The following is a 280,041-nucleotide window of genomic DNA, read 5'->3' as shown; positions in this document are numbered from 1 at the left end:
GCTGCAGGGAGAGGGAAGGAGCTCCTGCTCCCACAGGGAAAGGGGATGCAGGGAGAGGGAAGGAGCTCCTGCTCCCACAGGGAAAGGGGATGCAGGGAGAGGGAAGGAGCTCTCACTCCCACAGGGAAAGGGGATGCAGGGAGAGGGAAGGAGCTCTCACTCCCACAGGGAAAGGGGATGCAGGGAGAGGGAAGGAGCTCTCACTCCCACAGGGAAAGGGGATGCAGGGAGAGGGAAGGAGCTCCTGCTCCCACAGGGAAAGGGGCTGCAGGGAGAGGGAAGGAGCTCCTGCTCCCACAGGGAAAGGGGTTGCAGGGAGAGGGGCCACAGGTGGTCTCTTATCTCTCTTACCCCAGCCGGCTGGGGCTGCGGCTATCCCAGAACAGAACACAGGGGCTAACTTAGAAACCGCAGACATTTACCGCTCAGAGCTCTGGAGGCTGGAAGACAAAGATCCAGGTGTGGTGGGTTCTGTGTGTATGGAAAGGCCTCCTGCTTCATAGACAGCGCCTTCTCTCTGTGCCCTCACGTGGTGGAAGGGGCCTCCCCGGCGACCCTTTTATAAGGGCAGTCATCCCAGCCATGAGCCTCCAACCCTATGACCTCCTCACCTCCCAAAGACCCCACCTCCCAATATCATCAACTTTGGAGAGAGGATTTCTTTCCTTTTTTTTTTTTTTATTATACTTTAAGTTCTGGGGTACATGTGCAGAACGTGCAGGTTGGTTACATAGGTATACACGTGCCATGGTGGTTTTCTGCACCCATCAACCCGTCGTCTACATTAGGTGTTTCTCCTAATGCTCTCCCTCACCTTCCCCCAACCCCCTGACAGGCCCTGGTGTGTGATGTTCCCCTTCCTGTGTCCATGTGTTCTCATTGTTCAGCTCCCACTTATGGGTGAGAACATGCGGTGTTTGGTTTTCTGTTCCTGTGTGAATTTGCTGAGAATGATGGTTTCCAGCTTCATCCATGTCCCTGCAAAGGACATGAACTCATCCTTTTTCATGGCTGCATAGTATTCCATGGTGTGTATGTGCCACATTTTCTTCATCCAGTCTGTCATTGATGCGCATTTGGATTGGTTCCAAGTCTTTGCTATTGTGAACAGTGCCGCAAAAACATACGTGCACATGTGTCTTTATAGGAGAATGATTTACAATCCTTTGGGTATATACCCAGTAATGAAATTGCTGGGTCAAATGATATTTCTGGTTGTAGATCCTTGAGGAATCACCACACTGTCTTCCACAATGGTTGAACTAAGGATGGGGAGACAATTTCAACACAGGAATTTGGGTAACACAGACATTCAGGCCACAGCTGAGCACGGGACAAGCATCACTGCTGAGCTGGCCGCCCCGTGGACACCACCTACCTGCACGCCCGCTTGCCTGTCAAAGATCAAATGCCAAGGACGGTCAAAAAACCCAACGTTTATCAAGCTCTCTCTGGGTGCCACGTCCTTCTGCGCAACTGGGCTTATTAAGACACAGATAGAAACAGCGTTCGTTGGAATCTGAACACTGAGATACTGTAAATATCCTGCCAAAAGGAAGGAATCTCTGAAAACATTGTCATGACAATCATATTAACAGATATTTCATCTTCTCCGCCTTGGGTAGGGCTTTGCAAGGTCTTTGTAGAGAATTTCCGTTCAAGCCTCCGAGAATCCTCAAGGGCCCTCTGCCTCCGGAAGGATTTGAAGGTCTTGGTGGAGACAGCGTTGAAGAAATATCATTAAAAGCAAAATCTGCCAACCCCGGGGACCTCACCACGAAGGTAAAAGAGAAAAGAAAATGATTTTATTGTGGAACCAGCATCAAACCAGAATGCCAAGCCTATCACAAGCAATTCACTAAAGAGGTTGTAATGACACGAAGCAATCTCACCCTTCGCTAGATGTAAGTGTGTACAGCCCATTGCCTTAGCTGGCTTTTGCAATCTCGAGTCAGGTGACAACTTAGACCCTTCTCGTCCGCAGACACTGGAGCTAGGGGCGTTTTCCTCCTTCATGATCTCATTTGAAAAGAGGTGGCTCCCAGGTCCTTGGGGAAACGTTCCTGGGTTATGAGACAGGCAAGTGGATTATTTAGACTTGAAAAAGATTTATACCCCTTTGCCGGGCGCGGTGGCTCACGCCTGTCATCCCAGCACTTTGGGAGGCCGAGGCGGGCGGATCACGAGGTCAAGAGATGGAGACTATACTGGCTAACACGGTGAAACCCCGTCTCTACTAAAAATACAAAAAAAATTAGCCGGGCGTGGTGGCGGGCGCCTGTAGTCCCAGCTACTTGGGAGGCTGAGGCAGGAGAAAGGCGTGAACCCGGGAGGTGGAGCTTGCAGTGAGCCTTGTCACGCCACTGCACTCCAGCCTGGGCGACAGAGCGAGATTCCATCTCAAAAAAAAAAAAAAAAAAAAAAAAGAGCAAGCACATACATGGGACACTGTTTATCTTTGAAAGAGGAGGCTGAGGTTATTCTGTCTGATTATGTCCAGTGTCTCCTTTTTATTCTTTTTTTTGCATAAATAAAATACGTTAATTATAGAATTAGAAAAGAATACACTTTGAGAAGGGAGAATGCTGTTGATGGAAAGAAAAGGGTCATGGTAAAACACTATCTCTACTAAAAATACAAAATTAGCCGGGTGTGGTGGTGCATGCCTGTAATCCCAGCTACTCGGTGGGCTGAGGCAGGAGAATTGCTTCAACCCAGGAGGCGGAGGTTGCAGTGAGCTGAGATTGTGCCATTAAACTCCAGCCTGGGCAACAGAGCGAGACTCCATCTCAAATAATAATAAGAAGAAGAAGATATCTTGGTCCTAATATCTAAACATATCAAAAAGTTGGCCAAACAAACATGTGAAAAAAAAGCTCATCATCACTGGTCATCAGAGAAATGCAAATCAAAACCACAATGAGATACCACCTCACACCAGTTAGAAGGGCGATCATTAAAAAGTCAGGAAACAACAGGTGCTGGAGAGGATGTGGAGAAATAGGAACACTTTTACACTGTTGGTGGGACTGTAAACTAGTTCAACCATTATGGAAGACAGTGTGGCGATTCCTCAGGGATCTAGAACCAGAAATACCATTTGACCCAGCCATCCCATCACTGGGTATATACCCAAAGGATTATAAATCATCCTGCTATAAAGACACATGCACACGTATGTTTATTGCGGCACTATTCACAACAGCAAAGATTTGGAACCAACCCAAATGCCCATCAATAATAGACTGGAGAAAGAAAACGTGGCACAGAGACACCATGGAATACTATGCAGCCATCAAAAAGGAGGAGTTCATGTCCTTTGCAGGGACATGGATGAAGCTGGAAACCATCATTCTCAGCAAACTAACACAGAAACAGAAAACCAAACACCGCATGTTGTCACTCATAAGTGGGAGTCGAACAATGAGAACACATGGACACAGGGAGGGGAACATCACACACCAGGGCCTGTCAGGGGGTGGGGGGATAGGGGAGGGAGAGCATTAGGAAAAATACCTAATGTAGATGATGGGTTGATGGGTGCAGAAAACCACCATGGCATGTGTATACGTATGTAACAAACCTGCCCGTTCTGCACACATACCCCAGAACTTAAAGTAAAATAAAACAAACACACAAACAAAAACTGAAAAAAAGAAAGTTGGCCAAAATATATGAACAGGACTTGGACGCTGGCTCATTTCTACGTTGGTATCTTAAGTAGTGATATTTTGTAAAAATCTGACCCAGACACGCTACTGTCTCTCTCTCTCTCTCTTTCTCTCTAATCCAAAATCATCTTTGGAAAGAAACACAACTCTTGTAAAAAATAAAACACGAGGCACCTGACTCACAAGACGGCAGCCTCAAGTTACACCACAAGTAACCGAGGTCCTTTCTGTTCACCACCACGTGGCCTCAAGGTTGCAAGGAGGCTGCTGCTGATCCGGGCATCACAGCCACACTCAGAGACAGGAGCGGAGTAGAGGTGGAGGGGCCGTGCTAGCCACACCTCCTCTTGTATATTTACCTTCCGTTCCATTGGCTGAGATTGGACCCCAGGGCCACCCCTAGGTAAAGAGAAGCAAAAGGTTGTCTTTGGCAGGTAATTCAACTGCTGGTTGTTCACACAACACCTCTTTTCAAAATTGGTTTTATAGCCCGAGTGGTGGCTCATGCCTGTCATCCCAACACTTTGGGAGGCTGAGGCAGGCAGATCACTTGAGGTCAGGAGTTCAAAACCAGCTTCAGCAACAAGGCAAGACTGTCTCTAAAAAAAATAAATAAATAAAACAAAAAAATTGCCAGGCATGGTGGTGCACACCTGTGGTCCCAGCTACTCTGGAGGCTGAGGTGGGAGGATCACTTGAGCCCAGGAGTTCGAAGTTCCAACGAGCCATGATTGCACCACTGTGCTCCAGCGTGGGCAGCGGAGTGAGACCGTGTCTTGCAAAAAAACCCAAAAAACAAAAACAACAGTTTTCTATGACTAGAGGGAAGTCACTCAGTTGTAGCATCATTTCCGAAGGTCCCTCCTTCTCTGAGCTTGGAATAACCGGGAAAATTGGATAAGGTTAGAGAAAACAAGGGGAGTAATGACCTAGTTCCCAACAGACCATCGGCTCCAAGCTCTTCCTATGTTGAGTATTAGAGTTTTGGAGTAAGTTCCATGGATGAGGTGGCTTCCATTTCCTAATCAACCTCAGAGAAAACAAATCATGTGTAAAGGTTGCCGACATTCCCAGTTAAACACAGAAGGAGGGGACCTTTTAGCCTCCGTAGCTGTTGCTTTTTTTTTTTTCTTTTTTTGAGACAGAGTCTCGCTCTGTCACCCAGGCTGGAGTGCAATGGCGTGATCTCGGCTCACTGCAACCTCCACCTCCCAGGTTCAAACAATCCTCTCCCTCAGCCTCCCGAGTAGCTGGGATTACAGATGCCTGCCACCACGCCTGGTTAATTTTTTGGTATTTTTAGTAGAGACAGGGTTTCACCATCTTGGCCAGGCTGGTCTTGAACTCCTGACCTCCTGATCCACCTGCCTCGGCCTCCCAAAGTGCTGGGATTATAGCCATGAGCCACCCCACCTGGCCCCTGCAATATATATATATGTATTTTTTTTTTTTTGGTGGCATATTCTGAAGCTCTTCAGGGTCTCCCAGGCTAATTCTTGAGACAGTCACCATTTTCCCTCCAGTGGAAACTCGGAGCTTCACCGGGAAATCGTTCATTTCAATCAGGATGTAGGGGACCTCACCCCATAGAACCATCACGCTATTAGGGCAGGAAAAGCAAAAAACTGTAAAAAAGCTGACACGTTTGTTTTTTTAATACAGGACGTAACTTAATTAATTAACTCTAAAATCCAGCATATAAAGTAGATCACTGGCCACTAGAAGAAGAGTAATTGATTTTTTTTTCTACCCAATACAGTTGCATAATTTATTCTTATTATTCATTTATATGGCATCTCTCTTTTGAGAAGTGCATAATGGTTTTGCAACTTTGGTGTCTTATTAAACATTCATCATCGCCCTCAGAGGACGGCAAGAGGCAAATATTATTACATTATCCAACAATTTCTCCATGAAAACCTATAATTGGAATGAAAAGCCATTTCAAGGAATGAAATAATGCCAGTGAAAGGTAACGCTGAGATAATTGAATGATCGGCTTTTCTGATATTCAGCACAAAAGAGCCGTAAATTGACTCTCTTGTCCAGCCCAGGTACCACATTGCTAACGGTGACATGACCACAGACCCCAGGAATGCAGCTTCCTACGGGTGGGTGTCTGCCCCTTGGGGCAAAGGATCGGGAGGGAGTCACTTCCTGCTGCGTTCTGCCTGCTTTTGGCAAGGTTGAGAGAGAGAGAGAGTGAAATATGTGTGGGAGCACGGATATTGATAATCCAGTTGGATGATAGATAGATGGATAGATAGATAATAGACAGATACATACATACATAGATAGATGGATAGATAGATGATAGATAGATATAATACATAGATACATAGATGAGAGATGATAGATATAATAGATGATAGATAAGATAGATGATAGATATAATAGATACATAGATGATAGATATAAATAGATATAATAGATAGATAATAGATGCAATAGATAGATGATAGATAAGATAGATAATAGATATAATAAATACATGATAAGATAGATGATACATACATACATAGATACATAGATAAATATAATAGATACATAGAATATAGATACATAGATATAATAGATACAAAGAATAAATAGATATAGATAAATAGATAAAATAGATACATAGAATACATAAATAGATATGGATACATAGATATAATAGATACATAGAATAGATATAGATAAATAGATACATAGAATACATAAATAGATATACATAGATATAATAGATACATAGAATAAATAGATATAGATACATACATAAAATAGATACATAGAATACATAAATAGATATAGATACATAGATATAATAGATACATACAATAGATATAGATACATAGATAAAATAGATACATAGAATACATAAATAGATATAGATACATAGATATAATAGATACATACAATAGATATAGATAAATAGATAAAATAGATACATAGAATACATAAATAGATATGGATACATAGATATAATAGATACATAGAATAGATATAGATAAATAGATACATAGAATACATAAATAGATATAGATACACAGATATAATAGATACATAGAATAAATATAGATACATAGATAAAATAGATACATAGAATACATAAATAGATATAGATACATAGATATAATAGATACATACAATAGATATAGATAAATAGATAAAATAGATACATAGAATACATAAATAGATATAGATACATAGATATAATAGATACATACAATAGATATAGATAAATAGATAAAATAGATACATAGAATACATAAATAGATATGGATACATAGATATAATAGATACATAGAATAGATATAGATAAATAGATACATAGAATACATAAATAGATATAGATACACAGATATAATAGATACATAGAATAAATAGATATAGATACATAGATAAAATAGATACATAGAATACATAAATAGATATAGATACATAGATATAATAGATACATACAATAGATATAGATAAATAGATAAAATAGATACATAGAATACATAAATAGATATAGATACATAGATATAATAGATACATCGATAGGTAAGATATATAGATAGATTAATAGATAGAGAAAGAGAGAGAGATGATAGCTGATCATCTCTCTTCTAGGTCTATATGGGCTACATTCACGGCGCCCCTTTCCCTGTGGGAAAGAAAAAGAAAGAAAGAGAGAAAGAAGAAAAGAAAGAAATGAAGGAAGGAAGGAGGGAAGGAAGGAAGGACAGGAAGGAAGGAAGGAAGAAGGGAAGGAGGGAAGGACAGGAAGGAGGGAGGCAGGCAAGAAAGGGAATACTTTTTGCTGTTGTTGACCAAATGATTACCTTTAGAAATCCTTAAATGATGAGTTTAATTTCAAATGCTGAAGTGGTTACAAACAGGCTTTTCTCACCACCATTTATGAGCTATTGAAACAGTCGCTTGATTCTCAACTGTGTTTGTTGTGAGACGTGTGTGGTAGCACCCAAAACCAGTCCAGTTTTTCAACTATGGAAGTGTAGGTTTGTTTTTTTTGGTTTTGTTTTGTTTTTAAGAGGCCAAGACACATAGATTTAGCGTTAACTTCTGAAAAAAAAGTGCAAGAAGCATGAACATCTCTTTCTGTACATTAGAAATGTGTCTCAGAATGCAATATATTGGATAAAAAGGGGAAAAACACCACAGAGAGGTGACATAATCTCACGGTGGCCCCTGGGCTTTGTTTAAAGAAAATAAATCAGTCTGGGAGTGGTGGCTCACGCCTGTCATCCCAGCACTTTGGGGAGGCTGAGGCAGGTGAATCACCTGAGGTCAGGAGTTCGAGACCAGCCTGGCCAACATGGAGAAACCCCATCTCTAGTAAAAATACAAAAATTAGCCGGGCGTGGTGGTGGGCACCTGTAGTCCCAGGTACTCGGGAGACTGAGGCAGGAGAATGGTGTGAACCCAGGAGGCGGAGGTTGCAGTGAGCCGAGACCACAGCACTGCACTCCAGCCTGGGTGACGAGGGCGCAACTCCATGTCAACAAAAAGAACAGAATTCGGCCGGGCACGGTGTTTCATGCCTGTAATTACAGCACTTTGGGAGGCCAAGGCAGGTGGATCACCTGAGGTCAGGAGATCGAGACCATCCTGGCCAACATGGTGAAACCCTATCTCAACTAAAAATACAAAAATTAGCCGGGCGTGGCGGAGGGCACCTGTCATCCCAGCTACTCGGGAGGCTGAGGCAGGAGAATCGCTTGAACCCAGGAGGCGGAGGTTGCAATGAGCTGAGATCGAGCCACTGCACTCCAGCCTGGGTGACAAGAGCGAGACTCCATCTCAAAAAAAAAAAAAAAAGAACAGAAGTCAGATGTCCTCAGGAACCCTGATGTTATCCTAGGGGGATATCCTAAGAAGTATCAAGACCCCATAGCCACCAGCAGCAAGCACAGCAGTGGCCAAACTTTGAAATTCTTTTCTATGTATAAGCAAGTCTATTAAAAAATAAACGCAGAACAGACAAATTCGTTGAGACAGAAAGGAGCTTTGTGACTGCCAGGGGCTGAGAGAGAGGGATTGGGGCTGTGACTGTTTGATAGGTTTCCTTCTGGAAAATTCTATTCCTAGAATATTTTGCTCCCCCAGAAGGAACCCTATGAAACAGACACACCCCCAATCCCTCTCATTGTAAATGTACAGCAACATTGTAAATGCACACACACGTCCCTGAACTGTTCACTTTTGAAAGGATTGCTTGCGTGCCATGCAAACTTAATCTCAGTTTTAAAAAATTGAGAAGCTGGGTGTGGTAGCTCACGCCTGTAATCCCAGCGCTTTGGGAGGCCAAGGAGGGCGGATCACGAGGTCAAGAGATCGAGACCATCCTGGCCAACACGGTGAAACCCCGTCTGTACCAAAAATACAAAAAATTAGCCGGGCTTCGTGGTGGGCGCCCCTTCGTCCGGCCTGAAGTCTCTTTTATAAGGGATGAATCCCATTCATGAGGATCCAACCCTCCTGACCACCACGCGCCTCGGCCTCCCAAAGTGCTGGGATTACAGGCGTGAGCCACCGCGCCCGGCCAGATGTCCACATCTTAATTCATCGTAAGTTCCTTCAAATCAACCGTTGTTGAGGCAGAAATCAACTGGCTCTTGGGGCTCATGATGTGGGGGTGACCTACCACATTTGTGTGTGTGTGTGTTTAGTGTGGTGTCTGTCCTGTGCAGAGTGTGTGTGTTTAGCGACGTCTGCGTCTGTTGCGTGTAATTGTAGATTATGTGTTATGTGTGTGTATTCAGTGTGACGTCTGTCCTGTGCAGAGTGTATGTGTTTAGTGTGGTTTGTGTGTGTTGTGTGTAGTGTGTATTTTCTGTGTTGTAAGTGTGTGGTGTCTGGTATCTGTATTGTGCATAGTGTGTGTTTAGTGTGGTTTGCATGTGTTGTGTGCAATGTGTATTTTGTGGGTGCAGTGTGTGTTTAGTGTGGTTTGTGTTGTGTGTAGTATGTATTTGTGTGTTTTGTGTGTGTATTGTGTGGCATCTGTGTTGTGCATAACGTCTGTGTTTAGTGTTGTGTATATGTAGTAGGTATTTTGTGTGTTGCATGTGTGTGTTTTATGTGGCATCTGTTTTGCGCACAGAATATGTGTTTAGTGTGGTTTGTGTGTATTTTGTGTGTTGTATGTGTGTGTGTTGTGTGGCATCTGTTGTGCACAGTGTATGTGTTTACTGTGGTTTGTGTGTGTTGTGTGTAGTGTGTATTTTGTGTGTTGTAAGTGTCTGTTGTCTGGTATCTGTATTGTGCATAGTGTGTGTTTACTGTGGTTTGTGTGTGTTGTGTGTAGTGTGTATTTTGTGTGTTGGGTGTGTGCGTGTTGTGTGGCATCTGTGTTGTGCATATGTGTTTAGTGTGGTTTGTGTGTGCTGTGTGTAGTGTGTATTTTGTGTGTTATATGTGTGTGTGTGGTGTGGCATCTGTGTTGTGCATAGTGTGTGTGGTTTGTGAGGCCAGTCTGTGTTTTTCTATGTATTTTGTGTGTCATATGTATTTTGTGTATATGTGTATTTAGTGTGGTGTTTGTACTGTGCAGAGTGTGTGTGTTTAGTGTGGTTTGTGTGGTTTGTGTGTAGTGTGCATTTGTGTGTGCAGTGTGTGGTTTGTGCTGTGTTGTGTATAGTATGTATTTGCGTGTTTTATGTGTGTGTGTTCTGTGGCATCTGTGTTGTGCATATGTGTTTAGTGTGGTTTGTGTGTGTTGTGTATATTTTGTGTGTTCTATGTGTGTGTGTTGTGTGGCATCTTTGTTGTGCATAGCATATGTGTTTAGTGTGGTTTGTGTGTGCTGTGTGTAGTGTGTATTCTGTGTGTTGTGTGCAGTAGGTGTTTTGTGTGTAGTGTGTATTTTATGTGTTGTGTGTGTGTGGTGTGGCATCTGTGTTGTGCATAGTGTATGTGTTTACTGTGGTTTGTGTGTGTTGGGACTGGGACCTAATGGCTGTCTACACAGCAGGCTCCTATGCAGCTCCATCCTGGGACTGGGACCTAATGGCCGTCTATGCAGCAGACTAGGATGTACCTGCATCCTGGGACCTAATGGCCGTCTACACAGCAGGCTTGACTCCAGCTCCATCCTGGGACTGGGACCTAATGGCTGTCTACACAGCAGGCTCGACTCCAGCTCCATCCTGGGACTGGGACCTAATGGCTGTCTACACAGCAGGCTCCTATGCAGCTCTATCCTGGGACTAGGACCTAATGGTCATCTACGCAGCAGACTCAAATCCAGCTCCATCCTGGGACCTAATGGCCATCTATGCAGCAGACTTGGATCCACCTGCGTCCCGGGACCTAATGGCCGTCTATGCAGCAGACTTGAATCCAGCTCCGTCTCAGGACCTAATGGATGTCTACACAGCAGGCTCGAATCCAGCTCCGTCCTGGGACCTCATGGCCATCTATGCAGCAGACTCAAATCCAGCTCCGTCCCGGGACCTAATGGCTGTCTACACAGCAGGCTCGAATCCAACTCCATCCCAGGACCTAATGGCTGTCTACACAGCAGGCTCGAATCCAGCTCCATCCCGGGACCTAATGGCCATCTATGCAGCAGACTCGAATCCAGCTCTGTCCCGGGACCTAATGGCTGTCTACACAGCAGGCTCGAATCCAGCTCCATCCCGGGACATAATGGCCGTCTATGCAGCAGACTCGAATCCAGCTCTGTCCCAGGACCTAATGGCTGTCTACACAGCAGGCTCGAATCCAACTCCATCCCAGGACCTAATGGCTGTCTACACAGCAGGCTCGAATCCAGCTCCGTCCCGGGACCTAATGGCCGTCTATGCAGCAGACTCGAATCCAGCTCCGTCCCAGGACCTAATGGGTGTCTACACAGCAGGCTCGAATCCAGCTCCATCCTGGGACCTGATGGCCGTCTATGCAGCAGGGTTGGCCGCCCACCCCGAGTTTATTCAGCTGCGGCCGCGCCGTCATGCCGTGGAGACTGTCGGCTTTTTCCGGGATCTTTTTTATCATTGCCTTTGCAAAGGTTCCGTCGAGTTTTATGCTGAGCTATGAAATTAGACCGATCGATTTTCTTCCTGCGTACAGAGGCAGAGGGGGAGCGACCTGGCTTTATGAAGTTGTAACGAACTGAATACCGAGGCTTGGCTCTGATCTCGTCTGCAGCAGTGGACGACTAATCCGTGTCCACACTCCACCGAGGATCTGAACAGTCCTGGGCAGGAGGAGGAATCTTCAGACTCGACCCCATCCAGAGGGACGGGGGTTCGAGGCCTGGCTGGTCCCGTCCTGCACTCCCCGGACGCTCCGGCCGTAGGATTTGCAGCTGATTTTAATTGCTTGTCGCCTCTGCTGGCTCACGATGGCTCCGGGAACCCAGCACAGAGACGTAGCACAATGCCAGGCCTGATTTTAATTTCTCGTCGCCTGTGCTGGCTCAGATGGCTCCGGGAACCCAGCACAGAGACAGGCCGGCTCGCAGAAGAGATGCTTCCCGGGAGCGTCTGGGAGGGAGCCTGGCTCTGGCAAGCCGGGGAGGGCTTTGGGGACCGGATTTGCGCTGGGGATGGCCATTCTGCCTGGGATTAACAGGATTAAAAAGCATTAAATGAGCGTCCTCCAACTCCCCACAGCAGACTTGCTTTCCGAAAGGATCCTCCTAGAGGCTCTGAGCACCCGGGGTGACCACAGAAAATAAAGGTTCCCCTTTAGCATGACAAAGGAGGGCTGCACGCATCCAGGGGTACAAATGCTCTGCCATATCCTCAATCCCATTGTTCCCCGCTCCGACACGGGGCCCCCTTCCTCCCCTTTCCCTTTCCCTTTTTTGTTTTTTTTTTTTTTAATTTCTCCGTGCAGAGCTCAAGGTGTCATATTAATTATTTAAATCTCGGGAAGATTTCAGCAGTGATCCACCAAAGGCCCTCTTCGGAGCCAGAAGGCCTTGGCTCTGTGTTAGTTTTTCTTAATTAGAGCTGAAATGAGAACTTTGATCTCCGGGCACAGAATGGCCAAAGAGGAGGCGGGGAAACTTCCCATGCGATTTTTTTTTTTTTTTTTTTTTTTAGTTTTTTTCTTTTCTGCCATACCTATCGTCTGTCTGGGCTGTTACTGTATGACACTTTGATCCACCTCGTTCTGGGGAAACAATTCAAGTACAAGAGGAACTTAAACAACTCAAAGGGCCGGCCGGGATGAGAGCCCAGTGGTTCGTCTGTCGGTCACCGCCTGCCAACACAGTTTTGTTATTTATTTTGGCCGTCTACACAGCAGGCTCAGATGCAGCCACATCCTGGGACCTAATGGCTGTCTACACAGCAGGGTCCAATGCAGCTCCGTCCCAGGATCTAATGGCCATCTATGCAGCAGACTCAGATGCAGCTGCATCCCGGGACCTAATGGCTGTCTACACAGCAGGGTCCAATGCAGCTCCATCCCAGGACCTAATGGCCGTCCATGCAGCAGGCTCAGATGTAGCTGCATCCCGGGACCTAATAGCTGTCTACACAGCAGGGTCCAATGCAGCTCCGTCCCAGGACTTAATGGCCGTCTATGCAGCAGGCTCAGATGTAGCTGCATCCCGGGACCTAATAGCCATCTACATAGCAGGCTCGAATCCAGCTCCATCCTGGGACTGGGACCTAATGGCCGTCTACACAGCAGGCTCGACTCCAGCTCCATCCTGGGACTGGGACCTAATGGCCGTCTACACAGCAGGCTCGAATCCAGCTCCATCCTGGGACTGGGACCTAATGGCCATCTATGCAGCAGACTCGGATGCAGCTACATCCTGGGACCTAATGGCTGTCTACACAGCAGGGTCCAATGCAGCTCTGTCCCAGGACCTAATGGCCGTCTATGCAGCAGGCTCAGATGTAGCTGCATCCCGAGACCTAATAGCCATCTACATAGCAGGCTCGAATCCAGCTCCATCCTGGGACCTAATGGCCATCTATGCAGCAGACTCGGATCCACCTGCGTCCTGGGACCTAATAGCCATCTACATAGCAGGCTCCACTCCAGCTCCATCCTGGGACTGGGACCTAATGGCCGTCTACACAGCAGGCTCGAATCCAGCTCCATCCTGGGACCTAATGGCCATCTATGCAGCAGACTCGGATCCACCTGCGTCCTGGGACCTAATAGCCATCTACATAGCAGGCTCAACTCCAGCTCCATCCTGGGACTGGGACCTAATGGCCGTCTACACAGCAGACTCGGATGCAGCTACATCCCAGGACCTAATGGCTCTCTACACAGCAGGGTCCAATGCAGCTCCGTCCCAGGACCTAATGGCCATCTATGCAGCAGGCTCAGATGTAGCTGCATCCTGGGACCTAATGGCTGTCTACACAGCAGGGTCCAATGCAGCTCCATCCCAGGACCTAATGGCCATCTATGCAGCAGGCTCAGATGTAGCTGCATCCCGGGACCTAATGGCTGTCTACACAGCAGGCTCGAATCCAGCTCCATCCTGGGACCTAATGGCCTTCTATGCAGCAGACTCAGATCCACCTGCATCCTGGGACCTAATAGCCATCTACATAGCAGGCTTGAATCCGGCTCCATCCTGGGACTGGGACCTAATGGCCGTCTACACAGCAGGCTCGAATCCAGCTCCATCCTGGGACCTAATGGCCGTCTATGCAGCAGACTCGGATCCACCTGCGTCCTGGGATGCAGACATGGGGGACAGAGAAGGGATCCTCATCCCAGGCCTCCAACGTGGGGACATGGGGACTAGTCTTGCCTCATTAACGCCTCTGTGTCTGCAGGAGCAGCGGCCGCAGCAAAGGCCCTGATTAAACAGCAGGCCTGAGTTTTCTCTGCAAAAAAAAAAAAAAACGTTTTCCTCTCTCATCGTGGTTTTGCAGACCGGAGCTTCCCCAGAAAGAGGTCACCTCCGAGGGCTCGCCTCGTTAGAATGCCTGGCTCATTTGCATTTGTCTTATGGAAAAAGCACAGGGTGACATCAAGCAATCGGGGGAAAAAATATATATATATATATCAAAAAGTGAGCCACAGTTCACGGAAGATGAAATCTGTGAATTTCACCCAACGCCTCGGAGAGACTACGGTACGGCTTCCTAACGACAAAATCAAAAAGACATCCCCAGCCTCCACCAGCAGGCCCGGCCCCGGGGCCCCGAGCCCACCCTGTGTCCGCCGAGCCCACTTCGCTGAGCTTTGCCTACGAGCCTTCGTTAGCGACCAACGCAGATCAATCCGGCCCCCGGTTCCCTTTGGAATGATTCAGCTGCGTGTCACCCCGTGGGTCAGCGGCGGTTTCCCCCCACTTGCAGAGAACGGGAAGAGGAGCATTTGCTGAGATATCCCTCCAAGATTGAAAGAGCCGGTCTCACAATATCAAGCCGAAGACTCATCCGGAGGTTCTGAGGTTTAGGGCTCTAAATTATAGCAACACGACTGCAATCTTTGAGGGTTTTTTTTTTCTTTCTCTTTTTTTAAATAAGCATGCATATTTTAGAGTGCATTTTCTGCCTCAGAAATAATTGGGATTTACAGCTGTTAAGATAATGACATGCTGTCTCTGTCAGACTCTCGGAGACAGAAGGAGGATTTCTCCCTGGCCTATGGATCCCAGAAGACTGGGGTGTGGACAGACTTTTCCCTGTACCCCCATAATCCAGCACCTCTGGGGCCCAGGGGCAAATGCATATGCTTTGTGATAACGTGTGCGCCTTCCCTTAAGACTCCAAGGCGACAGGACGGCCAGGAAGAGGCTCACAGTTGCTATAATTCCAGCAAAGACACTCCCATGTCTCAGGGCAGGGAATGGGAGAAAACACCTGTTATTTGTCCTGGGAAACAGTCCAAGCCAAGACTTACCTGGTCAGGTGAGCAACGTGGCTTTGACAGCCCCAGACAGCAGCTCAGGAATGTAACGCGCTCAAAAAAAATTTAAAAAAACTGAATTTCTCTAAAACGGTTGTCTGCTGGCAGAGACGGTTAAAAAAAGTCACTTTGGGCTGCGCATGGTGGCTCATGCCTGTCATCCCAGCACTTTGGGAGGCCGAGGCGGGTGGATCCCCTGAGGCCAGGAGCTCCAGACCATCCTGGCCAACATGGTGAAACCCCGTCTCTACTAAAAATACAAAAATGAGCCAGGCGTGGTGGCGGGCGCCTGTAATTCCAGCTACTCGGGAGGCTGAGGCAGGAGAATCGCCTGAACCCGGGAGGCGGAGGTTGCAGTGAACCGAGATCTCACCACTGCACTCCAGCCTGGGCAACAAGAGCGAAACTCCATCAAAAAAAACAAAAAAACAAAAAAACACCGAATTTCTCTAAAACGGTTGTCTGCTGGCAGAGACAGTTAAAAAAAAAATCACTTTGGGCTGGGCACGGTGGCTCACGCCTGTAATCCCAGCACTTTGGGAGGCTGAGGCGGGTGGATCCCCTGAGGTCAGGAGTTCGAGACCAGCCTGGCCAACATGGTGAAACCCCATCTCTACTAAAAATACAAAAATGAGTTGGGCGTGGTGGCGGGCGCCTGTAATCCCAGCTACTGGGGAGGCTGAGGCAAGAGAATCACTCGAACCTGCAGTTCCAGCTATATATTTTTTATATATAAAATCTCTAACCTGGGAGGTGGAGGTTGCAGTGAACCAAGACCACGCCATTGCACTCCAGCCTGGGTGACAGAGGGAGTCTCCATCTGAAAAAAATATATATATATATAAATATATATTTGTAGGTTTATATATAATATAAAAATATATATAAATATGTTTATATATTAATATAAATATAGGTTTATATATTATATATAAATATAGGTTTATATATATTATAAATATAGGTTTATATATAAAAATATAATATGAAAATATATATTGCATATATTACATGTATATAAATATTGCATATATTACATATATTAGATATTACATGTATATTATATTGCATATTATATATGTGTTATATATGTGATATGTAAGTTATGTATGTGTACATTATATATTTTATATTTTATATATGTAATATATTACATATTATGTGTAGTATAATGTATATTATATATGCAATATAATGTATATGGTATATTATGTATGTAATATAACATATATATCTGTAGTATATATAATATGTGTCATATATAATATGTATGTAATATATAAAATATATACATATTAGCCAGGTGTGGTGGCGTGCCCCTGCAGTTCCAGCTACTTGGGAGGCCAAGGTGAGATGATCTCTTAAGCCCAGGAGTTTGAGACCAGCCTGTGCCACGTAGCAAGATCCCATCTGCATTTTAAGAAAAAAAAACAGTTGGGGAGTGAACACCTTTATAGAGAGAGAAAATAAATATCTCTGGGTTCACTTAGGTGAGATGGAGGAATTGCTTGATTAACTATCCTTCCAATCGTTTACATACCAGCCAAGCTCAAAAGGGAGGTGTGGTTTGGAGCACGCCTCCAAGGCTGGGCACCCAGCTCCCAGCTCCCAGCTCTCCGGCATCGTTCGTGTCAGTTACGGAGCGGTAACCGGGACGGTGTGACAGGTGCCCATTCACAATGGGGAAGTGTTTCCTACGCAGGCAGCACACGCAGACCCCAGAGTGGTTTGTTTGTTTGAGATGGAGTCTCGCCCTGTCACCCAGGCTGGAGTGCAGTGGTGAGATCTCGGCTCACTGCATTGTCCACCTCCCAGGTTCAAGCGATTCTCCTGCCTCGGCCTCCCGAGTAGCTGGGATTACAGGCACCCACCACCACACCCAGCTAATTTTTGTATTTTTAGTAGAGACGGGGTTTCACCGTATTAGCCAGGATGGTCTCGATCTCCTGACCTCATGATCCGCCCGCCTCCGCCTCCCAAAGCTCTGGGATGACAGGCGTGAGTGGTATTTACTATCTAGGTGGGAATCATGAGTCGGCTCCTTGCGAGGGGATGTCCCACGACGGGGAATGTCACCTTTTTTCCTTGCAGGCTTTGAAAATCGAGACATCCTTGCGACCTCCTGTTTTGGGGAGAAACAATCCTGTTTCTTCATGACACTCATTACGTCCATTTCATCAGGTGCAATTTCCACGGCTATCAAGTCCTGGCCGCTTGATGGCCATGGACAGGAGGAGAGAAGGGTGCTGGCCAGACGGAGAGAAGGGTGCTGGCCAGACAAAGCCAAGGGTGCTGGCCAGACAAAGCTAAGGGGTTACGAGAGCCAGCCCACCTTCGTCCCCAAAGGAGACAGAGTGGCTCCGAGGCCATCGATGTCCGGCCGGCCGGGGCCTGCTCTCTTCTGGAAAATGAGTTTTTTGCCGTTGGTGAGTGCCAGGGTCCCTCTCAGAGCCCGTCTCTGCAAGGGGATCTTTTAATTACCTCTTTCCCCCAGTGACTTCTTTCGCCCCTGGAGGGGTGGCAAAGCTTTCATACTGTATCCTATTTTAATCTGTCATGACTGAGGAAGCCAGATGGCTCTTGATGACAAGCTCTCCCTCAAAACAGCCCGAACTTTCTATCAGAGGATTTGTAAGATGACGGTTTAAAAAGAGAGAGGCTGGGGGGTGCGTTTGCCTCCCACAAAATAACCTGAATTTTAATTGGACATCATAGTTTGGCAGTGATTTCCACGTGATTACCATTTCTGGTTAAGGAGCAGGTGGATTAGACGCGTAACCAAAATGGTATTAAAAGTTCCCAGAAAGGAGATTTACTTTTAAAATACGGAATCACGAAGAAAAGTTGTCAGGACCCTCATGTGTGGGACTCAGGGCTTCTAACAACTTCCCCTTGCCCAGCGCGTCCCTTTTTTCTTTTTCTTTCTTTTTTTTTTTCTTTGAGACGGAGTCTCGCTTTGTCGCCCAGGCTTGAGTGCAGTGGTGTGATCTCAGCTCACTGCAACCTCCACCTCCTGGGTTCAAGCGTTTCTCCTGTTTCAGCCTCCTGAGTAGCTGGGATGACAGGTGCACGCCAACGCACCTGGCTAACTTTTGTATTTTTTGTAGAGGCAGGTTTTGCCGTGTTGGCCAGACTGGTCTCCAACTCCTGGCCTCAGGTGATCTGTGTGCGACTGTTAATGTGTGTGAGTCTGTGTGTGCTCATGCGCACTGATCCGTGTGTGTCTGTGTATGTGTGTGAGTCTGTATCTATACTCACATGCACTGATCTGTGTGTGACTGTTGCCATGAAAATAGATGTGTGTGGGTGCACGTTTCTACCTGTGGGTGTGTGCACATGTGTGTGACTGTGTATGTGTGTGTCTGTGTACTCATGCGCACTGATCCCTGTGCGACTGTGTATGTGTGTGTCTGCAGACTCACACACATAAACAGTAACACAGATCAGTGCGCACAACACACAGACACACACATACACAGTCACACATGGATCAGGGCGCATGAGCACATGCAGACACACATACACAGTGAATGCACAAAACTAGGAGTGTGTGCTTTGCATTGTGCGTGTATGTGCATGTGCATTTGCATGTGAGGGCTCATGGCTGTGTGTGCTTGCCTTCTGTACACGTATATGCATATGGGCTTGTGTGCATGTGTGAGGCTTGCAAGAATGCGTGCATGCACCTGCACGTGAGGGCTCATGACTGTGAATGTGTGCTTGCCTTCTGTACACATATATGCATATGGGCTTGTGTGCATGTGTGGGGTTTGCAAGAATGCGTGCATGCACCTGCACGTGAGGGCTCATGACTGAATGTGTGCTTGCCTTCTGTACACCTCTGTGCAGAGATACTTGTGTGCATCTGTGCATGTGGGAGCTTGAATGAATGCATGCATGCAGTTGTATGTGAGCGCTCATGACTATCAGTGTGTGCTTGACTTCTGTACAAATATATGCATATGGGCTTGTGTGCATGTGTGGGGTTTGCAAGAATGCATGCATGCACCTGCACGTGAGGGCTCATGGCTGTGTGTGCTTGCCTTCTGTACATGTATATGCATATGTGCTTGTGTGCATGTGTGGGGCTTGCAAGAATGCGTGCATGCGCCTGCATGTGAGGGCTCATGACTGTGAATGTGTGCTTGCCTTCTGTACACGTATATGCATATGTGCTTGTGTGCATGTGTGAGGCTTGCAAGAATGCGTGCATGCACCTGCACATGAGGGCTCATGACTGTGAATGTGTGCTTGCCTTCTGTACACATATATGCATATGGGCTTGGGTGCATGTGTGAGGTTTGCAAGAATGCATGCATGCACCTGCACGTGAGGGCTCATGGCTGTGGGTGTGTGCTTGCCTTCTGTACACGTATATGCATATGAGCTTGTGTGCATGTGTGGGGTTTGCAAGAATGCGTGCATGCACCTGCACGTGAGGGCTCATGACTGTGAATGTGTGCTTGCCTTCTGTACACCTCTGTGCAGAGATACCTGTGTGCATCTGTGCATGTGGGGGCTTGAATGAATGCATGCATGCAGTTGTATGTGAGCGCTCATGACTATCAGTGTGTGCTTGCCTTCTGTACACATATATGCATATGGGCTTGTGTGCATGTGTGGGGCTTGCAAGAATGCGTGCATGCACCTGCACGTGAGGGCTCATGACTGTGAATGTGTGCTTGCCTTCTGTACACATATATGCATATGGGCTTGTGTGCATGTGGAGGCTTGAATGAATGCATGCATGCACCTGCACGTGAGGGCTCATGGCTGTGGGTGTGTGCTTGCCTTCTGTACACATATATGCATATGGGCTTGTGTGCATGTGTGGGGTTTGCAAGAATGCGTGCATGCACCTGCACGTGAGGGCTCATGACTGAATGTGTGCTTGCCTTCTGTACACCTCTGTGCAGAGATACCTGTGTGCATCTGTGCATGTGGGAGCTTGAATGAATGCATGCATGCAGTTGTATGTGAGCGCTCATGACTATCAGTGTGTGCTTGACTTCTGTACACATATATGCATATGGGCTTGTGTGCATGTGTGGGGTTTGCAAGAATGCATGCATGCACCTGCACGTGAGGGCTCATGGCTGTGTGTGCTTGCCTTCTGTACATGTATATGCATATGCACTTGTGTGCATGTGTGGGGCTTGCAAGAATGCGTGCATGCACCTGCACGTGAGGGCTCATGACTGTGAATGTGTGCTTGCCTTCTGTACACATATATGCATATGGGCTTGTGTGCATGTGTGGGGTTTGCAAGAATGCGTGCATGCACCTGCACGTGAGGGCTCATGACGGTGGGTGTGTGCTTGCCTTCCGGACATGTGCGCATGTGTGTGGGGGCACGCACTTAATACCGTCCCCTGTTCATCTCTCAGATTGCCCTTTTCTTCTACGTTCTACCCCCAACAGGCCAGGCCTGTTCTCCCACCTCCCTCGCTGAAACCCCATCTCCTCCGTCCTTCTCTCTGGTCCTGTGTGTTTGTGAGCTTGGAGGACAGTGCCTTCATCCAAAATTATATCAACCAGCAAGATTACACCCTCTTTCTTCTGAAGCTCCCAAAGGCATCTCTATAAATCCCTTGTTCTTCCTTCCTTCGGAGGTGGAGATTTGTACAAGGCAGGACTAATCCCAGGGCCAGAAAGCCACCTCTCTTCACCTTCAGGTGGGCCAGAGCTGAGCCACAGTCCACTGCCCACTCATAAGACACCTCGGGCCGGGCGCAGTGACTCACGCTTGTAATCCCAGCACTTTGGGAGGCCAAGGCAGGTGCATCACCTGAGGTCAAGAGTTCAAGACCAGCCTGGCCAATATGGAGAAACCCTGTCTTTACTAAAAAAAAAAAAAAAAAAAAAAAAAAGTCGGGCACGGTGGCTCACGCCTGTAGTCCCAGCACTCTGAGAGGCCGAGGCGGGCGGATCACGAGGTCAGGAGATCGAGACCATCCTGGCTAACACGGTGAAACCCCGTCTCTTCTAAAAATACAAAAAATTAGCCGGGTGCAGTGGCGGGTACCTGTAGTCCCAGCGACTCGGGAGGCTGAGGCAGGAGAATGGTGTGAACCCGGGAGGCAGAGGTTGCAGTTAGCCGAGATCGCGCCACTGCACTCCAGCCTGGGCGACAGAGCGAGACTCCATCTCAAAAAAAAAAGAAAGAAAGAAAGAAAAATACAAAATACAAAATTAGTTGGGCATGGTGGCACATGCTTGTAATCCCAGCTACTTGGGAGGCTGAGGCAAGAGAATCGCTTGAACCCGGGAGGCAGAGGTTGCTGTGAGCCGAGATCACGCCAGTGAACTCCAGCTTGGACAACAAGAGTGAAACTCCATCTCAAAAAAAAAAAAAAAAAGAGAGAGAGAGAGAGAGAGACCTCAGCCACCACTGCTCACATAATCCTTCTCCCCTCGTTAGATGTTATCTGCAGGCTGCACTGTCAGAAAAGTATCATCCCAGAGACAAACCATTCATCTGTCAAATACACACAGTTTGCACGGAAGGCGTGGAGACACCCACGTTATGGGTGCATTCGCCCAGGTTTAAGGTCTAGTTAGCACTGGGCTTGGCAAAGAGCATGACTTTTCCTCCTTCTGCGTCCGGTCTTCTGAGCCATGTGCTAATATCCTGGGACTCTGTCTGGTTTTGTTTTTTTTTTTTAACATTGCCTAAATCATATTTTCCATTTAAAGAAATTTCTAAAGAACAGTTGGCAAGTATTCAGGTCACCTTCTCCCCAGGGCTCACTTAGCACCTGCATGTAGATGGAGTGTTCCGCGCCGGCCGTCAACACCAATCGCGGCTGCATCACTCACGCAGTCAGCGTCCTGCTGCTGGCCGGCTCCAGCTGGACATCCTGTCTGCCGCTCTGAAAAGCAATCACATCATACTGGAACACCAGAGTGTCCAAAGCACACCTCAGCCTCTGCAGTGCCCATCTCACAGTCTCTAAAGCACACCTCAGAGTCTGCAATGCACACCTCAGAGTCTCCCGTACCCATCTCAGTCTCCAGTGCCCACGTCAGAGTGTCCAATGCACACCTCAGTGTCTGCAGTGCACACCTCAGGGTCTCCAATGCACATATCGGAATCTCCAAAGCACATCTCAGAGTCTCCAATGCCCATCTCAGTCTCCAATGCCCACGTCAGAGTCTCCAATGCACACCTCAGGGTCTCCAATGCCCATCTCAGAGTCTCCAAAGCACACGTCAGAGTCTCCAGTGCCCATCTCAGAGTCTCCAATGCACATCTCAGAGTCTCCAGTGCCCATCTCAGAGTCTCCAAAGCACAGCTCAGAATCTCCAATGCCCATCTCAGAGTCTCCAATGCACATCTGAGAGTCTCCAATGGACACCTCAGAGTCTCCAAAGCACATCTCAGAGTCTCCAAAGCACACCTCAGAGTCTCCAATGCACATCTTAGTCTCCAGTGCCCATCTCAGAGTCTCCAATGCACATCTCAGAATCTCCAGTGCCCATCTCAGAGTCTCCAAAGCACAGCTCAGAATCTCCAATGCCCATCTCAGAGTCTCCAATGCACATCTGAGAGTCTCCAATGGACACCTCAGAGTCTCCAAAGCACATCTCAGAGTCTCCAAAGCACATCTCAGAGTCTCCAAAGCACACCTCAGAGTCTCCAATGCACATCTTAGTCTCCAGTGCCCATCTCAGAGTCTCCAATGCACATCTCAGAATCTCCAAAGCACAGCTCAGAGTCTCCAATGCACATCTCAGAATCTCCAAAGCACAGCTCAGAGCCTCCAGTGTCCATCTCAGAGTCTCCAATGCACACCTCAGAGTCTCCAATGCGCATCTCAGAATCTCCAAAGCACAGCTCAGAGCCTCCAGTGTCCATCTCAGAGTCTCCAATGCCCATTCAGAATCTCCAGTGCACATCTCAGAGTCTGCAATGCTCATCTCAGAGTCTCCAGTGCATGTGGGTGTACCAGCACCTGCCTCTAAGAATGCTTCAGCTCATGTTGAACGAACATGTCTTCAGCACCCCTGTACTGGGTGTTTTACAGGCATTGTTTCTGCACATCAAAAAAATTCCAGACTCAAATGCTTGCAGGAGGAGGCAGGTCAGGTCAGTAAGGCAGGCCTGATGTGAGAGAGACATCGGGGAGCAGTGGAGACTGCGGCGAACATCCCATCCAGCCCACTGGTGTTGGGCAAGAATGAAGGCACGGGTTGGCCGCCCCTTCCAAAAATATTTCAAGGAACCCAGGAATTGGGTGTTCATGATCAGTGGGCCAGTGTTTAAAATATTAGCATTAATTTAAGGATACTGTCTCTTCCAAGAAAAATACGATGGCCAGCTACTTTACAATGTCGTCTCTGTTTTCTTGCGTTCATTCTGCAAGTCACAAATTACCAGATAAAAATGTGAGTTTAGGCAAGTTTTATAAATTGTCTGAGGACTGAGCAGGAAAGGGTAGGACCTGGAATTTCAACTCAGAGGCCAGTTTCAAAGACAATCTAAGCTCCCCACGGCATGAGGCCCCCCAAAAGTGTCATTCATTTCAGAATTGGATTCCTCTTCAAAGAGGCGAGGCTTAAGGAACCAAGCTTAGATTTCATGGGTAACTTAATCCAGTATGAGGCATCATTGCTTTTCCTTTCTTACAGCCTTTTTGTCTCTCTTTTCTCTTTCTTTTCTTTCATTTCTTTTTCCTTCCTTCCTTCCTTTCTTCCTTTCTGTCTTTGTCTTTCTTTTCTTTCTTCCTTCCTTCCTTTCTTCCTTTCCCTTCGTTTCTTTTTCTTGTCTTTCTTTTTTCCTTCTTTCCTTCCTTTCTTCCTGTCTCTTTCTTTCTTTTTTCCTTCCTTCCTTTCTTCCTCTTTCTTTCTTTTCTTTCTCTTACTTTCTTTTTTCTTCTTTCATTCCTTTCTTCCCCTCTGTCTCTTTCTTTTTCCTTCCTTCCTTTTCTTCTTTCTTTCTTTCTTTCTTCTTTTTCCTTCCTTCCTTCCTTCCTTCCTTCCTTCCTTCCTTCCTTCCTTCCATCCTGTCTCTTTCTTCTCTTTCTCTTTGTGTTTCTTACAGGGTCTCTGTCTGCTGCCCAGGCTGGAGGGCGGTGGTGCAATCTTGGCTCATTGCAGCCTCCAACTCCTGGGCTCAAGCAATCCTCCCACTTCAGCCTCCCTGAGTAGCTGAGACCACAGACAAGCTGAGACCACAGCTCACTGCAACCTCTGCCTCCCTGAGTAGCTGAGACCACAGACAAGGGACACCACACCTGGCTACTTTTTTTATTTTTATTTTTTGTAAAGATAGGGTCTCCCTAAGTTGCCCAGGCTGGTCTTGAATGCCTGGCCTCTGGCAATCCTCCTGCCTTGGCCTCCCAAAGTGCTGGGATTACAGGCATGAGCCACCATGCCTGGCCAATTACTGTGTTTTAAAAGTACATGGCCAGACACAGTGGCTCATGCCTGTAATCCCAGCACACAGTGGCTCATGCCTGTAATCCCAGCGCTTTGGGAAGCTGAGACAGGTGGATCACGAGGTCAGGAGATTGAGACCATCCTGGCTAATGCGGTGAAACCCCGTCTCTACTAAATAATACAAAAAATTATCTGGACGTGGTGGTGGGCGCCTGTAGTCCCAGCTACTCAGGAGACTGAGGCAGGAGAATGGCGTGAACCAGGGAGGCAGAGGTTGCAGTGAGCCGAGATTGTACCACTGCACTTCAGCCTGGACAACAGAGCCAGACTCCATCTCAAAATAAATAAATAAAAATTAAGTCATGAAATGTAGCTTCAAATGTACATGAAGGGCCGGGCGCGGTGGCTCATGCCTGTAATCCCAGCACTTTGGGAGGCCGAGGCAGGCAAATCACCTGAGGTCAGCAGTTCGAGACCAGCCTGACCAACATGGTGAAACCCCATCTTTACTAAAAATACAAAAATTAGCTGGGCATGATGGTGCATGCCTGTAATTCCAGCTACTTGGGAGGCTGAGGCAAGGCTTGAACCCGGGAGGCAGAGGTTGCAGTGAGCCAAGATCACGCCACTGCACTCCAGCCTGGGTGACAGAGCAAGACCCTGTCCCAAAAAAAACAAAAAAAATGTAGGTGAATATTACATCTCTACATTCAGAAGTACTTTCCAAGAATAAAAACAATGGAAGAAATTATATGAACAAGACTGATCAATTTGACTACATTCAATTTTAAAACTCTTTAGGTTTAAAAAACAATTTCAAGTAGCATAAAAGAAGTTGAAAAATATTGATAAAATATGCCAATGATAAAAGAGCCTGTGTCCTTAATATATAAAGAGCTCTTACAAATCAACAAGAATGATTGCTATTTATTGAATGCTTTCTGTGCATTAAAATTCTGTGCTACTCAATGTACATATATTATCTGGTTTAAATGTCATAAAAACTCTAGGCAATTTGCTACAGACGGAGAAAGTGAAAATTAAAGGCATAAATTAACTTCTCCGGAGAAACGGAGCTAGTAAATTGTCGTGTTGTGTTTGGATTCAAACCCAGTTCTGTGTGACTCTGAAGTTCAGGGCCCTAAGAACTGGTAAACACTGGAAAAATAAGCAAACATCTCAAGTAATTTACAAAAGAGAAACACACATGGCTTGTAAACATGAAAAAGAATTGTCCCCCACTAAAAAGTCGTCTTTAAATGCCAAGTCAAAACAATGGATGCCGTTTTGAAACTATGAAATTTGCAGAATTCCTCATTTTCTTTTTAAAATGAACCTCAATGTTCATCACAGCGTAAGTCCCGGGCGACCTCTTGCTCTGCCGGCAGGAACGTAAATTAGAACAGCTTTTCCCGCAAGCCGTTTGAGACTATGAATAGTGCCTTTTAGCAGTTGGTATATGAAATCCAATAATTTTACCTGAAGGAGTCAATCTTAACAATCCACGTTTTATGAGCTAGAAGGTTTAGGGAATCATCTACATTCTCTTAAATAACAGCCTGGTCAAATAGCTGCCGGCGGACCTAGAAGGATCCGTGTCACGTAGGAATCCAAAATCTTGTTTTTGAGAAAGACGTAATAACATTAAGACATGCTCCTGATACAAGGTTCCTAAAATGTGGTCATCTGCAGGTTCGGGGACCCACGGGGGAGAGGGACGCGGTGTCACCGTATTCTAGGTCTTCCCGGGCCATCCTTTATCAGAAACGGGATGAGTTTCCACCAAGAAATTGGGCCCCACCGAGGCCTTCATTGATCTTCACCTAGAAGCTACGTCAAAGCCAGTGTCACTCAGGCCCAGGCGGAAAAACGTCCCACGCAGAATTTCAGGGAATGAGGAACCAGGATGTCTGCAGACCAGGAGTCCAAGGAATACTGCCTGTTGAGGTGAGCATTACAGGCCTGCTGTATACACACCAGGCAGGAAGGCCACAGGCCGACTGTATACATCCCACTCCTGGGAGGGAGACCACAGGCCAACTGTATACATATCACTCTAGGGAGGGAGACCACAGGCCGACTGTATACATATCACTCTAGGGAGGGAGACCACAGGCCGGCTGTATACATCCCACTCCTGGGAGGGAGACCACAGGCCAACTGTATACATATCACTCCTGGGAGGGAGACCGCAGGCTGCTGTATACATCCTTCTCTAGAAAGAGAGACCACAGGCCGACTGTATACATCCCACTCCTGGGAGGGAGACCACAGGCCGACTGTATACATCCCACTCCTGGGAGGGAGACTGCAGGCTGCTGTATACATCCTTCTCTAGAAAGAGAGACCACAGGCCGGCTGTATACATTCCACTCCTGGGAGGGAGACCACAGGCCGGCTGTATACATCCCACTCCTGGGAGGGAGACCACAGGCTGACTGTATACATCCCACTCCTGGGAGGGAGACTGCAGGCTGCTGTATACATCCTTCTCTAGAAAGAGAGACCACAGGCCGGCTGTATACATTCCACTCCTGGGAGGGAGACCACAGGCTGCTGTATACATCCCACTCCTGGGAGGGAGACCACAGGCCGGCTGTATACATCCTTCTCTAGAAAGAGAGACCACAGGCCGGCTGTATACATTCCACTCCTGGGAGGGAGACCGCAGGCCGACTGTATACATCCCACTCCTGGGAGGGAGACCACAGGCCGGCTGTATACATCCTTCTCTAGAAAGAGAGACCACAGGCCGGCTGTATACATCCCACTCCTGGGAGGGAGACCACAGGCCAACTGTATACATATCACTCTAGGGAGGGAGACCACAGGCCGGCTGTATACATATCACTCCTAGGAGGGAGAGCACAGGCCGGCTGTATACATTCCACTCCTGGGAGGGAGACTGCAGGCTGCTGTATACATCCTTCTCTAGAAAGAGAGACCACAGGCCGGCTGTATACATCCCACCCCTGGGAGGGAGACCGCAGGCCGACTGTATACATTCCACTCCTGGGAGGGAGACCACAGGCCGGCTGTATACATCCTTCTCTAGAAAGAGAGACCACAGGCCGGCTGTATACATTCCACTCTAGGGAGGAAGAGACCACAGACCAACTGTATACATCCCACTCTAGAGAGGGAGGCCACAGGCCAGCTGTATACATCCCACACTAGAGAGACAGACCATAGGCCGGCTGTATACATCCCACACTAGGAAGAAAGAAACCACGGGCTGACTATATACATCCCCCTCTAGGGAGAAACACCACAGGCCAACTGTATACATCCCACACTAGAGAGACAGACCACAGGCCGGCTGTATACATCCCACTCTAGGAAGAAAGAAACCGCAGGCCGGCTGTATACATCCCACTCTACAGAGGGAGACAACAGACCAGCTGTATACATCCCACACTAGAAAGACAGACTGCAGGCCAACCGTATACATCTCACTCTAGGGAGGGAGAGACCACAGGCCAGCTGTATACATCCCATTCTAGGAAGGCATATATACACACAATCGCATTGAAACATTTAGAACTAACTCAGATTCAGTGTGCCACCAGTGGATATTGGGAAAGTGGGAAAGTGGCTTTATAATTTAAGAAGCAATGTGTCAGAGATGGTTAAATTAAGTTTCTGTCTGTAACAAAATCCATACATCTATGTACGTATGTGTGATAAATATAGATGTATGCATATATATGGTCAGGTATGTGTGTATATAAACGTGTGTGTAGAGGCCGGATGCGGTGGCTCACGCCTGTCATCCCAGCACTTTGGGAGGCCGAAGTGGGTGGATCACGAGGTCAGGAGTTTCAGACCAGCCTGGCCAACGGGGTGAAATCCCGTCTCTACTAAAAATACAAACATTAGCCGGGCGTGGTGGCGGGCGCCTGTAGTCCCAGCTACCTGGGAGGCTGAGGCAGGAGAATCGCTTGAACCCGGGAGGCGGAGGTTGCAGTGAGCCGAGATCGCGCCACTGCACTCCGGCCTGGTGACAGAGCGAGACTCCATCTCAAAAAAAATGAAATAAAATAAAATGACAGTAAAACAAAATAACATGACACACCGAATATCAGGTTAAAACTAGAAAGTTGGGGCAACGATTCAGGTGCTTGGCCTCTGTCTCCAAATCTGGTTGCAGCTATAGACAACGTCTAAATTTTTTTGCCTGTGTTTTCAGCCAGACAAACGTTTGCCTTCCTGTTCCCTCCAGGGGGAGAGCGCTCGATTGACTTTATTTTCATCTCGATGAATGATTGCATGTATTCTGCACCTCCCTTCCCGCCCAGACCTACCTTATCATAGACGGTGTGCGTGACTGAACACGATCATTTCAGCTCCTAGCCTTGAAATAAAACGCCGCTTGCCGACGGACGTCTGCAATGATGATGTAATTTCAGCCTTGTTGTTCCAGGAAAGCTTTGTCCCTGAATCACCTAAAACAAACAAACAAAAAAAGGTGGGTTGTCGGGGAAGGAGACCCGTGGTGTCTACATTCATATCTATCTCACTCTATCTACCAGGCGGATTTGCATTTGGGGACATTTGCCCCCACCCCGAGTCCCCGGTTCACAAAGGCAACGGTACGTGTAATCTTCTGAGTTGACAATGATGTATGGCTCCGGAGAAACGCACTATTCAGAAATTATCATGGAACAGACACTCCCCCACCCTCTACATTACTTCTTACGTCAACAAATGCACCGCCGTTTCTCCAGAGGCCGCCAAACTTGCGGCCACCTCGTTCTACAAGGAGGCGAGCCAGCCAGACTCATGGTGGCGAGCGAGAAAACGCCGTTCCCGGGGGCTTAGAGGTTCTCCTTTGCACAAAGCCTGGGAGTTTTGTTAGTGACTTCAGAGTCAGGTCCCGTACCAACAACACCGTCCGATCTAGACGGCATCCTCCTGGTGGGAAATTGCCTTATTTCTCCCTCTTAAGCAAGTGATTTGAATTAGGATTTGTTTTTCTTTCTGTCTTTCTTTCTTTCTTTCTTTCTTTCTTTCTCTCTCTCTTTCTCTCTTCTTTTCCTTTCTTTCTCTTTCCTTCTTTCTTTCTTCCTGATCTCTCCCTCTTAAGCAACTGATTTGAATTAGAATTGGTTTTTTCTTTTCTTCTTTCTCTTTCCTTTCTTCCTTCTCTCTCTCTCTTTCTTTCTTTCCTCCTTCTTTCTTTGTGCATTTGCAGTTGGCTACTTGTTACTACTTGTCCAAACAGCTGGGGAACCTGGCCGGGCATGGTGGCTCACACCTGTCACCCCAGCACTTTAGTTGGGAACTTCCTGATCTCTCCCTCTTAAGCAACTGATTTGAATTAGAATCTTCCTTCCTTCTTTCTTTCCTCCCTCCCTTCCCTCCTTCCTTCCTCCCTCCCTCTCCTTCCTTCCTCCCTCCCTTCCCTCCTTCCTTCCTCCCTCTCCTTCCTTCCTCCATCTCCTTCCTTCCTCTCCTTCCTCCCTCCCTCTCCTTCCTCCCTCTCCTTCCTCCGTCTCCTTCCTTCCTTCCTCCCTCCCTCTCCTTCCTTCCTCCCTCTCCTTCCTCCCTGTCTCCTTCCTTCTTTCCTTCCTCCCTCTCCTTCCTTCCTCCCTCTCCTTCCTTCCTCCGTCTCCTTCCTCCCTCCCTCTCCTTCCTCCCTCCCTCTCCTTCCTCCCTCCCTCTCCTTCCTTCCTCCCTCTCCTTCCTCCCTGTCTCCTTCCTCCCTCTCCTTCCTTCCTCCCTCTCCTTCCTTCCTCCCTCTCCTTCCTCCGTCTCCTTCCTTCCTTCCTCCCTCCCTCTCCTTCCTCCCTCCCTCTCCTTCCTCCGTCTCCTTCCTTCCTTCCTCCCTCCCTCTCCTTCCTCCCTCCCTCTCCTTCCTCCGTCTCCTTCCTTCCTTCCTCCCTCCCTCTCCTTCCTTCCTCCCTCTCCTTCCTCCCTCTGTCTCCTTCCTTCTTTCCTTCCTCCCTCTCCTTCCTTCCTCCCTCTCCTTCCTCCGTCTCCTTCCTTCTTTCCTTCCTCCCTCTCCTTCCTTCCTTCTTTCCTTCCTTCCTTCCCTCCCTCCCTCTCCTTCCTTCCTCCCTCCCTCCCTCCTTCTCTCTCTCTCTTTCTCTCTTTCTTTTTTTTTTCTTTCTGCAGTTGCAGTAAGCTTTTCTGGATTTGCAGAAACTATAGGCCGGCCGTATGCATCCGGCATACAGCTTATGTTATGGACAGTATGTTAGCACTTGTCCAACCTGGCCGGGCACGGTGGCTCACAGCTGTCACCACAGCACTTTGGAAGCTGGGAAGAGTGCTTGAGCCTAGGGGTTCCCAACCAGGCCAGGCAACATAGTGAGACTCCCCTTCTAGGCAAAAAATTAAAAAATTAGCTGGGCATGGTGGTGTACACCGGTAGTCCCAGTGACTCAGGAGGCTAAAACGGGAGGATTGCTTGAGCCTGAGAGGTTGAGGCTGCAGTGAGCTATGATCCTGCCACTGCACTCCAGCCTGGGCAATAGAGCAAGACCCTGTCTCTTAATAATAATAATCATTAGTATTATACTTCCCAGGGAGTATATTATTACTACTATATTATAAAATAGATACCATATTATAATGTATAATATAATACATAAATATATATTATTATGTATTAAATATTATATATCATTATATATTAAATACAATACATAAATGTTATATAATATAATGTAAATGTTATATAAAATATAATAAATATATTAATATATTAATATAATTACATATTAATCATATAATGTTTTATATTATATATTAACATAGTAAAATATGTAATTATATTATATATAATATATTAATTATAATATATTAATTAATAATATGCGATTATTATTATATATTGGCCAAACGCAGTGGCTAACACCTGTAATCTCAGCACTTTGGGAGGCTGAGGCAGGCGGATCACCTGAGGTCAGGAGTTTGAGACCAGCCTGACCAACATGGAGAAACTCTGTCTCTACTAAAAATACAAAATTAGCCGGGTGTGATGGCGCATGCCTGTCATCCCAGCTACTCCGGAGGCTGAGGCAGGAGAATCGCTTGAACCCGGGAAGCAGAGGTTGTGGTGAGCTGAGATCGCTCCCCTGCACTCCAACCTGGGCAACAAGAGCGAAACTCCGTCTCAAAAAACATATATATACATAATTATATATTAATATAATTATTATTGTAGTAATATCACATAATATATAATTATTTTATTATTATAGAATTTTTATTACAAATTATATTATAAAATTATTTTATTAATTATATTATTACATAATTATTTTATTAATTATTATGGAATTTTTATTACAAGTTATATTTATTATAAAATTATTTATTATAAAATTTATAAAATTTATTATAAATTATTTTATTAATTATATTATTATATAATTATTTTATTACTATAGAATATTTTGTTATACGTTATATTTATACAATTATTTTATTAATTATTAAAAATAATATTTTATTAATTATTAAAATATTTTATTTATTATAAAGCAATATTTTATTATTATAAAATAGTATTTATTATTATAAAATAATATTTTATTAATTATAAAATATAATTATATTATTATTATACAAAATAGCAGGGGAAGGCAAGGATATTTAAGGGTGTTTTATGTGGTACAATGAGTCTCCAAAACACACAGCCACCTCCAGGATACGAAGCTCCCACCTCCAGCCCCCCGGAGTGCCCAGAGCCGCCCTCTTCCCGGACAATTGTCCCACAGACGCCATGAGAGAGACGGCACCAGCTTCTCCGGATCAAGGCGCCTTAACTTTCTATAACTCTCTAATCATTCGGAAGATTCCCAAACAGCAGTGTCAGAGGTGTTGGAAGTAAAGCAACTCCACTTTCAACAGGGGCTGGGTAAAATGAGGCTGAGACCTTCTGGGCTGCATTCTCAGAAGGTTCAGATTTTTTTTTTTCTTTTTTTTAAGACAGAGTCTCGCTCTCTCACCCAGGCTAGAGTGCAGTGGTGCAATCTCAGCTCCACTGCAAGCTCCGCCTCCCGGGTTCAAGCGATTCTCCTGCCTCAGCCTCCTGAGTAGCTGGGATTACAGGCACGCGCCACCACACGCCCGGCTAATTTTTGTATTTTTATTACAGACGGGGTTTCACCGTGCTGGCCAGGCTGGTCTTGAACTCCTGACCTCGTGATCCACCCACCTTGGCCTCCCAAAGTTCTGGGATTGCAGGTGCGAGCCTCCACGCCCGGCTAATTTTGTATTTTTAGTAGAGACGGGGTTTCGCCATGTTGGTCAGGCTGGTCTCAAACTCCCGACCTCAGGTGATCCGCCCGCCTTGGCCTCCGAAAGTTCTGGGATTACAGGCATGCACCTCCACGCCTGGCTAATTTTGTATTTTTAGTAGAGACGGGGTCTCGCTATGTTGGTCAGGCTGATCTGGAACTCCCAACCTCAGGTGATCCACCTGCCTCGGCCTCCCCAGGTTAAGGCATTCTAACCTACAGGTTGAGATAGGAGGTTGGCACAAGACAGAGGTCATAAAGAGTTGCTGATAAAACAGCTCGCAGTGAAGAAGCCGGCCAAATCCCGCCAAAACCAAGATGGCAACGAAAGTGACCTCAGGTTGTCCTCACCGCACTAATTGTACCTTACACTAACTGTAATTCATTTGCTGCTAAAAGACACTCCCACCAGCACCAGGACCATTTACAGATGTCATAGCCACGCAGGAAGTTACCCTGTATGTCCTAAAAACAGGAGGCATGAGGCCGGGCGCGGTGGCTCACGCCTGTCATCCCAGGCTGGTCTCGAACTCCTGACCTCAGGTCATCCACCCTCTTCAGCCTCCCAAATACCTTGTTTATTAAAAGGCATCTTTGGGCCGGGCACGGTGGCTCACGCTTGTCATCCCAGCACTTTAGGAGGCCGAGGCGGGCGGATCACGAGGTCAGGAGATCGAGACCATCCTGGCTAACACGGTGAAACCCCGTCTCTACTAAAAATACAAAAAATTAGCCGGGCGTGGTGGTGGGTGCCTGCAGTCCCAGCTACTCGGGAGGCTGAGGCAGGAGAATCGCTTGAACCCGAGAGGCGGAGGTTGCAGTGAGCCAAGATCGCACCATTGCACTCCAGCCTGGGTGACAGAGCAAGACTCTGTCTCAAAAAAAATAAATAAATAAAATAAAATTTAAGAAGCAGATAAATAAGTGACTAGAGCCCCGCCTGGTTTCAGCTCATCTCCAAAGATGACCAAAGGAGGGATGAGTTATTTTCCCAGCATGGTCCTCAGAGACCCCTCTCCTGCACCCCAGGGACTCGAGAAGTCAAGGCTTGGTTTCCCGCTGTTCTCACCAAAAATAACCCGATCCCCTAACCTCCCTTTGAAATACCGGAAAAAAAAAATCAGGACGGCTCACGGAGGCAACACTGCTACACAGATACCTTCTTTGGAGCGAGGATGAATTTTAAATGATCACAAGAAAAAGAGATGTTTCATGAGAGAGATGCCAGGCACAGCCCGTGGCCCCCTGGGATCACCAAAAATCTGGTACTGGGGGATCGCCACCGTCTCAGGAAGGGGGCTGCAAGCATCCCAGGCAGGAGGGGACGGAGAGTGATGAGCTTTGCACCGATGGAAATAAAAATAGAACACTGTGTTATGGAGAGAATGACAAGTTAAATGACAAGCATTTAACCGTCTCTGTGCGCAGAAATGCGGACGGCTGCAGAAATGCAATAGAGGATTTTCTCCTGTTGCTTCCAAGTGAATGAGGGCCTGGGGACCATCCTGTACCCGTCTGCCTGTGCTCCGGAAGGCTGGATGCTTCGGGAAGGAGGCCAGGAGGCAGGACCAGCCGGAGACCGGGTCTGCACCTGTCACGGGTGAGCAGCGTTTGCTGGCTCGGGCAGACGGGGTTTCACCTGTAATGCCCAACCTCCTTTTTACTAACCCTGTTTTTAGACTCTCCCTTTTCCTTCAATCACCTAGCCTTGTTTCCACCTGAATGGACTCACCCTTAGCTAAGAGAACCAGACAGACTCCATCATGGCTCTTTCACTGGCAGCCCCTTCCTCAAGGACTGAACTCGTGCAAGCTGACTCCCAGCACATCCAAGAATGCAATTAACTGATAAGATACTGTGGCGAGCTATATCCGCAATTCCCAGGAATTCGTCTGATTACTAACGCCCGAAGCCCTGCGTCTATCACCTTGTAATAGTCTTAAAGGCCCTGCACCTGTTTACTTCCCTGTAACCATTTATCCTTTTAACTTTTTTGCCTACTTTATTTCTGTAAAATGGTTTTCGCTAGATCCCCCTCCCCTTTCTAAACCAAAGTATAAAAAAAAAATCTAGCCCCTTCTTCGGGGCCGAGAGAACTTTGAGCGTTAGCCGTCTCTTGGCCGCCGGCTAAATAAACGGACTCTTAATTCGTCTCAAAGTGTGGCGTTTTCTCTAACTCGCTCCAGGTACAACACGGGAACATCCTTTACCCAACTGATGCCTGTGCAGACGTCGCTAACAAATGCTGCTCACCTGTGACAGGTGCAGACCGGTGTCCGGCTGGCTGGACGTCTGGACATCTGGACGTCTGGAGGGCGGCCGGCCGGTCCTGCCTCCTGACCTCCTTCCCCAAGCATCCAGCCTTCCGGAGCTTCTCCGTGCCCTCCCCTTCCTTCTTTCTTTCCTCCTGTACATTGCCTAGAAATCGCCAGAAAGCTGCCACCGCGTCTACAGAAACAAAAACATTATCTTCGGGAGCACGCTGGGTGCATTTAAACCGACCCCACTGCCTTCTTCTAAACTGGGATCTGGAAGGAATGCTGAAGGATCTGGAAGGAATGCTGAAGGATCTGGAAGGAATGCTGAAGGATCTGGAAGGAATGCTGAAGGATCTGGAAGGAATGCTGAAGGATCTGGAAGGAATGCTCAGCATCCTATGGATTTTTTTTTTTTTTTTGGCTCTTTTTCCTTCTAAGATGACAGTGAGGCTGTTAAGCATAATAATTGTCCCTGAGTGAGTCACCCTCGCTGTTCCGCTTTTGCCTCCAAGGCAGGCTCTCCGCCCCCCGCAGAGGTCAGGGGTCACGTCTGCTAAATCACGCAATATCCCCGAATCCCAGGCGAATGAGGCCCTTCACAAACTGCTGCTGGTGATTAAACCAGCCCGGCATGAAACGCGGGCTCTAAATTGCGATTATTTGAATGATGGATGGCGTGTCTAACGAGACCATTATTGCCACGAGTGACCTTCTGGGCTGAAGACGGTTTCGATATAAGCAACACTCTCACGCGGCCGGGGTGATGGCCGTGTGCACCTGTGTGTGCGTGCCCGCGTGTGCACGTGTGTGTGTGTGATGCGTGCACCTGTGTGTGTCCTCGCTCTCTCTAGAGCTTGTCTCCGATTCTTTGAACTGCCACACAGGCAATGCCACCCTCACTGGATGTGTCATCCGAGCAGTCCCCTTAATGAGACCATTTTCATACACCTGGGCTGAAAGTGCCCCACGCCTAAAATACTCACGGGGTGAAACTTGAGTTCCCGTGCGTGCGTGTCCTCGTCCTCCATGGTAGGGAAAAAGAAAAAGGAATGGGAGAGAAAAGGGGTGTCTCCGGGAAGCCACTCACACATGCAGATGTAATTAAGTTGAGGATCTTGAGGTGAGATCATCCTGGATTAGGTGAGCTCTAAATGCAATGACAGGTGTCCTTGTAAGAGACAGAAGAGGACACACAGACACAGAGGAGAAGTCCACGTGGAGACGGAGGCAGAGACTGGAGTGATGCGGCCACAAGCCCAGGGACACCTGGAGCCCCCAGGAGCTGGGAGAGGCAGGAAGGATCCTGCCCTAGAACCTCTACAAGGAAGTGGATACAATTGTAATGGATTGAACAGTGGCCCCCAGAAAGATCTGTCCACATCCTAAAGCCCAGAACCTAGAATGAGATATCGTTTGGAAATAGGGTCTCTGCAAATGTGATTAAGTGAAGGATCTTGAGATGAGATGATCATGAATGAGGGTGGACCCTAAATGCAATGACAGGTGACTTTCTAAGAGACAGAAGAGGAGACACAGACACAGAGGAGAAGTCCACGTGGAGACGGAGGCAGAGACTGGAGTGAGGCGGCCACAAGCCCAGGGATGCCTGGAGCCCCCAGGAGCTGGGAGAGGCAGGAAGGACCCTCCCCTAGAACCTCCAGAAGGAACTGGATACAATCGGAATGGGTTGAACCATAGTCTCCCCGAAAAGCTATGTCTACATCCTAACTCCCTCAACCCATGAATGGAATCTTATTCGGATATGAGGTCTTTACAGATGTAACTAAGTCAAGGATTTCGAAATGAGATGATCCTGGATTAGGTGAGTCCTAAATCCATTGACAGGTGTCCTTCTAAGAGACAGAAGAGGAGACACAGACACAGAGGAGAAGGCCACGTGGAGAACAGAGGCAGAGACTGGAGTGATGCGGCCACAAGCCCAGGAAGCCTGGAGCCCCCAGGAGCTGGGAGAGGCAGGAAGGACCCTCCCCTAGGGCCTCTGGAGGGAGCTCAGCCCTGAGACCGCTTCATCTCAGACTCCTGGTCTGCAGGACTGGGAGAGGATAAATTTCTGTTGTTTTAAGCTCCCAGTATCTGTGAATGAGAACTTATTTGAAAATAGGGTCTTTGCAGACACAGTTAACTCAAGAAGTTTGAGATGAGGTCATCCTGGAGTAGGCTGGGCCCTAAATGCAATGGCAGGTGTCCTTGTAAGAGACAGAAGAGAAGACACAGACACAGAGAAGAAGGCCACGTGGAGAACGGAGGCAGAGACTGGAGTGACGCGGCCACAAGCCCAGGAAGCCTGGAGCCCCCGGGAGCTGGGAGAGGCAGGAAGGACCCTCCCCTAGAACCTCTGGAGGGACTGTGGTCCTGCCTACACCTTGATCTCAGACTCCTGGACACCGGGACTGGGAGAAAACAAGTTGCTGTTGTTAGAAGCCCAGAAACTCCTACAATACAGGGCCCAAGACCACTCCTTTCCTTCCCCCTCTTCCCCAGGAGCCTGTCCCTACCAAAAAAAAAAAAAAAAAAAAATTAGCCAGGCGTGGTGGTGCATGCCTGTGCTCCCAGCTACTCGGGAGGCTGAGGCAGGAGGATTGCTTGAGCCCAGGAGTTGGAGTCTCACTGGGTGACAGAGCAAGACTTCGTGTCTACAAAAATAAAAATAAATCAATGAAACACACAAGAGGACAGAAACACAGGAAACGCGTGACGTAGAAAGCACGTAGAAAATAAATAACAAACTGGGAGACTGAAGTCCCTCCTAAAATCCTCATAAGCCAGCCAAAAGGAAGAAAATTTGGCGCTTGCTACAACAAACGTGAGTCTTGGAGCAGTGACGAAGCCAGACACAGAAAGATAAACACTGTGGGGCCGGGCGCCGTGGCTCACGCCTGTAATCCCAGCACTTTGGGAGGCCGAGGCAGGCGGATCATGAGGTCAGGAGATCGAGACCATCTCGGCTAACACGGTGAAAGCCCGTCTCTACTAAAAATACAAAAAAATTAACCAGATGTGGTGGCGGGCGCCTGTAGTCCCAGCTACTCGGGAGGCTGAGGCAGGAGAATGGCGTGAACCCGGGAGGCGGAGCTTGCAGTGAGCCGAGATCGCGCCACTGCACTCCAGCCTGGGCGACAGAGCAAGACTCCATCTCAAAAAAAAAAAAAAAAAAAAAAAAAAAGATACACACTGTGGGATTCCATTTACAGGAGGTCCCTGGAGTCCTCAGAGTCATGGAGATGGAGAGGAGGTTGATGGCAGCCGGGGAAAGGGAGTGAGTGTGTAAGGGGAACAGGGTTTCTGTTTGGGAAGATGAGAAACTTCTGGAGATACGGATGGTGGTGATGGCTGCAGAAGCCAACTGCAGTTCAAACTGCTGTGTACATTTACACACGGTGAATGCCGGCCGGGCACGGTGGCTCACGCCTGTCATCCCAGCACTTTGGGAGGCTGAGGCAGGTGGATCACCTGAGGTCAGGAGTTCAAGACCAGCCTCACCAACATGGGGAAACCCGGTCTCTACTAAAAATACAAAAAATTAGCCGGGCGTGGTGGCGGGCGCCTGTAATCTCAGCTACTCGGGAGACTGAGGCAGGAGAATCGCTTGAACCCAAGAGGCAGAGTTTGCAGTGAGCCGAGATCATGCCATTGCACTCCAACCTGGGCGACAAGAGTGAAACTCTGTCTTAAAACAAAATACATGGTTAATGCTCTAGACTTTGTGTTATGTGCGTTTTACCACAATTTGAAAAACACTGGAGGCCGGGCACAGTGGCTCACGCCTGTCATCCCAGCACTTTGGGAGGCTGAAGCAGGCGGATCACCTGAAGTCACCCATCGAAGACCAGCCTGGCCAACATGGTGAAACTCCATCTGTACTAAAACACTGGGGGGAAAGTGTCAGGAAGCGGCAGGTTAAGGAAAGGAAATGGTACGATTTTCTGGCCGGAAACGGGGAAAGGGGTCGGGAAGCGGCAGTCGAAGGAAAGGAAATGGTACGATTTTCTGGCTGGAAATGGGGGTGCTGTGTAGCTGTCACCTCTGGGTAAACAGCTCCTGACACGTGTTCAATAGGATTACGTTAAAACAAGTGGGTCGTGATTGATAACCTAATATCCAGACCGTGCGGATCATCTATCACCAGGAGTATATTAATTATTCAGAGGAGGTCCCTTATCTAGGTGTTAAGCCCTGGATGGATTAGATATTTGTTAGCATTAGGATAGCATCCTAATGCAATCCCACTCCTTGGCCCGCAACCCACTGACAGGCCCCGGTGTGTGATGTTCCCCTCCCTGCGTCCCTGTGTTCTCATCGTTCAGCTCCCACTTAGGAGTGAGAACATGCGGTGTGTGGTTTTCTGTTCCTGTGCGAGTTTGCTGAGAATGATGGTTTCCAGCTTCATCCATGTCCCTGCAAAGGACATGAACCCATCCTTTTTCGTGGCTGCATAGTATTCCATGGTGTCTGTGTGCCACATTCTCTGTATCCAGTCTATCATTGATGGGCATTTGGGTTGGTTCCAAGTCTTTGCTGTTGTGAACAGTGCCTCAATAAACATACGTGTGCATGTGTCTTTATGGTAGAGTGATTTATAATCCTTTGGGTATATACCCAGTAACGGGATGGCTGGGTCAAACGGTATTTCTAGTTCTACATCCTTGAGGAATCGCCACGCTGTCTTCCACAATGGTTGAACTAATTTATTTACACGTACTCCGATTTGCCTTAGATAAAGCTACAGGATAGCCAGGCAGGAAAAAGCACATACACATCAGCCCAGAAGGACTCGCCTAGATCGTTTTTATGTTAAACAAAGCAAAAGTAATAATAATAATAAAATTAAAATAATAAAGGAGACAGACTTTGTGGTTGCAAATCTGTCTGAATGTTTCTTGGGTGTTATTTTTTCCCCATCCCCGCCCCCCTCCAATTTATTGCTGAAATCAGCCGGTTAAATGGTGGCTCAAGAAGTCAGGCTCTCTCTGGTATCCAATTATCTCCTCCTTTCCTAACCAGAAACAACAGGTGTCCACCAGGTCTGCAAACAGCGTAGAAAAAAAAAAATACATATCCAGTCGTTTAAAAATTGTAAATCTATGCCGTATGAATTTAAACCAGACGTGCTTCAGCTGAGGGGCAGGCTGAGTTCCAGCCAACGGTTTCGAGCAGGAAGGGCAAGAAATAGCTCTCATTATATTTCCTTAGCTGACTGTTATTCCAGGAAACCTTTGCTTAAAGGTGCCGGTGCCCAGTTAATGATAGTTGCCTTCCCCAAAGTCAAAGCTATTTTGTGAAAAGGAGTGTATGACACTATTTGCTAGCATTTAGGAGACCTGCATTATTTAGAATTGAATCTTCAAGAGAGGAACAGACTGCAGACATAAACATCCTCATTATTTTGAATCCGAGTCATCTTCCACAGCCACAAAAAAAAAAAAAAAAAAATTATTAAAGCAAACCTTTTAGGGATCGTTGGTCTGTGATTCATTTGGATTATTATTTTTTTTTCCAGCTTCCTTTCTTTTCCTTAAAATCTCACAGACACTCGGAGCTCTGGATAAACGCCGGCTTACGGGTGGCGCACGGTATTTTAGCTGCATTGGACATTATTTATTTTCCGTGAAAACCCTGTGCTTTCAACACAGTTCACCGAATATGCAGCTCTCCTCATTCCATCCGCTGCCAGTGCTTATCCTAGTTTCTGAGAACATTAAAATGAATGCAAACCTCTCTGCCCCTGCCATCTGGGCCCATTCAGCCCTCACCGGGGCCCGTGTGTTCATCACACCTGCTGCCCATAGCTGGAAAGTTGGCGGTAGGTCTTCTGAAATACGTGTGTCAGGATTAAAGTTATCCATTCAACCCCACTGCCGCCCTCTGGAAGGGAAGATGCCTCTTTCACGCCCCCACTCACCTCCAGCTCTGGGCTAAGGGGGTGACCCTATGAGGCAAGGAAGCCACTTTGGGGATGCTCTGAGCCCTGGTCCCCCTCATTCCCCGAATGCCACCTCCCGGGTACCTGGTGGAGACGTTCGCATGATGTGGGACTTTCCAGGTACCGCATAAGAGAAGGTGCTGGCCAGGAGCGGCGGCTCACACCTGTAATCCCAGCATTTTGGGGAGGCTGAGACAGGAGGATCGCTGGAGACCAGGAGGTCGAAGCAACCGTGAGCTGTGATCACACCAGGGTACTCCAGCCCAGGTGACAGAGCAAGACCCTGTTTAAAAATATATATATTTATATATTTGTATGTATATATAACATTAAAACATTATATGTATATAGCATTAAAATGTTATATATGTCATATATAAATATAAAACATTTATATATAACATTAAAACCTTATATATATAACATTAAAACCATATATATATATATATTTTTTTTTTTACAGATAGTTGTTATTTCAGACCTTGTCTCAAAAACAAAAAAAGAGGCCAGGCATGGTGGCTCACGCCTGTAATCTCAGCACTTTGGGAGGCCGAGGAGTGAGGATCACTTGAGCCCAGGAATTCAAGACCAGCCTGGGCAACATAGTGAGACCCTGTATGTACCAAAAGAAATCAAAAACTTAGCTGGGCGTGATGGTGCATGTCTGTAATCCCACATACTTAGAAGGCTGAGGTGGGAGGATCGCTTGAGCCTGGGAAGTTGAGGCTGCAGTGAGCTATGATTACACCACTGCACTCCAGCCTGGGCAACATAGTGAGGCCTGATCTCCACAAAAGATCAAAAACTTAGCCGGGCGTGGTGGCGCACACATGTAGTCCCAGCTACTTGGGAGGCTGAGGCAGGAGGATCGCTTGAGCCTGGGAAGTTGAGGCTGCAGTGAGCTATGATTACACTGATGCACTCCAGCCTGGGCAACATAGTGAGGTCTCATCTATACAAAAGATCAAAAAATTAGCCAGGCATGGTGGTGCACACATGTAATCCCAGCTCCTTGGGAGGCTGAGGCAGGAGGATCGCTTGAGCCTGGGAAGTTGAGGCTGCAGTGAGCTATGATTACACTGTTGCACTCCAGCCTGGGCAACACAGTGAGATCCTATCTCAAAAAAAAGAAAAAAGACAAAACAAAAAACACAACATTTTTTAAAAGAGAAGATGCTGTTTCAGGACACGGTAGTCTCCGCTCACTTAGGCATATCTGGGACCGGGTATATCTGTGAGCAGGTTTGTGTGAAGTCATTTTCCAAAGACAATACACCAATTTCCGAAAGGAAGCAGTGAGCCGTAGCAGCTCAGGAACCCCAGACTGGGTTCACCTTCCTATATAGCTCCGTGGGGAGGGATCCCGTCTAGCGTCCTAGGCGTTCGTAGGGTACAGACCGCAGACACAGAGGGAAGGCGGGGGCCGTAGGAGGGCCGGGATTGTGTTGTTTTTCACTGCAATGACATAAAACGTATTATATGAAATTCACCATAAATTTCACAACATAAAACTCACCACTTTAACCGCCGTGAAAATCTCAGTGGCATTGAGAACATCACTGCGCCGTGTAACCACCCCCTCTGTCTACTTCCAGAACATCCTTCTCCCCATAAAAGGAGACCCCCTCCCCAGGAAGCAGTTCCTCCTCATTCCCTCCCCACAGCCTGTGGCAACCACTCATCTGAGCTCTCTCTCTGTGCATTGGCCGCTTCCGGACAGTTGACGTAAGGGGATTGTACAATAAGCCAAAGGAAATATCGCTGAGTGTGACTTCTTCAGGGTGTATCCACGTTGCAGCCTAGGTCACAGCCTCATTCTTTTTCATGGCTGTATAGTACTCCACTGGGTGGGCACAAAGTGAGTGAACCACTGTTTGTTTATCGATTCATCCACTGAGGGACACCTGGATGGTTTCCATGTGTGTGCTCCTACAAACGTGAGCGAGCAGATATCTCTTCCAGTCCCTCTTTCTTTTTTTTGAGACGGAGTTTCACTCTTGTTGCCCAGGATGGAGTGAAATGGCGCCATCTCGGCTCACCACAACGTCCGCCTCCCGGGTTCAAGGGATTCTCTTGCCTCAGCCTCCTCAGTAGCTGAAATTACAGGCAGGCACCTCCACGCCCTTGGCTAATTTTGTATGTTTAGTAGAGACGGGGTTTCTCCATGTTGGTCAGGCTGGTCTCCAACTCCCGACCTGAGGTGATCCACCTGCCTCGGCCTCCCAAAGTGCTGGGATTACAGGCGTGAGTCACTGTTCCCGGCCCCTCCTTTCTATTCTTTTAGGTACATACTTAGCTGGGGTATTACTGGGTTCTATGGAAATTCTCTGTTTCACACTTTCAGGAGCCCCTGTGGTCCCATGAAAGCCAGATAAGAATCAACAGGCCCGGCACAGCGGCTCACGCCTGTAATCCCAGCACTTTGGGAGGCCAAGGCAGGTGGATCACCTGAGGTCAGGAGTTCGAGACCAGCCTGGCCAACAGGGTGAAACCCCATCTCTACTAAAAATACAAAATTTACAAGTGGTGGCGGGTGCCTGTAATCCCAGCTACTCCGGAGGCTGAGGCAGGAGAATGGCTTGAACCTGGGAGGCGGAGGTTGTGGTGAGCAGAGATCGCGCCATTGCTGTCCAGCCTAAGGGACAAGAGCGAAACTCCATCTCAAAAAAAAAAAAAGAAAAAATCTACATCCACAGGACCCCGGCACTGGGGCAGGGCAGGAAGGAGGGGCAACAGCAGGTCTTGGCGGGGCTCCTGGCTGCTCACATGTGGTGAGCCGGTCTCAAGGCCAGGCTGGAGGCTCTGAAGGAGGTTTCAGCTGACCTCAAGGACTAGCAGCTCCTTCCCCTCTTACTAACACACAGGCATTCATTTACCAGAATGAATACTGGAGATAAATTTTCCAGCCTGGGGGGTGGAGGGAACAGCTGTTTTTTGCTGCCCCATTTCACATAAAGCAAAACACTACATGAGGCCCACGCTATTCCCACGAGCCTCTCCCCATTTGCTTTCTGATGGCCTAACTTTCCATCCAGCCTTGGTGTCTGGGGAGCTTCAAGATTCCAGAACCCGGCTGGGCGCGGAGGCTCACGCCTGTAACCCCAACACTTTGGGAGACCGAGGCGGGAAGATCACCTGAGGTCGCGAGTTCGAGACCAGCCTGGCCAACGTGGTGAAATCCCGTCTCTACTAAAAATACAAACATTAGCCGGGTGTGGTGGCTCATGCCTGTAATTCCAGCTACTCGGGAGGCTGAGGCAGGAGAATGGCTTGAACCCGGGAGGTGGAGGTTGGAGTGAGCTGAGTTGGCACCATTGCACTCCAGCCTGGGCAACAAGAGCAAAATTCCATCTAAAAAAAAAAAAAAAAAGGATTCCAGAACCTTCCTCCCAAACAAGGAAGGTGGGAAAGAAACCCAGGCCGTCCCTGACAACTTTCTGAGCATGAACAAGTCAGAAACAGAACTTGGGGGGGCTGAGGTCTATGGAGCCTGGAGGAGGGCTACACCCCAATTCCCGATCCTACCCCAAAGGTCACCCCAGCAGCCACATCATTTTTAGCCCTAGGTTTGAATAACTACATAAATATGGTTTGTAAAAATGAATAGGTGTTATTTGTGATAATAATCCCAGGCAGGGCACGGTGGCTCATGCCTGTCATCCCAGCAGTTTGGGAGGCCAAGGCAGGTGGATCACTAGAGGTCAGGAGTTCGAGACCAGCCAGACCAACATGGTGAAATTCCATCTCTACTCAAAATACAAAAGTAGCCAGGTGCGGTGGCTCACACCTCTCATCCCAGCACTTCGGGAGGCTGAGGTGGGTGGATCATGAGATCAGGAGTTCGAGACCAGCCTGACCAACATGGAGAAACCCCGTCTCTACTAAAAATACAAAATTAGCCGGGCGTGGTGGCGGGCGCCTGTAATCCCAGCTCCTCGGGAGGCTGAGGCAGGAGGATCGCTTGAACCCGGGAGGCGGAGTTTGCGGTGAGCCGAGCTCATGCCACTGCACTCCAGCCTGGGCGACAGCGCGAGACTCCATCTCAAAAGTAGATAAATATATAATCCCAGCACTTTGGGAGGCTGATGTGGGAGGATCACTTGAGCCCAAGGGTTTGAGACCAGCCTGGTTTGCAATATAGTGAGACCCCCATCTCTACAAAACATTAAAATATATATATATATATATATATATATATATATATATATATAGCCAGGTATGGGCCCGGCGTGGTGGCTCACGCCTATAATCCCAGCACTTTGGGAGGCCGAGGCAGGTGGATCACCTGAGGTCAGGAGTTCGAGTCCAGCGTGGCCAGCTTGGTGAAACCCTGTCTCTACTGAAAATACAAAAATTAGCCAGACGTGGTGGCGGGTGCCTGTCATCCCAGCTACTCGGGAGGCTGACACAGGAGAATCGCTTGAACCTGGGAGGCGGAGGTTGTGGTAAGCCAAGATCACACCGCTGCTCTCCAGCCTGGGTGACTGACCCTGCCTCCAAAAAAAAAAAAATAGACAGGCATGGTGGCATGCACCTGTAGTCCCAGCTAGTTGGGAGGCTGAGGAGGGAAGATTTCTTGAGCCTGGAAGATCAAGGCTGCAGTGAGCTATGATTGCACCACTGCCCTCCAGCATGGGCGACAGACCAAGAAGCTGTCTCAAATAAATAAAATCATAAAATGAAAATAAATATTGCTAATACATAATGCAATGGTCCACAAGGTCGCTGGCCTGTGGATTGTGAGCAGAACGGCCTGTCTTTGCGTTCAGAACCTCACACTTACACACCCCTGCTCCCGGCCTCTGTGTCCCTCTGTCTCTGACACACACAGACACACACACACACACACACACACAAAGTATGTGATACTTTCTCCTGTCAATCTCAGAGAACTCCAATGAGACTGTAGGAAACGTGAACACATACGTGATCAATTCTGACAGTTCTTGGCAGCCGGGCAGCTGAGCCCTGGCTAGCATCTCTCTCTCCCCATCCAAGATTGAGTTTGGACGGAAACTCAGTCCTCATTTAAGAAGCAATTAAAGGGCCTTATAGACTGCTGGAGAATGAAGTGATTAATGCAAAGAGTCTCGTTTAATAGGGATATTAAGTAAACTGCTGCTTAAAACGCCCATTTATCATCCACGGATTCCTATTTGCCTTCCCGTTCCGCCAGCATGAGCATTTTCAGGAGGCAGGAGGTTTCCTGAGCGCGGCCGTTGCAAATGCCAGAAATCAAGCCGGTGGGTTTTTAGCTAATTCTGAGGGAGGCTAAACGGAACCCATAGCACGAGAAGGGGGTTGCCATGAGAGTTCGTGACAACTTCGAGATGCAGAGAACACACAGGATGTCGGCAAGGGAGTCCGGCCCCAGCTGCCCGCCGGGGAACACAGGGCGTACCACACCCCCAAATCCCTTTCCCCAAACACTGTGGGGACCCAGACGGGTGGCTGCTAATTCTGAAAATCGCGTGAATGTTGGCCGGTGTGGTGGCTCACGTCCGCGATCCCAGCACTTTGGGAGGCCGAGGCGGGAGGATCACTTGAGGTCAGGAGTTGGAGACCAGCCTGACTCACATGGTGAAACCCCACCTCTACTGAAAATACAAAAAAAAATTAGGCAGGTGTGGTGGCGGGGGCCTGTCATCCCAGCTGCTCGGGAGGCTGAGGCAGGAGAATCGCTTGAATCCAGGAGGTGGAGGTTGCGGTGAGCCGAGATCGTGCCATTGCACTCCAGCCTGGGCGACAGAGTAAGACTCAGTCTCAGAAAAAAAAAAAGGCCAGGTGTGGAGGCTCATGCCTGTAATCCCAGCACTTTGGGAGGCCAAGGCAGGCGGATCACCAGGTCAGGAGTTTGAGACCATCCTGGCCAACATGGTGAAACCCTGTCTCTACTAAAAACACAAAAATTAGGCAGGCGTGGTGGTGGGTGCCTGCAATCCCAGCTACTCGGGAGGCTGAGGCAGGAGAATCACTTGAACTCAGGAGGCGGAGGTTGCAGTGAGCCGAGATTGCACCACTGCACTCCAGCCTGGGCGACAGAGCAAGACTCCATCTCAAAAAAAAAGACCTTCAGAGAAAATCCAACACCACCAAATGTCAGATGTGGCAACTTATAAACAACAGACAAATGCTGCGCGCAGTGGCTCCCACCTGTAATCCCAGCAGTTTGGGAGGCCAAGGCAGGTGGATCACCTGAGGTCGGGAGTTCGAGACCAGCCTGGCCAATATGGAGAAACCCCGTCTCTACTAAAAATACAAAAATTAGTCAGGCATGGTGGCAGGCGCCTGTCTTCCCAGCTACTCGGGAGGCTGAGGCAGGAGAATTGCTTGAACCCAGGAGGTGGAGGTTGCAGTGAGCTGAGATCACGCCACTGCACTCCAGCCTGGGTGACACAGCGAGACTCTGTCTCAAAAAATAAAAACACATATTTCAATCATCATCTTTATTTCTTTTTTAAATCATGGCAACTTTTATTTCGGATTCAGGAGGCTCATGTGCACATTTGTTGCTTGAGTATAATGTGTGATGCTGAAGTTTGGGGCATGAAGGATTGTGCCATCCAAGTACTGAGCATGGGACCCAACGTATGATTTTTCCGCCTTTGCCTCCATCCTTCCCTCCCCCGTCTAGCAGACGCCAGCATCTATTGTTCCCATTTCTATGACTATTTGTACCCAATTTTAGCTCCCTCTTATGTGGGCCTCCACTGAGGCAAGAGAATGGCGTGAACCAAGGAGGCGGAGCTTGCAGTGAGCCGAGACCGCGCCACTGCACTCCAGCCTGGGCGACAGAGTGAGAATCCGTCTAAAAAAAAAAAAAAAAAAGAAGAAGAAGAAGCGCCTCCAGCTGCATCCGTATTTCTGCAAAGGACATGATTTGATTCTTTTTCATGGCTGTGTAGCATTCAATGTTACAGATGGATCATATTTTCTTTTTTTTTTTTCCGAGACAGAATCTTGCAACCTCTGCCTCCCAGGCGCGACCTCAGCTCGCTGCAACCTCCGCCTCCCGGGTTCAAACGATTCTCCCGCCTCAGCCTCCGAAGTAGCCAGGGTTCCAGGTGTTCACCACCAGGCTTGGCTACTATTTGTATTTTTTTTTCTTTTTTTGAGCCGTAGTCTCACTTTTGTCACCCAGGCTGGAGTGCAATGGCATGATCTTGGCTCACTGCAACCTCCACCTCCCGGGTTTAAGTGATTCTCCTGCCTCAGCATCTCAAGCAGCTGGGATTACAGGCACCTGCCACCACGCCTGGCTAACTTTTTTTTTTTTTTTGAGATGGAGTCTCACACTGTCACCCAGGCTGGAGTACATTGGTGCGATCTCGGCTCACTGCAACCTCCACCTCCCAGGTTTAAGTGATTCTCCTGCCTCAGCCTCCCGACTAGCTGGAACTACAGGTGCCCACCACCATACCTGGCTGATTTTTTTGTATTTTTAGTAGAGATGGGGTTTCACCATGTTGGTCAGGCTGGTCTCGAACTGCTGACCTCGTGATCCACCCGCCTCAGCCTCCCAAAGTGCTGGGATTGCAGGCGTGAGCCACCACGTCCGGCCTCAAGACTCTTTCTAATCCCCACCTCCTCCTAAAGCACCAGCCATCCTGCATAGAACCAAGAAACCCCAACAGGTTTCCTAACGAAATTGCCTGAGCTGTAACTTCTGCCAAATAAAATAAGCGTGTGGCAGACGGCGACCGAGGACTTTGCGTGAGCACGGACGGAGATTAGGAAGCAGCCGACTTTCCTGAGCAGCCTCTGCCTTCAGGAGCGTCTCGGCACGGCGGGCACGCACCTCACCCACCCTCCCCGGGGAGTCCTCCTTTGGCACATCCCTGGGGTGCCCTGGGGAAGTCACCGGGCCAGGGCCAGGGCTGGAGATGGCCGGTACCACAGTCTCAGAAGAGAGCAGTGAGGGCCCACAGGTGCCCAAGGGTCTCTCTCTCCAACAGAGCCTCCTCCTCGGGGAAAGGACTTCTGAGAGCAGGTGCAAACGTGTGCACGGCCCACCACGGCGTGTCTGCTCCTGACAGACTCATCCCGCAAGCCCAGGACGAACAAGGATGGGAGGATCCTGCGGAGCCGACAGTGACGTCACTCCCGAGACGCAAAACAAAGCAAAGGGGGGCTGGAGGTGGCACTTCCTTCAGGCAAGAGGGGCTCTGAGGAGAGGCCGCCAACGTTCACTGACATGCATGCACACACACAGACATGCAGGCGAATGCACACACAGGTACACAGATACACAGAAACATGTACACACATACGTACAAGGCACACCCACATTCACACAGACACACACATACAGACACATTTGCACACACACACACATATACAGGCAGATGCACGCACAGACACACAGATACACAGAAACGTACACACGTACGTACATAGGCATATGTACACTCACACAGACACACATATATGAACACATGTGCACACAGACACATATACAGGCATATGCATGCACAGACATACAGAAACATGTACACATATACGTGCATAGGCATGCCCACCTCACGCAAATACACACACATGAATGCCACTCACACGCATACACACAGAGACACACAGGCATATGCATGCACAGACATGCAGAAACATGTACACACATGTCCATAGGCACATTCACACACTCAAGACACAGGCGTATACGCAGACACACAGAAACATGCACACACACACGTGCATAGGCATGCCCACACTCACACACACATCCACTCACATGCACGCACACACACATGCAAGCATATGCACACAGAAACATGTGCACACATATGTGCATAGGCATGTCCACACTGAGACACGCACATACACTCCCACGCATGCACTCAGACACGCATACAGGTGCATGCATGCACAGACATGCAGAAACACATACACACATAGGTGCATAGGCACACGTCCACCCTCACACTAACATACACACACACTCACACGCATGCACACAGAGACACACAGGCATATGCATGCACAGACATGCAGAAACATGTATACACATGTCCATAGGCACATTCACACACTCAAGACACAGGCGTATACAGACACACAGAAACATGCACACACACACGTGCATAGGCATGCCCACACTCACACACACATCCACTCACATGCATGCACACACACATGCAAGCATATGCACACAGAAACATGTGCACACATATGTGCATAGGCATGCCCACACTGAGACACGCACATACACTCCCACGCATGCACTCAGACACGCATACAGGTGCATGCATGCACAGACATGCAGAAACACATACACACATAGGTGCATAGGCACACGTCCACCCTCACACTAACATACACACACACGCATGCACACAGACACACATGGGCGTATGCACACACAGAAACATGCACACACACACGTGCATAGGCACGCTCACACTCAGACACACACACATACACTCACATGCATGCACACAGACACACATACAGGTGCATGCATGCACACATACATACACACATGGACACACATAGACACATGCTGACGCCACACACAGATGCACACACACGGGCGCGTGCGCACACACGGACACACACAGAGGCACGCAGACACCACACACACATGTGGACACACGTGCACACACACACGCGGACACGCTCACGCTGCATGGAGGCCGTCCAGCCTGCCCTTCCCGCAAACACCTGACATGCCCTTGCTGGAGTAAAAAATACAGATGCAAATGACTCTTTTACAGGGGGGTTAGCGCATCATTTCTCCCCACTCTGCATCTTGCGTGTGTGACGGGGCACGGGGCGGCAGCCGGGGCCGGGGGTCGGCCAGGACGGTGCTGGGTGAACCAGGGCTCCCCCCACCGCAGCCTCCGTGTGGACCGGTCGTCGACATGATGTGTCATAATTTGGCCTCCGAAGCTGACAGGCCCGGCTGACTGGGGGCATTAAATCATTGCCCCGAGGGACTCTCACTCTGGCAACGCGCGCTGGTACGGCTGTCATCTCCTCCCACACAGTACCTATCATTTTTGACATGATTGGATCAAAATTAGTCAGTGCATTTAGATGTAAATTACACACATCCAAGAATCGTAATGAGCACGAAAAAAAAAAAGAAATACAGCCCTGTAGAGTTGACACGGCCCACGGCTTCCATCCGTCCTGCACCGCGTCCCCGGCTGATGAGCCCCCTGATAATGAAACTGGCGTATCAAAAAAAAGTCAGGAAACTTTTTTGAGGGGCATATTTAACCGAGCCTTAAATTCCCATATAAGTCTGTAATGTTGGCTCACCCAGAAGTCCCCGCTTTACCCAACGGCTCCCAACACAGAGAGAGACATAGCTGGTCTCTCCTGAAGCGTGGCTCAGCCCTGGCACGGCTCTCACCTCTGCTCACGTATCTCGGGCCTTTTCTCCCCATTCCCCCTGGATTCCTTCCTAATGCAGAATTCTCTTCCGAGGCACAAGGAGACACTGTCCACCTGGGCTTGTGACCCGGGCATTCTCGGGGTCAGCTTTGCCGGGATAGGGCAGGGGGCCACTGCTATCTTTCTCTGCAGGCTGGACGGCTTCAATGGGGGAGCTGAAATTATCTACTCAATGCCTACTTCCTCCTGGAATTGGGACTCAGCTGCCAGAAAACCTTCCCGAAACAGTCCCTCTAACGCTGAGGACCTTCCAGGTCCAGCCAGCCTCATACTCCAGGCCAAATGTCTCCCGCCGGCTCCAGATACACACAGGTTTGGGGTCAGGACCTCGTACTAACCCTCCTCAGCCAACCCACAGCTTTGAGAGCTGGTTTCTAACAACTGCATTATTTAAGCCGGCTCATGAACGACGGCGTTATTTCAGCACCAAACTAGCCTACTTTGCCTGTAACTGGTTTTACATTTGTTTTTTTTAAACATGGCCACACACACACACAAAAGAAGGGGAGAAACGCTTCTGAACACATACCTTTAAATATTCCTTAATCAGACACGCTTGATAAAACTGACAGGGCTGTCCAGAGGGCAGACACAAAACTCTTTCTCCTGCAAACCGTGGAAATCTTGGTGCGTAGAAACAGCTCTCCCCGCTCATGCGGGAAAACCTCACTTCAATTTGACATCCGGAGGTAACGACGGGGCACCTGCGTGCATCCCCAGCTCAGCCTTTCCACGGGGCCAGGCGGGCTTGAATTGAGTTAGGTAATTAGTGTGTGTTTGGCCTGTCACCCGTGTTTAGGGCAATAGCCTGGTGCATGAAGCCGTCATTAAACATCTCGGGCTGTGATGACCGCGTGTGTGGGGAAATTCTGGGGCCGGCAGGCGGAGAGGGGTGTCCCAAGGCAGGCCAGGGCTGGAGGGTATATAGAACCACCGTGGCAGCCAGGCTCTGGGAGCTCTCCGAGGTCTCTGAGACAAGATGATTACCGGAGCCAGAAGGTTAAACTGTCTTCACGCTTCCCCCAGCAGGTTGACAGCGTAAGGTAAAATACTTGTGTTTCACTGGAGCAATTCAAAACTCCGTCTACGATACACAGACAGAGCCCCCAACATCCAGGTTTTCACAGCAACGTAAAGAAATCCTGAAATAAAGCAAAAATGTACCTGAGCATTTTTTTTCTTTTCTTTTCTTGAGACGGAGTTTCGCTCTTGCTGCCCAGGCTGGGGTGCAATGGCGCAGTCTCGGCTCACTGAAACCTCCGCCTCCCGGGTTCAAGCCATTCTCCTGCCTCAGCCTCCCGAGTAGCTGGGATTACAGGCACCTGCCACCACGCCCAGCTGATTTTAGTATTTTTAGTAGAGACGGGGGTTCACCGTGTTAGCCAGGCTGGTCTTGAACTCCCGACCTCAGGTGATCTGCCCACCTCTGCCTCCCAAAGTCCTGGGATTACAGGCATGAGCCAACGCGCCTGGCCTATTTTTTGAATTATTATTTTATTTTTAAGACAGGGTCTGGCTCTGTTGCCCAGGCTGGAGTGCAGTAGCTCAATCATGGCTCACTGCAGCCTCGGACGCCTGGACTCAGGCGATCCTCCCTCCTCGGACTTCCCAGTGTCTGGGACTACAGACGTGAGCCACCACGCCTGACTAATTTTTTTTTTATTTTGTGTAGAAATCGGGGTCTTGCTATGTTGCCCAGGCTGGTCTTAAACTCCTTGGCGTCAAGCAATCCTCCCACCTTGGCCTCTCAAAATGCTAGGATTGCAGGATTGCAGGCGTGAGCCACCGGCCCGGCCGCCCTTGGCCATTTCTGACCTCCGAGCTGAAGGACTCAGTATATTTGAAATGCGGTGTTTGCGGCCAGGCGTGGTGGCTCGGGCAGGTAACCTGCGGTCAGGAGTTCGAGACCAGCCTGGCCAGCATGGTGCACAGATATGGCGTGCACCTGTAACCCCAGCTACTTTGGAGGTTGAGGCATGAGAATCACTTGAACCTGGGAGGCGGAGGTTGCAGTGAGCCGAGATAGTACCATTGCACTCCAGCCTGGGGGTACAAGAGCAAGACTCCTTCTCAAAAAAAAAAAAGAAAGAAAAGAAAACAGAAAGCAAAACCAGTGTCTTATTTTCTCCATGAAGGAATCCCGTACTTCCATATCAGTGCTAAAATCATAGGGGGCTTAAACCTATCGATGCCTAGCATTCCATTATTGGAACGCTAAGCATCTGGCAGTTATTTACCGCCTATTGTCAAAGTCATTGCCAAGGTCTGGTTTTTCACACATATCTGCAAATACAAGAAACTGCCACCTCCAGCATAAAACAGGACATCTTTGGGAAGCACGATGCCGGCCCTTCAGTTTCAACTCAGGACAAAATGAAGATTTTATTTTTTATTTTTAATTTTTGAGACGAATTTTCACACTTGTTGCCCAGGCTGGAGTGCAAAATCTCGGCTCACTGCAACCTCCGCCTCCCAGGTTCAAGCAACTATCCTGCCTCAGCCTCCCGAGTAGCTGGGATTACAGGCACCCGCCACCACGCCCAGCTAGTTTTTGTATTTTTAGTAGAGACGGGGTTTCACCATGTTGGCCAGGCTGGCCTCGAACTCCAGACCTCAGGTGATCGGTCCGCCTTGGCCTCCCACAGTGCTGGGATTACAGGTGTGAGCCACCGTGCCCAGCCCAAAACAAAGTTTTGAGACCTCTTCTCAGAAAAAGAAAATCATCCTGTTTGCAAACCATTGAATAGACAGGTAGATAACTGACTGATGGACAATTGATAGATATGATGAAAGATGATACATAGTTGATTTGATAGGTAAATAGATGATTGATAATTGATACAGATGATTGATGATTGATGCATAAATGATATAGATCAAGGATTGATGATTGATAGCTGATTGATAGGTATGATGGATAATTGATATAGATAGATGATTGATGATAGTTGATAGGTATGATGCATAATTGATATAGATGATAATTGATAAATAGTTGATTGATAGGTGTGATGGATAATTGATATAGATTGATAGGTAGTTGATTGATAGGTATGATGGATAATTCATATAGATAGATGATTGATGATAGTTGATAGGTATGATGCATAATTGATATAGATGATTGATAATTGACAAATAGTTGATTGATAGGTTTGATGGATAATTGATATAGATGATTGATGATTGATAGATAGCTGATCGAAAGGTGTGACGGATAATTGATATAGATTGATGATAGGTAGTTGATTGATAGATATGATGGATAATTCATATAGATAGATGGTTGATTGATAAGTATGATGGATAATTGATATAGATAGATGATTGATGATTGATAGGTATGACAGATAATTGATATAGATTGATGATTGATAGATGGTTGATTGATAGGTATGATGGATAATTGATATATGATTGACGATTGATAGCTGATTGATAGGTATGATGGATAATTCACACAGATAGATGATTGATGATATATGATTGATAGGTTTGATGGATAATTGATATAGATGCTTGATGATTGATGATTGTTAGTTGATTGATATGTATGATGGATAATTAGTATAGATAGATGATTGATGATAGATAGTTGATTGATAGGTATGATGGATAATTGATATAGACAGATGATTAATGATAGCTGATTGATAGGTATGACAGATAATTGATATAGACAGTTAATAGGTAGATAATTGACTGATAGATCACTGATAGGTGATAGATAGACAAACAGAGATTGTCTCAGCCTCAGGCAGTGTCTTTCAGCCCTGGTACTTCCGACACATGGGACTGGACGATTCTCTCTGGTGGGGCTGATCTGTGCACTGTAGGGTGTTGAGCAGTGTCCCTGGGCTTCACCCACCAGCGACCAGAAGCACCCTCACTCCACAATCCAGACAACCAAAAGTGTCCCCAGAGACTGACAAAGTGTCCTCAGAGGAGACAATCGGCAGCAGCTGAAAAGCACAGATTAGATAGATAGGTAGATAGATGATAGATAGATAATGGGTCAATAAATAGATCTGTAGATAGATGATAGATAGATAATAAAGATTGATGATAGATAATAGATAAAGGTAGATAGGCAGATCTAGATAAATAGGTAGATTGGTGGATGATAGATGATAGATTGATTGATTTATATATGATAGAGATAGATAGGTAATGGATGGGTAGATGATAGATGAATGATAGATGGATAGATAGATGATAGATAATAAAGATGGGTGATGGATGGATGAATGACAGATGATGGATAAATTGATTTATAGATGATAGAGATGATAGATGATGGATGGATGAATAGATAGATGTATGATAGATAATGGATAGATGGATAGATGGATGGATGGATGGATAGATGGATGGTTGGGAGAGAGAGAGATTATAGATAGATGATAGGTGGATAGATAGATAATAGATACATAGATAGATACATAGATAGATGATAGATAGATGATAGGTAGATAGATACATAGATACATAGATACATAGATAAATGATAGATGATAGGTGGGTAGATAGATAGATAGATAGATAGATAGATGCATAATAGATTGAGAGATTGATTGATTGATTGACAGATGATAGAGTCCCTCAGATAGTGTCTCTCAGCCTCACCTCTGCTGACATTTGGGGCTGGAGGATTCTCTGTGGTCACTGTAAGGTGGTGAGCAGCATCCCCGGGCTCCACAAACCAGGTGCCAGGAGCACCCCCCTCCCAGTTACCACACCCAGAACCGCCCCAGACAGTGCCGAGTGTCCGTCGGGGTGCATGTTCATCCCCAGTTGAGAACGGTCGCTCCCCAGTTCCCCCGGAAGCCATCCTCATTTCTAAAGTTCCAAGAACCTGGCCAGGCCGTTTCACCTCTCCACAAACATCTGACTTCTGCTCTGCTATATATTTAGAATCCTCTCCATTCATATTTATACCCACAGAGTCCTCTGCTGGCTGAACCCCTGGGCTCAATTTTTCAGCACGAAAAGAGCCTTTTTATTCCCATGGATTTTCACATGAAAACAGAGTGCATCGGATGGAGACGCACAATCCAAGAGGCAGCTCCACCGGCAAAAGGCCTGGAGAAAGTGCAGCTCCTGTGGGCTCCTGGGAACTCAAGGGCAGCAGGATGATGGGTGGGTACCACCGAGAGGAAAACTTCAGAGCAGGTGCAGAGGCTGACAGACGGCAGGTGCAGAGGCTGACAGACGGCAGCCTCCACCACAAACCAGAGCAGCATAAACAGACACAGTCTCAAGCCACAGCATGAGACATAAATAATGGCATTGCTTCCTTACCACAACACTCAGAGGCAGGCGCTATTTTCAGGTACATTTTTCCCGATGAGGAAATGAGGGGTTCATAGATGGTGAGAATTTCTCCTAATGCAATCCCTTCCACAGCCCCACAGCCCTCGACAGGCCCGGGTGTGTGATGTTCCCCTTCCTGTGTCCATGTGTTCTCATTGTTCAACTCCCACTTAGGAGTGAGAACATGCAGTGTTTGGTTTTCTGTTCCTGTGTGAGTTTGCTGAGAATGATGGATTCCAGATTCATCCATGTCCCTGCGAACGACATGAACTCATCCTTTTTGATGGCTGCATAGTATTCCATGGTGTCTATGTGCCACATTTTCTTTATCCAGTCTATCATTGATGGGTTGACTTGCTTAGAAAAACTTCCCTGTTGCCAAATACTGAGTGATGAAGAAAAACTCTGGGACTCATCTAGAAAGACGGTGAATTCAGAGAGCCGACATCATGGTGCACGCTAAGCAAAGACGACGGGCTTTGAAAACCTGCTGGGAATAGCAAAAGACTTGGGACCAACCCAAATGCCCATCAATGATAGACTGGATAAAGAAAATGTGGCACACAGACACCATGGAATACTATGCAGCCATGAAAAAGGGTGAGCTCCTGTCATTTGCAGGGACATGGACGAAGCTGGAAACCATCATTCTCAGCAAACTCACACAGGAACAGAAAACCAAACACCGCAAGTTCTTACTCCTAAGTGGGAGTTGAACAATGAGAGTATTTTTTTTAATCTTTATTTTTGCAGAGATGAGAAGCTAACTCTATTGCCCAGACTGGAGAGCTGTGGTACGATCTTGGCTCACTGCAGCCTCGACGTCCTGGGCTCAAGGAATGCTCCCACCTTAGTCTCCCCAGGAGCTGGGACTACAGGTGGAAACCACCACATCTACCTGATTTTTTTTTTTTTTTTTTTGAGACAGAGTCTCACTCTGTCGCCCAGGCTGGAGTGCAGTGGCGTGATCTCGGCTCACTGCAAGCTCTGCCTCCCGGGTTCACGCCACTCTCCTGCCTCAGCCTCCCGAGTAGCTGGGACTACAGGCGCCCGCCACCGCGCCCAGCTAATTTTTTGTATTTTTAGTAGAGACGGGGTTTCACCGTGTCAGCCAGGATGGTCTCGATCTCCTGACCTCATGATCTGCCCGCCTCGGCCTCCCAAGATATTTTTTTTATAGAGCTGGGGTCTTGCTATGTTGCCCAGACTGGTCTCAAACTCCTGGCTCCAGCGATCCTCCCACCTCAGCCTCCCAAAGTGCTGGGATTGCAGGCGTGAGCCACTGCACCCGGCCCCAAAGCACTTTTGGAAGGAATTTGAGGAGCAGATGCAGTAAGTGTCTCATGCATTATTTATTTTGCTTAGGAAGCATTTAAAATAATCCCCCTGCCAGGCACAGTGGCTCCCACTTGTAATCCCAGCACTTTAGGAGGCCGAGAAGGGAGGGAGGATCCCTTGAGCCCAGAAGTTTGAGATCAGTCTGAGCAACCTCATGACACCCCATCTCTACAATAAATTAATTAAATTAAATTAAATAATTCCCCAAGGTCCTCAGAACCACATTCAGTGATACACTTCCAAATACAACACATATAACTATGTATTTCTGTTATACATATAATAAAAGATATAACAAAGTCACATACAGTTGGTGCGGTTTGATCTAAACTATTCAAAGAAAAGTGACGTCACTGGGCACGGTGGCTCATGCCTGTAATCCCAGCACTTTGGGAGGCCGAGGCAGACAGATCACCTGTGGTCACTAGTTCAAGACCAGCCTGGCCAACACGGTGAGACCCCATCTCTACTAAAAATACAAAAATTAGCCAGGCGTGGTGGTGAGCACCTGTAGTCCCAGCTCCTCAAGAGGCGGAGGCAGGAGAATCACTTGAACCCAGGAGGTGGAGGTTGCAGTGAGCTGAGATCGTGCCACTGCACTCCAGCCTGGGTGACAGAGTGAGATTCCATCTTGAAAAAAAAAAAACCAGAAAAGTGACATCCTCACAATCTGTTGCTTCATTGGTGCAACCTCACCAGAGAGTTCTGAGGCCAGTGTGGACGCGGCTGCCATTTTTCTCTATATGATAGAGATAGACAGGGAATGGATGGATGGAGGGATGGATGGATGGATAAATACATACAGGATAGATAGATAAATAGACAGGTGATAGATAATAAAGATAGATGTGGGTGATTGATAGATGATGGATAAACTGATTGACTTACAGATGATAGAGATGATAAATAGAGGAGGGATGGTTGAGTAGATGCATGGATGGATAAATACATACAAGATGGATGAATAGATGGATAGATACATAGAAGACAGATAGATGATAGAATAGATGGATGGATGGATGGATAGATAAATACATGCAGGATAGATAGATGGATGAATAGATGATAGATAGATAATAGAATAGATGGATGGATGGATGAATACATACAAGATAGATGGATGAATAGGTGGATAGATACATAGATGATAGATAGATGATAGAATAGATGGATGGATGGATAGATAAATACATGCAGGATAGATGGATGAATAGATGGATAGATACATAGATGATAGATGATAGAATAGATGGATGATGGATAGATAAATACATGCAGGATAGATGGATGAATAGATGGATAGATACATAGATGAAGATAGATGATAGAATAGATGGATGGATGGATGGACAAATACATACAGGATAGATGGATGAATAGATGGATAGATACATAGATGACAGATAGATAGATAGATAGATAGATAGATAGATAGATAGATACATAGATAGATACATAGATAGATACATAGATAGATACATAGAATGGATAAATACACACAGGATAGATAGATGGATGACTAGATGGATAGATACATAGATGACAGATAGAATAGACGATGGATGGACGGATGAGAGAGAGATAGATGATAGATAGATAGATGATAGGTGGATAAATAGATAGATAATGGATAGACAGATAGATGATTGATTGATTGATTGACAGATGATAGATAGAGTCCCTCAGTCAGTGTCTCTCAGCCTCAGCTCTGCTGACATTTGGGGCTAGAGGATTCTCTGTGGCCAAACAGACCCCAGAGTGGTGTGTGGTGTGGTGTGGTTTAGACAAACGAGGCAGATGTTTTGAAATGCCAGCTTCCCTTGGTGCTCTGTGGACCCTCCATGGGCTTGTATTTAGTCCCAAATGGAGATCACGCCTGTCCCATTGAAGTGGCCTGTTCACATCACAGCTCCCCACCCTTCAGGAGGAATCAGACGCCCACCTTCGACCCATGGTGGGTACAATGTGAACTCCGTGTGCCTTGGGCCACCTTGTGGGCTGAGGTTGACGTGCACCTGTCATCCCAGCTACTCCGGAGGCTGAGGCAGGAGAATCACTTGAACTCGGGAGGCGGAGGTTGTAGTGAGCCGAGATCGTGCCACTGTACTCCAGCCTGGGCGACACAGCGAGACTCTGTCTCAAAAAAATGAAAAAAAAAATAAATAAAATAAAATGTCTATCCTAAATGAAATTTGCTGTGAGTATGGTGGGTACAGCTTGGGAAAATGAGTAGGTGTTTGGTGAAAAGGGAGGGGGGGAGGTCTCCCCTTTCTCTCAGCTGAGTGAAATCGAAGAGGAAAAAAATCTTAAAAGAAGGGGGAGGACTTGTAGGCTTATGCTAAAGTCCTGGAGTTGTAAAAGATAAAGGAAAGGGGACAGACAGGGTGGCTCACGCCTGTCATCCCAGCACTTTGGGAGGCCGAGGCAGGTGGATCACATGAGGTCAGGAGTTCGAGACCAGCCTGGCCAACATGGTGAAACCCCATCTCTACTAAAAATGCAAAATTAGCCAGGCGTGGTGGCAGGTGCCTGTACTCCCAGCTACTCAGGAGGCTGAGGCAGGAGAATCTCTTGAACCCGGGAGGCAGAAAATGCAGTGAGCCGAGATCACGCCATTGCACTCCACCCTGGGCAACAAGAGGAAAACTGTCTCAAAAAAAAAGAGTGGGCAGGACTTCTTGTTTTTTCGGGGGGCTTCTTGTTCTTGTTGTTTTCTGTTTTGAGACAGAGTCTCGCCCTGTCGCCCAGGCTGGAGTGCAGTGGTGCAATCCTAGCTCAGTACGGCCTCGGACTCCCGGGCTCAAAGGATCCTCCTGCCTCAGCCTCCCGAGTAGCTGGGACTACAGACCACCCCCCCCCCCCATCTACACCCGGCTAATTATTTTTTTTTTTATTTTTCTAGAAACAAAGTATCACTACGTCACTCTGTTGCTCAGGCTATAGTCTCAAACTTCTGGTCTCAAGCAATCCTCCGACCTCAGCCTCCCAAAGTGGTAGGATTACAGGCATGAGCCACCACGCCTGGCCAAATGTGTGTTTTTTTGAGCCACTCTGTGAACGGCCATTTGTTACACCTGCTGAAACAGCTTCGTAAGGGTGAGGCTTGTATTTCCAGAACACTATCTTGCTTGATCCTTGTAGCAAACCTACTACGGTATAGATGCCTTAGGCATATTTACAGATGTGTTGGCTGAGTGCAGTGGCTCACCCCCCTAATCCCAGCACTTCAGGAGTCTGAGGCGGGAGGATCAGTTGAGCCCAGGAGTTCGAGGCTGCAGTGAGCTATGATGACACCACAGAGCTTCAGCCTGGGAGACATAGCGAGACCCCATCTCTATCTGTTGGCTGAGTGCAGTGGCTCACCCCCCTAATCCCAGCACTTCAGGAGGCTGAGGTGGGAGGATCAGTTGAGCTCAGGAGTTCGAGGCTGCAGTGAGCTATGATGACACCACAGAGCTTCAGCCTGGGAGACATAGCGAGACCCCATCTCTATCTGTTGGCTGAGTGCAGTGGCTCACCCCCCTAATCCCAGCACTTCAGGAGGCTGAGGCGGGAGGATCAGTTGAGCCCAGGAGTTCGAGGCTACAGTGAGCTATGATGACACCACAGAGCTTCAGCCTGGGAGACATAGCGAGACCCCATCTCTATCTGTTGGCTGAGTGCAGTGGCTCACCCCCCTAACCCCAGCACTTCAGGAGGCTGAGGTGGGAGGATCAGTTGAGCCCAGGAGTTCGAGGCTACAGTGAGCTATGATGACACCACAGAGCTTCAGCCTGGGAGACATAGCGAGACCCCATCTCTATCTGTTGGCTGAGTGCAGTGGCTCACCCCCCTAATCCCAGCACTTCAGGAGGCTGAGGTGGGAGGATCAGTTGAGCTCAGGAGTTCGAGGCTGCAGTGAGCTATGATCACACCACAGAGCTTCAGCCTGGGAGACATAGTGAGACCCCATCTCTACCAAAAAAAATCATTTAGAAAAAAACAGCCAGGCATACTGGCACACACCTGTAGTCCAGCTACTCAGGAGGCTGAGGCAGGAGTATGGCTTGAGCCCAGGAGGCTGAGGCTGCAGTGAGCTGGGATCACATCCCTGCAGTCCATCCTGAGCGACAGAGCAAGACCCTGTCTCAAAACAAAAAATGCAAGGACCCTGATCACGTCACTGCACTTCAGCCTGGGCAACAGAGAAAAGCCTCATCTGTACTAAAAATAAAAATAACGGGCCGGGCGTGGCGGCTCACACCTGTCATCCCAGCACTTTGGGAGGCCGAGGTGGGTGGATCACAAGGTCAGGAGATCGAGACCATCCTGGCCAACACGGTGAAACCCCGTCTCTACTACTAAAAATACAAAAAATTAGCCGGGCGTGGTGGCGGGCGCCTGTAGTCCCAGCTACTCTGGAGGCCGAGGCAGGAGAATGGCGTGAACCCGGGAGGCGGAGCTTGCAGTGAGCCGAGATTGCGCCACTGCACTCCAGCCTGGGCGACAGAGAGAGACTCTGTCTCGAAAATAAATTAATTAATTAATTAAAATTAAAATTAAAATTAAAATTAAATTAAATTAAAATTAAATTAAATTAAAATTAAATTAAAATTAAATTAAAATTAAATTAAATTAAATTAAAATTTAAAAAGCCAGACATCTTGTCTTGGGCCACCTGTCTGAGCTTGGAACCCAGGAGGGATACTCCCCACGGTGTACACCCGTGAAGCCCCCTCTCAACACCGATCCCTTTGCTGAATACAAAAGGCTCTTCATTTCCAGAGTATAAAGTAGATCTCTCTTGAATTTCTAGATATCCTCAGACAATAACAACCAATCATTAGAGGTGGCCCCACAGCCTTGCTCCCCAGTAGGGTGGAAGGCAGAGGCGCTCAGAGGCACCCCCAGCTCGGGGGCGAGTCACCTATGACCACAATTGCCATCATTAGTGAGCTGGGCTCAGCTCCTCAGAAGCTGGAAAGCACGCTCGCAAACACCCTTTGATCATTTCTATTTCTAGGCCTTGAGTGATTCAATAAAACATACCTCTAAATTCAGATCCTTTCTGCGATGCCCTGTTTCGACTTTGAAGTTAAATTATCTAAAAGGAGTAACTGCCTAAGTTTTCTAGGCAAACTTCTCCATACTCGCGGCTTTTTCGTGGGAACTGCACTCACTGAAAGCAAGGTAATGTTCCTGCAAAATAGTATAAAGAGGCCGGTCGGGTGCTACGGTTCGTGCCTGTAATCCCAGCACTTTGGGAGGCTGAGGTGGAAGGATTGCTTGAGCCCAGCAATTGGAGAGCACCCGGAGCAACATAGCAAAACCCCAGGTCTATAAAAAATAATTTTTTGGCCAGGAGCAGTGGCTCACACCTGTAATCCCAGCACTTTGGGAGGCTGAGGCGGGTGGATCACCTGAGGTCAGGAGTTCGAGACCAGCCTGGCCAACATGGAGAAACCCCATCTCTACTAAAAACACAAAAATTAGCTGAGCGTGGTGATGGGTGCCTGTCATCCCAGCTATTCAGGAGGCTAAGGCAGCAGAATCGCTTGAACCCAGGAGGCAGAGGTTGCACTGAGCCAAGATTATGCCATTGCACTCCAGCCTGTGCAACAGAGTAAGATTCTGTCTCAAAAAAAAAAAAAAAAAAAAAACCAGAAAGAAAATTAGCTGGGCATGGTGGCGGGCACCTGTAATCCCAGCTACTCAGGAGGCAGAGGCAGGAGAATCACTTAAACCCAGGAGGCAGAGGTTGCAGTGAGCTGAGATCACACCACTGCACTCCAGCCTGGGCGACAGAGCAAGACTCCATCTCAAAAAAAAAAAAAAAGAAAAAAGAAAAAAGAAAATTAGTCTGGCATGGTGGGCACCTGTAATCTCAGCTACTCAGGAGGCTGAGGCAGGAGAATCACTTAAACCCAGGAGGTGGAGGTTGCAGTGAGCCGAGATCTCACCATTGCACTCCAGCCTGGGCGACAGAGCAAGACTCCATCTCAAAAAAAGAAAATTAGCCTGGCATGGTGGGCACCTGTAATCTCAGCTACTTGGGAGGCTGAGGCAGGAGAATCACTTGACCTCAGGAGGCGGAGATTGCAGTGAGCTGAGATCGTGCCACTGCACTCCAGCCTGGGCAACAGAGCGAGACTCCATCTCAAAAAAAAGAAAGAAAGAAAGAAAAAAGAAAAGAAAATTAGCTGAGTGTGGTGGGGGGTGCCCGTAATCCCAGCTACTCAGGAGGCTGAGGCAGGAGAATCGCTTGAACCCAGGAGGTGGAGGTTGCACTGAGCCGAGATTACACCGTTGCACTCCAGGCTGGCTGACAGAGCGAGACTCTTTCTAAAAAAAAAAAAAAAAAAAAAAAAGCCTATTCCCATCATATACGAAATGTGTAGAACAGGCAAACCCATAGAGACAGAAGGAAGATTTTGAGTTGCCTGGGAATGGGGAGGGAAAATGGGCAGTTCTTCTCCTGGCTCTGTTTTTGAGGGATGACAATATTCTGGTATTATGTAGATGATATGCTACCACAACAAGGTGAATTCAGTAAATACCAACAAATCCTTCTGCTTGAAAGGGTTGCTGGCTGCGTTGCCTCACCTGTGTAATTGCAGCACTTTGGGAGGCCGAGGCAGGAGGATCGCTTGAGACCAGGAGTACAAGATGGGCCTGGGCAACACAGTGAGACCCTGTCTCTACCAAGAAAATAGTAATAATACAAAAATTAGCCAGGCATGGTGGGGCATGCCCACGGTCTCACCTACTCAGGAGGCTGAGGCAGGAGGATCACCTGAGCCCAGGACATTGAGGCTGCAGTGAGCTGTGATTGCACCAGTGCACCCTAGCCTGGGCAGCAGAGCGAGACCCTGTCTCAAAATAAATACATAAGTAATAAAAATAAAATGGTTGATTGCATGTTTCGTGAAACTCACCTCAATTAAAAAAAAAAAAAAACTTAAAACAGAGTTCAGAGGCCAGGCATGGTGTCTCACGCCTATAATCCCAGCACTTTAGGAGGCCGAGGCAGGTGGATCACCTGAGATCAGGAGATCGAGACCAGCCTGGCCAACACGGCAAAACCACATCTCTATTTAAAAAATAAAAAAAATTAGCCAGGCGTGGTGGCCGGTGCCTGTAGTCTCAGCTACTCGGGAGGCTGAGGCAGTAGAATCGAACCCAGGAGTCGGAGGTTGCAGTGAGCCTAGGGTGCACCACTGCACTCCAGCCTGGACGACAGAGCGAGACTCCCTGTCAAAAAAAAAAAACAAAAAACAAAAAAACAAACAAACAAAAAAACCGAAAAACCCAGAGTCCACCGTGACTCTCACAGTCAGGACTGAGCCAGGAAGAATGGGATCAGGGTGTGGTATTCCTAGCCCTCGCCAGGCCATCCCCAAGGCTGCTGTCTGCAGAAATGGAAGTCACCCCCCGTAGCGCGTGAACTCAGAGCACTTTCAGCCAACAGCGCAGAAATCGCGGAAACAAAGGGAAAAAGAAAAGCCCTTTTTGAATATTTTGAATAAACAAAGGGAAAAAGAAAAGCCCCTTTTGGATATTTTGAATACAACTTGGGGTCTCCTGCTGCCTCGGCCATGCTGTGAACATAAATAAATCAACGCGGGGGTGTGTTGCATCCATTGGGATTGTCCCAAAAGCACAGAAAGAATCAGAAGACAGTGGCCTTTCTCAAGCATTAATATTTCACCAGGCTCAGGACCTCCCTGGATTACAAATTAACAGTAATCAGGTCCCAGGAGCTCTGCCCTCTCCCCACCCAAATCCATCATCGTTTTCCTGAAAAGCGTTTTTGTTTTGTTTTCTTTTTGCTGATTTGCTGATTTCACACCACCCTATCCCATGTAAAACTCCCTTCTTTTCTGAAAATGAGATTTTTATAATATAAATCAGAAGTGCTCGGTAAAAGAGGGTGTGAGCCCCACGCTGAGTCCCTGACTCCCCCAGCTACTCCCTCTCCAAACAGAGCCATTGATGGGGAAGCTTTGCCCTTTGACGCCCTTGAGATCATCGTGCTGTCCTGAGCGTCTGTCAACCCCAAATCCGGGGGAGGGCTCCAGCTAATTACAGATAGGCCCATCAAGGGTCGGGGCCCAGGTCTTCACATCCTCCACATTAATGCCCTCTTCTGACCTCCTTCCAACTCTGACAAAATATCTTCTCTGGCTGGAAAGTTCTGGGGCTTTCTATCAGGCTGCGAAGTTTGAAGCAAATTGGACAAGCCATTTTTGACTTACGAGGCCGTGAAAAATTAATATGTTTCTGAGTTCTGCGAAAGTGTCCAAACTTTTTCTGCTCATAACTCAAAAAAAAAAAAAAAAAAAGGAGGAGAAACTCATCTTTGGGGAGTTTTCTAACTTGCCCTGCACTCAGTCAAAAGAAAAGGGTTTTATTCCGTTTGCGTTGTGTTGTTTTGCTGTTTTGTTATTTTGCAGAGTTGGAAGGTATATCACGGAGATCCTGGTGGTGGGAATATTCTATGGTAAGGGTGTTCTCCCATAATGATATTAATTATAATTTAGCAGGTGTTTGAAGAACAACGGTCAGTATACACTGAATGTCGTGTTCCCCCGACAAATTGCTATGTTGAATCCCTAACCGCTAAGGTGATGGTGTTAGGAAGTAGAGTTTTGGAAGGTGATGAGATTGTGAGGATGAAGCCTCATGAATGGGATTAGTGCCTTTATAAAAATTACAGACCCCAGGCCTGTAATCCCAGCACTTTGGGAGGCCGAGGCTGGCAGATCACAAAGTCAAGAGATCGAGACCAGCCTGGCCAACAATGGTGAAACCCTGTCTCTCCTAAAAATACAAAAATTAGCCAGGCGTGGTGGTGGACACCTGTAATCCCAGCTACTTGGGAGGCTGAGGCAGGAGAATCCCTTGAATGCGGGTGGCAGAGGTTGCAGTGAGCTGAGATCGCACCACTGCACTCCAGCCTGGCAACAGAGCAAAATTCCATCTAAAAAAGGAAAAAAAAAAAAAAAAGGAGTGGGGGACCCCAGGCCAGGCACGGTGGCTCATGCCTGTAATCCCAGCATTTTGGGAGGCCAAGGCAGGAGGATCACCTGAGGTCAGGAGTTCGAGACCAGCTTGGCCAACATGGTGAAACCCCATATGTACTAAAAATACAAGAATTAGCCAGGCTTGGTGGTGGACACCTATAATCCCAGCTACTTGGGAGGCTGAGGCGGGAGAGTCAGTTGAACCCAGGAGGCAGAGGTTGCAGCGAGCCAAGATCGTGCCATCGCACTCCAGCCTGGGGTACAAGAGCATAACTCCATCTCAAAAAAAGGGGGGACCTCAGAGAGCTCCCTCACCCCTTTCACCATATGAGGACACAGCCTGATGGCACCGTCTATGAATGAGCAAACAGGTCCCCATCAAACACAAAATCTACCACGCCTTGATCTGGGACTTTCCCCACCAAACACCAAATCTACCACGCGTTGATCTGAGACTTCCCAGCCTCTAGAGCTGTGAGCAGTAAATTCTTATTGTTTCTAAGCCATGCAGTCTATGGCATTCTGCCATATCAACACCAAGGGAGTAAGACAGCTGCCACCAGGTCTATGAGATTCTAGCTTCTATTTAGCAAAGGCTCAATGAAACCAGAAGAGAGGAAGATGTGTCCTGCTTTTCAATCCATGCCCCCTGCACTGTGAACCCAGTCACAATTCTTTCCTCTTACCCACACGTGGCCAATAGTTGGTCCTCTCTGTGGCTGTCCTGCCTCTGATTTGTGTCCACAGTGAACCCACCTCAAGGTTGCAACAAATCTCCTCTTCCTCTCCCACTGGCTGATCCTGTTGGTCATCGTGAAATGTTTCCTGAGGTTCCCAAAGCTCGCCCCACCCCAAACCGAGGGCACTTTCTTCCTGATGCCTGAGTTCCTCATGCTCCTTCCATGAACACGTGAGATGGGGAAGCTGAATCATCGTGCTGGGACTCGGAGCCTTGTCATTTTGGGGTCATTCCTGCCTCACACGTCTCAGTGGGAACCAGCGTCACCTCCCTCTTTGGCATCCTGGAGCCTCATACATTCTCTATCCCCCCCATCCTGGCATCCAGGGAGCTGGACTTTCTGCCCAGCACTTGGAACCTTGAGAGAATAAAGGAAATCAGCTGCAGGACAGAAATTCCTCATGACCACAGCAACATCTCCAGAGCCCAGAGGCAGCTTGGAGAGTCCTCCCCGACCACCTTCCTCCCTTGGGTTCTGCCCTGTTGTCTGAGTCTCCATCTTTGGGTTCCCTGCCAAGACTATAAATTCCCCTAATGTTTTTCCCATGAATTCCTTCCCTGGCTAAGCTATTGAGGTCTTCTCTGATCCTCTCATGTCCTTTTCCTTGTTCTCCTTAGACCTCGTCCACCTCCACTCCTTCTATATCCCACCCGTGTGTGGAGCATCTGCAGGGACACTCCGACTCCTAGGTTGCTTCCTCTGCAAGATCTGGGGTGATATTTTCAGCTGCCTGAATAACTCCTCCACGTGCAGCCTTGATGATTGAAGATAAGGTTATGCCACCTCCCAAAGAACAGGTCAAAGACTTGGTAGGACATTCAGATTGTCTCGTTATCTGCTGCACTTCTAATTACAAATCAGAGACCGATCCATCTTATCTGCAGGTTTAAAATGAAGCTACTTCTGCACATCACTTTGTGGTCAGACGGAGGGGAACTCTCCACTTTTAAATTCAAAGTTGAATTGAATGAACGAATGAATGAATGAATGAATGAGTACTTGATGGAGACTTTCTCACCTCCCTGGCTGAGAAAAACTCCAACATCCACTCCAAACATGCAAGCAACTAAGTAAATAAGTACATTTCTGGTGGGGCTATCTGTTTGCTCTCCAAAGAAAGCAAACTCAGCCGAGCATGGTGGCTCATGCCTGTCATCTCAGCATTTTGGGAGGCCAAGGCGGGAGGATCACCTGAGGTCAGGGGTTCAAGACCAGCCTGGCCAACATGGTAAAAACCCGTCTCTACTAAAAATACAAAAATCAGCCGGGTGTGGTGGCAGACACCTGTAGTCCCAGCTATTCAGGAGGCTGAGGCAGGAGAATCACTTGAACCCAGAAGGCAGAGGTTGCAGTGTGGTGTGGTGGCGGGTGTCTGTAATCCCAGCTACTTGGGAGACTGAGGCAGGAGAATCGCTTGAACCCCAGAGGTGGAGGTTGCAGTGAGCCGAGATTGCGCCATTGCACGCCAGCCTGAGCGACAAGGGTGAAACTCTATCTGAAAAATAAAATAAAATAAAATGGAAAGCAAACTCTCCCTTCTCTGCATGGAAATAAACTTATCTTCTCCTTTTTGTTGCTTCTGAAAAATGAGACAAAATGAAGAGAAGAGAATGATATATTGTGATGTGAAAACACACACACACACATACACAAATGTCTCTCTTTGCTCTGCACCAATTACTAAATGAAAGCCAGTTTAGTGAATGTTTAAACTTCTCCACCCTAGAGGTTGAGCTCTCTGGGTATAGAAACCTCTCACTATGTTTCAGCTCCTCTGTCTCAAAAAAAACCCAAAAGATAGATGGATAGATAGATGATAGATGGATGGATGGATTAGATGGATGGATGGATAGACAGATAGATAGATAGACAGACAAACAGACAGACAGACAGACAGACAGACAGATAGATAGAATTGCCGGGCACGGTGGCTCATGCCTATAATCCCAGCACTTGGGCAGGTTGACGCGGGTGGATCACGAGGTCAGGAGATTGAGACCATCCTGGCCAACATGGTGAAACCCCGTCTCTACTAAAAATATAAAAATCAGCCAGGTGTGGTGGCAGGTGCCTGTAGTCCCAGCTACTCAGGAGGCTGAGGCAGGAGAATCACTTGAACCCAGAAGGCAGAGGTTGCAGTGAGCCAAGATCACACCACTGCACTCCAGCCTGGGCGACAGAGTGAGACTCAGTCTCAAAAAGAAAGAAAGAAAGAAAGAAAATCTACAGCAAAGTACCACAAACCACAGGGCTTAAACAACAGACATTGATTTCTCACACACATGAAGACTGGAGGTCCAAGATCAAAGTAGCAACATCTCAGCTCCTGGTGAGGACTCCCTTCCTGGCTTGCAGACGGCAACCTTCTTGCTGTGTCATTCCATGGTGCGGGGTGGAGAGAAAGAGACAGAGAGAGAGACAGAGAGAGAGGAAGCTCTGGTGTCCCTTTTATGGGGATACTAATCCCATTCGTGAGACTCTACCATCACGACCTCCTCACCTCCCAAAGACCCCCCACTAGTAACACTCTGACCTTGGGGTTCAGGGTTTCAACGTAGGACTTGGCAGGACAAAGCATTCATTCGGTCTGCAGAAAAAGATCCACAAAGCCCCTTTGGAACCTGGACTGGGACACAGCCGTGCATCTGGGGAGGCTCCACCTCCCAGGTTCAAGCGATTCTCCTGCCTCAGCCTCCCAAGTAGGTGGGACTACAGGTGCCCGCCACCATACCCCGCTAATTTTTTGTATTCTTAGTAGAGATGGAGTTTTACCACGTTGGCCAAGATGGTCTCGATCTCCTGACCTCATGATCCACTCACCTCGGCCTCCCAAAGTGCTGGGATGCCAGGCGTGAGCCACCGCGCCCGGCCAACCACAGATTTTTTCCAAAGACTGAAACCAACAAACAAAAAAAATCACCAAAATTCACAAAAGTATGTCTGTTACAACTTCACACTCACCTTTCATACTTTTCATTTTCATTATAAAACATTGACGAGTCGCTTTTTCTGCCTCCAACAAGCAGTAGAAACACAACAAAATACCACGAAAAGTCCACATGCGTCTACTATGAAAGCAGGAACATCTAACAACCTAAGGGCCCCTTTGTACACGAAAAAAGGCAAAAATTAACATTTCACGCTAGACCAGGACAGCACAAAGGGAATATGGCCTGGGGCCTTCATCTCTTCATCCTCACGAATTACCATGTGTGGTTGGAGACATATGTGTGGTTTGTCTGCCTCACGTGGGTGTCTGTAAAGAAACGTCTGTCCCTGCGTCCAGGGCCCCTTTGAGCCTCACGCCTCTCCCCCCTGCACAGGTAGCTCCACGGAGCCTTGTGGAATCAGCCGAGGCCGGACGTGTGGTTTATGAGGCCTCCAGGGCCCTCAGGGTCGGCCTGCAGCCTGGGCTGGACGATCGCTGAGTAACATTTGCAGCAGCAGCAGCAGCCTGAGGAAGGGGTCAATGTTTGCCACGCAGATGTGTATGTCTGTGTGTGGGTGTGTGTGTGTACAGGTGTGCGTGCATGGGCCTGTGTATGTGTGTGTCTGTGCAGGTGTGTATGAATGTCTGTGTGTATATGTCTGTGTGTGGGTGTGAATGTATGTGTACAAGCGTGTGTGTGCACCTGTGTGTGCGTGGGTGTGTATCTGTGTGTGTATGAATGTGTGTGTGTACAGATGTGTATGTCTGTGTGTAGGTGTGAATGTATGTGTACAGGCGTGTATGTGCACCTGTGTGGGGGGGGTGTGTCTGTGTGTGTGTGTGTACAGGTGTGTATGTCTGTGTGTAGGTGTGAATGTATGTGTACAGGCATGTGTGTGCACCTGTGTGTGGGGGGTGTGTCTGTGTGTGCATGTGAATGTATGTGTACAGGTGTGTGTGTGCATGTGCCTCTGTGTGTGTGTGTGCAGGTGTGTCTGTATATGTCTGTGGGTGTGAACGTGTACAGGCGTGTGTACCCGTGTGTGTGTGCATGTGTGTATGAATGTGTGTGTACAGGTGTGTGTCTGTGTGTAGGTGTGAATGTATGTGTACAGGCGTGTGTGTGCACCTGTGTGTGTGGGGGGCTGTGTCTGTGTGTGCATGTGAATGTATGTGTACAGGTGTGTGTGTGCATGTGCCTCTGTGTGTGTGTGTGCAGGTGTGTCTGTGTATATGTCTGTGGGTGTGAACGTGTACAGGCGTGTGTACCCGTGTGTGTGTGCGTGTATGAATGTGTGTGTACAGGTGTGTATGTCTGTGTGTGGGTGTGAATGGATGTGTACAGGCGTGTGTGTGCACCTGTGTTCAGGTGTATATGAATGTGTGTGTCCTGGTGTGTACGTGTGGGGTTGTGAATGTGTGTGTACAGGAGTGTGTGCGCCTGTGTGTGGTGCAGGTGTGTATGAATGTGTGTGTGGGTGCGTATGTCTGTGTGTGGGTGTGAATGTATGTGTATAGGAGTGTGTGTACGTGTGTGTGTGTGCAGGTGTGTATGAATGTATGTCTGTGTGTTGGTGTGAATGTGTGTGTACAGATGTGTGTGTAGGTGCGTACGAATGCATATGTGTGTCTGGGTGTGAATGTATGTGTACAGGCATCTGTGTGCCTGTGTGTGTGTGGGTGTGTATGTCTGTCTCTGTGTGCACAGGCCAGGGAAGCTCACACACAAACAGCTGTCTTCTTTGATTCATCTCTGCCCCCACCCTGGTGCGTTGTGCAGAGTTCATTGCACCCCCAAAATACTCAGTGCCCCGGCGTGAACCCTGAGTGGCCCAGCCTGGGCAGGTGCATGTCTCCAACCCGCCGTGTGGAACCCGCCACACTCCTGAAGGAAACGGTCTTCCCAGCTGAGCAGGCTTGAACCTGCTGCCCTAGAGTCCTGGGTCTTCCTATTGGGCTCCTTTCCAGGGTACCTCCTGGGGTCTCTGCACCCTCCTCCAACACCAGCTCTGGGGTCTGTGTGAAGGTCATAAAAACACCAACCCTCCCAGCACTTTGGGAGGCCGAGGTGGGTGGATCACCTGAGGTCAGGAGTTCGAGACCAGCCTGGCCAACACGGTGAAACCCCGTCTCTACTACAAATACAAAATTAGCCCGGTGCGGTGGCAGGTGCTTGTAATCCCAGCTATTCGGGAGGCTGAGGCAGGAGAATGACTTGGATCCAGGAGGCGGAGGTTGCAGTGAGCTGAGATCACGCCACTGCACTCCAGCCTGGGCAACAGAGTGAGACTCTGTCTCAAAAAAACAAAACAAATCAAAAACGCCAGCCCACCCAGGCAATGCCTGTTGCGCACCCAGGACTCTGCATTCCAGGCACCAGAGGCAGGAAGCTTGACCGAGCTGGCCAGGAGAGAAGCAAAGCTGCCCGTGTCGACCTGTCCTTCACTGCGGGAATGCAGGTGCTCAGGTACGCCACCGTTTGTCCCCAGCTTCCTGGCCAGCCGCGGGAACCCCCTGCTGCTCCCTTTCTTGGGGACAGTGATGGGGACCGGGTGCTTTTGCTCCCCTGAGACTGTGACTGTGTTTTGAAGCTGCCGCCAGGATGCCAGCGGCTCCGTCCCAGCAAACAGGCCACATAGCCGGGCGCGGTGGCTCACGCCTGTCATCCCAGCACTTTGGGAGGCCGAGGCGGGCTGATCCGGAGGTCAGGAGTTCGAGACCAGCCTGGCCAACATGGTGAAACCCCGTCTCTACTAAAAATACAAAAAATTAGCTGGGCGTGGCGGCGGGCGCCTGTAGTCCCAGCTACTCGGGAGGCTGAGGCAGGAGAATGGCTTGAACCCGGGAGGTGGAGGTTGCAGTGAGCCGAGATCACACCCCTGCACTCCAGCCTGGGCAACAGAGCGAGACTCCATCTCAAAAACTAAAAATAAAAATAAAAAAAACAGGCCACATGTGTGCACAGTGAGGCTCTCCAAGCCCATCGCTGTCCCAGGAAATGTTAACAGCTCCCCGAGCTCTGCTCCTCATCCAGGACCCCAGACCGACTTCTCCTCGACAGCCCTGGGACAGACACGACCGCGGCCTCCTCCTCCCCCTCCTCCCCTCTCCGCCTCTTCGGCAGAGGCCCCCACGTCCGCACGATCGGGAACAAACATCCTTTCTGATTCAGCATCACGTTACCTGCCAGTCCTGTGGCCTTTCCTCATCTGGTTGCACGTACCTCATATGCTTTGTGGTTAAATTATGCATTAAGGTCAATGTCAAAACACAGCAGCCCCGTAACCTGCAGGGAACTGGCTTTTACTCGTGATCACGGTGAAACGGGGGCCGCCTGTCAGCCAGCCGGGGTGGGCGCCCAGCGTGGGGGGCCCCCGTGCCGTGGCGTTGTCTACAAAGGCGGCCCGTCGTCTCCCAGGACGCACCCTTGATGGATTTACCCAGACAACGCGCCTCTCTTGAAAGGCGTCTGCCCTGCCTCTTCCATCTGAAACCTGTCAGCCTCACCTATAGACTCACGTCGGAAATCAAACAGCAGAGGCTGCGCGTGCCTGGGACGCTCCACGTGTCATGTCCTGACTTGTAGTTTCAGATCTTCTAAAGGAAAACGGTGTCAGAAGAAGGAAGGCCGGGAGGAGTGTGCTGTTCCGTGTTTGCTTTATCTTTTTTTACCCCTTAAAAAAAATAAAAATAAAAAAAAAATAAAAAGTTGCCGCATATTCCGGAAGCCGCCGTGGGCCTCGTGGTAGATGAAGCACGTCGGGGTGTTGAAGGAGGCGGCTCTGGGAGTGGGTGGGGGGTGGCGGGGGGTGGCGGGCCCCGGGGAGCTGCGGGAACCTCCTGGAAACTGCAGGAATTTGTGCAGGACGTATATTGATTGTGACTCTTGGGGGTTTTTCTTTCCTTTCTTTGGTTTCATTTCCTCCTTCCCTCCCTCCCTTCCTTCCTTCCCTGTCTCTGTCTCTGTCTGTGTCTCTGTCTCTCTGTCTCTCTGTTTCTCTGTCTCTGCCTCTCTCTGTGTCTCTCTGTCTCTCCATCTCTCTGTCTGTCTCTCTCTGTGTCTGTCTCTGTCTCTCTGTGTGTATCTGTCTCTCTGTCTCTGTCTCTCCATCTTTGTCTCTCTGTCTCTCTCTGTGTCTCTGTCTCTCTCTGTGTCTCTGTCTCTCTCCATCTCCATCTGTCTCTCTCCGTCTGCTGTCTCTGTGTCTCTGTCTCTCTGTGTGTATCTCTCTGTCTCTCTCTGTCTCTCTGTCTTTGTCTCTCTCTGTGTCTCTACGTCTCTCTGTATCTGTATCTCTCTGTCCCTCTCTGTCTCTCTCTGTCTCTCCATCTTTGTATCTCTCCCTCTGTCTCTGCCTCTCTGTCTTTCTGTCTCTGTCTCTGCCTCTCTCTGTGTCTCTCTGTCTCTCCATCTCTCTGTCTGTCTCTCTCTGTGTCTCTCTGTCTCTGTCTCTCTGTGTGTCTCTGTCTCTCTGTCTCTGTCTCTCCATCTTTGTCTCTCTGTCTCTCTCTGTGTCTGTCTCTCTCTGTGTCTCTGTCTCTCTCCATCTCCATCTCTCTCTCTCTCCGTCTGCTGTCTCTGTCTCTGTCTCTCTGTGTGTATCTCTCTGTCTCTCTCTGTCTCTCCGTCTTTGTCTCTCTCTGTGTCTCTACGTCTCTCTCTGTATCTGTATCTCTCTGTCCCTCTCTGTCTCTCTCTGTCTCTCCATCTTTGTATCTCTCCGTCTGTCTCTGCCTCTCTTTCTTTCTCTGTCTCTGCCTCTCTCTGTGTCTCTTTCTCTGTCTCTCCATCTCTCTTTGTCTCTCTGCGTCTGTCTCTCTTTCTCTCTCTCTATCTCTCTTTCTCTTTGTCTCTGTCTCTCTGCCTCTCTCTTTGTCTCTGTCTCTGTGTCTCTCTCTCTTTCTCTCTGAGCCAGTTCATCCTCCCCTGGTGCCTAGTTTTTAGGGGATTTTGAGCGTAATAAAAACTGATTCCTGGCCGGGCGCAGTGGCTCACACCTGTCATCCCAGCACTCTGGGAGGCTGAGGCAGGCGGATCCCCTGAGCTCATGAGTTCGAGACCAGCCTGACCAACATGGTGAAACCCCATCTCTACTAAAAATACAAAATCAGCCGGGCGTGCTGGCAGGTGCCTGTCATCCCAGCTACTCGGGAGGCTGAAGCAGGAGAATGGCTTGAACCCGGGAGGCGGAGGTTGCAGAGAGCCGAGATCACGCCCCTGCACTCCAGCCTGGGTGACAGAGCGAGACTCTATCTCCAAAAACAAAAAAGAGAGAGAGAGAGAGAGAGAGAGACAGGGTGTTGCCCTGTCACCCAGGCTGGAGTGCAGTGGCGCAATCACAGCTCACCGCCGCGTCCACCTCCCGGCCTCACACCATCCTGCGGTCTGGACGGGTCCCCGGGACACCCCTGTCTTTTCCCTCAGCTCTGCATTTTCCCAGTGAATTCTCCTCTTTCCTGGGGCCTCACCCACACCCGGGACCTGGGGCCACCGCTCCTGCCCATCCCGGCGCCGGGCACCCATGGCCGGCCGTGAGTTCTGGTCCTTCACTGGCAAGGAGGCACCTCCCAGGACCGTATACAAACCTGTAGGTACAAATGTCATCCGTCCTCAGCTCGGGGAGACACAGGTGCCTCTCACGGCGCTGACAGCCCCGGCACGTGTCGTGGGCTGGGTCAAGAATAGAAGCTCCTTCCCCTACTGAGAATGACCGAGAATCAGTGGTGTTTTATCCTGAATTTGATATTCAGAGTCGAATGAACTGTTTTTTTTTTTTTTTCTTCCCCCAGCTCAACTCTCATCTATTTATCTTAAGGCAGACGATCGCTGTGATTTTATAAGAAAGCGCTCCCAATCAAAGCGTACCTATGCGGAGGTAATTAATACAAAGATTGCTGAATTAAAGATGTGAGTCTCCGCTCTCGGGCGAGGGGCCCAGGGACCCCGTCTCCCGGGCCCAAATTATGCCAGAGACAGACCAATTAACACCCCGCGTCATCCTCTTTTATGTTAACTTCAATGACGGCTTCTCACCATTTTTAAAGTTATTTTCTTCTTCGCCATCTCTGCACATCAAAGAGCCAGGCCGGAGAGGCTCCCGCAGGTGAGATCGGTGCCAGGAGACCCCCCGGGAGGGGACGACCGCCGCCCCAGGAACCCCCACACGGATCACTGTAGGGTCCGCCTCGGGGAGCGAAGACCCTCAGGGAAAGGGCCCTTCTGAGGGGAAATCCTGGTCAGCTTATTATTACTATTATTATTATTATTATTATTATTATTATTATACTTTAAGTTTTAGGGTACATGTGGACAATGTGCAGGTTTGTTACATACGTATACATGTGCCATGTTGGTGTAGCATTAGGTATATCTCCTAACGCTATTCCTCCCCCTTCCCCCCACCCCACAACAGTCCCCGGTGTGTGATGTTCCCCTTCCTGTGTCCAAGTGTTCTCATGGTTCAATTCCCACCTATGAGTGAGAATATGTTTGGTTTTTAGTCCTTGCGATAGTTTACTGAGAATGATGATTTCCAATTCCATCCACGTCCCTACAAAGGACATGAACTCATCCTTTTTCATGGCTGCATAGTATTCCATGGTGTATATGTGCCACATTTTCTTCATCCAGTCTATCGTTGTTGGACATTTGGGTTGGTTCCAAGTCTTTGCTATTGTGGACAGTGCCGCAATAAACATACGTGTGCATGTGTCTTTATAGCAGCATGATTTATAGTCCTTTGGGTATATACCCAGCAATGGGATGGCTGGGTCAAATGGTATTTCTAGTTCTAGATCCCTGAGGAATCGCCACACTGACTTCCACAATGGTTGAACTAGTTGACAGTCCCACCAACAGTGTAAAAGTGTTCCTACTTCTCCACATCCTCTCCAGCACCTGTTGTTTCCTGGGGGAGAGGGGAGGGACAGCATTAGGAGACATACCCAATGTAAATGACGAGTTAATGGGTGCAGCACACCAGCATGGCACATGTATACGTATGTAACTAACCTGCGCTTTGTGCACATGTACCCTCGAACTTAAAGTATAATAATAAAAAAGTAAAAAAAAAAAAATGCCATTGACAAACCCAACTCCCATCGCGGCTGCCTCCCAACCTCAAAACGGCCGTCTCAAAGCACAAAATGAAACCGCCTCTGCCGTCGCCTCTGTCCTCCTCACCAATCGCCAGGTGGGAGAGGTTTCCACGGGGTCCGTCTCCTCGTCTCTTGAAGTCCCTTCACGCAGCTCGGCCGCCAAAAGCTCCCGAGTTTCAGCGTCTTGACCGGTGAACGGGAGAAAACAGAACGGCCCAAGGTGTCATCCCAGGTCGGCGGGCAGCTGGTGACATTTCGGCTCAAGCACGCTGAGTAAGACTCACCGCCACACCAGGTCACAGAAAGTGGAAACGAAGCCCGGGCTGGGCAGTGTACGCTGCTGCTACAATGGAAGAATGGAAGCTTCCTTCCTTCCTTCCTTCCCTCCCTCCTTCCTTCCTTTCGTCCTTCCCTCCCTCCTTCCCCTTCCTTCCTTCGTTCCATCACTCCTCCCTTCCTTTCTTCCTTTGTTCATTGCCTCCTTCTTCCTTCTTCATTGCCTTTGCAGCAATGAAGGGATCATCCCTTGCCAGGTGCCAGCCTCCCATATAGATTCTCTCCTTCCTTCTGAGCCCCTGTTGGTGTTTGACTAATCCATGGGTCCATGCCCATGCCAAGATCCCAAAGACAGGTGCCAGCGTGCAAGGGTCATAATCAAGCCACTTAAAGAGCTGTTGGGCCGGGCGCAGTGGCTGACGCCTGTCATCCCAGCACTTTGGGAGGCCGAGGCAGGCGGATCACGAGGTCAGGAGATCGAGACCATCCTGGCTAACACGGTGAAACCCGGTCTCTACTAAAAATACAAAAAAGTATCCGGGCGTGGTGGCGGGCACCTGTAGTCCCAGCTACTCGGGAGGCTGAGGCAGGAGAATGGTGTGAACTCGGGAGGCGGAGCTTGCAGTGAGCCGAGATGGCACCACCGCACTCCAGCCTGGGCGACAAGAGCACGACTTTGTCTCAAAAAAAAAAAAAAAAAAAAAAAAAAACAAAAAAAAAACAAGATTTCAGAGTGACCTGCTTGGAGAAGCCGGTATGAGCTCATGGGCAACTGTGTCTCTAAGTGCGGCCGTCCTCTTAATTCCTTAGTGCAGTGTGGTTCTCAGCCAGGGGACATCCTGCCCCCTCCCCGGACACACTCAGCAATATCAGGGGACATGTCTGCATGTCACAACATGGGGGTGAACTGGCATCTGCTGGGTGGAGCCCAGGGACGCTCCTCAGCACCCTACAGCGCCCAGGACGGCCCCACCACAGAGTCAACACCCTACAGCTCCCAGGACGGCCTCATCACAGAGACTCAACACCCTACAGCGCCCAGGACGGCCCCACCACAGAGTCAACACCCTACAGCTCCCAGGACGGCCTCATCACAGAGACTCAGCACCCTACAGCGCCCAGGACGGCCCCACCACAGAGTCAACACCCTACAGCTCCCAGGACGGTCTCATCACAGAGACTCAGCACCCTACAGCGCCCAGGATGGCCCCACCACAGAGTCAACACCCTACAGCTCCCAGGACGGTCTCATCACAGAGACTCAGCACCCTACAGCGCCCAGGACGGCCCCACCACAGAGTCAACACCCTACAGCTCCCAGGACGGCCTCATCACAGACACTCAACACCCTACAGGGCCCAGGACGGCCTCATCACAGAGACTCAGACTCAACACCCTACAGTGCCCAGGACGGCCTCATCACAGAGACTCAGCACCCTACAGTGTCCAGGACGGCCTCATCACAGAGACTTAACACCCTACAGGGCCCAGGACGGCCTCATCACAGAGACTCAGACTCAGCACCCTACAGTGTCCAGGACGGCCTCATCACAGAGACTCAGCATCCTACAGGGCCCAGGACGGCCTCATCACAGAGACTCAGACTCAACACCCTACAGAGCCCAGGACGGCTTCATCACAGAGACTCAGTACCCTACAGTACCCAGGACGGCCTCATCAAGAGAGTTAGCACCCTGCAGCACCCAGGGTGGCCCCAAGACAGAGAGTCCTCCAGTCCCAAACATCAGCAGTGCCAGAGCTGAGAAAGCTGCCTGGGCATGAGAGATTCTTTATCTATCATCTATCAATTATTGATTAATCAATTATCTATCTATTAATCAGCTATCCATTACTATCGGTCAATTATCTGACAACCAATCATCTGTCAATCATGCATCTATATCAATTACCTATCAACCAATCACTGATCAGTCATACATCTATATAAATTATCAATCATCTGTCAATCAATTCCCTATCAATCATGCATCTGTATCGCTTATGTATCAATTGTCTGTCAATAAATCATCTATCAATCATGCATCTATACCAATTATCTGTCAATTATCAACCATCTATTAATCATGCATCTATATCAATTATCAATCATCTGTCAACCAATCATCAATCATACATTTCTATTAATGTCTATCAATTATCTGTCAATCACCTATTAATCATGTGTCTATATCAATTATCTGTCAACCAATCATCTATCAATCATACATTTATATTAATGCCTATCAATTATCTGTCAATCACCTATTAATCATGCATCTATATCAATTATCTATCATCTGTCAACCAATCAATCATACATTTATATTAATGTCTATCATCTGTCAATCACCTATTAATCATGCATCTATATCAATATCTATCCATCAACTATCTGTCAACCAATCACCTATCAATCATACATGTATGAATCAACTGTGTATCCTATGGTTTGAATCAATGTGTCCTCCGAGTGAGAACATGTCCCCGACACCCCACAGGGCACAGGACGCCCCACGACGGAGAATCCTCCAGCCCCCGATGTCGGCAGATGTGAGGCTGAGAAACCAGCCTTCGTGAGAAGTCACCTGCCTGATCCCAAAATCCCTGCCGACAGCCACCTTCTCACCCTGGCGACAGAGGAATAGGACTTCGTGGCCACAACCCAGGACCCCACGACTGGGCATTAAACCGGCAGGCGAGGAGACACACGTGTGTTTAACACGAGGCTTTTCTTGAGGAGTCTCGGGCTCGTCCTGGACGTCAGCCGTGCGGGTCCCCTGTGAGATGAGCTATTTTCAGCTGAGACTCCCCAGGAAGGGGGCAGTGACCCCCTGCCTGGTCCAGGGTTCCCAGGGCCAGGCTGGAGGCTGGATTCTTTCCCAGGACCCCCCGAGTTTCAGGGGGAGAGACCCTCTCCTGCGTCCCCAGCCTCATACACACGAGCCCTTTTTTGTTTGTTTGAGATGGAGTCTCGCTCTGTCGCCCAGGCTGGAGTGCAGTGGTGCGATCTCAGCTCACTGCAACCTCCGCCTCCCGGGTTCATGCCATTCTCCTGCCTCAGCCTCCCGAGCAGCTGGGACTACAGGTGCCCGCCACCACACCCGGCTAATTTTTTTCTTGTATTTTTAGTAGAGACGGGGTTTCACCATGTTAGCCAGGCTGGTCTTGATCTCCTGACCTCAAGTGATCCACCCACCTCGGCCTCCCCAAGTGCTGGGATGACAGGCGTGAGCCACCGCGCCCGGCCAACAGGTGAGACATCTTTATGTGCACAGTTCCGGGGTAACAAGCACGCTCACACTTTTCTGCAACCATCCCCGTGATTTGTCTCCAAAATTCCACTTCTAAACCCGAAACTGCGACCCCCCCCTTCAACGACAGCTCCATTCGCCCTCCTCAGCCCCCGGCACCCACCGTTATACTTTCTGTCTCTGTGACTCTGGTGACTCGAGGGACCTCCTCGAAGTGGAATCACACAGGACTTGTCTTTCTGTGTCTGGCTGATTGGTCAATATTGTCAAGCTTCTTCCACATGGTAGCAGGTGTCAGAATAGCCTCCCTTGTTAAGGAGTCTCGCTCTGTTGCAGGCTGGAGTGCGATGGGGCAATCTCGTCTCACTGCAACCTCCGTGTCCCAGGTTCAAGCAATTCTCCTGCCTCAGCCTCCTGAGTAGCTGGGATTACAGGCACCTGCCACCACTCCCAGCTAATTTCTTTTGTATTTTAGTAGAGACGGGGTTTCAACATGTTGGCCAGGCTGGTCTCGAACTCCTGAGCTCAGGCAATCTGTCCGCCTCAGCCTCCCAAAGTGCTGGGATGACAGGCGTGAGCCACTGTGTCCAGCCTTTTTTTCTTTTTTTGAGATGGAGTTTCACTCTCGTTGCCCAGGCTGGAGTGCAATGGTGCGATCTCAGCTCACTGCAACCTCCACCTCCCAGGTTCAAGCAATTCTCCTGCCTCAACCTCCTGAGTAGCTGGAACTACAGGCACCTGCCACCACTCCCAGCCAATTTCTTTCGTATTTTAGTAGAGACGGGGTTTCGCCATGTTGCCCAGGCTGGTCTCGAACTCCTGACTTCTGGTGATCCACCCGCCTCGGCCTCCCAGAGTGCTGGGATGACAGGCGTGAGTCACTGCGTCCGGCCACTTCTTACATGATTTCTGCAAAACCCTCAGCAATAAAAAATAGGCCAGGCACAGTGGCTCACGCCCATCATTGCAGGACCCTGGATGGCCGAGGCAGGAGGATCGCTTGAGGTTAACAGTTCAAGACCAGCCTGGACAACACAGTGAGGCCCCATCTCTACAAAAACTGTAAAAATCGGCCCAGCGTGGTGGCGGGCACCTGTGGTCCCAGCTCCTCCGGAGGCTGAGGCAGGAGAATCGCTCGAGCCCAGGAGGTGGAGGCTGCGGTGAGCCGACATCACACCCAGACTCCAGCCTGGGTGACAGAGCGAGACCCTGATTTGAACAGGCTCTGAGGTTCTATGACTGGACAACAGCCTCGGGTCCCGGCCGCCACCATCCCAAGGGCCCCCCTCTCTGTCCTGGGCCGTTTTTGCAGCTCGACGAGTCAGGGTGACGCTTTTCCATGGATCTAAGTTCATGTGAGACAGCTGTAAACAAATGCTGGAGGGGTGACCTCGAGGGGTGCCTGTTTCCGTCCCTGCCTCACAGATGGGGAAACTGGGGTGCAAAGATGGTGAGACACGCCCCCCTCAACGAGGCCACAGAGCTGGCAGGAGGCTCAGCCAGGACACGGTGCAGATGCCAGGCTGTCCAGGAAGAAAGGAAGGAAGAGAGGCAGGGAGGGAGGAAAGGAAGGAGGGAGGAAAGGAGGGACGGAGGAAAGGAAGGAGGGAGGAAAGGAAGGGAGGGAGGAAACAGGCTGCAGTGAGCCGAGATCACACCCAGACTCCAGCCTGGGTGACAGACCCTGATTGGAAACTGTCCAAACGCTGAGCCGTCTAGACGTCGAGCCGAGGCCACTCAGGTCAGCAGCAGCACATGCTGTGTGCCCACGAAGACGATTATTCTAAGGGAGAATCTCAGGGAGGATGTTTGTGGACTTTTGTAGCCACTTAAACAATTTCTACAAAAGAAATAATAAAATAAAATAGGCCCGGTGCGGTGGCTCACACCCGTCATCCCGGCACGTTGGGAGGCTGAGGTGCTGGACGGCTTGATCCCAGGAGTTCAAGACCAGCCCAGGCAACATGGAGAAACCCCGTCTCTACAAAAAATACAAAAAAATACAAAAAAATGAGTTGGGCGTGGTGGCAGGTGCCTCTGGTCCCGGCTACTCGGGAGGCTGAGGCGGGAGGATCACTTGAGGCCACAGTAGCCGGAGGCTGCTCTGAGCCGAGATCATTCCCGCCGTGCTCCAGCCCCCGGATGACAGAATGAGACCCTGTCTAGAAAAGCAAACCACAAAAAAAATAAACTTTTTGAGGAAAACCCCAACAGACCTCCAGAGCCCGTGTGAGGAGGGGTGTCTGCAGGCAAAGCCGGGAATGGGAGTCTTTTGCCCAAGAGGCCCTGGCGGCCGCCTGCTGCGTCTACAGACACGGAAATGTGTCCTTGGCCTTTTCTGCACAGCTTGGGACCCGGGTCCGAGAAGCGGCTTCCTCCCTCGGAATCTTGCAAGTGTGGGAGGGAACGGGGCGGCTGAGGAGATGACGGTGCAAAGTGAAACGCGGCTGATTTTCCTCTCCTGGGCTAGACCATTGCTCACTCCCGACAGCTTCTGTTCTGTGACGGGAGCGTCAGAAACACAGTCGAGCAAAGGTTTCACGACGTCAGTTCCGAAGTAGCCGGTTACGGGGCCTGAACGGCACGGGGTTGGCAGCCGGGGGAGGGATGGGGCTTGAACCCGGTTTGGGATGAATGTAAAGACCTGAGCCCCGGCCCACGAGGCGGGAAGGCGGTCCCGGGGTTCGCAGCCCGGGGACCCACAAGGCTGAAGGCAGTGACGTGTTTCAAAACTCAGCAAAGGGTCCGACAACGGTCCACCGTTTCCGTAGCTGGCACTGCCATCCTGTGGCCGAAGAGAAAATATGTCATGGAAAACGCGGGGCCGGGGCGGCCGTCCTGTCTCTGGGGCGTCCGTGCTGTCTCTGGGGTGTCCGTCCTGTCTCTGGGGCGTCCGTCCTGTCTCTGGGGCGCCCGTCCTGTCTCTGGGGCGTCCGTCCTGTCTCTGGGGCGTCCGTGCTGTCTCTGGGGCGTCCGTCCTGTCTCTGGGGCGTCCGTGCTGTCTCTGGGGCCTCCATCCTGTCTCTGGGGCGTCCGTCCTGTCTCTGGGGCGTCCGTGCTGTCTCTGGGGTGTCCGTCCTGTCTCTGGGGCGTCCGTCCTGTCTCTGGGGCGTCCGTGCTGTCTCTGGGGCCTCCGTCCTGTCTCTGGGGCATCCGTGCTGTCTCTGGGGTCTCCGTCCTGTCTCTGGGGCGTCCGTCCTGTCTCTGGGGTCTCTGTGCTGTCTCTGGGGGCGTCCGTCCTGTCTCTGGGGCATCAGTCCTGTCTCTGGGGCGTCCGTCCTGTCTCTGGGGTCTCCGTGCTGTCTCTGGGGGCGTCCGTCCTGTCTCTGGGGCATCAGTCCTGTCTCTGGGGTGTCCGTCCTGTCTCTGGGGGTGTCCGTGCTGTCTCTGGGGTCTCCGTGCTGTCTCTGGGGCGTCCGTCCTGTCTCTGGGGCGTCCGTCCTGTCTCTGGGGTGTCCGTCCTGTCACCCGTGTGCCTTTCATGTCACTGGAGTGGCCGTCCTGATTCCAGATTCTGATCCCGGCACAGGGAGCATAACCTTGAGCCTGTCTGGGAGGGAAGGAGCCCAGCCCTGCCATAGTTGTACATTGCTTGCATGTGAGTCACGACTGTGGAAACTCCGAGATGGACCAGACAGTCTGTGTTTAGGGAACCATTGCTTTTCATGAGGGACGTGTGCGATCAATATTTTTAAGAGATATTCACTGAAGTACTATCAGCATGAAAATCATTTTCTAATGGGTTAAATATACATCTAGATCATATATATCTCTATATGCACAAATACCTCCACACCTGTATAAATGCATATATACATACAAGGGATGTGTCTGTGTGTCTGTGTGTGTGTGTGGAGTTAGAGCTAGAAAAGAGATATTCACTGAAATATTAGCAATGGAAATCATGTTCTAATGGCTTAAATATACGTATATATCATATATATCTATATATGCACAAACACCTCCACACCTGTATAAATGCGTATATACATACAAGCTGTGTGTGTGTGTGTGTGTGTGTGTGTGTGTGTGGAGAGAGAGAGAGTGAGAAGGAGAGACAGAGGCAATTTGGTTGAGAATTATGTCCCCCCCAAAAGACGTCTTGGCCAGACGCGGTGGCTCACACCTCTAATCCCAGCACTTTGGGAGACCAGAGCGAGAGGAGGCCTTGAGCCCAGGAGTTCAACACCAGCCTGGGCAACGTAGCAAAGACGTCATCTCTACAAAACATTAGAAAATTAGCCCGGCACATGCCTGTGGTCTCCGCTGCTCGGGAGGCTGAGGCGGGAGGACGGCTTGAGCCCAGGAGTTGGAGGCTGCTGTGAGCCGAGATGGCACCACTGCACTCCAGCCTGGGTGACAGAGCGAGACCCTGTCTTAAAAATAAATAAATAGAAAAGAAGAGCCTGAGGCAGAGGAGAGAGGCAGCTTGCAGCCTGGGACCCGCGTCTACACCGCCAACAGCCTCTAAGGCTCTACGACCGGACAACAGCCTCGGGTCCCGGCCGCCACCATCCCAAGGGCCCCCCTCTCTGTCCTGGGCCGTTTTTGCAGGTTGACGAGTCAGGGTGACGCTCTTCCATGGATCTAAGTTCATGTGAGACAGCTGTAAACAAATGCTGGAGGGGTGACCTCGAGGGGTGCCTGTTGCCGTCCCTGCGTCACAGATGGGGAAGCTGAGGTGCAAAGATGGTGAGACACGCACCCCGCCCCCCTCAACGAGGCCGCAGAGCTGGCAGGAGGCTCAGCCAGGACACGGTGCAGATGCCAGGCTGTCCACAAAGAAAGGCAGGGAGGGAGAGAGGGAGGAAATTGGAAGGAAGGAGGGAACGAAAGGACGGAGGGAGGGAGGAAAGAAGGAAGGAAGGAGGGAGGCAGGAAGATTCCGTGTGAATTCACGCCATGAACAAACACTCCCTGAGCCCATCCTCCACGGCCCGTTCTGCTCCAACCCCGGGATGAACCATGACCTCAGCTGACCGGGCCTTTGGGGGGTCCTGGTGTCCCCTCCCCCAACCCCGGGATAAACCATGACCTCAGCCGACCAGGCCTTTGGGGGGTCCTGGTGTCCCCTCCCCCAACCCCGGGATGAACCATGACCTCAGCCGACCAGGCCTTTGGGGGGTCCTGGTGTCCCCTCCCCCAACCCCGGGATGAACCATGACCTCAGCCGACCAGGCCTTTGGGGGGTCCTGGTGTCCCCTCCCCCTAGAATGGCTCAGGTGGGTTTTCCTCTGAGGTCAAGCCTGCATCCCGGGGACCCCGCCTCCGTGGGCAGCTGGTGGGATGGGCCGTCGCCGCCTCCCTGGAGAGCCGAGAATCCAGGGAGACACCCAACGTGAGGACGATGGTGACATCACGATGACAGTGAAGACCAGCCCTGCGGCCACCGCTCCAGCGACGGAAGCCAGGGACCCCCCCACCTCCATCCAAACCTTTCAGACGAGATTGGGTTGACTTGAGGCTGTGGCAAGGGGGTGTTTTCCTGGCTGATATGACAACACTTTGCACAGAGCCACCTCCAGGAATCGCCCCACAACTCCCGAGACCCACCGGCTCGTGCCTTTGGGGGCTCAGGAGAAGAGGGGCCCCCGGCACTCCGTTCACACGTGTGCGATGAGACACACCTGCCCCCCCACCCCCCACGTGGCTTCTAAACACGATGCACCCCCTCTGTCCCCACTGGAGTTTTCTCTGCATGCAGATGTGGCTTTCCTCTGCCTGGAACCCTCAGTACCGTCCCCAGCGGTCACCTAAGGTTCATCGGATGCAGGCGGGAAAGACATAAGCCCCAGAGGTGTTTTCCCTGTTTATTTTAGACAGTTTCTTTCTCTCACCCAGGCTGGAGTGCAGTGGTGCCATCTCAGCTCACTGCAACCTCTGCCTCCCGGGTTCAAGCGATTCTCCTGCCTCAGCCTCTCGACTAGCTGGGATTACAGGCGCCCGCCACCACACCCAGCTAATTTTTTGTATTTTTAGCAGAGGCGGGGGGGTTGCACCATGTTGACCAGGCTGGTCTCGAACTCTTGACCTCAGGTGATCCGCCCGCCTTGTCCTCCCAAAGTGCTGGGATGACAGGCGTGAACCACCGCACCCGGCCCCTCCCAGGTATTTATGCACCCACCGTCGACAGCCCTTGGTTGGGAGAGACTCTGGAGGGTGCGGTTAATTCTGTGGTTCTCCCAACCTACCACTCGGGAGGGCTCCATCACCCAGAGAGGCCCCTACGCACGCAAAGGAAGCTGGACTCGAGGTCTCCATGCTCTGAGCAAGAAAGAGAGCGGAGACACAGCTGCATACAGACCCCTTCCCTTTGTCCTTGTCATGGAGTATCTGAGCTCCCAATCAGCCCTGCAGGCTGCTGGGAAACCCTTCAACCCTCCACCTTGCCATCCTCCTCTCCACCCTAAGCCTGCCTCCCTGTCTCGGTTCTCGGAATACACAGAGGTTTTTCCCAGCTCAGAGTCTTTGCACACGCTGATCCTTCTTCCTGCATTGCTTTTCCCTGCGCACAGCCAGCTCCTCCTTCTTGCTTCTTTTCAGCACTTTTTTTTTTTTTTGGAGACGGAGTCTCGCTCTGTTGCCCAGGCTGGAGGGCAGTGGCACGATCTTGGCTCACTGCAACCTCTGCCTCCCGGGTTCAAGTGATTCTCCTGCCTCAGCCTCCCGAGTAGCTGGGACTACAGGTGCCCGCCACCATGCCCGGCTAATTTTTTGTATTTTTAGTAGAGATGGGGTTTCACCGTGTTAGCCAGGCTGGTCTCGAACTCTTGACCTCAGATGATCCACCCGCCTTGTCCTCCCAAAGTGCTGGGATGACTGGTGTGAGCCACCGCACGTGGCCTGCTTGTGATGAGTTCTTTTGGAGAAATGAATTCACGGGGTGTTGAGATGGGGAATAACAAGGGTACCAACTTTGGCTGCTCCTGGAGGTGTCTTTGAAGGGGTAATGATATTTTAAAAATGCTGAAGGGGCCAGGTACGGTGGCTCACGCCTGGAATCCCAGCACTTCGGGAGGCTGAGGTGGGAGGATGACTTGAGGCCAGGAGTTTGAGACCAGCCTGGGAAACCTAGCAAGACTCTGTCTTTATGAAAAAAAAAAAAAAAAATTAGCCAAACATGGTGACATGCACCTGCCATTCCAGCTACTCAGGAGGCTGAGGCAGGAGGATCCCTTGAACCCGGGAGTGGAGGTTGCAGTGAGCCGAGTTCGCCCATTGCACTCTAGCCTGGGCAATGAGAGCAAGACTCCATCTCAAAAAAAAAAAAAAAAAGGCCACGCACGGTGGCTCACGCCTGTCATCGCAGCACTTTGGGAGGCCGAGGTGGGTGGATCACCTGAGGTCAGGAGTTCGAGACCAGCCTGACTAACATAGTGAAACCCAGTCTCTACTAACAATACAAAATTACCCAGGAGTGGTGGTGGGCGCCTGTAATCCCAGCTACTCGGGAGGCTGAGGCAGGAGGATGCCTTGAACCCCGGAGCAGAGGTTGCAGTGAGCCGAGTTCGCCCACTGTACTCCAGCCTACACAGTAAGAGCAAGACTCTGTCTCAAAAAAAAAAAAAAAAATAGGCCAGGTGCGGTGGCTCATGCCTGTCATCCCAGCACTTTGGGAGGCTGAGGCGGGCAGATCATGAGGTTGGGAGTTCGAGACCAGCCTAACTAAGATAGTGAAACCCAGTCTCTACTAAAAATACAAAATTAGCCGGGCATGGTGGTGCACACGTGTAATCCCAGCTACTCGGGAGGCTGAGGCAGGAGGATGCCTTGAACCCGGAAGCAGAAGTTGCAGTGAGCCAAGATTGCACCATTGCACTCCAGCCTGGGCAATGAGAGCAAGACCATCTCAAAAAAAAAAAAAAAAAAAAGAAAAAGGCCAGACATGGCGGCTCACGCCTGTAATCCCAGCACTTTAAGAGGCCGAGATGGATGGATCACCTGAGGTCAGGAGTTCCAGACCAGGCTGACCAACATGGTGAAACCCCGTCTCTACTAAAAATACAAAATTACCCAGGCGTGGTGGCAGGTGCCTGTACTCCCAGCTACTCGGGAGACTGAGGCAGGAGGATGCCTTGAACCCGGAAGCAGAGGTTGCCGTGAGCCAAGATCACGCCATTGCTCTCCAGCCTGGGTAACAAGAGCAAGACTCTGTCTCAAAAAAAAAAAAAAAAAAAACTCATCACAAGCAGCAGTTAGATGCTATTTTCTTTGTCTACTCACTCCTGATCTCTGCACTAGAGAGGAGGGAACCTCACACACCCCACCACGTACCCAGCACCCGGAACAGCACTCACAGCTCCGTGGACACTCAACAAGCGTTCACTGAAAGCCCCACTCAGCCAGGGCAGGGCCGGGAGGCTGTGACAGAAAGGAGAAAGAAGACGCGCATTTGGGGACAGCTCCCCAGGGGCCCGTCCATCAGCCAGGACCACTTCCAGGCTGTGTTTTTCTTCCCCGTCTCCGAGGCCGAGCAGGTGATAAATCTTTCACCGAAGCCGGGGCTTTGCAGGACGGAGCCGGCTGCCACCTACGTGGTGTGGCTCTGGGGACCCCAGGAACTCCCCACACGCCGTCCGCGTCCAGAAATCCCCCTGCCCCACCCCAACCCGGCCGCAGGTGCCTCAAAGTCCTTCCTTTCTTCCTCAGGGTAAGAAATTAACGGCAGCTGTGAAAACACTCATTTTATCTGGGTGGCGAAATACATTAGACAGGGGCCCTGCCGTTAACACCTTCGCCCCAAGGAGTTTATCCGGATTCCCGTCAGGACCTGGGAGGTCTGGACAGAGAAGGCTCCGGGGTCCCAAGAACCAGGACAGACGGGAGGCGGGAGCAGGTGGGGGCTCTGAGAGTTTGCAGAGCGAAAGTGTTCTCACAAGGAGGGCGCTGGCGCAGGACCTCCAGCCAGGAATGCAGGGACGTCCCTTAGACGTTCTCCGACGGCCCCTCACGAGACCCTGACGTCCTGGCCTGTGTGCTGTCTGCAGCATGAAAACAGTTGTTTTTATTATTATTATTATTATTATTATTATTATTATATTATTTTTGAGACAGAGTTTTTGCTCTGTTGCCCAGCCTGGAGTGCAGGGGTGCGATCTCGGCTCACTGCAACCTCCGCCTCCCGGGTTCAAGCGATTCTCCTGCCTCAGCCTCTCCTGAGTAACTGGGATTGCAGGCACCTGCCACCACCACGCCCGGCTAATTTTGTATTTTTAGTAGAGACAGGGTTTCTCCATGTTGGTCAGGCTGGTCTCGAGCTCCCTACCTCATGATCCGCCCGCCTCGGCCTCCCGAAGCGCTGGGATGACAGGCGTGCACCACCATGCCCGGCTAAGTTGGTATTTTTAGTAGAGACAGGCTTTCTCCATGTTGGTCAGGCTGCTTTTGAGCTCCTGACCTCGTGATCCGCCCGCCTCGGCCTCCCAAAGTGCTCGGATGACAGGCGTGAGCCACCACGCCCGGCTAAGTTTGTATTTTCAGTAGAGATGGGGTTTCTCCATGTTGGCCAGGATGTTCTCGAGCTCCTGACCTCATGATCCACCCGCCTCGGCCTCCCGAAGCGCTGGGATGACAGGCGTGAGCCACCGTGCCCGGCCTCTGGTTTGCAATTGTGACCGAGCTGGTAAGAGGTGGGGGCCAAGGGTTCTCAATCTGTTTTTTAAATTTTTGTGTTTTGTTTTGTTTTGTTTTCGAGACAAGATCTTGCTCTGTCGCCCAGGCTGGAGTGCGGTGGTGAGATCACAGCTCGCTACAGCCTCCAACTCCTGGGCTAAAGCGATCCTCCCACCTCAGCCTCTTCAGGAGCCGGGGCGACAGGCACCCGTGTCACTACGCCCAGCTGATCTGTCTTTTATGATTTTTAAAGACACGGTCTCGTTACGTTACCCAGGCTGGGGGACTCAAACTCGTGGCCTCCAGCGACCCTCGTGCCTCGGCCTCCCGTAGTGCTGGGACTGCAGGTGTGAGCCACCACGCCTGGCCCAAAACAAAATTTACAGAGCAGGACAAGCGCGGTGGCTCACGCCTGTCATCCCAGCACTTTGGGAGGCGGAGGCGGGCGGATCACTGGAGGTCAGGAGCTTGAGACCGGCCTGGCCGATGTGGTGAAACCTCATGTCTACCTAAAAAAACACAAAAATTAGCCGGGCATGGTGGCGGGCGTCTGTCGTCCCAGCTACTCAGGAGGCTGAGGCAGGAGAATCGCTTGAACCTGGGAGGCGGAGGTTGCAGTGAGCCGAGATCACACCACTGCACTCCAGCCTGGGCCACAGAGTGAGACTACATCTCAAAAAGAAAAGGAAAAAGAAAGAAGGAAGGAAGGAAAGGAAGGGAAGGAAAGGAAAGGAGGGAGGGAAGGGAGGTAAGGGAGGGAGGGAAGGGAGGGAAGGAAGGAAGGAAGGGAAGGAAGGAAGGGAAGGAAGGAAGGGAAGGAAGGAAGGGAAGGAAGGAAGGGAAGGAAGGAAGGGAAGGAAGGAAGAGGGGCCGGGCGCGGTGGCTCCCACCCATAATCCCAGCACTCTGGGAGGCCGAGGCGGGCGGATCACCTGGGGTCAGGAGCTTGAGACCAGCCTGGCCAACACGGTGAAACCCCGTCTCTAGTAAATATACAAAAATTAGCCGGGCGTGGTGGCAGGCGCCTGTCGTCTCAGCTATTGGGAGGCTGAGGCAGGAGGATCGCTTGAACCCGGGAGGCGGAGGTTGCAGTGAGCTGAGATCGCACCATTGCACTCCAGCCTCGGCGACACAGAGAGACTCATCTCAAAAAATAAAAATAAAAGTTCCATGGGGAAATGAGCCAGAATATGTGTATCCCCAGCTGTTCTCTAAAGACTGAGGGTATTTGTGCTGTTAGGCGTCTCAAAGTTTTCTCGAATTAATTTATTTTTTTCCTTTATCATCTTCCAGAACTTTCTGCCAGCAGCCTGCGTGCATTTCTTTTGCAAGCAGAAGGCAGCCCTTTTTTTTTTAATGTTAGAATCAAAGAGCCGGTTTCTTTCTGTCTTTGTCAGGAGGATGCGGTACGGTGACCGGGCCCCAGGGCTGCACCGACCGCGTTTTGTGGGGACAGACGTGGGCAGAGTGGCTGAGATAGGAGGGGAACAGGTGCCCTCGGGCTGGGGCAGGGAGAGGGCACTGCCACGCATCGCCCTGATCATTCTATTCTGTCGCAGAGCCGTGGGCAGGACCCCCTCGGGCAGGTGAGAGCCCCAGGTGAGCCCCCCCCGCCTCACCTGGCATGCAGGCCGGGGAGGTGACCCCACCCGCAGGTCACAGACACGGGTGTTCTTACGGGAAGCCCGGAGCGTCCTGCGTGGCGAGGTGCCCGGGGAGGCGGCGGTGGGGGGTGGATCGGCAGAAACAAGTTGTGTTCTGAGGCGCAGCGCCTGTGATGTGGGAGCCGGGCGCCCGGGGTTTGCAGACGTTTCTCGGTAATGTTTGTGCAGAAGCAAAGATCGAGCTCCTGGCTGGAGACCGTGAGGCCACTATAGAGAGACCACGGATGCTGGCTGCCGGGAAGGTGGCAATTAGCAGGATTTATGGTGTTTGCACGGCTCCCTGCGGTGGGGCATCCTCTTGGAGGCGGCCCTGGGGAGCAGCGTGGGGTCCAGACGGTGTCTCCGGCCCGGCTTCAGAACAAGCCACGCGGCGTCCGGGAGGACCCGTTGTCAGAGGCGAATGAACCGCAGTGACTCCCTCTTGACTGACGGCTGATTCCTCGCCTGCAGACGTTTACGGTCAAGGGAACGAATGCGGCTCACGCCTGGAATCCCAGCGCTCTGGGAGGCCGAGGCGGGCGGATCACGAGGTCAGGAGTTCGAGACCAGCCTGGCCAACACGGTGAAACCCCGTCTCTACTAAAAACACAAAAATTAGCCGGGCGTGGTGGCGGGTGCCTGTAATCGCAGCTGCTCAGGAGGCTGAGGCGGGAGAATCACTTGAACCCGGGAGGTGGAGGTTGCGGTGAGCAGAGATGGCACCACTGCACTCCAGCCTGGGGACAGAGTGAGACTCCATCTCAGAAAAAAAAAAAAAAAGGAAGAAATTGATAATGTTTACTGGCACGGTGGCTCACGCCTGTAATCCCAGCACGTTGGAAGGCTGAGGTGGGTGGATCACATGAGGTTGGCAGTTCGAGGCCAGCCTGACCAACATGGAGAAACCCCGTCTCTACTAAAAAAAATACAAAATTAGCCGGGCGTGGTGGCGGGCGCCTGTCATCCCAGCTACTCGGGAGGCTGAGGCAGGAGAATTCCTTGAACCCGGGAGGCGGAGGTTGAGGTGAGCTGAGATCGCACCACTGCACTCCAGCCTGGGCAACAAGAGCGAAACTCCATCTCAAAAAAAAAAAAAAAGTATTTACTAAACAGCCCCAGACTTGGGAGTGTCCAGGTATCTTAATATCTGGAGAACAAAGGCATTTTCCTAAGTTTGCTCTAAACATAATACCAATTCTCGGCCGGGCGCGGTGTTTCACGCCTGTCATCCCAGCACTTTGGGAGGCCGAGGCGGGCGGATCAGGTAGTCAGGGGTTCGAGACCAGCCTGGCCAATATGGTAAAACCCGTGTCTATTAAAAGTACAACGATTAGCCGGGTGTGGCGGGTGCCTGTAGTCCCAGCTACTCAGGAGGCTGAGGCAGGAGAATGGCTTGAACCCGGGAGGTGGAGGTTGCAGTGAGCCGAGATCGCGCCACCGCACTCCAGCCTGGGCGACAGAGCGAGACTCCATCTCAAAAAATAATAACTATAATACTGATTCTTGCAAAATATAGTAATTAAGAAAATTAATCCTTTATCACGAACCTTTGTAGCAGAGCACGTGTACCCGTATAGACAATTCTTTCTTTCTTTTTTTTTTTTTTTTGAGACAGAGTCTCGCTCTGTCGCCCAGGCTGGAGTGCAGTGGCGCGATCTCAGCTCACTGCAACCTCCGCCTCCCGGGTTCACGCCATCCTCCTGCCTCGGTCTCCCGAGTAGCTGGGACTACAGGTGCCCACCACCACGTCCGGCTAATTTTTTGTATTTTTAGTAGAGATGGAGTTTCATCGTGCTGGCCAGGCTGGTCTCGATCTCCTGACCTCGTGATCCACCCGCCCTGGCCTCCCAAACTGCTGGGATGACAGGCGTGAAACACCGCGCCCGGCCCCATTTTACTTTCTAAATAAACTTGCTTTTATTTTGCACTGCAAACTTGCCGTGAATTCTTTCTTGCACGAGATCCAGGTACCCTCTCTTGGGGTCTCAATCCGGAGACCCCAAGATGGCGTTGGCTGCCCGGTGGTCCGGGACTCAGGGGTCCACACGGGCTCTTCTGTGGCAAAAGGGGGATACCGAAGGGACGTCCTCCCTGTCAGCCTCCTGGACAGCTCAGCGTGGGCACCCGGGGAGCCCAGAGCCGCAGCCCCACACCCACCTCCCCGCCCACCAGCTCCCTACATGCTCAGAAGCAGGAGGACGTGAGTTTGAATTTGGCGACGTATCACCCTCTTGTTCTCCAAACCCAACATCAGGGCTGGGAGCCGTACTGCACACCTGTAATCCCAGCACTTTGGGAGGCCGAGATGGGAGGATCGCTGGAGCCCAGAGTTTCAGAGCAGCGTGGGCAACATAGGGAGGCCCTATCTCTACAGAAAATACAAAATGAGGCTGGCACGGTGGTGCATGCCTGTGGTCCCAGCTACTCGGGAGGCTGAGGCAGGAGGATCGCTTGAGCCCAAGGATTGGAGGCTGCAGTGAGCCAAGATCATGCCACTGCACCCCAGCCTGGGCTACATAGGGAGACCCTATCTCTACAGAAAATACGAAATGAGGCTGGCACAGTGGTGCATGCCTGTGGTCCCAGCTACTCGGGAGGCTGAGGCAGGAGGATCGCTTGAGCCCAAGGATTGGAGGCTGCAGTGAGCCAAGATCATGCCACTGCACCCCAGCCTGGGCTACATAGGGAGACCCTATCTCTACAGAAAATACAAAATGAGGCTGGCACAGTGGTGCATGCCTGTGGTCCCAGCTACTCGGGAGGCTGAGGCAGGAGGATCGCTTGAGCCCAAGGATTGGAGGCTGCAGTGAGCCAAGATCATGCCACTGCACCCCAGCCTGGGCAACAGACCAAGACCCTGCCTCGAAAAAAAAGAAAAGAAAAACCACATCCTTGAAGGTGCCAGGAGGGACGTTTATTTGGACCTCACGGAACGCTCTCTCGTCTTGGGGATCTGGGGGTGGGGGGATGGCTTCAGCGTTCACCTCCGTGCCAGACGCAGCCCCGGGCACACGGTGAACAGTTCCTAGTGGGCTGGTGATGAAGGCCTTTCGCCAGGTCCCGTTAGGTCCTCTGAGAAGTCTCCAGGGCCCCAGGGGCAGGAACAGGCTTGAAGTATTTGTGGGCTTATAAAGGTTTCCACCTGCCCGTAAAACGACGTTTACGAGAGCCCACCTCCACCTAGCAGTCACGGCCGCCTCCCCTCCTCACCCCTCCGGCGGCTCCAAATCCCTGGATTATGGAAAACGGTGTGCGTGATCTGGACTCGGAGATCTGTTAGAAATACACACATTTGGGAAGAGAGGTCAGAAAGGCAGATTTAAGAATAAAGACCTTCCCTGGGGTGGGCAGGGGTGGGGGCAGTGTAAATGAAAGGCGGGATTTGGGCGGGCAGATACATCAAGCCCAGGTGTTCAAGATCACCATGGGCAACAGAGCAAGAGTCTGTCCCTACAAAAAAATTTAAAAATTAGCTGGGAGTGGTGGCACCTGTCTGTAGTCCCAGCTCCTCAGGAAGCTGAGGCAGGAGGATCACCTGAGCCCAGGAGGTGGACGCTGCAGTGAGCTGAGATTGCACCACTGCACTCCAGCCTGGGCCACAGAGCAAGAGCCTGTCCCTACAACAAAATTAAATATTGGCCAGGTGTGATGGTGTATGTCTGTAGTCCCAGCTCCTCAGGAGGCTGAGGTGGGAGGATCACCTGAGCCCAGGAGGTGGAGGCTGCAGTGAGCGGAGATTGCACCAGTGCACTCCAGCCTGGGCCACAGAGCAAGACCCTGTCTCTACAAAAAAAATTAAATATTGGCCAGGTGTGATGGTGTATGTCTGCAGTCCCAGCTCCTCAAGAGGCTGAGGCAGGAGAATCGCTTGAACCAGGAGGCGGAGGTTGCAGTGATCCGAGATCACACCACTGCACTCCAGCCTGGGTGACAGAGCGAGACTCCGTCTCAAAAACAAACAAACGAAAAATGGCTCACACGGTGAATTTTATGTTCTGTACGTCTTACGTGCCACGGTAAACAAACAGGAAAACAAGACTCAGAAAGCATTCATCAGCCACCACGTGAAAACCACCCCTTGATCCATTTTTATAATTAATTTCAGACAGTCAGGTATTTGGTTTAAGAGCTGTGGGAGTCCACGCTACCTGGGGTGCTCGGACGCTTAATTGCAAAATAATTAGAGAAAATTGGTGACTGCTTTCATCTCTGTTTCATCTTTCAGGGTGAAAAGTGAAAATCTAGACGCTTCCGGTTCTATTCTAATGATGTTTCATACGCGGCCGCCAAGGCACAAAGCAAGCTGACCGTTTTGTACCATTTGGACTTGACTTTTTTCTAAATGTCATAAGGGAAACTTAATTCCTTTTAATTAAATGTCTTTAAAAGCCCGTCCCTTTAGTCTTTGAGCTCCTCTTCTCGGTCTCCTCCCGCGCTGTGGAGGGTACTTCCATTTTCAATAAATCCCTTCATTCCTTCCTTGCAAAAAATAAAAATAAAATAGGGCCAGGTGAGGTGGCTCACACCTGTCATCCCAGCACTCTGGGAGGCAGAGGAGGGTGGATCACCTGAGGTCAGGAGTTCGAGACCAGCCTGACCAACATGGTGAAACCCCGTCTCTACTAAAAACACAAAATTAGCCGAGCGTGGTGGTGCACGCCTGTAATCTCAGCACTTTGGGAGACTGAGGCAGGAGAATCACTTGAACCCGGGAGGCGGAGGTTGCAGTGAGCCGAGATCCCGCCACCGCACTCCAGCCTGGGCAACAAGAGTGAAACTCCGCCTCAAAAATATTAATAATAAAATAAATAAAAAATAGGCCGGGCGCGGTGGCTCACGCCTGTAGTCCCAGCACTTTGGGAGGCCGAGGCTGGCGGATCACCTGAGGTCAGGAGTTCAAGAACAGCCTGGCCGACACGGCGAGACCCCATCTCCACTAAAAATACAAAAATTAGCTGGGCGTGGTGTGGGCACCTGTCATCCCAGCTACTCGGGAGGCTGAGGCAGGAGAATCCGTTGAACCCGGGAGGCGGAGGTTGCAGTGAGCCGAGATCACACCATTGCACTCCAGCCTGGGTAACAAGAGCAAAACTCCATCTCAAAAATGATAATAATAATAATAAAATAAAAAATAAAAGGTGCCATTTCCCCTGCTCCTTTTATTTTTGACATGCTTTTCAGCATGACTGTGTACAGCAGTCGGCCCCTGCCCTGGAGTCCAGCTGCACCTGCTCCTGCCCCAGCCCCGGCTGACCGAGGTCTGTTTACGTCTCCCCAGTATCACCCAGCAACGGGGACCTAAACACAGCTGAGCAGCAAAGACAAGGGCCCCCGGGTGGTAAAGACGCAGGTCCTCTTTCCGCAGATGGCCCTGAAAAAGACCCTATGCCCCAAGGACCCGGGGTCGGGGGAGGTTTCTCCTCTGCTCTGCACCCCACATCCCGAGCTCTCGGGCAGCTCCGAGCTCAGCCGTGGGTCCTGGAGGAAGGAGGGAGACGCTGTGTTACGGTTCCCCGCGGGTGGGAACCAGTGCCCTTCTAATTCGGAAGGTGGCACATTCCCCAGGCCTGAAGTCATGCTGGCCTGGAGGGGGGCTGCCATCCTGTCCGGGGGGCCTGGCTCGTCTTGGAAGGGCAGGCATTGTGGAGGCTGGGACTCCCGGCTTCTCCCCAGCTTCCTTCCTCCCTGACCAGCCCATCGGAAAAGCAATTCCTCCTGTAGACCTCAGAGCTCCAGCGTCTCCGGCATCCACCCACCCCGGGCCTTTGCAAGCCACCCTGACCGCCGATGCCAAGCGGGATGTCTAAATCGGGCGCGTGCATTCCTGCCACTAAGCGTGGCCCTCGGTTAATCCCTGGCAGGGGGTGACTGTCTTGGCCGTGGAATGTGTGGACGGAATGTTGGGGCCGGGTGAGCTGTTGAAAGCTCGTCCCCGGCGCCCACCCGGACTCCGCAGCTCCATGGACACTATTTCCAGGATGGGGGAGCGGACAGGGCCCCTTTCAACCTTCGGAATTCCTGGCGGGGCCTCCCAGCTGTGCTCGCCATGCTTATTTAAATCTCGCTGATTTAAAAGAAAATCCTTTTCCATCTTCTTCTGGGTGGCTTGAGGCTGTGCCTAGGGGGGTCCATGGTCACCGGCTGTATTTTCACAAACCATTGATTTTTTTTTTTCTTTTTGAGACAGACTTTCGCTGTCACCCACGATCTCAGCTCACTGCAACGTCCGCCTCCCAGGTTCAAGCAATTCTCCTGCCTTACTCTCCCGAGTAGCTGGGATAACAGGCACACACCATCACACCTGGCTAATTTTTTTTTTTGTATTTTTTTTTTTAGTAGAGATGAGGTTTTGCCATACTGGCAAGGCTGGTCTTGAACTCCTGGGCTCAAGCAATCCACCGGCCTCGGCCTCCCAAAGTGCTGGGATTACAGGCAAGACCCACTGCACCTGGCCTCTACAAACAATTTAAAAATAAAATCAGCCGAGCATGGTGGCTCACGCTCGTAGTCCCAACCACTCAGGAGGCCGATATGAGAGCATCGCTTGAGGCCAGGAGTTTGAAACCAGCCTGGACAATATTGCAAGACCCCCATCTCTCAAAAAACAAATTTAAAATTGGCCAGGCATGGTGGCGCACACCTGTAGTCCCAGCTACTCGGGAGGCTGATGCAGGAGGATTGGTGGAGCCCAGAGGGTTGAGGCTGCAAGGAGCTGAGATCCCAACACTGCACTCCAGCCTGGGCAACAGAGCAAGACCTCAGCTGAAAAAATAAAGACAAGTTTGATACCGACAGTGACAGCTGTGCTCAAATTTGTGGGTTCCTAGCCCTGGAGCAGGGTTTCAATTTTTTTCTTTGAGACAGTCTCAAAAAACCAAAGAAACAAAAAACCTCTGAGATGGTTATATTTCAATTTCTCTGAGATACAGGGTGTATTACCTTGGAACACTATTGTTGCCAACTTGATCTCCCACCTACGGTGAACAAAACTTTGCGTTTGAATCCAAAAACAGGCTAGGCAAGTATATTGAGACATTCATAAAAGCTCTTTGAATCGGCAATGGGAGTCATTGCAACTTTATTTATTTACTTTTTTTTTGGAGACGAGGTTTTGGTCTGTTGCCCAGGCTGGAGTGCAGTGGTGCGATCACAGCTAACTGCAGCCTCGACCTCCTAGGCTCAGGCAATCCTCCTGCCTCAGCCTCCTGAGTAGCTGGGACTATAGGTGTGCACCGCCACAGCTGGCTAATTTTTAAGTTTGTTTTTTTTTTTTGAGACGGAGTCTCGCTCTGTCGCCCAGCCTGGAGTGCAGTGGTGCCATCTCAGCTCACTGCAAGCTCGGCCTCCCGGGTTCACCCCATTCTCCTGCCTCAGCCTCCTGAGTAGCTGGGACTATAGGTGTGCACCACCACAGCTGGCTAATTTTTAAGTTTTTTTTTGTTTGTTTGCTTGTTTCTTTGTTTTGAGATGGAGTCTCGCTCTGTCGCCCAGGCTGGAGTGCAGTGGCGCGATCTCGGTTCACTGCAAGCTCCGCTTCCCGGGTTCACGCCATTCTCCTGCCTCAGCCTCCCGAGTAGCTGGGACTACAGGCGCCGCCACCACGCCCGGCTAATTTTTTTTGTATTTTTAGTAGAGACGGGGTTTCACCGTGTTAGCCAGGATGGTCTTGATCTCCTGACCTCGTGATCCACCCGCCTCGGCCTCCCAAAGTGCTGGGATTACAGGTGTGAGCCACCGCGCCCGGCCCCAAATTATTTATTTATTTATTTATTTATTTATTTATTTATTTATTTAGACACAGTCTCACTCTGCCACCGAGGCTGGAGTGCAATGGTGTGATCTCGGCTCACTGCAACCTCCGCCTCCCGGGTTCAAGCAATTCTCCTGCCTCAGCCTTCCGAGTAGCTGCAATTACAGGTGCCCACCACCGTGACCAGGTGATTTTTGTATTTTTAGTAGAGATGGGGTTTCACCATGTTGGCCAGGCTGGTCTCAAACTCCTGACCTCAGGTGATCCGCCCACCTCGGCCTCTCAAAGCGCTGGGATGACAGGTGTGAGCCAACATGCCCGGCCTAAAAGTAGCCACTTTTAACACTATAACTAAAGCAAGCTGCTTTGGGGCAGACATCAACAACATTCTTTTTTTTTTTTTTTGAGTCGGAGTTTCAGTCTTTGTCACCCAGGCTGGAGTGAAATGTCGCGATCTCAGCTCATTGCCACCTCGGCCTCTTGGGTTCAAGCAATTCTCCTGCCTCAGACTCCTGAGTAGCTGGGATTACAGGCACATGCCACCATGCCCAGGTGATTTTTGTATTTTTAGTAGAGACAGGGTTTCGACACGTTAGCCAGGCTGGTCTCGAACTCCTGACCTCGGGTGATCCGCCCGCCTCAGCCTCCCAAAGTGCTGGGATTACAGGCGCATGCCACCATGCCTAGGTGATTTTTGTATTTTTAGTAGAGACAGGGTTTCGCCATGTTGGCCAGGCTGGTCTCGAACTCCTGACCTCAGGGGATGCACCCGCCTCAGCCTCCCAAAGTGCTGGGATTACAGGCGTGAGCCACCGTGCCCAGCCTAAAAGTAGCTGCTTTTACCACTATGAGTAAAGCAGTTGGGCAAGTGTGGTCAGCAGATTCCCAGACATAAAATCCAGGACCCAGGCTCTTTTCCACAGCTCACCGTGGAGCCCATCGCAATGCCTGGGATCCACCTGGCCACCAGGTCCTTGCACCCCACAGTCACGACAGCTGCCCTGGGTCCCCGGGGTCATGGAATTCTCCAGATCTGCCAGTCCGCCTGAATTGGAGTAGCTCTTCCCAGAAAACCTCTGCAAACCCCAGCCGAGGCTCAACAGCCCGGCTGCCACGGGTGCCGAGAACCAGGCGTGCCCACGGAGGTGAGAGCAGGTAGGAGACAGAGCTGATGCTTGGATAGGACCCACACGTTCCTCCCACCGAGAGGTCCGAAGGCAGCCAGGCGCGGTGGCTCCCGCCTGTCATCCCAGCACTTTGGGAGGCCGAGGCGTGTGGATCACCTGAGGTCAAGAGTTCAAGACCAGCCTGGCCAACATGGAGAAACCCCATTTCTACTAAAAATACAAAATTACCCAGGTGTGGTGGCGGGCACCTGTAATCCCGGCTACTCAGGAGGCTGAGGCAGGAGAATCGTTTGAACCCGGGAGGCGGAGGTTTCAGTGAGCCGAGATCACACCACTGCACTCCAGCCTGGGTGACAGAGCAAGACTCCATCTCAAAAAAAAAAAAAAGCCTGAAGGCTCCCACTGAGTGTCCTGCTTTCAAGTTAGCTGCACCCCAGCCTGCTGCGGTGGCTCACGCCTGTCATCCCAGCACTATGGGAGGCGAAGGCGGGTGGATCACTTGAGGTCAGGAGTTTGAGACCAGACTGGCCAACATGGTGAAACCCCATCTCTACTAAAAATACAAAAATTAGCCCGGGCATGGTGGCAGGTGACTGTCATCCCAGCTACTCAGGAGGCTGAGGCAGGAGAATCGCTTGAACCTGGAAGCCGGAGGTTGCAGTGAGCCGAGATCGTGCCACTGCACTCCAGCCTGGGCGACAGAGCGAGACTCTGCCTCAAAAAAAAATAAAATAAAGTAAAACAAAAATAAAATAAAATGTATTCTGATGTCTGGACACCATGGTTCATACCCATAATCCCAGCAGTTTTGGAGGCTGGGACAGGAGGATCACTTGAGGCCAGGAGTTCAAAACCAGCCTGGGCATATAGGGAGAACCTCTCTCTACAAAAAAACAAACCAAAAAAACTTAACTGGGGATGGTGTTGTGCACCTACAGTCCAAGTGTACTAGTCTGTTCTCAGGCTGCTAATAAAGGCATAACGAAGATGGGGTAATTTATAAAGGAAAGAGGTTTAATGGACTCACATTTCCGCATGGCTGGGGAGGCCTCACAATCATGGCGGAAGACGAAGAAGGAGCAAAGTCACATCTTACATGGCGGCAGGCAAAAAAAGGGCGTATAGAGGGGTGCTCCCATTTATAAAACCATCAGATCTTGGCCGGGCACGGTGGCTCACGCCTGTCATCCCAGCACTTTGGGAGGCTGAGGAGGGTAGATCACCTGAGGTGAGGAGTTTGAGATCAACGTGGCCAACATGGTGAAACCTCGTTTCTATTAAAAATACAAAAAATTAGCCAGGTGTGGTGGCGGGTGCTTGTAATCCCAGCTACTTGGGAGGCAGAGGTTGCAGTGAGCCGAGATCATGATATTGCACTCCAGCCTGGGTGACAAGAGCGAGACTCTGTCTCAAAAAAAAAAAAAAAAAAAAAAATCAGATCTCATGAGACCTATTCACTACCACGAGAACAGTCTGGGGGAAACTGACCCTATGATTCAATTCTCTCCACCTGGCCCTGCCCTTGACACGTGGGGATGATAACCGTTCAAGGTAAACCTTGGGAGGGGACATAGCCAAACCATGTCACCCAGCTACTCAGGAAAAACCGCGTCACCCAGCTACTCGGGAGAAACCGCATCACCCAGCTACTCTGGAGAAACCGCGTCACCCAGCTACTCGGGAGAAGCCGCGTCACCCAGCTACTCGGGAGAAGCCGCGTCACCCAGCTACTCGGGAGAAACGGCGTCACCAGCTACTCCGGAGAAACGGCGTCACCAGCTACTCGGGAGAAACGGCGTCACCCAGCTACTCGGGAGAAACGGCGTCACCAGCTACTCTGGAGAAACGGCGTCACCAGCTACTCGGGAGAAACGGCGTCACCAGCTACTCGGGAGAAACGGCGTCACCAGCTACTCGGGAGAAACGGCGTCACCAGCTACTCGGGAGAAACGGCGTCATTCAGCTACTCGGGAGAAACGGCGTCACTCAGCTACTCTGGAGAAACGGCGTCACTCAGCTACTCGGGAGAAACGGCGTCACCAGCTACTCGGGAGAAACGGCGTCACCAGCTACTCCGGAGAAACAACATCACCCAGCTACTCGGGAGAAACGGCGTCACCAGCTACTCTGGAGAAACAGCGTCACCAGCTACTCTGGAGAAACGGCGTCACCAGCTACTCGGGAGAAACGGCGTCACCAGCTACTCGGGAGAAACGGCGTCACCAGCTACTCGGGAGAAACGGCGTCACCAGCTACTCGGGAGAAACGGCGTCACCAGCTACTCTGGAGAAACGGCGTCACTCAGCTACTCTGGAGAAACGGCGTCACCAGCTACTCGGGAGAAACGGCGTCACCAGCTACTCGGGAGAAACGGCGTCACCAGCTACTCGGGAGAAACGGCGTCACCAGCTACTCGGGAGAAACGGCGTCACCAGCTACTCGGGAGAAACGGCGTCACCAGCTACTCGGGAGAAACGGCGTCACCAGCTACTCTGGAGAAACGGCTTCACCCAGCTACTCGGGAGAAACGGCGTCACCAGCTACTCTGGAGAAACAGCGTCACCAGCTACTCGGGAGAAACGGCGTCACCAGCTACTCGGGAGAAACGGCGTCACCAGCTACTCGGGAGAAACGGCGTCACTCAGCTACTCGGGAGAAACAGCGTCACCAGCTACTCTGGAGAAACAGCGTCACCAGCTACTCGGGAGAAACGGCGTCACCAGCTACTCGGGAGAAACGGCGTCACCCAGCTACTCGGGAGAAACGGCGTCACCAGCTACTCGGGAGAAACGGCGTCACCAGCTACTCGGGAGAAACGGCGTCACTCAGCTACTCAGGAGAAATGGCGTCACCAGCTACTCGGGAGAAACGGCGTCACTCAGCTACTCGGGAGAAACGGCGTCACTCAGCTACTCGGGAGAAACGGCGTCACCCAGCTACTCGGGAGAAACAGCATCACCAGCTACTCGGGAGAAACAGCATCACCAGCTACTCGGGAGAAACGGCGTCACCAGCTACTCGGGAGAAACGGCGTCACTCAGCTACTCGGGAGAAACAGCGTCACCAGCTACTCGGGAGAAACGGCGTCACCAGCTACTCGGGAGAAACGGCGTCACTCAGCTACTCTGGAGAAACGGCGTCACCAGCTACTCGGGAGAAACGGCGTCACCAGCTACTCGGGAGAAACGGCGTCACCAGCTACTCGGGAGAAACGGCGTCACCAGCTACTCGGGAGAAACGGCGTCACCAGCTACTCTGGAGAAACGGCTTCACCCAGCTACTCGGGAGAAACAGCGTCACCAGCTACTCTGGAGAAACAGCGTCACCAGCTACTCTGGAGAAACAGCATCACCCAGCTACTCGGGAGAAACGGCATCACCAGCTACTCTGGAGAAACGGCATCACCAGCTACTCCGGAGAAACAGCGTCACCAGCTACTCCGGAGAAACAACATCACCCAGCTACTCGGGAGAAACAGCGTCACCCAGCTACTCGGGAGAAACGGCGTCACCCAGCTACTCGGGAGAAACGGCGTCACCAGCTACTCCGGAGAAACAACATCACCCAGCTACTCGGGAGAAACAGCGTCACCCAGCTACTCGGGAGAAACAGCGTCACCCAGCTACTCGGGAGAAACGGCGTCACCCAGCTACTCGGGAGAAACAGCATCCTCCAGCTACTCTGGAGAAGCCACGTCACCCAGAAACTCTGGAGAAGCCGCCTCACCCAGATACTCGGGAGAAACCGCGTCACCCAGCTACTCTGGAGAAACAGCGTCACCCAGCTACTCGGGAGAAACAGCATCCTCCAGCTACTCTGGAGAAGCCGCGTCACCCAGAAACTCTGGAGAAGCCGCGTCACCCAGATACTCGGGAGGAACCGCGTCACCCAGCTACTCTGGAGAAACAGCGTCACCCAGCTACTCGGGAGAAGCCACGTTGCCCGGCTACTTGGGGAGCTGAGGAGGGAGGATCCCTTGAGCCTGAGAGTCCAAGGCTACAGGAGCGAGACCCTGTCTCAAAAAAAAAAAAAAAAACAAATATAAGTAAAGCAATAAAATAGACTGTGGTGATGGTGGCACAAGTCTCTGCATACAGAAAGCCACGGGTTGGAAGAGTTTAAACGGACACATTGTCAGCTGTGTAAATTCTCTCTCTATACAGCTCTTTTCTGGAAAACCAGTGAATGTGACGCACCGTATTCATGGCTAAGGGGCCAAACTCACATGACCATTTGCAGAAATGCAGGAAAAGCATTTGAGCAAAGGCAGTGCCTTTTCGCGATAAAAATTCAGTCAACCCAGAAGGGGACAGAAAGTTCCTCAAGCCGCTGAAGATCCAGAAGACGGCCCTGGCCGGTGGGCCGCGATGAAGGTCGCTCTGGGCGCCGTCGGGTAAAGCGTGAGACGCACTCCCTGTCAGAATACAGTCCAGGAAGGAAGGGCTTCTCCGAGGCGTCAAAAGTCATGCGTTGCCCCGGCCTGGGTTAGGAACCATCAGTCTTGTCATCCCAGAGACTCTCCCAGCACCCGGGGAATAAATGAGACATTGGAACGGGCTGCAATCCCGCCCCGGCAGACGGTGCCGTTTGATTTCTCTTCCATCTACACGATGCGCGTCACATAAAAAGGTGACTGTGTGGCCGGGCGAGGTGGCTCATGCCTGTCATCCCAGCACTTTGGGAGGCCGAGGCGGGAGGATCACTCGAGGTCGGGAGTTCGAGACCAGCCTGGCCAACATGGTGAAACCGCGTCTCCACTAAAAATACAAAAAGTAGCCGGGCGTGGTGGCGGGTGCCTGTCATCCCAGCTACTCGGGAGGCTGAGGCAGGAGAATCGCTTGAACCCGGGAGGCGGAGGTTGCGGCGAGCCGAGATTGCACCTCTGCACTCCAGCCTGGGCGACAGAGCAAGACTCTGTCTCAAAAAAAAAAAAAAAAAAAAAAGGTAACTTTGTGACCCTGAATAAAATTAAAATGTCTAAAAAATATGAGCCAGGCTTGGTGGTGCATGCACGCTGAGGCAGGAGGATCTCTTGAACCCAGGAGGCGGAGTCTGCAGTGAGCCGAGATCACACAGGTGCGCTCCAAGCTGGGCAACAGAAGGAGACCCTGTCTCTAAAATAAAATAAAATAAAATAAATAAAATGAAATAAAATAAAAATAAATAATAATAAATTTAAATAAATTTAAATAACTATCTAAATGAATACATAAATAAATAAATGAATAAATTTAAATAAATTTAAATTTAAACAAATTTGATTATTTATTTATTATTATATATTTATTATATATTATTATTTATTAATTAAATTTATTAAATAAATTTAAATCGTTTTTTAAATTAAATTATAATTTCCCTCATGACATTTAAATTTAAATGAAAATGTCATGAGGGAAATTATAACTATATTTCATTTAAAATACGTTAACAAAGCAAATGTTATCACAGAGTATTTACAACAAAGCACTTTTGGTGACTTTAAAAGCAGATTACACAAACAATATCACAGTGTTTTAGATCCAATGGGGACTACAAATGTCCGTTAAGGGTTTTGTGGGGTTTGTTTTTTTTTTCGGTACGACATTAAAACAGATTTTGTCAAGAATTATTACCTCCTCGAACAAAAAGCACATTGTTGTCTCAGGGAAAAAAAAACACACAATTATGCTATTGAGTTTGTGGCTACAAAGATGTACTGTCATATAAAGTAATAAAAACGGGGAAAACAACATAAAATAAGAGTTAGACGGATTAAACGACTTCATAGGAACCTGAGGAAAAGGAAGCAAAGTCCCTTTACTGAGAGCGCTTTTAGGGACGCATAATCAATACTAAAGTTTATACATCCTGCCTCGGGACTTGATTTAAAAATTCTCCTATTTATTAAATAAGTTGACGTTGTTTTGAGATGTAATGAAATGGCCGCAGCAGGTGCGGAGGCCGATTTTTGAGGGGGGCAGGTGGAGCACGGCTGGCCTTGTGCAGCCCTCTGCTGAGTGTGCGTGATTTCTACTGCAAATGCTCACTGTCAAGACACGAACCATTCCCGTTTATCTCAAAGAGGACTTATTTAATAATTCCAGCATTGTGTCCTTTCCTTGAAAGAAAGGACACAAAGAAGTGCAGGGGTGGCCGGGTGCGGTGGCTTATGCCTATAATCCCAGCACTTTGGGAGGCTGAGGTGGGTGCATCCCCTGAGGTCAGGAGTTCGAGACCAGCCTGGCCAACAAGGTGAAACCCCCGTCTCTACTAAAAATACAAAAATTAGCCAGGCATGATGGTGCACACCTGTAATCCCAGCTACTCGGGAGGCTGAGGCAGGAGAATCGCTTGAACTGGGAGGTGGAGGTTGCGGTGAGCCGAGATCGTGCCACTGCATTCCAGCCTGGGAGACGGAGAGAGACGCCGTCTCAAAAAATAATAATAATAATAATTAGCTGGGCATGATGGCAGGTGCCTGTAATCCCAGCTACTCGGGAGGCTGAGGCAGGAGAATCGCTTGAACCAGAGAGGCGGAGGTTGTGGTGACCTGAGATCGTACCACTGCACTCCAGCCTGGGCAACAGCGCAAGACTCCATCTCAAAAAAAAAAAAAAAAAAAAAAAAAAGAAAAAGAAAAGAAAAGAAAAAAAAAGAAGTTCAGAGTTTGCAGACGTGAACCCTACATGACCCAAATGTCGTCCTTTCCGGAGAGAAATCGCGTGGCTATGATTTAGGACGATTTCTACTTCCAACCTTTAGGAAAATGACAAAGAGGAGGTTCAATGTCTGCGCTGGGGACCCCCCGAGCCTGTCCAGGTTGCACCGTCATTGCCCAGAGAATGCTCAGATTGCATTTCACAATGTGGTCCCAGGGGCCGACCTATTCCGTTGCAGGTGAGCGTAGAAGCATGAAGCTGTTCAATCTGCACACAGCACCTGACGGCCCTGGGGTTTTACGCCGGCAATGACCGTGCTGTGGTTCCCACCTTCCGGGGTTGAGGAAGGACCTGCCAGCCTTTACGCTTTGCCGCCCCAGCACGCAGGTGGCAACTGTGGCAGAGAAGGGAAAATGGGAGCCCAGGAGGTCTCCTAGGGAGAGCAGCGATCCGACTGTGGGTCCCAGGGCGGGCTCTGAATCTCAGCCCCACTGTCTCCAAGGGGCTTCCTCAGCTGGGAAGTGGGAACCACGGTGCCCCCTAAACGAGGCATATTCTTCACTCCAGCATCAGGTTCCTGCCAGGGACTCCAAGTCAGGAGGACAAGCTCCTGCGCGGCCTGCGTGGCCGCTCCCCTGTGCGGGCCCTCTCCTGAGTGGGGAGAAAGCTGCTTCCCCCAGTTCTTCCCTGGGCAACACCCCCTGCCAGCTGCAAGGACACACACGCACACACAGAACCACGTGCTCAGTCACAGGCTCACGCACTCACACGTACCCTCACACACATGCACACACATACAGTCACGTGCTCAATCACACACGCACTCACACATACCCTCACACACACACAAATAGCCACGTGCTCACACTCACACGTACCCTCACAGAGCCAAATGCTGAATCACACACACATACCCTCACACACACACCCTCACACACACACACATACTCATACGTTCACACTCACGCACTCACACATACCCTCACACACACATACTCAGTCACACATCAAAGCATTTTCATAGATAGCTTGTTTCTAGCTTTTATCATTGGATATTCTATGTTTCCTTACAAGCCTCGATGGACTCAGAAACGTCACTTTGGAGATTCTACAAAAAGAATGTTTCCAAGTTGGTGACTCAAAACATTTAAAGTGATCCTCCTATCTCCTTGTAGCTGGGCCTACAGGCAGGTGCCACCATGCCCGGCTAATTTAGTGTATTTTTTTTTTTTTTGCAGAGACTGGATCTTGCTGTGTTGTCCAGGCTGGTCTCAGACTCCTGAACTCAAGGAACCTACCCACCTCTACTTCCCAAAGTGCTGGGATGACAGGCTGGAGCCCCGACGCCCTTGTTTCATTTATCGAGGGAACAAACATGTATTAGGAAGCTACCGTGAAGACAGTTCCATGGTGTAATGGTGAACATTCTGGACTCTGAATGTGTCTGTCTGAAAGCTACCGTGTGACAGGTGCCATTCTATTTCCCGGGGTCCCTGTAGTGAGAGAAACAGACCAAGGAGAAACCTTCCTGTCCTCGGCGGCTCACGTTCTGATTGGTGGGGGCTGGGTGGGGCTGTGAGGGGTGGGTTAAACCCAGACAGCCAGCAGGCACACAATTCGCTGTCATAGTGTCAACATTCTTCTCCATAAAGGCTTTCTTCTGGCCGGGCACGGTGGCTCACGCCTGTCATCCCAGCACTATGGGAGGCCGAGGCGGGTGGATCACGAGTTCAGGAGATCGAGACCATCCTGGGTAACACAGTGAAACCCCGTCTCTACCAAAACTACAAAAAATGAGCCGGGCGTGGTGGCGGGCACCTGTCATCCCAGCTACTCGGGAGGCTGAGGCAGGAGGATGGCGTGAACCCGGGAGGCGGAGCTTGCAGTGAGCCCAGATTGCACCACTGCACTCCAGCCCAGGCGACAGAGCGGGACTCCGCCTCAAAAAACAAACAAACAAAAAAGAATACACGGTTCCATTAAACAAGCCAGCCTCTCTGAGACTCCCGGAGGTCAGCTTTGCAGGTTGCTAATTTAATACAGAAGAAGGGTGAAGGGCTTATGTTTTTATAAAATGTAATTTTATATATTTTCATATTTTAAAACTTTTTATAAAATACAATTTTACATATTGTCATATGTGTAAAAATGTTTTTACAAACTATAATTTTGTTTCTATATTTTAAAATTTTTTATAAAACATAATTTTATAAACTATATTTTTTAAAAAATTTATATTGTATTTTATATATATACACACATACACACATATATATACAGACACACACATATATACACACACACAGATATATACACACACACACATACACACACACACACACACACACACACATCTGCACCCAAATTTCCCCGTTCTTTAAGGATAGAAGACATGGTGGTGAGCACCTGTAATCCCAGCTACTTGGGAGACTGAGGCAGGAGAATGGCTTGAACCTGGGAGGCGGAGGTTGCAGTGAGCCAAGATCGCACCACTGCCCTCCAGCCTGGGTGACAAGAGCGAAACTCCGTCTCTTTAATATATATTAAAATGCATACATGGGCCAGGTGCAGTGGCTCACGCCTGTAATCCCAGCACTTTGGGAGGCTGAAGCAGGAGGATGGCTTAAGCCCAGGAGTTTGAGACCAGCCTGGGCAACATAGCGAGATCTCATTTCTAAAGAAATTTAAAAATTAGCTGGGTATGGTGGTGCACGCCTGTGGTCCCTGGTGCTCAGGAGGCTGAGGTGGGAGGATTGCTGGAGCCCAGGAGTTTGAGGCTGCAGTGAGCTGTGATCGTGCCATTGCACTCCAGTCTGAGTGACAGAGAAAGAGTCTGTCTCAAAAAGAAAAAAAAAAAATCTAATTTTCTGCCATGAGAAAGCAAGTTGCTATTGCAGACAGCCACCTCAATCATGCATCCTGGGCTTCTAACCCTGAACTGACAGGATTCACACACTCTCTCATATGCCGAAAGGGTCATGGCTTATAACAATCATGTAGGCGGCCGGGCGCGGTGGCTCACGCCTCTAATCCCAGCACTTTGGGAGGCCGAGGCGGGCGGATCACAAGTTCAGGAGATCTTGAGACCATCCGGGCTAACACGGTGAGACCCCCTGTCTCTACTAAACATACAAAAAATTAGCCGGGTGTTGGTGGCGGGCGCCTGTAGCCCCAGCTACTCTCTAGGAGGCTGAGGCTGGAGAATGGCGTGAACCCGGGAGGCAGAGCTTGCAGTCAGATGAGATGGGGCCACTGCTCTCCAGCCTGGGCGACACAGCGAGACTCCGTCTCAAAAAAAAAAAAAGCATGTAAGCAAGCCTAGGAATCCCTTAGTCTTCCTTCCTATAATAGCAAAATCGTACCAATTCCTCCCTCCCCCAGCTGCCCTCCAAAAATAGCGCCACTCAGCAGGCCCACGATCGAGTGACGGGCACAGAGGTGAGCCCCACAGATGCCGTCTGTACACTTTCCACGGGATGTTTTTAGAACGTGAAAGGCCGGGAATAGCCTCCCCTGCCCACACCCACAAGGCGCCCCAGGAGAGGAAGGTCCCGCAACACGTGGTCTACCTTCTTTTATTGTTGCTTTTCATTTATTTTTATTGTTTACATTTTTTGGTAGGGGCAGGGTCTTGCTAGGTGGCCCAGGTTGGTCTCGAACTCCAGGCCTCAAGCGATCCTCCTGCCTCGGCCTCCCACTGTGCTGGGATTGTGGGCATGAGCCGCCGCGCCTGGTCCTATGGTCTTTCATTCCAGGGCTGAGAGGGAGTTCAGGTGGCCCCTTGGCTCTGTGTCCGTGTGTAACTGTGGCCGGGCGCGGTGGCTCACGCCTGTCATCCCAGCACTTTGGGTGGCCGAGGCGAGCGGGTCATGAGGTCAGGAGTTCGAGACCAGCCTGGCCAACATGGAGAAACCCCGTCTCCACTAAAAATACAAAATTAGCCGGGCGCGGTGGCTCACGCCTGTCATCTCAGCACTTTGGGTGGCCGAGGCGAGCGGGTCATGAGGTCAGGAGTTCGAGACCAGCCTGGACAACATGGAGAAACCCCATCTCCACTAAAAATACAAAATTAGCCGGGCACGGTGGCTCACGCCTGTCATCTCAGCACTTTGGGTGGCCGAGGCGAGCGGGTCATGAGGTCAGGAGTTCGAGACCAGCCTGGACAACATGGAGAAACCCCATCTCCACTAAAAATACAAAGTTAGCCCGGCACGGTGGCTCACGCCTGTTATCTCAGCACTTTGGGTGGCTGAGGCGAGCGGATCACGAGGTCAGGAGTTCGAGACCAGCCTGGCCAACATGGAGAAACCCCATCTCCACTAAAAATACAAAATTAGCCAGGCACGGTGGCTCACGCCTGTTATCTCAGCACTTTGGGTGGCTGAGGCGAGCGGATCACGAGGTCAGGAGTTCGAGACCAGCCTGGCCAACATGGAGAAACCCCATCTCCACTAAAAATACAAAATTAGCCGGGCGTGGTGGCTCACGCCTGTCATCCCAGCTACTTGGGAGACTGAGGCAGGAGAATTGCTTGAACCCGGGAGGTGGAGGTTGCAGTGAGCTGAGATCGTGCCACTGCACTCCAGCCTGGGCAACAAGAGTGTAACTCTGTCTCAAAAAAATTTAAAAAAAAAATGCAAAAAAAGAAATCAAACTATACATAATATTGCATACAGACAGTCCCCAGCTTCCAATGGTGCAATTCAGGATTTTTTAACTTTATGCTGGAGAGAAAGCAGTATGCATTCAACAGAAAGTGTACTTGAAGGCCGGACGTGATGGCTCACGCCTGTAATCCCAGCACTTTGGGAGGCCAAGGTGGGCCGATCACTTGAGGTCAGGAGTTTGAGACCAGCCTGGCCAACACGGTGAAACCCCGTCTCTACTAAAAATACAAAAAATTAGCCGGGTGTGGTGGCGGGCGCCTGTAGTCCCAGCTACTCGGGAGGCTGAGGCAGGAGAATGGTGTGAACCCGGGAGGCGGAGCTTGCAGTGAGCCGAGATCGCACCACTGCACTCCAGCCTGGGCGACAGAGCGAGACTCCGTCTCAAAAAATAAATAAATAAATAAAATAAAATAACAAAACAAAATAAAGTAGGTCAGAAAGGCAACTGGAGTCCATAGCCCACGTTCTGTAACCCAGTTCTGACTCTGCTGTGCGCCCCGTGGTTAGAAAATGGCAAGTCAACAGAAACGTTCTCAAACCAGAGACCAAGGCACATCCCGAGGCATCCGTCTCACTAACAACTGCGGGGACGTGGGATCTGGGGGACATCCTGTCTCTGCCACTCAGAGCGCTGCTGCGTGCAAACAGGTACAAATGCCAGCAACTCTTCGAGAGCTTCCCACGTCATCCACGGACGGGCACGACCTCTTCCTCACCACCAACACCCACCCTATCCCATCTACCATAGTGTGCTTGCCACAGCGAAGATGATTCCATAAAACACCACTTGTGCTCTGAAACCACAGGGACCCACGTCTGCCTGGACCCGGAAAAACGGTGCAGAATATAGCAGGTTTCTGGCCGGGCGCGTTGGCTTACGCCTGTCATCCCGGCATTTTGGGAGGCCGAGGCGGGTGGATCGCTTGAGGTCAGGAGGTCGAGACCAGCCTGGCCAACATTATAGGTGTGAGCCACCGCCCCCAGCCTGGGACCTTATTTGGAAATAGCGTAGAGATGCTGAAACCCCATCTCTACAAGGAATACAAAATATTAGCCGGGCGTGGTGGCGGGTGCCTGTAGTCCCAGCTACTCGGGAGGCTGAGGCAGGAGAATCGCTTGAACCCGGGAGGCGGAGGTTGCTGTGAGCAGAGATAACACCACTGCACTCCAGCCTGGGTGACAGAGCAAGACTCCATTTCAAAAAAAAAAAAAAAAAAAACAAAAGAAGAAAAGAAAAAAAAAAGAGAGAGTTTTTGTCACGGAAACGCCTGACAGTGCCTTGAAGCTGGGGATTAAGAGTGAATTGCATAGTTGGGATTCTGCAGCCAGAAAGTCATCGCGGAGTTAACGCAGTGCCTGGCCGAGGCTTCCTGAAAGCTGCTGGTCCCTGACCTCTGGGGCACGAACAAGACATCTGAAAATAACTGGGGTTCCGTGCTGCCAAAACGGCACCGGACGTCAGCTGTTCTCCCCGGAGGCATTCCTTCCACACACGGGTTCCTTTGGAGGACAAAGGGAGCAGATGCTGCCGGCCGAGCCTACGGCCTCTTCAGTCCTGGAGGGTGTGGGGGGCAGGAGGAGAGGGCTGCGGTGTCTGGGGCAGCCTCGTCCGGCCACTTCTCAGCAAGACGTCCCTCTGTGCTGTTGAACAACCATGTCTGGACTTTTTTTTTTTTTTTGAGACGGAGTCTCGCTCTGTCGCCCAGGCTGGAGTGCAGTGGCACGATCTCGGCTCACTGCACGCTCCGTCTCCCGGGTTCACGCCATTCTCCTGCCTCGTCCTCCCGAGTAGCTGGGACTACAGGCGCCCGCCACCATGCCCGGCTATTTTTTTTTTTTTGTATTTTTAGTAGAGACGGGGTTTCACCATGTTGGCCAGGATGGTCTCAAACTCCTGACCTCGTGATCCGCCCGCCTCGGCCTCACAAAGTGTGGGATGACAGGCATGAGCCACTGCGCCCGGCCTATTTATTTTATTTTATGTGAGACAGGGTCTTGCTCTGTTGCCCAGGCTGGAATGCAATGGTGTGATCTCGGCTCACTGCAGCCTTGACCTCCTGGGCTCAAGTGATCCTCCCACCTCAGCCTCCCGAGTAGCTAGGACTACAGGTGCACACCACCATGCTGGGCTAATTTTTTTTGGGGGGGGGGTAGAGATGGCATCTCACTACGTTGCCCAGACTAGTTTCAAACTCCTGGGATCAAGTAATCCGCCTGCCTCAGCCTCCCGAGTAGCTGGGACTACAGCATGGGCCACCATGCCCAGCTAATTTTGCTTTTTGGTAGAGATGGGGTCTTGCTATGTTGCCCAAGCTCATCTCAAATTCCTAGGCTCCAGTGATCCTCTCACCTCAGCCTCCCAAAGTACTGGGATTACAGGCAGGAGCCATCCGGCCCGGCTTTTTTTTTTTTTTTTTTTTTTTCAGATGGCATCTCGCTCTGTTGCCCAGGCTGGAGTGCAGTGGTGCAATCTCGGCTCATTGCAACCTCCGCCTCCTGGGTTCAAGTGGTTCTCCTGCCTCAGCCTCCTGAGTAGCTGGGATTACAGGTGCCCACCACCCCACCCAGCTAATTTTGTATTTTTAGTAGAGACGGGGTTTCACCATGTTGGTCAGGCTGGTCACGAACTCCTGACCTTGTGATCCGCCTGCCTCAGCCTCCCAAAGCCCAGCCCTGATTTTTGAATACTCTCTGTACTTCCCAAGTTTTCTCCAATCAGCAACTACTCCTTTTACAAAGAGGAAAAAAACAGTTTTCTGTACTACAGTGCTGTAAATCACTACCCCTGGCTATCAGAAATACGTCCTTCTGGCCGGGCGCAGTGGCTCACGCCTGTAAATCCCAGCACTTTAGGAGGCCGAGGTGGGCGGCTCACGAGGTCAGGAGATCGAGACCATCCTGGCTAACACGGTGAAACCCCGTCTCTACTAAAAATACAAAAAAATTAGCCGGGCGTGGTGGCGGGCGCCTGTAGTCCCAGCTACTCAGGCGGCTGAGGCAGGAGAATGGCATGAACCCGGGAGGTGGAGCTTGCAGTGAGCCGAGATCGCGCCACTGCACTCCAGCCTGGGTGACAGAGCGAGACTCTGTCTCAAAAAAAGAAAAAAAAAAAGAAATACATCCTTCTGTCATTCAGAAAAATGTGCATTTCGGCCGGGCACGGTAACTCACGCCTGTAATCCCAGCACTGTGGGAGACTGAGGCAGGCGGATCACGAGGTCAGGAGATCGAGACCATCCTGGCTAACATGGTGAAACCCTGTCTCTATTAAAAATACAAAAAATTAGCCGGGCGTGGTGGCGGGTGCCTGTAGTCCCAGCTACTAGGGAGGCTGAGGCAGGAGAATGGCGTGAACCCGGGAGGCGGAGCTTGCAGTGAGCTGAGATCACGACACTGCATTCCAGCCTGGGCGACAGAGTGACAGTCTGTCTCAAAAAAAAAAAGAAAGAAAGAAAGAAAGAAATACGTCCTTCTGTCATTAAGAAAAATGTGCATTTCACCAACTACACTCTGAGTCAAATGTAGGTCTTACGCAGAAAAAAAAAAACAAAGCTTTTACCGAAATGGGTACCCAGGCTCCATTCTCAATTTGCTTAAAATTTATGCTGAGCGAAATAAAAGAAGGCGTCACATCTGACATGCTAAGACTTTTTGCCTCATTTCAGATTAGGAGGAAAATCCACCCCATAGCAAAAGTCCGATATCTATCGTTCTAGTTAAAGAATCACCTAGAGGCCAGCGCGGTGGCTCACGCCTGCAACATCCCAGCACTTTGGGAGACTGAGACGGGTGGATCACCTGAGGTCAGGAGTTCGAGACCAGCCCGGCCAACATGGTGAAACCCTGTCTCTACTAAAACTACAAAAATTAGCTGGGCATGCTGGTGGGTGACTGTAATCCCAGCTACTCGGGAGGCTGAGGCAGGAGAGTCACTTGAACCTGGGAGGCGGAGCTTGCAGTGAGCCGAGATTCTGCCACTATAGCACAGGCGAGATAGCGAGACTCCATCTCAAAAAAATAAATAAATAAAATAAAATAAAAGTGAACTGTTTCACAGTAGCTGGATTTCGTAACGGCCCAAAAGCAGAAACCACTCAAGTGTCCACCAGTGGATGGGTGGATTAGCACAATGTGGTCCATCCACATGGTGGAATAGTATGCAGCCATGAAAAGGAACGAGGCTGTGACACAGGCTGCAATGTGGATGAGCCTTGAGGATGTCACACTCCGTGAGAGAAGCCAGACACAAAAGGCCACATAGAGTAAGATTCCATTTCTAGGAAAGGTCCAGAACAGGCAAATCCATGGAGGCAGAAAGTGGATGGGTGGTTGCCAGGGGATGGGGAGGGGGACGAATGACTGTTAATGGGGACAGGGTTTACTTTTGGGGTGAAGAAAATGCTCCAGACCTTTTGTTGTTGTTGGTTTGTTTGTTTATTTTTGAGACCGGGTCTCGCTCTGTGGCCCAGCCTGGAGCGCAGTGGCGTGATCTCGGCTCACTGCAACCTCCGCCTCCCAGGCTCAAGTGATTCTCCTGCCTCAGCCTCCCAAGTATCTGGGATTACAGGCACCAGCCACCAAACCCAGCTAACTTCTGTATTTTTAGTAGAGATGGGGTTTCGTCATGTTGGCCAGGCTGGTTTTGAACTCCTGACCTCAGGTGATCCGCCCGCCTCGGCCTCCCAAAGTGCTGGGATGACAGGCGTGAACCACCATGCCCAGCGCAAGTGTTCCGGAACTAGACAGAGGTGGTGGTACGCCATTGTGGATGTTTTAAATGCCCCTGTTCACTTTAAAACGGTTCCTTTTATGTTATGTGGAATGTATCTCAATTACAAAATTAAAAACAGAGGCCTGGCACGGTCACTCATGGTGGTCATCTCCGCACTTTGGGAGGCCGAGACCAGTAGATTGCTTGAGCTCAGGAGTTTGAGACCAGCCTGGACAACATGTCAAAACCCCGTCTCTACAAAAAAAATTAGCCAGGTGTGGTGGCAGGTGCCTGTGGTCCCAGCTAATTGGGAGGCTGAGGTGGGAGGATCGCTTGAGCCTGGGAGGCGGAGGTTGCAGTGAGCTGAGATCGCACCACTGCACTCCAACCTGGTGACAGAGTGAGATCCTAGCTCAAAAAAAAAATTGGCCGGGCGCGGTGGCTCACGCCTGTCATCCCAGCACTTCGTGAGGCTGAGGCGGGCGGATCACAAGGCTAGGAGATCGAGACCATCCTGACTAACACGGTGAAATCCCACCTCTACTAAAAATACAAAAAATTAGCCGGGCGTGGTGGTGGGCACCTGTGGTCCCAGCTACTCGGGAGGCTGAGGCAGGAGAATGGCGTGAACCCGGGAGGTGGAGCTTGCAGTGAGCCGAGATTGTGCCACTGCAGTCCGGCCTGGGCAAAAGAGCAAGACTGTCTCAAAAAAAAAAAAAAAATTAAAAATATAAATCTTTCAAAACCCTAAACAACTGTCTACAGTGTGATGTTCTGGGTCGTGGATAAGAGGAAAGTACTTATTAAAAGGATTCAAGGCTGCGTGCGGTAGCTCACGCCTGTAATCCCAGCACTTTGGGAGGTCGAGGCAGGAGGATTGCTTGAGGCCAAGAGTTTGAGACCAGCCTGGGCAACATAGTCAGACCCCATCTCTAGAAAAAAATAAAAAAATTAGGCGGGCATGGCGGTGCATGCCTGCAGTCTCAGCTACTCGGGAGGCTGAGGGTGGAGGATCACTTGAGCCTAGGAGGTCAAGACAGCAGCTGTGATCGTACAACCGCACTCCAGCCTGGGTAACGGAGTGAGACCCTGTCTCGGAAGGAAGAGAGAAAGAGAGAGGAAGGAAGAGAGAAAGAGAGAGGAAGAAAGAGAGAAAGAGAGAGGAAGAAAGAGAGAGAAAAAGAAATCTCAGCTCCAAGTATTACCAAGAAAAATAAGAGATGACACATAGGAAAACCTGTTTCTAATGAGCTCAAGCACGGGCCAAGTTCAATCAGAGATATGCATGACATTTATTATTATCATGAACAACACCAAAATAGATGCAGTTAGGGGTGATACAAAATGCTGGCCAGGCGCGGTGACTCACATCTGTAATCCCAGCACTTTTCGGAGGCCGAGACGGGCAGATCTCCTGAGGTCGGGAGTTCGAGACCAGCCTGGCCAACGCGGCAAAACCCAGTCTCTACTAAAAATATAAAAGGTAGCCGGGCGTGGTGGCAGGTGCCTGTAATCCCAGCTACTTGGGAGGCTGAGGCAGGAGAATCGCTTGAACCCGGGAGGCGGCTCCAACCTGGGCGACAAGAGCAAAAACTACGTCTCAAAAAAAAAAAAATAGAGAGAAAAGAAAATGCCATCTGCGTGCTCTTTGCAAACATTTCCCCATCTGCGTGCTCTTTGCAAACATTTCCTCCCGAAAGTCTCCCGGAATGATAAAAGCAACCACACAGCCTGGCCACCTAGAATCTGGGTCCGCTTGTTCCAGGCTCAGAATCTTTTTCCTCTCAGCCAGTCTCATCTTCCGGGCTGTCAACAGCGTGTGCAGGGCCGCAGGATTTATAGGTAATGACATGCTTCTAATTCTCCATTACCTCCAAAGATTTCATCTTCCCCTTTTCTAAATCCTTCTTAGGAGATACTTGTCAGGTTCATCTGGCCCAGCAGCTTCTGACAAGGGGACCCCGCTCATCCCCGTCATCTCTGTGACTTCATGTAAATAGCGGCACGTGGCGGCCGCCTTTGGCCCTCGGCCCCGAATCCATTGCGGAGTCTCACTTCCATTAATTCTTAATTTGTGACCACGCTTCCTTTTCTGTTCTGTGTTTAAATGGAGATGTGATTAGTAAGGTAATAGGAGAAAGCCGGGGTCCTCACGATGCAACGTGCATTTCTGCGCCTTATAGAAAATTGGATAGGCGTCATTATTTCTTCCAGTAGCAGAGTGCATTCTGACATCTGATTGCTTGAACTGTGATATTTCCATACGCCATCCATCACCCCGGCCACGGCGGCACGCTGAATATTCAGATTAAATTGGAACTTTTTCCCTATGAATAAGGGATTTCATTCTATCCTATAAGATACACTGTCTCCGGGGAGAGGAAATTGAGTTGAAGGTTGCTGAAAATCGTATTATCCAAATACAGAGTTCTTTTCCTTATCATCAAAACCTGAAACACAGCCGTGGGGAACCGAGAGGTCAGGAGAGAATTCAATTAGAGAGGAAAATGGAAAAGGGAGCATTTTTCCACTTACGTTTTATTTTGCCAAGCAGGTGGCAGCGGGCGCCGCTCGGGACAAAAGGGGCGATGTGTGAAGGGTTTTTGGTTTCTGGAAGATGGATGAGGACACAGCCTCAAGGAGTTATGAAGAGGCAGGAAAACCTCTACAGCAAATGTTCCATCCTCTCCTTTGCCGGTTTTGGACGAGGTATCTGTGAGAGTTCCTGGCCTCTTACTGCCACAGTTACGGTGGTTTCTTTTTTTGGGAGGGAGTCTCGCTCTGTCACCCAGGCTGGAGTACAGCAGCGCGATCTCGGCTCACTGCAACCTCCGCCTCCACCGGGTTCAAGCGATTCTCCTGCCTCAGCCTCCCCAGTAGCTGGGATGACAGGTGCACGCCACCACATCTGGCTAATTTTTGGATTTTTAGTACAGATGGGGCTTCACCATATTGGCCAGGCTGGTCTCGAACTCCTGACCTTGTGATCCGCCCACCTCGGCCTCCCAAAGTGCTGGGATTATAGGAGTGAGCCACCACTCCCGGCCCACGGTTAGAGTCTAAACTGTGCACGCTGCCTGGAGTCCCCACCTCTCCTCACCTGAAATATGCACTCGGAAATGTGTTTCCAAAACCTGCAGAATGCAGACCCACACTACTTTCCTATTTATTTATTCATTTTGAGACAGAGTCTCGCTCTGTCGCCAGGCTGGAGTACAGGGGCATGATCTCTGTTCACTGCAAGCTCCGCCTCCCGGGTTCAAGTGATTCTCCTGCCTCAGCCTCCCGAGTTGCTAGGGTTACAGGTGCCCGCCACCACGCCCAGCTAATATTTGTATTTTTAGTAGAGACGGGGTTTCACCACGTTGGCCAGGCTGGTTTCGATCTCTTGACCTCGTGATCCACCCCTGTCGGCCTCCCAAAGTGCTGGGATGACACTGTGCTCGGCTGGGTTTTTTGTTTTTTTTTGTTTGTTTGTTTTGTTTGTTTGTTTTAAGTCATCGTGCGGAATGCAAGCGGCAGATATAAACTTGATCCCTCTTTGACCTCTCACTGCACGCACCTAGCTGGGAGCTTTGGGTCGGCGCAGGACCAGGGAGATCCTACTTGCCAGGTGCTTCCTCTGAGGCATCTCCAGGTCTGGAGCTTTAGTGTTCGATCAACCACCCAGGTCTGCGGGGCGAAGGCCGACTGAGATCCAGAGCATGTCATACAGTGGGTGAGTTTGCATTTCTGAGCAGCTGCAGGTGGGGCAGAGGCTGCAGAGGCTGTGGCCACACAGGAGACCCGGGCTCAGGTGGATGAAGGAAGGAGCTTCTCTCCCTCTACAACCGTTGTGGCTCCCTCCTTCCTCACCTCCCTGGGAAGCGCTGACCCAGCTCTTTGTTCCTGGACCTACATCCCACAGAGGAGCAGAGTCTTCCGGAATCTTCCTCGCTACTCTTCCCTCCCCATTCTCGCTTTTTATTTTATTTTTATTTTTATTTTTTCGAGAGGGAGTCTCGCTCTGCTGTCCAGGCTGGAGTGCAATGCTGTGATCTCGGCTCACTGCAACGTCTGTCTCCTGGGTTCAAGTGATTCTTCTGCCTCAGTCTCCCAAGTAGCTGGGATTACAGGCACCCGCCATCATGCCCAGCTAATTTTTCTATTTTTGTAAAGACGGGGTTTCACCATGTTGGCCAGGCTGGTCTCGAACTCCTGACCTCAGGTGATCTGCCTGCCTCAGCTTCCCAAAGTGCTGGGATGACAGGTGTGAGCCACCACGTCTGGCTAATTTTTGTATTTTTGTAGAGACGGGGTTTCAGCATGTTGGTCAGGCTGGTCTCGAACTCCTGACCTCAGGTGATCCTCCCACCTCAGCTTCCCAAAGTGCTGGGATAACAGGTGTGAGCCACGATATCTGGCTGCTTTTTAAAATTTAATGCTTTTAGGGACAGAGTCTTTCATTCCTGCCTCGGCTGGAGAGCGGTGGTGAGATCTCGGCTCACTGAAGCCTCAACCTCCCAGGCTCAAACGATCCTCCTACCTCAGCCTCCCGAGTAGCTGGGACCACAGGCACACGCCAGGATGCTCAGCTAATTTTTAAATATTCTCTAGAGATGGGGCTCGCCATGTTGCCAAGGCTGGTCTTGACCTCCTGGGCTTAAACAATCCTCCTGCCTCGGCCTCCCAAAGTGCTGGGATGACAGGTGTGAGCCACCATGCCTGGCTAATTTTTGTATTTTTGTAGAGACGGGGTTTCACCATGTTGGCCAGGCTGGTCTCGAACTCCTGACCTCAGGTGATCCACCACCTCGGCCTCCCAAAGTGCTGGGATGACAGGTGTGAGCCACCGTGCCTGGCTAATTTTTGTATTTTTGTAGAGACGGGGGTTTCACCATGTTGGCCAGGCTGGTCTTGAACCCCTGACCTCAGGTGATCCACCGTCTCGGCCTCCCAAAGTGCTGGGATGACAGGCATGAGCCACTGCAATCTCCCGGCCTGCCCTCACCTTTCTCTCCCCAGGACAATTCTGGTGGCCACCCACCACCCCTGCAAGACGGACAGACCCGAATGGGCAGGGCGTCCATCCGGCTGTGGAGCAGCTTGGATAATTGCAGCTGGCCACATCCCAGCAAACTCTGCAACACCTCAGGCCCTGCCAGCCTTGGGGGCCCGACAGCACCTCTTTGTTCTCCCAGAGCAAAGCCTGCACGGAGTGGGCCCCCGGGCCCCAGCGCAGACTGAAGGCGCATTCTGTTTCTGCCCTGAGTTGATTTCTGTCCTGTTGGCCCTGGGCCTCACTACACTGTGCCCCAGTAACCTGGCAGAGAAAGGCCTCTTGTGCAGGCATTCAAAGGAAACCCTTTCCCCTCAAAACTGCAGTGATGCTTCCAACAGTGACTCGCAGCTCATCGAAACACCCAGAATGAAAAGCACGTTTGTTCCTTGAAAAGACGTCTGTGTCCGATACATACTCAAACAGAGAACTGTATTAATATATTCACTTCCCTCCAGAAATCACAGCATCGCACACACACACAAACGGTTGCTTCCCAATTAGGAAAAATAACTTCACAGAATTCCTGCGTGATGGCGCTCTTCTGACCAAGTACACTCGGATTTTTATATCCAATCACGAAACACAAACTGAAATTCAAATCATTATGTACACAACACAAAACTATCGTTTATGAGTGATTTAAATCGGGTGCGGTGGCTCACGCCTGTAATCCCAACGCTTTGGGAGGCAGAGACAGAGGCAAAGGCAGGAAGATTGCTTGAGGCCAGGAGTGTGAGACCAGCAACACCTCGTCTCTATAAACAATAAAATTAAAAATGAGCCAGGCATGGTGGCGCATGCCTGTTGTCCCAGCTGCTTGGAAGGCTGAGGTGGGAGGATCGCTTGAGCCAGGAGATCAAGGCTGCACTCAGCTAAGATCGCAGCCTGGGTGACGGAGCAAAACCCTGTCTCATACGAACAAAAAGAGTTATTTAGGCCGGGCGTGGTAGCTCACGCCTGTAATCCCAGCACTTTGGGAGGCCGAGGCGGGTGGATCACTTGAGGTCAGGAGTTCGAGACCATCCTGGCTAATACGGTGAAACCCTGTCTCTACCAAAAATACAAAAATTAGCCAGGCGTGGTGGCGGGCGCCTGTAATCCCAGCTACTCGGGAGGCTGAGGCAGGAGGATCCCTTGAACCCGGGAGGCGGAGGTTACAGTGAGCTGAGATCTTGCCATCGCACTCCAGCCTGGGCGACAGAGCGAGACTCCAACTCAAAAAAAAAATAAAACTAAAAAAAGAGTTATTTTTTTTTTTTTTGAGACAAAGTCTGGCTCTGTCGCCCAGGCTGGAGTGCAATGGTGTGATCTCAGCTCACTGCAACCTCCACCTCCTGGGTTCAAGCAATTCTCCCGCCACAGCCTCCCGAGTAGCTGGGACTACAGGCACACGCTACTATGCCCGGCTAATTTTTCTATTTTTAGTAGAGATGGTGGGGGCGGTTTCACTATGCTGGCCAGGCTGGTCTCGAACTCCTGACTTCGTGATCTGCCCGCTTCAGCCTCCCAAAGTGCCGGGATTACAGACTTGAGCCACCGCGCCCGGCCAAGGGTTACTTATTGAGTCTGGCTCGATTTATGCAGCTCAGAAGTAGGAGAACCTGGCTCATAAAAGACCTTGAAATTACTCTCTAACAGGGTGCAACACCAGGTGAAACCCTATTTTGATAAAAAATGAATAAAAAGCGGGGCAAGATGTAAAGGAAACAGGTGCATGTGTGCCAGACAGATGATAATGCAGTGTTTTTATGGATACTGTTAAAAGCAGAAACAAAAACGACCATTGGGTAAAGTTATTTAACTAATGTCACCTCCCTGGACGTGGATGATTTTTGCAATTTTCAACGCACTTCACGCTCATCCCTGAACACCAACGTTTAAAGGGGTCCAACTCCTCCAACCTGTCTCTACTGTTTGATAAGCAAAGCTAAAGTAAACGGGGCCCTTTGGGTCCCAGGTAGCCCGCTGTTATTGAAAAGTTTGATCTTTTCCTCGCGCGCTCCCGTAGGACGCACGCTCGCTCCCGAGCTCGGCGGGCGCGCACCCCGCATGCTCGCTCGTTCCCGGTGCCTCCCACTGCGCAGGCGCACTCCCGTCCTCCAGCCCCACCCGCTCACACACCTCCCAGCCTCTGGCTTGCGCCCCGCGGGCAGCCATTGCGCACGCTCACCCGACCGGCCTCCCGAACTCCGCTCCTCCACCGCTATGCACGGCGCATGCTCCATGCGGAGGTTCCACCCTCTCCTCGCTCTGGCAGGCACGCATTGCGCATGCTCGCATTTCCGCAGCTCTAGGACTGCCACGCCGCCATGGGCCGCGCCTCTAAAAATCCTAAACGCAGAAAGAGCTCGGGCGGTACGGCCGCCACAGCCCCTCCCTCGTCCTCACCGCAGCCGCTCGGCCCCACCAAAGCCTCCTGCAAAAGCTCCGAGGGCCGCGGGGCGCGCGTGGCTAGCGGCGGCGTCGCCTCGTGATGACATCGTCGCGATGACGCGACGCAGTGACGTGAACGCGGGCGCCCTTGTTTGGGAGCGCGGCCGGCGCGCCCGTTTTGAAGCTGCCCTGAGCAGCGCGGGCCGGACCGCGCCCCCTCCTCGGTCCCCGCGCCCCGCGAGTCCGCGCAGTTCCCGAGGCGCGGGCCCTGTTCCCTGCGCCGCGCCCCCTCAGCGGGCCGTGCTCGCATCACCGAGGTCGGTCCGGGGCGGACCGAAGCCCCCGGGGCGGGGCGGGGCGCGGGCGTCCGGGGGCGCCGCGGGCCCAGCCCCCGCCATGCCGCCCGGCAAAGTGCTGCAGCCGGTCCTGAAGATGAAGGTGGACGAGCTGTTCCTGTACTGGCTCAGCGAGGCCAGCACGCAGCGGATGCTGCAGGACTGCCTGCGCCGGATCAAGGCGCCCGGGCGGGACCAGCCGACCCCGGGGGACGGGGAGCAGCCCGGGGCCTGGCCCACAGCCCCGCTCGCCGCCCCCCGGCCCAGCGGGCTCGAACCCCCGGGAACCCCCGGGCCGGGCCCTGCGCTGCCCCTGGGCGCCGCCTCCAGCCCCAGGAACGCGCCCCACGTTCGAGGCACCCGTAGATCCGCAGGGACGAGAGTAGTAAGTTACTCTTCCTTCTGCTAACAACTGCGCAGGTGGCTCTGGTCGCATAGTGGGCGTGTGGCTGCGCGATGGAGGCTGGTGGGCGAGCGTCAGACCCCAAAACGGTTTCATATTGAGTCTGTTCCCCGCCCCGACCCCCCCCACCACACACATACAGACAAGAAAGTCCCACGTACTGAACATTCCGTCATTGACAGTTGTTAACCTAAAAATCACACAATTTATAAAGGTAGAAAGGCTTCCTATTTTATTTTATTTTATTATTTTAATTTGTTTTAATTTTGAGACAGAGTTTTGCTCTGTTGCCCAGGCTGGAGTACGATGGCGCGATCTTGGCTCACTGCAACCTCTGCCTCCCAGGTTCAAGCGATTCTCCTGCCTCAGGCTCCCGAGGAGCTGGGACTTACAGGCACGTGCCACCACGCCTGGCTGATGTTGTATTTTTAGTAGAGACTGGGTTTCCCCCATGTGGGCCAGGCTGGTCTCGAACTCCTGACCTCAAGTGATCCTCCCGCCTTGGCCTCCCAAAGTGCTGGGATTTCAGACGTGAGTCACTGCGCCTGGTCCGTTTTTTATTTATTTTACAATTCTTTGGAGACAGGGTCTTGCTCTGTCTCCTAGGCTGGAGTGCAGTGGCGCAAACACAGTTGGACTTCCTGCCTCAGCCTCCCCAGTAGCTGGGATTACAGGCGTGCACCATCACGCCAGGCTAATTTTTGTTTATTTATTTATTTATTTATTTTTGCAGAGACGAGGTCTTGCTATGTTACCTAGAGTGCTCTGGAATTCCTGGGTCCAAGCAATCCTCCCGCTTCGGCCTCCCAAAATCCCACTGTATTTCTTAGAAGAAACGCCATTTATTTCATAGAAGGTGATTATACACCGCAGGTGAGAAGCGCAGCCTCTGGCTAATGTACCTGTAATCTCAGCTACCCGGGAGGCTGAGGCAGGAGAATCACTGGAACCCAGGAGGCAGAGGCTGCACTCCAGCCTGGGCACCAGAGCAAGACTCCATCTCAAAAAAAAAAAAAAAAAAAAAAAAAAGAAAACTAAAAACAAGCACTTGGAGGGAAGAAAAGATGAGACGGGAATTTATGCTGAGTGGGTTGGCCAAGTGTATATATTCAAGAAGTTATAGGAAGAGCTATGGATATTCACCAAGGGTGTCCTGACGCATGGGTATTGAACAAACATGCATGTTACCTACTCCCGAGTTCACCTTGGAGCGGAGACTTAACATTTAAATGCATTATGGTTAGGCCCCCTAGGTCAAAAGGTGAAGCAACTCTGCAGCCTCTGTCAACCGGCCAGAACCAGTCCGTGGTGAGTAGTTACCAGGATAAAGTGATTGCAATCAGTTTTTTTTTTTTTTTTTTTTTTTTGAGACAGATTCTCACTCTCACCCAGGCTGAGATGCAATGGTGCAATCTCAGCTCACTGCAACCTCCGCCTCCCGGGTTCAAGCGATTCTCCTCCCTCAGCCTCCCGAGTAGCTGTGATTACAGGCGCACACCACCACCCCCGGCTAATTTTTGTATTTTTAGTAGAGGCAGGCTTTCACCTTGTTGGCTAGACTGGTCTCAAACTCCTGACCTCAGGTGATCCACCCGCCTCAGCCTCTCAAAGTGCTGGGATGACAGGCGTGAGCCACCACACCTGGCCTGGAATCAGTCTTTTCCCAGTCAAAGCTGTAGTTACGGCTGGTGGAACAGAGGGGTCTGTTCATCAGGATCTGACAGGAAGCTGCAGGTGTTTTAATATTGTTTATATTGGTCAGGCATGGTGACTCACGCCTGTGATTCCAGCATTTGGGAGTTGGAGGCAGGCAGATCACTTGAGTTCAGGAGTTCGAGACCAGCCTGGGCAACATGGCGAAACCCCATCTCTGCTAAAAATACACAAATTAGCCAGGCGTGGTGGCGCACCTGAAGTCTCAGCTACTCAGGAGGCTGAGGCAGGAGAAATGCTTGAAGCTGGGAGTCGGAGATTACTGTGAGCTGAGATTGCACCACTGCTCACCAGCCTGAGCAACAGAGGAAGGCCCTGTCTCAAAAAAAAAAAAAAAGTATATATATATATATAGAGAGAGAGAGAGAGAGAGAGTCTTCTTGCGTGCGCGAGCTTGAGGCCAAGATAAGCAATAGAGAAAAAGAAAAACATCCTTTATTTACTTCTTGAATCTCAAAAACGAGTTTCTGCAGAGGTCTCTAGTGAATAACCTAAAAGGACATTTAGCTGCTGGAGAAAAAGAAATGCTTTGGCAGTTGGAACTGTAGTTTATTCTTTAAGTGTAGGCGGTGTGTGACTTAACCCTCACCTCAGGTGGCCCTTGGTCTTGTTTGCCACAGAGTCTGTTCTGTCAGTCTTACGATGTTGATTTTAACCTTTTTGCTGGTTGGTTGTGTTTAAACTGCCAAAGCAGGAGGGGTATAATAAGGTGTGTCCAAACTCCCATCCAGTCATGACTGGGAACTTAGTTGTTTTTTTGTTTTTTTGGTTTTTTTTTTTTTTTTTTTTTTTTTTTTTTGAGACGGAGTCTCGCTCTGTCCCCCAGGCTGGAGTGCAGTGGCGCGATCTCGGCTCACTGCAAGCTCCGCCTCCCGGGTTCACGCCATTCTCCTGCCTCAGCCTCCCAAGTAGCTGGGACTACAGGCGCCCGCCACCACGCCCGGCTAATTTTTTTGTATTTTTAGTAGAGACGGGGTTTCACCGTGTTAGCCGGGATGGTCTTGATCTCCTGACCTCGTGATCCGCCCGCCTCGGCCTCCCAAAGTTTTGGGATTACAGGTGTGAGCCACCGTGCCCGCCGACAGCCGTGTATTTTTAAAAATGCTTTCTGTCGTTTTATACTATGCAGTTTAAAGCGATAAAACATTGCTTCCAGATGTTATAGAAACACGTATGGCTGGTGCGTCTGGTGTCCCGAGAATACTACGGAAGCCTGAAATATTCAGAATGTTCCGTCGGAACTTGTTTATACCATTTGAAAATTTTCAGCTGAACACCAGCTTTCCATCAGCAGCACTAATAAGCATGTCACAAAGTGATATTTACGTAGCACCACAGTTTTCCAGCCAAAATGGACCAGCCTCTCTACTTGCTGAGTGAGAGGTGGGTGGCAATCTGAGGTGAGCTCCTTGCGTTCTAAATTACCGGTGGTTGTCCGATGTCTTCTGATGGATCTAGAACATTTTCCAAAAGTACGTGTCGATGAAAATGTGAACTAGAGCTAGAGGCAGCTTGGAGACCGTCTGGCTCAGGCCCTCCAGATCCCGATCCAGGAGGGGACTCAGGGCCCCAGGACGCATCTCTTGAGCTCCGGCCCAGTGCACTTTCCCAGTGAGCTGCAAAACCTGAAGCACCTTAGGAACTCTTGCCCAAATCCCTCATTTACTGAGGAGGTTGAGAGGAGGGCCAGGACTCAAGAAGCATGTGCTAGTAATGATGGTTCCCCTCCATGACTTGCTTTCTCAGTGGGATCGCTAATGAGCTGCCATTTTGTCCTTAAACGTGTTGAATGACAGCCAGACGCTAAGGTAAATGCTTGAATTGTGTGACTTTGCAAGAATTCTCCTAGGGCTGGGACTATTGTGACTTTGCATGAATTCTCCTAGGGCTGGGAATATTGACGGAAGGTCAGGTCTGTGCAAACGAGGCCATTTGGGTGCATGTGAGAGGATGATATATTCTGTAAATCAGGCAAGAAGCCTCTAACAAGTGGAAATTAAGTTCCAAAGGTGTTCAAAGCAGGGAGACATCATTTCTCTCCTGGAGAAAGTTTTGAGGAGGAAGTGAGTAGTGGAACTTGAGAAATGCACTGAGTTTATTGGGTATAGGGGGCAGGACCAAGGGAGGCGGTGAAAATGAGACCAGGCTCAGTCGCTCACACCTGAATTCCTAGCACTTTGGGAGGCTGAGGTGGACGGATCACCTGAGGTCAGGAGTTCGAGATCAACCTGGCCAACATGGTGAAACCCTGTCTCTACTAAAAATACAAAAATTAGCTGGGTGTGGTGGTGGGCACCTGTAATCCCAGCTACTCTGGAGGCTGAGGCAGGAGAATCACTTGAACCTGGGAGGCGGAGATTGCAGTGAGCTGAAATTGTGCCACTGCACTCCAGCCTGGGTGACAAGAGTGAGACACTCTGTCTCAAAAAAAAAAAAAAAAGAAAAAAAAAGATGAGATGTTCAGGTCACGTTGAGGGACTGGAGTGGTCTGACCGGAGAAGCAGAAGGAAGGATGCGTGTGGACCGTGGGCATGGCGGCCAGGGTGTGCAGGGTGCAGGATTCTGCACTTAGGAGATGGCAAGAATTTTCAAAAAGCAGTGACTGACCTTGTTTGGGACTAAAAGTTTACCTTAAACATGTCTACGTGTTTGGAACCTATGGCTTACTTCAGCTGAATCTCAAGAAGTGAATAACTTAGAAAGATGTGTCTGTTCATTGGGACAAAAAAGATGAGCTTGGGCTGGGCACGGTGGCTCATGCCTGTGATCCCAGCACTTTGGGAGGCCGAGGCGGGCGGATCACAAGGTCAGGAGATAGAGACCATCTTGGCTAACACAGTGAAACCCTGTCTCTACTAAAGATACAGAAAATTAGCCGGGCGTGGTGGCGGGTGCCTGTAGTCCCAGCTACTCCGGAGGCTGAGGCAGGAGAATGGCATGAACCTGGGTGGCAGAGCTTGCAGTGAGCTGAGATCGCGCCACTGCACTCCAGCCTGGGTGACAGAGCAAGACTCTGTCTCAAAAAAAAAAAAAAAAAAAAAAAGATGAGCTTGTTCCTGTCCATCCCATATACAGAATACGCGAGGCCACGTTAACAGTGAAGGATGCAGTTCCATGCTACAAACTCTGGCTGGGGAGGGGCGATGCTGGGGTCAGAGGAAGAGATTTTCATAAATAAAGCAGCTTTTTCTCACCCACACATGTACAGAATGGAGTATGAGCTGTCAGGAGGGTTCACGCTAGGTCCATTGAACTCCCCAGCCAAGGGTGAAAGGAACGGCATTGTTTTACGTTACCTACGCCTTCATCGTTACTGAGCAGAGAGATTGCATTCTGTGTTTGAAAGGGGTGCTTGCAGTGGCTCCTTCCCGTCTTTGGGGAAGAGAAACTGGTACAAATTAGAAAATGTGAGCATTGGCCGGGTGCAGTGGCTCAATCCCAGCACTTTGGGAGGCCAAGGAGGGAGGATCCCTTGAGGCCAGGAGTTTGAGCCCAGCCTGGGCAACATAGCGAGACTCCCCCATCTCTGTAAAATAGTAAAATCAGCCAGGCATGGTGGTTCATGCCTGAAGTCTCAGCTGCTTGTGAGGCTGAGGCAGGAAGATCCCAGGAGTTCGAGGCTGCAGTGAGCTATGTTTGTGCCAGTGCACTCCCGCCGGGGCAACAAAGTGAGACTCTGTCTCTAAAAAAAAAAAAAAGAAAGAAAACGCCAGTATCGATGGGCTGATGCTGCAAGCCAGGGTGCTTCTGCTAGGGGGGACCCTAAATGCATCTTTAAAGTAAGTTCTTACAAGGGGAATTAAGAACCTCATGTGGATGAGCTGCTTTTTTTTTTTTTTTTTTTTTTTTTGAGATGGAGTTTCACTCTTGTTGCCCAGGCTGCAGTGCAATGACGCAATTTCGGCTCACTACAACCTCCACCTCCTGCAGTTCAAGTGAGTCTCCTGCCTCAGCCTCCCGAGTAGCTGGGATTACAGGCACCCGCCACCACGCCCGGCTAGTTTTGTATTTTTAGTAGAGATGGGGTTTCACTATGTTGGTCAGGCTGGTCTTGAACTCCTGACCTCAGGTGATCCACCCGCCCCAGCCTCCCAGAGTGCTGGGATGACAGACGAGGGCAACCACACCCGGCCAGTACTGCACGATTTTGATTGCATTTCCCTGCGGCCTGGTGACGCCGAGGAATTTTCAGGTGCTTATTTGCCATTCATGTGGTTCCCACTGTCGAGCGTCTGTTCAGGTCGTGTGTTTGCTTTTTAAATTGGGTTATGTTATCACTGAGTTGCGAGAGCTCTTTACATACAACTGTTGGCAAGTCCTTGGTAAGACAATGTGGTGTGTGCATATGTCTCTTGAGTCTGGCTTGCTTTTTGTTTTCTTCAGTGTCTCAAAGAGCAAAAGTGTTTAGTTTTTCAACTTTTTTCTTTTATGACTCTTATTTTTTGTGTCTTATTACAAAATGTTTGCATACCACAAGGTGTCAAATATTTTCTCCTATTTATCTTGAGAAAGCAGTGTGGTTTTAGGTTTGCGTTTCGGCCTGTGATCCAGTTCAGGTCAGTTTTTCTGCGTGGTATGAGGTGAGGTATCTGGATGACCCCAGCACCGTATATTGAACAGTCTTTTCTCCCCCCGTGGAATTGTGTTGTTGAAAGTCAGTTGAGTACGTACGTCTGTTTTATTATTATTTCCATCCCATTGCTGTATGTGCATCCCCTCACCTTCATGGCACTTTCCAGATTAGTGTAACTTTCTAGCAAATTTTGAAAGCAGATACTGTGAGTCCAAGCCTGTTCTTTAAAAATTGCTTTCCAGCAAGAAAAGCCTGTTGGAATTTTGATTGGGATTGCTTTGAATCTGTGGATCAATTTAGGATAATTGATACCTTAACAGTATTTTCCAATCCACAAACAAAGGACTTTCCATTCATTTAGGTTTTGTTCAGCAACGTTGTGTACTTCCCCGGGTACACCTCTTGCACCTCCTTGATTAAGTTTCTATCTGTTTATTTAGTTCTTCTCTAATTTCTGGAAGCTACTCAGTTTTGGTGTCCACCTAACCTGTGATTTTTATCAGACCGGGTGCCAGCATTCTAGAACATTAGAACAGGGTATTTGGAGATAAACACGGGCGTGCGTGTGCATCACACACACAGGTGCATACACACAAACACACAGGTGCATACACACACACAGGTGCATATGCACAAACACAGGTGCATACACACATAGGTGCATACACACATAGGTGCATACACAGGTACATACACACATAGGTGCATACACACAGGTGCATAACAGGTGCATACACACGCATACACACATACATAGGTCCATACACACAGATACATACACACAGGTGCATACACATACATAGGTCCATACACACACACACACATAGGTGCATACACACAGGTGCATACACAGGTGCATACACACGCATACACACATACATAGGTCCATACACACAGGTACATGCACACATAGGTGCATACACACACATAGGTGCATACACACAGGTGCACACACAGGTGCATACACACACACGTAGGTGCATACACACACACAGGTGCATACACACAAACACACAGGTGCATACACACACACAGGTGCATGTACATACAGGTGTGGTTATCTTAACGTTTCATTAGAAGTTCTTAACAAACATGTTGTAAGACAAAAGCACCTAGAACCCTCAGGGCAGGAGCTCAGGGTTTCTGAAGGTTTCGTGCGGGAGCCTTGAGCTTGCCCAGGGACTGTAGCTTTTGTACAGGTGCGTGCCTGTCTGCGTTCAGTTCTCACTGCCTTCGTAACAACGACCTATTCACGTTTTCATAGTGGGCACCGATGAGAGTCTCGTTGTGAGGAGGAAGGAAGGTGTCGAAAACCCTTCTTGCAACCTCCGAGAATCTGCAACCATGGAAACTGTGTAAAGAGCTTCATCCCTCCCTCCCCTTCTGTTGACAGAGAGAACCATGCCGTTTCCTGAGATGAGGTGGACGGGTTTTGAATCCGCTGGAGCCTGTCCTCTCAGGGCCTTTGAAACAGGGAGGAAGCCGTGCTCTGCAGACGGCACCTGCAGGGTGAGGACAGGATTCTGGGCCATCTTCCTGTCTCATAGGCTTGCCTGTTACTAGCTATGCTTTTAGCTTTGGATGTTCAGAAAAACTTTTTCTCACAAAGGGCAGGTCGCCTTCGTAAGCCTTTCAAATCTGGGATTTCAGAAAAGCCATTATGTTTGCTCATGGAAGACACATTTTTATCCTAAAACAAGCCGTCTGAACAAATGTATGTTTAGTGAGAATGAAAAGTGAAGAGATTTTTATGAAAATTTTGCATAAAGGTCTTCTGGGCATTTTAGGAGCCTTTAGAGGTTGATGGTAAGATTGTGTCCCGACAGCAGAGGGACGGTGGAGATTCGGGTGCCGTGAGGGGCTTCATCGGCCCAGATGGCAATGTTGTCTCTTCAGAGTAGGAATTTGGGGGGAACAGGCTGAAAACAGGCCTCGCAGATTCCGTGCTGGCCTGTGGTGCAAAAACAATGCTATGACGGCCCCGTCCCTGTACACAGTAGTGTATAGACAGCCCTGTGGTGGTCCTGTCAAGTGTGGACGGCCCGTCCCTGTACACAGTAGTGTATAGACAGCCCCATGGCGGCCCCACTGTAGACGGCCCGTCCCTGCATACAGTAGTGTATAGACAGCCCCATGGTGGCCCCACTGGGTGTGGATGGCCCGTCCCTGTACACAGTAGTGTATAGACAGCCCCACGGCGGACCCACTGGGTGTGGACGGCCCGTCCCTGCATACAGTAGTGTATAGACAGCCCCATGGTGGCCCCACTGGGTGTGGACGGCCCGTCCCTGTACACAGTAGTGTATAGACAGCCCCATGGTGGCCCCACTGGGTGTGGACGGCCCGTCCCTGTACACAGTAGTGTATAGACAGCCCCATGGCGGCCCCACTGGGTGTGGACGGCCCGTCCCTGCATACAGTAGTGTATAGACAGCCCCATGGCGGCCCCACTGTAGACGGCCCGTCCCTGTACACAGTAGTGTATAGACAGCCCCATGGTGGCCCCACTGGGTGTGGACGGCCCGTCCCTGTACACAGTAGTGTATAGACAGCCCCATGGCGGCCCCACTGTGGACGGCCCGTCCCTGTACACAGTAGTGTATAGACAGCCCCATGGTGGCCCCACTGGGTGTGGACGGCCCGTCCCTGTACACAGTAGTGTATAGACAGCCCCATGGCGGCCCCACTGTGGACGGCCCGTCCCTGCATACAGTAGTGTATAGACAGCCCCATGGCGGCCCCACTGGGTGTGGACGGCCCGTCCCTGTACACAGTAGTGTATAGACAGCCCCATGGCGGCCCCACTGTGGACGGCCCGTCCCTGCATACAGTAGTGTATAGACAGCCCCATGGTGGCCCCACTGGGTGTGGACGGCCCGTCCCTGTACACAGTAGTGTATAGACAGCCCCATGGCGGCCCCACTGTGGACGGCCCGTCCCTGCATACAGTAGTGTATAGACAGCCCCATGGTGGCCCCACTGGGTGTGGACGGCCCGTCCCTGTACACAGTAGTGTATAGACAGCCCCATGGCGGCCCCACTGGGTGTGGACGGCCCGTCCCTGCATACAGTAGTGTATAGACAGCCCCATGGCGGCCCCACTGGGTGTGGACGGCCCGTCCCTGCATACAGTAGTGTATAGACAGCCCCATGGCGGCCCCACTGGGTGTGGACGGCCCGTCCCTGCATACAGTAGTGTATAGACAGCCCCATGGCGGCCCCACTGTGGACGGCCCGTCCCTGTATACAGTAGTGTATAGACAGCCCCATGGCGGCCCCACTGTGGACGGCCCGTCCCTGTACACAGTAGTGTATAGACAGCCCCATGGTGGCCCCACTGGGTGTGGACGGCCCGTCCCTGTACACAGTAGTGTATAGACAGCCCCATGGTGGCCCCACTGGGTGTGGATGGCCCGTCCCTGCATACAGTAGTGTATAGACAGCCCCATGGCGGCCCCACTGGGTGTGGACGGCCCGTCCCTGCATACAGTAGTGTATAGACAGCCCCATGGCGGCCCCACTGGGTGTGGACGGCCCGTCCCTGCATACAGTAGTGTATAGACAGCCCCATGGCGGCCCCACTGTGGACGGCCCGTCCCTGTACACGGTAGTGGATGGCCCCATGGGGGCTCTGTCGAGTGTGGACAGCCCTGTCCCTCCCCCATCCGGTGTAGACAGCCCTGTGGCTGCACTGGGGGCGGGTGGTGCGGGTTCTGCATCGGGACAGGACGCAAGGGCTCCAGGGGGGCAGTGGGACTGCATCCAGAGGTGGTTCGAGGGCTCCAGGTCAGAGTCTAAATCTCTGCCTATGTGTGCACTTCAGGATTTTGAGGCTGTTTTCCAAAAGTCTTTTTTTTTTTTTTTTCCTTTTTGAGACGAAGTCTCGCTCTTGTCCCCCAGGCTGCAGTGCAGTGGCGCAATCTCGGCTCACTGCAACCTCTGCCTTCTGAGTTCAAGCGATTCTTCTCCCTCAGCCTCCCAAGTAGCTGGGATGACAGGCACCCGCCACCATGCCCAGCTAATTTTGTATTTTTAGTAGAGACAGGGTTTCACCATGTTGGCCTGGCTGGTCTCGAACTCCTGACCTCATGATCTGCCTGCCTTGACCTCCCAAAGTGCTGGGATTACAGGCATGAGCCACTGTGCCTGGCTGTGTTCCAAAAGTCTTGTACGGAAAGAGGAAACCTGGCAGTAAAGTCCACAGGGGTGTGTGTCACCCGCCGTGGCAGGACAGGGCGTGTGTCACCTGGCGTGGCAGGACAGGGCATGTTGCCTGAGTGTGAGGATCGCGCCCGTTGGCTCGCTTCCCCCGCATTTTGGGTTTGATCTTTGACTTTCGGAGGGAGATCACAGGAGGTTGGCTCCCAATCTGGTTCCCCTAGCTGCGTTTGGGAGGCCGTCCGTGTGTAGTGCTGATATGAACTGAAGGGGCGGCACCTCTGCCCTGTGAGTTTGCGCCCCACATCGTGGGTGACTGGGCGGCACCTCTGTCCTGTGAGTTTGCGCCCCGCATCGTGGGTGACGGGACGGCACCTCTGCCCTGTGAGTTTGTGCCCCACATCATGGGTTACTGGGCCGCACCTCTGCCCTGTGAGTTTGCATCCTGCATCGTGGGTGACTGGGCGGCACCTCTGCCCTGTGAGTTTGCATCCTGCATCGTGGGTGACTGGGCAGCACCTCTGCCCTGTGAGTTTGCGCCCCGCATCGTGGGTGACTGGGCGGCACCTCTGCCCTGTGAGTTTGCGCCCCGCATCGTGGGTTACTGGGTGCACTTGTTTAAATCGTCTCCTGGTGGTTTGAGCACATTCCCTCTGGTGCTGTCTTAAAGCTTCCCTTTGGAGACTTACCGGGGGTCAGAGGCCGACTTCTGAATCCTCAAGGACAGTAAGGAAGTGAGAAGGATGGAGGGATCCGAGGATGGCTGGAGAAGGGAAGGAGGTGGAAGAGAAGGAAGTGGAGAGGGGCGTACCCCTAAGAAGAGTTGGAAGGGGCCTTGCGGGTGGGGGGCTGTGGTGGGCGTCAGAGGTGGTGTGGAAGGTTGCAGGAGAAGAAAAGGCCAGTCTGAGATGGCTGCAGACTTCTGGTTCCAAGTCTAGGACACTCGGAAAAAGGAAAACGATGGAGACAGGAAACAGATCGGGGCTTGCGGGGGTTGGGTGCGTCAGTGCCACACAGACGTTTTTCAGGGCAGGGAAACTCCTCTGCGTGACCCCACAGTGGTAGATCCGTGTCATCCTGCGTTTTTCCAGACTCAACAGAGCGTGCGGCAGCGGGAGAGCCCAGTGCACGCTGTTGACTCGGGGTGATAGTGACCCGTCCAAGGAGGTTTATTGACTGTAACAGATGCAGGCGGTCACGCAGGACCTTCCTGATCGGGGACCCGGGAGGCTTTCTGCTGACAGCGTTCAGCCTGGCAGGGATGTGGCCAGTTTCTGACCCTCAGCCCGAAGGTATCCTGTCTCCTTCCCGGTGGGATCGAGGTGCAGGCCCCCGGAATGTCAGCTCACCCTCATTTAAAGTTGCCCGTCCCCCTTTTCCACCGCCCCTCTTTTCTTGTTCTAAATACGATTGCAAACAAGCGCAGTTATCACAGTGAGCAGTGGCAGAGAAGACGAGATCCTGGATGCCCACTGCAGCTTAGCTGTATTCTAGAAACTCCTGAAGTTTGGGGAGGGGCGGAGATGCCGGCGCGCTTTGATGCCGGGCTGCCGGGATGTCTGGGCTGCCGTGCGTGTTTGTGGAGGCGCAGCTGCACCTGGCGTGCCCTGTGCTCTGGAGGGGCAAGCCGGAGTCGGCACCGAGCCTGCAGCCAGCTCTGGTGTTGTCGTGGAGGGGGGGGACCTCACTTCTCGCGGGGAGCGCCTTCGCCTGGGTCCCCGAGGCCGTCCCCAGGCTCTCTTCTCGGGGACCTGTTGATGCGCGTTCCGCCCAGGCTCTCCTCTCGGGGACCTGTTGATGCGCGTTCCGCCCAGGCTCTCCTCTCGGGGACCTGTTGATGCGCGCTCCAGGGCGAGCCACGTGACGGCTGCCGCGGTGCAGAAAGCGCCCCCTTGCCCGGCCGGACGGCCCAGCCCGGAGCGAACGGGGAGAGGAGAGAAGAGGACCGGAGGGAGCGGAGGGCAGTGCAGGGAGCGGAGAAGGAGGAGAGGAGAGCAGCGCCGGGAGCAGCCGGGTCTGCACAGTCGCGGGTCGGGAGAGGCGGCCGCCCCCACCCCCGGCGCCATGCGCCCTCCTCAGCCTGAGGAATGCGCGCGGCGCGGGCCCCGGCCCCAGAGCGCCTGGCGGGCGACGCATGGAGCGCGCTGAGCCCGGGCCACGCCTGCAGCGCCCCGCCGGCCCCGGCCCGGCCCTGCCCCGAGAGCGCGGCGCCCGGCCCGGCCCGCGGAGAGCCCTGCGCGCCGGCGGCATGCGACTCCGCGAGCGCTCGCTGCGCCAGGACCCCGACCTGCGCCAGGAGCTGGCCTCACTGGCCCGCGGCTGCGACTTCGTGCTGCCCTCTCGGTTCAAGAAGCGGCTGAAGGCCTTCCAGCAGGTCAGCCCCGCGCGCCCCGCGGCTGCCCGACACCGGGCGAGGCCTCCCGGCCCGGCGAGCCCTGCCCTCCCGGCCCCGCGTGGGCCCCCGCTCGCCGCTGCTGGCCGTGCACCCGTTGTTGCGTGGCGGGGCCCAAACGCCAGATTTACAGGGCCAGTTGTGGGCGCAGGGGACCCGCTCGGGCCGCACGCCGCCGAAAACCGGGTGCTGCTCTGTGGGAAGCGGTGCCAAGCTTGTTAGGAAAACCGGGCTTTGAAAAGAGCACTCGCTCCTTTCCCGGGAGTTTTGGCTGTGAGTGCGCGCCTTGCTGTGATCAACCAAGGCGGGTGAGAGCCGTCAGCGCCTGGGAGTGTTCGCTGCAGACAGATTTTTAATTTAAATATACCTTGCATTGCTGGTAATAAACATCGGGAAACTCCTTCACCCTTCGTAAAGGCGTCGGGTGGGTGAAACTTTCCCGGCGTTATTGCAATACCCAGCATTCCTTCCCACTGGCTAACTTAAGAGTCGGTTGAGATATCACTCACATACCGGACTATTTATGCAGCGTGGTTTTATTCAGTAACTCAGTGGCTTTGAAATTTATTTATTTATATTTATTTATTTGAGACGAAGCCTCTCTGTTTCCCAGGCTGGAGTGCAGCGGCGCTATCTCGGCTCACTGCAACCTCCACCTCCTGGGTTCAAGTGATTTTCCTGCTTCAGCCTCCCGAGTAGGGCTAATTTTTGCATTTTTAGTAGGGACGGGGTTTCACCATGTTGGCCAGGCTGGTCTTGAACTCCTGACCTCAGGTGATCGCCCACCTGGGCCTTCCAAAGTGCTGGGAGTAGGGGCGTGAGCCTCCACCCCAGCTGGCTTTGAAATTTAATCTCAGTTCTCATAAGTGCTCAGGGAAGTAAAATTTGTGTCTGTACCCCGTGTATATTGTATGAGTTAGTTTTACGAGTACCATGTGATTTAAACGTGTAAGAGTCTTCCTGTGACAATCCCAGTATAATTTGAGAATTTAGGGTTTGGCTGCGGCCGAATCTGATCCGAATTTCATCCAGACAGGGTGTGCGTGGCGGGCGCCTCACACCCACGTGGCACATCAGACGCGCTTTTCAAACTCAGTTCCAGGAGTCTGGAACTAGTGGCCTAACATCAAGGTGAACCAAGGCATCCTGCTTGAAGGGGGAGGAAGACCCACTTCTTTCTGTTGATATTTTAATTGAAATTTTTTCTGTAAGATCTCACATCAACTTTTGCACTCCTTCGGAGTTTTTGACCTCTGTCTTCCAGGTTTTGACATTTTGCCTGTAAGTGGGTAAGGGCGAGGCTGGTGTCTTTAAAATCCTCTTAACCTGCGAAGAGCGAGATCAGCCTCGTGCGGGATTTGCTCTAGATGGTGGGAGGTGCTGGGCGGTGCGGGCTCGCTGGTCGCAGAGTCAATGAGGTGATTAGCTCGCACGTGGCTGGATGAGGAAGCCCTTCAGCCCTGCAGTGGGGCCCTGGCTCTTCTGTGGGGGGCTGTGGTGACGATGCACCTGTGAGGACTGTTTATTTTTAAAAAGTCAGTTTCTGGGAAATCATGAATTCCGTTTACAGAAGTTTGCTTCATTTTACAGAAAATAGGTTTCCACGTTTTTAGGGAGTGAGGACAGACGTGTGAAATGCATGTTGTCTGAGGGGTGGTGGAGGAATTACAGGCATATTTGGGGGTATTTGTGGGGGTGGTGTTGGGGGAGAAGGGGACGTTTCCTGGCTGCTTTCACTCCGCGCATGAGTGTGGGCTCTGTCTGTTGGGTCCACCCCACTTGGACACACCCTCAGGGTTGTCAGGGAGCACCCGTGTTGGAGCCACTGGACGTGTTGGGGTGCCGCACCTCCGCCTTCGGACGCTCCCGGCCGGGCAGCACGGTACTGTTTTCAGGGGTCCTCTGACGGGCACAGCCTTCCACGGCCAACGTTGGCCGCACCCACGAGCCCCTGGCGGGTGCTCCTGAGCTTGATCTTCTGACTGTGCGACGTCCCACCTGGGCTTCTGTTCCCACTAACCCCCTGGCGGGTGCTGCCTGCCCCGATGGTGAACCCAAGCTCCTCCTCCTCCCTGCCACTGCCCACTTCCCTGTCACCGGCATCCTTGACAAACCAAACTCGGGGGGTGGGGGCGTTCAGCGACCGCCGGCCTTGGGAACGGAACAGCATGCGTTCACGCCGTGGGTCCGGGGAGGCTCCCGTGTGACGATGGCGTGTTACACGTACTCTCACCGTGGGTCCGGGGAGGCTCCCGTGTGACGATGGCGTGTTACACGGCTCATGCTCTCACTGTAGGACCCAGCATGTACCTGGAGTGGGGCCGTGCAGCTGCTTGGCTGAGCTCTTCTTGCCGGAGCCACTGCCTGCGCCTCCTGCCCAGGGATTCTCGGGCCTTCTGTCCCCGGGCAACAGCAGGACAGCTCAGACCTTGTTCCCAGCCCAGGACAGCTGTGCTGCCTAGCCTGGCCCTCCCCGCCTGGGGAGTGACTCTCCCGCTCCCCACACACTGACTCAGCACACAGACGCCCCTCTTCACCTGTCCTGGTCACACAGACACTGTCCGGCGTCCCCACGGGGTCCTTCGGGTGGACGCACAGACCCTACACGGCACCACGCATGGCTGAAAGCGCCGTCCCCTACGCGGCAGCCCCGCTGTACTTGGAACTGACTTCAGCGTGGTGACAGCCTGGGCTCTGGGCGTCCCTGACGCACCTCCTGCTCTCACCGCCAGGGCACGTGCCGTTCCCCTCCCAAGGCCAGTGGTCACCAAAACCCTTGCAGCCTTTGGTTTGGCCAGGACGCTGCCCAGGATGCCACTCCCTGGGCAGTGGCAGGGAGAAGGCAGGGCTTGGGTTCCCCACCTGGCAGGGAGCTGCAGCAAGGGGGGTTAACGGGAAACAGAAGCCCGGGTGGGAACGTCCACACAGAAGACCAAGCTCAGGAGCATCCGCCAGGGGCTTGTGGACGCAGGGAGGGTGCCGGATCCTCCCCTCGCTGTGTTGCGCGGCATCCACCGTCACCCCTTGGCTGGTGGACAGAATGATCCCCACGTCCCCCAGCCCAGCCTTCCGAGCTCTGTGGAGACTCACGCCTCGCTGCAGCCGTGGCTGCAGGCGCCAGTGCCTGGGCTGCAGGTGTGGGTGCAGGCCCCAGCCGACGTCTCTCAGCGTCCGTTGAGGCCCGGTTGCTCGGCTGCAGTCATGTGTCTGAGTGAATGTTAGCCCACGTGAGCTCTGGCCTACTCAGACACCTGCACCTGCTGCGTTTCTGTGTTGACCCCTCCACACCAGTTCTCCCTCTTTGCTAGAGAGGGGATTTTTAAACCCACACGTGGGGCCTCTCATCTCCGTGTTCGGCTCCTCTGTGTAAACACCGACCTTTTTGACTCCTGTGTTTAGCCGTCCAGCGTGCGGTTTGCAGGTGTAGCTGGCAGCCCTCTACCAGCCCTCTCAGAGGGTCCCTGGGAGTCAAGTGCTGGGCCGAGAAGAATGCTCAGAGCTTGCAGCAGGCCCTGCCTTCCAGGGGGTGGCCGTCATCTGGGTGGGCGAGGGGCTCAGCTGGAATCCATGAGTGTGCGTCCCGGCCAAACCCCCCGTCCCTGATTCCATACCACAGCCTCCCGTGCTTCCGCCTCCCGCTGCAGAGTGGGGGCCGCTGCAGAGCGGGGGCTCCTGGGGGCACGGCTGTGCGTTGCAGCCCGTACTGAGCGTCCCTTCCGCCGGCCCCCTGCTGCTCCGGCACCTCCTCTGTGGCTTTGATCGTGGTGTCCGGTCCTGCTGCCGTGGGGGCGAGGGTCATTTCTGCTGGTCACCGCGCCCTGCCTGCTGTGCGCACCCTCTGCACATGCGGGGGTCTGCCCGAGGCTGGTGTCGCGAGAGGATGTGTCACGGTGCACGTGGCCTGTGTTCTCGGGGTACACTCACCTGCACCCATCAAGCGCACGCACTTCTACGCAAAAACAGGCAGCCTCAGTGTTAGGCTCAGCCTTTGTTTTTGGTCGTATATGGACGTGTTTTGCAAAACTGTGGGTGTACTCTGGAAGGGCGACACATGTATCTGTGACTTCTGGAATTGTGATGAGTCAGGGAGCTGCCTTCTCAGTGCCCTCAACAGAAATAGCTTGTTGGGAGTCAGGGTGTCGCCTTTATCAGTGCGCTTTGGGTGACGGGCTCTTTACGAAGTTCTTTTTAAAGTACACGTACTGAGGAGGATTTAAAGTGGATGACCTGGCCGCCACAGGCCCCTCTGGTTTGTCTGAACTTTTTAATGAACAGGCGGCTGGCTTTAGAATTCTTCTTCCACATACATGCAGCTGTTTTTGCTCCTTCTGTGTTTACCGTAGATGCCTGGCCTCACCGGCTACGTTTGGGGCAGGGCAGCAGTCCCTGTGATTCCTTCAGAACCCCCTGAGACCTGCAGCTCAGCCCGAGAGGTGGCCAGTTCCCAAGTGAGCTGTGTGTGTTGAAAAGAATGTGTGCTCTGCAGCTGTGCTGGGGCCGAGTCTATTTCTGTCCATGAGATTAAGCTTGTAAATCTTCTGTGCCCGCATGGGGTGGTTGTGTTGTTTGTTCCATCTCTCGTCTATTAGTGCCCATGGTGGGTGGTCCCGGCTTTCCCCCCGTCGGTGCCCAGGGTGGGTGGTCCTGGCCTTCCCCCGGTCGGTGCCCAAGGTGGGTGGTCCCGGCCTTCCCCCCGTCAGTGCCCGGGGTGGGTGGTCCCGGCCTTCCCCGTGTCGGTGCCCAAGGTGGGTGGTCCCGGCCTTCCCCCCGTCGGTGCCCAAGGTGGGTGGTCCCGGCCTTCCCCCCGTCGGTGCCCAGGGTGGGTGGTCCCGGCCTTCCCCCGGTCGGTGCCCAGGGTGGGTGGTCCCGGCCTTCCCCCCGTCGGTGCCCAGGGTGGGTGGTCCCGGCCTTCCCCCGGTCGGTGCCCGGGGTGGGTGGTCCCGGCCTTCCCCCCGTCGGTGCCCGGGGTGGGTGGTCCCGTCCTTCCCCCCGTCGGTGCCCAAGGTGGGTGGTCCCGGCCTTCCCCCCGTCGGTGCCCGGGGTGGGTGGTCCCGGCCTTCCCCCCCGTCAGTGCCCGGGGTGGGTGGTCCCGGCCTTCCCCGTGTCGGTGCCCAAGGTGGGTGGTCCCGGCCTTCCCCCCGTCGGTGCCCGGGGTGGGTGGTCCCGGCCTTCCCCGTGTCGGTGCCCAAGGTGGGTGGTCCCGGCCTTCCCCCCGTCGGTGCCCAAGGTGGGTGGTCCCGGCCTTCCCCGTGTCTGTGCCCGGGGTGGGTGGTCCCGGCCTTCCCCCCGTCAGTGCCCGGGGTGGGTGATCCCGGCCTTCCCCCCGTCAGTGCCCAAGGTGGGTGGTCCCGGCCTTCCCCGTGTCTGTGCCCAGGGTGGGTGGTCCCGGCCTTCCCTGTGTCTGTGCCCGGGGTGGGTGGGCTCCGCCTTGCCTAGCGGGCTCAGTTTGTGTCCAGTGGTGTTTACTTGATCAGTGCCGAGGCTGCGTTGTCAGGCATGGATAAAGTTAGCATCAGCCTGTCTTCCCCTGACTGACCTCTTCAGCGTTCCTTGGTGGCCTGTCTGTCTCCAGGTCTGTCCATCACCTTGTGTCACTTCATGGATGTTAATACAGCGACACCAGCTTTCTCTACTGTCTGCCTGCTCTTTTTCCATCTCAAAAAAAAATGTGTAGCCTCTGGGTCCTTAAGTCACATATATCTCCTGTCTTTCTGTCCTCTGTGTCTCCCATGTACGTGAATGCTGTTTTCTTTCTGCAGTCAGACCTTTGTCTTGTAACTAGAGCACTCGGTGCATTGAGGTCGATGTTGCCTGCTCATCCGTGTGATGGACTGTGACCGTCTCATCCTGCACCTCTGTCTCCTGCTCTTTTTCAGCTTGGTCGCCTTTTCTCTCGTTTGGAGTACACGCTTCCTACTAGCTCACTGTTTATCCTACAAATGTCAATGGCTGGCCGGGCACGGGGCCTCACACCTGTGATCCCAGCGCCTTGGGAGGCTGAGGCAGGAGAATCGCTGGAGGCCAGGAGTTCAAGACCAGCCAGCACAACATAGCGAGACCCCGTCTCTATAAAGAAAAAAAAAAGGAACGTCGACTAAATTTTTCAAAGCCCAATATTAATCAGTATCTTTTCCTCCAACTCACAAACCGTCTCACACTCATCCAGTCAGCATGTCACTGACAGGCTGTTGTATTGACTTTTTTTTTTTAATTGAACATACGTTGTTTTCACTGATTTATGTTTTTTAAATTGAACATACATTGTTATCACTGATTTATGTGGTCAGCTGCCGAGGTTTTCCCACTCATTACCGCTGACCTGCTCTTCATCCCTTCTTTCAATTCCAACCTTCCCTTTGGGAGCTCTTGGCTTCTCCCTGCTGCATTTCCTCAGCTTTTGCCCCGTAGAGTGTCTGTTAATGGGGTGCATGCTCTGTAAATTTGGGGCTAAAAATGTCCAAGTATTCATCTCACTTTTTTTTTTTTGAGACAGAGTCTCACTCTGTCACCCAGGCTGGAGGACAGTGGTGCGACCTCAGCTCACCGCACCCTCCGCCTCCCGGGTTTAAGCGATTCTCCTGCCTCAGCCTCTCAAGTAGCTGGGATTACAGGCATGCGCCACCACACCTGGTTAATCGTTTGTTTTGTTTTGAGACAGAGTCTCACTCTGTCGCCCAGGCTGGAGTGCAGTAGTGCGATCTCAGCTCACTGCAACCTCTGCCTCCTGTGTTGAAGCGATTCTCCTGCCTCAGCCTCTCAAGTAGCTGGGATTACAGGCATGCGCCACCACACCTGGTTAATCGTTTGTTTTGTTTTGAGACAGAGTCTCACTCTGTCGCCCAGGCTGGAGTGCAGTGGTGCGATCTCAGCTCACTGCAACCTCTGCCTCCTGTGTTGAAGCGATTCTCCTGCCTCAGCCTCCCGAGTAGCTGGGAGTACAGGCACCCTCCACCACACCTGGTTAATCGTTTGTTTTGTTTTGAGACAGAGTCTCACTCTGTCGCCCAGGCTGGAGTGCAGTAGTGCGATCTCAGCTCACTGCACCCTCCGCCTCCTGTGTTGAAGCGATTCTCCTGCCTCAGCCTCTCGAGTAGCTGGGAGTACAGGCACCCTCCACCACACCTGGTTAATCGTTTGTTTTGTTTTGAGACAGAGTCTCACTCTGTCGCCCAGGCTGGAGTGCAGTAGTGCGATCTCAGCTCACTGCACCCTCCGCCTCCTGTGTTGAAGCGATTCTCCTGCCTCAGCCTCTCGAGTAGCTGGGAGTACAGGCATGCGCCACCACACCTGGTTAATCGTTTGTTTTGTTTTGAGACAGAGTCTCACTCTGTCGCCCAGGCTGGAGTGCAGTAGTGCGATCTCAGCTCACTGCAACCTCTGCCTCCTGTGTTGAAGCGATTCTCCTGCCTCAGCCTCTCAAGTAGCTGGGATTACAGGCATGTGCCACCACACCTGGTTAATCGTTTGTTTTGTTTTGAGACAGAGTCTCACTCTGTCGCCCAGGCTGGAGTGCAGTGGTGCGATCTCAGCTCACTGCAACCTCCGCCTCCTGTGTTGAAGCGATTCTCCTGCCTCAGCCTCCCGAGTAGCTGGGATTACAGGCATGCGCCACCACACCTGGTTAATCGTTTGTTTTGTTTTGAGACAGAGTCTCACTCTGTCGCCCAGGCTGGAGTGCAGTGGTGCGATCTCAGCTCACTGCAACCTCCGCCTCCTGTGTTGAAGCGATTCTCCTGCCTCAGCCTCTCCAGTAGCTGGGATTACAGGCATGCGCCACCACACCTGGTTAATCGTTTGTTTTGTTTTGAGACAGAGTCTCACTCTGTCGCCCAGGCTGGAGTGCAGTAGTGCGATCTCAGCTCACTGCAACCTCCGCCTCCTGTGTTGAAGCGATTCTCCTGCCTCAGCCTCCCGAGTAGCTGGGATTACAGGCATGCGCCACCACACCTGGTTAATCGTTTGTTTTGTTTTGAGACAGAGTCTCACTCTGTCGCCCAGGCTGGAGTGCAGTAGTGCGATCTCAGCTCACTGCAACCTCCGCCTCCTGTGTTGAAGCGATTCTCCTGCCTCAGCCTCTCGAGTAGCTGGGAGTACAGGCATGCGCCACCACACCTGGTTAATCGTTTGTTTTGTTTTGAGACAGAGTCTCACTCTGTCGCCCAGGCTGGAGTGCAGTGGTGCGATCTCAGCTCACTGCACCCTCCGCCTCCTGTGTTGAAGCGATTCTCCTGCCTCAGCCTCTCGAGTAGCTGGGAGTACAGGCATGCGCCACCACACCTGGTTAATCGTTTGTTTTGTTTTGAGACAGAGTCTCACTCTGTCGCCCAGGCTGGAGTGCAGTAGTGCGATCTCAGCTCACTGCAACCTCCGCCTCCTGTGTTGAAGCGATTCTCCTGCCTCAGCCTCTCAAGTAGCTGGGATTACAGGCATGCGCCACCACACCTGGTTAATCGTTTGTTTTGTTTTGAGACAGAGTCTCACTCTGTCGCCCAGGCTGGAGTGCAGTGGTGCGATCTCAGCTCACTGCAACCTCCGCCTCCTGTGTTGAAGCGATTCTCCTGCCTCAGCCTCTCCAGTAGCTGGGATTACAGGCATGCGCCACCACACCTGGTTAATCGTTTGTTTTGTTTTGAGACAGAGTCTCACTCTGTCGCCCAGGCTGGAGTGCAGTGGTGCGATCTCAGCTCACTGCAACCTCCGCCTCCTGTGTTGAAGCGATTCTCCTGCCTCAGCCTCCCGAGTAGCTGGGAGTACAGGCATGCGCCACCACACCTGGTTAATCGTTTGTTTTGTTTTGAGACAGAGTCTCACTCTGTCGCCCAGGCTGGAGTGCAGTGGTGCGATCTCAGCTCACTGCAACCTCCGCCTCCTGTGTTGAAGCGATTCTCCTGCCTCAGCCTCCCGAGTAGCTGGGAGTACAGGCACCCTCCACCACACCCGGCTAATTTTTTTTATACTCTTTTTGTTTTTTGTTTTCTGTTTTTTTTTTTTTGTTTTTTTTTTTTTTAGTAGAGATGAAGTTTTGCCATGTTGCCCAGGCTGGTCTTGAACTCCTCAGCTCAGACAGTCTGTCCCCCTCAGCCTCCTTTCAAAGCGCCAGGATTGCAGGCACGAGCCCGGCCGGTTTGAGGGTTTTCGCAGCATCCTGGTGACCGTGAGTTTGGTTTGCAAACCTGCAGGAGAGTCGGCTGTAGCCGTCAGTTCTCGGGGGAGAACTCCCCCCTGCCCAGCTCGTACCAGCAGCTCCAGGTGAAGGCTGCTACTTTCATTCCTGGGGCCGGAGGCGCGCTGGGGATTTACTTGGAGCTCATTCTTCCCACTGAAGGTGACGCGTTCTGGGAGCTTCCCCGGAGGACCCTGCGTTTTGCCTCCTCTTCCCCAGAGCTCTGCAAGGCTGTGAGAGATTTCGGGTGAGCCCGCTCGGCCCACGCTTCTGAAGGCAGAGCCTGTTCAGGCTCCACGGGCTTCCCCGGGTTCTTCCTTCCAGGCAGCTGTGGCCTGAGGTGTCCTCCTTTCCTGCCAGCCTGTGGGCGCCGTCTAGAAGACGTTTGTCAACTATTCTGTCCAGGGTTCTTGGCAGTTTTCATCAGGAAGGTTGGTTTGTGTACCCAGGTCATTGCTATATTGCCAAACACAGGAGCCCGAGAGCTCACTGCAGAATATTCGCGGGGTCAGTTCCGTACCCCAAATAGCAGAGCTGTGTGAACCCAGCGTGATGAAGGAGGAAGAGCCGCAGGCTCCACAGTGGGACCCCCACAGCGAGAGACGGGAAGGCGCCGCTGCGGGAATGCGTTGTGGGCTCGGGAAGATGCACTGTGGGATCGCGGGCTTGGGGAGATGCATTGTGGGATGGTGGGCACAGGGAGATGACTGTGGGATGGTGGGCTCGGGGAGATGCATTGTGGGATTGCGGGCACGGGGAGATGCATTGTGGGATCGTGGACTCATGGAGATGCACTGCGGGATCGCGGGCTCGGGGAGATGCACTGCGGGATCGCGGGCTCGGGGAGATGCATTGTGGGATGCTGGGCTCGGGGAGATGCATTGTGGGATGGTGGGCTCGGGGAGATGCATTGTGGGATCGCGGGCTCGGGGAGATGCACTGTGGGATTGCGGGCTCGGGGAGATGCACTGTGGGATGGTGGGCTCGGAGAGATGCACTGCGGGATGGTGGGCTCGGGGAGATGCACTGTGGGATGGTGGGCTCGGGGAGATGCACTGCGGGATCGTGGGCTCGGGGAGATGCACTGCGGGATCATGGGCTCGGGGAGATGCACTGTGGGATCGCGGGCTCGGGGAGATGCAGGGACCTCCTGCCCCAGGACACAGAGGTCACGTTCTGAATCACAGGGAAGGGGTGTGCCCTTAGGTAAAGCTGTGCTGAAGGAGCACTCAGTCGGCAGCTACTGCGGGAAGCCTGCTCTGCCCCAGGTCACGGAGGCGGCCTCTGTTCCTCCTACATGGGGATCAGAGAAAAACAACTGAGTCTCACCGTGGGTGAGGGTCCTGCAGCGACAGCAGGGTGGGCACAGTTGAGGCGCTGTCAGTGGGACCCTTGTGACCTGGGGTGAGGGTCCTGTGGGAGTAGCAGGGTGGGGACAGTTGGGGCGCTGTGGGACCCTTGTGACCTGCGGTGAGGATACTGTGGCAGTAGCAGGGTGGGGACAGTTGGGGTGCTGTCTGTGGGACCCTTGTGACCTGGGGTGAGGGTCCTGTGGGAGTAGCAGGGCGGGCTGTTTTCTCTGTGTGGACACTGGAGCTTGGACCCAGTCCTGGATTGATCCAGGCAGTCAGGATTGTGGGTGCAAAGGCCCTGAGCTGTGGTCCACTGGTATGCGGACTTCCTCCCTGGACCCCTCCTCCATGGCAGTTGGTTGAGGAGGACACAGCCCCGTCCCCTGAGTAGTTGATGGAGGAGGAGGAGGACGCAGCCCCATTCCCTAGGTAGTTGGTCAAGGAGGACACAGCCCTGTCCCCTGAGTAGTTGATGGGGGAGGACGAAGCCTCGTCCCGAGTAGTTGATGGGGAAGGACACAGCCCCGTTCCCTGGGTAGTTGGAGGAGGAGGAGGACGCAGCCCCGTCCCTTCAGTAGTTGATGGTGGGGGAGGACGCAGCACCGTCCCTTGGGCAGTTGATGGAGGAGGACGCAGTACGGTTGCTGATGCTGTTAACTGTTTCAGATGGTGTTTTAACATCACGGGATGAGATCAAATGTCCACCTCGCAGGTTGTGTAGAGATGCAAGCAGGAGACTCTTGAGTGAGTGTTCTGGGGCCTGCAGATATACTGGGTGAGGAGAGTGCTGGTGCTGAGTGGGGCCAAGAGCCCGTGGGCGTGGGCTGTGCACCGGGTGAGGGGCTGAGGCGTGTCCGCAGCAGTACCTGGTGGTCGACCCCTTCTCCTGGCTGTGTGGTTGCCTGCCCTGCCTCTGCCTCTCAGAATGTGAGTCTTCCGGGCTCCAGGGACAGGGTTGCCTGTGGACGGCACCTGTGCCTCTCCACGTCTGAGCTCTCAGGCGTCTGGGGTGCGTGGCTGCCCTTTTCCCCAGGTCCCTGCCAGGTGTGGTGGGGTCAGTGGTGTGGCTCATGGGAATCGGGAGTGGGTCCTGGCTGGGCTCTCAGGTGCCTGGGGCACGTAGCTGCCCTTGTCCCCAGGGCCCTGCTCGGTGTGATGGGGGCTCAGTGGCGCAGAGCCGCCACCCAGAGTGGGGTCCATGGCAGCATGGTGTGGCCTCCTGGGTGAAGGTGGGCCCTGCAGTGGAGTACGTGTGTGGTCCCCCGCAGGGATTGCAGTGTGTCCTCTCCCGGCTGGGATCAGGTGGCCTCAGCACTGTCGGCCCTAGAGAGGCCCCGTGTGTTGTCCGGGTGAAGAAGGCGTTCGATGCTCCCAGGTTCTAACTGAGCGCTGTCTGTCGACTCTTCAGGTTCAGACACGGAAAGAAGAGCCTCTGCCCCCGGCCACGAGCCAAAGCATTCCGACCTTCTACTTCCCCAGAGGACGCCCGCAGGACTCCGTCAACGTGGATGCCGTCATCAGCAAGATCGAGAGCACCTTCGCCCGGTTCCCCCACGAGAGGGCCACCATGGATGACATGGGCCTGGTGGCCAAGGTACGTGTCACGCGTGGGACGTGGAGCAGCCGAGGTGGTACTGCGGGCATGTGAGGGTGAGGCGGAGCGGCCGTGGTGGGTGCGTGTCACACGAGCGTGAGTGAGGCGGCACGGCCGAGGAGGGTGCGTTTCACACGTGTGCGGGAGCGGCCCAGGTTTTCTCTGAGGTTATAGTTGTGGTCTGAGGTTTGCTGTCTGGTTGCTGCTGTGTGAATTCTTAAGCATCTGAAATGCGAGTGGGAATTCCGTCTGCATTCTCATCCTGATGCTGTGAAGAGCGCAGGCCCGCCCTGTGCCACCCTCCCCTTCTCTCCCCTCCGGGGCCAGTGGCGCCAGCTCTCGTGGCTCTCGGAGGCCGTTCTGCACCCTCCTGGCCTTGCCCCTTTCTGCCCGAGGAGCGGCCATCCCAGGCTGGGCAGCTGTGGACCCGTCTCCTGGCAGCAGCCCCATGGGCCCATTTCTAGACTCACCCTGAGTGCTGCGGCGCGGCGTGCATCATTCGCCGCCTGCTTTCCTTCTCAGCTGCATGCTCTCCAGGCTGACCGCCTGGACGCCCACAGATGGAGCACACTCAGTTTAGTGTCTGTCCGTTACCAAGGCAAGGCCTACACCAGAGATGCGTGTCTGGACCCCTGGTGGGTGGTTGTGTTTCCAGGGACCTGTGCCCGCATCTCCAGCCTCCTACCCTCCAGGTGGAGTCGCTGGCCAGTGGATGCTCCCACCCCTCCAAGTCAGAGCCCCAGAGCCTCGGTGCACGGTACATGTGAGCCCCTCACGGTGAGACCCCTGCCCCCCAGCCCTCTCCAGCTCTGCAGCTGTGAAGGGGGTCCTCGGGAGTGAGCAGGTTTTTGTTTTTTGGGTTTGCTTGTTTGAGACAAAGTCTTGCTCTGTCACCCAGGCTGGAGTGCAGTGGTGTAATCTCGGCTCACTGCAACCTCCACCTTCTGGGTTCAAGTGATTCTCCTGCCTCAGCCTCCCAAGTAGCTGGGACTATAGGCATGCACCACCATGCCTGGCTAATTTTTATATTTTTAGTAGACATGGGGTTTCACCATATTGGCCAGGCTGGTCTTGAACTCCTGACTTCAAGTGATCCGCCTGCCTCGGCCTCCCAAAGTGCTGGGATTACAGGCATGAGCCACTGCACCTGGCCGGGTTTTGTTTTTTTAACTTATTAATACAGTCTATTAAATGAGTTGGTTTTGGGATGTTAAACCAACCTTGCATTCCTGGGATAAATTCCGCATGGTCGCTGTGTCTCATCTTTTTTATATGTTGCTGGATTCCAATAATTTTGCAACTGGATTCACAGAGAAGACAGTGCTTGGTAGTTTTCTTGTGAGTCCTTTGTCTGGTTTTGGTTTTAGGGCAATACGGGTCTGAAAGAACACATTAAGTGTCCCCGCCCTTTTTCTATTAGGGATTGTGTTTTTAAAGTATTTTAAAAAGTTTTGTTTTATAAATATGTAAAAACCTCCATGGTTACAAAGTGAGCACTAACAAACTAGACACATTCAGGTAAGTCCAGGTTCTGTCCCTGTCTGTGCTGTTTCTACCCCAGAGGTAATAGTTTCCATAGCTTTGGTTTATCCTCTTATTGTTATTTTAGCTTTTAATATGAGCAATTATGTACAAATATGTGTATGAGTATGAACATACATACTTCTTGCATTTCTTAGAGAAAAATTAGCATGCTGTTGTACACTTGCATATTTGTTTTTGCTAAGTCACTCCGTATTTGTAGAGGTGTCCCTGTCTTGTACGGCAGTGTGGGGCCATGAAAGGACCAGATAAGTCACAACCATGCAAAACCATCTTCCAGTAAAAATTAGGATCATTCTATAATCATTTTTGTTGAAATATTAGAAACTTTCTTACAGTCGGTTGCAAACATGTAGTGAATGAAAAGAACTAATATTTACCTAGTATGCTGTAACTTAAAACACCAGAAGCATTAAGAATTGTTTCATCTCTCAGTAAAAACTTGCCAAAAGTAGTTACAGCAGTGCCATCTCCTTGTCCCGTGTGGAGTGAGCACCTGCTCCGTGCCCTGGCAGACTCACTCGACTTAACACGCCTTGCTCAGCTTCCGCGTTTTATCCTTGGTGCTCTTGAAGTTGTGGGGTATCTCTGAGAGTTCCTTCACTGGGAGGTCTCTTTGCTGGCATTCCGTCTGCTGGGACACCTTCATCCTTTTCAGTACAGCCTCCGTTGTGTGGAGAACTCACCCTCGCGGAGTGCGCCCGGCCCCACCCACAGGGTCTCTGCGCGCCTCGGGCTGGGTCAGACACCTCTTTTGCAGCTCACGCGCTGCGTCCGCTTCGGGTCCTACAAAGCCGCTCGCGCAGCCCAGTGAGGTTCCTGCATGGGACCCATGTATTCCCCTCAGTGCTTCCCCGCCACGATGCCCCTCCCCGGCCGCGGTGCTTCCCCGCCAGGGCGCCGCCCCGCCCTCCCCTACCCCCGCCGCGGTGCTTCCCCGCCAGGGCGCCCGTCCCCACGGTGCTTCCCCGCCACAGCGCCCCTCCCCACGCGGTGCTTCATCCCCACGGTGCTTCTCCCCAACGGCGCCTCCCCCCACCGTGGTGCCGCCCCCCACAGCGGCCACCCCCCCTCCGCGGTGCTTCCCCGCCTCGGCGCCTGGTTCTCATGTGCGCGTTTCATGTCATTTTCCTTCCAGGACTCAGTTCTCGGTGTCACCTCGCTTCCACGCACAGCGGCACTGGCCTTGGTGGCCGTCTAAGGTAGTGAGGCTTTAAGACTTGAAAGAACCTGGTCCGTTGGCTGGATGTCACGTTTGGTGGTAAAAAGCAAGTTTTGTCGTTGTCTTCGACGCCCCAGAGAAGCAGGGTGACCTGGGTGTGACCCAGCGGGGCAGGGGAGAGCTCTGAGACTGAAGTTGTGTCGCTTGCAGCGTCTGCACCGCTGGGAGTCCGAGAGACACCTCCACAGGCCCCACTGTGCCTGCACGCACCGACCCGGCCCTGCAGGCGGAGAGCATGGTGCTCGAGCACCCACCGTGACTGTGGGCAGAGGCCAGCAGGGTGTGCGCTGTCGCGACTTAATCCACCTGCGCTGTGGCGGCAGAACCCTGTGAGCGTCCCGCGTGTGTGGGGGCCGCAGGCAAACTTCAGCTTCCCCGCCAAGGCTGCTGAGCCTGTCTCGGTGGCGCCCAGCTCGCCGCCACCTGCAGATGTCCGTCCACGTCTCCATCGTGTGCCTTTGGGACGGTTTTCTGTGAGCCGGGCCCCCGGCCCAGGGGACGAACGAGTAGGGGTGTCACTGCCGTTTCGAGTTCTCCCCGTCGCGTGAGTGACTGAATGAGGGCCTGGAGTCACAGCTCCACACGCGTGTTGTCAGGCGGGTGGACTTTGGCCGGCGGCTGCTTGAGAACTCACGTCTGAGGGGACTTTGAGTTTGATGAGGGGGGTCCCCCCGTGGATCTTAGCCGTGGCCGTGCAGCGAGGTCCGTGTGTGCCTTCTCCTGGCCCGGTTCTTCCTGTCTGTGTGAGTCAGGGCTGATCTCATACATCATTTCCTCCCTTTCATCATTGTCACTCCTCTGTGTTTTCTCTGAAGCCGTTTGAGACAGAGTCATCAGCTCCTTCACCTCCACCAAACTCCACCCCCTCAGCTGCCCCCACAGGAAAACACACTTTTCTCTTTGTTAATTTCCTTCAAACGTTGTTGGCTAATTCAGGGTTTTCATTTATGGAGACTATTTTGATGATTTACATTTTTTCTAAAAATTTTTTGCGTAACTTAGAAATTTCTTGCTCTAAAGCTTTTCCTTGTCTTGTACGATTTACAAAATCTTGATCGTATCTGCATCATACATAGACACTTTCTTGACAGAATCATTTATTTCCGGTTCCTTTCTTGATCCGTCATGCTACACACTAACGTATATCTCTTTCAGTAAAGCAGCTGTCAGTGTTACAGATTATTTCAGTTCTTTCTCTCATGAATATCTATGGTCATCTTTTTTACATACACTTCCTTCTGTCATTTTTTTTAGTTTATTGAATAGTTTTTTGTTTGGCCAGCTGTATTGTCATATAATTACACACCCTAAGATTCACCAATTTTAAGTGTACAATTTGATCCATTTTGGTAAAGCACACACCTGGGTATCCATCCTCATAGGCAGGACCGGCCGTTTGTCACCTGCCGCGGGTGTCCCACGTGCCTCCTTTTGCACCTCATCATTCCCCTCTTTTCTCCCTGGCCCGGGCCAGCTGCAGATGTGCTTCCGGTCGCTGTAGCTTTGCCTCTCTTAGAATTTCACATGAGGACTCTTGGAGCATTTTGTCTGTGGTTTCTAACTTCTTCCTGGCAGCATCTTTATTTTAAATTTTATTTTGAATGGACAAGTAATATTTGTGTATACAGGGTACAGCAAGATGTTTCGCTATGTGTGTGTGTTGAGGACTGATTAAGTCCTGTGGTGTGGATACTGTGGGGCTCGCTGTGTGGCTGGCGAAGGCGTGGTTACCGTGGGGCTCGCTGTGTGGCTGGCGGGGTGTGGATACTGTGGGGCTCGCTGTGTGGCTGGCCAAGGCGTGGTTACCGTGGGGCTCCCGTGTGGCTGGCCAGGGTGTGGATACTGTGGGGCTCACTATGTGTCCCTGGCCGTATGGGCAGTTTCTTTTCTATCACTGAGTAGCTTCTGCTGTGTGTGTGCTCCATCTCTCCCCTGTTCCAGGGTTGATAGACGTCTGGTTGCTTTGGTTTTTGCTTCTTGTGAGTAAAGCTGCTGTGTGTCTGTGCACTGATTTACGCAGACATGCTTGCATTTTCCTGAGGTGATTAATACCGCAGAGGTGAGCTCTGCCTCATCTGGTGGCCACATGTTTAGTTTTGTAAGAAGCTATAAAACTGCTTCCAGGGCCCAGGAGTGGTGGCTCACTCCACTAATCCCAGCACTTCGGGAGGCTGAGGTAGGCAGATCACCTGAGGTCAGGAGTTCGAGGCCAGCCTGGCCAACATGATGAAACCACATCTCTACTAAAAATACAAAAATTAGCCAGGTATGGTGGCGGGCACCTGTCATTCCAGCTACTCGGGAGGCTGAGACAGGAAAATCGCTTGAACCTGGGAGGTGGAGGTTGCAGTGAGCCAAGATCGCACCACTGCACTCCAGCCTGGGCGACTGAGCAAGACTGTGTCTCTACGCAAAAAAACAAAAAACAAAAAACCCTGCTTCCGGGGTGGCCCTGAGTGACGCATTTCCAGGCAGCAGCGTTGACCCCTGCGGGCACGTGGCCACACGCTTTGCCTTTAGCCGTTCTGTGCGTGTGCAGGCGTCCCGTCCTGGCTGCACTCCTCATTTCCCTGATGTACGTGTTGACCACCTTACGTGTTTCTTTCTCATCAGTTTGCCTTTTTTTCATTTTGGGGCAGCTGTGTTGAGATATAACTGATGTGGGATGCATGGTGCGTGTGGAAGGTACAATTCAATGAGCTTTGACGTCTGTACCCACCCATGAAACTATCCACAGCACCAAGACAATAGGCGTCCCTGCATCCTTGCGCTTGAGCGGGCACGTGCGCTGGACTTTTCTCTGCTGCTTTCTGACGCGCACCTGCCCTCATCCCACGCTACCTCAGGCCTCCTTTCTGTCAATATAGATTAGCCGGAATTTTCTGGAATTTTATGTAAACAGAATCAGACAGCAGGCACTTTTTTTTATTATGGGAAAATTCACACAACAGAATTCACCACCGTAACCATTTGGAGCACAGAACTCGGAGACGTTTGTGGCATATACAGCACGGTGTTCCATGTGCGTGTGTGGAGGGCCGGATCGCGTGGTGTTCCGTGTGCGCGTGCAGTTCCACTTCCGGCTTTCTGGGGAACCTGCACGCTGTCTTCCCGAGTGGCTGCACCGTTGTTCGTTCCCACCGTGTGAATTTTAGAGCCGGTCCCTCCGTTGCTACGACAGCCTGCTGGGATTACATGGGCATCCTGTTGACTCCAGATGAACTTGGAAGAATCTTGACCATATTGAGGCTTCCGTCTCATGAACGCGGTCCAGCTCTCCCTTATTTCAGGCATCTTTCACTTCTTTCAGTACGCCTTGTAGTTTGGTCTTGTTCACGGTTCATCACATTGATACCCAAGCATTTCCTGTTTCTGATGACACTGTACGTGGTATTTTTTTACTTTAATATGATTGTCAATTGTGAATGTTGAGAAGCACTGTTAGGTTTTATATGTGGACTTTGCATTTTCTGACCAAGTTTAACTCAGTCATCGGCTCTACCAGCTCAACCTTTAAGTCCGGCAGAGTCTCTAACGCACGGTCAGGTCATCTTCAGGTGAGCACAGTTCAGCCTTTCTCTTCTCGTCTGCATCGGTGTCTCCTCCCTGACTTTCTGTACACAGGCTCGGCCTGCCAGTGCAGTGCTGGAGAGCCGTGGAGAGCACGCCCCTTCCCGCCTCGGGCTCAAGTCGTCCGTGACGCAGCGGCCCTGCCTGGCGTCCTTCATCAGACTCAGGAGGCCCCTTCCCTTTTGGTTTCTTGTTTGCTGGGAGCTCTTGTGTTTTTTTTGAGACAGGTTCTCATTCTGCCCCCGGGCTGGAGTGCAGTGGCATGATCTCAGCTCACTGCAGCCTCGACCTCCTGGGCTCCAGTGATCCACCCACCTCAGCCCTCCCGAGTAGCCGTGACTACTGGCACCCGCCACCACACCTGGCTGATTTTTTCTTTTTTGGTAGAGACAGGGTTCTGCTATGTTGCCCAGGCTGGTCTGGAACTCCTGGGCTGGAAGGATCCTCTTGCCTCAGCCTCTCATGGTGCTGGGATGATGACAGGCATGAGCCATCACGCCTGGCCTCAGTTTACTTTTTAAAATTATAAAAGTGCCTTGAAGTTTGTCCGGGATGCTAAATGTGTATTTCTGCGTGTATTGAGAGGGCAGTGAGGTTTTCCTTTGGTCCTGTAAAAGGTGAATGGACCTGACTGACGTCTGAGTGTGAAGGCAGCCCCGGTCCTTGGGTGAGCCCCCGGTCCCTGTTCCACCGCAGCGTGCATTGCCCGGCCACGCAGGGGTAGCGTCTGTGGTCATGAAGGACTGGTCTTGACCTGACTGACGTCTGAGTGTGAAGGCAGCCCCGGTGTTTGGGTGAGCCCCTGGTGTTTGGGTGAGCCCCCAGTGTTTGGGTGAGCCCCCGGTCCCTGGGTGAGCCCCCGGTCCCTGGGTGAGCCCCCGGTGTTTGGGTGAGCCCCTAGTCCCTGGGTGAGCCCCCGGTGTTTGGGTGAGCCCCCAGTCTTTGGGTGAGCCCCCTGTGTTTGGGCGAGCCCCTGGTCCCTGGGTGAGCCCCGGTCTTTGGGCGAGCCCCGGTCTTTGGGTGAGCCCCTGGTCCCTGGGCGAGCCCCTGCTCCCTGGGTGAGCCCCGGTCTTTGGATGAGCCCTGGTCTTTGGGTGAGCCCTGGTCTTTGGGTGAGCCCCTGCTCCCTGGGTGAGCCCCCGGTCCCTGGGCGAGCCCCAGTCTTTGGGTGAGCCCCCGGTCTTTGGGTGAGCCCTGGTCTTTGGGTGAGCCCCCGGTCCCTGGGCGAGCCCCGGTCTTTGGGCGAGCCCCTGCTCCTTGGGTGAGCCCCAGTCTTTGGGTGAGCCCCGGTCTTTGGGTGAGCCCCCGGTCTTTGGGTGAGCCCCCAGCCCCCGGTCCCTGGTCCACCACACAGTGTCACACTTCTCCTATGTGTTGGGTCCACATTGCCAGGCCTCGCAGGGGTTGCGTCTGCGCTCGTGAAGGACTGGCCTGCGGTCTCCTTTTCTTGTGATAGCTTGGTCTGGTTTAGCATCGGGGGGATGCTGGCCTCGGAGAGTTGCTTGGAAAATGTCCTTTAGAATTCACTTTTCTGGAGCCATTTGTTTAGAATGGGTGTTATTTTTATTTGAATGTTTGGTAGAACTCATCAGTGAAGCCATTTGGGATAGTTTTCTCTGTGGGAAGGTTTTTAATGACAGCATGAATTGTTTCAATAAACACAGGCTGTCTGTATCATCTTTTCTCTTTTTTTTTTGGAGACAGAGTCTTGCTCTGTCACCCAAGCTGGAGTGCAATGGCACCATCTCACCTCACTGCAACCTCCGCCTCCTGGGTTCAAGCCATTCTCCTGCCTCAGCCTCCTGGGTAGCTGGGATTACAGGCATGCGCCACCACACCCGGCTAATTTGTGTATTTTTAGGAGAGATGGGGTTTCACCATGTTGGCCATGCTGGTCTCGAACTCTTGACCTCGGGTGATCCACCCGCCTTGGCGTCTCAAAGTGCTGGGATGACAGGCCTGAGCCACCGCACCCGGCCACTGCCACCCACTTTTAGACCATCGGATCTCACAAGAACTCAGGATTACGAGACCAGCAAGGGGGCTGTCCACCCTCATCACCCAGTCACCCCCCAGCAGAGCCCTGCTCCAACACTCAGGATCACAGTTCCCCGTGAGACTTGGGTGGGGGCTCCGAGCCACAGCCCACCACTGGTTCATGTGACCCTGAAGACTCCTCCGGCTCCGCGATGTCACTCGCTCACATAGCTTGGCAGCGTTTTCACATCTTTACGTGTCTGCAGATCGTCCTCTTGTCCCGTCACCCGCCGAGGAACGCGTGCTGAACTTGCCGGCCGTGGTTGTGGCGTCCTCCTTTCTCCTCTCACACCTGTCGGTTGGTGTCGGCGTGCCCTGTGCGACTGTAGACGCTCGGGACTTTGTCTGCCTCGCGAGTCCCCCTCAGCAGCACCATCACGTGGGCCTTGGGGCCGGCGGTGTTTCCTGCTCAGGGAGCTACTCTGAGGTCAGCAGAGCCATAATGGAATAGGGTTCAGCAGTACACAGGCAGACGATCCACACAGAGCAAGGTGGGCAGACGATCCACACAGAGCAAGGTGTGTGAGTCCCACACGCATGTGCTGAGCGAGGGAAGCCAGGTCTAAAAGTCCGCAGATGGCCGGGTCCCGTTGCCGTGTCCTGGAAAAGGTGAACTGGAGCCACGGGGAGGAGGCCTGGGGGCCGTCGCCGTAGCGGACTGCGGAGGGGCCGAAGGGACTGTCAGGGCTGGCGGCCTCGTTCCCTGTCCTGGCCGTGCGGGTGGGCGTGCCGCCGCGTTGCCGGGCCCCACAAGGAGTCGGTCTTTCTGTGTGTCGATCACGAAAAGACTTTTAAAAGTCAGATCAGGGTATCTGATGTTTTATTCCCTTTCCCATAAGGATTTTGTGACATTCAGGTAAAACTGCTTTCCTTTGTATCTTTTGCATTTTAGAGTTGATTATCTCCATTTACTTTAGGATTATTTTAAATTATGAGCTAATTCATTTGGAGGTAATTTTCGGGTTTGGTGTGGTGGGGGGACTGTGTGCCCAGCACTCTCCCGCTCAGTTCTCATCCCCCAGACGCCGGGGGTGCAGCTGTCTCTGGTTGCAGTGTCATCCCTGTAGTCCCAGCACTTTGAGAGGCCAAGGCGGGAGGATGGCTTGCGGCCAAGGGTTCCAGACCAGCCTCGGCAACATAGTGAGACTTCACTGTAGAAATTAAAAAAATTACCCAGGCATGATAGCGCGCACCTGTGGTCCCAGCTACTTGGGAGGCTAAGGTGGGAGGATTGCTTGAGCCCGTGAAGTTGAGACTGCACTGAGCTGTGATCACACACTGCACTCCAGCCTGGGCAACAGCAAGACCGTGTCTCGAAAAACAAGTAGAATAAAAATGGATCACGCTGTGATCACACACTGCACTCCAGCCTGGGCAACAGCAAGACCGTGTCTCGAAAAACAAGTAGAATAAAAATGGATCACGCTGTGATCACACACTGCACTCCAGCCTGGGCAACAGCAAGACCGTGTCTCGAAAAACAAGTAGAATAAAAATGGATCACGCTGTGATCACACACTGCACTCCAGCCTGCAGGTCTGGACACATGAGACGCTATATCCTGCACGGCTGGATAGATCTGATGCTCCATCCCTGCCACCGGGTCATGACGGTGTGTCTTGCACGCGGTGAGGAGCACAGATGTGAAGGCTCACACATCCCCCCATCCCTGGGTGTTGAGCGCTTGGGGTTTGAAACCTGCACGGCCTGTGAGCCAGAATGGTCTCATGAGGTCAAAAGCGTGGGACTAGCACTAGCCCAAGGACCCGGTGCTGCACCCGGCTCGTTCCCTCCCACCGCACCGGGACGCCCTTCCAGGTGGCCAGGGCTGAGCTCCGTCAGGATCCTCATCACGGGAGCCGGCACGTGCCTGTGCGTCCTGCGGGGCCCGGCCCCTCCAGCCGCACACGGCTGCCTTCAAGTCATCCACAGGTGCGCCAGCCGGAGCGCGTCCTTTCCCATAGCAGCACTGCAATCCCCGCTGTGGCGCGCAGCCCCCTCTGCAGTCCCCCACGCCCCCCCGTGGTCACTCCCGCCCTGCACCTGTCAGGACGACTCTGCCACAGTTTATTCCTCCAGTCCCTGCTCTGGCGTCCGGCTCCTCTCGCCTGGGGCACCGTGAACCAAGCAGCCGACGTCCCCATCTGTGCAGGCTCTCACGGGCACGGGCCCTCTTCCCACTGGTGTGCTTCTGGGAGGACAGATGTCCTGGCCGGGCCACGGGGCTTTACGCTCAGCCGCCCCGTGGGCCGCTTTCCCGGCAGCTGCGTGGCGTCCCAGTTCCCCCAGCAACGCGGAGGACACCCAGCTGCCTGGCAGCCTCGCGGGACCTGGCGTCTTCAGTCCTTTTTGTCTCAGCCGCGCGTGTCATGTTCTTGTTGCCACCTCTCCATGCCCTGTGAACCCTGCCCTCGCCGGCGCCAGTGCTGGGCGCTTCCCCTTGTCTACGGCCACCGTGCACCCCTCTCCGGAGGGCAGTGCATGTCCACTCGGTCGTGTTCGGGCCTCTTTCTCACTGATGCTTAAAATTCTGCCTCTGAGTCCCTCGTCAGAATCTCGCCTTGCAGAGACATTTCTCCCTCTGTGTCATGTCCTGTCATGGTGTTCACCGTGCCGGTAGCTGACCCTGAGTCCTGCGCTGGGGCGGTGCAGCGGTGCTCCCTTCCTTCAGGGAGCGCACGTGTGGCCCGTGAAAGAAACCTTGGCCGCGGCAGAGCCGTGCAGCGTCCCTCGTTTCCTTCCAGGAGGGGCCGCTGTTTGGCCTTTCACCCTTCGGGCTGGGATCCCCTGGTATTCAGTTTGTGTGAAGTGTCTTTGCCTGTGGATATTCCACGGGGCTCTGTCCCAACTCACTTCCTTCCCTTGCTCTCTTAGGCCACCGGTGCCCGACAGAGACTGACTGAGTCTTCATTACTCTGACTTTACAGGAAGGGTTGAAACCGGGCAGTGGGACTCATATCCACCAACTTGGTCCCCCTGTGAGTTCTTTTGTGTTCCCTGGTAAGTTTTCACATGAGCCTGTCCGTGTATACTACAAACCCCAAAACAACAGGCCCTCGGTGCATGTGGATGGGGATTGCTGGACTCTGTGGGTGGGGATCGCGTGGACTCTGGGTCAACAGAGTCGTCTGGAGGAAACTGCAGTCTGTGAACTCAGCAGTGAGGTCCACCTCACCACGTTGAGGTCGTCTTTGATTTCACCCAGCCGTGCCCTGCAGTTTGCTTTGTAGACACTGTGTGTGATTTTTGTTCCATTTTTCGTAGGTTGATTTTTCATGCTCTTGATAGATGGCATTATTGAAGATTTTATTTTTAGTTGTTTGTTGCCAGTATATTGAAATAATTTATTTTTGCATATAGTCCTTGGATCCAGCAACTTTGCTGAAGATACTTATTAATTCCCGTATTTGGTAAGCATTTGGATTGTCTACACAGTGTGTTGCTTGTGAATCATGACGGTTCTGCCTCTTCTTACCCGTCGTCGTATCTTTCGGTCTTTCCCTTGCCTGCTGCCCTGGCTCGGCCGTCCAGGCGGCCTTGGTGGTGACACTGTCCTCTTGTTCCCAGCACAGGGAAGAAGTGTTCATGTGTCATCGCTGTCTGAGCAGCTGGGGTGTTTCGTAGAGGCCCTTTGTCTGAGCATTCAGGCTGCTGTCAAGAAACACCATAGCCCGGGCAGCTTGTCACCAGCAAGACATTTACTGTTCACAGGTCTGCAGGCTGGAAGATCTCGGTGTGGCAGAGTGGTGCCTGGTTCATCGACGGCGCCTTCCCGCTGCGTCCTCACGGGGTGGAAGGGGTGAGGGAGCTCTCTGGGGTCCCTCAGAAGGGGACTCATCGCATTCATGAGGCCCCACCTCCCAACACCATCGCCTCGGGGGAGAGGATTTCAGCACGTGGATCTTGGGGACCCAGGCATTCAGGCCATAGCACCCTTTATGAGAATAAGAGTGTCCCTCCTGATTCTGGTTTCCTGGTCTATTATTATTATTAGATATTCCTGTTCTATTATTGCCGAGTTGGACTTGCTACTGTGTGTTCTGTGTGGGATTTCTGCCTCTGCTCTCCAGTGATAACTGGCCTGTGACTTCCTGTGTCCCTGACCGCGTCCAGGCTGTGCCAGCCTCGGAACAGGCACTGGGAAACGCCCCTCGTTTTTCTTCTCCAGGGGAACGCATGTGTGATTTCTTCCTTCAATGTTTGGTCGACTCATGGGAGCAGCCTTTGGGGGCTGGAATTTTCTTGGTGGGACAGTTTTAAATTATGGACACAATTTCTTGCAGAAACAGCTCTTTCAGATTTTCTATTGTAGTTTATTTTTTGACTTGTTCATCGGGGAGTCTGTTTCAGCAGTCATCTGACTTACAGGCATAAAGTGATTCATGAGCATCCACTATCTGATGTTTGTAGGATCTGTAGTTACAGCTGACATGGCTAATCTGTATTTGCTCTTTTTTTGAGACAGAGTCTCTCTCTGTCACCCAGGCTGGAGTGCAGTGGTGTGATCGTGGCTTACTGCAACCTCCACCTCCCAGGATCAAGTGATTCTCCTGCCTCAGCCTCCCGAGTAGCTGGGATTACAGGCGCCCGCCACCATGCCAGGCTAATTTTTGTGTTTTTAGTAGAGACGAGGTTTCACCATGTTGGCCAGGCTGGTCTCGAACTCCTGACCTCAGGTGATCCACCCCCCTCGGCCTCCTAAAGTGCTGGGATTACAGGCATGAGCCACCACGCCCAGCCAGCCAGGGTTAATTAATTTTTAAGAAATCTTTCAAATCATCGAGTTTTGATTTTGTTGATTTTCTGTTACTATTTACTTTGCGTTCCATCTCTGCCATGTATTTGTTCCTTTGGGGTAGAAGTGTAGACGATCGATTTTAAACTTTCCTTCCTCACGCGTGTATTTAAGGCTGTGAACCTGCCATGGGTCGCTGCTGTAGGTGCGTCCCACACATTCCATGAGATGTTTCTGTCGCCGTCCGATTCACCGCGTTGCCTGGCTGACGGGGCCATTTATTCCCGTACTTACTGGTTCTTAGTACGTGCCGCTTGATTTCCAGACGCTGGGGATGCAGCCGCCTCTGGTTACAGTGCCCACGCGTGGTCTGTGGTCAGGGGATACTGCGTGCCCGGCACTCCCACGCTCAGCTCTCATGACTGATTGAAGGCTGGAGCGAAAGCCACGTTGAGTTTGCAGATGCCCAGACAGGCCGCGCTGAGCGTGCTGTGTCTTTCTGCAGCAGAGGGTCTCTGGGCGGCGTCGGTCAGGCGCGAGGTACGCAGCAGGAGCGCCGGCGTCCAGGCCCTGCTGACTGCCCACTCCTGCCCTCTCTGCCCCAGGCCTGCGGCTGCCCCCTCTACTGGAAGGGGCCGCTCTTCTATGGCGCCGGCGGGGAGCGCACGGGCTCCGTGTCCGTCCACAAGTTCGTCGCCATGTGGAGAAAGTGAGTCCTGGGCTGGGCAGGGGGCTGTGTCGGGAGGGCGGAGGCGTCCCCGGGTCCCCGTGGTGCCAGGACGGGTGCCCCCTGAGGCTGCCGCAGTGAGAGGAGAAACCCTTGTACGGGCACAGGCCTGGCCGTCGTGTGTGGCCACCTGCCACGCACCACGTGGAACACCACACACGTGTTCCACCCTGCGTCTGCGGGGTCGAAAGCCACCCCCCTGTGAGGGTGGTGCCCAGTCATCCTGTCCTTCCAGAATCCTCCAGAACTGCCACGACGACGCGGCCAAGTTCGTCCATCTGCTCATGAGCCCCGGCTGCAACTACCTGGTGCAGGAGGACTTTGTCCCCTTCTTGCAGGTGAGAGCCTGCGTCTACACCACAGGCCTTATCCTTCACGGGAGGGCCCGCGTCTACACCGCATGCCTCATGGGAGGGCCGGCGTCTACACCACACGCCTCATCCCTCACGGGAGGGTCCGCGTCTACACCGCACACCTCATGGGAGGGCCCGCGTCTACACCACATGCCTCATCCCTCATGGGAGGGTCCGCGTCTACACCGCACACCTCATCGCTCACGGGAGGGTCCGCGTCTACACTGCACACCTCACGGGAGGGCCCGCGTCTACACCACATGCCTCATCCCTCACGGGAGGGCCGGCGTCTACACCATACGCCTCATCCCTCACGGGAGGGCCGGCGTCTACACCGCACACCTCATCGCTCACGGGAGGGTCCGCGTCTGCAGCGTCCACACCGCACACCTCACGGGAGGGCCGGCGTCTACACCACGCGCCTCGTGTCTTCCCACCCGCAGGACGTGGTGAACACGCACCCGGGGCTGTCGTTCCTGAAGGAGGCGTCCGAGTTCCACTCGCGCTACATCACCACGGTGGGTCCCCAGCGGAGGGGCCGTCGGTTCCAGCGCGGGGCGCGGGTGTTTCTGCAGCGGCCGCCGCGGGGCTTCTGCGGACGGGGCGGGCGGGGCCCGGGGTTCCTGAGCTTCCGGAGGAGGCGGCCGCGCTCTGGGAGAGTCTCCACCCGCCCGGGAGCCCGGTGTTGGGGGGACTCTGGTTTTCCGGGGTGGCCGCACCCCCTTCCCACCTGTCCTGGGCCCGTGTAGCTCCGGGGCGTCCCCGGCCAGACCCTCCCCGCTTTCCGCGGCCTGGGGCGGCGCCTCCCGCAGGGCCCTTCCCTCTGCCCCCGCCTGTGCCCTGGCGGCCCCGTGCGGCTGAGACCAAGGGCGCGCCCCTCTCCCGGCTCCCGGTCTCCGTGCGGGGCGAGGCTCCTGGGGGTCTCTGCGCACCCACCGCACTGACAGCGCCCCCGCAGGTCATCCAGCGGATCTTCTACGCCGTGAACCGGTCCTGGTCCGGCAGGATCACCTGCGCCGAGCTGCGGAGGAGCTCCTTCCTGCAGGTGCGGAGCGGCCCCCTGTCCCCTGCCCCCTGCCTTGTCCCTACCCCTCCTACCTCCACTCCCTTCCCTTCCCTCCTCCCCCCTCCCTCCTCCCCTCCCACCCCCTCTCCCACCCCCACCCCCACCCCCACCTCCACCGCGCTCCCAGCCCACCCCCAGGCCTGTGAGCACTGGAACCCCGCCGCCTGCGGTTGGGGGTCCACGGTTGATCTAGGAGGCGGGTGGGGCCGTACTGGGCACCACCCTGAGGGGGAGCCGAGCCCTGACTCCCCCAGAGCTGCCCCCACCCCCACACCCGCCTAGGGAGCCACCCCCATGCTGGAGCTCCCCCCACCGCAGAGTTGCCCCCACTCGGAGTGCCCCCCGGCCCCAGCTGCCCAGTCCCCCCCACCCACGGAGCGGCCCCGACCCTCCCAGCCTTCCCTGCCCCGCCCGCAGCCAGGCGGACTTGGGGCATCCCCGCAGAGGCCCCGCGCTCAGGCCGCCTGGGTCCTTTGGCAGAATGTGGCGCTGCTGGAGGAGGAGGCGGACATCAACCAGCTGACCGAATTCTTCTCGTACGAGCATTTCTACGTCATCTACTGCAAGTTCTGGGAGCTGGACACGGACCACGACCTGCTCATCGACGCGGACGACCTGGCGCGGCACAATGACCACGGTGCGTGGGGGCACAGGGGCGGGCGGGCCGCGCGGACACCGAGCACACCCTTCTCTCAGGGCCTGCGGGTCTGCAGCTGCCTCTCCTTCCGCACTCCCAGCTCTGTGTCTGCAGCTGCCTCTCCTTCGCACTCGCCGCTCTGTGTCTGCAGCTGCCTCTCCTTCCCCAGTCGCTGCCCCGTGTCTGGGTCCCCGCGTGCGCCTCTGCCCGAGGCCTCTGCCTGGGGGCGTCTACAGGGTCAGTGTGGGCCGCTGGTCCTGAAGCTCCTGGCCCGAGGGCCAGCAGCGCTGTGGGGCTTCCTTGTTAACACCCGAGCAAGGGCGGGCAGGCCACACGCCTTCCCTCAGGAGCTCCAGGTTCCAGCCCCCAAGGCCTGGAGCAGTTTCCATCCAATCCCGGGCTAGGTGGAGCCCCAGGCTTAGCGGTCGTTCATATACCTCCGCGGGAGCCGGTGCCGCCCAGGTGTCCTCACAGCAGCCACTGCCTCCCGGCCCCTCTAAGAGTCATCCACACTTGCAGGAACTCAAAGCGGCCTGTGGCCTGTGGGGCTTGAGTTTTCTAAAGGATTCCTTTAAGTGTGCTTTTTACCCCAAAAAACCATATGACCAAGACTGTTTCCGAATTACGGTGGCATCTGTTGTGTGTGGTCGACTCATAATACGCCTGGTTCCCCGAACGTGAGCTGCACCCGTCTGCGTCTCCCGGGGCTGGTCCTGGGTCGCGTGGCCGCAGTAGATCCCTGCGTCGGACGCGCACCTGAGCAGACGTAGCATTCCCTGGATTTGTCCTGCGCTCAGTTCAGGGAGCCACCTGCGCCCTGGGCCCCTAACTAGCCACGAGGAGAGCACAGCTCCACAGCGCCGGCCCGTGTGGCCTGGGCCAGCACCTGCACAGCTGGGAATCGGCCCAGAACCAGGCGCTCACTGTCCCTGTGAACCCCCGGCCCGGCGCGGCCCCAGCTTTCCGCGTTCCTCTGGAGCCCACTCTCGGTCCCAGGGCAGGATGCCGTGTGCGGCCGGGCTGCGCTGTTTCTCACGCACTGCGGCCTGAAGCGGGGGGCGGCACCTTGGCTCGTGCGTCCCAGGGACACCGGTGACCGCAGGGATGGCCGCCCAGGCTGCGGGACCTTCTCGTGGCCCAAGCTGACGGCGACGGTGCTTTCACTCCTGCCTCCCGTTGGTGAGGTCTCCCTCCCGCCTCCCGTTGGTGAGGTCTCACTCCGGCCTCCCGTTGGTGAGGTCTCACTCCCGCCTCTCCTTGGTGAGGTCTCACTCCGGCCTCCCGTTGGTGAGGTCTCAATCCCGCCTCCCGTTGCTGAGGTCTCACTCCCGCCTCCCGTTGGTGAGGTCTCCCTCCCGCCTCCCGTTGCTGAGGTCTCCCTCCCGCCTCCCGTTGGTGAGGTCTCACTCCCGCCTCCCGTTGGTGAGGTCTCCCTCCCGCCTCCCGTTGGCGACGTCTCCCTCCCGCCTCCCGTTGGCGACGTCTCCCTCCCGCCTCTCCTTGGCGACGTCTCCCTCCCGCCTCCCGTTGCTGAGGTCTCCCTCCCGCCTCCCGTTGCTGAGGTCTCCCTCCCGCCTCCCGTTGCTGAGGTCTCCCTCCCGCCTCTCCTTGGTGAGGTCTCCCTCCCGCCTCCCGTTGCTGAGGTCTCACTCCCGCGTCTCCTTGGTGAGGTCTCCCTACCGCCTCCCGTTGCTGAGGTCTCACTCCCGCGTCTCCTTGGTGAGGTCTCCCTCCCCCCCTCCCGTTGCTGAGGTCTCACTCCCGCGTCTCCTTGGTGAGGTCTCACTCCCGCCTCCCGTTGCTGAGGTCTCACTCCCGCCTCCCGTTGGCGAGGTCTCCCTCCCGCCTCCCGTTGGCGAGGTCTCACTCCCGCCTCCCGTTGGCGAGGTCTCACTCCCGCCTCCCGTTGGCGAGGTCTCACTCCCGCCTCCCGTTGGCGAGGTCTCACTCCCGCCTCCCGTTGGCGAGGTCTCACTCCCGCCTCCCGTTGGCGAGGTCTCCCTCCCGCCTCCCGTTGGCGAGGTCTCCCTCCCGCCTCCCGTTGGCGAGGTCTCCCTCCCGCCTCCCGTTGGCGAGGTCTCCCTCCCGCCTCCCGTTGGCGAGGTCTCCCTCCCGCCTCCCGTTGGCGAGGTCTCCCTCCCGCCTCCCGTTGGCGAGGTCTCCCTCCCGCCTCCCGTTGGCGAGGTCTCCCTCCCGCCTCCCGTTGGCGAGGTCTCCCTCCCGCCTCCCGTTGGCGAGGTCTCCCTCCCGCCTCCCGTTGGCGAGGTCTCCCTCCCGCCTCCCGTTGGCGAGGTCTCCCTCCCGCCTCCCGTTGGCGAGGTCTCCCTCCCGCCTCCCGTTGGCGAGGTCTCCCTCCCGCCTCCCGTTGGCGAGGTCTCCCTCCCGCCTCCCGTTGGCGAGGTCTCCCTCCCGCCTCCCGTTGGCGAGGTCTCACTCCCGCCTCTCCTTGGCGAGGTCTCACTCCCGCCTCCCGTTGCTGAGGTCTCACTCCCGCCTCCCGTTGCTGAGGTCTCACTCCCGCCTCCCGTTGGCGAGGTCTCACTCCCGCCTCCCGTTGGCGAGGTCTCACTCCCGCCTCTCCTTGGCGAGGTCTCCCTCCCGCCTCCCGTTGCTGAGGTCTCCCTCCCGCCTCCCGTTGCTGAGGTCTCCCTCCCGCCTCCCGTTGCTGAGGTCTCCCTCCCGCCTCCCGTTGCTGAGGTCTCCCTCCCGCCTCCCGTTGCTGAGGTCTCCCTCCCGCCTCCCGTTGGCGAGGTCTCACTCCCGCCTCCCGTTGGCGAGGTCTCACTCCCGCCTCCCGTTGGCGAGGTCTCACTCCCGCCTCCCGTTGGCGAGGTCTCACTCCCGCCTCCCGTTGGCGAGGTCTCACTCCCGCCTCCCGTTGGCGAGGTCTCACTCCCGCCTCCCGTTGGCGAGGTCTCACTCCCGCCTCCCGTTGGCGAGGTCTCACTCCCGCCTCCCGTTGGCGAGGTCTCCCTCCCGCCTCCCGTTGGCGAGGTCTCCCTCCCGCCTCCCGTTGGCGAGGTCTCCCTCCCGCCTCCCGTTGCTGAGGTCTCCCTCCCGCCTCCCGTTGCTGAGGTCTCCCTCCCGCCTCCCGTTGCTGAGGTCTCACTCCCGCCTCCCGTTGCTGAGGTCTCACTCCCGCCTCCCGTTGCTGAGGTCTCACTCCCGCCTCCCGTTGCTGAGGTCTCACTCCCGCCTCCCGTTGCTGAGGTCTCACTCCCGTCTCCCGTTGGTGAACCTTTGGTTGAAACGTGTTTGTTTCCGTGATCACACTCGAGGTCTCTCTCTCCGTCTGAAAGCTGTACCTTTGAGGCCTGAATATTCTGCTCTTTACAAGTCGGTCTTGGAGCCGCGGTCAGCTTTGCGCTCTGTGGATTTCATGCTGGACTTGGCTCTGCTCGACGGGAAAGCGTGGTGGGCCCCTAGGATGGGCCGTGCAGGGGCATCGGGGCCCCGGGGCTCTCCCAGACCCAGGCGTCCTCTCAGCTTTTCGGTCCCCACCGCATCCAGTCTCGGCTCCGGGGGGTGGTGACGTCGGGGCCGAGGCACGGTGCGGGCTGCCCATCAACCGCATTCCTTTCCAGCCCTTTCTACCAAGATGATAGACAGGATCTTCTCAGGAGCAGTCACACGGTACGTACGGCTCAGGCGCCTGACGGCAGCCATTGCCCCTGCGAGGACCCCGGTCCCTCTCCTCATCGTTGCCTGACGTGAGCTTTTTGTGCCCCGACAGCGAGTGGTTGTCACCCCAGGCCCTGGCGAGGGGGGCACGTGTCTCTGTCACGTGAATCCCTAGTGGGGGGGGGTGGCACAAGACTGTCACGCGAAGTCTGAGGAAGGGGGTGGCCCAGGCCCCAGGTCGGGGGTTCTTGTCGGGCGCTGGGCCTGAGTGAGCAGTAACGAAGGTGCACTCCTGACCCTGCCTGGATCTGGGGAAAACCCTCTGGCCACGGGGCCTCCACCTCCTCCCCGGAGAGGCAGGAGGAGGGGCAGGAGGGGGGCAGGAGGAGGGCCGGGCCCGGGGGGCTCCCCTCACCGAGGCGCGTGGACAGGGGCTCCGTTCCTGTGAAGCTCTCCCTGACATGCATCTTCGTCTCTCCATCCTGGCTTTCGATCTAGAGGCAGAAAAGTGCAGAAGGAAGGGAAGATCAGCTATGCCGACTTTGTCTGGTTTTTGATCTCTGAGGAAGACAAAAAAACACCGACCAGGTGGGTTCCTGCTGCGGCATGCGTTTGTCCCAGTGGAGGGGCCGGGAGCCGCCCATGTGACATGTGTCCCCAGGCGGATGCCTGCACGCCTGGTGGGGGCTGCACGGCACAGGGGGACATGTGCACGCCCGGTGGGGGCTGCACGGCACAGGGGGACATGTGCACGCCTGGTGGGGGCTGCACGGCACAGGGGGACGCGTGCGCGCCCGGTGGGGGCGGCAGGGGGCAGGGGATGCCTGCACGCCCGGTGGGGGCTGCAAGGCACAGCGGGGACGCGTGCACCCCCGGTGGGGGCTGCCTCAGGGGCTGCAGGTCACGGGCTGGGAGGGCCCAGGGCAGGGGCTGACAGAGCTCGCCGTGCCGCAGCATCGAGTACTGGTTCCGCTGCATGGACCTGGACGGGGACGGCGCCCTGTCCATGTTCGAGCTCGAGTACTTCTACGAGGAGCAGTGCCGAAGGCTGGACAGCATGGCCATCGAGGCCCTGCCCTTCCAGGACTGCCTCTGCCAGATGCTGGACCTGGTCAAGCCGAGGACTGAAGGTGATGCCCCGTGAGGGCATGGCCCAGGGTGAGGGGACGGACGGGCGAGAGGACGGCCCAGGGTGAGGGGACGGACGGGCGAGAGGACGGCCCAGGGAGAGGGGACGGATGACAGCCCAGGGAGAGGGGACGGACGGGAGGGAGGACGGCCCAGGGAGAGGGGACGGACGGGAGGGAGGACGGCCCAGGGTGAGGGGACGGACGGGAGGGGGGACGGCCCAGGGTGAGGGGACGGACGGGAGGGGGGACGGCCCAGGGTGAGGGGACGGACGGGAGGGGGGACGGCCCAGGGTGAGGGGACAGACGGGAGGGGGGACGGACCAGGGTGAGGGGACGTCCCTGTGAGGCGCTGTCCTACTGAGTTTGTGAGGAGGGCCAGCACCACAGGTGCCTAGTCTCACAGTGCAAGAACCTCCTATTCGGGGCGTCGACACCCCCCGAGGGGTGACCTAGAGAACCTAGGGCCGGAGCTCACCGGGGACGTTGGCACTGGGCTGAGGGAGCAGTTGCCACGTTCGTGCTGATGCCGCACAAGGCGGTCCTCCCCTCACCCCCCCCCCCCCCGTCTCCTCCCCTCTCACCCCGCCCCCCCCGTCTCCTCCCTTCTCACCCCCCCCGGCTCCTCCCCCCCTCTCGCCCCCCCCATCTCCTCCCCTCTCACCCCCCCCATCTCCTCCCCTCTCACCCCCCCATCTCCTCCCCTCTCACCCCCCCCATCTCCTCCCCTCTCACCCCCCCCATCTCCTCCCCTCTCACCCCCCCCATCTCCTCCCCTCTCACCCCCCCGGCTCCTCCCCTCTCACCCCCCCGGCTCCTCCCCTCTCACCCCCCCGGCTCCTCCCCTCTCACCCCCCCCAGCTCCTCCCCTCTCACCCCCCCCCGGCTCCTCCCCTCTCACCCCCCCCCGGCTCCTCCCCTCTCACCCCCCCCCGGCTCCTCCCCTCTCACCCCCTCCGGCTCCTCCCTTCTCACCCCCCCCGGCTCCTCCCCTCTCACCCCCCCCGGCTCCTCCCCTCTCACCCCCCCCGGCTCCTCCCCTCTCACCCCCCCCCCGGCTCCTCCCCTCTCACCCCCCCCCGGCTCCTCCCCTCTCACCCCCCCCCGGCTCCTCCCCTCTCACCCCCCCGGCTCCTCCCCTCTCACCCCCCCGGCTCCTCCCCTCTCATCCCCCCCCGGCTCCTCCCCTCTCACCCCCCCCGGCTCCTCCCCTCTCACCCCCCCCCGGCTCCTCCCCTCTCACCCCCCCCGGCTCCTCCCCTCTCACCCCCCCGGCTCCTCCCCTCTCACCCCCCCCCGGCTCCTCCCCTCACCCCTGTTCCCCCCACACCATCTCCCCAGCTCCTCCCACCCACCCCCGTGCCCTCTAAGGCAAAGGGGAGCCCCACCGTCCACGCCGCCTGGCTTCCTTCTGCATCTCAGAATCCAGCTCTGGGACTTTCACTTTGGAAATGGCTCTGAGGCCCGGGCACCGCCCTGCAGCCCTGCCCCCCCCGGCCATGGGGCGCCTCCTGCTGCTCAGTGTCCCCGGGACACCCTCTGGCCTCTGCCTGCACGGGGAGCTCCGTTCTCTGTAATTTCAGATCCAGCAGCGCCCCTGCTGGCCGCGCCTCCCTGCGCTAGTCCCAGTCCACGCATCCTTGGGGCACCGGTGGCCCCTAGTCGCCTCCGCATCACGGCCTCCCACGCCTCAGTCCCCACCCAGAACCAGGACACTCGCGTGTCCGCCTTTCACGTCAAACACGTGGCGTGAGAGCCCGGAGCTTCGTGCCGCGTCCTTAAGCACGTGTGACAGGACGCGCGCACCCCACACCCAGGCCCCGAAGGTGAGACCGGGCTCACGCGCCTTGGACGCACTCCCCTCCCCGCAGGGAAGATCACGCTGCAGGACCTGAAGCGCTGCAAGCTGGCTAACGTCTTCTTCGACACCTTCTTCAACATCGAGAAGTACCTCGACCACGAGCAGAAAGAGCAGATCTCCCTGCTCAGGGTGAGTGCGGCGGGCACGCGGGCCGGGCCGCGCCACGCCGTGTACGTAACCCGTGTGCTTCCTCCAGGACGGTGACAGCGGCGGCCCCGAGCTCTCGGACTGGGAGAAGTACGCGGCCGAGGAGTACGACATCCTGGTGGCCGAGGAGACTGCGGGAGAGCCCTGGGAGGACGGGTGAGTGGGGAGGACGGGTGAGTGGGGGGACGGGTCAGTGGGAGGACGGGTGAGTGGGGAGGACGGGTGAGTGGGAGGACGGGTGTGTGTGCAGCCGGGGGATGCGGGGTCAGTCAGGTGGGGTGCGCGGACACAGAGGGGCGGGGTGAGACCTGACACGGGGCCGGTGAGGTAAGGACAGCCGATGACAGGGCCGGGCCTCGGTGCAGTCTGCCCGTCATTCCCCGCGTGGGGTTCTGTGATCCTGGGCGCGAGGCTTCGCACATCAGGCCCAGCACGGGGAGGCCGAGTCGTGTTTCGCCAACGACGTCTGTCCTTATCCCACGGCTGGCACCTGCTGGGCAGGCTGCAGGGCCCGTGGCCATTCCAGCCTCCGCTTCGGCCTTCCAGCCTTGGAGGCCCTGAGAGGCCCTGGGCTGGTTGCTTTCTCACGGAGCGTGAGGGTTCTTCGTGTCTTCAGCATACAAACCCTTTATTTGCGACGTGTTCGCCTTTTTCCCAGTTTGTGACGTATGTTTTCACCCCCTCTTCACGTGGTGTCTCAGAGATGTTCTGAATTTGGAGGAGGAGACACTGACTGGTTATTTTTACAGCGGTGTTTCTGGTGTCATATCTAAGAATTCATTTCTGAATCCAAAGCCACGAAGATTTTCCTCTGCGATGTTTTGTGTTTTGGTCTGGGGTCCTCTTGAGTAACCTTCCCTGTGGGGTGTGAAGCTCGGATTGAGGTTCCCCTTGTGGTACGTGGGTGTCCGGGTGTCCGACTGTCCCAGCATCAGCTTTGCAGGCCGCAGCGTTGCCTCGGCGTCGTGACTGTGCCGTGTGCGGGCTCCGTTCCGGAACCTTCCTCCGTCCCACTGCTGCACGCGTCTGTCCGTTCCCGCGGCAGAGCTGGCTGTGGTGAGAAGCCTCCGACTTGGGCGCCGTGTGGAACTGTCGGGGCCATTCTGGTGTTGGGCTGCCTGTGTGTGAATCTTAGACTCAGCCCGTCCTTGCTCTGCCGTCCTGTGGGAACGTGTGTTGGACTCTGACGTGGTGGTGAGTGCTGGTCCCGGGACCACGTGGACTGTGGCCCCCACCGGCCTCCCGTGGTGCACGCTGGAGCGACGTGGTCACTTTTGCCATCCCGTGCTGAGCTTCTCAGTTCTGCTTCTGTCCCGCGCTACGTTGGCTATTCTGGTTTCTTTGCCTTTGTATGAAAACACATAAGAATAGGCTCCTTCTGGCCGGGCGCGGTGGCTCACGCCTGTCATCCCAGCACTTTGGGAGGCTGAGGAGGGCGGATCACGAGGTCAGGAGATCGAGACCATCCTGGCCAACATGGTGAAACCCCGTCTCTACTAAACAAAAAAAAAATTAGCCAGGCGTGGTGGCGGGCGCCTGTAGTCCCAGCTACTCGGGAGGCTGAGGCAAGAGAATGGCGTGAATCTGGGAGGCGGAGCTTGCAGTGAGCCGAGATCGCGCCACCACACTCCAGCCTGGGTGACAGAGCGAGACTCCGTCTCCAAAAAAAAAAAGCCAGGGATGGTGGCACACGTCTGTAATCCCAGCTACTCGGGAGGTGCAGGTTGCAGTGAGCCAAGATCGCGCCACTGCACTCCAGCCCGGGCAACGAGAGCAAAACTCCATTTCCAAAACAAAAACAAACAATCTGAACTTTTGAGTGAGATCTCGCTGAGTGAATGGATCCCTGTGGGCCCAGCTGCCGCCTTCATAACCGCAGGAGGCCCAGTCCATGGGCGCCGTCCGTGTCTCTCGGCAGGATTTTTGTAGCTTTCCGTGTACGCTTGATGCGAATGTTGTGAGACTTCTGAGTGTTTCCTGATGTTTTCCTGTTGTCAGCGGTGCTTTTAAGGTTCCCGTTTCCAGTTGTTCGTTGGTAGCATATAGAATTTATTGACCTTGTGTTTTGCACCTTCATGAAACTCACTTACTGGATCTCAAAGCTCTGTCGGTTCTTTGGGGTTTTCTGCGTGGACAGCCCATGTCTGTCAGTGGGTCCGTCTCTCGTCTTCCTTTTCACCTCTCTGTGTACGTTACTTCCTTTCTCTTGCCTGCTGCATGGCCTGGAACCCGCAGGGAGATGTGGTGGATGTCAGGGCAGACCACGGCCAGCCTTGAGTGAGCCCTGCTGGTTTGTGTGCCGTCCTCGTTCCCAGTCCTGGGGGACGTCTCCCCTCACGCAGCGGTAAGCACGCTCATTGGCGAGGATGTTCTCCCTCTTCCTGGTCTGCGGGGGCTTTCTCGCAGTGGGGGCCGAATTTCTCAGATGCTTTCGCTCCGTGGTTCCTCTGTGTGTCCATACAGCGAGTTACACCGAGTCATTTTCAGCCAGCCTCGTGTTCCCAGGATAGATCTTGCCGAGTCATGTGTTATCCTCACATATTACTGGATTCTCTTTGCAGAGATTATCTGTAGTATTTTATTATTTTTTTGGAGACAGGGTCTGGCTGTGTCACGCAGGCTGGAGGGCATTGGCGCAATCTCAGCTCACTGCACCCTCCACCTGCTGGGCTTAAGGAATCCTCGCACCTGAGCCCCCCGAGTAGCTGGGCTTCCAGGCACGCACCACCACACCCGGCTACTTTTTTGTATTTTTTTGTAGAGATGGGGTTTCACCGTGTTGCCCAGGTTGGTCTTGGATGCCTGAGCTCGAGGGTTCTCCCCGCCTCGGTCCCCCAACGTGCCGGAATTACAGGTGTGAGCCCCTGCCCAGCCTTGAGTGAGCTTTGCTGGTTTGTGTGTTTCGGAAACTTGCCCGTTCCCATCAGTGGGTTATTGTTGGTATTTCCTGCTCGTGACTCTGATGTCTGCAGAATCCAGTGATAGCGTCTCTCACGCTCCTGATACTGACTTTGTGTGTGATCAGTGAGGCGAGGGGCCGACGAGGTTCACTCCTCTTCCCAGGGAACCACGGGTGTTTCTCCCCTTTGTTCTGCTGTTTTCCTTGAGTATCTTCAGGCAGCGACGTGGGCCATGGACACCGCAGCCCGCGGCCTTCTGATTTTGGTGCAGCTCAAAATACTTTCTGGTTACCGTTGGGTTCCCGACCCATGGGTTCCATGGACGTGCATTTTAACCCCTGCTCCCCCATCAGCCGCCCCGTCCGATTCCTGCCAAGCAGCACAGGGCCCCTGCGGCCCACCCTGGGCCGTCTGTCCTGTGTGTCCGTCCTCCTCGTGGTCATTGTTTGCACGGTGGCTCTGACCTGGCAGCCAACCTCTGGGTCCCCACAACTTCCCAGTCTCTGCCTTCTCCTGTCGGACACCCTAAGGCAGCTGTGGCCCCCAGACCTAGCCTGGATGGGTGTGCGCCTGTCCCCACCACCGTCTGTCACCTCTGCTCCCCACCTGACCAGTGTCCACCCCCACGGCTGCCCGGCTTTGTGTCTGCGGCACAGCCAGCAGCACGCTGGGGTCGACTGCCTTCACCGTGTCCACGCCTGCTCCGGCAGTGGGAGCTCAGGTCCGTGGGGGTGACCGCGGGGAGCTCAGTGCCAGGCTGTCGGGGGCGTCTTGGAAAGCAGAGGTGTCCCCACAGGATCTCTGAGAGTCTGTGTGGTCCGTGGCCGCGCTGGGTTCCCCGGAGCAGCGCCCGACGTCACTGCCGAGACCTTAAGGGAAGGCGCGCGTCCAGTCCTCGCACTGCTGCGTGTTCTGGTCAGAACGGAAGTGGTAGCCTCCACTGGGAGCTTCTGTGCTTTGGGAGAATGTGTCTAAACTGTGGTCCTGTTTGTTCTCCAGTCCTGTGTGGACACCACGACCCAGTTGTAAACACAGGTCCCGTGCAGCTCGCTTTGGGGAAGAGGCGCGCCCGCCCAGGTCCTCTGTGTGTAGCTCACGCCCGGGGCTCCGTCCCGTCCTGGGTGGGTTTTCACCTGCACCGCAGGCCCCTCCCCCGGGAGCATTCGTGGAGCCGGCGTCCTCAGCCAGGAGCGCGTTGCTGGCTCAGCGGCTGGAGCTCAAGGTCGGCTCAGGGGACTGTCTCGTGCTGGAGGTTGGCGGCCGAGCAGCCTGTGTTTCCCGGAAAACGGCCCAGGGCCTGCTCCGCGCTGCTGGCCACGTCTTCGCCATCCCCTCGTTGCAGGTTCGAGGCCGAGCTCAGCCCTGTGGAGCAGAAGCTGAGTGCGCTGCGCTCCCCGCTGGCCCAGAGGCCCTTCTTCGAGGCGCCCTCACCGCTGGGCGCCGTGGACCTGTACGAGTACGCATGCGGGGACGAGGACCTGGAGCCGCTGTGACGCCGCCCGCGAGAACGCCGCCGCGGGGCCGCTCCCCACGTGCCACCACCGGGCCACCGCGGCTCGTGTAAAAACTGTTGTGGAAAATGAGTGCGTTTGTACGGAATGATAAACTTTTATTTATTCACAGAAGCGTGTTGATTGCCGCTGTGGGTTCGTGGCTGGACCTGCCCAGAGCTCTGTGCCAGGGGGACACGTAGGGCCGCGCGTGAATGGGACGGGTTCCCACACGGACACCCTCTGGCGCTTGCCGTTCCCGACCCAGCCTGGGTTCCGGGGCCTGCGTCTGTGGAAAGGGTCCGTGTGCGCACAACGGTGACCGGCGGCTCCCGGGCGCCTCAGTCCTGGACAGGAGCCTCCACCACAGGCTGTGTGAATGTTTTGTGTAAACGTACAAAACCGTTTCTGGCGATCACGCTTGTACGTTTGGAGGATTTTCAGTCACGGGCTCGGCTCCCTCAGCCACAGCGTGGCTCCGTCCAGGATTTACAAGCGTCAGTGCTGGAGGGGGACCGCAGCCACGCCAGACGCCTCGGGGTGCAGCCTGGGCCTCTCTGCGGGGCCCCTCCCCAGCCAGGGGGACCCCACCCTCGGGGCCGTTCCCTCCCGGAGCCACGGACCCAGGCCCCGTTCCACAAACGACCCCAGAAGGAAGGAGCCCGCGCCAGAGTGGGGACGTCCACAGCTGGGGGACACCTAAATGAGGGGGGTCGGAGGCCCCACCAGGAGGAGCTCCCTGTGCAGGGGAGGCCACAAGCACCCCAGGGGCACCCGACGTGGATGAGCCCAGGCCCAGCTGTGCTCCCTCTGCACGCAGGTGAGGGTCACAGGTGGTGACCATGGGAACAACCCCGTCCTCACACACGACAAAACTCTCCCCCAGGAAACGGAGGTGGCAGCGTCCACGCGGCAGGGCAGGGCCAAGCCGGGACCACCCCGAGAGCAGCATACGCACCCCGTTCATCCACCGGCAGCCGTCGCTGTGAAGGAGGCGGACGCACAGGGTGGTCCCGTGACCCCTGAGGAGAGACTGCGGGGGCTCCAGGTGGTGGGTAGACGAGGCAGCACCTCCCGGGGGAATGCTGCTGTCCCCAAGGTGTCCTCAGTGTCACCAGGTGCTCCCCTGAATTCCCGGATGCCCCCACCTGGGTCTGCGAAGGGTCAGGACCCCCAACAACAGGACAGGTGCAGGGCAGGAGGTTCTGCCGCAGGGAAATGACACTGGGAGCCACGGCCCGCAGGGCCCACCCTGCCCTCAGCTCCGGGGAGCCCGTCTGGGAGACCATGTCCGCCCCACACCACCTCCGGACACCACCCCCCAACACACACACACCTATGAGCCGGAGCCCATGGTCATGGGAGGGCTCTGACCAGCGCCCTCAGCCTCCCCACACTGACACTGGGAGCCCCCCCAATTAGGGTTCAAGGCTGAGACATGAGAGGCCTCCCTGGGGCCGTGAAAGACAGCGTCCCCCACCCACGACGCTGGTGAGGCCCCTGCACAGCCACTGAGCATCCTCCGACATCCCTGTACCCAATGCATTCCCCCAAGTGCCCCGTCCTTCCCCAGCCACAACCCCAGATGCCCCGGGCAGTGCCGGGGCCGGGCGTGCACACCGACACCTTTGCCGGAGAAGTGGGGGGGTCCTGTCGGGGGTCCTCGTGGACGGCGGCGCTGCGGGGAGACCCAGAGCCCAGCAGTCATGCCCTCCACGTGTTCTGGGGGTCCATTCCCCCGAGGGCTCACGTGTGCAGGGGGCCAGGGACCCCACAAAACAAGCACTCGGGGCACCCTGACCGTGGCCAGCGTCCCGCCAGAAGCCAGGATGTTCCAGGGCTCAGCGCCTCACCCTCTGAATGACAATCGTGGGTCCCCCGCACTTCGTGGCCGTCACCCCTTGGAGATCCCCGAGCAGGGACCCGACCCAGCCCACCCCTCCCCTCCCTCACGGGGTGCCTTCGTGTCAGAACCAAGAGTGTTCACAGGGGCAGCCCCGGGTCCACCCAGGAGCAGCAGCATGAGCTCTGTTCCGGGAGGACCATGAAAGGTGCCAGCCACAGCCCTGAGGTCCCGGGGCACCTCCTCACGGGACAAGACACAGCTGCTCAAGGCGCAGCAGGGGTGACCGCCGGCACCAGACCGGCATCCACAGCGCTGTCCTGAGGGGCGGCAGGGACAGTGATGGCAAGACGGGCTACCCAGAATAAGGGGACCCAGCCTGGTGGGGGGGACGGGGCCCGGAGAGCCATGAGACGGGGGAGACAGAGGAGATGGAGAGGGGGAGATGGGGGAGAACTGGGGGGCCTCAGATACAGGGGATGAGGCAAAGCCGGACCCAGCCATGGCCTGCAGCCCTGAGGTCCCGGGGCGCCTCCTCGTGGGACAGGACACAGCTCCTCGAGGTGGAGCCGAGGTGACGGGGAGCAGAGGTGACGGGCACCACAGGTTCCCAGCACTGGCACCAGACCGGCACCGAGAGCCCCGCCCAGAACAAGGGGGGACCCAGCCTGCGGAGGGACGGGGTCTGGACAGCCACGAGACGGAGGAGACGGAGAAGGGAGAGATGGAGGAAATGGAGACGGGCAAGACGGAGGGGAGGGAGGAGATGGAGAAAGGGGAGTTGGGGGAGAACGGGCGGGCATCAGATGCAGGAATGAGGCAGAGCCAGACCCAGCCGCGCTCAGCAGTTCCTAGAGAAGACACGGCTCCCGGGGGAGCGGGAGGCCTTTATGACTCAGAGCCGGGGAAGGAGCAGAGGCCGGAGGTCGTCCCCAGCACGGTGCCCACGGGCCGCCCTGCCCAGGCCGAGGGGTCGGACCCCACACGGCACAGAAGCCCCGTCTGCCGCAGCCCCGAGACACACATCCTGTGGCTGACAGCGGTGCGGCCCCTGGGCCGGCGCAGACCCCACGTGGCACAGACGGCCCCGCTGGGTCTCAAGCCTGCAGACAAGGCCACGCACCCGGCAAGACGCTGCTGCGTGGCTACAGCAGAGGGGCCTCGAACCACGTTCCCCATGACCCACGGGCAGACCCTGGCACAGCAGGGATCCCTGCGCCCTGGCGCCGTGTAGAAGTCACAGCTCCCCCAGCCTTGGCTGCCGCACACGCCACTCAGAGCCTGGGGAGCAGCCGTTCGGGTCTCGGTGAAACAGCGGCCCCAGGACGTGTCTGCGCAGCTCCTAGGCGGGGGCTGCCCCGGGTCTTCCGCACGGGGGCCTGGCCGTCGGCTGCAGCCTCCCCCGGCCCCGTGTCCTCACCATGGCGTAGCTGTCTCCACCCCGGTATCAGCTCCCGCAGCAGCCCCGGCCGCCACGAGTGGGTCCTGACCACAAGGAGGGGGGTCCTGACCACAAGGCGGGGGGTCCTGCCCGCCTCTGCCCCAGAGAACAGCCCCTCTGCGGGGACAGGGCCACCCCATCTCCCTAGCGCGGCGCTGCCTGACCTCACGGAGCAGCCATGGGGGGGACGAGGCCCCGTCGGGGGGGACGACCCCAGTGGTGCAGGGATAGGAGGTCCCGCTTGGACAAGCCCCCCACAGGCCTCCCCACAACAGGGCTTCTAGGCCCCGTCTCTCAGCCCCCAACACACAGGCCCTTGCCCCGCAACCAGGACGGGCCTGAGCGGTACCTACGGCCGACAGCCCACAGGTGCGACCACAGGGGGACGCGACCACAGGGGGACGCGACCACAGGGGGACGCGACAGCCCCTCCCCCAGGTCACAGAGGCCCCCGAGCCCCCATCCTCCTCGCCAGGGCCTCGGCCCCCAGGCACTCACACAAACCTTGCAGGAGACTCAGAGAAGTGGGGCTTAGGGAGGCAGCCCCCTAGCTATAGCGATTCCAGAAAGGCAGACTCTATGCTGTGCCTGTTTTCTGTTTGTCGCCCAGGCTGGACTGCCATGGTGCGATCTCGGCTCACTGCAGCCTCTGCCTTCTGGGTTCAAGCGATTCTCCTGCCTCAGCCTCCCGCGTAGCTGGGATCACAGGCGCCCGCCACCACCACGCCCGGCTAATTTTTGTATTTTCAGTTGAGACGGGGTTTCTCCATGTTGGCCAGGATGGTCTCAAACAACTGACCTCAAGTGATCCACCCGCCTCGGCCTCCCAAAATGCTGGGATGACAGGTGTGAGCCACCGCGCCCGGCCTTTTTTTAATAGAAAACTGGGGTCCCACCAGGCACAGGGGCTCACGCCTGTCATCCCAGCACTTTGGGAGGCCGAGGCAGGCGGATCACGAGGTCAGGAGTTAGAGACCAGCCTGGCCAACATGGTGAAACCCCGTCTCTACTAAAAATACAAAAAATTAGCCGGGCGTGGTGGCGGGCGCCTGTGATCCCAGCTACTCGGGAGGCTGAGGCAGGAGAATGGCATGAACCCGGGAGGCGGAGCTTGCAGGGAGCCGAGATCACACCACTGCACTCCAGGCTGGGCGACAGAGCGAGACTCCGTCTCAAAAAATAAATAAATGTACCATGGAAACCTGCCCCGTCCTCACCTCACCCAATGTCAGAGTCAGGGACACAGGGCATAGCCCACAGGGTAGGATGACAGGATGTCCACCCAGGCCCTGACCCTCCTGACCGCCCCTCATCCAGGGGTACCCCGACCTTTTAGGACTATGACGTGCCCTGAACACCGGGGATGTGGGGTGCCCCAATCCTTTAGGACTACGGGGTACTCTAAACATGACAGCCATGGGGTGCCCTGACCCTTTAGGACTATAGGGTGCCCAGAACATGACGGCCGGAGGGTACCCCAACCTTTTAGGGCTGCGGGACACACTTCTTAAGACTACAGCTCGGCCTACAGGAGTCCAGGGGACGCCAGGCCTATGTGGGGAGGGGGCAGAGGCAGAAAAGCGATGGGGGAGGTGCGGGGCATCGGCTGTCCCTGCCCTGAAGGGACGGATGGGGCCGCCAGGTAGGCGTGCGGCCAGGACCACCCAAGGACTCAAGGGAGAGATGGGACGGGGAGAGGGGGAGGGGGGGACGGGGAGAGGGGGAGGGGGGGACGGGGAGAGGGGGAGGGGGGGACGGGGAGAGGGGGAGGGGGGGACGGGGAGAGGGGGAGGGGGGGACGGGGAGAGGGGGAGGGGGGGACGGGGAGAGGGGGAGGGGGGGACGGGGAGAGGGGGAGGGGGGGACGGGGAGAGGGGGAGGGGGGGACGGGGAGAGGGGGAGGGGGGACGGGGAGAGGGGGGACGGGGAGAGAGGGAGGGGGGACGGGGAGAGTAGGGGGGACGGGGAGAGGAGGGGGGACGGGGAGAGAGGAGGGGGGACGGGGAGAGAGGAGGGGGGACGGGGAGAGAGGAGAGGGGGACGGGGAGAGAGGAGAGGGGGACGGGGAGAGAGGGAGGGGGGCGGGGAGAGAGGGAGGGGGGCGGGGAGAGAGGAGAGGGGAGGGGGAGGGGGGAGGGGGAGAGAGGAGGAGGAGGGGGAGGGGGAGAGAGGGGGGGAGGGGGAGAGAGGAGGGGGAGGGGGGAGAGAGGAGGGGGAGGGGGGAGGGGAGAGGTGGGGCGGAGAGGGGAGGGGGGCAGGGAGGGGGGGCAGGGAGAGGGGAGGGCAGGGAGAGGGGAGGGGGGCGGGGAGGGGGGAGGGGGAGAGGGGAGGGGGGCGGGGAGGGGGGAGGGGGAGAGGGGAGGGGGACGGGGAGGGGGGGCGGGGAGAGGGGAGGGGGGATGGGGGGGCGGGGAGAGGGGAGGGGGGACGGGGAGAGAGGGAGGGGGGACGGGGAGAGAGGGAGGGGGGACGGGGAGAGGGGAGGGGGGACGGGGAGAGGGGAGGGGGGACGGGGAGAGGGGAGGGGGGACGGGGGGGCGGGGAGAGGGGAGGGGGGACGGGGAGAGAGGGAGGGGGGACGGGGAGAGAGGGAGGGGGGACGGGGAGAGAGGGAGGGGGGACGGGGAGAGAGGGAGGGGGGACGGGGAGAGGGGAGGGGGGACGGGGAGAGGGGAGGGGGGACGGGGAGAGGGGAGGGGGGACGGGGGGGCGGGGAGAGGGGAGGGGGGACGGGGAGAGAGGGAGGGGGGACGGGGAGAGAGGGAGGGGGGACGGGGAGAGGGGAGGGGGACGGGGAGAGGGGAGGGGGGCGGGGAGAGGGGAGGGGGGGCGGGGAGAGGGGAGGGGGGGCAGGGAGAGAGGAGGGGAACAGGATGGGGGGGCGGGGACAGGTGCCGGAACCAGGGTCACACGTGGAAGGCCAGGACCCTGGGTCAGGGCGGGGTGGGAAGACCCGGGGTCACACGTGGGGCGGCCTCCTGACTGCAGCGTGGCCTTCAGTCGCGCTGTCACCAGCCTGTGGGACCCCTGGGGTGCAGAGAGGGAGCCAAGCCTCGGGGGCCCAGCCCGGATGCCGCCGACTCCCACCCGCCAGCCTCGCCGAGAGCCCACTGACGTGATCACTCCACAGAGATCCCATCCCGGGGTTCCGGGGCCCGTGCAGGAGAAACGCAGGTGCAGGGCCTCGTGCCCACACCGCCGGCATCTGTGCTCCACAACCAAACTCCTAGAGCCGTCATCATCCCTGGGCTGCAGCGCTGGCCGGCGACGACTCCCCGACCACCTCGCTGGGGTCACATGTCCCCGTGGGTAGAAAATCCAGTGACGGATGTAGACAAAGAGCCCTCTGCACGCCTGGAAGCCCAGCGCCTTCGGAGGCCGAGGTGGGGGGATCACCTGAGCTCAGGAGTTTGAGACCAGCCTGGGCAACGTGGCAAAACCTCGTCTCTAGGAAAAATTTAACAATCAGACGGACACGGTGGTGCGCACCTGTGATCCCAGCTACTCGGGAGGCTGAGGCAGGAGAATGGCTTGAACCCGGGAGGCAGAGGTTGCAGTGAGCCGAGATCGCCCCATTGCACTCCAGCCTGGGGGACAGAGCAAGACCCTGTTTCAAAAAAAAACCATTTAGCCATTTGCATGATGAGGACCAAGAGAATAAAAATGAAATCTCAGCAACTCACTCTCCAATTCCTGTAGGAAAATGAAATGAGAAACATACGCATGTAAAGTATTTAGTATTTCCTGCAGTTTAAGAAATAGAATCCGGGGCCGGGGCACGGTGGCTCACGCCTGTCATCCCAGCACTTTGGGAGGCCGAGGTGGGTGGATCACCTGAGGTCAGGAGTTCGAGACCAGCCTGGCCAACATGGTGAAATCCCGTCTCTACTAAAACTACAAATACTAGCTGGGTAGTGGTGGAGCATGCCTGTAATTCTAGCTTCTCAGGAGGCTGAGGCAGTAGAATCACTTGAACCTGGGAGGCGGAGGTTGCAGTGAGCCAAGATCGTGCCATTGCACTCCAGCCTGGGTGACAGAACAAGACTTCGTCTCAAAAAAAATAAATAAAAACAATGCTCATCTTTGTACGATCTAATTGTCAGTCATTTTTATTTCCTTCTGCGTTTGCTTTCAGGAGAACTTACCACCATTTTCCTGGCCACCGTCTTCCAAAACAGACGACGGCTTCACCATATCATGAAGAGATTTTCCTCTAACACACGAGAAAAACAAACTTGCAAACTGGTTATAAAACAGCCACCCCCTTGGCCGGGTGTGGTGGCGGACGCCTGTAATCCCAGCTACTCAGGAGACTGAGGCAGGAGAATAGCTTGAACCCGGGAGGCGGAGGTTGCAGTGAGCCAAGGTTGTGCCATTGCACTCCGGCCTGGGCAACAAGAGCAAAACTCCGTCTCAAAAAAACAAAACAAAACAAAACAAAAAACAAACTTGCAAACCTATTATAAAACAGCAACCCCCTGGCTGGGCACGGGGGCTCACGCCTGTAATCCCAGCACTTTGGGAGGCCGAGGCGGGTGGATCACCTGAGTTCGGGAGTTTGAGACCAGCCTGGCCAGCACGGAAAAACCCCTATCTCTACTAAAAATACAAAATTAACCAGGCATGGTGGCAGGTGCCTATAATCCCAGCTACTCGAGAGGCTGAGGCAGGAGAATCCCTTGAACCCCGGAGGCAGAGGCTGCAGTGAGCCGAGATCTTGCCATTGCACTCCAGCCTGGGGAACAAGAGCAAAACTCCACCTCAAAAAAAAAGAAAAACAAAAACAAAAACAAACTTGCAAACCTGTTATAAAACAGCCACCCCCTTGGCCTGACGTCGTGCCTCACGCCTGTAATCCCAGCACTTTGGGAGGCTGAGGCAGGCGGATCCCTTGAGCTCAGGATTTTGAGACCAGCCTGGCCAACGTGGTAAAACGCTGTCTCTACCAAAAATACAAAAGTTAGCCAGGTGTGGTGGTGCATGTTTGTAATCCAAGCTAGCTGGAGGGCTGGGGCAGAAGGATCACTTGAACCTGGAAGGCAGAGTTTGCAGTGAGCCGAGATCGCGCCACTACACTCCAGCCTGGGCGAGCGAGCGACACTCTGTCTCAAAAAAACAGACAACGGTCACTCCCAACCAACTCACATTAAACCCTTCTCTCAAGGGCTATGGATAAACAGTTTGAATTTTAAGAACACAAGCTGCCATGAGACATTTTAAATGTTTTTGTCAGCAAAGGGCAGAAAGTTATAAAACTCAATGACAGGAAATTGCAAACATATAAGATTATAGTAGGTAAAATATCAACCCAATCTTTTTTTTTTTTTTTTGAGACAGAGTCTGGCTCTGTCACCCAGGCTGGAGTGCAGTGCTGCAATCTCAGCTCACTGCAAGCTCCGCCTCCTGGGTTCACGCCATTCTCCCGCCTCAGCCTCCTGAGCAGCTGGGACTACAGGCACCTTCCACCACACCCAGCTAATTTTTTGTATTTTTAGTAGAGACGGGGTTTCACCGAATTAGCCAGGATGGTCTCGATCTCCTGACCTCGTGATCCACCCACCTCAGCCTCCCAAAGTGCTGGGATGACAGGCGTGAGCCACCGTGCCCGGTTTTTTTTTTTTTTTAAACACTTGTGAAGGTGCACAGGTAAATGATCAGATTTTTTTTTTTTTAAGATGGAGCCTCGCCCTGTCACCCAGGCTGGAGTACAGCAGCATGGTCTCAGCTCACTGCAACCTCTGCCTCCCGGGTTCAAGCAATTCTCCCACCTCAGCCTCCAGAGCAGCTGGGATTACAGGCACCTGCCACAACGCCCCGCTAATTTTTTGTATTTTTAGTAGAGACAGGTTCTCACTATGTTGGCCAGGTTGGTCTCGAACTCCTGACCTCAGGTGATCCACCTACCTCGGCCTCCCAAAGTGCTGGGATGACAGGCATGAGCCACCGTGCCCAGCGTAGATTTATTGGATTCTAAAATGCACAATTCTCTGTGTCTGGGTGTTTCTGAAACCAAGGTCATCTCACCATCCACAGGAATCTTTAATAGCTTTTTCCCCCCAACAGTTATTACCATCCATGGTATATGAAAGTCAAGAAAACAGGAAACTCTCAAAACCAAGTTCCGAAAGCCCTGGTGCTTCTGCTAAGCTGGCTGCGGCCTCCTGTGTGTTTCGAATACCAGCCACACTGTGGCAGCCGCATCTCACCAGGCAGGCCTCCATAACGGCTTCAGTACCGACTGAGTGGCAAAGTTACATATAAAAACCTGAAAGAGGCCGGGCGCGGTGGCTCACGCCTGTCATCCCAGCACTTTGGGAGGCCGAGGTGGGCGGATCACCTGAGGTCGGGAGTTCAAGACCAGCCTGACCAACATGGAGAAACCCCGTCTCTACTAAAAATACAGAATTTAGCCAGGCATGGTGGCAGCTGCCTGTAATCCCAGCTACTCGGGAGGCTGAGGCAGGAGAATCACTTGAACCCGGGAACCCGGGAGGCAGAGGTTTCCGTGAGCTGAGATCATACCACTACAGTCCAGCCTGGGTGACAGAGCGAGACTCTGTTTCAAAAAAAAAAAAAAGAAAAGAAAAAAAAATTGTTACAGAGAAGAGGGTCTCGCTATGCTGGCCAGGCTGGTCTCGAACCCCTGAGCTGAGGCAACCCTCCTGCGCTGGTATCCCACAGTGCTGGGATGACAGGCCTGAGCCACCGCCCCCGGCCATCTATGGCTTTTTATCTCCAACGTGAGGCAAGGAAGAGGCACAGCTCAGGAGCGAGCTGAGTCGACGGCAGATGGCGCCCAGGTCCCGAGCCAGCTGTGTCTGCAATGCGGCCACCTGCACGTCCCCTCTCATCCCAGAGCTCACCCTCCGGAGCCATCATCCCCCCAACACGCAGGGCTCACCCTCCAAAGGGCCCCTGGCGGGGTCAGGGCCTGCGTGGTGGTCCGTGGACTCGCTTACCGACCCTCCTTCTGCGCGGCCTCCTGAAGCCCTTGGATGGCTTGGAGGGCACGGGGACCAGGTACTAAAGGATAATCATGGCTACACACACGTCCCTGAGCTCACCACCTGAGGACGCCCTCATTCCGTCTCTATGAACAGGGCAGACGGAACCCAGGAGCCCAGGAGATTGATGGTTACACACACACACACACACACACACAACGTCCCTGAGCTCACCACCTGGGGACGCCCTCATTCCATCCCTATGAACAGGGCAGACGGAACCCAGGAGCCCAGGAGATTGATGGTTACACACACACACACACACACACACGTCCCTGAGCTCACCACCTGGGGACGCCCTCATTCTGTCTCTATGAACAGGGCAGACGGAACCCAGGAGCCCAGGAGATTGACGGCTACACACACACACACACACACACACACACACACACACACACACAACGTCCCTGAGCTCACCACCTGGGGACGCCCTCATTCTGTCTCTATGAACAGGGCAGACGGAACCCAGGAGCCCAGGAGATTGACGGCTACACACACACACACACACACACACACACACACACACACACACACGTCCCTGAGCTCACCACCTGGGGACGCCCTCATTCCGTCTCTCAGTCTATTAACAGGGAATACTGAGCCTGGGAGACTGTCGGCTACACACACACACCCAAGCTCACCACCTGGGGACACCCAATGCTCCTCCCCCAGCACCTTCGAAGCTCTCATTCCGTCTCTCAGTCTATTAACAGGGAAGACGGAGCCCGGGAGAGGCCTCGTCCCGCGCTGCCCCGGCGAATCTGGGTCCCGATTCTGAGTTCAGTGGTGTTAGAAATAATAGGGTATGTGCCCCCTTCAGGGTGAATATAGCTAACCCCATTTACCCAGGCTGTGCACGTCACAATTCCACTCGTGGTGTAGCTGGGACCACAGGCACCCACACACCACACCCGGCTAATTTTTAAATTTTTTTTTTGTAGATATGGGTTCTTACCATGTTGCCCATGCTGGTGTCAAACTCCTGGGCTCAAGCGATCCTCCCACCTCAGCCTCCCGAGTAGCTGGGACCACAGAAGGTCCATCCCACACCCCCACCCCACCGTCAAGCTCTCGCTTTAGGGCCCAGGCTGGAGTGCAGTGGTACAATCTCAGCTCCCAGGCTGGAGTGCAGTGGTACAATCTCAGCTCACTGCAACCTCCACCTCCCAGGTTCAAGCAATTCTCCTACCTCAGCCTCTGGAGTAGCTGGGACTACAGGTGTGTGCCACCACGCCCGGCTAATTTTTGCACATTTAGTAGAGTCAGTGTTTCTCCATGTTGGCCAGGCTGGTCTCAAATGCCTGACCTCAGGTGATCCACCCACCTCGGCCTCCCAAAGTGCTGGAATGACAGGCGTGAGCCACCGTGCCTGATCTCAGACACCTTTTGGTGCTTCTTGTTTGAGATGGGGTCTCACTCTGTCACCCAGGCTGGAGCACAGTGCTGCAATCTAAGCTCACTGCAGCCTCCACCTCCTGGGCTCAGGTGATCCTCCCACCTCAGCGTCCCGAGCAGCTGGGACCACAGGCACCCACCACCACACCAGGCTAATTTTTCTTTCTTTCTTTCTTTTTTTTTTTTTTTGTAGATAATAGGGTCTTACCATATTGCCCATGCTGGCGTCAAACTCCTGGGCTCAAGCAATCCTCCCACCTCAGCGTCCCGAGCAGCTGGGACCACAGGCACCCACCACCACACCAGGCTAATTTTTCTTTCTTTTTTTTTTTTTTTTTTTTTTTTTGTAGATAATAGGGTCTTACCATATTGCCCATGCTGGCGTCAAACTCCTGGGCTCAAGCAATCCTCCCACCTCAGCGTCCCGAGCAGCTGGGACCACAGGCACCCACCACCACGCCCGGCTTTTCTTTTTTTTTTTTTTTTTTGTAGATAATGGGGTCTTACCATATTGCCCATGCTGGTGTCAAACTCCTGGGCTCAAGCAATCCTCCCACCTCAGCGTCCCGAGCAGCTGGGACCACAGGCACCCACCACCACACCAGGCTAATTTTTCTTTCTTTTTTTTTTTTTTTTTTTTTTGTAGATAATAGGGTCTTACCATATTGCCCATGCTGGCGTCAAACTCCTGGGCTCAAGCAATCCTCCCACCTCAGCGTCCCGAGCAGCTGGGACCACAGGCACCCACCACCACACCAGGCTAATTTTTCTTTCTTTTTTTTTTTTTTTTTTTTTGTAGATAATAGGGTCTTACCATATTGCCCATGCTGGTGTCAAACTCCTGGGCTCAAGCAATCCTCCCACCTCAGCGTCCCGAGCAGCTGGGACCACAGGCACCCACCACCACGCCCGGCTTTTCTTTTTTTTTTTTTTTTGTAGATAATGGGGTCTTACCATATTGCCCATGCTGGTGTCAAACTCCTGGGCTCAAGCAATCCTCCCACCTCAGCGTCCCGAGCAGCTGGGACCACAGGCACCCACCACCACGCCCGGCTTTTCTTTTTTTTTTTTTTTTGTAGATAATGGGGTCTTACCATATTGCCCATGCTGGTGTCAAACTCCTGGGCTCAAGCAATCCTCCCACCTCAGCGTCCCGAGCAGCTGGGACCACAGGCACCCACCACCACGCCCGGCTTTTCTTTTTTTTTTTTTTTTTTGTAGATAATGGGGTCTTACCATATTGCCCATGCTGGTGTCAAACTCCTGGGCTCAAGCAATCCTCCCACCTCAGCGTCCCGAGCAGCTGGGACCACAGGCACCCACCACCACGCCCGGCTAATTTTTCTTTTCTTTTTTTTTTTTTTTTTTTGTAGATAATGGGGTCTTACCATATTGCCCATGCTGGTGTCAAACTCCTGGGCTCAAGCAATCCTCCCACCTCAGCGTCCCGAGTAGCTGGGACCACAGGCACCCACCACCATGCCACACTAAAATTTTTTTTTTGGGGGGGAGGGTAGAGAAGGGGTCTTACCATGTTGCCCAGGCTGGTGTCAAACTCCTGGGCTCAAGCGATCCTCCCACCTCAGCCTCCCGACATGTAAACGGTGGCTACATTTCCGCACAATCCCCGCGGTCTCCCTCATTCTGTTTTACAACTACTCCCACATAAAGTAACGTAGAAAGACGAGCCCCGTTATTCCCTTAGAAGGTAGACTGGAGCTTGCAGGAAGCTGTAGGATAAACATTCAGAGGCCAACTGAGATAAAACGAAACACCCAGGTGATTTTAAGCTAATCAAGAGCCCCTTTCACGTGGGTGATTTTAAACTAATCAAGAGCCTCTTTCACGCAGGTGATTTTAAACTAATCACGTTCTCCCTTCACAGAACTAAAAAGGGAGGTTAATTTACACAAACGCGCAGGCTACAGCCACCCGTCCTGCCTAGGGACTTCGGGCCAAAAATGCCACCTGTCACACCTCCAATCCAGGCGCTGCAGGGCTGTTAGGAGGGGAATTAGCAGCTGGGATACCCCGATCCTACAAGGAGGGGGGTTAGCAACCCCTCCTGAAATACCAAAAAGGCCTCGGCTTCCTGCAGACGCTTAAGGAACATGCCAATCACAACCGATTTCCTGAAAAACGCAAGAAATCCTGGTGAGGGCTGGGGTTGCAGGACGCTCTGCACACCACGGGTAACAGTTTTGGGGTAGCTTCTCTGAGACCGGCTGCCTCTTACTGTCCCCTGGACCAGGGGGGCGCCGCTCTCATCCTCCTGGCATCTCCCAGGCCCCTGCCCCACTCAGAGCTCCACCGCAGGGGCTCCCGAGGCTGGACTCAGACCCGCTGGATCCCATCCAGGCCCCCAAGGCAGCAGTGGAGACCCTCAAGGCTGGACTCCAGCCCCTAATGTAGACTCAGGGACCCCTGGGATGGATGGGTTCGAACCCCCAAAGCTGACTTCAGGACCCTCAGAGCTGGACTCCACCCTCCAAGGCAGCATTCGGGACCCTCACGGCTGGACTCGAGGCCCACGGCAGACATGAAGACCCCTGGGAGGCGTCCGGGACCCCCAGGACTGAATTTGAGGCCCCCAGGCAGACGTGGGGGCCCCTGGGCGGTGGTCAGGACGCCTGGGGCTGGACCCAACCCCCAAGGCAGACGAGGAGAACCCCCGGGCGGCATCCGGGCCCCCCAGGGCTGGACTCAAGCCCCCAAGGCTAGACGTGGGGACCCACCTGGGCGGCGACCGGGACCCCCAGAGCAGGTCTCAAGCCCCAAAGGCAGACGTGGGGGCTCCTCGGCGACGTCCAGGACCCCCAGGGCTGGACTCAAGCCCCCAAGGCTAGACACGGTGACTCCGGGGTGGCGTCCGAGACTCCCACGGGGGAACTCCAGTCTCCAAGGTAGACGTGAGGACCCCCGGGCGGCATCGGGGACCCCCAGGGCGGGACTCGAGCCCCCAAGGCAGACGCGGGGATGCCGAGGCGGCGTCCAGGACCCCCAGGGCGGGACTCGGGCCCCCAAGGCAGACGCGGGGACGCCGAGGCGGCGTCCAGGACCCCCATGGCTGGACTCGAGCCCCCAAAGCAGACATGGGGACCCCCTGGGTGGCGTCCGGGACCCTGAGAGCTGGACTCGAGCCCCCAGGGCAGACGTGGGGACTCCGGGGCAGCTTCCGGGGCCCCCACGGCGGCTCTCCAGGTTCCAGGGCAGACGTGGAGACCCCTGGGCGACGTCACGGACGCCCAGGGCGGGACTCGAGCCCCCAAGGCAGACGTAGGGACCCCTGGGCGCCGTTCTCGATCCCCGGGGCTGGAGTCAAGCCCCCGAGGCGGCGTTCCGGACTCTCGCAATCAGACTTGGACTCCACCCAGCGCGGAACGGGGTAGGACGGGAGCGAGGACGAGGTGAGTGAAGGCAGCGCTGCCGCCGCCGCCGCCGCCGCCGAGGCTCGGGGTCCTGGCGCCTACCGGGCCGGCGGCTGCACCGCGGGATGGGTCTGCCAGGAGCCGCCCACGCCGAACAAGAAGCGGCCCGGTCCCGCCTCCCCCGCCGGCAGCGCGTGCCAATCACCAGCACCTGATGCGGGGCGACCAATGAGGAGCACGCCCTGCCGGGGCGCGGCGCTAGGGAGCCCGCCCCGGCCGCACGCCAATCACCAGCACGTGACAAGGGATGACCAATGAGGATCACGCCCTATGCTGCGGAGAGGCGCTGGTGAGCACGCCCCAGCTGCACGCCAATCACTAGCACGTGACGCCGGATGACCAATGAGGAGCACGGCCTGTGCCGGGGAGAGGCGCTGGTGAGCCAGCCCCGGCCGCACGCCAATCACGAGCACGTGATGAGGAGCGGCCTGTGGGCAGCCCCCGCCCCAACGTTCAGCCTCCAGACGCGCCATGTGGGCCCTGCGGGCCGCCGTACGCCCGGGGCTGCGGCTCTCCCGCGTGGGCCGCGGCCGCTCGGCTCCGCGGGCAGCCGCGCCGTCCTGCCCCGCGCGCGCGCTAGCCGCTGTCGGCCGCAGGAGCCCCGGGAATCTGGAGGGGCCGTGGGGCGGAGGGCGGGGCCTGCGGGCGGACGGCGGCCGAAGCCGCACGGGAGACGACGAGGAGGAGCCGGAAGATGCGGACGAGAACGCCGAGGAGGAGCTGCTGCGGGGAGAGCCTCTGCTGCCGGCGGGGACCCAGCGCGTGTGTCTGGTTCACCCTGACGTCAAGTGGGGCCCGGGGAAGTCGCAGATGACTCGAGGTGACCGCGGCAGGGCTTTCGGGGGAGAAACAGGAGCTGGAGACCTGGGGGCGGGGCTCTGAGGGGAGGGGGCTCATAGGTGGAGATTCAGGGGCGGGGCTCTGAAGGGACGATCTCATAGGTGGAGATTCAGGGGCGGGGTTCTGTGGGGAGAATCTCATAGGTGGAGGCGCAAGGGCGGGGCTCTGCAGGAAGGATTTCATAGGTGGAGATTCAGGGGCGGGACTCGGGAGAATCATAGCTGGCGATGCAAGGGCGGGGCTCTGGGGAGGCTCATAGGTAGAGATTCAGGGACGGGGCTCTGACCTGAGAATCTCATAGGTGGAGACCCAGGGCGGGGCTTTGAGGGGAAGAGCTCAGGTGGCGACGTAGGGGCGGGGCTTCAGGGGGCCAGGCTCTAAGGAGAGGGTCTGATGGTTGGAGATGCCAGGGCGTGGCGCTGAGGGGCGGGGCTCTGAGGGGAAGAGCTTATGGATGGTGATGCGGGGGCGGGGCTCTGAAGGGAGGATCTCATAGGTGGAGGTGCATGGGTGGGGTTCGGGGGAGGAGCCCATGGGTGAAAGGGCGGGGCTTATGGGGAAGAGGGGAGGATATCATTGGTGGAGGTGCGTGGGCGGGGCTTCGGGGGAGGGGCCTATGGGGTAAAAGTGCGGGGGCGGAGCTTATGGGGTGGAGTCCGTGGGATGGGGTGGGGCCCGTGGGGTCCGTGGGGTGGGGTGGGGTGGGGTGGGGTGGGGTGGGGTTGGGTGGGCCGGGGCGGTTCTCGCCGATGGGACCTACGTTTCTCTTGCTCTGGGTTAGAGGTAGGCACGGTGTGTTTGAGGTCAGGGAAGGGAGGGCGTCCAGCGGACCAATCTGTGTCTAGTCCCACCCCCCACCCCCCAGGAGGAAATGCAAATGAATAAGTCGCTGCACGTGTCAGAGTCTCATAAAGGTTGATTTTTCCCTTGGAAGCTCCTGTAGTCGATGAGTGGTTTTTCTTTACGGGTGTTTTCCAAAATGGCTAATTCCTGGAACAGATGAAGCCCCGAACTGCTCAGAACAGCGCGCAGACCTCTTGCCTCTCTACTCCCCAAACCTGCCGGTGGTTCCTCAGTAATCCCCTGAGCACCCGCAGCTCCCGGGTTCCCTGCTGCGCCCGCCTGGAGCCCAAATTCCATGTAAGGCAGGGTCGCCCTCGTGTCCCGCTGTGGCTCCGGTGTCCTTCTCCCGTCAGATTCCTACTTAGAGGCCCTGGGGGGACGAAGTCATATCGGGGGACAAACGGCGGCTCAAGGTGCCTTCTCCGGGGAGATTGTCTCAAGGGCAGGAGGAGGCCTCCCCGGGCAGGTGTGGACGGGGGCCCCGGGCAGAAGCGTCTCTCACGGTGGCCCTTGTGTCCCCGCAGCCGAGTGGCAGGTGGCGGAGGCCACAGCGCTGGTGCACACGCTGGACGGCTGGTCCGTGGTGCAGACAATGGTCGTGTCCACCAAAACGCCGGACAGGAAGCTCATCTTTGGCAAAGGGAACTTTGAGCACCTGACAGGTGGGTCCGTCCAGACCTGCTCCTTCCCCAAACCTCCTTTCCTGTCCGCCGCTACCGAAAACATCCAACCGAGACATGCTGAAGTACGGGGGTCTTGCGGGGCCAGAGGGGAAGCGGCCTCTCGGATTGCCCAGGTGAGCTGGGAGCACACGCCAGTAGGAGTCGGAGGACGGTGAGGCTTTATCTGTGTCGAGATTCACACCGGGCCCTGGAGAGACTTAAACTGGTAAAGATTAGGTCGGGGCAGTTTATAGAGTCCAACAAACAGGGTAGGCGGTGGACCGGCTGTAACCCCACCTGCCCCTGCAGGCCCCAGCCAAATCCTCCTCCTGGGTGACCCCCACCCCACCAGCAGTCTCTTAGGGTGGGGTCCAGCATGCGATCCTTGCGCTTCCCAGGTTTCTGACCATCCCGCTTCCAGTAGAGTTGGGAAGACGCTACTCACTTGCCCAGGTGGGGGTCGGCTGCCCTGGGTCACCTGCCCAGGTGGGGGTCAGCTTTCCTGCCTGACTCAGATGCATCTCACCCCTGCTGGGATGTGTTCACCCTGTGTGTGTGTGTGTGTGTGTGTGTCCCCAATGGGATGTGTCCACGGTGCATGTGTGTGTGTGTCTGTCCCTGTCGGGATGTATTTACTGTGTGTGTGTCTGTGTGTGTGTCTGCGTGTGTATGTGTTTGTGTCCCTGCTGGGATGTGTTTACTGTGTTTGTGTGTGTCTCTGTGTATGTGTCTGTGTGTGTGTCTGTCCCTGTCGGGATGTATTTACTGTGTGTGTGTGTGTGTGTGTCTGCGTGTGTATGTGTTTGTGTCCCTGCCGGGATGTGTTTACTGTGTTTGTGTGTGTCTCTGTGTATGTGTCTGTGTGTGTGTCTGTCCCTGTCGGGATGTATTTACTGTGTGTGTGTGTGTGTGTCTGCGTGTGTATGTGTTTGTGTCCCTGCCGGGATGTGTTTACTGTGTTTGTGTGTGTCTCTGTGTATGTGTCTGTGTGTGTGTCTGTCCCTGTCGGGATGTATTTACTGTGTGTGTGTGTGTGTGTCTGCATGTGTATGTGTTTGTGTCCCTGCCGGGATGTGTTTACTGTGTGTGTGTGTGTGTGTCTGCGTGTGTATGTGTTTGTGTCCCTGCTGGGATGTGTTTACTGTGTTTGTGTGTGTCTCTGTGTATGTGTCTGTGTGTGTGTCTGTCCCTGTCGGGATGTATTTACTGTGTGTGTGTGTGTGTGTGTATGTGTTTGTGTCCCTGCCGGGATGTGTTTACTGTGTTTGTGTGTGTCTCTGTGTGTCTGTCTGTGTGTCTGTGTCTGTCCCTGTCGGGATGTATTTACTGTGTGTGTGTGTGTGTGTGTGTGTGTGTGTGTCTGCGTGTGTATGTGTTTGTGTCCCTGCCGGGATGTGTTCACCGTATGCATGTCTATGTCTTTGAGACACACACTCCTAGAGACACACCCCCTCCCACGCTGACTTCCTGGATCCCGGGTCTCGTGCTCAGGAAGTCGGGGATGCCTGTGAAGTGAGCTCTCCGCGGTGCATCCCACAAAGGGTATGGTGGGCTCATCCCACAGTCCACGGGTGTGGACGGCCAGCCTCTGACGGGACCCCCTCTTTCTGTTAGAAAAGATCCGAGGGTCTCCAGACATCACGTGCGTCTTCCTGAACGTGGAGAGGATGGCTGCCCCGACCAAGGTACCACAGGATGTGGCTTGCTGTGTTTGTCCCCGCACTCCACGCGATGAAGGAGGGGACGCCACGGCGTCCGGCCAGGCGGGGGACAGATGGGGACAGATGGGGACACGGTGGGGTTAAGGCATTAGAGACGTCCTCCTTCCTCTCACATTGGCCACCAGGGCCCGGCCTTCCCCCGTGGCTTCTCAGTTGCTCTCTCCTTTTGCAGAAAGAACTGGAAGCCGCCTGGGGCGTGGAGGTGTTTGACCGCTTCACGGTCGTCCTGCACATCTTCCGCTGTAACGCCCGCACGAAGGAGGCCCGGCTTCAGGTGGCCCTGGCGGAGATGCCGCTGCACAGGTATCGTGGGGCCCCTGGGCCGCGCCGAGCGTCACGTCCACTCCCGGAACCCCTCCGTTCTGTAGTCACCTGTAGGGCGTTCTGGGGGTGCGTGAGGAAGAAAAGCACCATGGGGGCCGGGCGCGGTGGCTCACGCCTGTCATCCCAGCACTTTGGGAGGCCGAGGTGGGCGGATCACGAGGTCACGAGATCGAGACCATCCTGGCCAACACGGTGAAACCCCGTCTGTACTAAAAATACAAGAAAAAAATTAGCCGGGCGTGGTGGCGGGCGCCTGAAATCCCAGCTACTCAGGAGGCTGAGGCAGGAGAATGGCGTGAACCCCAGAGGTGGAGCTTGCAGTGAGCCGAGATCACGCCACTGCACTCCAGCCTGGGTGACAGAGCGAGACTCCGTCTAAAAAAAAAAAAAAAGAAGAAAAGCACCGTGTGGGCTCTCTCTCCGGGGCCCGTTGCCCCCACTGCCTGCCCCCGGCTCCCCACTAGGCAGGTCCCCTCGGCCCGGGACACGCGTCACTCACAGTGTGTGAGCTACACGCGGAGCGGGGCCGCAACAGCGGCTCCTCCCTTCGGCCCAGAGGCCCAGCTCAGTGCCCCCTTCACCTTCACCTCGACCTCTGCCGGGAGGGAGACAGCGTCCGCAGAGACCGAGCCACTCCCGTTCCCACACCAGGTCGAACTTGAAAAGGGACGTCGCCCACCTGTACCGAGGAGTCGGCTCGCGCTACATCATGGGGTCAGGTAACTCGGGCCGGGCGCGGCGTCCCAGAGGGTCCTCGGAATGCGGTTGTCAGCGGCAGCCACCCTTCTCAGCCCTGGAAGATTCCAACAGGGTGGGGTCCAGCTGGGGTCTCCGTCTCCTGGTAGCATTTGAGGACATAGGAGACCCTCAGCCCTGGAAGATTCCAACAGGGTGGGGGCTGGCTGGGGGCTCCGTCTGGTAGCATTTGAGGAGATAGGAGATGCTGGTGGTTTTTGGAGGTTTTGCCTAAATCAGTAGCCACAAACTGGGGATTTAAACAGCAGAGATCTATGCTCTCCCCTCCTGGACACCAAAACTCTGAGATCAAGGTGAGGACAGGGCTGCGCTCCCTCCAGGGGCTCCTTCTGCCTCTCCCAGCTCCTGGGGGCTCCAGGCATCCCTGGGTTTGTGGCCGCGTCACTCCAGTCTCTGCCTCCGTCTCCACGTGGCCTCCTCCTCTGTGTCTGTGTCTCCTCTTCTGTCTCTTACAAGGACACATGTCATTGCATTTATGGCCCGCCCTAATCCAGAATCGTCGCATCTCTAGATACTTCAGTTATGACAAACACCTTATTTTCAAATAAGGTCCCATTGACCAGTTCTGGGAATTAGGATGTGGACAGATCTTTTAGGAGGACCACAGTTCAATCCGCTACACTTGTATCCACTTCCCTCTGGAGGCTCTAGGGCAGGGTCCTTCCTGCCTCTCCCAGCTCCTGGGGGCTCCAGGCGTCCCAGGCTTGTGGCCTCGTCACTCCGGTCTCTGCTTCTTAGAAGGACACAGGTCGTTGCCTTAGGGCCCACCCTAACCTAGGGTGATATTTTGAGACCCTACAAAGACCATATTTCCAAATCAGGTCCCATTCCCAGGTTCTGGGACTTCGGATGTGAAAGGGGCCCCACTGAGCCCGCTCACGATGACGTCCTGGGCCGTGTCCCGCTCGGAGGCCTCCGTAGTGATCTGGCCTTTACTTTCTCCCCGAGTCACGGGAAGCCCTCGTTGACCTCACAGGGTGGACACCCGGAGGCGAGATCCCGTTCCGCCGAGCAGAGCCCTTTCTCATGGAACAGGACGTGTCGGGGCCGCTGCTGGGGAAAGCAGCCGGGCCCCCAGATGCTGGAGCGGGAGCAGGCCCCGGGCCCCCGCAGACCCTCCGCGGCACCGCCCGCACTTGTGCCTTTCCCGGCGTGGCTCACCGCCTCACCATCTCGGGTGTCTTTTAGGAGAATCCTTCATGCAGCTGCAGCAGCGTCTCCTGAGAGAGAAGGAGGCCAAGATCAGGAAGGCCTTGGACAGGCTTCGCAAGAAGAGGCACCTGCTCCGCCGGCAGCGGACGAGGCGGGAGTTCCCCGTGATCTCCGTGGTGGGGTACACCAACTGCGGTGAGCACGCGCCCAGGGGAGGGGCCTTCCGCGGTCTCCGTGTCACCGGTGAGGACTCGCCCGGGGGAGGGCAGGGGGTCCCTGTCGTCTCAGTGGTGCCGTACGACAGCTGCGGTGAGCACGTGCCCAGGAGAGGGGGTTCCCATGGTCGCCGTGTGGGGTACACCAGCTGCTGTGAGAGCTCACCCAGGAGACGGGTTTCCTGTGGTCTCTGTGTGGGGTACAGCAGCCAAGGTGAGGATGTCATCTACCCCATCCTCCCATCCAGAGCTTTACCACCCTGTCTATACCACAATCTCCCCTCCATCTACACCATCCTCCTGTCTAGACCATCCCCACTGCCCTATCTATACCACCACCCTGTCTACACAATCCACCCATCTACACCATCACCTCTCCTCTGTCTATACCATCCTCCTGTCTACACCAGCACCACTACCCCATCTATACCACCACCCCGTCTACATAATCCACCCGTGTACACCACAATGTTCCCTTTGTCTGCACCGTCCTCCTGTCTACACTGGCACCACTGCCCCAGCTATACCACCACCCCGTCTACATAATCCACCCGTGTACACCACAATGTCCCCTTCGTCTGCACCGTCCTCCTGTCTACACTGGCACCACTGCCCCATCTATACCACCACCCGTCTATACAATCCACCCATCTGTCTACACCATCGCCTCTCCTCTGTCTACACCATCCTTCTGTCAACACCGGCACCACTGCCGTATCTATATCCACCCATCTACACCATCACCTCCCCTGTGTCTACACCATCCTCCCATCCACACCAGCACCACCACCCCACCTACACCATCCCACCATCTACGCCATTGCCAAATCTACACAGACGACCTCACTCCCATCCACGCCTTCACACGCACACCCGTCCACACCACCATCTCCCCCGTGTCCGCACGGCGGCCCCGCTCCATCGGCCCGAGAACAGCGACGGTGGCTTTGTCCCACGCGTCGGGTCTGGCCCGGGGTGCCCGAGGAGCTCAGGGACCGTGTAGCCCGGGGTGCGGCCCCCCAGAGGGTGCCGTGGTCTCCATTTGGAGGGCCTGGCTGCGGCGCTAGGAGTTGGGACGCAGGGATCTCTGCAGCGCCCTGACCTCCACGCCCTCCTAGGAAAGACCACGCTGATCAAGGCACTGACGGGCGATGCCGCCATCCAGCCACGGGACCAGCTGTTTGCCACGCTGGACGTCACGGCCCACGCGGGCACGCTGCCCTCACGCATGACCGTCCTGTACGTGGACACCATCGGCTTCCTCTCCCAGCTGCCGCACGGCCTCATCGAGTCCTTCTCCGCCACCCTGGAAGACGTGGCCCACTCGGTGAGCGTGGGACGGCCGGGGATCGGGTGCTCGGACACCCATTCGGCACGGGGGCTGGGCACTCAGACACACACAGCCAGGGGTCGGGCCCTCGGACACCCACTCAGCCCAGGGGCCGGGCCCTCGGACACCCACTCAGCCCAGGGGCCAGGCCCTCGGACACCCACTGGGCACGGGGACCAGGCACTCAGACACACACAAAGCCAGGGGCCGGGCCCTCAGACACCCACCCAACTCGGGGCCGGAACAACAACTGCCTCCTGGGGCTCAGACTTAGTGTCCCCCAAGCCTCCCACGTCCCCGGGCGAGAGGCTGAGCGGTTGCCCCAGCCTCACCGACACTCAGGGCCATGTTCTTGCCGCCGTGAGCCCGTGTAGAAATAGGAAGTCGGCCGTCAGTCCTCTCCCGGCTTATGTGCCTGAACACATAAGCGTGTTCCCGGGTGCACCTGCTCCACGTCACAGACCCCTGACAGACAGAGTGACCGTTCGTGTCACAGACGTGCGGGCAGTGGCGGACACAGCACGGTGATGCCTGAGGATCGATGAACACCGAGACCCTGGAAACACCTGTGGGGTCCTGAGGCTGTCACTGCAAAAGGGGCCACAAATGGGGGCCAGAAACCACAGGAACCAGCTCTACCACAGTTCCAGAAAGCGGGAGCTGACCACAGACTCTAGGGGAGGGTCCTTCCTGCCTCTCCCAGCTCCTGGGGGCTCCAGGCGTCCCTGGGCTTGAGGCCGCATCACTCCAGTCTCTGCCTCTGTCTGTGGCCTTCTCCTCTGTGTCTGTGTCTCCTCTTCTGTCTCTTAGAAGGACAGTAGTCATTAGATTTAGGGTCCACCCTAATCCAGGATGATCTCATTTCAGATCTTCCACTTAATCACATCTGCAGAGACCCTGTTTCCAAATAATGTCCCATTCACAGGTTCCAGATGATCAATACATGGACAGGTCTTTTGTGGGGGGCCACAGTTCAGTTCACTTCAGTTGGATCCAGTTCCTTCTGGAGGCTCTAGGGGAGGGTCCTTCCTGCCTCTCCCAGCTCCTGGGGGCTCCAGGCGTCCCTGGGCTTGTGGCCGCATCACTCCAGTCTCTGCCTCTGTCTGTGGCCTCCTCCTCTGTGTCTGTGTCTCCTCTTCTGTCTCTTAGAAGGACACCTGTCATTAGATTTAGGGTCCACCCTAATCCAGGATGATCTCATCTCCAGATCTTCCACTTAATCACATCTGCAGAGACCCTGTTTCCAAATAATGTCCCATTCACAGGTTCCAGATGATCAATACATGGACAGGTCTTTTGTGGGGGGCCACAGTTCAGTTCACTTCAGTTGGATCCAGTTCCTTCTGGAGGCTCTAGGGGAGGGTCCTTCCTGCCTCTCCCAGCTCCTGGGGGCTCCAGGCGTCCCTGGGCTTGTGGCCGCATCACTCCAGTCTCTGCCTCTGTCTGTGGCCTTCTTCTCTGTGTCTGTGTCTCCTCTTCTGTCTCTTAGAAGGACAGTAGTCATTAGATTTAGGGTCCACCCTAATCCAGGATGATCTCATTTCAGATCTTCCACTTAATCACATCTGCAGAGACCCTGTTTCCAAATAATGTCCCATTCACAGGTTCCAGATGATCAATACATGGACAGGTCTTTTGTGGGGGGCCACAGTTCAGTTCACTTCAGTTGGATCCAGTTCCTTCTGGAGGCTCTAGGTGAGGGTCCTTCCTGCCTCTCCCAGCTCCTGGGGGCTCCAGGCGTCCCTGGGCTTGTGGCCGCACCACTCCAGTCTCTGCCTCCATCTCCACGTGGCCTTCTCTGTGTCTGTGTCTCCTAGGACACCTGTCATTGCATTTAGGGGCCACCTAGATAAATCCAGGGTAACCTCATCTTAACTACATCTGCAAAAACTCCATTTCCAAGCAAGGTCCCCTTCTCTTCTGTGTCTGCCCCACATCTCTTTCTTTCTGTCGTAAACATACCGGTCGGTCGTTGGATTTAAGGCCCACTCTGCTCCACCCTGACCTCATCTTCACCAGCTGCATCCGCAGAGATCTTAATTCTGGGTAGGGTCCCATTCTGAGGCTGCTGGTGGATGTGGATTTGGGGGCGGGGTGCTGTTTGGCTCCGGAACTGCCCCCGGCCGTAGGGTGCTGAGTGAGCTGCACACTCCATCCGTACCGTAGACTTTCCAAGTGCATGAAGAGCACGGGGAAATATTGTCAAGCAACAAGGCAGGAAAACAAGGTGTGAGATTGTCACATTCAGGCTACGGCTTTGTTTTTTGCCCTGAGGGAGAAGCAGCAAATGTCCCAAAGAACGGACGCGGCTGCCACCTCCTTGAGGAGATGGGACTGAACCCCGCCCGGAGCCTGGACTCCGCTTTCGACTCCTCCCGACAATAAATTATGGACCGGGTGTGGTGGCTCACGCCTGCAATCCCAGCACTTTGGGAGGTTGAGGCGGGTGGATCACTTCAGGTCAGGAGATCGAGACCACGGCGAAATCCCGTCTCTACTAAAAATATAAAAAATTAGCCAGGCATGGTGGCGGGTGCCTGTAGTCCCAGCTACTCAAGAGAGGCTGAGGCAGGAGAATGGCTGAACCCGGGAGGCGGAGCTTGCAGTGAGCTGAGATCGCGCCACTGCACTCCAGCCTGTGTGACAGAGCGAGACTCGTCTCAAAAAAAAAAAAAAAAAAAAAGTAAAACTTTCCTGGGATGAAATTATTTTTTTTGTTTTTACTTTTCTTCTTTAGAGACAGGGTCTCGCTCTGTCACCCAGACTGAACCGCAGTGGTATGATCTCGGCTCACTGCAGCCTCGACCTCCTGGGCTCAAGTGATCCTCCCACCTCAGCCTCCTGAGTAGCTGAGACCACAGACACGCACAACCAGGCCATGGCTAATTTTTGTACTTTCTGTAGAAACGGCCTCACTCTCTTGCCCAGGCTGGTCTCAAACTTCTGGGCTCAAGCCACCTCCCAAAGTGCCTCAGTTACAGGAAAAATATTATTTGTATTAAGTGCATCCAAACAAACAAAAAGTAGACGTGGATACCCCGGTAGTATAAGTTGGAGAATTACACACGGCTTTATTTTTTTTTCCCTGTGTTTTTCAAATTTTGTGTAAGGAGCCTGCCTGTAAGATTTTTTTTGAACGTGAGAAAAAAAGCATCCTTTAAAGAGGAAATAATTCCGCTGTTAAAAGACATTTCACAGGAGGATGAAGCCGCCCTAAAGCTTTGAATGAAGACCCCCTGGGTGGGTGGGTGGTGGTTGGGTGCTCATATATGGCACCCCCTTGCGTGTGGGTCTGGGGGTGCGGAGCTGCTGCCTGTGGCTTGGAAGGTTGGGTAAGTGCAGCCGGGTGGGCTCGCGTCCACTGTTGGTCTAGGAGCCCCCGTCCTGGGGTGTCCGAGGGGCCTGCACACAGGCGTACCTCCCATGCCCAGCCTGTCGTTGGGAGCTCGTGTGAGCCCCTCTCCTGGGCCTGTCTGCAAGCTTGGGGTCAGGGACCAGAGGCTCCGCAGCTCTGACCCCACGGCCCGGCCCACAGGATCTCATCTTGCACGTGAGGGACGTCAGCCACCCCGAGGCGGAGCTCCAGAAATGCAGCGTTCTGTCCACGCTGCGTGGCCTGCAGCTGCCCGCCCCGCTCCTGGACTCCATGGTGGAGGTTCACAACAAGGTGGACCTCGTGCCCGGGTGAGTCCGGCCCTGGGGTCCGCAAGCGTCTCCTTCCCCTGCACGCGCTGGAGCCGGGTGGGGAGATGCCCCGTCTCCTCGTGTGAACCGCAGCGGTGGCAGTCAGGACACAGGGAGTGGCCCCAGACTGTGCCCCGTGGGCAGTGGACTCCTGGGGACCCTGATTTCGTCCGGCCGCCCCGACGCTGAGCGGGGCCTGTGACATCCCCACCCTTGCAGGTACAGCCCCACGGAACCGAACGTCGTGCCCGTGTCTGCCCTGCGGGGCCACGGGCTCCAGGAGCTGAAAGCTGAGCTCGATGCGGCGGTTTTGAAGGCGACGGGGAGACAGATCCTCACTCTCCGTGTGAGGCTCGCAGGGGCGCAGCTCAGGTGAGCGGCCTGCAGGGGCAGGAGACGGGATGGTGCTTTGGATGCCTGTCTCTGGCTCTGAAACGGGCTCTTCGTGGGTGCACAAGGAGCTGTGAGATCCCCGAGAGCTTTAGGATGTACAGACGAGATGAATGGGTTTGCATCAAATGTACATTTGTGACTGTGCATACAAGAGGTGCCTAATCTGCGCTTGAGAGTCAAAATCTACATTTGTGACTGTGCATACAACAGGTGCCTAATCTGTGCTGACAGTCAAAATGTACATTTCTGACTGCATACAACGGGTGCCTAATCTGTGCTTGACAGTAAAAATACATTTCTGACTGCATACAACAGTTGCCTAATCTGTGCTTGACAGTCAAAATGTACATTTCTGACTGCATACAACAGGTGCCTAATCTGTGCTGACAGTCAAAATGTACATTTCTGACTGCATACAACAGGTGCCTAATCTGTGCTGACAGTCAAAATGTACATTTCTGACTGCATACAACAGGTGCCTAATCTGTGCTGACACTCAAAATATACATTTCTGACTGTGGATACAACAGGTGCCTAATTATGCTGACAGTGAAAATGTACATTTCTGACCATACAACAGGTGCCTAATCTGTGCTTGACAGCCAAAATGTACATTTCTGTGCATACAACAGGTGCCTAATCTGCACTGACAGTCAAAATGTACATTTCTGACTGCATACAACAGGTGCCTAATCTGTGCTGACAGTCAAAATGTACATTTCTGACTGCATACAACAGGTGCCTAATCTGTGCTTGACAGTAAAAATACATTTCTGACTGCATACAACAGTTGCCTAATCTGTGCTGACAAAATGTACATTTCTGACTGTGCATACAACAGGTGCCTAATGTGTGCTGACACTCAATGTACATTTCTGACTGTGGATACAACAGGTGCCTAATTATGCTGACAGTGAAAATGTACATTTCTGACCATACAACAGGTGCCTAATCTGTGCTTGACAGCCAAAATGTACATTTCTGTGCATACAACAGGTGCCTAATCTGCACTGACAGTCAAAATGTACATTTCTGACTGTGCATACAACAGGTGCCTAATCTGTGCTGACAGTCAAAATGTACATTTCTGACTGCATACAACAGGTGCCTAATCTGCGCTTGACAGTCAAAATGTACATTTCTGACTGCATACAACAGGTGCCTAATCTGCACTTGACAGTCAAAATACATTTCTGACTGTGCGCACAACAGGTGCCTAATCTGTGCTGCCAGTCAAGGGGTACAGGTCTCCCTACCAATAAGAAAGCAAGCTCCAGCTGGATGCCGTGGCACAGGCCTGTAACCCCAAGACTTTGGGAGGCCGAGGCAGGAGGATTGCTTGAGCTGAGAGGAGTTTGAGGCCAGGCTGGGCAACATGGTGAGACCCCATCTCTACAAAGAATAAAAAGTTACCACCCCAGGTGGGGTGGCTCACACCTGTAATCCCAACACGTTGGGAGGCCGAGGTGGGCGGACCACAAGGTCAGGAGATCGAGACCAGCCTGGCTAACACGGTGAAACCCCGTCTCTAATAAAAATACAAAAAATTAGCCGGGCGCAGTGGCGGGCACCTGTAGTCCCAGCTACTCGGGAGGCTAAGGCCGGAGAATTGCTGGAACCCAGGAGGCCGAGGTTGCAGTGAGCCAAGATCGTGCCACTGCACCCCAGCCTGGCGACAGAGCGAGACTCTGTCTCAAAAAAAAAAATAAAAAATAAAAAGCCGGGCGCAGTGGCTCATGCCTGTCATCCCAGCACTTTGGGAGGCCGAGGCGGGTGGATCACGAAGTCAGGAGATCGAGACCATCCTGGCTAACACGGTGAAACCCCGTCTCTACTAAAAACACAAAAAATTAGCCAGGTGTGGTGGCATGCACCTGTAGTCCCAGCTACTCGGGAGGCTGAGGCAGGAGAATCACTTGAACCCGGGAGGTGGAGCTTGCAGTGAGCTGAGATCGCGCCACTGCACTCCAGCCTACGCGACAGAGTGAGACTCCGTCTCAAAAAAAAAAAAAAACAAAAGGAAACAGGACGGTCTGATGAATGGTTTGAGCTAAGCTCTTTTTAGCGTAATTATTTATCATGAAACTAAGCAAATACTTACGGGTTCTGCTTGTCTCCATACAACGCGCATCTGTGCCCAGCTGGCTGTATAAGGAGGCCACAGTTCAGGAGGTGGACGTGATCCCTGAGGACGGGGCGGCCGACGTGAGGGTCATCATCAGCAACTCAGCCTACGGCAAATTCCGGAAGCTCTTTCCAGGATGAACGGACGCCCACAGAGGCCTGCGGGGTGGGGGCATCGCTGCCTGGGGAGCTGAGGCGTTACCGCTGTGTTGGGGGCAGCTTGGTGTCAGGTGCAGCAGGGTCCTCCTTGTCTGGTTCTGCACCCGTCTCGCTCCCAGCCATTTGCTGGGATGACCGTGCAGGCCGGTGACACGGCCGCACCTGCCCCAAAGCGGGCCGCCCGAGCGTCCACTCCAAGCCTGAGCATCCACACAATTCCAGTGGGCCCTCGGTGCCTGCTGTGAACTGCTTTCCCTCGGAATGTTTCCGTAACAGGACATTAAACCTTTGATTTTACTTCCGTGAGCAGCATTTCCAGTTCCTCCTGCACCTGCCGTGAGCCGTGGCCCTGGTGGGCACCGACGGCCCCTCCGCCCGGCTGTCTGTGTTCACAGATGGTCTCGTTTCCCATGGTGGTGTCGGGGAAATGACGAAAAATCAGGTTTCCCGGCAGCACAGAGAACCCTTCCACAAAAGTAGAAGGGAAAGCAAATAGTTTTACTAAAGAAGCAGCTTCAAACCAGACCGTGAGGACGGGCACGGTGGCTCACGCCTGTAATCCCAGCACTTTGAGAGGCTGAGGTGGGTGGATCACGAGGTCAGGAGATCCAGACCATCCTGGCTAACATGGTGAAACCCCACCTCTGCTAAAAATACAAAAAATTAGCCGGGGGTGGTGGCGGGCGCCTGTAGTCCCAGCTACTCGGGAGGCTGAGGCAGGAGGATGGCATGAACCCGGGAGGCGGAGGTTGCAGTGAGCCAAGATCGCGCCACTGCACTCCAGCCTGGAAGACAGAGCGAGACTCCGTCTCAAAACAAACAAACCAGACGGTGATGTGTCACAGACCATCCACTAAGAGATGCAGAGAGAGAATTTCACCTGCGTGTGGCCAGGCTGTGCAGCCGTTACACGCACATTAGCCGTCTCCATCAACGGGAAAACAAAATGCCTTGTATGTTTTGAGACAGAATCTCGCTCTGTCACCCAGGCTGGAGTACAGTGGTGCGATCTCAGTTCACTGCAACCTCTGCCTCTTGAGTTCAGACAGTTCTCCTGCCTCAACCTCCCAAGTAGCTGGGATTACAGGCGCCCGCCACCACGCCCGGCTAATTTTTTGCATTTTTAGTAGAGATGGGTTTTCAGCATGTCGGTCAGGCTGGTCTCAAACTCCTGACCTCAGGTGATCCACCCAACTCGGCCTCCCAAAGTGCTGGGATTACAGGCGGAGCCACTGTGCCCGGCCTGAATTAACTTTTTTTTTTTTTTTTAGACGGAATGAGTGTCACTCTGTCATCCAGGCTGGAGTGCAGTGGTGCAGTCTCGGCTCACTGCAAGCTCCGCCTCCCGGGTTCACACCATTCTCCTGCCTCAGCCTCTTGAGTAGCTGGGACTACAGGCCCCCACCACCATGCCTGGCTAATTTTTTATATTTTTAGTATTCTTATATATTTATAATTTATATATTATTTTTGTATATTTAGTAATTTTTTGTATTTTCACCATGTCGGTCAGGCTGGTCTCGAACTCTTGACCTTGTGATCCGCCCACCTCGGCCTCCCAAAGTGCTGGGATTACAGGCGTGAGCCACCGCACCCGGCCTCCTGAATTAACATTTTCTAAAGATGCTTCTGGCGTGCTATCCTGAAAGCTGCCAGAGGTGTCTTGGCTGCATTGGTGGTAATAAAATTCATACTCATATTTGACTTTAATGATGTTCATTTATTTAAACGATCTGTATGAATTCGGTGATTTTGTGGATACGCCCCTGACAGACAAGGATTCACAGCCGACGGAAGTCAGGGAGGCTCCCTGCAAATTCTTCATCTCCGCGGGGCCTGCCCGAGCCCTGATCCTGCAGAGCCGTGGGGCTGAGGTAGCCGCCGGTTGTGGTCCAGGAGTGCGTCTTTCTGGATGCGGGGCACCTTCATTTCACCGTAGCAACCGGGTACCAAAAGTAGAAGCGGATTTTTGGAAAATGAGTCATTAGGTCCCAAAGAGAACCTATTGCAACATGGACTCCATAACGTTCTTGAGGATCATCCTGAGAAACTGATGTCTCTCGTTAGACAAAAATGCACGATTTGCTTGGGAAAGGGGAGTAAAAATGGTGCTGGCATCCATTGGCTGGCTGGGAACTTGAACCAGCAGCTCCAACAAGCGACATGTAGAAAATGAGGTATAGGCCGGGCGCGGTGGCTCACGCCTGTCATCCCAGCACTTTGGGAGGCCGAGGCGGGTGGATCACCTGAGGTCAGGAGATCGAGACCAGCCTGGCCAACATGGTGAAACCCCGTCTCTGCTAAACACACAAAAATTATCCGGGCGTGGTGGCGGGCGCCTGCAATCCCAGCTACTTGGGAGGCTGAGGCAGGAGAATTTGCTGGAACCCGGGAGGTGGAGGTTGCAGTGAGCCAGGATCACACTACTACACTCCAGCCTCGGCAACGAGAGCGAAACTCCGTCTCAAAACATAAATAAAAATACAAATACAAAATTAACCAGGCACGGTGGCACGCGCCTGTAATCTCAGCTCCTCGGGAGGCTGAGGCAGGAGAATCACTTGAACCCGGGAGGCAGAGGTTGCAGTGAGCTGAGATCGTGCCATTGCACTCCAGCCTGAACAACAAGAGGGAAAATCCATCTCAAAAAAACAAAAAAAAGTATTTGCAGGATCTGCGTCTGAAACTAGGACCGTTCACGCTTCAGAGGCAGAAAGAAACCTGTGCAGAAAACCGGTGTGCGAGTCTCCCACACGGACTGGGGGCGCCTTCCGTGGGGGGGGGGTCTCCCTTGTACCTGTAGGACTTTAATTCACGGAGGTGACCGGGACTAGCACAGAGAGGCCACTGAAAGAAGAAATTACTCCTGACCCTTCCCGAGAGAAGACGCTGCCACACCACGCAGGGCACAAGCGGATACCTGGGTTTGGCTCGGGAGGCAGGAATGAATGAGGGAACAGCCCAGGCCACAGCCTTCAAGGGGCTTCGGCAGAACCGGGCAACAGGACTAGGGAACGGCTGAGGATTGACAACTTTTGAACACTTCAGTAGCACTCCGGGCTGGGGGGCTGGCTCTACTGGGCTGGGACCCAGCCAGGAATGATTTAGGGCCAGGGAAATACTGGCTTGAGGCCAGGTGCGGTGGCTCACGCCTGTGATCCCAGCACTTTGGGAGGCCAATGCGGATGGATCACCTGAGGTCGGGAGTTCAAGACCAGCCTGGGCAACATGGTGAAACCCCATCTCTGCTAAAAATACAAAAGTTAGCCAGGCGCGGTGGCGGGCGCCTGTAATCCCAGCTACTCAGGAGGCTGAGGCACAAGAATTGCTTGAACCTGGGAGGCAGAGGTTGCAGTGAGCTGAGACTGCGCCACTGCACTCCAGCCTGGGCGACAGAGCGAGACTCCATCTCAAACATAATACTCCTCCTACTACTACTAAATAATTAGCTGGGCATGGTGGTGTACACCTATACTCCCAGTTACTTGGGAAGCTGAGGCGGGAGAATTGCTTCAGCCCAGGCGTTGAAGGTTACAGTGAGCTATGACTGTGCCCCTACTACACACCAGCCTGAGCAACAGAGCCAGACCCCATCTCTACAAAAAAAATTAGCTGTGGGTGTGGTGGCTGACACCTGAGGTCCTGGCTATGGCAGAGGTTGAGGTGGGAGGATCAGTTGAGCCCAGGAGTTTGAGACCACCCTGGACAACATAGCCAGACCACGTCTCTACAAAAAAATAAAATTACCTGGGCATGGTGGTGCCTGCCTGTGATCCTGGCCACTCTGGAAGCTAAGGTGGGAGGATCACTGGAGCCCAGGAATTTGAGACCAGACTGTGCCATGTGGTGAAACCCTGACTCTACCAAAAATACAAAAATTAGCCAGCAGTGGGGGTGTGTCCCTGGAGCCCCAGCTACACGGGAGGCTGAGCTGAGAGGATCGCTTGAGCCCAGGAGGTTGAGGCTGCAGTGAGCTATGACTGTACCACTGCCCTCCAGCCTGGGTGACAGAAAAAGACCCTGTCCCTAAACATAATTTAAAGAAATATCGGCGGCTGGGCACAGTGGCTCATGCCTGTCATCCCAGCACTTTGGGAGGTCGAGGCGGGCAGATCACCTGAGGTCAGAAGTTTGAGAACGGCCTGACCAACGCGGAGAAACCCCGTCTCTACTAAATATATGAAATTAGTCGGGTGTGGTGGCACATGCCTGTCATCCCAGCTACTCGGGAGGCGGAGGCAGGAGAATTGCTTGAACCAGGGAGGCGGAGGTTGCGGTGAGCCGAGATCTCGCCGTTGCACTCCAGCCTGGGTGACAGAGTGAGACTCCTCAAAAAATATATATATACACATATATATATATACACATACACACGCACGTATATATGTATACGTGTGTATATACACGCATACACACATATACATGTATACATACACGTATACACGCATACACACATATACATGTATAAACACATATACATGTACACATACACATATACATGCATACACATATACATGTATGCATACACGTATACACATATGCACACATATACATATATACACACATACACACATATACACACACACACACACATATACACATGTATAAACATACATACATATATACACACCGATATATACACATATATACACACAGACACATAAACACACATATATACACACACATATATATCTATAGGCTTGGTGTGAGAACTAGCTGAGGGGTTGGCTGACAGGGGAGGCCGGCTCCTAAGTGGGCTGTCACTGTGTTTAGTAATTAGTGAGCTGTGGGAGGATAGTGTCTCCCTGGGTCTGTAAGGGCTCCAGACGCCACAGCAAGGAGAATACAGAAATAAGAAAACATATTATGGGCTGCCATGGTGGTTCTTGACTGTCATCCCAGCACTCTGGGAGGCTGAGGTGGGAGGATCACTTGAGGCCAGGAGTTCAAGACCAACCTGGCCAACATAGAGAGACCCCATCTTTTTTTTTTTTTTTTTTTTTGAGATGGAGTCTCGCTCTGTCGCCCAGGCTGGAGTGCAGTGGCACGATCTCAGCTCAATGCAACCTCCACCTCCCGGGTTCACGCCATTCTCCTGCCTCAGCCTCCTGAGTAGCTGGCACTACAGGTGCCCATCACGCACCCAGGTAGTTTTTGTGTTTTTAATAGAGACGGGGTTTCACCATGTTGGTCAGGCTGGTCTCGAACTCCTGACCTCATGTTCCACCCGCCTTCGCCTCCCAAAGTGCTGGGATGACAGGCGTGAGTCACTGCACACTCGGCTGTTTTTTTTTCTTTTGAGATGGAGTCTCGGTCTATCATTCAGACTGGAGTGCAGTGGCACGATGTCAGCTCAATGCAACCTCCATCTCCCGGCTTCAAGCAGTTCTCCTGCCTGAGCCTCCCGAGTAACTGGGACTACAGGCGCCTGCCACACACCCAGCTAAGTTTTGTATTTTTAGTAGAGATGGGATTTCACCATGTTGGTCAGGCTGCTCTCAAGCTCCTGACCTCATGATCCACCCACCTCGGCCTCCCAAAGTGCTGGGAAGACAGGCGAAGTCACCACGCCCAGCCACCCCATCTCTATTTTAAAGAAAATGAAAACGTATTATCATCGGTCCTATGATCACCAACATTTGGCCCAAACAAAGTCACAATACTTGGAAATTCGGGGGTGAAACTGCAGCCGCCGCGTCCCGAACTTCAGAAGGGTCCCGTCAGCACCACAGCAGCTTCTGATTGAGCGCGATGACGTCACTGACGAAGCCGTCTGCGCCGATGAAGTCCCCCGCGATGATGTTGGTGCACCGTGAACCCGGCCCCGGGCACTGCTCTCGGACCCACGCGCTCAGCCGCGGAAGGTTGGGCAGCGTCATCTTCTCCAGGGACTCGGACGGGTGCGCCAGAACGTACTGCAGGTTCTCCGTGAGGTTGATGCCGGCCACGAACAACCCTCCTGCAACGGTGAGGGTGGGGAGAGGTTACACGGTCACGGGCCTCACCCGCCTGTTTCTCCCTCCTAGTCACATTATTAGAGGTTCGCATCTCAGGAATTAAGAGTTGAAAGCACCATGTCCAACAAGGAAATTGGGTGAGCTTTGCTTATAAAGCGTGGTGGGCAGTAGACAACCCCAAAGATGCTCACGTCGTAACACCGTGTGGGAGACAGAATAATGTCCCCAAAGATGTCCACATCCTAATCCCCATGTGATAGACAGAATAATGGCCCCAAAGATGTCCACGTCCTAATCCCCATGTGATAGACAGAATAATGTCCCCAAAGATGTCCACGTCCTAATCCCCATGTGATAGACAGGATAATGGCCCCAAAGATGTCCACGTCCTGATCCCCATGTGATAGACAGAATAATGTCCCCAAAGATGTCCACGTCCTAATCCCCATGTGGGAGACAGAATAATGTCCCCAAAGATGTCCACGTCGTAATCCCCATGTGATAGACAGAATAATGGCCCCAAAGATGTCCACGTCCTAATCCCCATGTGATAGACAGAATAATGTCCCCAAAGATGTCCACGTCCTAATCCCCATGTGGGAGACAGAATAATGTCCCCAAAGATGTCCACGTCCTAATCCCCATGTGATAGACAGAATAATGTCCCCAAAGATGTCCACGTCCTAATCCCCATGTGATAGACAGAATAATGTCCCCAAAGATGTCCACGTCCTAATCCCCATGTGATAGACAGAATAATGGCCCCAAAGATGTCCACGTCCTAATCCCCATGTGGGAGACAGAATAATGTCCCCAAAGATGTCCACGTCCTAATCCCCATGTGATAGACAGAATAATGTCCCCAAAGATGTCCACGTCCTAATCCCCATGTGGGAGACAGAATAATGTCCCCAAAGATGTCCACGTCCTAATCCCCATGTGATAGACAGAATAATGTCCCCAAAGATGTCCACGTCCTAATCCCCATGTGATAGACAGAATAATGTCCCCAAAGATGTCCACGTCCTAATCCCCATGTGATAGACAGAATAATGTCCCCAAAGATGTCCACGTCCTAATCCCCATGTGGGAGACAGAATAATGTCCCCAAAGATGTCCACGTCCTAATCCCCATGTGATAGACAGAATAATGTCCCCAAAGATGTCCACGTCCTAATCCCCATGTGATAGACAGAATAATGTCCCCAAAGATGTCCACGTCCTAATCCCCATGTGATAGACAGAATAATGTCCCCAAAGATGTCCACGTCCTAATCCCCATGTGATAGACAGAATAATGGCCCCAAAGATGTCCACGTCCTAATCCCCATGTGATAGACAGAATAACAGCCCCAAAGATGTCCACGTCCTAATCCCCATGTGGGAGACAGAATAATGTCCCCAAAGATGTCCACGTCCTAATCCCCATGTGATAGACAGAATAATGTCCCCAAAGATGTCCACGTCCTAATCCCCATGTGGGAGACAGAATAACAGCCCCAAAGATGTCCACGTCCTAATCCCCATGTGATAGACAGAATAATGTCCCCAAAGATGTCCACGTCCTAATCCCCATGTGGGAGACAGAATAACAGCCCCAAAGATGTCCACGTCCTAATCCCCATGTGGGAGACAGAATAATGTCCCCAAAGATGTCCACGTCCTAATCCCCATGTGGGAGACAGAATAATGGCCCCAAAGATGTCCACGTCCTAATCCCCATGTGGGAGACAGAATAATGGCCCCAAAGATGTCCACGTCCTAATCCCCATGTGATAGACAGGATAATGTCCCCAAAGATGTCCACGTCCTGATCCCCATGTGATAGACAGAATAATGTCCCCAAAGATGTCCACGTCCTAATCCCCATGTGATAGACAGAATAATGTCCCCAAAGATGTCCACGTCCTAATCCCCATGTGATAGACAGAATAATGGCCCCAAAGATGTCCACGTCCTAATCCCCATGTGATAGACAGAATAATGTCCCCAAAGATGTCCACGTCCTGATCCCCATGTGGGAGACAGAATAATGTCCCCAAAGATGTCCACGTCCTAATCCCCATGTGATAGACAGGATAATGTCCCCAAAGATGTCCACGTCCTAATCCCCATGTGATAGACAGAATAATGTCCCCAAAGATGTCCACGTCCTAATCCCCATGTGATAGACAGAATAATGGCCCCAAAGATGTCCACGTCCTAATCCCCATGTGGGAGACAGAATAATGTCCCCAAAGATGTCCACGTCCTAATCCCCATGAGGTAGACAGGATAATGGCCCCAAAGATGTCCACGTCCTAATCCCATGTGGGAGACAGAATAATATGGCCCCAAACTTGTCCACATTCTTATCCCCCATGTGATAGACAGGAAGAATGCTGTTGTCTTGGGCACTAAGTCTGTGCCATCTCTTATGAGGCTTATAGAGAGGGTTGACGTTGACCAGTGATTCTCAAAGTGGGGTCCCTGCAATAGTTAGAAATGCAAATTTGGGGGCTCCACCTACATCTGCTGAGCCGGAATCTCCTGCAAGCCATATTTGAAGAAGCTCCCCCAGAGGTAGGTTCCAGTGCCCCTGTGTTGACCAGCTGGACTGATTCCACAGCCAGAGACGGCAAAGGCAACAGACGTTTATGGCCAAGTTCTCTCAGTGGTTTTTAACACGTATTTCTAGGCTGGGCACGGTGGCTCATGCCTGTCATCCCAGCACGTTGAGAGGTTGAGGCCGGTGGATCATGAGGTCAGGAGTTCAAGACCAGCCTGACCAACACGCTGAAACCCTTTCTCTAGTAAAAACACATCCAAAAATTAGCTCAGCATGGTGGTACGTGCCCGTAATCCCAGCTACTCGGGAGGCTGAGGCAGGAGAATCACTTGAATCCAGGAGGTGGAGGTTGCAGTGAGCCGAGATCACGCCATTGCACTCCAGCCTGGGTGACAGAGCAAGACTCTGTCTCAAAAACAAAACAAAACAAACAAAAAAAGGCCGGGCACAGTGGCTCAAGCCTGTAATCCCACCACTTTGGGAGGCCAAGGCGGGCAGATCACCTGAGGTCGGGAGTTCGAGACCAGCCTGATCAACATGGAGAAACCCCATCTCTACTAAAAATAAAAATTAGCCGGGCGTGGTGGGAGGCTGAGGCGGGAGAATTGCTCGAACCCAGGAGGCGAAGGCTGCAGTGAGCCAAGATTGCGCCATTGCACTCTAGCCTGGGCAACAAGAGCAAAACTCTGTCTCAAAAAACAAACACACAAACAAAAAAATTTTCCGCCTGGCACCGTGGCTCACGCCTGTCATCCCAGCACTTTGGGAGACTGAGACGGGCAGATCATGAGGTCAGGAGTTCGAGACCAGCCCGACCAACATGGTGAAACCCTGTCTCTACTAAAAATACAAAAAAAAATTAGCCGGGTGTGGTGGCGGGCGCCTGTAGTCCCAGCTACTCAGGAGGCTGAGGCAGGAGAATGGCTTGAACCCGGGAGACGGAGGTTGCAGTGAGCCGAGATCGCGCCACTGCACTCCGACCGGGGCAACAAGAGTGAGACTCCACCTCAAAAAAAAAAAAAAGACATTTCTGAAGTCTCTAAACCTCGTTCCTGTGTGAGGGCAAGAGACCAAGTTGAAAAAACCTGCTCCTTTGCCCGGCCCGTGACTGGGTTTCATGCTGCCCCTGTGGGAAGCAGCCCTCGCGGCCGTGAAGATCACCTTGAGAGAACCCAGCCGCAGGCTGCAGGACCGAGACGGCCCCACCTGCCACCGTCCCCGCGGGGAGGACCTTCCTCCCTCCCTCCCTCAGGCTCCTGCCTCCGGAGGACACGGGGCCGTGGCTGCCGACGCTGTCTGCACCTCACACCCCGTCGGTGGCTTTTTTACAAAAATTGTGGTGAAATTCACGTACAAAAAAGTTACCTTTTTTTTTTTTTCCCAAGATGGAGTCTCGCTCTGTTGCCCAGGCTGGAGTGCTGTGGCGCGATTTCGGCTCACGGCAGCCTCCGCCCCCGGGTTCAAGCAATTCTCCTGCCTCAGCCTCCCGAGGAGCTGGGATTACAGGTGCACACAACCACGCCCAGCTAAATCTTTTTGTATTTTTACTAGAGATGGGGTTTCACCAGACTGGTCGCAAACTCCTGATCTCAATTAATCCACCTGCCTCGGCCTCCCAAAGTGGTGGGATTACAGGCGTGAGCCACTGCACCGAAATTCACGATTTTAAATTGCACAACTCGGCTGGGAATGGTGGTTCAAGCAGATCGCTTGACCCCAGAAGTTTGATTTTGTCTTGTTTTGTTTTGAGACAGAGTCTCGCTCTGTTGCCCAGGCTGGAGTACACTGGCTCGATCTCGGCCCACTGCAACCTCCGCCTTCCTGGTTCAAGTGATTCCCCTGCCTCAGCCTCCTGAGTAGCTGGGATTATAGGCGCGCATCACCATGCCTGGCTAATTTTTCTCTTTTTTGTTTTGTTTTGAGATGGAGTCTTGCTCCTGTCGCCCAGGCTGGAGTGCAGTGGCGCGACCATGGATCACAGCAACCTCCGCCTCCTGGATTCAAGCATTTCTCCTGCCTCAGCCTCCCAAGTAGATGGGATTACAGGTGCCTATTTTTTTTTTTTTTTTGAGACAGAGTTCCACTCTGTCGCCCAGGCTGGAGTTCAGTGGCGTGATCTCGGCTCACTGCAAGCTCCGCCTCCCGAGTTCACACCATTCTCCTACCTCAGCCTCCGGAGTAGCTGGGATTACAGGCGCCCGCCACCACGCCCGGCTAATTTTTTGTATTTTTAGTAGAGACGGGGTTTCTCCATGTTAGCCGGGATGGTCTCGATCTCCTGACCTCATGATCCGCCCGCCTCGGCCTCCCGAAGTGCTGGGATTACAGGCGTGAGCCACCGCGCCCGGCCTGTGCCCGCTAATTTTTGTATTTTTGCTAGAGAAGAGGTTTCGCCATGTTGGCCAGGCTGGTCTCCAAACTCCTGACCTCAGGTGATCCACCCACCTTGGCCTCCCAAAGTGCTGTGATCACAGGTGTGAGCCACCGCACCTGGCTGACACCAGGAGTTTGAGACCAGCCTGGCCAACACAGTGAGACCCCTTCTCTAATCAAAGAATTAACTAAAAAAAATAAAGTGGATTCACGTTGTGCAACTCCGACCTCTCCCTAGTTCCAGAACATTCTCATCGTCCTAAAAGGAGAGACCCTGTTTCCATGAAGCAGTCAGTCCTCATTTCCCCTCCGCAGCCCCCGGCAACCACAAATCCTCTTTCTGTCTCTGGATTGGCATGTTCTGGGCATTTCCTGTAAATGGATTCACACACTACGTGTCCTTTTGTGTCTGGCTTCTCTCACTGAGCGTGATGTCTTAAGGTTTGTGCCCGCTGCATCCTTGTCAGAGCCTCGTTCTTTTTCATGGCTGTGTAATATTCCACCGCGTGGATGGACCACACCTTGTTGATCCCTCCCCCCGCCAATGTACATGGACTGCTTTCTCCCTGGGTGCTTCTTAAGTAGAGACAGGGTTTCATCACATTGGTCAGGCCGGTCTCGAACTCCCGACCTCAGGTGATCTGCCCGCCTCAGCCTCCCAAAGTGCTAGGATGACAGGCATGAACCACTGCGCCCGGCCGCTAAGTTTTATTTCTAGTAAAGTTGGGGTCTCACTATGTTGGCCAGGCTGGTCTCAAACTCCCGACCTCAGGTGATCCACCCGCCTCGGCCTCCCGAAGTGCTGGGATTACAGGTACAGGGATTACCACGCCCAGCTCATGGATTCCTTTTAAATTGTTTTCACGTAAAAGTGAAGGCAAGTCCATGTGGACCCGGCCTGCCGCAGGGCGTCACGGGAGGCTGTGTGGAATCTACCCCCACGAGGGGCGACCTGGTACCTGGGCGGCCGCAGCTCTTCATGGTCTCCAGGTATCGGATGAGGGCCTCGGTCTTCACCCTGTTTCCCCACCAGTAGGGGACTCCTGGCCACAGCTCGTGGTGCCGGCGCAAGGAGCTCTCGTCTTCATAGGAGACGATGACCTGTTGGCCCCGGGACCACAGCTGCCGCAGTGTCGGCACCTCCTGCAAAGGACCAGAGTTAAGGGGTGCAGGGGAGAGAGGAGAGCCGGGGGCACCTGGGAGAGCGGAGGGCTGGGAAGTCGGGACACCGGCCCAACACGAGTATAAACCAAAAATGAAATTCTGGCCGGGCGCAGTGGCTGACGCCTGTAATCCCAGCACTTTGGGAGGCCGAGGTGGGTGGATCACCTGAGGTCAGGAGTTTGAGACCAGCCCGGGCAACATGGTGAAACCCCATCTCTACTAAAAATACAAAAATTGGCCGGGTGCGGTGGTGCACGCCTGTCATCCCGGCTAGTCAGAAGGCTGAGGTAGGAGAATCGTTTGAACCTGGGAGGCAGAGGTTGCGGTGAGCCGAGGTTTCGCTATTGCACTCCAGCCTGGGAGACAGACCGAGACTCCCTCTCAAATAAATAAATAAATTAAGTATGGCCAGGTGCAGGGGCTCATGCCTGTAATCCCAGCACTTTGGGAGGACACGGCGGGAGGATCACTCGAGGCCAGGAATTCGAGCCTGGGCTGCACAGGGTGACCCTGTCTCTATTTTTATATATTTATTTATTTTTATTTTTTATTTTTTGAGACGGATCTCGCTCTGTCTCCCAGGCTGGAATGCAGTGGCGCGATCTCGGCTCACTGCAACCTCCACCCCCCGGGTTCACACCATTCTCCTGCCTCAGCCTCCCGAGTAGCTGGGACTACAGGCGCCCGCCACCACGCCCGGCTAATTGTTTGTATTTTGTGTTAGTAGAGACGGGGTTTCACCGTGTTAGCCAGGATGGTCTCGATGTCCTGACCTCATGATCCGCCCGCCTCGGCCTCCCAAAGTCCTGGGATGACAGGTGTGAGCCACTGCGTCCGGCACACCCACCGCCACACCCAGATAATTTTGGTATTTTTAGTAGAGACGGGGTTTCACCATGTTGGCCAGGATAGTCTCAATCTCTTGACCTCGTGATCCGCCCGCCTCGGCCTCCCAAAGTCCTGGGATGACAAGCGTGAGCCACCACACCCAGCCTAATTGTTGTATTTTTAGTAGACACCAGGTTTCACCATGTTGGCCAGGATAGTCTCGATCTCTTGACCTCGTGATCCACCCGCCTCGGCCTCCCAAAGTGCTGGGATGACAGGCGTGAGCCACCGCGCCCGGCTGACGCTGCACACATTTCTAAACCCGTCAAGGGAAGCAGATCTCACCAGGAGCCACCCCACCGGGTCAGCCAGGGCCCCCCACACTGCGGGAGAGCAGGCAGCCCCCGTTCGACGGCTTCACCTGCTACAGGAATCATGGCAGCACCCACACCCAGGGCACAGCAAATGGAGTCTGAGGCTGACGATGCCCCTGCCCCGGGAGAGACGTGCGGATATCCTTCCCCTCCTCACCCCACGAGGACACAGCATGTCCCCGAAGATGTTCTTGATACAGGCGACCAGGTACTCGTGCAGGTCCTCGCTCAGCCCCTCGAAGTTTCTGCAGGCCAGGATGACCACCTCGCGTGGATGCCGCTCCAGCCACTCCGAGATTTCCGTGAGTGTGTCCTGGGGAGGGGGGTGCTGGGCTGAGTCCTGCACGACTCCAACACCACAGGGAAGGCGGGGTGTGGCGGCTCACGCCTGTCATCCCAGCAATTTGGGAGGCCGAGGCGGGTGGATCACCTGAGGTTAGGAGTTTGAGACCAGCCTAGCCAACATGGTGAAACCCCGTATCTACTAAAAATACAAAAATTAGCTGGGCGTGGTGTCCGGCGTCTGTAATCCCAGCTACTTGGAAGGCTGAGGCAGGAGAATTGCCTGAACCCAGGAGGCAGAGGTTGCAGTGAGCTGAGATTGCACCACTGCACTCCAGCCTGGGCGACACAGCAAGACTCCATCTCCAAAAAAAAAAAGCAAAAAAAAAAGAAATCTCCGTAACGGATTGGCGGGGTCAGTGTCTCCTGTCTGGTGTATAGGTGACGTCACCCTTCCATTAAAGACCGGGCGTTTCCTGTCCACATCTGCATGTGGCTGTTTCATCCCCACGGGAGCTTGGCCACCTCCCGCCGTCCCCCTTGCTTCCCACCTCAGCCCGGCCGCACCTGCACCAGCGCCCGGCCGCCTCCCGCTGTCCCCCTTGCTTCCCACCTCAGCCCGGCCGCACCTGCACCAGTGCCCGGCCGCCTCCCGCTGTCCCCCTTGCTTCCCACCTCAGCCCGGCCGCACCTGCACCAGTGCCCGGCCGCCTCCCACTCTCCCCATTGCGTCCCACCTCAGCCCGGCCGCACCTCCACCAGCGCCGTTGTGTACACCATATGGACAAAGTGCAGGTTCTTCTCCGAGCCCTCCAGCATGTGGGCTATCCGCAGGTCCAGGTACCGCACCCCGGCATCCAGCTGCTCTGTGACGTCCAGTGCCTGTGGACAGAGGCTGCTGTCATGTCTGCCTGGCTGAGCGCCGCGTCTGGGGGGCTCAGGAATGGGCTGTGGGGTTGGCCCACCCGCATGTCCTGCTGCCCACTGGGACGTGGATGTCGTAACAACAGCTGTTTGTATGTGCTGGGAGCGCTGCAGCCACGGGGACCTGCATTTGGAAAACCTCATCTCCGGGGACCTGGCCTTTTTTTTTTTTTTTTGAGACGGAGTCTCGCTCTGTCACCCAGGCTGGAGTGCAGTGGTGCAATCTGGGCTCACTGCAAGCTCCGCCTCCCGGGTTCATGCCGTTCTCCTGCCTCAGCCTCCCCAGTAGCTGGGACTGCAGGCGCCCGCCACCGCGCCCAGCTAATTTTGTTTTGTATTTTTAGTAGAGATGTGGTTTCAACATGTTAGCCAGGACGGTCTCGATCTCCTGACCTCGTGATCCACCCACCTTGGCCTCCCAAAGTGCTGGGATTACAGGCGTGAGCCACCGCGCCCGGCCTCTACTAAAAATTTTAAAAATCAGCCTGGGTGTGGTGGTGTACACCTGTAGTCCCAGCTGCCCGGGAGGCTGAGGAAGGAGGATCCTTTGATCCTGGGAGGCCCAGGCTGCAGGAAGCTGAGATCGCACCACCGCACTCCAGTCTGGGTGAGAGAGCGAGACTCCATCTCTAAAGGAATGAATGAATGTGATTATTAGGGAGAAAGGGGCCTGTCTCCCTGTTTCCCAGGGACTAGCAGATGCCTGACTGCAAACTGCAGACCCGCCTCAGGTCCTAAAGACACGAGAAATGAGTCCTTGTCTGTCTTGAGTGCAGGCATGAAAGGGGTTGTCTCGGCCGGGCGCGGTGGCTGACGCCTGTAATCCCAGCACTTTGGGAGGCTGAGGCGGGTGGATCACGAGGTCAGGAGTTCGAGACCATCCTGGCTAACACAGTGAAACCCTGACTCTACTCAAAATACCAAAAATTAGCCGGGCGTGGTCGCGGGAGCCTGTAGTCCCAGCTACTCAGGAGGCTGAGACAGGAGAATGGCGTGAACCCGGGAGGCGGAGCTTGCAGTGAGCCGAGATGGCACCAACTGCACTCCAGCCTGGGCGGCAGTGAGACTCCGTCTCAAAAAAAAAAAAAAGAAAAAGAAAGAAAAAGAAAGGTGTTGTCTCTGCTGGGATGCAACAGGGCGAGACCCTCTCCCTCTGCAGCTCTCAGTGGAGGCCTGCGATGCTCACGGCATTAGCTTTACGCCATTTAATAAAATGCTGGGCCGGGCGCGGTGGCTCACGCCTGTAATCCCAGCACTTTCGGAGGCTGGGGCGGGCAGATCATGAGGTCAGGAGATCAAGACCATCCTGACTAACACGGTAAAACCCCATCTCTACTAAAAATACAAAAAATTAGCCAGGTGTGGTGACAGGTGCCTGTAGACCCAGGTACTTAGGAGGATGAGGCAGGAGAATCGCTTGAACCCAGGCAGCGGAGGTTGCAGTGAGCCGAGATCACGCCACTGCACTCCAGCCCGGGTAAGAAGAGTGAGACCCTGTCTCAAAAAATAAATAAATAAAAACACTGTTCCCCTCTCTTCCACCTCTGGGGAGGGGTTCTGGGTGGGCAGCAGGTTTTGTTTTAATCCTGTCTCCGCAGCTGGGATAGGAACCTGCCTCCTGAGCCCACAGGGCACCACTCAAACCCTACCTGGGTGAGGGGCCATTTCAGCACCACGGGGCCGTGGGCCCCACATAGCTGACAGGCCAGGTCAGCAGCACGGGGCACAGACCGTACCTGGGTGACGGACCATTTCAGCACGACAGGGCGCGTGATGCAGGGCAAGGCCTTGTTCAGCAGCTGCAGCAGCCGGGACTCCTCGTGCGAAATGGGGGACTTCTTGTTCAGGCAGTACGTCATCGTGTCGTGGCTCCCTGAGAGCAAAGCACACACGCGGACATGTCACCACGAGTCCGTCCCCGCCACCTGCTGTGAGTCGCTCCACAGCCCGCCTACAGCACAGGCTGCTGCCCGCCCACAGCACAGGCACAGGTATGGCGGGAGGGGTGCACGCTGACCCCCAAAACTCACGTCCACTGGAACCTGGGAACACGACCCGTGTTGAAACAGGGTCTCTGCAGATATCATTAGGTTGAAATGAGATCATCCTGGAGTAGGGCGGGCCCCCAAATCCAGTGACAGGTGTCCGTCTAAGACACAAGAGGAGGAGACAGACACAGAGGAGGAGGCCTCGTGGAGACGGAGGCAGAGACTGGAGTGATGCGGCCACAAGCCCAGGGATGCCTGGAGCCCCCAGGAGCTGGGAGAGGCAGGAAGGATCCCCCACTCTAGAGCCTCTAGAAGGAACTGAATACAATTTCAATGACTTGAGTGGTGATCCCCAAAAGAGCTGTTCAAGTCCTAACCCCCTGCCCAGAACCTGTGAATGGGATCCTGTTTGGAAATAGGGTCTTTACACATGCTCTCAAAATGCTCAAGATGAAGTCATCTTGGCTTTGTGCTGGGTCCTAAATGCAATGACAGGTGTCCTTAGGAGACACAGACCCAGAGGAGGAGGCCACGTGGAGATGGAGGCAGAGACTGGAGTGATGCGGCCACAAGCCCAGGGATGCCTGGAGCCCCCAGGAGCTGGGAGAGGCAGGAAGGACCCTCCCCTAGAGCCTCAGGAGGACGTGTGGTCCTGCCCATATCTTGACTTCAGATTTCTGTATCTAGAACTGGGAGAGAGTAAATTTCTGTTCTTTGCCGCCTCCTGACGTGTGCTCACTTGTTATGGTAACCGCAAGAAACACAGACCTTTGTAGAGTTTGACTGATGGCTGACGTTTGCATTTCCTGCCTATGACACGTAGTTGTTATTTCTTAAATATAGATATAAATATATCTATATTTAAGATATATATATTTAAGATATATATGACATATATCTATATATAAACATATATAGTATCTATATCTATAAACAAAGATATATAGTATCTATATCCATAAACATATATAGTATCTATATCTATATATAAACATATATAGTATCTATATCTATATATAAACATATATAGTATCTATATCTATATATAAACATATATAGTATCTATATCTATATATAAACATATATAGTATCTATATCTATATATAAACATATATAGTATCTATATCTATATATAAACATATATAGTATATATTCTATATATAAACATATATAGTGTATATATATCTATATATAAACATATATTAGTATATATTTACATAAATACATATTTTTGCATAAATATGTATTTATATAAATATATAAAATATATATCCACATATTATGTTTATAAATATAATATATAAATGTACTTATGTATCATATATTTATATAAATATATGATATATATTTTATATTTTACATTTACTTATTTATATATTATATATAAATATAAATATGTATGTTTATATATAAATATGTACACTTACATATAAATGTGTGTGTGTATATACATATTTGCAGAGATGGGGCCTCACTATGTTGCCCAGGCTGCTCTCAAACTCCTAAACTCAAGTGATCCTCCTGCCTTGGCTTCCCAAAGTGCTGGGATTACAGGCGTGAGCCACCACGCCCGGCCTTCCCCCTTTAAATCCCCTGAGGAACGTGAAGCCCCTTTACATCCTCTGAGGAACGTGGACCCCCTTTAAATCCCCAGACCCCGAGAGGCATTGGAACGAAGCCACAGTCACCTGCTCCCCCGATCTTGAGCTAAGGTGTTAAGGAAGGAGACCAGTACTTCTCCTGCTGCCCCCTACCCCCACCTTGCCTAGTTTATAAGACAGGAGAAAGCAAAAGGTTGGAAAGAAACAGAAGTAAGATAAATAGCCAGACAACCTTGGCACCACCACCCAGCCCTGGGAGTTAAAATAATATCAATCCATAACCTAAACCACTTCTGTTATCTGTAAATGCCAGACGTTGTATGAAAAAGCGTTACAAAACTTTCTGTTCTGTTAGCTGACACATGTAGCCCCCAGTCACGTTCCCCACACTTGCTTGATTTATCACGACCCCTTCACGTGGACCCCTCAGAGTTGTAAGCCTTTAAAAAGGCCAAGAATTTCTTTTTTAAGGAGCTCGGCTCTTAAGATGTGAGTCTGCCGAAGCTCCCGGCCAAAGAAACCTCTTCTTTCTTTAATCCGGTGTCTGAGTTTTGTCTGCGGCTGGTCCTGCTACAGTATCACCCCTGGAAGCTACTTACTAGGTCAGCTCTAGACTGACAGATGCCCCGCATCTCTACAAATTAACCTAAGATGTCGGGTGCAATAGCTCATGTCTGCAATGCCAGCACTTTGGGAGGCCGAGGCAGGTGGATTGCCTGAGGTCGGGAGTTCGAGACCAGCTTGACCAACATGGTGAAACCCCATCTCTGCTAAAAATACAAAAATCAGCCAGGCATAGTGGAGCGTGCCTGTAATCCCAGCTACTCGGGAGGCTGAGGCAGGAGAATCGCTTGAACCCAGGAGGCAGAGGTTGCGATGAGCTGAGGTGGAGCCACTGCACTCGAGCCTGGGCGATAAGAGCAAAACTCCGTCTCAAAAAAAAAAAATTAACCTCAGGATGTCACACTGGGGCACCATAACTCATTCCCTACATTGCAAGGAAGAACGCGATCAGTGCTCGATGCCACTTCAGTAACCCACATGAATTCCTGAAAAACAGCTTTCATCATCACCCCCTCTCCTGATGTGCACTTTCTTTAGAAGCTCCCGTCTCGACGTTGTTCTCCACAGCCACTTCCTAAGGCGAGTTGGAGGGTTTCCTGGGCTGCAGTCCTCAAATGTGGCTCAAGGAAACCCCCTACTTATATTAATTTTGTCTAAGTTTATTTCCTTAGGTTGACAATACGTATCTGTGTGCATGTGTATGTGTGTCCGTATGCCTATATGTGAGTGTGCATGTGTGTGCCTGTGTTTAAACATGTACCTGTGTTCCTGTGTGCATGGACGTGTGTCTACGTGTGTGCATGTGTGTACACGCGTGTGCATGTGCATGTGTGCCTGTGTACACGTGTGCATATGTGCATTCATGTATGTCTATGTGAATAGGTGCAAATGTGTACATGTGTATGTCTGTGTGCATGCATGTACGTGTGTACACGTGTATACATGCATTGCATAGACGTGTCTCTGCGTGCATAGGTGCAAATGTTTATGTGTGCACGTGTGTCTGTGCATGTACATGTCTACACCTGTGTATATCTGCAGGTGTATATATGTGTGCATAGGTGCAAATATATATATACATGTGTGCATGTGTGTACATGTGTACACGTGTGCATGTGCATGTGTACACACCCGCACATGTGCATGCATGTGTATGTGCATCCATGTGTGTATGAGCCTATGTGCATGTATACATGTGTGCATTAGTATGTGCCTACATCCATGTATACATGTGCCTGCATGTGTGTACACCTGTGTGTGTGCATGTATATGCATCCATGTGCATATGTGTGGGGATGTGCATGTGTGCATGCATGTATGTGTGTGCGCATGCATGTGTGTGTGTATGTATGTGTCTGTGTGTGCCTGCATGTGTGCCTATGTGCACCTATGTATGTGATATGGCTCGGCTGTGTCCCCACCCAAATCTCATCTTGAATTGTAGCTCCCATAATTCCCATCTGTCATGGGAGGGACCTGGTGGGAGGTCACCGAATCACGGGGCGGGTCTTTCCCATGCTGTTCTCGTGATCGTGAATAAGTCTCACGAGATCTGATGGTTGTACAAAGGGCAGTTCTCCAGCACACGCTCTGTTGGCTGCCACCATGTAACATGTGACTTTGCTCCGCATTCACCTTCTGCCGTGATTGTGAGGCCTCCCCAGCCAGGTGGAACTGAGTCCATTAAACCTCTTTTATAAATTACCCAGTCTCGGGTATGTCTTTGTTAGCAGCGTGAGAACAGACCAACACAGTATGCACATGCGTATGTGTGCAGATGTGCATGTGTGTGTGCAGATGTGCATGTGTGTGTGCAGATGTGCGTGTGCAGATGTGCATGTGTGCGTGTGTGCGTGTGTGCGTGTGTGCATGTATGCCTGTGTATGTGTGCACATGTGTGCATGCCTGTGTGTATGCATGTCTGTGCATGTCCATGACTATGTACATATGTGTATGCACACACGTGTGCACTGTGTGTATGTGTGTGTCCACATCAGTGTGCTTTCTAGGATTTCCCTACACCCAGGATTGCTCCTACAGCCAGCGTCCCCACTGGGGAATGCAGACGCCACAGCTCCCGCCCCACCCTGCCGTCACCTGGGATAGAGGCAACGGCCCCTGCCCCACCCCAACCTCACCTGGGATGGAGAGGTGGTGGAGGGGCACATCCCAGAGCCGGGGACACAGTGCCGACATCCAGTCCTCGTTGGCATTTCTGCAGTGCAGCCTCGAGAAGCTGTTGGAAGCGCTCACCTGCCCACCCATCAGAGGTGAGCCCTGGGCAACCTGAGGAAGGAGAAGAGGAAAAGAGGTTTTTTACGGTGACTTCAGGTCAGGAGTTCGAGACCAGCCTGGCCAACTTGACAAAACCCCATCTCTACTAAAAATACAAAAATTAGCTGGGCGTGGTGGTGGGCACCTGTGGCACCTGTCATCCCAGCTACTCGGGAGGCTGAGGCAGGAGAATCGCTTGAACCCGGGAGGTGGAGGTTACAGTGAGCGGAGATCCCGCCACTGCACTCCAGGCTGGGCAACAAGAGTGAAACTCCATATCCAAAAAAGAAAAAAAAAAAAGAGAGAGAGAGAGAGGAAAAGGGGTCCTTGGAAGCATTTTTTGCAGCTCCAAAAAATGTTTCTTGTCTAGCGTGAAAGCCCTGGCTCTTAGACCCGGCTTGGCAACCTTTAATATGCAAATGCGAGCCTTTAGCTGGTCCAGCCCACATGGCGATTCCCACCGTTGCCCTCTTGCCCTCGCCCCCACCCGTGCCTGACACCAAGGCCGCCCCCACCCGGGCCTGACACCAAGGCCGCCCCCACCCGGGCCTGGCAACACGGCCGCCCCCACCCGGGCCTGGCACCACGGCCGCCCCCACCCGGGCCTGACACCAAGGCCGCCCCCACCCGGGCCTGACACCACGGCCGCCCCCACTACCCTCAGGCGTGTGGAACATCATGGCGCCCTACATTTGCATATTACGGAACTGGGGTGGGCGGGCCAGGTTTTTCGCGGGCTACGTGAATGACAGGCCTGGTCAGACCAATCCCCTCAGCGCTATGCAAATGAGTCACGCCTCCTCCAGGCACCGTATAACACGGGCTGGTCTCCTGCCTGGGGTTTGGAGCCCCCGTCCCTCTGTCTCAGTCCAGGGGAGCCACTTCTTTCTGCCTTCTCGCCTTGGTTTTTTTTTTTTTGAGACGCAGTTTCGCTCTTGTTGCCCAGGCTGCAGTGAAATGGCGCGATCTCGGCTCACCGCAACCTCCGCGGTGCTGGGATTACAGGCGTGAGCCACTGCCCGGACCTCCCTTCTTTCCTATTAAACTCTCCGCTCCTTAAAACCACTCCACGTGTGTCCGTGTCGCCTACACACACACACACACACACACATACACACATAACAGAATATATACATATATACATATTATATACATAACATATATATAACATATATAATATATACATATAATATATATTATACATATAATATATACATATATAATATATATATAATATATATATAACATACATGTATAACATATATACATATATAATATAGACATATATAACACATACATAACATATATACATATATACATCACTATATATACATATATAAGTATATATATATAATATACTGTTGAAAATAAGGGAAGTGACCCTTTCCATAAGGACATTTTAGACAACTTGTAAATTCTTTCTCTGCCTCTGAAGTGTATATAACTTTTTTGGTTGGTCTTTTTTTTTTTTTTTTGACACAGTTTCCCTCTCGTTGCCCAGGCTGGACTGCAATGGCGCGATCGCGGCTCACTGCAACCTCCGCCTCCCAGGTTCAAGCAATTCTCCTGCCTCAGCCTCCAGAGTAGCTGGGATTACAGGCGCCCGCCACCACACCTGCTTAATTTTTGTATTTTTGGTAGAGACGGGGTTTCACTATCTTGGTCAGGCTAGTCTTGAACTCCTGACCTCAGGTGATCTGCCTGCCTCGGCCTCCCAAAGTGCTGGGATTACTGGCGTGAGCCACGGTGCCCAGCTGTATGTACGGTTTTTTTTTTGTTTTGTTTTGTTTTTTTTAAAGACAGGGTTTCACTCTTGTTACCCAGGCTGGAGTGCAATGATGCAATCTCGGCTCACTGCAACCTCCGCCTCCCAGGTTCAAGCAATTCTCCTGCCTCAGCCTCCAGAGTAGCTGGGATTACAGGCGTCCGCCACCACGCCCGGCAATGTATGTAAGATTTTTAATCATTTAGATTAAAACTGATTAGATTAAAATCATTAGATCTAATTGATTTAATCAAATCAATTAGAATTGTTGATCTTGAGCCCAGAAATCAGCCTGTTGACAGTTTCACATCTGAGGAATGTTTCCTGGTGGACCTGAGGCCTCCTCTTAGAAATGAGACCTGGAGGGGCCGGGCACGGTGGCTCACGCCTGTCATCCCATCACTTTGGGAGGCTGAGGTGGGTGGATCACCTGAGGTCAGGGGTTCGAGACCAGCCTGGCCAACATGGTGAAACCCCATTTCTACTAAAAGTACAAAAAGTAGCCGGCCGTGGTGGCGCACGCCTGTAATCCCAGCTACTCAGGAGGCTGAGGCTTGAACCCGGGAGGCGGGGGCTGTAGTGAGCCACAATCACACCATTGCACTCCAGCCTGGGTGACAAAGTGAGACTCTGTCTCAAGAAAAAAGAAATGGGACAGAGAGGAAGGGAAGAAGCCCCGGCCTCCTGGAGAAGAGACAAACTTCAGCTGCCTGCAAACTGCAAACCCACCTTGAGTCCCACACGCAGGGGGAGTTCGGAATTCGAATTGTTGGTCTCGAGCCCAGAATGAAAGGCCTGGTCTCCCTGGGCCGCAAGAAAGGACGAGATCCTCTCGGTCTGCAGCTCCTGGCGGCTGCCCGCGTTGGCTTCACAAGGTTCTGTAATAATCCTGCTGCCTTCTCTTCCACACTGAGGCCAGGCTTCCCAGGTGGCTGCAGATTTTGTTCTTATTTACATCTTCCCAAAAGCCTTCCTCCCAGACCCTAAGCCAACACCAGCTACATGAACTCAGATCTTCCCTGCTGCCCGGAAGGAGGGAGGGAGGGAGGGAGGGAGGGAGGGTCCCGGGAGCCTGCTGGGCCCAGGAGGAGGAGCCCATTCTTTATCAGCCCGGGGGATGTCAGCTCAGCCTCTTTCTCCAAGAGAAGCAACCACACCTGTACCGCGGCTCCGGGTCCCCAGGAGGGAGCTGGCCCCTTCTCTGCAGCCAGCTGGAAAAGGCCCAGGACGGCTTCCCCTCCCCCTGCACGCCCCCCGCTCCGCCTGCACGGCCCCCCCTCCCCCTGCACGGCCCCCCTCCGCCTGCACGGCCCCCCCTCCCCCTGCACGGCCTCCCCTCCCCCTGCACGGCCTCCCTTCCCCCTGCACGGCCCCCCTCCCCCTGCACGGCCTCCCCTCCCCCTGCACGGCCTCCCCTCCCCCTGCACGGCCTCCCCTCCCCCTGCACGGCCCCCCTTCCCCCTGCACGGCCTCCCCTCCCCCTGCACGGCCTCCGCTGCCCCCTGCACGTACCCCCCTCCGCCTGCACGGCCTCCCTTCCCCCTGCACGGCCTCCCTTCCCCCTGCACGGCCTCCCCTCCCCCTGCACGGCCTCCCCTCCCCCTGCACGGCCTCCCCTCCCCCTGCACGGCCTCCCCTCCCCCTGCACGTCTTCCCCTCCGCCTGCACGGCCTCCCTTCCCCCTGCACGGCCTCCCTTCCCCCTGCACGGCCCCCCTTCCCCCTGCACGGCCTCCCCTCCCCCTGCACGGCCTCCCTTCCCCCTGCACGGCCTCCGCTGCCCCCTGCACGTACCCCCCTCCGCCTGCACGGCCTCCCTTCCCCCTGCACGGCCTCCCTTCCCCCTGCACGGCCCCCCTTCCCCCTGCACGGCCTCCCCTCCCCCTGCACGGCCTCCGCTGCCCCCTGCACGTACCCCCCTCCGCCTGCACGGCCTCCCTTCCCCCTGCACGGCCTCCCCTCCTCCTGCACGGCCTCCCCTCCCCCTGCACGTCTTCCCCTCTGCCTGCACGGCCTCCCTTCCCCCTGCACGGCCTCCCTTCCCCCTGCACGGCCCCCCTTCCCCCTGCACGGCCTCCCCTCCCCCTGCACGGCCTCCCTTCCCCCTGCACGGCCTCCCCTCCTCCTGCACGGCCTCCCCTCTGCCTGCAGGGCTGTGCAGTGATCTGCCTGGAGCATCCCAGCAGGGCCGCTGTGAGCCTCCGGATGCCCAGGGTCCCGGGGCCGCGGGGTGGAGGGGAGGTTAAAATGCAGGTCTGGGCGGGGCCCGCTGGCTCACGCCTGTAATTCGAGCACTTCAACACTTTGGGAGGCCGAGGCGGGCGGATCACCTGAGGTCAGGAGTTCGAAACCGGCCTGGCCAACATGGCAAAACCCCATCACTGGTAAAAATACAAAAATCATTTAGCCGTGCTGGCGCGCGCCTGTAGTCCCAGCTACTGGGAGGCTGAGGCAGGAGAATCGCTTGAACCCGGGAGGCGGAGGTTGCAGTGAGCCGAGATCGCGCCATTGCACTCCAGCCTGGGAGACAGAGTGAGACTCCCGTTCAAAAACAAAAAACCTTCGTCTCCACATCCTCTTATCTTAATGCAGATATTCCTTTCTACTAATAACTCTTTTTTTCTTCTTTTTTTTTTTTTCAGAGACAGGGTCTCGCTCTGTTGCGCAGACTGGTGTGCAGTGTCATGATCTCAGCTTACTGCAGCCTCCGCCTCCTGGATTCAAGCTATTCGCCTGCCTCAGCCTCCAGCACAGCTGGGATTACAAGCACTTGCCACCATTCCCAGCTAATTTTTTGTATTTTTGGTAGCAACGGGGGTCTCACCATGTTGGCCAGGCTGGTCTCGAACTCCTGACTTCAGGTGATCCGCCCGCCTTGGCTTCCCAAAGTGCTGGGATGACAGGCGTGAGCCACCGTGCCCGGCCTAATAATAACTCTTTCAACCAATTGCCAGTCAGAAAATTTTAAAATCTACCTTATGACCTGGAAGCCCGCCTCACCACCAGTGGAGCAGTCCCACCTTCACCGATTGAACCTGTCAGGCCTCTGAGCCGAAGCTCAGCCATTATCACCCCTGTGACTTGCACATATACGTCCAGGTGGCCTGCAGGAGCCAAGAAGTCTGGAGCAGCCAAGGAAAAACCACAGAGAAGTAAAACAGCCAGTTCCTGCCTTAACTGGTTAACTAAAATTACAACATTTTACTATCGTGAGTTCTCCCTGCCCTACCTTAGCCGATCAATCGACTTTGTGCCGTTCGTCCTCTGGACAATGAGTCTTATGATCTGTGCACCACGCACCTTGCAATCCCTCCTCTGCTGACAATAGATAACCACCTTTTGCTGTAATTTTCCATTACCTACCCAACTCCTATTGAGCCACCCCTCCCCCATCTCCCTTCGCTGACTCTCTCTTCGGACTCAGCCCACTTGCACCCAAGTGAATGAACCGCTTTATCGCTCACACAAAGCCTGTTCGGGGGTCTCTTCGCACCGACGCGCTTGACAGAACCAAGGTTCGTCTTACACGTATGGATTCATGTCTGACGTTTCCTTAAAATGCATAATACCAAGATGTCCTCCGACCACCTAGGGCACAGGTCGTCAGGACCTCCTGAGGCTCGGTCACAGGCGCGTCCTCAACCTTAGCAAAACACACTTTTTTTTTTTTTTTTTTGAGACGGAGTCTTGCTCTGTCTCCCAGGCTGGAGTGCAGTGGTGCAATCTCGGCTCACTGCAACCTCCGCTTCCCAGGTTCAAGCAATTCTCCTATCTCAGCCTCCCAAGTAGCTGGGACTACAGGCGCCCACCACCACACCCAGGTAATTTCTGTATTTTTAGTAGAGACAGGGTTTCACCTTGTTGGTCAGGCTGGTCTTGAACTCCTGACGTCAGGTGATCTGCCCGCCTTGGCCTCCCAAAGTGCTGGGATGACAGGCGTGAGCCACCGTGCCCGGCCAGCAAAACACACTTTCTAAATGTCCTGAGACCTGTCTCAGATACTTTTTGGTTCAGAAGACTCGAGGAAATCAGTGTCTCCTAGGACAGGCTGGACCCAAAGCTGTACACTCACATCCTCTGTGTCATGACGGATTCCATCCATTCCGGCTACTGTCATACTCCCTCCCTCCCATCACAGTCCCTTCCCCCGTCACAGTCCCTCCCCTCCCGTCACCTTCATCATATCCCAGGTCCCCTGACCACTGAGGGGTGTCCCCTCCTGTCCCCACGTCCCCCGACCCCTCCCCTCACATCCCAAGTCCCCTGACCACTGAGGGGTGTCCACTCCTGTCCCCACACCTGTCCCCATGTCCTCCTGAGCCCTCCCTCACATCCCAGGTCCCCTGACCACTGAGGGGTGTCCGCTCCTATCCCCACACCTGTCCCCACATTCCCCCTGACCCCTCCCCTCACATCCCAGGTCCCCTGACCACTGAGGGGTGTCCCCTCCTATCCCCACACCTGTCCCCACGTTCCCCCTGACCCCTCCCCTCACATCCCAGGTCCCCTGACCACTGAGGGGTGTCCACTCCTGTCCCCACACCTGTCCCCATGTCCTCCTGAGCCCTCCCCTCACATCCCAGGTCCCCTGACCACTGAGGGGTGTCCACTCCTGTCCCCACGTGCCCTGACCCCTCCCCTCACATCCCAGGTCCCCTGACCACTGAGGGGTGTCCACTCCTGTCCCCACGTGCCCTGACCCCTCCCCTCACATCCCAGGTCCCCTGACCACTGAGGGGTGTCCACTCCTGTCCCCACACCTGTCCCCATGTCCTCCTGAGCCCTCCCCTCACATCCCAGGTCCCCTGACCACTGAGGGGTGTCCACTCCTGTCCCCACGTGCCCTGACCCCTCCCCTCACATCCCAGGTCCCCTGACCACTGAGGGGTGTCCACTCCTGTCCCCACACCTGTCCCCATGTCCTCCTGAGCCCTCCCCTCACATCCCAGGTCCCCTGACCACTGAGGGGTGTCCACTCCTGTCCCCACGTGCCCTGACCCCTCCCCTCACATCCCAGGTCCCCTGACCACTGAGGGGTGTCCCCTCCTGTCCCCACACCTGTCCCCACGTTCCCCAACCCCTCCCCTCACATCCCAGGTCCCCTGACCACTGAGGGGTGTCCCCTCCTATCCCCACATCTGTCCCCACGTTCCCCCTGACCCCTCCCCTCACATCCCAAGTCCCCTGACCACTGAGGGGCGCCCCCTCCTGTCCCCAGGTCCCCCGACGCCTTCCCCACACATGACAAAGTGGAGCAGGAAGGAGCCCCGGGGGCGGCCCCCACTCCCAGCCACCTCTGCCATCTCGTCCGGACGGCACAGCGGAGTGGGGTCTGGAGGCCGTCCCACGGAGCACTGACCCTTCCTGGGGGAGGTCCTCTCCACCCTGGCCTTCACGGTCGCGGCGGGACAGCGCAGATGACGGACGGGCCCAGACGCCCGGTGACCCGCCAGGCGGGGTGAGACACCTACACCTTCCCGCCCGCTGAGTCCTCGGGAGACTCACGTCCCAGAGGCGTGAGTGGCCGTGACGCGCACATTCAACGCACGGGGTGAATGGTTGCTGGGTGAATCAACGGAAGGACAGGGGTGCTCAGATCCCAGCATTCCCAGTGCCCCAACATCCCCACCGTCCCAGCTGTCCCGACCCGTCCCCACGCAGGCCCCGGCGGCAGGGTGAGGACGTCCAACCGGCCAAGCAAGTCGTGGCCCCCGGGCTCATTTCATAACCGTCCTGGGCTGTTTCCACACTGGCTCCGCGGCTCTGACCCGGCAGAGAATTCACGGTCTGCAAGGGGTGCAGGCCGCCTGTGGCTGCCAACGTCCAGGCCACAGATCCCAGGCGACCCTCCCCCTGAACCCCCTGCCCGTGCCCCCAGCTAAGGGTCCCAGGAGGAGGAGAAGGAGCCTCAATGACGGAAGCGCGGGTTCCTGATTCCCAGCCCACAACAGGCACAGACGGCACCCGCCACGTCCCCCGTAGGGGACTTGCCATCAGGAGAACGGGGTAGACACACTCACCTTCCAGCCGCTGGAATCCCAGAGCTCCTGGCAGCTCCCGCCGGGTCTCTGCGGGACACTCTTCCTAAAACACACCCAGTCCGCTGCGATTGGCTGTGGCGCGGACACTCCTGCCACCAGGAGGAGGGACAGCCCGCCCCCGCCACGGATCTGTCCCCACCGCAGGAGCGGGACCGGCTGGGCTGCAAACACCGCCCTGAACTCCCACGGGGACCCCACAGACCAGGACTGGGGACCGGAAGACCCCTCCCAGGGGACCCCACGGTGTGTCCCAACAAGGTGTCCCCGGGGTCCCCCGGTCAGGGGCTTAGAGACAGCAAGGACGTCCCAGAGGTGTGTGCCCACGGGTTCTCTGTGGTCAGAGGGGCCCTTGCAGGGGACATTGAGGTGTCTGACTGACGGGCCCCACTCGGGCCACTGGCCGCGGCTGCGGTGGGTCTCCCGGAGCCCCCAGGACGGGGTGAACAGGTGCTTTCATCTCGGCCCTGGGGTCAACGCATGGGGCCGGCAGTCCCAAGCCTGCAGGCTCTGAGCGCCTTGGCCAGCAAACCCACCGGGATCTTCCCCCTGCAGGTTCCGACCTCTCCCGCCCCGCGTGGCCCGGACCCTGGGCAGCCCGTGCCGCCTCCGTCGGTGGAAGTGGCTCCTCCCAGCGCAGCCCACGCCTGCGATCTCCCCCCCCGAGCCAACCTGGAGCTGACCAGGAGCCCAGGTCAGGGGTCTGTCCAGGGCCCCGTTCCTGCCTCCTCCTGGCTGCTTCCGGTCCACCCCGCAGGTGCTCCCCACGCACCCCGCTGTCTCCCACCCCGGGCTGGACTCCAGGACAGGGCCAGTGTGGGCTTCAGAGAGTGCACGGAACGTTTGGGGGCCGCAGTGGACGGCTCAAAGGGCTGCCTTGGGATCCCATGTTCCCGGGTGGAATTCTCCCGCATAGCCACGGCTGGGGCTTCTCTCCCTGCACCCCATTTCTGTCCCGGCTCCCTGTTTCCTCCCTCACCCCAGCTGTGGGGTACCTTGAGGGCGGCTGCTGTCCTGGCACAGGGACATCTGGTCGGCCTACAAGCCACAGGCCACCGGCCTCTCCGCCTCTTTCCATCCTAACTCAGGCCCCGTCACCTCCCCACACTCCGCCCTCCCCCCTGCTCCTCCTCCCCCTCCTCCTTCCTCCCCCTGCTCCTTCTCCATCCTCTCCCTCCTTCTTCCTGTCCATTGAGACTCCCCCTCTCTGCCCAAAGCCCCCTGTGGCTTCCTCTTGGCCCATCTGTTTCCTCCCTCCCCCTCCTCCCTCCTCCTCCTCCCTCCTCCCTTCACTGAGGCCCTGCGGGGACACCAGCCTCCTGGTTCCCGCCTCCTTCCACAGCCCTGGGAGAGTCTATAAAATGACCTGTGCCCTGGTGTGGCACGGGAGCAGGAAGCGGCTTCCACGCCTCCTCCCACAGTCACAGGGCCCGGCCCTTCCTCCCGCTGTGCCCCAGAGTCATGAGGACCAGAGGTCACAGGGCCCGGCCCTTCCTCTGTGTCCTGGTGTGATGTGGACTGTGGTCACAGGGCCCGGCCCTTCCTCTGTGTCCTGGTGTGATGTGGACTGTGGTCACAGGGCCCGGCCCTTCCTCCGTGTCCTGGTGTGATGTGGACTGTGGTCATGAGGCCCGGCCCTTCCTCTGTGTCCTGGTGTGATGTGGACTGTGGTCACAGGGCCCGGCCCTTCCTCTGTGTCCTGGTGTGATGTGGACTGTGGTCACGGGGCCCGGCCCTTCCTCTGTGTCCTGGTGTGATGTGGACTGTGGTCATGAGGCCTGGCCCTTCCTCTGTGTCCTGGTGTGATGTGGACTGTGGTCACAGGGCCCGGCCCTTCCTCTGTGTCCTGGTGTGATGTGGACTGTGGTCACAGGGCCCGGCCCTTCCTCCGTGTCCTGGTGTGATGTGGACTGTGGTCATGAGGCCCGGCCCTTCCTCTGTGTCCTGGTGTGATGTGGACTGTGGTCACAGGGCCCGGCCCTTCCTCCGTGTCCTGGTGTGATGTGGACTGTGGTCACAGGGCCCGGCCCTTCCTCTGTGTCCTGGTGTGATGTGGACTGTGGTCATGAGGCCTGGCCCTTCCTCTGTGTCCTGGTGTGATGTGGACTGTGGTCACGGGGCCCGGCCCTTCCTCTGTGTCCTGGTGTGATGTGGACTGTGGTCACGGGGCCCGGCCCTTCCTCTGTGTCCTGGTGTGATGTGGACTGTGGTCACGGGGCCCGGCCCTTCCTCTGTGTCCTGGTGTGATGTGGACTGTGGTCACGGGGCCCGGCCCTTCCTCTGTGTCCTGGTGTGATCTGGACTGTGGTCACGGGGCCCGGCCCTTCCTCTGTGTCCTGGTGTGATCTGGACTGTGGTCACGAGGCCCGGCCCTTCCTCTGTGTCCTGGTGTGATGTGGACTGTGGTCACAGGGCCCGGCCCTTCCTCTGTGTCCTGGTGTGATCTGGACTGTGGTCACAGGGCCCGGCCCTTCCTCTGTGTCCTGGTGTGATCTGGACTGTGGTCATGAGGCCTGGCCCTTCCTCCGTGTCCTGGTGTGATGTGGACTGTGGTCACAGGGCCCGGCCCTTCCTCTGTGTCCTGGTGTGATGTGGACTGTGGTCACAGGGCCCGGCCCTTCCTCCCGCTGTGCCCCAGAGTCATGAGGACCAGAGGTCACAGGGCCCGGCCCTTCCTCTGTGTCCTGGTGTGATGTGGACTGTGGTCACAGGGCCCGGCCCTTCCTCTGTGTCCTGGTGTGATGTGGACTGTGGTCACAGGGCCCGGCCCTTCCTCTGTGTCCTGGTGTGATGTGGACTGTGGTCACGGGGCCCGGCCCTTCCTCTGTGTCCTGGTGTGATGTGGACTGTGGTCACGGGGCCCGGCCCTTCCTCTGTGTCCTGGTGTGATGTGGACTGTGGTCACGGGGCCCGGCCCTTCCTCTGTGTCCTGGTGTGATCTGGACTGTGGTCACGGGGCCCGGCCCTTCCTCTGTGTCCTGGTGTGATCTGGACTGTGGTCACGAGGCCCGGCCCTTCCTCTGTGTCCTGGTGTGATGTGGACTGTGGTCACAGGGCCCGGCCCTTCCTCTGTGTCCTGGTGTGATGTGGACTGTGGTCACGGGGCCCGGCCCTTCCTCTGTGTCCTGGTGTGATGTGGACTGTGGTCACGGGGCCCGGCCCTTCCTCTGTGTCCTGGTGTGATGTGGACTGTGGTCATGGGGCCCGGCCCTTCCTCTGTGTCCTGGTGTGATGTGGACTGTGGTCATGAGGCCCGGCCCTTCCTCTGTGTCCTGGTGTGATGTGGACTGTGGTCACAGGGCCTGGCCCTTCCTCTGTGTCCTGGTGTGATGTGGACTGTGGTCATGAGGCCTGGCCCTTCCTCCGTGTCCTGGTGTGATGTGGACTGTGGTCACAGGGCCTGGCCCTTCCTCTGTGTCCTGGTGTGATGTGGACTGTGGTCACAGGGCCCGGCCCTTCCTCTGTCCTGGTGTGATGTGGACTGTGGTCACAGGGCCCGGCCCTTCCTCTGTGTCCTGGTGTGATGTGGACTGTGGTCACAGGGCCCGGCCCTTCCTCTGTGTCCTGGTGTGATGTGGACTGTGGTCATGAGGCCTGGCCCTTCCTCTGTGTCCTGGTGTGATGTGGACTGTGGTCACAGGGCCCGGCCCTTCCTCTGTGTCCTGGTGTGATGTGGACTGTGGTCACAGGGCCCGGCCCTTCCTCTGTGTCCTGGTGTGATGTGGACTGTGGTCATGAGGCCTGGCCCTTCCTCTGTGTCCTGGTGTGATGTGGACTGTGGTCATGAGGCCTGGCCCTTCCTCTGTGTCCTGGTGTGATGTGGACTGTGGTCACAGGGCCCGGCCCTTCCTCTGTGTCCTGGTGTGATGTGGACTGTGGTCACAGGGCCCGGCCCTTCCTCTGTGTCCTGGTGTGATCTGGACTGTGGTCATGAGGCCCGGCCCTTCCTCTGTGTCCTGGTGTGATGTGGACTGTGGTCACAGGGCCCGGCCCTTCCTCTGTGTCCTGGTGTGATGTGGACTGTGGTCACGGGGCCCGGCCCTTCCTCTGTGTCCTGGTGTGATGTGGACTGTGGTCACGGGGCCCGGCCCTTCCTCCGTGTCCTGGTGTGATGTGGACTGTGGTCACAGGGCCCGGCCCTTCCTCCGTGTCCTGGTGTGATGTGGACTGTGGTCATGAGGCCCGGCCCTTCCTCTGTGTCCTGGTGTGATGTGGACTGTGGTCACAGGGCCTGGCCCTTCCTCTGTGTCCTGGTGTGATGTGGACTGTGGTCATGAGGCCCGGCCCTTCCTCTGTGTCCTGGTGTGATGTGGACTGTGGTCACAGGGCCCGGCCCTTCCTCTGTGTCCTGGTGTGATGTGGACTGTGGTCATGAGGCCCGGCCCTTCCTCTGTGTCCTGGTGTGATGTGGACTGTGGTCATGAGGCCCGGCCCTTCCTCTGTGTCCTGGTGTGATGTGGACTGTGGTCACAGGGCCCGGCCCTTCCTCCGTGTCCTGGTGTGATGTGGACTGTGGTCACAGGGCCCGGCCCTTCCTCTGTGTCCTGGTGTGATGTGGACTGTGGTCACAGGGCCCGGCCCTTCCTCCGTGTCCTGGTGTGATGTGGACTGTGGTCACAGGGCCCGGCCCTTCCTCTGTGTCCTGGTGTGATGTGGACTGTGGTCATGAGGCCCGGCCCTTCCTCTGTGTCCTGGTGTGATGTGGACTGTGGTCACAGGGCCCGGCCCTTCCTCTGTGTCCTGGTGTGATGTGGACTGTGGTCACAGGGCCCGGCCCTTCCTCTGTGTCCTGGTGTGATGTGGACTGTGGTCATGAGGCCCGGCCCTTCCTCTGTGTCCTGGTGTGATGTGGACTGTGGTCACAGGGCCCGGCCCTTCCTCTGTGTCCTGGTGTGATGTGGACTGTGGTCACAGGGCCCGGCCCTTCCTCTGTGTCCTGGTGTGATGTGGACTGTGGTCACAGGGCCCGGCCCTTCCTCTGTGTCCTGGTGTGATGTGGACTGTGGTCACAGGGCCTGGCCCTTCCTCCCGCTGTGCCCCAGGGTCATGAGGACCGGAGGTCACAGTGCCCGGCCCTTCCTCTGTCCTGGTGTGATGTGGACTGTGGTCTCGGGGCCCAGCCCTTCCTCCCTCTGTGTCCTGGGCGGCCAGGTGTGGGCTGGACACGAGGGGAGGACATCACGTGGGCTGAGGGACGTGTCGTCCGTGCCTCGGTGCTGCCTGTGTTCTGCGAGCCGAGGGTTGTGAAGGGTGCTTGAGTGAAGTGGGCCAAGTGTGAGCCCCTGTAAATGGCTGTGACTTCCCTGTTGACCGTGCCCTTGTGTCCGACAAGGGGTGTTTGCAAACCCCTCCCAAGGCCGGGCACGGAAGCCCTTGGTCCAGCTGCTTCCTGGAATGGAAAACCCTCTCCTGCACTAGAAAATCCCATGACCCCGCGTTTGAGTTTCGAATATTTAGCATGGGGAGCACCCCTCCAATGGCTAGGAGAGACACCAGGCGGAGATAAAGGTTTGACTATTTACCAGTCCTGCATCCACGGCCGGCCTGCAGGCCCCACCCAGGCGGAGGTAAGGATTTGATTATTTATGGATCCCGGGTGCTGCAGGCCCCACCCAGGCGGAGGTAAGGATTTGATTATTTATGGGTCCCGGGTCCTGCAGGTCCCACGCAGGCGGAGGTAAGGATTTGATTATTTATGGGTCCCGGGTGCTGCAGGCCCCGCCCAGGCGGAGGTAAGGATTTGATTATTTATGGGTCCCGGGTGCTGCAGGCCCCACCCAGGCGGAGGTAAGGATTTGATTATTTATGGGTCCCGGGTGCTGCAGGCCCCACCCAGGCGGAGGTAAGGATTTGATTATTTATGGGTCCCGGGTGCTGCAGGCCCCGCCCAGGCGGAGGTAAGGGTTTGATTATTTATGGGTCCCGGGTGCTGCAGGTCCCACGCAGGCGGAGGTAAGGATTTGATTATTTATGGGTCCCGGGTGCTGCAGGCCCCACCCAGGCGGAGGTAAGGATTTGATTATTTATGGGTCCCGGGTGCTGCAGGTCCCACGCAGGCGGAGGTAAGGATTTGATTATTTATGGGTCCCGGGTGCTGCAGGCCCCACCCAGGCGGAGGTAAGGATTTGATTATTTATGGGTCCCGGGTGCTGCAGGCCCCGCCCAGGCGGAGGTAAGGATTTGATTATTTATGGGTCCCGGGCGCTGCAGGCCCCACCCAGGCGGAGGTAAGGATTTGATTATTTATGGATCCCGGGTGCTGCAGGCCCCACCCAGGCGGAGGTAAGGATTTGATTATTTATGGGTCCCGGGTCCTGCAGGCCCCGCCCAGGCGGAGGTAAGGATTTGATTATTTATGGGTCCCGGGCGCTGCAGGCCCCACCCAGGCGGAGGTAAGGATTTGATTATTTATGGGTCCCGGGTCCTGCAGGCCCCGCCCAGGCGGAGGTAAGGATTTGATTATTTATGGGTCCCGGGTGCTGCAGGCCCCACCCAGGCGGAGGTAAGGATTTGATTATTTATGGGTCCCGGGTCCTGCAGGCCCCACCCAGGCGGAGGTAAGGATTTGATTATTTATGGGTCCCGGGTCCTGCAGGCCCCACCCAGGCGGAGCTAAGGATTTGATTATTTATGGGTCCCGGGCCCTGCAGGCCCCGCCCAGGCGGAGGTAAGGATTTGATTATTTATGGGTCCCGGGTCCTGCAGGCCCCACCCAGGCGGAGGTAAGGATTTGATTATTTATGGGTCCCGGGCGCTGCAGGCCCCACCCAGGCGGAGGTAAGGATTTGATTATTTATGGGTCCCGGGTGCTGCAGTCCCCGCCCAGGCGGAGGTAAGGATTTGATTATTTATGGGTCCCGGGTGCTGCAGGCCCCACCCAGGCGGAGGTAAGGATTTGATTATTTATGGGTCCCGGGTCCTGCAGGCCCCACCCAGGCGGAGGTAAGGATTTGATTATTTATGGGTCCCGGGTCCTGCAGGCCCCGCCCAGGCGGAGGTAAGGATTTGATTATTTATGGGTCCCGGGTCCTGCAGGCCCCGCCCAGGCGGAGGTAAGGATTTGATTATTTATGGATCCCGGGTCCTGCAGGCCCCGCCCAGGCGGAGGTAAGGATTTGATTATTTATGGGTCCCGGGTGCTGCAGTCCCCACCCAGGCGGAGGTAAGGATTTGATTATTTATGGGTCCCGGGTCCTGCAGGCCCCGCCCAGGCGGAGGTAAGGATTTGATTATTTATGGGTCCCGGGTGCTGCAGGCCCCGCCCAGGCGGAGGTAAGGATTTGATTATTTATGGGTCCCGGGTCCTGCAGGCCCCGCCCAGGCGGAGGTAAGGATTTGATTATTTATGGGTCCCGGGTCCTGCAGGCCCCACCCAGGCGGAGGTAAGGATTTGATTATTTATGGATCCCGGGTGCTGCAGGCCCCACCCAGGCGGAGGTAAGGATTTGATTATTTATGGGTCCCGGGCGCTGCAGGCCCCACCCAGGCGGAGGTAAGGATTTGATTATTTATGGGTCCCGGGTCCTGCAGGCCCCACCCAGGCGGAGCTAAGGATTTGATTATTTATGGGTCCCGGGTCCTGCAGGTCCCACGCAGGCGGAGGTAAGGATTTGATTATTTATGGGTCCCGGGTCCTGCAGGCCCCGCCCAGGCGGAGGTAAGGATTTGATTATTTATGGGTCCCGGGTGCTGCAGGCCCCACCCAGGCGGAGGTAAGGATTTGATTATTTATGGGTCCCGGGTGCTGCAGGCCCCACCCAGGCGGAGGTAAGGATTTGATTATTTATGGGTCCCGGGTGCTGCAGGCCCCGCCCAGGCGGAGGTAAGGATTTGATTATTTATGGGTCCCGGGTGCTGCAGGCCCCGCCCAGGCGGAGGTAAGGATTTGATTATTTATGGGTCCCGGGTCCTGCAGGCCCCACCCAGGCGGAGGTAAGGATTTGATTATTTATGGGTCCCGGGTGCTGCAGGCCCCGCCCAGGCGGAGGTAAGGATTTGATTATTTATGGGTCCCGGGTCCTGCAGGCCCCGCCCAGGCGGAGGTAAGGATTTGATTATTTATGGGTCCCGGGTGCTGCAGGCCCCACCCAGGCGGAGGTAAGGATTTGATTATTTATGGGTCCCGGGTCCTGCAGGTCCCACCCAGGCGGAGGTAAGGATTTGATTATTTATGGGTCCCGGGCCCTGCAGGCCCCACCCACACTGGGTGGTGAGGAATGCAGCAGAGAGGGACCCTGGGCCAGCACCTTTATTGGGTCCAAGGTATTATCCCACCCTGTTTCCGGCTCGCAGTTGTCACGGGTGGTTGAGAGCCAGCAGGGAGGGTCTCTGAGAGGTGGCACCGTGCGGGCGTCGCCGGGAACAGAGGCACAAAGCTGGGAGCCCCGGACCCGGGTTTCAACAGCATGGGGCAGCCGCACGGCTCACGGGGCCTCAGGCCGGGCCGTGACGGGCTCAGAGCACACCTGCGTGAGCCGAGACCGGAGGCTACGTGATCTCATTCTGCAGGTGCGATTCCCGAAGCTGCTCTGTTCCGAGCTGCCTTGTTTAAAACCGTCGCCGGGCCGGGCGTGGTGGCTCACGCCTGTCATCCGAACACTCTGGGAGGCCCAGACGCGTGGATTGCCTGAGCTGAGCTCTGGAGTTCGAGACCAGCCTGGGCAACATGGTGAAATCCCGTCTCTACTAAAAAAAAAAAAAAAAAAAAAAATAGCCGGGCGAGGTGGCGGGTGCCTGTAATCCCAGCTACTCCAGAGGCTGAGGCAGAGAATCGCTTGAAAAGGGGAGGCGGAGGTTGCAGTGAGCCGAGATCGCGCCCCTGCACTCCAGCTTGGTCTCCGTCTCAAAAAATAAAAAATAAAAGTAAAGTCATCAATTCTGTTTTCCCCTGTCCTTGCCGAGAAGCAAAATGACATGAAAAGGATAGAGAATTGTGTCTCCGAAGCTGAGTCTTACCCCTTTACCAGAGAAAAGACACAACTTTGGGAGGCCAAGGCGGGCGGATGGCCAACATGATGAAACCTTGTCTCTACCAAAAAAAAAAAAATACAAAATTTAGCTGGGCCTGGTGGCACGCGTCTGTAATCCCATCTACCGGGAAGGCTGAGATAATCGCGGCTCACTGCAACCTCCATCTCCCGGGTTCAAGCGATTCTCCTGCCTCAGCCTCCCAAGTAGCTGGGATTACAGGCACCCGCCACCACGCCCGGCTAATTTAGTAGAGACAGGGTTTCATCATGTTGGCCAGGCTGGTCTCAAACTCCCGACCTCAGGCAATCCGCCCACCTTGGCCTCCCAAAGTGCTGGGATGACAGGCGTGAGCCACCGCACCCGGCCAGAGATACTGATTTTTATGAGCAACACGTATAGGCTTCCTAAATCACACCGCTGGAAAAAGTATTCTCCACGTCTGTAGCTCCTCTCTCTGCTGGTTTGGGGGTTCAGGAAGCAGGGCGCGATTTTGCATTATAAGTATCGACTAAAGAATGGTAAGGCTGGCTGGGTGCAGCGGCTCACGCCTGTCATCCCAGCAGTTTGGGAGGCTGAGGCAGGTGGATCCGTGAGGTCGGGAGTTCAAGACCAGCCTGGCCAACATGGTGAAACCCCGTCTCTACTAAAAATACAAAAATTAGCCAGCCATAGTGGTGAATGCCTGTAATCCCAGCTACTGGGGAGGCTGAGGCGGGAGAATTGCGTGAACCCAGGAGGCAGAGGTTGCAGTGAGTCGAGGTTGTGCCACTGCACTCCAGCCTGGGCTGCAATAGTGAAACTCCATCTCAAAAAAAAAAAAAAAAAAGGACAGGTGCGGTGCCTCACGCCTGTCATCTCAGCACTTTGGGAGGCTGAGGCGGGCAGATCACTTCAGGTCAGGAGTTCGAGACCAAAAATATAAAAAATTAGCCGGGTGTGGTGATGCTCACCTGTAATCCTAGCTCCTTGAGAGGCTGAGGCAGGAGAATCACTTGAACCCGGAAGGCGGAAGTTGGAGTGAGCCAAGATCTAGCCATGGCACTCCAGCGTGGGGGACAGAACCAGACTCTGTTTCAAAAAAACAAACAAACAAACAAAAAACAAAACAAAAAAAGAATGGTGAGGCTGCAAAGGACAGCTTTGTTTCTCATAAGGGGTTAGGCGCAGGGGAGCTATTCCTACAGCCTGGGAAGCAGAGTCAGAAGCCAGAAGCAGACACCTCCAGAGAGGGGCAGAAGGAACAGGAATCAGCCGGGCGCGATGGCTCACGCCTGTCATCCCAGCACTTTGGGAGGCCGAGGCAGGTGGATCACGAGGTCAGGAGATCGACACCATCCTGGCTAACACGGTGAAACCCCGTCTCTACTAAAAATACAAAAAATTAGCCGGGCGTGGTGGCGGGCGCCTGTAGTCCCAGCTACTCGGGAGGCTGAGGCAGGAGAATGGCGTGAACCCGGGAGGCGGAGCTTGCAGTGAGTGGAGATCGTGCCATTGCACTCCAGCCTGGGGGACAGCAATAGACTCCGTCTCCAAAAAGAAAAGAAAAGAAAAAAAGAAAGAAGAAAGAGAGAGAGAGAGAGAGGGAGGGAGGGAGGGAAGGAAAAGAAAGAGAAAGAAAAAAGTGCCCGTTTCCTCTGGCACAAGGGTGCCCGTGCCACAGCTGAGCTGGAGAAGGAAGTCAGGGATGAGGAGTGGAGTCAGGTATGCGGCCCTCTCACCCCTGATGCCAGGCGCACCTGCCCACCTGGTCCCATGCTAATCATTCATACTCCAAGTCCCCACGCTTAAAATTGTAACACAGCCCTAAATGTCCCAAAATGTCCTCTGATCACACACAGCAGGAGAATCACTCGACTTTGCATAGAGTTGTCAAAACACATACAAATATATGCTACCACACACCGGTATTGAACGTTAAAATCGATTACCATTTTCCACTGATCAAGTCAACAGAGATTGAAAAACCAGCACTTTTGGGAGAGGCCGAGGCAGGCAGATCGCTTGAGCCCAGGAGTTCCAGACGAGCCTGAGCAACATGGCAAGACCCTGTCTCTACAAAAAATATAAAAATTAGCTGGGCGTAGTGGTGTGCACTTGTAGGACCAGCTACAGAGACCTCTTCCCTCCTCCTGTAGTCCCAGCTACTCAGGAGGCTGAGGAGGGAGGATCACTTGAGTCTAGGAGGTCGAGGCTGCACTCCAGCCTGGGGGACACAGTGAAATCCTGTGTCTACCAAAAAAGGTGAAAAGAGAAACTTCTGTCTACAATATTGATGGTTCCTGAAGTTGCCTCCCAACATATTTTAAGTTCGGCCTAAAGATTTCTCTGTACATAGTGAACTGTGACGTAACAGGAGGTGTCAACAGACCAGAACCTACTCTTGTGGCAATCACTGAATCTCAGCCAAAGGCAGCCAAATGTTCCAACCGGGTTCAAACAAGGTAAACGCCAACCCACACCCAATGCAGCTGTTTCTCTGCTTTCTGTGTGTCCTGTCCTTTTCTTTCTTTCTTTCTATCTTTCTTTCTTTCTTTTTCTTTCTTTCTTTCTTTTCTTTCTTTCCTTTCTTTCTTTCTTCTTTCTTTCTTTCTTTCTTTTCTTTCTTTCTTTTCTTTCTCTCTCTCTCTTTCTTTTTCTTTCTTTCTTCTTTCTTTCTTTCTTTTTTTTTGTGGAAACAGAGTCTCGCTCTGTCACCCAGGCTGGAGTGCAATGGCGCGATCTCGGGTCACTGCCAGCTCCGCCTCCCGGGTTCACGCCATTCTCTGCCTCAGCCTCCTGAGTAGCTGAGACTACAGGCACCAGCCATCATGCCCGGCTAATTTTTTGTATTTTTAGTAGAGACGGGGTTTCACTGTGTTAGCCAGGATGGTCTCGATCTCCTGACCTCGTGATCCACCCACCTAGGCCTCCCAAAGTGCTGGGATGACAGGCCTGAGCCACCGCGCCCGGCCCACTTTATTTTATTTTTTATTTTTATTTTTCAGACAGAATCTCGGTCTGTCACCCAGGCTGGAGTGCAATGGCGCGATCTCGGCTCACTGCAACCTTCACCTCCTGGGTTCAAGCGATTCTCCTGCCTCAGCCTCCCAAAGTGCTGAGATTACAGGCATGAGCCACCGCACCCAGCCTAAGACTTATTTTTCTTCCACATCCCCAAAACTACAGCGTCTGCAAATCCACACGGGCGTTCCCGACCGGACCTGGATTCCCCACTGTCCCCAACCCTGCCCCTTAGAGGCGGTTCAGACGCCGCCGACCTTGAAGCCAACGACAGACACCTGTTGTTTCCACGCAGGGAAGAAGCCACAGCTCAGGGTACAAGAAGCCTGTGCTGGCTCAGGTTGATCTTTTTTCTTTTATTTTTGAGACAGAGTCTCACTCTGTCTCCCAGGCTGGAGTGCAGTGGCACGATCTTGGCTCACTGCAACCTCCGCCTTCCAGGTTCAAGTGATTCTCCTGCCTCAGCCTCCCAAGTGAGTACCTGGGATTACAGGTGCCCGCCACCACACCCGGCTAATTTTTTGTATTTTTAGCAGAGACTGTTTTTCACCATGTTGGCCAGGCTGGTCTCGAACTCCTGACCTCATGTGATCCACCTGCCTCGGCCTCCCAAAGTGCTGGGATTACAGGCGTGAGCCACCGCGTCCGGCCCCTGATTCAGTTTTTGACCACAGCTGGTTTCCTCTTTTATTTCAGGTATACAGGCCATATACACTGATTGTTGTAAAATATATTCCATCTTACTCTTCTTCATATACACATATATATATTTCATTTCCTTTTTTGAGACACTCCAGCCTGGGTGAAAGAGCGAGACTCCATCTCAAAAATAAATAAATAAATAAATAAATAAATAAATAAATAAAATAAAAAATAAAACTCCGCGGCCGGGCGCGGTGGCTCACGCCTGTCATCCCAGCACTTTGGGAGGCCGAGGCGGGTGGATCACGAGGTCAGAGGATGGAGACCATCCTGGCTAACATGGTGAAACCTCGTCTCTACTAAAAATACAAAAAATCAGCCGGGTGTGGTGGCGGGCGCCTGTAGTCCCAGCTACTCGGGAGGCTGAGGCAGAATTACTTGAACCCGGGAGGTGGAGGTTGTGGTGAGCCGAGATCACGCCACTGCACTCCAGCCTGGGTGACAGACCTAGAGAGAGAGATTATCTCAAAAAAAAAAAAAAAAAAAGATCCTGCCAAGCTTGTGACTACTAAATGCCACTGCAGTGCACACTTTGAAATGGGTAAGTTGACATTATATAATTTCACATTGAATGATTAAAAACAAAAATGCAAATTGTATGTAAAATTCAATGATTAATTAAATTGCAAATTGAATGATTACAAATAAGTATTGACTATGAATAGGTTACCTTTTCTGAAGAATAGGAGAGGTTAAAAAAGACATTTTTTCCTTTTTTACTTTATAAACATCTTTACAGTTGAATTTTTATTTTTATTTATTTATAATTATTATTTTTTGTAGAGACAGGACCTGGCTATGTTGCCCCGGCTGGTCTCTAAATCTGGGGCTCAAGCGATCCCCCAACCTCAGCCTCCCAAGGTGCTGGGATTACAGGCGTGAGCCACTTCACCGGCCTGTTTGCATTTTAAAAATAAGCTTGCATCACTTTTTAGATAAAAATTAACTACAGATAACCTCAACTGACCCTAGCAGGAACTGGAGTCTCTGCTCCTCCTCTGAGGCCCTCAGCTCCCCGTGGGTGGGGGCTCTCTAGGCAGCCCCCAGGAACAGGTGGGCCTCCTTGGTAACCCCCAGAGACCCCCAACCCTGGCATCCTGCAGGGTGGCCGGGCAGGGAGGGAGCTAGGGAGCTGGGCAAGGCGGGTCCCACAGGAAAGGGCTCTACTCCCTGAGATTGAAACCATTTTTGCAAAAACAATTTTTCTTTCTTTTTTTTTTTTTTAAGACAGAGTCTCGCTCTGTCACCCAGGCTGCAGGGCAGTGGCGCGATCTCGGCTCACTGCAACCTTCGCCTCCCATGTTCGAGCCATTCACCTGTCTCAAGCTCCTGGGTAGCTGGGACCACAGGCACCCACCACCATACTCGGCTAGTTTTCGTATTTTTATTAGAGACGGGGTTTTACCACATTGGCCAGGCTGGTCTCAAACCCCTGACGCTGTGATCCTCCCACCTCAGCCTCCCAGAGTGGTGGGATTACAGGCATGAGCCACCGCGCCCGGCCTGATAAAATTGTAAGTGAGAACATTAGGGCAGTGAAGGAGAGCTAACCTCACTGAGTCCGTCTTGCTTCGAACTTCCACGCTGTCTGCAAGCTGTCTCCAAGCTGTCTCCAAGCTGTCCTTCTTCACTCATGGGTGTCACCCACACTATCTTTGGGAGGAACTTAGTTTATAGTTTAGCTTTGACACGAAGATGATAATAGCCCTTTCCCAGTGCAAACCTCCTTCTTGCCTGGGGACTAGGCCGTGTTTACAGGACTAAGAGATTATCCCCTGGATTAGAAATGATGGTTTAGGACTCTGGCCTCTGGAGGCTGCAAGTTTCTGACCCTCCTCAAATTGCTCCTGCTCACATCGCTTTTGTGAAACCTACAATCAGTGCTGAGATATGTCACAGACCCTTCACTGGACGGATCAGCTGGCACCACCCAGATGATCAACCGGCTAATCTGGTCTGCGGCCCCCACCCAGGAACTGACTCAGCGCCAGACGACAGCTTCGACTCCCTGTGATTCCATCTCTGACCCAACCAATCAGCACTCCCCACTTTCTGACCTCCTACCCAGCAAATTATCCTGAAAAACTCCAGTCCCAGGGTCTCTGGGGAGACGGATTTGAGGAATAAGGAAACTCCGGCCTCCCACGCAGCCGGCTGGGATTGCAGCTTTGTGGTAGTGATAAATCACTCTGTCCACGCAGCCGGCGAGGTGAGCCCCTTGGGCGGTGACAGGAAGACCAAGGAGGATAAAGAAAAGCCAGCTCCTGGGGGCGCGAGGTCACAGCCGTGGCTCGGACGGGAACCCCAAGGTCAAAGGATAGCAGGGGCAGGAGGTGCCGGCCTTGGAAGGCAGCGGCAGATTCCACAGAAGCCTCTGGAGTCCTCGTCCCAGGCAGACGCCGTGCACCGCCTGGAGGTGGTGGGAAGAGCGCACACAGCTTGCAAAGGCCGGGGTACGTCGCCAGAGGGGCACAGGCGCAAGGGGGCCTGGCTGGCCCAGAAGAGGGGTCCCCGGAACCCCAGGTCCATGTCAGGGCCGGAGCCTGCCCAGATCCATTTTCCCTGCTGATTCCCAAGGTGCTCTGTGCCCCCAGAGAACTGCTTTGAAACCCACATACCTCACGGTGGGGCCCACCCCAAAAGCCCATCCCTGGGCTTCATGAGGTGTGGTTTGAGACCCTATATTTTTTTCTGTTTTGAGACGGAGTTTCGCTCTTGTTGCCCGGGCTGGAGTGCAATGGTGCCATCTCGGCTCACTGCAAGCTCCGCCTCCCGGGTTCAAGCGATTCTCCTGCCTCAGCCTCCGGAGTAGCTGGGATGACGGGCACCCGCCACCATGTCTGGCTAATTTCTTTTATTTTTAGTAGAGACGGCGTTTCACCATCTTGGCCAGGCTGGTCTTGAACTCCTGACCTCGTGATCCACCTGCCTCAGCCTCCCAAAGTGCTGGGATTGCAGGCTTCATTTTTTTTTTTTTTTTTTTTTTTTTGAGATGGAGTCTCGCTCTGTCGCCCAGGCTGGAGTGCAGTGGCGTGATCTCGGCTCACCACAACCTCCACCTCCTGGGTTCAAGCAATTATTTATCTGCCTCAGCCTCCCGAGTAGCTGGGACTACAGGCACCCGCCACCACACCCGGCTAATTTTTTGTATTTTTAGTAGAGACGGGGTTTCACCAGGTTAGTCAGGATGGTCTCGACCTCCTGACCTCGTGATCCGCCTGCCTTGGCCTCCCAAAGTGCTGGGATTACAGGCGTGAGCCACTGCGCCCCGCTATTGTTCTAAGCCTAAAGGGGGAAGGCCTTGTGAGCTGTGCTTCGTACTGGTTTTTTTTTCACATTACACCAGGTTCAAGCAATTCTCCTGCCTCAGCCAGGCTGGTCTCAAACTCCTGACCTCATGATCCGCCCACCTCGGTCTCCCAAAGTGCTCGGATTACAGGTGTGAGCCACCGCGCCCGGCCACAGTTAACCATTTTCACCGTGCCCGGCCAGAATTAACTATTCTAATGGGTCCATTCACTAGCATTTAGCACCTGTTTCCGCAGGGGCCGGGTCTGTGCAAACCACACCCCGGAGGTCGAGGAAGCTGAGAGCTGAAGGAAGAAGCTGACTAATCCAGATTCTCCGAAAGAAATACTTAGCAGAGATGTAAGAACAGAAGCCGTGTCTGCGAGGAGAGTGGATCCCGGTCGTCCCTGCAGACCCAGGGCTTCACCCCAGGGAGGAATATGCAGGAAAACGTTGGTGGGAGGGAGGGGGGCCCTCACGGTCAGGGAAGGTGCCTCAGGGACAGCCACGTGCACCTGCCCCAGGGCAGGGTTTATGGTCCAGGCTATTGAGGTCACATTGGAGAAAGTAGCAAAATCATCTTAGAGACCTTCCCAGAGCAGCGGTTGGTCAGAAGTGAACAGGTGGATCAGCATTCCAGATGGAGTTGCTCTCTCTTCCACAAACACTCACTGTCAGATGCAACCCCCACTCTCTCTAGCTACCCCCCCCAGCTACCCCCACTGTCTCTAGCTCCCCCCACTGTCTCTAGCTACCCCACCTCTCTCTAGCTATCCCCCCCTCTAGCTACCCCCACTGTCTCTAGCTCCCCCCACTGTCTCTAGCTACCCCCGCCTCTCTCTAGCTATCCCCCTCTCTAACTACTCCCCACCTCTCTCTAGCTATCCCCCTCTCTAGCTACCCCACCTCTCTCTAGCTATCCCCCTCTCTAGCTACCCCACCTCTCTCTAGCTACCCCCACCTCTCTCTAGCTACCCCCCCCAGCTACCCCCACTCTCTCTAGCTACCCCACCTCTCTCTAGCTATCCCCCTCTCTAGCTACCCCACCTCTCTCTAGCTACCCCCACCTCTCTCTAGCTACCCCCCCCAGCTACCCCCACTCTCTCTAGCTACCCCACCTCTCTCTAGCTATCCCCCTCTCTAGCTACCCCACCTCTCTCTAGCTATCCCCCTCTCTAGCTACCCCACCTCTCTCTAGCTATCCCCCTCTCTAGCTACCCCACCTCTCTCTAGCTATCCCCCTCTCTAGCTACCCCACCTCTCTCTAGCTACCCCCCCCTCTCTAGCTATCCCCACTCTCTCTAGCTATCCCCCTCTCTAGCTACCCCCACTGTCTCTAGCTACACCCCCTCTAGCTACCCCCACTGTCTCTAGCTCCCCCCACTCTCTCTAGCTACCCCACCTCTCTCTAGCTATCCCCCTCTCTAGCTACCCCCACTCTCTAGCTACCCCACCTCTCTGTAGCTACCCCACCTCTCTCTAGCTACCCCCCTCTCTTTAGCTCCAGCACATTCTCATGACTCCACAAGGAGACCATGTGTCAGAACCCCGTTCCTTTTCATGGCTGCATACTATTCCACTCTGTGGACAGAGCACATTTTGTGTGTCCCTTCCTCTCATGACGGCCTGTGCTCTCTCCTGAATGCACCATGCATGCAGGTGACGTGTGTGCAAAGCCATTGCCTGGCAGGTCCCAGAGACCCTCTGCTGGCTCCCAAGCAGGTCCCCTCCCACCTCACGGGTGACCACGCTGAGGTTCAGGACAGATGAGGCAGGTTGCTGAGATGAGGGGCAAGCCCAGCCCTGTGGGGGCCCAGCTGGGTGCCCGGGTGGCTCACGTCACCAGAGGGGCCTCCTGCTGCACCTTTGAGCCAATGGCACTGAGCATGGGGTGGGTCTCTATGAGCTGGTTCACACAGACACCCCCACACCCACCCCATGGATGTGGGAGCCTCCACCATTTCCCCTAGGGGTTCGCAGCCTCTCCCCAACTAGAGACCCCCTCCCTGGGAGTCCCTCAAGGGCTCCCCACCCCCATACCCATACACCATTGCAGTGTTGGCAGCTGGAAGCCCCCCAGGGGCCCTTAGGGACCTGAGGACAGGAATGGAGGGAGGAAGCTTCCCTGTGTGTGGTTCCTGTTTGCTCTGTGAGGTGAGGTGTGGACACCCACAGTCAGCAGGTCAGAGGGACCTGCAAGGTCAGGCAGCGTCTCCCAGGCTGGCCAGGGGCCAGGGTTAGGGTTGGAAGACCGGGATGGTCTGTGGAATCCCCATGCTCACCCCCCACCGCCGATTACCCTGGGAGGGCAGTGGCCACAGTCAGGTCCCAGCAGCAGAGCCCAGCTCTGGGGGTGGATGCAGGGGGTGCTGCAGGGGCCGGCTGTACCATCCCAGGCGGTCTTGGGGGGTCACGATGTCCCCAACACGGTGGGAGGGAGGCAGAGGCCCCCCTCAAACTCCTGACCTCAGGTGATCCAACCGCCTCAGCCTCCCAAAGCGCCGGGATCACAGGCATGAGCCACCGTGCCCGGCCACTTTCCGCTTATTTTTACAGCACTGATTTTGCAGAAGTCTTTTGCTTTAGGGCCCTGGCCCCGGCCCCTATGCCACCTCGCACCCCTCCACCCCTCTCTGCCCGGATCCTGGCCTCCCCGTACTCATCCAGGCTGCCCTCAGCCTTCCCATGCAGTCCTGGACAATACAAGGAGCTCCGTCCACACTGGCTCCGGCACGTGGAGAGGGAAACCTGGCTCCTCGGCTCAAGGAAAGTACTTTTTTTTTTTTTGAGATGGAGTTTCACTCTTGTCGCCCAGGCTGGAGCGATCTCGGCTCACTGCAACCTCCACCTCCCCGGTTCAAGCGATTCTCCTGCCTCAGCCTCCCGAGTAGCGGGAATTACAGGTGCCCGCCACCACGCCCAGCTAATTTTTGTATTTTTAGTACAGATGGGGTTTTGCCAAGTTGGCCAGGATGGTCTCAAACTCCTGAACTCAGGTGATCCACCCGCCTCTGCCTCCCAAAGTGCTGGGATTACGGGCGTGAGCCACCGCGCCCAGCCAAGCAAAGTATTTTTTAAAGCTCTGTCTTGTGGTAAATCTCACAGCAGGTGAAAGCATCTCGATTCATAGAATAACCTGGGCGTTGGCCTCACAGTTGCAGCAGCAACCAGCCGGGCCTCCCGTCGCAACTCCATCCGAGCTCCCAGACTCCCCACCCTCCTGTCCACCCTGCCTGGCTTGAGACAGGTGGATCACCTGAGGTCAGGAGTTCAAGAGCAGCCTGGCCAACACGGTGAAACCTCATCTCTACTAAAAATATAAAAATTAGCCGGGCGTGGTGGCTCACACCTATAATCCCAGCACTTTGGGAGGCTGAGGCGGGCGGATCGGGAGGTCAGGAGTTCGAGACCAGCCTGGCCAACATGGCAAAACCCTAAAAGAACAAAAATTAGCCGGGCGTGGTGGCGGGCGCCTGTGGTTCCAGCTACTTGGGAGGCTGAGGCAGGAGAATCGCTAGAACCCGGGAGGCGGAGGTTGCAGTGAGCTGAGTTTGTGCCACTGGACTCCAGCCTGGGTGACAGAGCAACACTCCGTCTCAAAAAAAAAAACACAAAGTGCTAATTATATATATATTTACCACAATTTGGAAACATTGTTCGCCGGGCGCAGTGGCTCACGCCTGTCATCCCAGCACTTTGGGAGGCCGAGGCGGGCGGATCATGAGTTCAGGAGATTGAGACCATCCTGGTTAACACAGTGAAACCCCGTCTCTACTAAAAATACAAAAAATTAGCCAGGCGTGGTGGCGGGCGCCTGTAGTCCGAGCTACTCGGGAGGCTGAGGCAGGAGAACGGCGTGAGCCCGGGAGGCGGAGCTTGCAGTGAGCTGAGATCACACCACTGCACTCCAGCCTGGGCGACAGAGCGAGACTCCGTCTCAAAAAAAATAAAATGCTCATTATATACATATTTACGCCAATTAGAAAACCTTGTTCATCCTATCAGTCACTTCTGGGCGGGGAGTTAGAATTCCGCAGAGACGCCTTCTGTCTCGCACAGATGACTTCTGGGAGGGCCGGTGAGCTTACGGGGCCATGAGGTGTGTAAGGGGGATCTGCACAGCCCCAGGCAGGACTTATGCCACACAGAGGCCCAGTGCTTGGTCCCTCGGCTGTGACTGACGTCCCCACGGCAGCCACAACCGAGCTGACTTTGAAGAACGGCTGCCTTTATTGCCCGCTGTGAACCCGACGCTGCTGCGGGAATGAGCGTGCGGGGGGCCGCTGACGCCGGCCCAGCACCCCCGCACGGAGGCCAACGCACGAAGCTGCCCTGGGAGCGGCTCTCGGCTCAGCCAGTGAAGGGGTAAACGGGGGCCTCCTCTCACCCCAAAGCCCGTGACCCCTGGATGGAGCCGGGATGCTGCGATCAGTTCCAAGGCTGTGGCCGAAACACCGTGTTACCGGCAGAGTAAGGCCAGAACAATGCTGGAGGCTTTAAAACCCACACGTTAAAAACACAATTTTTGTTTGTTTGTTTGTTTTGAGACGGAGTCTCGCTCTGTCGCCCAGGCTGGAGTGCAGTGGCACGATCTCGGCTCACTGCAACCTCCGCCTCCCAGGTTCATGCCATTCTCCTGCCTCAGACTCCCGAGTAGCTGGGACTACAGGCAGGTGCCACCACGCCCAGATAATTTTTTTTTTGTATTTTTTAGTAGAGACGGGGTTTCACCAGGTTAGCCAGGATGGTCTCGATCTCCTGACCTCATGATCCTCCTGCCTCGGCCTCCCAAAGTGCTGAGATGACAGGCATGAGCCACTGGGCCCGGCCTAAAAACACAATTTCTATCTAACACCCGGGGGCATAAAACCTTTGAAACTGGCCGGGCGCAGCGGCTCGCACCTGTCATCCCAGCACTTTGGGAGGCCGAGGCCGGCGGATCACCTGAGGTCGGGAGTTCGAGACCAGTCTGACCAACATGGTGAAACCCCGTCTCTACTAAAAATACAAAATTAGCCGGGTGTGGTGGTGCCTCCCTGTAATCCCAGCTACTCAGGCGGCTGAGGTGAGAGAATCACTTGAACCCAGGAGGCGGAGGTTGCAGTGAGCCGAGATCACGCCACTGCACTGCAGCCCAGGCAACAGGAGCGAAACTCCATCTCAAAAAAAAAAAGTTTGGAAACGTTTGTTTTCTAGGAAACAGAAACAATAACCTCCGTCTGTCTGCAGACATCGCCCACCCTGCCCGAGCTTCCCACCGAGGTTAAAGATGAGCTCTCGCCCGCGGCCCCAGGAGGGACTCTCGGCAGAAAACCCTTACGGAACCTTGAAGATGTGTCCAGCCCGGGGCTCCCGTAACAAGTGCTCCGGACTCAGGCGGTCCGCCGCGGAGGTCACGTAGAGGTTGTCGTAGCCGGGTCCCCGAAGCAGCAGGAGGTGACCCTGTACACAGGCAGCTCCACCGTGCACAGCACCTTCCCTGTGAGCGAGCGTGGGGGCTGAGCCTGAGCACCCCAGGCCGCCTGCCTGGCCGTTCCTCCTGACCCTGGGCCCAACCCCCGGGCAGCATGGGTGTCTCTGTGGCACCTGGAGCTGCCAGATTGGCACCTGCCTAGCCAGGCCCAGCCGCACCTGCTCTAGTGAGCTCTGTAGTCTCCCCAGATTCATGCCAAGTAGGATCTCAGAATGGGAAATTATTTGGAAATAGGGTGTTTGCAGAGGTAATTAGTAGGTCAGAGCAGGTTAGGGTGGGTCCTACATCCAATCACCAGTGTCCTTCTAAGAGACAGAAGAGCAGACACAGACACAGAGGAGGAGGCCACGTGGAGACGGAGGCAGAGACTGGAGTGATGCGGCCTCAAGCCCAGGGATGCCTGGAGCCCCCAGGAGCTGGGAGAGGCAGGAAGGACCCTCCCCTAGAGTCTCAATACAATTGAAGTGGATTGAACTGTGGTTCCCAAAAAGATCTGTCTACACCCTAATATCCACAACCTAGGAATGAGACCTTGTATAGAAATAGGGTGTTTCAAGATCTAGTTAGTGAAGGATCTTGAGATGAGATCATCCTGGAGTAGGGTGGATCCTAAATGCAATGACAGGTGTCCTTCTAGAGACAGAAGAGGAGACACAGACACAGTGGATGAGGCCTCGTGGAGACGGAGGCAGAGACTGGAGTGATGCGGCCACAAGCCCAGGGACGCCTGGAGCCCCCAGGAGCCGGGAGAGGCAGGAAGGACCCTCCACTACAGCTCCTGGAGGGAGTACGGCCCTGAAACTCCTCGGTCTCAGACTCCTGCTCTGCAGGACTGGGGGAGGTGACTTCCTGTTTCTTAGGCAGCCAGTCCTTGGTTGCGGCAGCCCCAGGACCTAGCACACCTGCAGAGGGAACCTGGGAGTCCGTGCCGTCGGGAAACGGAGGCCCCTTAGTCTCTACAAATTCGCGATTGCTGCCCGGCCCCGACTTCTGAAGCCAGAACGCTGCAGACGCAGTGGACACCCGATGTGGCCAAGCCTCATACGGCCCCGCCATCCGGCACACACCTGTCTCGGGGTCAAGGCGTATCACCTTGCCTCTATCGACGCAGAGGCCACCCAGAGCTTCCCCGCAGCGTCCACGCACACGCCGGCCGGCATGCCCTGCTCCGGATGCAGCCGGTACAGGAGCCTCCGGTTCACTGCAATGAGAGGACCGGGATGGGCAGGGGCCTTCCCAGCCCTGGTGAGTGCCCTGCTGAGTGCCAGGAGCAGGCAGACCTCAGGCAGGCCCGTGACCCTCCTGGATGTGAGTGGAGCCTGGAGGAGGTGCACCTAGCTCGTTGGGAGCCTTGGACGTGGCTGGATCCTGATGCGTACAGACCCCGTTTGGCGAACAGCTGTAGGCTGAAAATTAATGTCCCCAAATACAGCTGACCAGGGCACACACCTCCTCAAACGCCGGCCCAAGGACATCACCCTTTAAACAGCATCCAATCTCTCTCCTAGTTCCCACCGAGGATTATGAACGAAGCCTTGATGTACACCTGTTGACTTTGTGGAAGATGGGAGACTTCTCTCCCAACCCGAAGCACTTCCAGCCCAGAAACCCCAGTGACACCTGGTCGAAGGCCTTGTACCTTGGCCTTTCTTTCCTCAGGTGGAAATGAGAAGAAAGAACATGGCCCCAAGGACAGACACCAGATAACTGGGGACTTGGCTGTCCACCAGCTGGGAACTGAGAGTTATGCCTGCTCCAGTGGCCCATCCTGCTAGAAAAAAGATGTCTTTACCAGGAAAACGGGATGTGGCAGTCCTCACCCACCCACAGGATGACCTGGTCCCCACCAACATCCAGGGATAACCTTGAACCCATCGACATCCAGGGATAACCTTGTCCCAGTCAACATCCAGGGATGACTTTGTCCCCACCCACATGTGGAGGTGACCTCGTCCCCATCAACATTCACCAAACATGCAGAGATCACCTTGTCCCCACCAACGTCCGGGGATAATCTTGTCCTCATCAACATACAGGACTGACCTTGTCCCGATAAGCACCCAGGGATGACCTTGTCCCCACTAACAAGCAGAGATAACCTTGTCCCAATCAACATCCAGGATGACCTTGTCCCCACTGACATGCAGAGATCACCTTATCCCCACCAACATCCAGGGATAACCTTGAGTCAATCAACATCCAGGATGACCTCATCCCCACCCACATGCAGAGATCACCTTGTTCCCACCAACATCCGGGGATAACCTTGAATCAATCAACAACCTTGAACCAATCAACATCCAGGATGACCTTGTCCCTATCAACATCCAGGACGACCTTGTCCCCACCCACATGCAGAGATCACCTTGTCCCCACCAACATCCAGGGATAACCTTGTCCCAATCAACATCCAGGATGACCTTGTCCACCACCCACATGCGGAGATGACCTCGTCCCCATCAACATTCACCAAACATGTAGAGATCACCTTGTCCCCACCAACATCCAAGGTTAACCTTGAACCAATCAACATCAGGATGACCTTGTCCCCACCCACATGCAGAGATGACCTCGTCCCCATCAACATTCACCAAACATGCAGAGATCCCCTTGCTCTCGCCAACGTCCGGGGATAATCTTGTCCCCATCAACATCCAGAATGACCTTGTCTTCACCAACATCCGGGACTGACCTTGTCCTGATAAGCACCCAGGGATGAACTTGTCCCCACTAACAAGCAGAGATGACCTTGTCCCAATCAACATCCAGGATGACTTCGTCCCCATCGATATGCACAGATTCTAGGGAAAAGAAAGAGAGATCAGACTGTCACTGTGTCTATGTAGAAAGGAAAGACATAAGAGACTCCATTTTGAAAAAGACCTGTCCTTTAAACAATTGCTTTGCTGAGATGTTGTTAATTTGTAGCTTTGCCCCAGCCACTTTGCCCCAACCTGGAGCTCACAAAAACATGTGTTGTATGAAATCAAGGTTTAAGGGATCCAGGGCGGTGCAGGACGTGCCTTGTTAACAAGATGTTCACGAGCGGTATACTTGGTAAAAGTCATCGCCATCCTCTAGTCTCAATAAACCAGGGGCACAGTGCCCTGCGGAAAGCCGCAGGGACCTCTGCTCTTGAAAGCCGGGTATTGTCCAAGGTTTCTCCCCATGTGATAGTCTGAAATATGGCCTCGTGGGAAGGGAAAGAGCTGACCATCCCCCAGCTCAACACCCATAAAGGGTCTGTGCTGAGGAGGATTAGTAAAAGAGGAAGGCCTCTTTGCAGTTGAGATAAGAGGAAGGCATCTGTCTCCTGCTCGTCCCTGGACAATAGAATGTCTCGGTGTAAACCGATTGTATATTCCATCTACTGAGATAGGGTAAAACTGCCTTATGGCTGGAGGTGGGACATGCTGGCGGCAACACTGCTCTTTAAGGCGTTGAGATGTTTATGTATGTGCACATCAAAGCACAGCACTTTTTTCTGTACCTTGTTTATGATGCAGAGACATTTGTTCACGTTTTCCTGCTGACCCTCTCTCCACTATTACCCTATTGTCCTGCCACATCCCCCTCTCCCCGATAATGATCAATAAGTACTAAGGGAACTCAGAGGCAGGTGCCGGCGCGGGTCCTCTGTATGCTGAGCGCCGGTCCCCTGGGCCCATTTTTCTTTCTCTCTACTTTATCTCTGTGTCTCTTTCTTTTTTCAAGTCTCTCGTTCCTCCTGATGAGAAATGCCCACAGGTGTGGAGGGGCAGGCCACCCCTTCAAGGATGCACATGGAAGGATGCACAGAGGAGGATGCACATGGGAGGATGCACATGAGTTGTACAGAATGGATGAGTCCCTACACACAGGAGACTCCTTCCTGTCACAACCTGAGACCCGCTCTTCCTGTCACGGCCCGAGACACCCTCTTCCTGTCACGGCCCGAGACCCCCTCTTCCTGTCACGGCCCGAGACCCCCTCTTCCTGTCACGGCCCGAGACTCCCTCTTCCTGTCACGGCCCGAGACTCCCTCTTCCTGTCACAACCTGAGACCCGCTCTTCCTGTCACGGCCCGAGACCCGCTCTTCCTGTCACGGCCCGAGACTCCCTCTTCCTGTCACGGCCCGAGATCCCCTCTTCCTGTCACGGCCCGAGACTCCCTCTTCCTGTCACGGCCGGAGACCCCCTCTTCCTGTCACGGCCCGAGACCCCCTCTTCCTGTCACGGCCCGAGACCCCCTCTTCCTGTCACGGCCCGAGACCCCCTCTTCCTGTCACGGCCCGAGACCCCCTCTTCCTGTCACGGCCCGAGACCCCCTCTTCCTGTCACGGCCCGAGACTCCCTCTTCCTGTCACGGCCCGAGATCCCCTCTTCCTGTCACGGCCCGAGACCCCCTCTTCCTGTCACGGCCGGAGACCCCCTCTTCCTGTCACGGCCCGAGACCCCCTCTTCCTGTCACGGCCCGAGACCCCCTCTTCCTGTCACGGCCCGAGACTCCCTCTTCCTGTCACGGCCCGAGACTCCCTCTTCCTGTCACAACCTGAGACCCGCTCTTCCTGTCACGGCCCGAGACCCGCTCTTCCTGTCACGGCCCGAGACTCCCTCTTCCTGTCACGGCCCGAGATCCCCTCTTCCTGTCACGGCCCGAGACTCCCTCTTCCTGTCACGGCCGGAGACCCCCTCTTCCTGTCACGGCCCGAGACCCCCTCTTCCTGTCACGGCCCGAGACCCCCTCTTCCTGTCACGGCCCGAGACCCCCTCTTCCTGTCACGGCCCGAGACCCCCTCTTCCTGTCACGGCCCGAGACCCCCTCTTCCTGTCACGGCCCGAGACTCCCTCTTCCTGTCACGGCCCGAGATCCCCTCTTCCTGTCACGGCCCGAGACCCCCTCTTCCTGTCACGGCCGGAGACCCCCTCTTCCTGTCACGGCCCGAGACCCCCTCTTCCTGTCACGGCCCGAGACTCCCTCTTCCTGTCACGGCCCGAGACCCCCTCTTCCTGTCACGGCCCGAGACCCCCTCTTCCTGTCACGGCCCGAGACCCCCTCTTCCTGTCACGGCCCGAGACTCCCTCTTCCTGTCACGGCCCGAGACTCCCTCTTCCGGTCACGGCCCGAGATCCCCTCTTCCTGTCATGGCCTGAGTTGTTTTTCAGGTTTCTTTGGGATCCCCTTGGCTACAAACAGGTCCACTCAGTCAGCTGAGGGGCTTAGAATTCTATTTTTGGTTTACCCCACTATCAGGAGGTTGTCTGAGATAAGCCAGCCCCTCCCACCCTTGCAGGCACAGTGTGCAAGCATAAGATCTCGTGCTGGCCGCCATTCAGGTGGCAGCCACAGGGATGGTCCAGACGTGGCTCTCCAACCGTCCTTAGACCACACAAAGCTTTAGGATTTCTGGGGTCCCAATGCAGACTCTAAAGGTTGCATAGTCTGGTCTCTATCTGCCCTCAATGAGACCTAGGCCCAGTGCAGACTCTAAAGGTTGCATAGTCTGGTCCCTATCTGCCCTCAATGAGACCTAGGCCCAGTGCAGACTCGAAAGGTTGCACAGTCTGCTCTCTATCTGTCCTCAATGAGACTTAGGCACAATGCAGACTCTAAACGTTGCACAGTCTGCTCTCTATCTGCCCTCAATGAGACCTAGGCCCAATGCATACTCTAAAGGTTGCACAGTCTGCTCTCTATCTGCCCTCAATGAGACCTAGGCCCAATGCAGACTCTAAAGGTTGCATAGTCTGGTCTCTATCTGCCCTCAATGAGACCTAGGCCCAATGAAGACTCTAAAGGTTGCGCAGTCTGCTCTCTATCTGTCCTCAATGAGACCTAGGCCCAGTGCAGACTATAAAGGTTGCACAGTCTGGTCTCTATCTGTCCTCAATGAGACCTAGGCCCAATGCAGACTCTAAAGGTTGCACAGTCTGCTCTCTATCTGTCCTCAATGAGACCTAGGCCAAGTGCAGACTCTAAAGCTTGCACAGTCTGCTCTCTATCTGACCTCAATGAGACCTAGGCCCAATGCAGACTATAAAGGTTCTACAGTCTGCTCTCTATCTGTCCTCAATGAGACCTAGGCCCAATGCAGACTCTAAAGGTTGCACACTCTGGTCTCTATCTGTCCTCAATGAGACCTAGGCCCAGTGCAGACTGTAAAGTTTGCATAGTCTGCTCTCTATCTGTCCTCAATGAGACCTAGGTCCAATGCAGACTCTAAAGGTTGCACAGTCTGCTCTCTATCTGTCCTCGATGAGACCTAGGCCTAGTGCAGACTCTAAAGGTTGCACAGTCTGCTCTCTATCTGCTCTCAATGAGACCTAGGCCCAATGCAGACTCTAAAGGTTGCACAGTCTGCTCTCTATCTGTCCTCAATGAGACCTAGGCCCAATGCAGACTCTAAAGGTTGCACAGTCTGCTCTCTATTTGTCCTCAATGAGACCCAGGCCCAATGCAGACTCTAAAGGTTGCACAGTCTGCTCTCTATCGGTCCTCAATGAGACCGAGGCCCTATGCAGACTCTAAAGGTTACACAGTGTGCTCTCTATCAGTCCTCAGTGAGACCTAGACCCAATGGAGACTCTAAAGTTTGCAAAGTCTGCTCTCTATCTCTCCTCAGTGAGACCTAGACCCAATGCAGACTCTAAAGGTTGCACAGTATGGTCTCTATCTGCCCTCAATGAGACCTAGGCTCAGTGCAGACTTTAAAGTTTGCACAGTCTGCTCTGTATCTGTCCTCAATGAGACCTAGGCCCAATGCAGACTCTAAAGGTTGCACAGTCTGCCCTCTATCTGTCCTCAATGAGACCTAGGCCCAATGCAGACTCTAAAGTTTTAACAGTCTGGTCTCTATCTATCCTCAATGAGACCTAGGCCCAATGCCGAATCTAGAGGTTGCACAGTGTGCTCTCTGTCTGCTCTCAATGAGACCTAGACCCAATGCAGACTCTAAAGGTTGCACAGTCTGCTCTCTAACTGCCCTCAATGAGACCTAAGCCCAATGCAGACTCTAAAGGTTGCACAGTCTGGTCGCTATCTGTCCTCAATGAGACCCAGACCCAATGCAGACTCTAAAGGTTGCACAGTCTGCTCTATATCTGTCCTCAATGAGACCTAGGAAAAGTGCCGACTCTAATGGTTGCCTAGTCTGCTCTTTATCTGTCCTCAATGAGACCTAGGCCCAATGCAGACTCTAAAGGTTGCACAGTCCGGTCTCTATCTGTCCTCAATGAGACCTAGGCCCAATGCCGACTCTAAAGTTTGCACAGTGTGCTCTCTATCTGCTCTCAATGAGACCTAGGCCCAATGCAGACTCTACAGGTAGCACAGTCTGCTCTCTAACTGCCCTCAATGACACCTAGGCCCAATGCAGACTCTAAACGTTGCATAGTCTGGTCTCTACCTGCCCTCAATGAGACCTAGGCCCAATGCAGACTCTAAAGGTTGCACAGTCTGCTCTCTATCTGTCCTCAATGAGACCTAGGCCAAGTGCAGACTCTAAAGCTTGCACAGTCTGCTCTCTATCTGACCTCAATGAGACCTAGGCCCAATGCAGACTACAAAGGTTCTACAGTCTGCTCTCTATCTGTCCTCAATGAGACCTAGGCCCAATGCAGACTCTAAAGGTTGCACACTCTGGTCTCTTTCTGTCCTCAATGAGACCTAGGCCAAATGCAGACTCTAAAGGTTGCACAGTCTGCTCTCTAACTGTCCTCAATGAGACATAGGCCCAATGCAGACTCTAAAGGTTGCACAGTCTGCTCTCTATGTGTCCTCAATGAGACCTAGGCTCAGTGCAGACTCTAAAGGTTGCATAGTATGCTCTCTATCTGTCCTCAATGAGATCTAAGCCCAATGCAGACTCTAAGGGTTGCCGAGCCTGCTCTCTATCTGCCCTCAATGAGACCTAGGCCCAATGCAGACTCTAAAGGTTGCACAGTCTGCTGTCTATCTGACCTCAAGGAGACCTAGGCCCAATGCAGACTCTAAAGGTTGCACAGTCTGGTCTCTATCTGTCCTCAATGACACCTAGGCCCAGTGCAGACTCTAAAGTTTGCACAGTCTGCTCTCTGTCTGTCCTCAAAGAGACCTAGGCCCAGTGCAGACTCTAAAGGTTGCACAGTCTGCTCTCTATCTGTCCTCAATGAGACCTAGGCCCAATGCAGACTCTAAAGGTTGCACAGTCTGCTCTCTATCTGCCCTCAATGAGACCTAGGCCCAATGCAAACTCTAAAGTTGCACAGTCTGGTCTCTATCTGTCCTCAATGAGACCTAGGCCCAATGCGGACTCTAAAGGTTGCACAGTGTGCTCTCCATCTGTCCTCAATGAGACCTAGGCCCAATGCAGACTCTAAAGGTTGCACAGTCTGCTCTCTATCTGCCCTCAATGAGACCTAGGCCCAATGCAGACTCTAAAGGTTGCACAGTCTGCTCTCTATCTGCTCTCAATGAGACCTAGGCCCAATGCAGACTCTAAAGGTTGCACAGTCTGGTCTCTATCTGTCCTGAATGAGGCCCAGGCCCAATGCAGACTGTAAAGGTTGCACAGTCTGCTCTCTATCTGTCCTCAATGAGACCTAGGCTCAGTGCAGCCTCTAAAGTTTGCATAGTCTGCTCTCTATCTGTCCTCAATGAGACCTAGGTCCAATGCAGACTCTAAAGGTTGCACAGTCTGCTCTCTATCTGTCCTCAATGAGACCTAGGCCTAGTGCAGACTCTAAAGGTTGCACAGTCTGTTCTCTATCTGTCCTCAATGAGACCTAGGCCAAGTGCAGACTCTAAAGCTTGCACAGTCTGCTCTGTATCTGACCTCAATGAGACCTAGGCCCAATGCAGACTATAAAGGTTCTACAGTCTGCTCTCTATCTGTCCTCAATGAGACCTAGGCCCAATGCAGACTCTAAAGGTTGCACACTCTGGTCTCTATCTGCCCTCAATGAGACCTAGGCCCAATGAAGACTCTAAAGGTTGCGCAGTCTGCTCTCTATCTCTCCTCAATGAGACCTAGGCCCAATGCAGACTCTAAAGGTTGTACAGTCTGCTCTCTATCTGTCCTCAATGAGACCTAGGCCCAATGCAGACTCTAAAGGTTGCACAGTCTGCTCTCTATTTGTCCTCAATGAGACCCAGGCCCAATGCAGACTCTAAAGGTGGCACAGTCTGCTCTCTATCGGTCCTCAATGAGACCGAGGCCCTATGCAGACTCTAAAGGTTACACAGTGTGCTCTCTATCTGTCCTCAGTGAGACCTAGGCCCAATGCAGACTCTAAAGTTTGCGCAGTCTGCTCTCTATGTGTCCTCAATGAGACCTAGGGCCAGTGCAGACTCTAAAGGTTGCATAGTCTGCTCTCTATCAGTCCTCAGTGAGACCTAGACCCAATGGAGACTCTAAAGTTTGCAAAGTCTGCTCTCTATCTCTCCTCAGTGAGACCTAGATCCAATGCAGACTCTAAAGGTTGCACACTCTGGTCTCTTTCTGTCCTCAATGAGACCTAGGCCAAATGCAGACTCTAAAGGTTGCACAGTCTGCTCTCTAACTGTCCTCAATGAGACATAGGCCCAATGCAGACTCTAAAGGTTGCACAGTCTGCTCTCTATGTGTCCTCAATGAGACCTAGGCTCAGTGCAGACTCTAAAGGTTGCATAGTATGCTCTCTATCTGTCCTCAATGAGATCTAAGCCCAATGCAGACTCTAAGGGTTGCCGAGCCTGCTCTCTATCTGCCCTCAATGAGACCTAGGCCCAATGCAGACTCTAAAGGTTGCACAGTCTGCTGTCTATCTGACCTCAAGGAGACCTAGGCCCAATGCAGACTCTAAAGGTTGCACAGTCTGGTCTCTATCTGTCCTCAATGACACCTAGGCCCAGTGCAGACTCTAAAGTTTGCACAGTCTGCTCTCTGTCTGTCCTCAAAGAGACCTAGGCCCAGTGCAGACTCTAAATGTTGCACAGTCTGCTCTCTATCTGTCCTCAATGAGACCTAGGCCCAATGCAGACTCTAAAGGTTGCACAGTCTGCTCTCTATCTGCCCTCAATGAGACCTAGGCCCAATGCAAACTCTAAAGTTGCACAGTCTGGTCTCTATCTGTCCTCAATGAGACCTAGGCCCAATGCGGACTCTAAAGGTTGCACAGTGTGCTCTCCATCTGTCCTCAATGAGACCTAGGCCCAATGCCGACTCTAGAGGTTGCACAGTGTGCTCTCTATCTGCTCTCAATGAGACCTAGGCCCAATGCAGACTCTAAAGGTTGCACAGTCTGCTCTCTAACTGCCCTCAATGAGACCTAGACCCAATGCAAACTCTAAAGGTTGCACAGTCTGGTCGCTATCTGTCCTCAATGAGACCCAGGCCCAATGCAGACTCTAAAGGTTGCACAGTCTGCTCTATATCCGTCCTCAATGAGACCTAGGACCAGTGCCGACTCTAATGGTTGCCTAGTCTGCTCTTTATCTGTCCTCAATGAGACCTAGGCCCAATGCAGACTCTAAAGGTTGCACAGTCCGGTCTCTATCTGTCCTCAATGAGACCTAGGCCCAATGCCGACTCTAAAGTTTGCACAGTGTGCTCTCTATCTGCTCTCAATGAGACCTAGGCCCAATGCAGACTCTAAAGGTAGCACAGTCTGCTCTCTAACTGCCCTCAATGACACCTAGGCCCAATGCAGACTCTAAACGTTGCATAGTCTGGTCTCTATCTGCCCTCAATGAGACCTAGGCCCAATGCAGACTCTAAAGGTTGCACAGTCTGCTCTCTATCTGTCCTCAATGAGACCTAGGCCAAGTGCAGACTCTAAAGCTTGCACAGTCTGCTCTCTATCTGACCTCAATGAGACCTAGGCCCAATGCAGACTATAAAGGTTCTACAGTCTGCTCTCTATCTGACCTCAATGAGACCTAGGCCCAATGCAGACTATAAAGGTTCTACAGTCTGCTCTCTATCTGTCCTCAATGAGACCTAGGCCCAATGCAGACTCTAAAGGTTGCACAGTCTGCTCTCTAACTGTCCTCAATGAGACATAGGCCCAATGCAGACTCTAAAGGTTGCACAGTCTGCTCTCTATGTGTCCTCAATGAGACCTAGGCCCAGTGCAGACTCTAAAGGTTGCATAGTATGCTCTCTATCTGTCCTCAATGAGATCTAAGCCCAATGCAGACTCTAAGGGTTGCCGAGCCTGCTCTCTATCTGCCCTCAATGAGACCTAGGCCCAATGCAGACTCTAAAGGTTGCACAGTCCGCTCTCTATCTGTCCTCAATGAGACCTAGGCCCAATAGAGACTCTAAAGGTTGCACAGTCTGCTCTCTATCTGTCCTCAATGAGACCCAGGCCCAATGCAGACTCTAAACGTTGCATAGTCTGCTCTCTATCTGTCCGCAATTAGACCTAGACCCAATGCAGACTCTAAAGGTTGCACAGTCTGCTGTCTATATGACGTCAAGGAGACCTAGGCCCAATGCAGACTCTAAAGGTTGCACAGTCTGGTCTCTATCTGTCCTCAATGACACCTAGGCCCAGTGCAGACTCTAAAGTTTGCACAGTCTGCTCTCTGTCTGTCCTCAAAGAGACCTAGGCCCAGTGCAGACTCTAAAGGTTGCACAGTCTGCTCTCTATCTGTCCTCAATGAGACCTAGGCCCAATGCAGACTCTAAAGGTGGCACAGTCTGCTCTCTATCTGCCCTCAATGAGACCTAGGCCCAATGCAAACTCTAAAGGTTGCACAGTCTGGTCTCTATCTGTCCTCAATGAGACCTAGGCCCAATGCGGACTCTAAAGGTTGCACAGTGTGCTCTCCATCTGTCCTCAATGAGACCTAGGCCCAATGCAGACTCTAAAGGTTGCACAGTCTGCTCTCTATCTCTCCTCAATGAGACCTAGGCCCAATGCAGACTCTAAAGTTTGCACAGTCGGCTCTCTATCTGCCCACAATGAGACCTAGGCCCAATGCAGACTCTAAAGGTTGCACAGTCTGCTCTCTATGTGTCCTCAATGAGACCTAGGCCCAGTGCAGACTCTAAAGGTTGCACAGTCTGCTCTCTATCTGCCCTCAATGAGACCTAGGCCCAATGCAGACTGTAAAGGTTGCACAGTCTGCTCTCTATCTGCTCTCAATGAGACCTAGGCCCAATGCAGACTCTAAAGGTTGCACAGTCTGGTCTCTATCTCTCCTGAATGAGGCCCAGGTCCAATGCAGACTGTAAAGGTTGCACAGTCTGCTCTCTATCTGTCCTCAATGAGACCTAGGCTCAGTGCAGCCTCTAAAGTTTGCATAGTCTGCTCTCTATCTGTCCTCAATGAGACCTAGGTCCAATGCAGACTCTAAAGGTTGCACAGTCTGCTCTCTATCTGTCCTCAATGAGACCTAGGCCTAGTGCAGACTCTAAAGGTTGCACAGTCTGCTCTCTATCTGCCCTCAATGAGACCTAGGCCCAATGCAGACTCTAAAGGTTGCACAGTCTGCTCTCCATCTGTCCTCAATGAGACCTAGGCCCAATGCAGACTCTAAAGGTTGCACAGTCTGCTCTCCATCTGTCCTCAATGAGACCTAGGCCCAATGCAGACTCTAAAGGTTGCACAGTCTGCTCTCTATTTGTCCTCAATGAGACCCAGGCCCAATGCAGACTCTAAAGGTTGCACAGTCTGCTCTCTATCGGTCCTCAATGAGACCGAGGCCCTATGCAGACTCTAAAGGTTACACAGTGTGCTCTCTATCTGTCCTCAATGAGACCTAGGCCCAATGCAGACTCTAAAGTTTGCGCAGTCTGCTCTCTATCTGTCCTCAATGAGACCTAGGGCCAGTGCAGACTCTAAAGGTTGCATAGTCTGCTCTCTATCAGTCCTCAGTGAGACCTAGACCCAATGCAGACTCTAAAGTTTGCAAAGTCTGCTCTCTATCTCTCCTCAGTGAGACCTAGACCCAATGCAGACTCTAAAGGTTGCACAGTATGGTCTCTATCTGTCCTCAATGAGACCTAGGCCCAGTGCAGACTCTAAAGGTTGCACAGTCTGCTCTCTATCGGTCCTCAATGAGACCTAGGCCCAATGCAGACTCTAAAGTTTGCACAGTCTGCCCTCTATCTGTCCTCAATGAGACCTAGGCCCAGTGCAGACTCTAAAGGTTGCACAGTCTGCTCTCTATCTGTCCTCAATGAGACCCAGGCCCAATGCAGACTCTAAAGGTTGCACAGTCTGCTCTATATCTGTCCTCAATGAGACCTAGGACCACTGCCGACTCTAATGGTTGCCTAGTCTGCTCTCTATCTGTCCTCAATGAGAACTAGGCCCAATGCAGACTCTAAAGGTTGCACAGTCTGGTCTCTATCTGTCCTCAATGAGACCTAGGCCCAATGCCGACTCTAAAGGTTGCACAGTATGCTCTCTATCTGCTCTCAATGAGACATAGGCCCAATGCAGACTCTAAAGGTTGCACAGTCTGCTCTCTATCTGCCCTCAATGAGACCTAGGCCCAATGCAGACTCTAAAGGTTGCACAGTCTGCTCTCCATCTGTCCTCAATGAGACCTAGGCCCAATGCAGACTCTAAAGGTTGCACAGTCTGCTCTCTATTTCTCCTCAATGAGACCCAGGCCCAATGCAGACTCTAAAGGTGGCACAGTCTGCTCTCTATCGGTCCTCAATGAGACCGAGGCCCTATGCAGACTCTAAAGGTTACACAGTGTGCTCTCTATCTGTCCTCAGTGAGACCTAGGCCCAATGCAAACTCTAAAGTTTGCGCAGTCTGCTCTCTATCTGTCCTCAATGAGACCTAGGGCCAGTGCAGACTCTAAAGGTTGCATAGTCTGCTCTCTATCAGTCCTCAGTGAGACCTAGACCTAATGCAGACTCTAAAGTTTGCAAAGTCTGCTCTCTATCTCTCCTCAGTGAGACCTAGACCCAATGCAGACTCTAAAGGTTGCACAGTATGGTCTCTATCTGCCCTCAATGAGACCTAGGCCCAGTGCAGACTCTAAAGGTTTCACAGTCTGCTCTCTATCTGTCCTCAATGAGACCTAGGCCCAATGCAGACTCTAAAGTTTGCACAGTCTGGTCTCTATCTGTCCTCAATGAGACCTAGGCCCAATGCCGACTCTAGAGGTTGCACAGTGTGCTCTCTATCTGCTCTCAATGAGACCTAGGCCCAATGCAGACTCTAAAGGTTGCACAGTCTGCTCTCTAACTGCCCTCAATGAGACCTAGGCCCAATGCAGACTCTAAAGGTTGCACAGTCTGTTCTCTATCTGTCCTCAGTGAGACCTAGGCCAAGTGCAGACTCTAAAGCTTGCACAGTCTGCTCTCTATCTGACCTCAATGAGACCTAGGCCCAATGCAGACTCTAAAGGTTGCACAGTCTGCTCTCTATCTGTCCTCAATGAGACCTAGGCCCAATGCAAACTCTAAAGGTTGCACACTCTGGTCTCTTTCTGTCCTCAATGAGACCTAGGCCAAATGCAGACTCTAAAGGTTGCACAGTCTGCTCTCTAACTGTCCTCAATGAGACATAGGCCCAATGCAGACTCTAAAGGTTGCACAGTCTGCTCTCTATGTGTCCTCAATGAGACCTAGGCCCAGTGCAGACTCTAAAGGTTGCATAGTATGCTCTCTATCTGTCCTCAATGAGATCTAGGCCCAATGCAGACTCTAAGGGTTGCCGAGCCTGCTCTCTATCTGCCCTCAATGAGACCTAGGCCCAATGCAGACTCTAAAGTTTGCACAGTCCGCTCCCTATCTGTCCTTAATGAGACCTAGGCCCAATAGAGACTCTAAAGGTTGCACAGTCTGCTCTCTATCTGTCCTCAATGAGACCCAGGCCCAATGCAGACTCTAAACGTTGCATAGTCTGCTCTCTATCTGTCCGCAATTAGACCTAGGCCCAATGCAAACTCTAAACGTTGCACAGTCTGCTGTCTATCTGTCCGCAATTAGACCTAGGCCCAATGCAGACTCTAAAGGTTGCAGAGTCTGCTGTCTATCTGACCTCAAGGAGACCTAGGCCCAATGCAGACTCTAAAGGTTGCACAGTCTGGTCTCTATCTGTCCTCAATGACACCTAGGCCCAGTGCAGACTCTAAAGTTTGCACAGTCTGCTCTCTGTCTGTCCTCAAAGAGACCTAGGCCCAGTGCAGACTCTAAAGGTTGCACAGTCTGCTCTCTATCTGTCCTCACTGATACCTAGGCCCAATGCAGACTCTAAAGGTTGCACAGTCTGATCTCTATTTGTCCTCAATGAGACCCAGGCCCAATGCAGACTCTAAAGGTTGCACAGTCTGCTCTCTATCGGTCCTCAATGAGACCTAGGCCCAATGCAGACTCTAAAGGTTGCACAGTCTGCTCTCTATCTGCCCTCAATGAGACCTAGGCCCTATGCAAACGCTAAAGGTTGCACAGTGTGGTCTCTATCTGTCCTCAATGAGACCTAGGCCCAATGCAGACTCTAAAGGTTGCACAGTGTGCTCTCCATCAGTCCTCAATGAGACCTAGGCCAAATGCAGACTCTAAAGGTTGCACAGTCTGCTCTCTATGTGTCCTCAATGAGACCTAGGCCCAGTGCAGACTCTAAAGTTTGCACAGTCTGCTCTCTATCGGCCCTCAATGAGACCTAGGCCCAATTCAGACTCTAAAGGTTGCACAGTCTGCTCTCTATCTGCTCTCAATGAGACCTAGGCCCAATGCAAACTCTAAAGGTTGCACAGTCTGGTCTCTATCTCTCCTGAATGAGACCCAGGCCCAATGCAGACTGTAAAGGTTGCACAGTCTGCTCTCTATCTGTCCTCAATGAGACCCAGGCCCAGTGCAGACTGTAAAGTTTGCATAGTCTGCTCTCTATCTGTCCTCAATGAGACCTAGGTCCAATGCAGACTCTAAAGGTTGCACAGTCTGCTCTCTATCTGTCCTCGATGAGACCTAGGCCTAGTGCAGACTCTAAAGGTTGCACAGTCTGCTCTCTATCTGCCCTCAATGAGACCTAGGCCCAATGCAGACTCTAAAGGTTGCACAGTCTGCTCTCTATTTTTCCTCAATGAGACCCAGGCCCAATGCAGACTCTAAAGGTTGCACAGTCTGCTCTCTATCTGTCCTCAATGAGACCGAGGCCCTATGCAGACTCTAAAGGTTACACAGTGTGCTCTCTATCTGTCCTCAGTGAGACCTAGGCCCAATGCAGACTCTAAAGTTTGCGCAGTCTGCTCTCTATCTGTCCTCAATGAGACCTAGGGCCAGTGCAGACTCTAAAGGTTGCATAGTCTGCTCTCTATCAGTCCTCAGTGAGACCTAGACCCAATGGAGACTCTAAAGTTTGCAAAGTCTGCTCTCTATCTCTCCTCAGTGAGACCTAGACCCAATGCAGACTCTAAAGGTTGCACAGTCTGGTCTCTATCTGCCCTCAATGAGACCTAGGCTCAGTGCAGACTTTAAAGTTTGCACAGTCTGCTCTGTATCTGTCCTCAATGAGACCTAGGCCCATTGCAGACTCTAAAGGTTGCACAGTCTGCCCTCTATCTGTCCTCAATGAGACCTAGGCCCAATGCAGACTCTAAAGTTTCAACAGTCTGGTCTCTATCTGTCCTCAATGAGACCTAGGCCCAATGCCGACTCTAGAGGTTGCACAGTGTGCTCTCTATCTGCTCTCAATGAGACCTAGACCCAATGCAGACTCTAAAGGTTGCACAGTCTGGTCTCTATCTGCCCTTAATGAGACCTACACTCCCAGGAGTCTGCAGAACAGGGTGTGTGTAAGTTTTCTGGGGCCGCTCAAGGAAACGGGGGATTAAAAAATATTATCCTCACAGTGCTGGCATGTTGGCCTACACAGAGCCCTGCTCGCCGTGAACGTCAGGACTTCCTGCGTGATCTCTTCAAGTCCGATTGGGAGCCCTTTGACTCGCCCCCTGTCTGTGCTGGAGAATTCAGAGCCCACTGACTCATCTTTCTTTGTGGCCTGGGAGAGTTGTGGAGAACATGCCGTACCTTCGCGGTGCCGCACGGATCTTCCTGCTCCCTCCCTCGGGAGTCTCGCAGGGACCCCATCTCGTTTTAATGTTTTGTCAATACGGCACCCACGAGAACGTTGCAGGGAAGACACCACTGTGGCCGTAAACCACAGAAACTAGAGCTGAAGTGGCCCCAGGTGGCCTCCAGTCAAGTGGTATCCAAATTCTTCACCCTGAGGCCCTTTATTTATTATTATTATTATTAGAGACGGAGTTTCGCTCTTGTTACCCAGGCTGGAGTGCAATGGTGTGATATCAGCTCACCGCAACCTCCGCCTCCCGGGTTCAAGCAATTCTCCGGCCTCAGCCTCCCAAGTAGCTGGGATTACAGGTGGGCGCCACCACGCCTGGCTAATTTTTTGTATTTTTAGAGATGGGGATTCTCTATGTTGGTCAGGCTGGTCTCGAACTCCCAACCTCAGGTGAGCTGCTGGCCTTGGCCTCCCAAAGTGCTGGGATTACAGGCGTGCACCACCACACCCATCCCTATCTTATTCTTTTTCTCTCACCAGGGACCCCAAATTTGGAAGAACCATAATCATGTTTATTGACATCATGTTAAATTAAGGTTCCCACGTTTATTAATAAAAGAAATATATCATTAGCCTGGCCTTTTAAATTTTTCTTAATTTAATTTTTTTTTTTTTTGAGGCAGGGTCTCACTCTGTCACCCAGGCTGGAGTGCAATGGTACCATCATGGCTCACCACAGCCCCCCGCTCCTAGGCTCAAGCAATCCTCTTGCCTCAGCCTCCTGAGTATCTGGGGATTATAGGTGCACACCATCACACTCAGCCAATTAAAAAAAAATTTCTAGTAGAGATGGGGTCTCACCAAGTTGTCCAGGCTGGTCTCACACTTCTGAGCTCAAGTAATCCTCCTGCTTTGGCCTCCCAAAGTGCTCGGATTACAGGGGTAAGCTACCACATTCAGCCTTTATTTTTATTTTTAATGGAGGTAAAAGCCACATAACATAAAATTTACCCTTTCAACTACTTCTTTTTTTTAGATGGAGGCTTGCTCTGTTGCCCAGGCTGGAGTGCAGTGGCACAATCTCAGCTCACTTCAACCTCTACCTCCCGGGTTCAAGTGATTCCCCTGCCTCAGCCTCCCAAGTAGCTGGGATCACAGGCACCCGCCACCACACCTGGCAATTTTTTTGTATTTTAGTAGAGACGGGGTTTCACTGTGTTGGCCAAGACGGTGTCGATCTCCTGACCTCGTGATCCGCCTGCCTCGGCCTCCCAAAGTGCTGGGATTACAGGCATGAGCCACCGCGCCCGGCCCCTTTAAAGTATTTTTAAGGATACACTTCAGCAGTGTTCATCATATCCGCATTGTTGTATAACAGATGTTTACAACTTCTTCATCTTACAAAACAGAAACTGTGTCCACATCAAACCAGGGTGCCCCATTCCCCCGGCCCCTGGCACCCACCATTCTACTGTCTGTCTCTATGAATTCCACTCTTCCAGAGACCTCATAGGAGTGGGATCACACAGCACTTTTTTGTCTGGCTTATCTTGTTAACAACAGGTGAGTCCATGTGGTAGCCTGTCTCATCATTCCTTCCTTTTTAGGGCTGATTCATATTTCATTATATGGATGAACCACATTTTCTTTTTCCAGTCATGCTGTAACAGGATGAGTCACAGTCAAAACTCCTCAGACACCAGATTAAAGAAGGAAGAGGTTTTTTTATTTGGCCGGGAGATTCGGCAGACTCGTGTCTTAAGAGCCGAGCTCCCCGAAAAAGAAATTCCTAGCCCTTTTAAGGGCTAAGAACTCTAAGGGGTCTATGTGAAAGAGTCATAATAGATCAAGTAAGTGTGAGGAACGTGAGTGGGGGCTACATACATCAGCTAAGAGAACAAAAAGTTTTTATTTTTTTATTTTTTTTGAGACGGAATCTCGCTCTGTGGCCCAGGCTGGAGTGCAGTGGTGTGATCTCAGCTCACTTCAAGCTCCGCCTCCCGGGTTCACAGCATTCTCCTGCCTCAGCCTCCCCAGTAGCTGGGACTACAGGCGCCCGCCACCGCGCCCGGCTAATTTTTTGTATTTTTAGTAGACACGGGGTTTCATCATGTTAACCAGGATGGTCTCGATCTCCTGACCTTGTGATCCACCCGCCTCGGCCTCCCAAAGTGCTGGGATTAGAGGCTGGAGCCACCGTGCCCGGCCTGCACCCAGCTAATTTTTTGTATTTTTAGTAGAGATGGGGTTTCACCGTGTTAGCCAGGATGGTCTCCATCTCCTGACCTCATGATCCGCCCACCTCGGCCTCCCAAAGTCCTGGGATTACAGGCGTGAGCCACCGCGCCCGGCCAGAACAAAAAGTTTTACAGTGCTTTCTCATACAATGTCTGGAATTTACAGATAGCACCAGTAGTTTTGGTCAGCGGTTAATACTATTATTATTTTAATCACCAGGGCCAGGTGGTGGCACCAAGGTCGTCTAGCTATTTATCTTACTTTTGTTTCTTTCCAACTTTTTGCTTTCTCTCTTTTCTCTTGTCTTATAAACTAGGGAAAAGGGGAGGTTGGGGAGAAACTGGAAAGGACAACAGGAGAAGTGGTGGTGTCATAACATAATGCGATCATGGGCACCGGGCTGCTTCCATCTTTTGGCTATTGTGAATACTGCTGTAACGACCACGGTTGTGCAATAATCCCTTCCAGACTCTGCTTTCAATCTTTTTGGATTTAGTCGGAGAAGTAATGTGATTGCTGGTTCATAGGTGGTTCCATTTCTGGTTATTTATTTATTTTTTAAGAGACAGAGTTTTATATGTTGCCCAGGCTGGCCTTGAACTCCTGGGCTTCAGTGATCCCCTTCCCTCAGCCTCCCAAGTAGCCGGTAGTGCAGCTGCACATCACCACACCCAAGTGATTTTTAGTTGTTATTTTTCTGGTTTTGTTTTTGCGGAGATGGAGTTTCACTGTGCCGCCCAGGGTGGAGTGCGGTGGCATAATCGGCTCACTGCAGCCTCCACCTCCTGGTTCAGGCGCTTCTCCTGCCTTAGCCTCCCGAGTAGCTGGGACTATAGGCATCTGTCACCACACTCAGCTAATTATTTTGTGTTTGCTTCCCCCCACCCCGCCCCCCCGAGATGGAGTCTTCCTTTGTCACCCAGGCTGGAGTGCAGTGGCGCGATCTCGGCTCAATGCAACCTCTGCCTCCGGGGTTCAAGCAATTCTCCTGCCTCAGCCTCCCGGGTAGCTGGGATTCCTGGCACCCACAACCACGCCCGGCTAATTTTTTATTTTTAGTAGAGACGGAGTTTCACCATGTTGGCCAGGCTGGTCTCGAACTCCTGACTTTGTGATCCACCTGCCTCGGGCTCCCAAAGTGCTGGGATGACAGGTGTGAGCCACTGTGCCCAGCCTGATATTTAGTGCTTTTTTGAGGAGGCTCCATAGTGTTTTCCACGGTGGCCACACCATTTTCTAGTCCTACAGGCAATCCACGAGGGCTCCAATTTCCACACATCCTTGTTAACACTATTTTTGTTTCACTGTAGCATTTCATGGATGTGAGGTGCTATCACTGTGGTTTTGATGTGTATTTCTCTAATGATTACTGATGTTGAGGATCCTTCCATGTTTGTTTGCTACTTGTATATCTTTTCTGGAGAAATATCTATTCAGGTCGTTTGCTCATTTTTCAATCAGTTAACTTGTTTTTCAATTGTTCAGTTGCAGGAGCTCTTTATATGTGCTGGACGAATATCCGACGTACCAGACATATAATCTGCAGTTATTTCCTCTTATTCCATGTCTTGCCTTTCCACTGTTGTTTCCTGTGCAGAAATGTTTAACCTCGAAGTTGGACCATTTGTCTATTTGTGCTTTTGTTGCCTGTGCTTATCTGGGCTTTGGATAGGCCAGAGGTAAACGGCAGGTGTTACTGCACCAAGTTCATAAAATCGAGCCCAAAACAAAGGAGTCGACACAGTAATTAGCTGGTGTGTCGCCTTGGCGAGAATATATATGACTTTTGCTGAGAATTTTCATTAATGTTTATTTTCTATTTTTATTTTTTGAGATGGAGTCTCGCTCTGTCGCCCAGGCCGGAGTGCAGTGGTGCAATCTCAGCTCACTGCAAGCTCCACCTCCCGGGCTCACGCTGTTCTCCTGCCTCAGCCTCCCGAGTAGCTGGGACTACAGGCGCCCGCCACCGCGCCCGGAGAATTTTTTGTATTTTTAGTAGAGATGGGGTTTCACTGTGTTGGCCAGGATGGTCTTGATCTCCTGACCTCGTGATCCACCTGCCTTGGCCTCCCAAAGTGCTGGGATTACAGGCGTGAGCCACCGCGCCCGGCCATTAATGTTTATTTTGACGCAACTTCACAGTTACATTAAGGCAACAATATGGCACAAAGAATTCCTTCGTATCAGGCATTCACATTCCCCAAACGCTGGCGGTCTACACCGGCTTCATCCTGGATCAGAACCAAGTGGAGGGACTGCTGTTTCTGTGGGCTGGTTTCCTGGGGGCTGCCATAACCAGTGACCAGAAACCGGGTGGGTACGTCAACAGGAATTTATCATCTCCCAGTCTCGGATGTCGATGTTGAAGCCCTAACCCCCACTGCCTCAGAACGTGAGTGTATTTGGCCTCATAGTATTAGAACGAGGCTGTCAGGGTGGGCCCTAAAGCAACCTGCTGTTCTCATGAGAGGAAGTGTGGACACACACAGAAGAGACGATAGGGATACTTGTGCACAGTGAAAAGACCCTATGAGCGTACACCAGACGGCGTCCGCAAGCCGAGGAGAGGAGAAACCAGCCCTGCTGACAACACCTTGCTCTCGGACCTCAGCCTCCAGGTCTGTGGGAAGATAATTTTCAGTGAAGCCCTCCAGTCTTGGTACCTTATGGCGGCCCTGAACACTCATACAGACGGGTACATTTACTGTCCCTGTTCTTCTGCCGAGGAAATGGAGGCACAGAGACGTTTAGTGAGCTTGACCCATGCGGGAGGGCCAGGAGCGGTCAAGGTTGGATTGGAACAAACCACCCTTTTTGCAGCACTCACGTTCTTAGGCACGACGCCTGCTTCCTTAGGTGCTCTGCAAAGAGAATACGGCAGAGTGCACCCCGAACACGCAACGGTACAGTCACAAAGATGACACTGGCTCCAAGTGTCTTCAGCAAAATGGGAACGTGTCAGAAGAGTAGGGGGGTCGCTGCGGGAACAGGGTTGGCCCAAGGCAGCCGCCGGTCCCGAGCAGCATGCGCGATGCGGGCTGGGCAGGACCCCGTGGCCCCTCCGCCGCCCTCTCAGTCCGCGCGAGGGCCCCACTCGGGGCTCGGCCGGGCTCCGGGAACGCGGTCTGCGGTCCAGGGGCCGCGAGCCTCCGCCGCTCCTCGGCCTCGTGGGCCCGGGCGCTGGGTGGGGCCGCGGGTGGGCGTCAGGGGCCAGGCTGGGCGCCGAGGTCTGCAAAGGGGCGGAGAAGACGGCCTTGGGCTCCGCGCAGAACCTGCGAGTGGGCGGCGGTGCACCTCCCACCCGGGTCACCTCGGTGCCACCCATGCCTGCCTCAGTGCAGGCGGACCCACGGCCCTCCACGCCCTCCCTCGCTCGCGTGCTGCCCGGCTGGCCGCTGTTCGCATCCTCTCGCTAACTCCGTGGGGTCCCGCCCATTCGGGCGACTGCCCCGGCTGCAGCCCACCCGCTAATCTCGGCTATCTTCCCT

The 280,041-nt window shown here is 53.7% G+C and overlaps 4 protein-coding genes and 2 long non-coding RNA genes across 29 annotated transcripts, besides 21 other annotated features; 3 read left to right on the top strand and 3 right to left on the bottom strand.

Moving 5' to 3' along the window:
* Window positions 11,414-11,980: an enhancer, noted in NCBI's record as "H3K27ac-H3K4me1 hESC enhancer chrX:461079-461645 (GRCh37/hg19 assembly coordinates)". NCBI's record gives its function as "activates a minimal SCP1, AML or CMV promoter by ChIP-STARR-seq in primed H9 embryonic stem cells {active_cell/tissue: H9 hESC(primed)}" and the evidence as "EXISTENCE:reporter gene assay evidence [ECO:0000049][PMID:30033119]".
* Window positions 11,981-12,548: an enhancer, noted in NCBI's record as "H3K27ac-H3K4me1 hESC enhancer chrX:460511-461078 (GRCh37/hg19 assembly coordinates)". NCBI's record gives its function as "activates a minimal SCP1, AML or CMV promoter by ChIP-STARR-seq in primed H9 embryonic stem cells {active_cell/tissue: H9 hESC(primed)}" and the evidence as "EXISTENCE:reporter gene assay evidence [ECO:0000049][PMID:30033119]".
* Window positions 11,981-12,780: a biological region, named in NCBI's record as "CNE-3 enhancer upstream of SHOX". NCBI's record gives its function as "regulatory_interactions: SHOX".
* Window positions 12,395-12,779: an enhancer, noted in NCBI's record as "CNE-3 PCR-amplified reporter construct fragment". NCBI's record gives its function as "activates a beta-globin promoter by in ovo reporter assays in chicken limb buds {active_cell/tissue: limb bud}" and the evidence as "EXISTENCE:reporter gene assay evidence [ECO:0000049][PMID:19997128]".
* Window positions 12,395-12,780: an enhancer, noted in NCBI's record as "CNE-3 PCR-amplified reporter construct fragment". NCBI's record gives its function as "activates a SHOX promoter by reporter assays in human U2OS osteosarcoma cells {active_cell/tissue: U2OS}" and the evidence as "EXISTENCE:reporter gene assay evidence [ECO:0000049][PMID:26631348]".
* LOC102724521 (uncharacterized) lies at window positions 39,568-82,303 on the bottom strand. 2 transcript variants are annotated; one of them, XR_001756015.2, is made up of 10 exons: window positions 81,835-82,303; window positions 78,230-78,487; window positions 76,633-76,747; window positions 74,554-74,720; window positions 70,938-71,010; window positions 70,400-70,704; window positions 52,254-52,866; window positions 42,664-42,784; window positions 41,414-41,612; window positions 39,568-40,807 (listed from the first exon to the last, which is right to left on the bottom strand). It is a non-coding gene; the product is annotated as an uncharacterized LOC102724521 (long non-coding RNA). The 2 variants fall into 2 exon arrangements; XR_007068454.1 differs by lacking the exons at window positions 39,568-40,807; window positions 41,414-41,612; window positions 42,664-42,784; window positions 52,254-52,866; window positions 70,938-71,010 and adding an exon at window positions 68,928-69,612 and having other exon boundaries at window positions 70,400-70,487; window positions 81,835-82,059.
* Window positions 65,612-66,143: an enhancer, noted in NCBI's record as "OCT4-NANOG hESC enhancer chrY:356916-357447 (GRCh37/hg19 assembly coordinates)". NCBI's record gives its function as "activates a minimal SCP1, AML or CMV promoter by ChIP-STARR-seq in naive H9 embryonic stem cells {active_cell/tissue: H9 hESC(naive)}" and the evidence as "EXISTENCE:reporter gene assay evidence [ECO:0000049][PMID:30033119]".
* Window positions 65,612-66,450: a biological region, named in NCBI's record as "OCT4-NANOG hESC enhancers GRCh37_chrX:406609-407442 and GRCh37_chrY:356916-357447".
* Window positions 65,617-66,450: an enhancer, noted in NCBI's record as "OCT4-NANOG hESC enhancer chrX:406609-407442 (GRCh37/hg19 assembly coordinates)". NCBI's record gives its function as "activates a minimal SCP1, AML or CMV promoter by ChIP-STARR-seq in naive H9 embryonic stem cells {active_cell/tissue: H9 hESC(naive)}" and the evidence as "EXISTENCE:reporter gene assay evidence [ECO:0000049][PMID:30033119]".
* Window positions 74,109-74,702: an enhancer, noted in NCBI's record as "CNE-5 PCR-amplified reporter construct fragment". NCBI's record gives its function as "enhancer in human U2OS osteosarcoma cells" and the evidence as "EXISTENCE:reporter gene assay evidence [ECO:0000049][PMID:26631348]".
* Window positions 74,152-74,702: an enhancer, noted in NCBI's record as "CNE-5 PCR-amplified reporter construct fragment". NCBI's record gives its function as "enhancer in ovo in chicken limb buds" and the evidence as "EXISTENCE:reporter gene assay evidence [ECO:0000049][PMID:19997128]".
* Window positions 74,251-74,413: a conserved region, noted in NCBI's record as "conserved region; CRCNE00011082 more deeply conserved sub-region". NCBI's record gives the evidence for it as "EXISTENCE:sequence alignment evidence [ECO:0000200][PMID:21731768]".
* Window positions 74,454-74,575: a conserved region, noted in NCBI's record as "conserved region; CRCNE00011074 more deeply conserved sub-region". NCBI's record gives the evidence for it as "EXISTENCE:sequence alignment evidence [ECO:0000200][PMID:21731768]".
* Window positions 75,873-76,372: an enhancer, noted in NCBI's record as "H3K4me1 hESC enhancer chrX:396687-397186 (GRCh37/hg19 assembly coordinates)". NCBI's record gives its function as "activates a minimal SCP1, AML or CMV promoter by ChIP-STARR-seq in naive H9 embryonic stem cells {active_cell/tissue: H9 hESC(naive)}" and the evidence as "EXISTENCE:reporter gene assay evidence [ECO:0000049][PMID:30033119]".
* Window positions 83,323-83,494: a silencer, noted in NCBI's record as "fragment chrX:389565-389736 (GRCh37/hg19 assembly coordinates)". NCBI's record gives its function as "represses an EF-1alpha promoter that drives an FKBP-Casp9 reporter gene in an ReSE screen in K562 erythroleukemia cells {active_cell/tissue: K562}" and the evidence as "EXISTENCE:reporter gene assay evidence [ECO:0000049][PMID:32094911]".
* Window positions 114,355-115,240: an enhancer, noted in NCBI's record as "H3K27ac-H3K4me1 hESC enhancer chrX:357819-358704 (GRCh37/hg19 assembly coordinates)". NCBI's record gives its function as "activates a minimal SCP1, AML or CMV promoter by ChIP-STARR-seq in primed H9 embryonic stem cells {active_cell/tissue: H9 hESC(primed)}" and the evidence as "EXISTENCE:reporter gene assay evidence [ECO:0000049][PMID:30033119]".
* On the top strand, window positions 125,417-178,391 carry PPP2R3B (protein phosphatase 2 regulatory subunit B''beta). 8 transcript variants are annotated; one of them, XM_047442727.1, is made up of 15 exons: window positions 125,417-125,956; window positions 127,219-127,282; window positions 149,992-150,069; window positions 150,734-150,919; window positions 164,631-164,734; window positions 164,988-165,090; window positions 165,549-165,623; window positions 166,064-166,150; window positions 166,652-166,808; window positions 170,393-170,441; window positions 170,928-171,017; window positions 171,384-171,559; window positions 173,428-173,546; window positions 173,614-173,720; window positions 177,261-178,086. In XM_047442727.1, the coding sequence occupies exons 4-15, from the start codon at window positions 150,893-150,895 to the stop codon at window positions 177,955-177,957; spliced, it is 1,791 nt and encodes a 596-aa protein (XP_047298683.1). In that variant the 5' UTR covers window positions 125,417-125,956; window positions 127,219-127,282; window positions 149,992-150,069; window positions 150,734-150,892; the 3' UTR covers window positions 177,958-178,086. The 8 variants fall into 8 exon arrangements, with proteins under 8 accessions (XP_047298683.1, XP_047298682.1, NP_037371.2 ...); XM_047442726.1 differs by lacking the exon at window positions 127,219-127,282; XM_047442725.1 differs by lacking the exons at window positions 125,417-125,956; window positions 127,219-127,282 and adding an exon at window positions 147,849-148,404.
* Window positions 136,284-137,174: an enhancer, noted in NCBI's record as "H3K27ac-H3K4me1 hESC enhancer chrX:335885-336775 (GRCh37/hg19 assembly coordinates)". NCBI's record gives its function as "activates a minimal SCP1, AML or CMV promoter by ChIP-STARR-seq in primed H9 embryonic stem cells {active_cell/tissue: H9 hESC(primed)}" and the evidence as "EXISTENCE:reporter gene assay evidence [ECO:0000049][PMID:30033119]".
* Window positions 139,169-139,351: a silencer, noted in NCBI's record as "fragment chrX:333708-333890 (GRCh37/hg19 assembly coordinates)". NCBI's record gives its function as "represses an EF-1alpha promoter that drives an FKBP-Casp9 reporter gene in an ReSE screen in K562 erythroleukemia cells {active_cell/tissue: K562}" and the evidence as "EXISTENCE:reporter gene assay evidence [ECO:0000049][PMID:32094911]".
* Window positions 148,371-148,885: an enhancer, noted in NCBI's record as "H3K27ac-H3K4me1 hESC enhancer chrY:274174-274688 (GRCh37/hg19 assembly coordinates)". NCBI's record gives its function as "activates a minimal SCP1, AML or CMV promoter by ChIP-STARR-seq in primed H9 embryonic stem cells {active_cell/tissue: H9 hESC(primed)}" and the evidence as "EXISTENCE:reporter gene assay evidence [ECO:0000049][PMID:30033119]".
* Window positions 148,886-149,391: an enhancer, noted in NCBI's record as "H3K27ac-H3K4me1 hESC enhancer chrX:323668-324173 (GRCh37/hg19 assembly coordinates)". NCBI's record gives its function as "activates a minimal SCP1, AML or CMV promoter by ChIP-STARR-seq in primed H9 embryonic stem cells {active_cell/tissue: H9 hESC(primed)}" and the evidence as "EXISTENCE:reporter gene assay evidence [ECO:0000049][PMID:30033119]".
* Window positions 148,886-149,401: an enhancer, noted in NCBI's record as "H3K27ac-H3K4me1 hESC enhancer chrY:273658-274173 (GRCh37/hg19 assembly coordinates)". NCBI's record gives its function as "activates a minimal SCP1, AML or CMV promoter by ChIP-STARR-seq in primed H9 embryonic stem cells {active_cell/tissue: H9 hESC(primed)}" and the evidence as "EXISTENCE:reporter gene assay evidence [ECO:0000049][PMID:30033119]".
* Window positions 190,992-193,179, bottom strand: LINC00685 (long intergenic non-protein coding RNA 685). 2 transcript variants are annotated; one of them, NR_027231.1, is given in 2 exon segments: window positions 190,992-192,116; window positions 192,773-193,179. It is a non-coding gene; the product is annotated as a long intergenic non-protein coding RNA 685 (long non-coding RNA).
* Window positions 193,528-207,565, top strand: GTPBP6 (GTP binding protein 6 (putative)). Of its 5 annotated transcripts, none has more exons than XM_047442761.1 (11): window positions 193,528-193,885; window positions 194,905-195,045; window positions 195,273-195,410; window positions 197,025-197,095; window positions 197,304-197,434; window positions 198,107-198,174; window positions 199,400-199,792; window positions 200,697-200,905; window positions 204,444-204,592; window positions 204,812-204,964; window positions 207,127-207,565. In XM_047442761.1, exons 3-11 carry the CDS (start codon window positions 195,341-195,343, stop codon window positions 207,248-207,250), a joined length of 1,368 nt encoding a protein of 455 aa, XP_047298717.1. In that variant the 5' UTR covers window positions 193,528-193,885; window positions 194,905-195,045; window positions 195,273-195,340; the 3' UTR covers window positions 207,251-207,565. The 5 variants fall into 5 exon arrangements, with proteins under 5 accessions (XP_047298717.1, XP_047298716.1, NP_036359.3 ...); XM_047442760.1 differs by having other exon boundaries at window positions 194,840-195,045; NM_012227.4 differs by lacking the exon at window positions 194,905-195,045 and having other exon boundaries at window positions 199,400-199,558.
* On the bottom strand, window positions 208,968-235,968 carry PLCXD1 (phosphatidylinositol specific phospholipase C X domain containing 1). 11 transcript variants are annotated; one of them, NR_028057.2, is made up of 9 exons: window positions 235,930-235,968; window positions 230,640-230,842; window positions 228,010-228,157; window positions 223,455-223,591; window positions 221,548-221,676; window positions 220,670-220,825; window positions 219,106-219,289; window positions 212,932-213,227; window positions 208,968-209,731 (listed from the first exon to the last, which is right to left on the bottom strand). NR_028057.2 is itself a non-coding variant. In NM_001370370.1 (8 exons), exons 3-8 carry the CDS (start codon window positions 228,134-228,136, stop codon window positions 212,989-212,991), a joined length of 972 nt encoding a protein of 323 aa, NP_001357299.1. In that variant the 5' UTR covers window positions 228,137-228,157; window positions 230,640-230,842; window positions 235,930-235,968; the 3' UTR covers window positions 208,968-212,988. The 11 variants fall into 11 exon arrangements, 9 of the variants coding, with proteins under 9 accessions (NP_001357299.1, XP_047298697.1, XP_011543935.1 ...); NR_163416.1 differs by lacking the exon at window positions 235,930-235,968 and having other exon boundaries at window positions 208,968-210,434; window positions 212,545-213,227; window positions 230,640-230,943; NM_001370370.1 differs by having other exon boundaries at window positions 208,968-213,227.
* On the top strand, window positions 235,327-237,030 carry LOC124905300 (vegetative cell wall protein gp1-like). Its single transcript, XM_047442785.1, has 4 exons — window positions 235,327-235,367; window positions 235,547-235,584; window positions 235,892-236,262; window positions 236,503-237,030. The coding sequence occupies exons 1-4, from the start codon at window positions 235,327-235,329 to the stop codon at window positions 237,028-237,030; spliced, it is 978 nt and encodes a 325-aa protein (XP_047298741.1).
* Window positions 240,823-241,404: an enhancer, noted in NCBI's record as "H3K4me1 hESC enhancer chrX:187587-188168 (GRCh37/hg19 assembly coordinates)". NCBI's record gives its function as "activates a minimal SCP1, AML or CMV promoter by ChIP-STARR-seq in naive H9 embryonic stem cells {active_cell/tissue: H9 hESC(naive)}" and the evidence as "EXISTENCE:reporter gene assay evidence [ECO:0000049][PMID:30033119]".

Source organism: Homo sapiens, chromosome Y (assembly GCF_000001405.40).
Source record: "Homo sapiens chromosome Y, GRCh38.p14 Primary Assembly".
Lineage (NCBI taxonomy): Eukaryota > Metazoa > Chordata > Mammalia > Primates > Hominidae > Homo > Homo sapiens.
This window is presented reverse-complemented; position numbering and strand designations above follow the sequence as displayed.

What these genes read in the sequence shown, in the direction of transcription:
- LOC124905300 (XM_047442785.1), top strand. Translation starts at nt 235,327, where the DNA reads ATGACGGACGGGCCCAGACGCCCGGTGACCCGCCAGGCGGG. An exon ending in CCGGTGACCCGCCAGGCGGG is followed by an intron (nt 235,368 to 235,546) that starts GTGAGACACCTA and finishes CCACCGTCCCAG; the next exon opens with CTGTCCCGACCCGTCCCCAC. An exon ending in ACGCAGGCCCCGGCGGCAGG is followed by an intron (nt 235,585 to 235,891) that starts GTGAGGACGTCC and finishes CGTCCCCCGTAG; the next exon opens with GGGACTTGCCATCAGGAGAA.
- GTPBP6 (XM_047442759.1), top strand. Translation starts at nt 193,537, where the DNA reads ATGTGGGCCCTGCGGGCCGCCGTACGCCCGGGGCTGCGGCTCTCCCGC. An exon ending in GCGCTACATCATGGGGTCAG is followed by an intron (nt 198,175 to 199,399) that starts GTAACTCGGGCC and finishes GGTGTCTTTTAG; the next exon opens with GAGAATCCTTCATGCAGCTG. An exon ending in TGTGGGGTACAGCAGCCAAG is followed by an intron (nt 199,793 to 200,696) that starts GTGAGGATGTCA and finishes ACGCCCTCCTAG; the next exon opens with GAAAGACCACGCTGATCAAG.
- PPP2R3B (XM_047442723.1), top strand. Translation starts at nt 125,633, where the DNA reads ATGCCGCCCGGCAAAGTGCTGCAGCCGGTCCTGAAGATGAAGGTGGAC. An exon ending in ACTCGCGCTACATCACCACG is followed by an intron (nt 165,624 to 166,063) that starts GTGGGTCCCCAG and finishes GCGCCCCCGCAG; the next exon opens with GTCATCCAGCGGATCTTCTA. An exon ending in AGCAGATCTCCCTGCTCAGG is followed by an intron (nt 173,547 to 173,613) that starts GTGAGTGCGGCG and finishes TGCTTCCTCCAG; the next exon opens with GACGGTGACAGCGGCGGCCC.
- PLCXD1 (NM_001370370.1), bottom strand. Translation starts at nt 228,136, where the DNA reads ATGGGTGGGCAGGTGAGCGCTTCCAACAGCTTCTCGAGGCTGCACTGC. An exon ending in CCACCACCTCTCCATCCCAG is followed by an intron (nt 223,592 to 228,009) that starts GTGAGGTTGGGG and finishes CTTTGCTCTCAG; the next exon opens with GGAGCCACGACACGATGACG. An exon ending in ACACAACGGCGCTGGTGGAG is followed by an intron (nt 220,826 to 221,547) that starts GTGCGGCCGGGC and finishes CCCCCTCCCCAG; the next exon opens with GACACACTCACGGAAATCTC.